The 240,440-nt window shown below is 42.5% G+C and overlaps 2 protein-coding genes across 5 annotated transcripts; both read right to left on the reverse strand.

Annotated features, from left to right (window-relative positions):
- Positions 1 to 883: 883 nt before the first annotated feature.
- Positions 884 to 158,816, reverse strand: LOC139411631 (cGMP-dependent protein kinase 1-like). Of its 2 annotated transcripts, none has more exons than XM_071158236.1 (18): positions 158,045 to 158,816; positions 126,129 to 126,295; positions 90,087 to 90,200; positions 53,518 to 53,623; positions 45,888 to 45,951; positions 42,526 to 42,603; positions 41,687 to 41,781; positions 22,250 to 22,315; positions 16,260 to 16,334; positions 5,635 to 5,731; positions 4,890 to 5,029; positions 4,681 to 4,770; positions 3,785 to 3,926; positions 3,508 to 3,671; positions 3,281 to 3,403; positions 2,686 to 2,748; positions 2,534 to 2,600; positions 884 to 2,443 (listed from the first exon to the last, which is right to left on the reverse strand). In XM_071158236.1, exons 1-18 carry the CDS (start codon positions 158,302 to 158,304, stop codon positions 2,345 to 2,347), a joined length of 2,010 nt encoding a protein of 669 aa, XP_071014337.1. In that variant the 5' UTR covers positions 158,305 to 158,816; the 3' UTR covers positions 884 to 2,344. The 2 variants fall into 2 exon arrangements, with proteins under 2 accessions (XP_071014337.1, XP_071014329.1); XM_071158228.1 differs by lacking the exon at positions 158,045 to 158,816 and adding an exon at positions 138,004 to 138,597.
- Positions 158,817 to 190,280: 31,464 nt separating this feature from the next.
- LOC139411643 (phosphatidylcholine:ceramide cholinephosphotransferase 1-like) lies at positions 190,281 to 233,733 on the reverse strand. 3 transcript variants are annotated; one of them, XM_071158267.1, is made up of 7 exons: positions 233,530 to 233,727; positions 229,907 to 230,167; positions 196,972 to 197,847; positions 196,530 to 196,647; positions 195,148 to 195,301; positions 194,487 to 194,653; positions 190,281 to 194,376 (listed from the first exon to the last, which is right to left on the reverse strand). In XM_071158267.1, the coding sequence occupies exons 3-7, from the start codon at positions 197,583 to 197,585 to the stop codon at positions 194,200 to 194,202; spliced, it is 1,230 nt and encodes a 409-aa protein (XP_071014368.1). In that variant the 5' UTR covers positions 197,586 to 197,847; positions 229,907 to 230,167; positions 233,530 to 233,727; the 3' UTR covers positions 190,281 to 194,199. The 3 variants fall into 3 exon arrangements, with proteins under 3 accessions (XP_071014368.1, XP_071014351.1, XP_071014359.1); XM_071158250.1 differs by lacking the exon at positions 229,907 to 230,167 and having other exon boundaries at positions 233,530 to 233,733; XM_071158258.1 differs by lacking the exons at positions 229,907 to 230,167; positions 233,530 to 233,727 and adding an exon at positions 212,222 to 212,308.
- Positions 233,734 to 240,440: the final 6,707 nt, after the last annotated feature.

Here is a 240,440-nt window from a genome sequence, read left to right on the forward strand (position 1 = left end):
CAGGTCTCAGTCTTCAGGTGCAACGACCCACTATCATGTCCAAAGGAGAGTGTACACATAATGCAGTCAGTGTTTCTACTTTGTTTCCATACCATGTGCACTCAGGTTAGGCTACATATCCCTTAAATCTATATTTTTGTAAAGGGTGAAAAGGAGCAAAATACTGTTTTATACAGACTTTCAGTTGTTGTCTACAGTGTTTTTTATTTGATTGTAAAAAAAATAATATATATATATATAGATATATATATGGAAAGCAGCCATCTAGGAGACAGTGTGACAACAGATGTAATGTTATGAGTCGCTTACTGTTCATGCAGTATTGAAATTATGACATGATGTTACTTGGGATGCCATTGATTTAAGGCACTTGCATTGTTCTACTGATGATGAATGATTACTGGGGTTGGACAGTCAGGTACTGAACCGCAAGTGTAGAGAAAATGATGAATCATTACTGGGGTTGGACAGTCAGGTACTGAACCACAAGTGTAGAGAAAATGATGAATCATTACTGGGGTTGGACAGTCAGGTACTGAACCACAAGTGTAGAGAAAATGATGAATGAATGATTAGCGTTACTCTTAAAACATAACCATGTTGGTTGTCCAGTCCACCAACTGTTTTACAAAAAAGGTTTTTAAAATAGAGCTACTACAAAATATGACTGCACACTTCATACTTATGACAACAAGGAACAAGGACAACAAGGAATAGTAATCGGTTGCTGACTGCTCTTTTATGTATGTATCATTGTCCTCTGGAGTTGACGTTGACTTGTATGAACTAAACACGGGGAATCAACACAAGTGTCAAATATTAAACAGACTGTCACTTAAGTTTACAAACCAACACCATTCTCTAGAGAAAGAAAGCAAGTGCATTACAAAGTAATCAAGCACTTTAATATCAATACACAGTAACAATAACCAGTGCTCATAACATTTCATCCATTCAAATTGAATTCAGCACCTGTATTTACAATACTGTAGAAACGGCAACACTGAAGGCATTAAAATTCCATTAGAACTGGTAAATTAAACTACTGTGGTGTGAATATAGGACTTACCTATTTAAAGGGATGGTATTTATATTGATTGGTTAGAAACTACATGATGAAATAGCAACTCATAGGATGTGAATGTCAGACATTTGCAATATGTAAGGTTGATGTGTAGCTAAGAGCATAGAGTAGACATTCAAAATAAATCTTTATTATCTGATCGCTCAATGCCTGTGAAATGAAAGATGGTCCGAGGATCTTCACCGTTGTGGTTGTTGATGAAGTTTGTTAATTAATAACAACATAATAACAAATTGCTTTCCAGAAATGAGGGATGAATATGTGTGACTGATTACATTTGTAAGCAGGACATTTGAAAGGTCATCATTTTTCCATCAGAAGCACAGAACAAAAAGGTTGCTTTTTTTTTTAAAGCTAACTAGCTGCTGCATACAGTGTACATGAGTAAAGCAGATGAGTGTAGCAGCCTATGTGCATGTGTGAGAATGTAACTTGAAATGATATGTACATATACTCTGTGGTTCTAAAAGTAATATTAAGGACAAACAGTAACATTCTGGTTCGTCATGAGCACTTGGTACCTGTTTGGCTTGTCAGACTCAGTGTTAAGATTCTGTATCCCTATTGAGGAGGTCCAGGTACCAGATACTGTAGGTACTAGGTACTGCTGAGCCAAACCTCAGGAACCAGCTATAGTAATAGAAGTCTTGGAGAGAAAACAGGGTGCAGAGGGGAAGCCTTCCAAACATGGACCCAGCCTGTCTGTTTGTGTCTGTAGGAGCAGTGCAGGTCTGTGGCCGCAACAGAAAACTCATCTTCCACCCTATATATTTAACTTTTTTATCGTTCTTTATAGTGTCCTTACACTCTCACATATATTGTACACACACTCAGTCTCACACGCGCTCTCTGCTAAAGGAAAAGGCATTATTTTAGCTCTAGGACTTCTCTCTCTCTCTCTCTCTCTCTCTCTCTCTCTCTGTCTGTCTGTCTGTCTGTCTGTCTGTCTGTCTGTCTGTCTGTCTGTCTGTCTGTCTGTCTGTCTGTCTGTCTGTCTGTCTGTCTGTCTGTCTGTCTGTCTGTCTGTCTGTGTCTGTGTGAGAGAGAGAACGCTGAGGATATGCTAAGGTCATTAAATTCTAGTCCCAGAGCCACGTATAGCGAAGGCATATCGGTGACCCACAGCGGTTGTGGTCCTCTTCCTCTCTTCCCCCTCTCCTCTTCCTATTTATCGCAGTCTTTAGAATTAAACTACATCAGGAAGTAGGCCCCCAGGCCAATGACAGAAGAGAATTTGGTATTGGGGGTGGGGGGTGACGTTTAAAAATCGTTGTCCCAGCCAGAGTTGTCATCTGGGGGAGGGTCTTCATTGTCCTCTGGGAAGCTGTCAAAGTTACTTGTGTCCGTCGATGATGTCACCTGATTGACAGACAAAGACAGACAGAGAATTAAACCACTTAAACTTCTTATGAAAGCAGCTTGCTGCTGAGATCTTTGTTTGTGACTTACATTAGGGATGATAGGGGGTGTCAGAGTTCCCTTCCGTAGACCTTCCCCGTTAAAGCCCTCGAACCATCTGGAAATTAATTGAAACTGTTGTTGTAAACATCAAAATGTGGAAAGATGAGTAGAATAATATGGCTCCATATCCATGAACTTACTTGTGTTTTTGGATGTCTTTAACACCATTTTTCAAGTTTCCCAGTCTTTCTGAAGGATTGTCCCTAACATGGACACATCATGGTTAAATTCTCTACTTAAGACCAAATTATATTAAAGGTCCAATGCAGCCATTTTTATCTCAATATCAAATCATTTCTGGGTGACAATAAATTACATTAGTGTGATTGTTTTCAATTAAAATAGTCAAAAAGTTACAAAAATAACTTCTTACAAAGAGGATTTTTTTCAGGAAAGAATTTTGCTAGGACTGTCTGGGAGTGGTCTGAGTGGGGACAGGAAAACTGAAAAGAGAGGTTCAAAACTCTCTTTCTTATTGGTCTATTAACTCATTTACTGTATGTTGATGTCGCCATGTAAGGCCAAAACTCCGTCCCACCAAAACAGAAATTTCAGGTGGTCTTTTCAAACAAATCTTACACTAACAGGGCATTATCATACTTTTTACAATTTCACAGTATTTTTCCAACCTCGTAGTGTGGAAATATATATAAAATCCAGGAAAATCACGTTTTTGATTACATTGAGCATTTAAACAGTAATTGTTGAGGGTGGACCAAATGGTTTGCGACTCACCTGCATAGTTTTTTTATTAAGTTGGCAGCGTTTTTGGTAATCTTCTTTGGAAACTCAATCATGTCAATGCCCCTCAGGATGATGTTATAGGTCTTCATGGGATCAGGGCCAGAGAAGGGAGGGCTGGAAGACCGGGGTAGAAGTAGACGATAACATTTCTCCCAATCTAAATTTACATCTAGCCTTACACTTTAATTTAAGAGTAATTATCAGGTTTGTCTGTATACCTGCCGGTGAGGAGCTCAAACATGAGGATTCCTAGAGACCAGTAGTCGGCTGAGATGTCATGGCCTTTGTTCAGAATGATCTCTGGTGCCACGTATTCTGGTGTTCCACAGAACGTCCACGTTTTCTTCCCAAACCCTATCTTCTTGGCAAAGCCAAAGTCCACCTAAACAAAGAACATGGGAAAATACATTCTTAGTGGCAACCTGCAGCGTTAATAGTTCAAAGGGTTAGAGGTTTGAGCCATCAAGCTTTGAATCAACAATGTGTGTCCCTTACTAGCTTGGCGTAGCCCCTATGGTCCAGTATAAGGTTCTCTGGTTTGAGGTCTCTGTAGATGATGCCTTTGGAATGCAGGTAGGCAAATGCTTCCACCACACAAGCTGTGTAGAACCTAGTGGTGGAGTCCTCAAACGAACCCCTGGAGAAGGAAGTGACAATAATCACTAAAATGACCATAATATTTCAGACAAGCCCACATTGACCAGCTCTTCCACAGACTCACTGAAACACATGTGAGGCACAATGAAATGAGTTGAAATATTGGCCTAACAAGCTGACTAGGCCTGGCCACTTTGCGTGCACGAGCGTTGCAAAATAAATGTACACATGCATGTTATTCTATTATTTCATTCAAACTGGTCGCGGGTGTCAACGGGAGTCTGCGTAGCCAGGCGCTAAACTAAAACTTGGTTTTACTTTAGAAGCTTGACACGCTGCAAGTCCCACTTCTCAAAACTCTTTTCACGAGCATACTTACCCACGTGGGTGATTGAAAGATGAACGGGTAGAGAAAATCAAAAGAACTAACTAACAAAAAAAACCTAACTAGGTTTCCCCTTTTACCTGTGGATTAATTGTCGGAGTAGAGAACACATGATTTTGGATGACTCAAAATGGGTCAAAATTCTACAAAGACACTGCAAAAATAGGACCATATGCATTTCAGGTAAAATAACAAAACAATGTTTATCTCCCAGGACAATTTAACTAACAACAGCAAGCTAGCTAAATGTCCATGAATGTCTCATGTGTGTTTTGACCTGTCCCCAAATTAATATAGTTGATCCACAGTTGGTTTTGGTATTTTAACCTGCGTGTCATGAATGAGTATGGTGGGGATAGACAAAAGCAACATGCGCACAATGGTGGTTTGGTCAAAGTATAACACTCACCGGTCTCTAAGAATGGTCCACAGCTCTCCTCCCAGACAAGCCTCCATCAGCATGTAGAGATACTTACTGTCCTTAAACGTCCTGTACAGTCTGAATTTGAAACACAGAGCACAAAGATATCAAGACAGTAGCGAGGGGAGGGTGGGTCCTCTGCAGTTTCACTATGAATTAAAAGTGTCTGTGGACAGGTGTTGCATGAGTGTATCTACCTGACAATGAAGTCAGAATGGGCCTCCTGCATGATGAGTTTCTCAGAGCGGATATGCTCCTGCTGCCGCGTGTCCACGATGTGACGCTTCTTCAGGATCTTCATGGCAAAAGTCTTCAACTCATCACTCTTCAGCTGGACCTGTTGACACAGGAGAGAGGAGAGCACTGTTAGCTGTAGGCAACAGTTCAATGAGACATCAATGCAATTCAACATAAGTTGCAGCTTAGTGTGGACTTCCTACATTTGTCGCTAGATTCCAGAAGACTGAACAGTCCCTTTACCAGTCAGAATGTTGAATTAACTGTCTGCTGAGTTCACCCTTATGCCGTTGGAAATTATAGTCAAAATATCTGTAAGACAGTATTATTAAACCGACTTCAATATACAGGTCTCTGTGCATGGCTCGGCTCTCATGGTTTGTTTGTTCATAATCTGAGGCAGGTGCACATCATGTAAATACATTCAGACGATGCATGCATATTAACTGCACTTGTGCAGGTGTTTACATGGTTTTGCGCATGTGCCAGGTGATGGAAATTGCAACGGCAGTACCAGCATTTTAAAAAGTCAGTTTAACAATACTTTTCTGTGGATATTTTGTCTCATGTTTTGCACATGAACCATTGAAGTGGACAACTGGCAGAGTAAATTGAAATGACAGCTTACTCAACATTTTGGCTACACATTAAGCAATAGCTTGCTATTAGGTCAGGATGCCGACATATGGCAGTTGTGGTTCCTACCAGCTCTACGCGGCCGAAGCCACCAACCCCCAGTGTGTCAATGATGTTGAAGTCAGCCAGATTGAGGATGGAGAAGAAAGCGTTCTCTGCTTCGTACCTGCAGGGACAGAAAACAAGGACATGTTAACTTTGAGGTAGTACTTATTTTTTACTTATTTTAATTCTACACTGATGAAAACATGGGACAGATGGTGGAATCTCTGGCCAATCATTGGCATTGATCAACTAACTAACAGGTAGAAAAAACACCTGCAGTATTCCAGACCTGTTTAATGTCCTGAGTCCTCACAACACAGAACCTCCCTCTCCCCTGTCTGTTCCCATTTCACCAGAGACGGAGGGGGACAGAAGTCACATGAGATGACTCCTCTGGAACCAAATGGCTAGGCCGGTCACTCCCAGTGTTCTCTCTGGTTACTGTTTAATCCTGTGGGCCTTATCAGCTCAGTAGTGTGATCGAGAGGATCAGGACAGATAGAGGCCTGAGGATAAAGGGTTACTGGGTCAACACCTTCAGCCTCAGATGCATGCCAAAACAATCACTGTGACTGTGGACTGGTTCATACTTTTCCATGTGAAAGGGGAGAGAGCAAGGACAGCAGCTTCACAGCGATTGCAAATTTCACACCTGTCCAGCCACATTAACCCATACTGGAATTTTTCCTGGACTATGTGACATTACCAGGAAACATCTGGGCCCTAGTGATGAGCTCCAATCACAGACCTCCTTACTGGAGGGCAATTATGTTTATGATGATGACTCTGTTTGTGGTCTTCTCCACAGTCTCACATGTAGAAGGTGTTGTCTAGAAGGTGTTGTCAATGGAACCAACTCTGCCAGTTGGTACAACTGTCTGTCTGTCTGCCCTGTTTCCCAGAAAAAGGACATGTTTAGCAGGGGCAGTGAGGCCCACTTGTCAATGAGCACTGAGCACTGAGCACAGATCTATTGGGCTTCACTAGGCTCTCCTTTCATCACTCCGGTCTACTCTACCCATCTCCTGGAACACAGCCCAGACTGCACTCAAAAAAGGGTGGCCCATTTACAGCTCAGGGTGACTGACAGCTGACCCCTCTCCCTGTCAAGAGTTTCACAAGTCAAGGGGTGACAGCGAGGCCCATTTGTCCCTGAGCACTGAGTACTGAACACGGCTCTATTGGGCTTCACCAGCATCTCCTTTCATCACTCCCCTCTATTCTACCCATCTCCTGGAACACAGCCCAGACTACACTCCAAAGAGGGTGGCTGACAGCTTACCCCTCCCACTGTCAAGAGTTTTACCATTCAAGGGTGATGGGTAAGGCCAAGAGATTTTCCTGACCAAGTAACCTGAGAAGGGAAGCGTTACAGCTCATTTCAGACCTACCTCAGTCATAAGCTAATTTGATTGTAAGACTAGTTTATGACCACAAGATGGTGACGTTGTACCATTGTCATCACAGGTAAAGGAAGTTCAACTTAACTCTTATTTGTGTGTAACCTTTATTTAGGTAAGTCAGTTAAGAACAAAGTCTTATTTACAATGATGGCTTATCCCGGCCAAACCCGGACGACACTGGGCCAATTGTGCGCCGCAGTATGAGACTCCCAATCACGGCCGGATGTGATTCAGCCTGGGTTCAAAACCAGGGACTTTAGTGTCGCCTCTTGCACTGAGAAGCAGTGCCTTAGACCGCTGCGCCACTCGGGAGCCCATTTCAGTAGTTGAGAATGGAAGAAAGAAGAAATAAATTAAAATGTATAGACTTATGTGGAGGCTCCTCAGAGGAGGAAGGGGAGGACCATCCTCCTTATTGAATTTCATAAAAATAAAAATAGTAAAACATTAAAATAGTTATGCTTTTTAAATAAAACTATACTAAATATATTCACTTCAACAAATAATTTATTAAAACACACTGTTTTGCAATGAAGATCTACAGTATCCTCAGCAGCACTCAGTAGGGTAGCACTATCGTGTAGCTGGAGGACAGCTGTTCTCCTCTGTTCTGTCCTCCTCTGGGTACATTGACTTCAATAGAAAACCTAGGAGGCTCATGGTTCTCACCCACTTACATACAGTAGACTTACACAGTAATTATGACAACTTCTGGAGGACGTCCTCCAACCTATCAGAGCTCTTGCAGCGTGAACTGACATGTTGTCAACCCAATGAAAGGATCAGTTTTTTCGCCTAGTCACAGATAGCTGATGTGTTCTGCACTTAAGTCCACAAGCAAAGGGAAAAGGTGAGAGGAGGAGAGAGTGTAGATCGTTGTGACATGGAATTATGTATACTGTACAATGAGCAAAGTGATCATGCTGTTTTAATGTGGCTGCTATGAAAGTGAACTGTGTTCGCGTGTGATCAGTGGTATATTCACGCCGCTGATTCTGTTGAAAAACGTTTCTTAAACGGAAGCAAATGGAACGAAACAGGGATAAACATATCTGAATTTGTCCAGAGAAACTTTCATTTGCAACTGTTGAACTAATGATTACACCCTAGATCAGCTAGATGCAGGCAAGAGTGTGCCAGGCGGTATTGAATGTCCCTGTCTTTCACCTTGATTAATAAAAATTATCTTGACCTGTGCACCTACGCTGTAAATTGTCAATCATAGGCTAGGCTGTAGCAACCTCATGATGGGTACAGGGAAAATTATAGTATCATGTCTAGCCTAAACTTATCGATGTTACATTGAGCTGGATGAATGGAATATGAATGACAGTCATCCAACATGATGTAATAGAAATAAGGCCATGCTCATAAAAAATTATCCTCCCTCATCTTAAAAGGCACAAACCGCCACTGATCGAACTGCAGAAAATTGCAGATATACATAAAAGCAATCAGTTCATCTATACAAGTGTGATGAAAAAATACACACACTAGTGTTAAGAGCATTGGGCCAGTAACCGAAAGGTCACAGGTTTAAACCCCAGAGCTGACTCTGTGAAATAAAAAAGACACTTAACCTTAATTGCTCCTCTAGGTAACTCTAGATAAGAGCATCTGCTAAATGACTCAAAAGTATAACCCGCACGTGAGTCATTAAATATTGTGTGGATGATATCTAATTGCGATTTTTTTTTGGAGCCAGATATTGCAATTGTGATTAGAAATAGCAATATTTAAACACTTCGTGAAAACCTGGTAATTCCATCAGACATGGTTAAAACAACTGTCAAGCTAGAAAGCATCACTTCTAAAGTGAAATACGATCATATTAATGCATACATACTCTGCTAATCTTTTCCAACATTGTTATAGGCTACATATGATAATATATAGGATTATTAACATGATCATCCAAATACACTCACCAGACAGTTTATTAGGTACACCATCCCTTTCAGTTTATTAGGTACACCACCCCTTTCATGAAAATCGTTCACTCCTACAGACAGTGAGTCACGTGGCTTTCTATGTAAAGCAGGCAGACAGGCATCTAGGCATTCAGTTACTGTTTGATTTAATGTTAGAATGGGCAAAACGAGTGACCTAGCGACTTTGAGCGTGGTATGATCGTAGGTGCCAGGCGCGCCAGATACAGTATCTGAGAAACGGCCCCCCTCATGGGCTTTTCGCGCACAACAGTGTCTAGGGTTTATAGACAATGGTGCGACAAACAAAAAACATCCAGTCAGAGCCTGTCCTGTGGGCGAAAACAGCTTGTTGATGATATATTTTAATGTGGTCACCACAAATCTGAGGTAATTTCTGCACAACACTTGCATGTGGATGACATCGGTTTGCTTGTAGCCGAAATACTGCCATAGGCCTACTCTGAAGATGCGCCCTTCTTTGGCACCAAATCGACGTTGTCATTAGCAGCACTCATGTTTCGATGCACACACAGGTCCTCACCAGCGTGTAACTGTGCAGAGAGTGAGAGAGCCTGTTTGTGATTGGTCAGCATCATCTGTGCATGTAGAGAGTGAATGAACAAAGACTAGCGCATCTCATTGGAGGAGGCACCATAATCTAGTTTTTGTTGTGTTAAGGGATGGATAAAAAGGTACAGAATGGTTACTTGGAGGAAAATGGGGGAGGGTCATGCTTTTTCAATTTCAGTTAAGGAGAGGGTTTAAAATCTAGTTTTTTAAATCTAGTCATTTGTAATTGATTAAATGTCAATATGTATCACTGTTTTAGAATTAGTTGCTTATTAGGCTATACTGTATATCGTGTGCCCAATGCTGCGACTCATCTCTGATTCTCCGCTGGGCGCGCAATATCAAGTGCACCTATAGGTCATTTAGTGTGGTCTCAGTCAAATGATCCATAGCCTATAGGCTATAGGCTACGAAGTGCATACTCCTAGAAGCACAGAGCAAAGTTATATCTTTAATATATCTGCTCGGATGGTGTAAATAAAACTAGTCTGCATTACACACTGCAATGGATATTCCAACCCCGAGCCCCGGCCTGCTCTGCTCTTGCTGATCAAAAACCTTTTTGTGTGCTGCCTAACCAATGCTGTGTTGTGTAGACCTACAGCGGCAGTTCAGGAGGCGAGTCAAAGGCTTCTTCCGAAAATACATTTTTGATATTGCGCACAGACTAGCCTATAGACTGTGTTCTGAACAGTTTGAAAAGGAGAGCACAAAGTTGAGAAGGAGGACCAGAGGTCAACTTTGATAGCTTGCTACTACTAGAATTGATTTGATTAAAAACAATATGACCTCACAATAAGCCAAATTTGAGTAACTTACATTGATTGGGGTTCTAAAACAAAACATCGGAAATGGACAGCTTATGGTGTTGAATACATCGGAAATGGACAGCTTATGGTGTTGAATACATCGGAAATGGACAGCTTATGGTGTTGAAAGTAGATGCCAACATGTAATGCCAACATGTTTCAAGCTGACCACCACTGTCCTTGTTCACAAGAGCTCCAAGGAAACCGGCTGGTCACGACAAACATCTACACTATCATCCCAGACACCCTAGACCCACTCCAAATTTGCATACTGTCCCATCAGATCCACAGATGACGCAATCTCAAGTGCACTGCCCTCTCCCACCTGGACAAGATGGGAAATAACTATGAGAATAATGTTAATATTTACAGCTCAGCGTTCAACAACATAGTCCCCTCCAAGCTCATCACCAAGCTAGGGATCCTGGGACTAAACCCCTCCCTCTGCAACTGCATACTGGACTTCCTGATGGGTCGACCCCAGGAGGTGAGGGTAGGCAACAATACCCCCGCCACGCTGACCTACAACACGGGGGACCCTCAGGGGTGTGTGCTTAGTCCCCTCCTTTACTCCCTGTTCACCCTCGACTGCGTGGCCGCGTACGACTCCAACACCATCATCAAGTTTGCTGACGACACAACAGTGGTAGGCCTGATCATCGCCGGCGATGAGTCAGCCTAAAGGGAGGAGGTCAGAGACTTAGCAGTGTGGTGCCAGGACAACAACCTCTCCCTCAATGTCAGTAAGACCAAGCAGCTGATCGTGGACTACAGGAGAAAGAGGGGAGAGCACGCCCCCATCCACATTGACGGGGCTGTTGTGGAGCGGGTCCTTGGCATCCACATCACTAAGGACTTAACATGGTCCACATACAGTACATGCGCACAGTCGTGAAAAGGGCACGGAAGCACCTCTTTCCCTTCAGGAGGCTGAAAAGATTAGTCAAGATTCTCAAAAGATGCACCATCGAGAGCATCTTGACTGGCTGCATCATCGCTTGGTATGGAAATTACACCACCTTTGAACACAAAGTGCTACAATGGGTGGTGCACACAGTCCAGTACATCACTGGGGCCAAGCCCCCTGCCATCCAGGACCTTTATATCAGGCGGTGTCGAAAAACTGGCAAGGACCCTAGTCACCCAAGTCATAGACTGCTCACTCTGCTACCATCTGGCAAATGGTAACAAAGCATCAGCTCTTGGACCAACAGGCTCAGAGACAGCTTCTACACCCAAGCCATAAGATTGCTAAATAGCCAGACTGCTAAATAATCAATTAATTAACTATCTGCTCTGACTCTATCTTGCACTGACCCTATGCACACTCACGAGACTTTATATACACACCATGTACACACGCTCTCTCACACATACACACACACACTTGCTGCTGTTACTCTGTTCATTATTTTACTCTTATTATTATCTATCCGGATGCCTAGTCACTTTACCCTGCCTTCATGTACATATCTACCTCAAGTACCTTGTATCTCTGCACATTGATCTGGTACTGGTACTCCCTGTATATAGCTCCATTCTTATGTATTTTATTTAAATCCTCTTGTGTTAGTTACTAGTTATTTTGTAAAAACTGTTACTCTGCATAATTGGGTAAGGTCCATAATCAAGCATTTCACTGTAAAGTCCAGATCAGTTGTATTCGGAGCATTTAATAAATACAATGCGATTTGATTTGATTAAATAGCCTACCTCCGTGTCAGTTAAGTTAAAACCAAAACTCGTATTCAGGGGGTACGCCATAGGCCTACATTTCATTAAAGAAAATGGGACAAAGCACAGGCCTACCCCCTTGTTAGCTTAAGATTTTGAAGAAAATAAAACTGATTATATCTGATTATATAAATCTGATTATATAAAGTGATCTATAACAGAGCTTTGGTCCGCAAAGCTTTATCCCAGAAACAAGCTGTGAATACGCAGGAAAGACGTTACTTTCTTTGACATTCAGAGGCTGAGCTACAACCTTCTATAGCCGAGGAGGCAAAAAATAGACATTGCTTGGGAAATAATCTAATTCTGTCACTATCAAGTGATTAAGTGACTATTCACTTTCTGTACAAAAGCCAGATAGCTTTTAGGGAAAAACTTGAGTGACCTTCTCTCGTTGGGGTTAAGCCACAGAAGAAGAATAGCCAGCAGTTAATAGCCAGCCTCCATTTTTTTTGGCATCAGTAGTTCTACTCTGTCTGGGGTCAAAAGAAATGCCTAACTTTTGAAAGTACCATGCTCAGATTCCAAATTATGCTTCAGATGTAATTATTTGCAAACAGGGATAGTTTGGTTTAAAACAAGACACACTGATTTGGCATTGGAGAAATATGATAAGATGAACACATAGGCCACACATAGGCCTATCTCTCTGTCCATTCTTAGCCTGTAATTTCGGTCATTTTTGTGGTATTAAGAAATATTCTGCTGATATGTAAAATGACGTAGAATTGCATGACATTTTTATAAAAGTCTATTTTTACTCGGACCTGCAAATACAACGATAGGTTCATGCAATGCTTTTACTATAAAGGAGATCTTTCCACCCCTACTCTTGTCCACGGTCTGTGAACCCACAACCTTCTGGCCCACAGCCCTGTGTGCTATCAAAATTCCTGCGTTGCCATGTAATGCTTACAGGGCGAAGAACTGTTTCTAAAATTGCATATCTAAGGCTTTGGTCTGTCCAAGAAGGGCGGGTAAACATTAGACATCTTCTCTGCTATCCACTTTGTTTTAATTATTATTTTAGGTATAGGGGAGGGTCACTTGTTTTCTTTCTAGCCTTTATTATAAATAACATTCACTCTCTAACAGTGTCAAAGCAAGAAGAAAATCGCAGCCTCTTGCTATATGGATATTGCAATTGCAATTTCTATCTGAATTTGATTAATCGTGCAGTCCTATTTCAACCACATAAAATATTAATCCAAGCAGAACAAAAATATTTCCTCTATTTGCGGGTTAGGGTCGGGTGAGGGCCTCAGATTTTCACTTCATCACATAATAGTCGGACGGTTGCGGAAGGGTTATCAGAAATTGCAGGCAGGTGAACAAACAGCTGACCCATGTACCACTTATACCCCCATTTCTTGCAAATCTGACCAAATTCATTTTGAAAGATGAGATCCTTTATGAGATACAACAATAGAACACAAGCATTTGTATTGTATAGCAGTGGTGGAAAAAGTACTCAATTGTCATACTTGAGTAAAAGTAAACATACTTCAGTAGAAAATTACTCAAGTAAAAGTGAAAGTCACCCGGTAAAACACTACTTGAGTAAAAGTCTAAAAGGATTTGGTTTAAAATATACTTAAGTTTCAAAAGTAAATGGAATTGCTAAAATGTACTTATGTATCAAAAGTATAAACCATAAGCAAACCAGACGGCACCATTTAACAAAAACAATTGACGGATAGCCAGGGGCACACCCCAACACTCAGACATAATTTACAAGCATTTGTGTTTAGTGAGTCTGCCAGATCAGAGGCAGTAGGAATATTCTCTTGAAAAGTGTGTGAATTGGACCAGTACTTTTGGGTGTCAGGGAAAATGTATGGAGTAAAAAGTACATTACTTTCTTTAGGAATGTAGTGAAGTAAAAGTAAAAGTTGGCAAAAATATAAATAGTAAATTAAAGTACAGATACCCAAAAAACGACTTACAGTGGGGCAAACAAGTATTTAGTCAGCCACCAATTGTGCAAGTTCTCCCACTTAAAAAGATGAGAGAGGCCTGTAATTTGTTGCTTGTTTGTAGGTGACCAAATACTTATTTTCCACCATAATTTGCAAATAAATTCATAAAAAATCCTACAATGTGATTGTCTGGATTTCTTTTCTCATTTTGTCTACCATAGTTGAAGTGTACCTATGATGAGAATTACAGGCCTCTCTCATCTTTTTAAGTGGGAGAACTTGCACAATTGGTGGCTGACTAAATACTTTTTTGCCCCACTGTAAGTAGTACCTTCAAGTATTTTTACTTAAGTACTTTACACCACTGGTATACAACAACCTTGAATCCAACTGCACAACCAGGGATGGAAATATTGTTGAAAACATTACCAATGTATCATACTGGACACAATGCAGAAGATTGTACGGTGAGTTCCATGACAAAGACTCTATTCACTGTCTTACTCAGACATGGGCCTCACTACAGTGACCAACACACAGTAACTTTCTCCATTCTTATCTCTTTCCAGGATGTAAGCAAAATAGTAAAACATTATTTATATTTTGTACACAAATAATATAATCTTCTGTAGTCCCCCCCCCCCCCCCCCCCAATATAAGAATTTCAGTATGAGAGAGGCTGACATTTCAAATGTACCAAACGAGGTACACACAGCCAGGTATGGAATTACTGTATGTACTGTTTATAATAACATGTTTAAACATCATACAGACTTCCAACAAATAACATAATACTACCAAAATAATTACCTAAGGTGTAATAAAATAACTATATTTCTGACATTAGTGGATTAGCGAACAGTAGACAGATAAGATCATAAAGAATTATGTCATTCTTGTCTGTGAGTGTGTGCGTGCACAAGTGTTTTGCTGGCTGTATGAGTGTTTGCCTATATGTGTGTATCTGTATATGAGTGTATATAATGTATCAAACACTCAAGCCCCCATCTATTGCTCCAATGCTTCCTGAAGAGAGAGGGAGAGTGCTTCCCAAAGTCCCCCATGAGATCTTCTGATGCGACACAGCTGCCAGTACCTCCATTTTCATCACATCAGGGACTGGAGCCTGGAACAAACCAGACCCTTTCTATACTCGGTGTGTCCAAGCTCAAACACACTCAAAACTAAGTTGTAGGTTTTGCCTTTGTTACTAAACTCTGGATAGAAACACCTGCTTAAGTGACAGAAATAAATACAAATGTTCCACAAACTTTGTGGTTAGGATATTCCTTTATGTCAAAGGGAGAACTACCACCCTTACTGCATTGAGGAAATAATCAAATGATAAACAAAAAGTGTAGTGTTGAGGAAAAGGCAACTCTCCCTAATAGCGAGAAGCTGTAGTCAAGATGCAGTTGCCGTGTGGCGCCCAGCCAGCTGTGGCCAATTAGACAGGTTCCATCTCAGTGGCGGTCTGAGTCGGGCTCCTCAATCTCTCCTGGCGACCGGCTCCCAGGAAGTAACGAACAGGAAAGGAAACTCCGGGGATACAACAGACAGTAGCGGGATGGTGAAAAAGTCATTTTAATCAGGGTGACAAAGGCACATATTTTTGATTTGACAGACAGAGGAATTAGAGTTGCATTTATTTGGTATTGTGTGGCTCAGTCTGTAGAGTATGGAACTATTAATGCCAAGTGTTGTGGGTTTGATTCCCTCTGAGGTCACCCATAAGCAAATGTATCCACGCATGACTGTAAGTCACCTTGGATAAAAGCATCTGCTAAATGGTACATTATATTACCACAGAGGGTATGTAGAATAGGGATATACAATAATATAACACTAGATATACAACTGTCAACTCTCTCCGAGTGTTTTGGCTGGTGACAAGCTGACCCCAGTGTTTCACTTTACTCACAGCTTTGCGGTCAGTCTGTCCTGTGTTTCAACCACAGTTCTGGTTTCTCCTCACCTTGTCTCACAACATTACCCTGCATTGAAATGGCATCTCTTTATGCCAACAAGAACACGCCACAGCACCAAGGTGCCCCTGTGCCAGGGTGTCCAGTGTCTGGTGCTATGCTCCTGTTCTCATGGTCACAGATAACATATTGGTTCCTCCAAGGGCTGTGGTAGAGGTTACGACCTTCACTTCCATGTCTGTCACCAGAGAATTGTGTTATGTAACAGACCGAAGGTTGACCAAACCACAAAGCCAAGCAAAGCCGGTTGATAGAATGATTAATTAAGTAGACAGTGAAAGAAAGACAGGGGACTTACCTAGCCTTGGCCTCAGCATCCTCACAGCCTTTACTGGACACCTCCTCCAACCCTCCAATCAGGTGCTTGAAGGAGCTGCAACACAGGAAGTGAAAGAGTGTTTGTGAAACATCACTTTTTATAGGAGTTGAAGACATTGATCCATTGCATTGATGTCACCCTCCTCCTGAAATGACATTCAATAAACTGTAGTATCTTGATATATAATTTTTCTTGTCTTCAAGTAATCACGTCAGTTGTCTAACAAAAAGATTGCTAATTGGCGTTGTGTTTCATTAACTGTGGTGTAACTGCTCCAGCCCCTTGATAATTGTAATTGACATGACATACTTAATAAGCGGGTCTCTATGTACCCCTAGCCACTTTGTAACGGTTTTCCTGTTGTGAAGTAGAGGCGGACCAAAACGCAGCGTGGTGATGATTCATGTTTGTTTAATAAAGGAAAACTATACATGAATAAACTACAAAACAATGAAATGTGAAAACCCAAAACAGCCCTATCTGGTGCAAAACACAGAGACAGGAACAATCACCCACAAACACACAGTGAAACCCAGGCTACCTAAATATGGTTCCCAATCAGAGACAATGACTAACACCTGCCTCTGATTGAGAACCATATCAGGCCAGACATAGAAATAGACAAACAAGACATCCAACATAGAATGCCCACTCAGATCACACCCTGACCAACCAAAACATAGAAACATACAAAGCAAACTATGGTCATGGTGTGACAGGACCCCCCCCCCCCCAAGGTGCGGACTCTGGCCGCAAAACCTGAACCTATCGGGGAGGGTCTGGGTGGGCATCTGTCCGCGGTCCGCTTTATTGTCTGCTTCCGTGGCCTCCTAACCACGGCGACCCTTCTCAATGGACAGAGGGGGAGCTCGGGACAGAGGGGCGGCAGCTCGGGACAGAGGGGGGGCTGCTCGGGACAGAGGGGGGGCTGCTCGGGACAGAGGGGGGGCTGCTCGGGACAGAGGGGGGGCTGCTCGGGACAGAGGGGGGGCTGCTCGGGACAGAGGGGGGGCTGCTCGGGACAGAGGGGCGGCTGCTCGGGACAGAGGGGCGGCTGCTCGGGACAGATGGGAGGCTGCTCGGGACAGAGGGGCGGCTGCTCGGGACAGAGGGGCAGCTGCTCGGGGCTGAGGGGCTCCGGCGCCTCTGGGCTGAGGGGCTCCGGCGCCTCTGGGCTGAGGGGCTCCGGCGCCTCTGGGCTGAGGGGCTCCGGCGCCTCTGGGCTGAGGGGCTCCGGCGCCTCTGGGCTGAGGGGCTCTGGCAGATCCTGGCTGGCTGGCAGTTCTGGCAGATCCTGGCTGAACGGCAGATCCTGGCTGAATAGCGGATCCCGGCTGACTGGCGGATCTGGAAGATCCTGGCTGACTGGCAGCTCCATGCTGACTGGCTGCTCTGGTTGCTCCATGCTGACTGGCAGCTCTGGCAGCTCCTTGCAGACTGGCGGCTCCTTGCAGACTGGGAGCTCTGGCGGCTCCTTGCAGACTGGCAGCTCTGGCGGCTCCTTGCAGACTGGCAGCTCTGGCGGCTCCTTGCAGACTGGCAGCTCTGGCGGCTACTTGCAGACTGGCAGCTCTGGCGGCTCCTTGCAGACTGGCAGCTCTGGCGGCTCCTTGCAGACTGGCAGCTCTGGCGGCTCCTTGCAGACTGGCAGCTCTGGCGGCTCCTTGCAGACTGGCAGCTCTGGCGGCTCCTTGCAGACTGGCAGCTCTGGCGGCTCCTTGCAGACTGGCAGCTCTGGTGGCTCCTTGCAGACTGGCAGCTCTGGCGGCTCCTTGCAGACTGGCAGCTCTGGCGGCTCCTTGCAGACTGGCAGCTCTGGCGGCTCCTTGCAGACTGGCAGCTCTGGCGGCTCCTTGAAGACTGGCAGCTCTGGCGGCTACTTGCAGACTGGCAGCTCCCTGCAGACTGGCAGCTCTGGCAGCTCCCTGCAGACTGGCAGCTCTGGCAGCTCCCTGCAGACTGGCAGCTCTGGCAGCTCCCTGCAGACTGGCAGCTCTGGCAGCTCCCTGCAGACTGGAAGCTCTGGCAGCTCCCTGCAGACTGGAAGCTCTGGCAGCTCCCTGCAGACTGGCAGCTCTGACAGCTCCCTGCAGACTGGCAGCTCCTTGCAGACTGGCAGCTCTGGCAGCTCCTTGCAGACTGGCAGCTCCTTGCAGACTGGCAGCTCCTTGCAGACTGGCAGCTCCGGCAGCGCTGTAGAGGCGGAAGGCTCTGGCAGCGCTAAACAGGCGGGAGACTCTGACAGCGCTGTAGAGGAGGAAGGCTCTGACTGCGCTGAACAGGCGGGAGACTCCGGCAGCGCTGTAGAGGATGAAGGCTCTGGCAGCGCTAGATAGGCGGGAGACTCCGGCAGCGCTGGAGAGGAGGAAGGCTCTGGCAGCGCTGGACAGGCGAGGCGCACTGTAGGCCTGATGCGTGGTGCTGGCACTGGTGGTACTGGGCCGAGAACACGCACAGGAAGCCTGGTGCGGGGAGCTGCCACCGGAGGGCTGGTGCGTGGAGGTAGTACTGGGTAGACCGGACCGTGCAGGCACACTGGAGCTCTTGAGCACCGAGCCTGCCCAACCTTACCTGGTTGAATGCTCCCGGTCGCCCTGCCAGTACAGCATAGCACGGTGCCTGTCCGGTCTCTCTAGCCCCCCGGTAAGCACAGGAAGTTGGCGTAGGTCTCCTACCTGGCCTCGCCATACTCCCTGTGAGCCCCCCCCCCCCCAAGACATTTTTGGGTCTGACTCTCGGGCTTCCTACCGCGCCGCCGTGCTTGTCTCTCCAACTCCATTCTCCGATAACCTTCCGCGCACTGCTCCATAGAATCCCAGGCGGGCTCCGGCACTCTCCCTGGGTCGACTGCCCACCTGTCTATCTCCTCCCAAGTAGTATAGTCCATACTCCTGCTGTCCAAAACGTCCTCCCATGTCCATTCCTCTTTTCGCTGCTGTTGCTGTTGCCCGTTACCACGCCGCTTGGTCCTGTTGTGGTGGGTGATTCTGTAGACGGTTTTCCTGTTGTGAAGTAGAGGCGGACCAAAACGCAGCGCGGTGATGATTCATGTTCGTTTAATAAAGGAAAACTATACATGAATAAACTACAAAACAATGAAATGTGAAAACCCAAAACAGCCCTATCTGGTGCAAAACACAGAGACAGGAACAATCACCCACAAATACACAGTGAAACCCAGGCTACCTAAATATGGTTCCCAATCAGAGACAATGACTAACACCTGCCTCTGATTGAGAACCATATCAGGCCAGACATAGAAATAGACAAACAAGACATCCAACATAGAATGCCCAATCAGATCACACCCTGACCAACCAAAACATAGAAACATACAAAGCAAACTATGGTCAGGGTGTGACACACTTATTCTCCATATGACTAATCTAGTGCAGCTGTGTATTGCATCTTTATAGTACCTATGAAAACTTTATGAATGTTAAAAAAACCTTTGTAAGATTGTTGTTTGTTTGAAGTGGAAACCACTTGGTCTCAATTTATAATACCCAGATTCCCCACACATATCATCTCTGTTTGGATGTGCTTGAGCCCTAGACCCATAAATCCTTAAGCAAATATTGATGAATATGAAAATGAAGGATAATAATGATAAATGTAAATTTCAATTGATATCTTTACAACTGAAATACCAGCTTACAACCCTGGCTGCCAAGGCTAAATCCTCATGCCAAAATACTTACATTGTGACATTCAAACACATGCGCAAACACACACACACACACACACACAGACACAGACACACACACAGACACACACACACACACACACACACACACACACACACACACACACACACACACACACACACACACACACACACACACACACACACACACACACACACACACACACACACACATCCAGTTGAAGTCAGAAGTTTAAATACACTTAGGTTGGAGCCATTAAAACTCATTTTTCCAACAATTGTTTACAGACAGATTATTTCACTTATAATTCACCATATCACAATTCCAGTGGGTCAGAAGTTTACTACATACTGTACATTAAGTTGACTGTGCCTTTAAACAGCTTGGAAAATTCCAGAAAATTATGTCATGGCTTTAGAAGCTTCTGATAGGCTAATTGACATAATTTCAGTCAATTGGAGGTGTACCTGTGGATGTATTTCAAGGCCTACCTAACTCAGTGCCTCTTTGCTTGATATGGGAAAATCAAAAGAAATCAGAACTCAGAAAAATAAAATTGTAGGTAATTGTAAGTCTGGTTCATCCTTGGGAGCAATTTCCAGAGGCCTTAAGGTACAATGTTCATATGTACAAACAATAGTATGCAAGTATAACCCCCATGGGACCATGCAGCCGCCATACCGCTCAAGAAGGAGGCGCGTTCTGTCTCCGAGAGATGAATGTACTTTGGTGCAAAAAGTGCAAATCTTTCCCAGAACAACAGCAAAGGACCTTGTGAAGATGCTGGATTAAACAGGTACAAAAGTATCTATATCCACAGTAAAACGAGTCCTATATCGAAATAACCTGAAAGGCTGCTCAGCAAGGAAGAAGCCACTGCTCCAAAACTGCCATAAAAAAATCCAGACTACGGTTTGCAACTGCACGTGGGGACAGAGATTGTACTTTTTGGAGAAATGTGCTCTGGTCGGATGAAACTAAAATAGAACTGTTTGGCCATAATGACCATCGTTACATTTGGAGGAAAAAGGGGGAGGCTTGCAGGCCGAAGAACCCCATCCCAACCGTGAAGCATGGGGGTGGCAACATCATGTTGTGGGGGTGCTTTGCTGCAGGAGGGACTGGTGCACTTCACAAAATAGATGGCATCACGAGGGAGGAAAATAATGTGGATATATTGAAGCAACATCTCAAGACATCAGTCAGGAAGTTAAAGCTTGGTCACAAATGGGTCTTCCAAATGGACAATGACCCTAAGAATACTTCCAAAGTTGTTGCAAAATGGCTCAAGGACAACAAATTCAAGGTATTGGAGTGCCATCACAAAGCCCTGACCTCAATCCTATAGAATATTTGTGGGCAGAACTGAAAAAGTGTGTGAAAGCAAGGAGGCCTACAAACCTGACTCAGTTACACCAGCTCTGTCAGGAGGAATGGGCCAAAATTCACGCAACTTATTGTGGGAAGCTTGTGGAAGGCTACCCGAAACGTTTGTCACAAGTTAAACAATTTAATTTAAAGGCAATGCTACAAAATACTAATTAAGTGTATGTACACTTCTGACCCACTTGGAATGTGATGAAAGAAATAAAAGCTTAAAAAAAACAATTCTCTCTACTATTATTCTGACATTTCACATTCTTAAAATAAAGTGGTGATCCTAACTGACCTAAGACAGGGAATTTTTATTAGGATTAAATGTCATGAATTGTGAAAAACTGAGTTTCAATGTGTATGTAATGTGTATGTAAACTTCTGACTTCAACTGTATCTCTGCTGGAGTTTCCCTCTCACCATTATCCCCTAATTCTCATTATCGCTCTCTTTCCCCCCCTCTCTCTTCCCCCCTGCCACCGCTAACCTCTCTCTCATCCTGGCCTTAAACCCAACCCATTCTTGTTGACGCATATGGCAAGCTGGCTATGTGAGGTGAGAGAGCATTAGCGGTCTGTGTGACAGAGTGACAGACCATAATAATCATCTCATTCAGATGACTCACTCACTAAGGGTTGCCCATGAGAGGCCTGCTCCATAACAGGAGCTAACCTGATACCACCTAACCCTGCTCTTACATTACAGCTAACTGATATACTGATGTTAGCAGTGACACAATGAGTGTCCTGTATGGCTCAGTTGGTAGAGCATGATGCTTGCAACATCAGGGTTATGGGTTCAATTCCCAGGGCCATTTGTACAAAAAAAGTTGCTTTGGATAAAAGCTTATGTTATATAAGATTCTAGACCAAATGATTAAAACCATTTCAGAATACAAGAGAAGGTACTGAGGTTTTGAATACTCACTCTCTGTCGATGACCAGACATGTAACGGCCTCTGCAGCGATGACGTTTGCTGTCCTGATGTCCTCCCTGCAACAGAACATGAACAGTCATTAGTAACACATATTACACAGAATACAGCAGCACCTTTTTTTATGAAACATTAACGACCAGGTATGTGTTTAAAATGACATGGAAAAATAGTTATTACACAATAAAAACATTGTGTTCCACATTTTGATAAATCATTCCAACACTGCTTTTGATACGTTAGGAAACCACAGACTTGCCATGGAAAAATGTCATCATAGGATTATCAAGCTTTGTGTTGACAAATACATGGACATTAGTGACAGTAAACAGTACCAAAAGTAAAACCAGCTTCACTCTGTATTGTTAGTGACATCATCGATATCCTCCTCTTCCGAGGACTCGTCTCCCCAGTCGCTCTCAGAGTCTGAGTTGTCCCAGGACTCCATGGCCCCTCCAGTCTAACTAGCACGACCAGTCCACACACACACACACACACACACACACACACACACACACACACACACACACACACACACACACTACCATATCACTGAGAACACTCAAATCTACACTTACAGCTGGGAAGGCGAGTCCATGCAAGCTGTCTACACACACTTTAACAGATCTCAGGGTCAAGTGAAGACCACTCTAAGACACACTGAAACCTAACACTTAATGCGGCAGCTGGAGGAGTCCATACAGTATTCCACTTCATCCAAATTCATAACAGGAAAACTCTGTTGGCAAAAGATGAGCATACACTAAATACTGTACTAAATACAGTACTGAACAAGTACGGAATCAAGCTTTACTCCCGGTCGGTGAGAAAGTGTATCAGCATTAGAGCTGTTGACATGTAAGTCAAGTCACACTGTCGTGTCTAAGTAGGGGAGGAATGACCCATATGTTGAAGCTGCTACGCAACCTATTTCACATGGACCGAGGTGACAAGCCCTTCTCATGCCATCTAGCCTCCTCATACACCCCCCCCACCCCACCACTACCCATTTTCCAAACACACACACGCAAACACACTCCCTATCTCAAAAGGTCACAGCTGCAGGAAACGACAAGGGTTTCACCAGTGGAAAAGAGAGGAGAGGAGGCAACCATTAAGGAGTGTTGTGGTAAAGATGGGCTAAAGAGGAAAGAGAGAGGGTTTTTTCTCACATGGGCATGCACAGGGCATGTGGAGGGAGGGAGGCGGGAGGCTGAAGGGGGTATTAATTGAACTAAATCCAGTCCCTGAGTGGTACATCCTTGTACTTGCCATCATAAACACCTGCTGGGTGTGAATTGGGACTATGTGCCAAATGTAGCCTCTCTGCCATTGTGCTACTGATGTCAACAGTGTTTTGGCAGATACACCTGCCTCTCAAGAGGACAGGGTACATTGCTTTTTCCATGTCGGAAGAAAGAAACCCCCAACACACATACGCATGCACACATTCACACACACACACACGGACAAAATCTATTTTGCTTTCTATCTCAGATAATGAGCAGGGCCCATAAAGAGACTGAGCTGCTAGCTGTTCACTGTTAAAGGGGCAATCTGCAGTTGTTACATCCATTTTTGGACTTAAGTTAATGACGTGATACCATTCATTCTTGAAAGATATCATTTATAAATGCCTCGTGAGCTTAGTTAAACTGTTGAACCCCATCAGAACCCAAAATATAATCCTGTTTAACTCCACTGTTTGTAAACAAAATGAATGTCAACAAACACTGTATATGTCACGAGTCCGACCGAGGGTGTTTCCCTTTCCCGGGCAGGTGGCGCTCGGCGGTCGTCGTCACCGGCCTATTAGCTGCCACTGATTGTTTTTCCTTCCCCTCCTTGTATGTTGAGTGGTAGCACCTGTGAATGTTTAATTAGTTTGTCTTTATTAGACAGCCGGCCCGCCTGGTTGTTGTGCGGGATTATTTCTATGTAACCTTCGGCTCTGTGGTATAGGCACGTGTTAGTGTCCGGTCGGGATTGTTTCCCATTGTACATTTTGATTCCCTGTGTTTTGGGAACGTAACGTTTTTGTGAGCACCCTGTGGTGCATTGGTGCGATTAAAAGACGCGCAGCATTGAACTCTCTGTCTCCTGCATTTGACTCCACACCCACGACACCCGGAGCATTACAGAATCCCGCACCTATCAAATTGAATGGAGTCAGCAGGAGCAGCAGCCAACCCTCTCCCATCGATGGAGGAACGGGTTCTCCACCACACCACCGTCCTTCATCGGATTGGATCCGCGATGGATCAAGTGATGGAGAGAATGGACAGATGGGAGAGGAGTGGGCTCCTCTCTCCACCTTCGGCACCCACGGTTCCGGACTCCCCATCTCCCGACTCCAGCACCCTCCGTCTGACGCTACCGAGGGCTTATGATGGAGCGGCGGCGGGTTGCCAGGGGTTTCTGCTCCAGCTGGAGCTATACCTGGCCACCATCAGACCCACTCCCTCAGGAGAAGAGAGGGTGAGTGTCCTCATCTCCTGCCTCACGGGTCGTGCCCTGGAATGGGCGAATGCGGTCTGGAATGGTCCAGACTCAGCGCGGGAGCACTACCCAGAGTTTTCCCGTCGCTTCCGCACCGTGTTTGATCACCCTCTAGACGGCCGAGCGGCGGGAGAACGACTATTTCACCTCAGGCAGGAGAGGAGGAGCGCCCAGGATTACGCGCTGGAGTTCCGGACCTTGGCAGCCGGATCTGGGTGGAACGACAGGGCCCTCATGGACCACTACAGGTGTAGTCTCCGAGAGGATGTCCGCCGGGAGTTAGCGTGTCGGGACACCACTCTGTCACTGGATCAGCTGATTGACATGTCCATTCGACTGGTTAATCTGCTGGCTGCCCGCGGGCGTTCAGAGAGGGTCCTGTGCGTTCCACCACCCAGCCCCTCCGCTCCCATTCCGATGGAGTTGGGAGTGGCTGCGCCGAGGGGTACCGGAGGAGGAGGCCTTCCCTGCACCAACTGTGGTCGGAGAGGACACACGTCTGATCGGTGCTGGGGGGGTCCGTCTGGGAGTAGAGATGGCAGGCGGAACGCTTCTCGGTCACCCCAGGTGAGTCAGCATCAAACTCACCCAGAACCCCCTGTTGGCCACATGTTTGTCTTAACTTTTTTCCTTCGCTTTTTTCCCTCTTCCCAGCATAGGGCGCTAGTCGATTCAGGCGCAGCTGGGAACTTTATGGATCGCGGACTCGCCCTTAAGTTAGGGGTTCCGCTGGTGCCGATCGATTCTCCTTTCCCCGTGCACTCCCTAGATAGCCGGCCATTAGGGTCAGGGATGGTCAGGGAGACCACGGTCCCACTGGACATGGTGACGCAGGGGAATCATAGGGAGCGTATCAGTTTCTTTATTATTGACTCGCCTGCGTTTCCAGTGGTGCTGGGGACTCCCTGGCTGGCCCGGCACAATCCTAAAATTTCGTGGAGACAGGGGCGTCTCCAGGGGTGGTCAGAGGAGTGTTCTGGAAGGTGTTTGGGAGTTTCCATCGGTGCCACGTCGGTGGAGAGTCCAGACCAGGGTTCCACGGTGTGCATTCCCCCCGAGTATGCCGATTTGGCAATCGCTTTCAGTAAAGTGAAAGCGACTAAATTACCACCTTATCGACCGGGAAGGGATTGTACGATAGATCTCCAGGTAGACGCTGTGCTTCCCAAGAGTCACGTGTACCCGCTGTCCCAGGAGGAGACGTTGGCAATGGAGACATATGTCACGGAGGCGCTGGGACAGGGGTACATTCGGTCCTCCATTTCACCCGTCTCCTCAAGTTTCTTTTTTGTGAGGAAAAAGGAGGGAGGCTTGCGTCCGTGTATCGATTATAGAGGTCTAAACGCCATCACAGTGGGGTATAGTTACCCTCTACCTCTCATCGCTACGGCGGTGGAATCGTTCCACGGAGCGCAGTTCTTCACAAAACTGGATCTCAGGAGCGCGTATAGTTTGGTGCGTATTCGGAAGGGAGACGAGTGGAAAACCACATTTAGTACTACATCAGGCCACTATGAGTACCTCGTCATGCCGTATGGGTTAAAGAATGCTCCAGCCGTTTTCCAATCCTTTGTAGACGAGATTCTCAGGGACCTGTGCGGGCAGGGAGTGGTGGCTTATATCGATGACATTCTGATCTACTCGGCCACTCACACCGCGCATGTGTCTCTGGTGCGCAAGGTGCTTGGTAGACTGCTGGAGCATGACCTATACGTCAAGGCTGAGAAATGCGTGTTCTCTAAACGAGCCGTGTCTTTTCTGGGATATCGCATTTCCACCTCGGGGGTAGTGATGGAGGGTGACCGCATTAGGGCCGTGCGTAATTGGCCGACTCCGACCACGGTAAAGGAGGTGCAGCGGTTTCTGGGTTTTGCCAACTACTACCGGAGGTTTATCCGGGGTTTTGGCCAGGTAGCGGCTCCCATTACCTCACTGCTGAAGGGGGGCCCGGTGCGTTTGCAGTGGTCAGCAGAGGCGGACGGAGCATTCAACAAGTTGAAGGCGCTGTTTACTGATGCGCCCGTGTTGGCGCATCCGGACCCCTCTCTAGCATTCATAGTGGAGGTGGACGCGTCCGAGGCTGGGGTGGGTGCCGTGCTATCACAGCGCTCGGGTACGCCACCAAAACTCCGACCCTGCGCTTTCTTCTCAAGGAAGCTCAGCCCAGCGGAGCGTAACTATGATGTGGGGGACCGGGAGTTGCTAGCGGTGGTTAGAGCTCTGAAGGTGTGGAGACACTGGCTTGAGGGGGCTAAACACCCCTTTCTCATCTGGACCGACCACCAGAATCTGGAGTATATTCGGGCAGCTAGGAGACTTAACCCACGTCAGGCAAGGTGGGCCATGTTCTTCACCCGGTTCCGATTTACTTTGTCTTATAGACCGGGCTCCCAGAACGTGAAGGCTGACGCACTGTCCCGCCTTTATGACACGGAGGATGGGTCCACCGAACCTACTCCCATCCTTCCCGCCTCGAAGCTGGTAGCCCCAGTGGTATGGGAGGTGGACTCGGACATCGAGCGGGCGTTACGGGCTGAACCCGCGCCTCCTCAGTGTCCAGCGGGGCGAAGGTACGTGCCGCTTGGTGTTTGGGACAAACTGATTCGGTGGGCTCACGTCCTACCCTCCTTGGGTCACCCTGGGGTGACGAGGACAGTGGGGAGCCTTCAGGGGAGGTATTGGTGGCCTACGTTGGCTAAGGACGTTAAGGGTTATGTCTCCTCCTGTTCAGTGTGCGCTCAGAGTAAGGCTCCTAGGCACCTTCCTAGAGGGAAGCTACAACCCCTCCCTGTTCCACAGCGGCCATGGTCACATCTGTCCATAGATTTCCTAACCGATCTCCCGCCGTCTCAGGGGAACACCACGGTTCTGGTGATTGTGGATCGGTTCTCTAAGTCCTGCCGTCTCCTCCCGTTGCCCGGTATCCCTACAGCCCTACAGACTGCGGAGGCGTTATTCAGGACATCGTTTCTGATCGGGGCCCCCAATTCACGTCCCGGGTATGGAGAGCGTTCATGGAACGTTTGGGGGTCTCTGTCAGCCTGACCTCCGGTTATCACCCCGAGAGTAATGGGCAGGTGGAGAGAGTGAACCAGGAGGTGGGTAGGTTTCTGCGGTCGTATTGCCAGGATCGGCCAGGGGAGTGGGCACGATACATTCCCTGGGCTGAAATGGCTCAGAACTCACTACGCCACTCCTCTACTAACGTGTCCCCTTTTCAGTGTGTGTTGGGGTACCAGCCGGTCCTGGCACCATGGCATCCGAGCCAGACCGAGGCTCCTGCGGTGGAGGAATGGGTACAGCGCTCCAAGGAGACCTGGAGGGCCGTCCAGGAATCTCTACGACAAGCGAGTGGACGTCAGAAGAGGAGTGCTGACCGCCACCGCAGTGAGGCCCCCGTGTTTGTACCGGGGGACAGGGTCTGGCTCTCGACCCGAAACCTACCTCTCCGCTTGCCCTGCCGGAAGCTGGGTCCGCAGTGTGTAGGGCCCTTTAAAGTCCTGAGGAGGATAAACGAGGTGTGTTATCGATTACAACTCCCTTCCTATTATCGTATTAACCCCTCGTTTCATGTGTCTCTCCTCAGGCCGGTGGTAGCTGGTCCCCTGCAGGACAGTGAGGTACCGGAGGTCCCTCCCCCCCCGCTGGACATCGAGGGGTCCCCGGCGTACACGATCCGGGCCATTCTGGACTCAAGACGCCGGGTGAGGGGCCTGCAGTACCTCGTAGACTGGGAGGGGTACGGTCCGGAGGAGAGGTGCTGGGTACCGGTGGGGGACATCTTGGATCCCTCCATGTTGAGGGATTTCCATCGCCTCCATCCGGATCGCCCTGCGCCTCGTCCTCCGGGGCGACCTCGAGGCCGGTGTCGGCGCGCTGCGGGAGCCACGCGTCAGGGGGGGGGTACTGTCACGAGTCCGACCGAGGGTGTTTCCCTTTCCCGGGCAGGTGGCGCTCGGCGGTCGTCATCACCGGCCTATTAGCTGCCACTGATTGTTTTTCCTTCCCCTCCTTGTATGTTGAGTGGTAGCACCTGTGAATGTTTAATTAGTTTGTCTTTATTAGACAGCCGGCCCGCCTGGTTGTTGTGCGGGATTATTTCTATGTAACCTTCGGCTCTGTGGTATAGGCACGTGTTAGTGTCCGGTCGGGATTGTTTCCCATTGTACATTTTGATTCCCTGTGTTTTGGGAACGTAACGTTTTTGTGAGCACCCTGTGGTGCATTGGTGCGATTAAAAGACGCGCAGCATTGAACTCTCTGTCTCCTGCATTTGACTCCACACCCACGACACCCGGAGCATTACAGTATAGCCTCAAAACATGGTGACAACTATACTTTTATATCATGGATGATGGTCAGTCCTTGCATCCATAGCTCTGTCTATGAATTTTATATCCAGTCCCATCCCTCAGATTTTTACATAAACAGTGGCAGGGGAGGCTTTGTTATTGTTTCAACTCCGGATTGCCCATTTAAGGGACCTCCAGGGTTTCATATTAGAGGGGGTTTTCCATCACCTGCTCTCCTCTTGTTGCTGGGGTAACGTTTTTGTTGATATTGACAATACTATTTCTGCTGTCTGTTAACCTCTGCAAACAATTGATTTACTCTGATCACTGCACACCTTCACAATTGCTTGTAAACACACACACACAGAGACAGAGAGAGAGAGAGAGAGAAAGAGAGAGAGAGGTAGGGAGAGAGAGAGAGAGAGAGAGGTAGGGAGAGAGAGAGAGAGAGAGAGAGGTAGGGAGAGAGAGAGAGAGAGAGAGAGAGAGAGAGAGAGAGAGAGAGAGAGAGAGAGAGAGAGAGAGAAGCCAAATTTAGCCTCTGCCATTGTGCTTCATTGTGCTGTTGTCAACAGTGTTTTGGCTCTCAAGAGAACAGGGTACATTGCTTTTTCCATGTCGGAACAAAGAAACCCCCAACACACACGTACGTTCGCACGCACACACACATAGATGCACCGGAGGGGATGGCTGCCGTTTTACTGGCTCCTAACCAACTTTGCTATTTTGTTTGTTTTTTCGCATTGTTTGTAACTCATTTTAGACGTAATGTTGCTGCTACTGTCTCTTATGACCGAAAAAAGCTTCTGAACATCAGAACAGCGATTTCTCACCTCAAACTGGACAAAGATTTTTCTTTAATGAGTCCAATGCGAAGGACTTACTGCCTCCCGAGACCAGGCCCTCATCCCCATCATTTGTGTGAAGAAAAGACAGGGGACGGAGGCCTGGGTGCCTTGTGAGAATTCGTTGGCGAGTGAGTAAACCATCACCACCCTTGCTATTATTGGCCAAAGTCATTGGAAAACAGACTGGATGATCTACATTTAAGAATATCCTACCAACGGGATATTAAAAACTGTAATAACTGGAGTAATATGTTTCACAGAGACTTGGCTGAACAACGACACAGACTATATAGAGCTGACTGGCTGCTCTGTTTTTCGGCAAGACAGAGCAGCTACGTCTGGTAAGACAAGGGGCGGGGGTGTGTGTCTATTTGTCAATAACTGCTGGTGTGCGATGTCTAATATTAAAGAAGTCTCGTGGTATTGCTCGTCTGAAGTAGAAAACCTCATGATAAGCTGTAGCCCACACTATCTACCAAGAGAGTTCACATCTATATTATTCGTAGCCGTCTATTTACCACCACAAACCGACGCTGGGACTAAGACCGCACTCAACAAGCTATATAAGGCCATAAGCAAACAAGAAAATACTCATCCAGAAGCAGCGCTCCTAGTGGCCGGTGACTTTAATGTAGGAAAACTTAAATTTGTTTGACCTCATTTCTACCAGTATGTCATATGTGCAACCAGAGGAAAAAAAACTCTAGACCACCTTTTCTCCACAAACAGAGACACATACAACGCTCTCCCTTGCCCTCCATTTGACAAATCTGATAATGATCCTATCCTCCTGATTCCTGCTTACAAGCAAAAACTAAAGCAAGAAGTACCAGTGACTCGCTCAATACAGAAGTGGTCAGATGACACAGATGCTACGCTACAGGACTGTTTTGCTAGCACAGACTGGAATATGTTCGGGGATTCCTCCAATGGCATTTCAAGTTCCTTGGTGTCCACATCACCAACAAAGTATCAAGGTCCAAACACACCAAGACAGTTGTGAAGAGGGCATGACAACACCTTTCCCCCCTCAGGAGACTGAAAAGATTTGGCATGGGTCCCCAGATCCTCAAAAAGTTCTACAACTGCAACATTGAGAGCATCCTGACCGGTTGCATTACCGCCTGATATGACAACTGCTCAGCATCTGACAGGAAGGCGCTAGAGGGTAGTGCGTACCGCACAGTACATCATTGGAGCCAAGATTCCTGACATCCAGGACCTATATAAACTCAGAAAAAAAGAAACATCCCTTTTTTATGACCCTGTCTTGCAAAGATAATTATAAAAATCCAAATAACTTCACAGATCTTCATTGTAAAGGGTTTAAACACTGTTTCCCATGCTTAACCATAAACAATTAATGAACATGCACCTGTGGAATGGTTGTTAAGACATTAACAGCTTACAGAGGTAGGCAATTAAGGTCACAGTTACAAAACCTTAGAACACTAAAGAGGATTTTCTACTGACTCTGAAAGACACCAAAAGAAAGATGCCCAGGGTCCCTGCTCATCTGTGTGAATGTGCCGTAGGCATGCTGCAAGGAGGCATGAGGACTGCAGATGTGGCCAGGGCAATAAATTGCAATGTCTGTACTGTGAGACGCCTAAGACAGTGCTACAGGGAGATAGGACGGACAGTTGATCGCCTTCGCAGTGGCAGACCACATGTAACAACACCTGCACAGGATTGGTACATCCAAACATCACACCAGCGGGACAGGTACAGGATGGCAACAACAATTGCCCGAGTTACACCAGGAATGCACAATCCCTTCATCAGTGCTCAGACTGTCCGCAATAGGCTGAGAGAGGCTGGACTAAGGGCTTGTAGGCCTGTTGTAAGGTAGGTCCTCACTAGACATCACCGGTAACAACGTTGCCTATGGGCACAAACCCACCGCCAGGACAGGACAGGCAAAAAGTGCTCTTCACTGACAAGTTGCAGTTTAAATATATATATATATGTTTTACCTTTATTTATCTAGGCAGGTCAGTTAAGAACCTCTTAAAGCTAGGGGGCAGAATTTTCACTCATTTTCAACTTCCTGCTACTCATGCCAAGAATATAAGATATGCATATTATTATTATCATGTCTGTGAGTATAACAGAACTTATGTAGCAGGCAAAACCCAGAGGACTAACTGTTTAGAATTTTGTTTCTTCCCTATATTGTCTTTGCCATTGGAAATGTATTAAGAACCTACTTTCAGTTCCTACCGCTTCCACACGATGTCGCCAGTGTTTGGAATATGGCTGATGTTATTTCTTTGTCTTAACAGGAAGTAGGCCAACTCGGAACAGGGGACAATTATATGAGTTGCACAAGACGTGAAGAGCAGAGCTTTTTTCTTTTCGTTCATGTATTGAATACAGATTGCCCCGTCTACAATTTGATCGATTATTAACGTTTAAAAATACCTAACGCTGTATTCCAAAAGTTGTTTGAAATATTTTGGCAAAGTTTATAGGCAACTTTTGAAATATTTTGTAGTGACGTTGCGTTTTACTAAGCTGTTTTTTTATGGATCAAACGCGCTTTATAAATGGACATTTTCGATATATATGGACGGAATTTATCGTACAAAAGGACCAATTGTAATGTTTATGGAACATATTGGAGTTAAACAAAAGAAGCTCGTCAAAGATAATGCATATTTTATATTTTATTTCAGCGTTTTGTGTAGCGCCTGCTACGCTAGCCCCTTTGTTTACTGCTGGTGAGGATGGCTGCAGGCTATCAGATAATAGCTTCATATGCTTTCTGACATGTTGGCTGGATTCACAACGAGTGTAGCTTTAATTGAGTATCTTACATGTGTGATTTAATGAAAGTTTGAATTTTATAGCAATTTATTTGAATCTGCATTTACCCTGGAAATTGGCCGGTTGAGACGCTAGCGTCTCCCCTATCCTCAAGAGGTTTTAAGAACAAATTCTTATTTTCAATGATGGCCTAGGAACCGTGGATTAATTGCCTTGTTCAGGGGCAGAATGACAGATTTTTACCTTGTCAGCTCGGGGATTCAATCTACCTACCACCCCAGGAAATAAATATTGTCTCACCATGGGTGATAGTCAGATTTGCGTTTAGGAATGAGAATTACTCCGAGGCCTGTACTCTGGAACGGGATCGATTTGGAGGTGGAGGGTCCGTCAAGGTCTGGGGCGGTGTGTCATAGCATCATCGGACTGAGCTTGTTGTCATTGCATGTAATCTCAACACTGTGCGTTACAGGGAAGACATCCTCCTCCCTCATGTGGTACAATTCCTGCAGGCTCATCCTGTCATGGCCCTCCAGCATAACAATTCCACCAGCCATACTGCTCATTCTGTGCATGATTTCCGACAAGACAGGAATGTCAGCGTTCTGCCATTGCCAGCGAAGAGCCCGGAACTCAATCCCATTGAGCACATCTGGGACCTGTTCGATCGGAGGGTGAGGACTAGGGCCATTCCCCCCAGAAATGTCTGGGAACTTTGCAGGTACCTTGGTGGAAGAGTGGGGTAACATCTCACAGCAAGAACTGGCAAATCTGGTCCATGAGGAGGAGATGCACTGCAGTACTTAATGCAGCTGGTGGCTACACCAGATACTGACTGTTACTTTTGATTTTGACCCCCTCTTTGTTCAGGGACACCTTATTCAATTTCTGTTAGTCACATGTCAGTGGAACTTGTTCAGCTTATGTCTCAGTTGTTGAATATTGTTTGCTGAAAATAAACGCAGTTGACAGTGAGAGGACATTTCTTTTTTTGCTGAGTTTACTTGGCAGTGTCAGAGAAAGGCCCCAAAAAATTGTCAATGACTGCAGTCGCCCAAGTCATTGACTGTTCTCTCTGCTACCGCATGGCAAGCGGTACCAGAGCGCCAAGTCTAGGACCAAAACACTCTTCTACCCCCAAGACAAAAGACTGCTGAACAACTGAACACCCCCCACCCCCCCTCACCCAGCTGCTACTCGCGGTTTATTATCTATGCATAGTCATTTTACAAATTACCTTGATTAACCTGTACCCCCGCACATTGACTCAGTACCGGTACCCCCTGTATATAGCCTCGTTATTGTTATGTACATTTCTTGTGTTACCTTGTGAATGATTCATTTTTTAAAAACTTTAGTTAATTTAATAAATATTTTATTAACTCTATTTCTTGAACTGCATTGTTGGTTAAGGCTTATAAGTAAGCATTTCACGATAAGATTGTAAATACAATTTGATTTGATTCACACAAAATCTATTTTGCTTTCTATCTCAGATAATGAGCAGAGCCCTTTCCTCTAAATGGCACATACACACAGAGACTGAGCTGCTAGCTTCGCTAATTTGCCTCCTAAAAGTGTACAGTTTTTGTATTATTTACACACCATGGTGATTTCCTTTCATTAAGACACCAACAACCCAATACAGCCGGTGTGTGGGATAGATAGATTCACTGTTAAAGGGGCAATCTGCAGTTGCTACATCCATTTTTGGACTTAAGTTAATGACGTGATACCCAATGATTCTTGAAGGATATAATATATAAATGTCTTGTGAGCTTAGTGCAATTGCCGTACCCCACCAGAACCCAAAATATAAGCTTGTTTTACTCCACTGTTTGTAAACTAAGTAAATGTAAACAAACACTGTATAGCCTCAACACATGGTTACAACTATACTTTTATATCATGGATGATGGTCAGTCCTTGAATCAGAAACAGAAACAGTGGCGGGGGTGGCTTTGTTATTGTTTAAACTCCAGATTGCCCATTTAAGAAATAGAGGGGGGTCTCCATCACATGCTCTCCTCTTCTCCTTTGGTTGACGGGGTAATGCTTTTGGCTGTCATATTGTTGATATTGACAATAGTAGTTGGAAACTATTTCTGCTGTCTGTTAACCTTTGCAAACAATTGATTTACTCTGATCATCGCACATCTTCACAATTGCTTGTAAACACAGAGAGAGAAAGATAGAGAGAGGGAGAGAGAGAGAGAGAGAGAGAGAGAGAGAGAGAGAGAGAGAGAGAGAAAGAGGGAGAGAGTGAGAGAGCTCTGAAATGTCCTTTAGAGCAGCACGGCAGAGACCCGGCCAGCGGTGTACATTTCCAGTCGAGCGTTTGAATTAAACTGGTAATTGGATGGTGATCTGGTGTCCCAAAGGAGGGGTTATGAAAATACAGGCTGAGGTGGGACCTGAGACCAGCACCAATCATATTGTTTCCTTTTTCTGTCAACGATGTCACACTCTTTACTTAAGCTCTCATCCTCTACTGACCGTCCTATCAACCCACACACATGAACGCACACGCACAACACACACACTCCCCCGAAGCACAGCACACATCGTCTGCACTGTTGATGGATCTACACCTCAAATGGGAGTTCATACAAGAATGTGACATCAGATACTATGCTGCCCTATTGGGGACAACAACTATGTTTTGAGGTACCTCTGTTCCAAGAACTGCCGACAAGATTTATGTACATGATAGACTATAACCTAAAAGGAGAGTGGAACAATTTCTGTTGCACGTAAACATGCAGATGCATGAAAACACGTGCGCAGGCAGACACACACACACTCCAGTATCATTGGTAAGAGAACAGAATGTGATTTGCAAATATTGTAACAAAAGATCAAAGTCAGAGTCTCGAGATGTAGCGTGTCCTTCATCACACACATATTGAGTTTCATAAGCATCGACACACACCATTAACCTCTGATTAAAAACCTAGCTTGAAGCCCCCTGGTCAAAAGCATTCATTGAATTTAAATTTGGGAGGCATGCTTGACCATCAAAGCAAACGTTGTGCGGACCGCTTTTCTCAAGATGCCCCGAGACAAAGAATTGTTGGTAAATGGTTACAATAATAAGTGGGCACTGCGTCCTTCAGAGGATACATACAGATGGCCTTCTTAGATGTCCTTAGGGAGAATACAAGAGATAGGGAAAATAAACGTGATTTTGAAGGTTTTCCCTGTATCTTCAGAGTGAATTACAGCAAACAGACTTTCTAAATTCCATAAAATATTATTCTGAAAGTGTCGCTATGACATATTATTTTAAACAGAAATGTGTACCGATTCTTCTTCTATGAATCCTATTATAATCAAATGGGTCAGTCCAATCTACGGTATCATTAGCATGATCATCAGAAGAGCTGGATTAATATGACTCCAAAACTCTCATTTCACAAAGGAATGTTTCACTCAATACTTTGAAATGTGGGACACTTTCTTTCTTATATATCTGTTTCACATATCGTCTTCCAATGGCAGCAGAGCGGCAGTAGCCCTGTCCCATATGTCCCACATACATTTTAATGATGTCATCTTACATCTCTTATGTTCATTAGCTTCAGATAAGGAATAGACCATAATGTACTCAATTTGCTACACTGCATTTGCCATATAATTACCACCTTATGTATGCTGTATTAATATCAGACAAGGATCTTATATAACTGTTTGTGTGAGAAATATGACAAGCAACTGATGATCTAGACTGAAATATATCTCTCACTCCAAACGGGTAGAGATTTCTCAGTGAATTATTGCTTCCACAGTAATTGGTTGTCTGCATTACTTCTAATCAATACATCAAAATGCATTGTAACTGTTTTGCTTCACACAGGTAAATAGAGCTCATTGGGGATTGTTCCTCATTTAGTCACCACAAGGTGGTGCTAGCTACATCCCATATTTTTTACTCACGTGGCAGTGTGTGTGTGTGTGTGTGTGTGTGTGTGTGTGTGTGTGTGTGTGTGTGTGTGTGTGTGTGTGTGTGTGTGTGTGTCATCCAAGGCTGAAACGCACTGGAGACTAACCGGGTGATTCTCATGAAACCCGTTTTAAACATGTCTGTAGCAAATTGAGTTTCAAAACCATGATCCATCTGCAAAAATGAACTACCATTCTGAGGACTAAGATGTCTAGTTCTAAGTGTGTTATTTTAAATACATTTTACACTTTTGTCTGAATTTTGTACATTTTCACCCCAAATTCTCATTACTGAAATGCGTCCAGATTATGTTCTCGGGTCATTTCATACAATTTTACTTATTTTAATAAAACACAAAATATGTTGTTGTAGTTTGTCCATAAATCATAAAAAATTGTATACTAGTTGATAATATTTACAGTGCCTTGCGAAAGTATTCGGCCCCCTTGAACTTTGTGACCTTTTGCCACATTTCAGGCTTCAAACATAAAGATATAAAATTGTATTTTTTTGTGAAGAATCAACAACAAGTGGGACACAATCATGAAGTGGAACGATATTTATTGGATATTTCAAACTTTTTTAACAAATCAAAAACTGAAAAATTGGGCGTGCAAAATTATTCAGCCCCTTTACTTTCAGTGCAGCAAACTCTCTCCAGAAGTTCAGTGAGGATCTCTGAATGATCCAATGTTGACCTAAATGACTAATGATGATAAATACAATCCACCTGTGTGTAATCAAGTCTCCGTATAAATGCACCTGCACTGTGATAGTCTCAGAGTTCCGTTAAAAGCGCAGAGAGCGGCATCCCGGGTGGCGCAGTGGTTAAGGGCGCTGTACTGCAGCGCCAGCTGTGCCATCAGAGTCCCTGGGTTCGCGCCCAGGCTCTGTAGTAACCGGCAGCGACCGGGAGGTCCGTGGGGCGACGCACAATTGGCCTAGCGTCGTCCGGGTTAGGGAGGGATTGGTCGGTAGGGATCTCCTTGTCTCATCGCGCACCAGCGACTCCTGTGGCGGGCCGGGCGCAGTGCCCGCTAGCCAAGGTTGCCAGGTGCACGGTGTAGCCTCCGACACATTGGTGCAGCTGGCTTCCGGGTTGGATGCGCGCTGTGTTAAGAAGCAGTACGGCTGGTTGGGTTGTGTATCGGAGGACGCATGACATTCAATCTTCGTCTCTCCCGAGCCCGTACGGGAGTTGTAGCAATGAGACAAGAAAGTAGCTACTACAACAATTGGATACCACGAAATTGGGAAGAAAAAGGGGTAAAAAAACAAAACAAAAACAAAACAAAAAAAAGCGCAGAGAGCATCATGAAGAACAAGGAACACACCAGGCAGGTCCGAGATACTGTTGTGAAGAAGTTTAAAGCCGGATTTGGATACAAAAAGATTTCCCAAGCTTTAAACATCCCAAGGAGCACTGTGCAAGCGATAATATTGAAATGGAAGGAGTATCAGACCACTGCAAATCTACCAAGACCTGGCCGTCCCTCTAAACTTTCAGCTCATACAAGGAGAAGACTGATCAGAGATGCAGCCAAGAGGCCCATGATCACTCTGGATGAACTGCAGAGATCTACAGCTGAGGTGGGAGACTCTGTCCATAGGACAACAATCAGTCGTATATTGCACAAATCTGGCCTTTATGGAAGAGTGGCAAGAAGAAAGCCATTTCTTAAAGATATCCATAAAAAGTGTAGTTTAAAGTTTGCCACAAGCCACCTGGGAGACACACCAAACATGTGGAAGAAGGTGCTCTGGTCAGATGAAACCAAAATTGAACTTTTTGGCAACAATGCAAAACGTTATGTTTGGCGTAAAAGCAACACAGCTGAACACACCATCCCCACTGTCAAACATGGTGGTGGCAGCATCATGGTTTGGGCTTGCTTTTCTTCAGCAGGGACAGGGAAGATGGTTAAAATTGATGGGAAGATGGATGGAGCCAAATACAGGACCATTCTGGAAGAAAACCTGATGGAGTCTGCAAAAGACCTGAGACTGGGACGGAGATTTGTCTTCCAACAAGACAATGATCCAAAACATAAAGCAAAATCTACAATGGAATGGTTCAAAAATAAACATATCCAGGTGTTAGAATGGCCAAGTCAAAGTCCAGACCTTAATCCAATCGAGAATATGTGGAAAGAACTGAAAACTGCTGTTCACAAATGCTCTCCATCCAACCTCACTGAGCTCGAGCTGTTTTGCAAGGAGGAATGGGAAAACATTTCAGTCTCTCGATGTGCAAAACTGATAGAGACATACCCCAAGCGACTTACAGCTGTAATCGCAGCAAAAGGTGGCTACAAAGTATTAACTTAAGGGGACTGAATAATTTTGCACGCCCAATTTTTCAGTTTTTGATTTGTTAAAAAAGTTTGAAATATCCAATAAATGTTGTTCCACTTCATGATTGTGTCCCACTTGTTGTTGATTCTTCACAAAAAAATACAGTTTTATATCTTTATGTTTGAAGCCTGAAATGTGGCAAAAGGTCGCAAGTTCAAGGGGGCCGAATACTTTCGCAAGGCACTGTATGTACTCACAGTGTCTGTGGACATCTCATTACGTAACCTCATTACGTAACGCATCATCTAGAGGAGTAGTAGAGGTTAAGTTAAGGAAACTAGGCGTATGTCGCGTGTCACTACTTCACAGGAGAGCTGTTTGAACATAAACGTTTTTAAATGCGTTTTTTGTCAGAAATGCCTTCTCGAACATATGAACTTTCATTTGCCTTTATAACAAACTTGTATGCCATATGCAAATACGAATACAATTGTTAAATTATGAGCCTAGTTGGTTTAGCGACAGAAAAAGTTAGCAACCTTCCCGCTAGCCATGATTGGCTGAGATAATAAGTGGGCAGGACATGCCGAGAGATGAGTTTGGATTGGTCTGTCATATAGCATGCTTCTGTCTATTTGAGCTGGTTAGTATGTCTAGGTAATCCTCTCTAATGCAGGCTTTAAAAAAAGGTATTGCGTAGTAAAACTGCATATGCCTAATGTCAAGGTAAAATGTATTGTTAGCTAGCTAACGTTAGCTGACTGGCTCACTAGCTAACGTTACGTGTATGCTCTCCACTTCGTGGGGACCAAGTTTTTAAATCAGTGGAATTCGAGGATTTTAGCTAAGGAGAAGGAGAAAACACCTCTCTCCAAATTAAATCTTCAAACTAAGGGCAACCATGGCATCCGACAGGAGACGCGTCCATCCATGATATATATGGGTAAGATAGCCTAGCTTGTTACATGTTCCCACGTTACACATTTCTAATTTTGACAGAAAGTGGTTTCATTTCAAGTTAAAGTGTACTGTTAGCTAGCTAACGTTAGCTGGCTCGCTAGCTAACGTTATGTGTATGATCTTATTATTCATATCTCAGAGCCATTTGCTTGACTAGTTATAGCCTAATGTTAGTTAACTAACATTGAACCTGGTTGGTTAGCTACCTGCAGATTCATTCAGGGTAGTAAAGTCATGAGTTGGCATTATGATTCATTGTTTACCTAGCTAGCTACATGTCTAAACAAAAGACTCTCGTCTGAGTGTGCCAGAGCACAGAATAACTGATGAATTTACGAACGCTGAACACCCGTTGAATATGGCCGGTATCAGTAAACGTCAGCAAAAAAACATAATTAAATTGTTGCCACAAGCACAGTAACAGTCACCAACGATCTGGATAACATGAAAACAGCCTAAGCTTGGGTGCTTGACTGCCGTTGTGAGGTTAAAATGTTCGGATCAACCTTACTCATCGGCCAGAGCGTCCAGTGTGTGCTCTGAACGCTCCGCGAGTGAAACGCTCTGAATATACAAGCGGTCAATCTGACAGCACTCTGACTAACGCTCTGCATAACATAACAGCCTAACCAGCTCTGCTAGGGCAAGTGATGATAAGTGAGCTGTTCTCTCATTTCTCATGTCTGGAAGTAGCTAGCAAGTTAGCTTGGGTGCTTGACTGCTGTTGTTTGTACAGAATGCTCGGATCAACCCTTAAAGAGACGGGTAGGGCTAAAGCTTAAGGGGGTGTGAACGATGCTGAATGGGTGTAGACAAAGAAGAGCTCTCCAGTACCAGTACCAAAACATTAAAAGTACATTTTCTAAAAAGTGAGTTTACAAGTTTATCAACTTTCAAAGCAAAATTAATATCCCATTATTCCTGTAGCGTATGATATACAATTTTGAGTCTCTACTTTTATCCAATATAAAAAACACAATTTCAAATAAGACCGACTTGAGCCGGTCGGTCACATATGCCTTCAGAATGAGGTTCTTATTCTCAAACACCCCTTTTACCCCACTTGGCCTTCTCATTACTGAAACAGCCAAAAAGCTCAAATTATAGAAAAAGTCTGGTTTAATTTGATATGTTTTATAATTTCATTTTACATATTTGTCTTTTCAGTGTACGTTTAACTCAGGCCTTTCATTAGAGGAGCAATGTTAAAAAAATATATTAGAAATTGATTTGTGTATTCCTTTTTTGTACTGTTGCGGTAATGAGAATTTTGTGGAAATTGTGGTAAAATGCATAATGTGATCAAAAAAACATAATAATCATTATGAAATACAAGGTAATAAGGAATGAAAAGAAGGCTACGTCCGACATTGGAGTCCTTTGTACAGGTGAAGTTCATGAGTACATAACTACACATAAATACAATGAAGTATATACTGTAAGTACGGTCTTACCCAATACATTTGCGGACAATGATAATGATGCATTGGATTTATACAAGCACTTGCCAGGTTCTCAAGGTAATTCACAATGTGTCAGGGGGGAGATCACTCAGGCAATGTGATGCATGTGGTTTATTGGGGGTATGTACATAACAGATATTCTGGTCACAATTCTGATTGATCCATTGCCACAGAGCACCTGCCTAGAAAGACGAAGAGGAAAAGAGAATGAAAGGGAGAGAGAGGGAGAGCGAGAGGGGCAGGTAGAGAGAAAAATAAAGAGAAATAGAGGAAAGACAAGGAGGGAAAGAGATAGAGAAAGAGTGGGGGCAGGGCAAAGAGTGGGAGATAGAAGTGTGAGTAGAGGGCTTATCAGTCTTACCCATGCAGGGCCTTCTCTCCGAACCAGTCTCCTTTCCCCATGCTGCGGAGGTAGACAGGATCCCCGCTGGGCTTGTCTTCCCTGGTCACATTCACCTGGACAAAGGGGTGGGGTGCCACTTTAAATCCATAAGGGGGGAGTGAGCAGTTATACATTCTGAGAGAAGGGACCTATGGGACCATGAGCTGCACTGTAAGTACAGTAAAACCCTTCTGTAATGGACATTTCTGTAACTGTATGGTTGACTAATCACTACATTATTCAACATCAAAGTGAGGTTAATGCAGAGCAGGGGTGATGGACATATCTGTGCATGCTAAATCTTTGTACATCTTTGATGGACATCTTGGTGCTATGGTCTGTGAGGAACCACTAACCAGGTCATTAGCTAGCTGACAACTGAGCGATGGAGGTCCAGCAGAAATGGCCAAAGTGAAGATATAGAAGGTCGTTTGACTTAATTAAGGCTTCTATCTTCATTCATTAGAAGGTTCTATTGCAGTATGACATCACATCCACCAGAAATGCATAGCTAAATCTGAGGGAAATAGTGATAATTCAACTTTTAATATGATCTGGGAAGACAAAAAGGGAAAGAAAGACCCAGGATAAGACACACAAAGAGAGAGCGAGAGAAAGTGAGAGTGTGAGAGAGAGAGAGAGAGAGAGAGAGAGAGAGAGAAGTTTGTTCCACTAGTTGAGACAGATGGATACTGTACATCTTGATAATTTGAATGGGGTAAATCGTTGACCTTATTTGGCTCCCTGGCTGGGACAGAAGGTAACATGTCTGGCTGAGAGCCCTATATCAATAATGTTGATGATGATGAGGGTCTCACCATTCCCTTGCTGACAATGAAGAAGGTGTCTCCTGTGGCTCCCTGTCTGACGATGTACTCTCCATCCTCATAGTGTGTCTGGAAGCAAAGAGGAGAAGATACGTGAGAAGGATGAGTCACCCAGGCACCTCTGTCTAATACCCACTTCACCCCAGGGTGAGACACCTTGAACACGTTGCATTGGTGAAAAGATTTTCCCTCAGTATTGTCTTAGTTGGGGTGCAGAGTCCCCTGAAGCAACAATCCTTTGAAAGCACACACATATTTACACACATATAAGCACATAGGCACAGCCGAACGTGTATGTGCACGGACGCACACGCACGCTCCATATTCTTCACACTCTCATTTCCTGTGTTTTCTCTTGATTTGAAAGCCTCTCCTTGAATCTCATACACACAGTTAGGTGTGTTAAACCGGTAAAGACAGGATTATGTGTAACACACTGCCATTTATCCAGGCAAAGATGGTTGAATGTGGTATGTGAGAGTGAGTATCTGGCCTTTGTAAGACAAAGCTGTGACATTTAACCTGTAGAGGGCTCAGCCAATCAATACACTGTGACCAATGTGCCACACCAGACCAACTAAACACAATGCCCATGGAAACAGATGCTGACCTTTGTATATTATGGTCATCCAATCTCAAAACATAGAGGTTACATTGTCTTCTTGTTTTTCAGTATAGCAGTCAAATCCTGGGTGGTGTTCTAGCGATCTGCCCCAATATACACGTACCTGTTAGCAACAGGGTTTAGATGTGTGCGTTTTTTTCCTCATTCATCTAGACACACTATCCCATAATGAAAAGCCAAAACAGGTTTTTAGAAATGTTAGCAAATGTATAAATAAATCCCAAACTGAAATATCACATTTATATACAGGGCAAGTAATCAAGGAAGTGATGGAGTCCTGATGAGTCTGACAATGCACAAGTGTGCGTAACGATGGAGACAGGTGTGCGCCATAACGAGCAGCCTAGTGAAATAGAAGCCGGAGAGGGAGCACACGTGACATCTTGTTTATGACACTACAAGCTTGGCATACCCTGTATTTGTTGAGTTTCTCCCATTCTTCTCCACAGATCCTCTCAAGCTCTTTCAGGTTGGATGGGGAGCGTCACTGCACAGCTATTTTCAGCTCTCTCCAGAGATGTTTGATCGGATTCAAGTCCCGGGCTCTTGCTGGGCAATTCAAGGATATTCAGAGACTTGTCCCAAACCCACTCCTGCATTGTCTTGGCTGTTTGCTTAGGGTTGTTGTCCTGTTGGAAGGTGAACCTTCGGCCCAGTCTGAGGTCCTGAGCACTCTGGAGCAGGTTTTCATCAAGGATCTCTCAGTGCTTTGCTCCATTCATCTTTCCCTCGATCCTGACTAGTCTACCAGTCCCTGCCGCTGAAAAACATCCCCACAGCATGATGCTGCCACCACCATGCTTCACCGTAGGGATGGTGCCAGGTTTTCTCCGGGACGCTTGGCATTCAGGCCAAAGAGTTCAATCTTGGTTTCATCAGACAAGAGAATCTTGTTTCTCAAGGTCAGAGTCTTTAGTTGTATTTTGGCCAACACCAAGTGGGCTGTCATGTGCCTTTTAATGAGGAGTGTCTGGCCACTCTACCATAAAGACCTGATTTGTGGAGTGCTGCAGAGATGATTGTCCTTCTGGAAGGTTCTCCCATCTCCACAGAGGAACTGGAACTCTGTCAGAGTGACCATCACCTCCCTGACCAAGGCCCTTCTCCCTTGATTGCTCAGTTTGTCCGGGCGGCCAGCCCTAGGAATACTTTTGGTGGTGCCAAACTTATTCCATACAAGAATGATGGAGGTCACAGTGTTCTTGGGGACCTTCAATGCTGCAGACATTTTTTAGTACCCTTCCCCAGATCTGTGCATTGACAAAATCCTGTCTCGGAGCTCTACGGACAATTCCTTTGACCTCATGGCTAGATACTTGCTCTAACATGCCCTGTCAACTGTGAGACCTGATATAGACAGGTGTATGCCTTTACAAATCATGTCCAATCAAGTTGTAAAAACATCTCAAGGATGCACCTGAGCTCAATTTCAAGTTTCATAGCAAAGGGTCTGAATACTTAAGTAAATAAGGTATTTCTATTTTTTTATTTTATACATTTGCAAACATCTATAAAAACCTGTTTTCACTTTGTCATTATGGGGTATTTCCACAAAATGTGGAAAAAGGGAAGAGGTCTGAATACTTTCCAAATGCACTGTATGTCTCAGTCTATCTCAGACAAATCAATAAGACAGCACCTGATTGACATTAGAATAAACAGTACTTTGGTGAATACAACATAGGGGCGAATGACACAGAGGGGCTCTCAGAAACATAATGTTAACATGTTATTTTGGTTTGTGTTTGGCAGTCAGCGTATGTCCCAAGCATTAGTCAGATGGTCTGTTCTTTTTTAAATGCATTGCTTCATTTTACCACTGCAGTCACAAAGGTTCTCATTTTCTACGAAATGGCAAGCGTTATACACACATTGAATAACATGCTAAAACAATATTATAGCTTTAAAATGAACTTTAATGATTGTGTGTCATGTATTCATTCTCTTGAAAGAGAGGTAAATATTTATGTTGAAAGAAACTAAAACGGAATAGGAAAAACCTTAAGTTGTAGAGAGTGCATAGATTTTCATAGCTTAGCATAATTGATAGATTTTTCTGTCCTTGTGAAGTGAACACTTTATGGCCAAAATTGGGACCACTTCCTGGTCATTATCTGAACACACACACACACACACACACACACAGAAATGCAAATGTTACAGGCTTCTAAAAGCCTGCAGGACAAACTAAATGTAAAAAGCAGTTTGCAGCCAAAGTGAAACTGGAGAACATATCAAAGGAAAAAGGATAACAAACAAATGGAGCTCAGAAGTGTAGTGCTAAAAAAATCATTGCTATTGCAATGTCCAAAGAAAACATATAACCTTTTACAAAACCACCAGAAGTCTGAAATAATTCAGAGAGGAAACCGAAACAAAAAAGGTAAACCAGAGAACAGGTACAATATATACATTCCTCTGGGCAAAAGTGGTGATCTGACCATCTTTGACTGGTGAGATTCCTCCAAGAATTTAAATTAGTCCTTCAAGAATTTCAATTATATTTTCAATTGTATGTGTTGTCACATCACAAGTTCATCAACACCATACTCAGTTGCTCAGAACTCTCAAACCTTCTCTGCCTTCAGCATAGCAAGAACATCCTCAACCTGTAGGCCTCCATTATCCATTCACGCCATTCATCCAACAAACTCTTTTGTTTCCATAGAAATGTGTATCCTTGGCGAACACATTTGTGTACATAAATGGCTTTCAAAGGAGGACCTACCTCCTCAAGGACATCAGCCAGCTTGCTTAGTATCTCCTCCGGAAGTTCATGGAACGTTGGAACACTGCAGGAAGAAAAGAGTCAGGAAGTCAAGGAAGAATAGGGATCCACAATGCTACAGGGCATTGATGCTAATAGACATATACACTGATATATAAACATGACATAGACTGACCAGGTTCATTCAGGTGAAAGCTATGATCCCATACTGATGTCACCAGTTAAACCCATTCAATCAGTGTAGATGAATGGTAGGAGACAGATTAAATAAGGATTTTTAAGCCTTGACACACAGAATGTGTACAGTATGTGTGCCATTCAGAGGGTGAATGGGCAAGACAAAAAATTTAAATGCCTTTGAATGGGCTATGGTAGTAGGTGCTAGGCGCACCGGCTCATGAATTGCAACAGTGCTGGGTTTTTCACGCTCAACAGTTTCCAGTGTGTATCTAGAATGGTCTACCACCCAAAGGACATCCAGCCAACTTGATAAAACTGTGGGAAGAATTGGAGTCAACAAGGGCCAGCATCCCTGTGGAACACTTTCGACACCTTGTAGAATCCATGCCCTGATGAAATGAGGCTGTTCTGAGGGCAAAAGTGGGTGCAACTCAATATTAGGAAGGTGTTGCTAATGTTTTGTACACTCAGTATAAGGTCATGTAATATCAGCAGCTACACAGTCAATAGGTTAGCCTGAATAGAGTTTCTGTTATTATGCTCGCTCAGTTTTCTTAACGTTGGTGAAAGTATAATCCAGAAATGAACCTATATAAATACACTACACATTTACTATGTGTGGTATTCTGTATGCGTAGACACACACACACACACACACACACTCTGAGGTTGAAGAGGTTTGATGTTTGTTCTGTGCATTTCCTTGCAGTCCTCTGAATCCTAAATCCCATCTGCTCGTTATCGACATGGACTAAAGAAAACTGGCCAATGTTTATCAGAGGGGAGAGAAAAATAGCACCCAGGCATTGGAACAAAGGCTTTTATCTCTCTATATCATCTCTCTGTTTCTCCATCTCCAAGTCCCTCTCGTTTTCCATGCTTTATTAAAGTAATCTGAACCATCTCGCCCCAGCACTGACTCCTGGTGCTGACTTTCCTCCATGGACCCTGGCCAGAAAATGGCTTGTCAGATAGTTCCTTACAATGGGAAACATATGTGACTTTAGGCCCCGAGCCATGAAACAATTCCGGCAAACAAAAAGCCTCTGTTATGGAAAGTTATGCATCTAACGACTTAATTGGGTTGTAATAAAATGGTAAATTTGATCATCATGTTGTTAGGTTCAAAACTGTTAAAGTGGAATAGGATGGTGTTTACAAGTGTCTTTGTGTGTGTGTGAGGGTTTGCATGCACGTGGCTTAGACCCCAGTCTTCTAAAATGGGACTGTGAACCATCTGAACTCGAGTGCCACAGTCCCGCTGATTTTCATTCCCCTTGGCCCTTAATTGATCAATTCAGGTAATTGATTTGCTGGAAAATGGGTTAGCCAGGTGTTAGCAATCTCTAATTGAATGGCAACGATAAAAAAGGGTTGGGGTCAATTCAGGAAGCAAACTGAAATGCCACCTATTTTCAACAATTTCTCCATAAACTGAAAAGGAGAAGCTAATTATTTTAAAAATATATATATTTTTGAATTTAAAATTCAAATCACTTCCTGAATTGACTGACTTCAATTCTAATTTCGCAAGGTTTTCTAAGGTCGCAATTGTAAATGAGAACTTGTTCTCAACTTGCCTACCTGGTTAAATAAAGGTGAAATAAAAAATTAATAAATAATTGGCAAAAACCCTGGATGAAAAGCAGCCGTCACTCCAGGACCAGAATTACACCCCCTTGCTAACAAACTAGAACATCTTGGCTCCTGGACCCTGTCCGTGCATTTCAAGGCTGCGTTGAGACAATGACTTATCAGTGACCTAAGCCCTGCTCAGATAATCCCTACCATTGTGTCGCTGAGTTGCTGCTACAAATGTACATTATCCCAGGGGCATTGGCAGTCATAATTTAAGTAACCTAATTTAACTCCGCTGAATGCCTCTGTCAATCCTACGCTGTAATCATGTGCCCAAGAACCTATACTGTTAGCACTGAGGCGGTATGCCCTAGTAGGAAGTCAGTTTGGGGCCAACTCACCCTGCATTGCATCAGCTCAAACATAAATATCACTGTCATGTCTACCTCTGATAAGCCTCCCAGTAAATTCTAATCAAATCAAACTTTATTTGTCACATGAGCTGAATACAACAAGTGCACACCTTACAGTGAAATGCTTACTTACAAGCCCTTAACCAACAGTGCAGTTCAAGAAGAGTTCAGAAAATATTTACCCAAACTATAAACTAAAGTAAAAAATAATAAAAAGAAACACAATAACACAACAATAACAAGGCTATATACACGGGGTACCGGTACAGAGTCAGTGTGCGGAGGCACAGGTTAGAGGTCATTTGTACATGTAGGTAGGGGTGAAGTGACTATGCATAGATAATAAACAGTGAGTAGCAGCATTGTACAAAATAAATGGGGGGGGGGGGGGGGGTCAATGTAATAGTCAGGTTGCCATTTGATCAATTTGTCAGCAGTCTTATGCACCCCCTGTACTGCTTGCCGTGCAGTAGCAGAGAAAATAGTCTATGACTTGGGTGACTAGAGACTCTTAATTTTACGGGCTTTCCTCTGACACCGCCTATTATATAGGTCCTGGATGGCAGGAAGCTTGGCCCCAGTGATGTACTGGGCCGTACACACTACAAAGCAATACAAACTATCAAAAATTCCAGGAAAGTGCTAAAAAATAGCCCAGAATAACATACTATGTAGCCTAAGAAACAAGGTTCATGAAATCGAGAACTTGCTAGGAACAGATAATATTCATATACTGACATATATCTCTGAAACTTACTAAGATAATACCTTTGATGATACAGTGGTAGCAATACATGGTTTGAACATCTTCAGAAGAGACAGGAATGCCAATGGTGGAGTTGTTGCCGTTTATGTTCAGAGTCATATTCCTGTAAAGCTTAGAGAGGACCTCATGTTGAATGCTGTTGAAGTAAAATGGCTACAAGTTCACCTGCCTCACCTAAAGCCCATTCTTGAGGGAAGCTGCTATAGACCACCAAGTGCTAACAGTCAGTATCTGGATATTATGAGTGAAATGCTTGATAATGTATGTGATATCAACAGAGAGGTATACTGTATTTTCTGGGTGACCTTAATATTGATTTAGTTTCATCAAGCTGCCCACTCAAGAAAAATCTTCAAAATCTAACCAGTGCCTGCAACCTGGTTCAGGTTATCAGTCAACCTAACAGGGTATTTACAATGAAACAATCCATGTATTGATCACATCTTTACTTGCCAATGCTGCAGAAATCTACTCTAAAGTAGTATCCAAATCCATTGGATGTAGTGATCATAATATAGTAGCCATATCTAGGAAAACCAAAGTTCCAACAGCTGGCCGTAATATAGTGTATAAGAGGTCATATGAGTCATTTTGTAGTGATTCCTATTTTGAAGATGTAAAGAATATTTGCTGGTCTGTGGTATGTAATGAGGAGAAACCAGTCACTGCACTTGACACATTTATGAAAGTCTTTATTCCAGTTACTAATATACACCCATTAAGTGCACCCATTAAGAAAATGACTGGAATTTTGACATTTTATGGGCGGCAGGGGGACAAAAGGAATGGAAAATAAGTCTGGCTGCACAGCCCATTGGCAAATGTACTGTAAATTGAGAAATCATGTGACTAAACTGATCAAGAAGAAGAAACTATACTATGAAACAAAGATAAATCATATATAGAATAATAGTAAAGCTTTGGAGCACCTTAAATGACATTGTGGCAAAAATGGTCAACTTGGCTCCATCATTCATCACAAAACCCACTGATATTGGCAACCACTTTAATATTTTTTTCATTGGCAAAATTAGAAAATTTAGGCATGACATGCCAACAACAAATTCTGAACCTACACACCCATGCATAACTGACCAAATTCTGAAAGACAATAATTGTAATTTTGAATTCTGTAAAGTAAGTGTGGAAGAGGGAAATTAAAAGCATTTTCTCATTCAAACAGCCAACCAAATCAGCCTGTTACCAGCCCATAGTAAACTTGTTTGAAAATAATTGTTTGACCAGACACAATGCTATTTAAACAAATTAACAACAGATTTTCAGCACAATTAAAGGGAAGGGCATTCAACATGTACGCACTTACACAAATGACTGATGATTGGCTGAGAGAAATTGATAATGAAAATATTATGGGAGCTGTTTTGCTTGACTTCAGTGCAACTTTTGAGATTATCAATCATAATCTGCTGCTGGAAAAACGTATGTGTTATGGCTTTACATCCCCTGCTATGTTGTGGATCGAGAGTTACCTGTCTAACAGAACACAGAGGGTGTTCTTTAATTGAAGCCTCTCCAACATAATCCAGGTAGAGTCAGGCATTCCCCAGGGCGGCTTTCTAGGCCCCTTACTTTTTTCAAACTTTACTAATGACCTACCATCGGCTCTGAGTAAAGCCTGTGCGTCTATGTCTGCTGATGTCTCAACTCTATACACGTCATCTACCACAGCAAGTGAAATCACTGCAACACTTAACAAAGAGCTGCAGTCATTTTAATAATTGGTGGCAAGAAATAAGTTAGATCTAAATATTTCAAAAACTAAAAGCATTGTATATGGGACAAATCATTGACCAAACCCTAAATCTCAATCTTGTAATGAAAAATTTGGAAAATGAGCAGGTTGAGGAGACTAAACTGTTGGAGTAATTCTGGATTGTAAACTAATGGGGAGAGGCCTGTCCATAATAAAGCGCTGTTCTTCCTTCTTAACAATGCTATCAACAAGGCAGGTCCTACAGGCCCTAGTTTTGTCGTACCTGGACTACGGTCCAGTCATGTGGTCAGGTGCCACAAACAGGGACTTAGGAAAATTGTCCCAGAACTGGGCAGCACGGCTGACCCTTAAATGTACACAGAGAGCTAACATTAATAATAAGCATGTCAATCTCTCCAGGCTCAAAGGAGAGAAGGACTTGTATTTGTGAGAAGTATTGACATGTTGAATGCACCGAGCTGTCTGTTTAAACTACTAGCACACAGCTCAGACACCCATGCATACCCCACAAGACATGCTACCAGAAATTTCTTAAAGGTCCCCAAGTCCAGAAAAGACTATGAGCGCACAGTACAACATAGAGCCATGACTACATGGAACAATTCCACATCAACTAACTCAAGCAAGCAGTAAAATCAGATAAAAAAACTGATAAGAATAGACCTTATGGAACAGTAGGGACTATGAAGAGGTACACACACAGACACACGCCTACACACACCTACACACACATGATAACATACACAATATACACACACGTACACATCGATTTTTTTGTTGTAGATAAGTGGTGGTAGAGGAATGGCCTGAGTGCACACACTTAATGTGAAATCTGTTGTGAAATGTAATGTAATGTTTTTAATTGTATATAACTGCTTTCTGGACCCCAGGAAGAGTAGCTGCTGCTTGGCAAAAAGAGGGAAAGATTGTGAAAGACAGAACAGGGGGACAATCAGAGGGACAGACAGCAGAACAGACAGAGAAAGCAGTACATTTCCAATGCACCTCATATATCCTGCTTGATGCATATGACACGCTCCTCTCCCTCCATCTTTTGATGAGGACATATTTTATCCCACGCTGTATGTCCGTGCAACAAAATTCTGCCTTTAATATGATAATAGGCTTCCCTGTCTTCAGCCCGTCTCCTCTGCCAAACCCTATGCTAATGCCAACGTCAGATAGAGAGAAGAAAGAGAGCAGGAAGAAGGGATAATAATTGTTCCGGTAGAGTGGGTACTTCCAGATGCGTAACAAAGTTGAAGGAGACATTGGGCTCTATTTTAACAAACCAAACGCAATGGAAAATCTTAACACTGGTGGTCGGGCTATGGGTCCTGGGCTGTGTCGGACATGTTGTTACTTTTTTTTTTTTATTGTGTGAATTAAGGCTTAGTTTTGATTAATTTACATTCTTTGGGTTTTTGATTAATTAAGAGGTCTCATGAGTCAAACCCTTTATGAAAGGTTTGACTAACTGTCGAATGCATTGGTCATGACCAAAAAACAGCCTTCATTGAGAGGAGGGGAAGCTATGCTTGGTTTTTAATCAATTTAAACGAAATGTGAACAAATATTTGTTTTTATGTTTCTAAATATAAGGTTTACGGGAACAAAAAAGAAAATTAATCTTGTTCCATGTTACTACGTTCCCCAGTTTCTGTGTTGTAGTTGGTGTATTTGCATGTGTGTATTTCAGTAAATGGCTTCCTGAAATCCCTCAAGCAGCTGATTGGTCGACTCCATGGCTAATTGGAGAGCTGACCCCGCCCCCTCGTCAAGATGCAGCTGTCTCCAATTACCCATTCCTTCTGAAGCTATATAAAAGCCAGTGTTCTGTTCAGATGAGAGATCATTGCTGGAAGATCATTGCTGGAAAGATTGATTGAGATATAGAGAATTCAATTGCTGAGAGTGGTGTTGGTTGTTTTTCAGGGAGCTGAGGGTTATATAGTGTTGGTTGTTTCTCAGAAAGCCTAGGGAGTGCTTAGGCAAGAGTAGTATATTCACTGTCTAGGCACACTAGGTAAGACCTGGGTGGACCACCCCTGTATTTTGGTTAGCGCACCAGGTGGTGCTAAGTTAGATACGTAGTGGTTAGGCTGGTTAGATAGGAGAGGGGGCTTTGACATTTACTTTCTTTGCTTTGGTTCTGTCCAGCCCCTTTTCCCTATATTACTGTGTGAAGGAATACATTCCTAGTAAGGGGTAAATTCTGCCTTTTGTCATCCTTACTCGCACCTACAGTCCACACCTCTTTCGCTTCACAGAGTTGAGTTGTAGCAGGGTGTTGCGTTCCCACTTCACAGAGGCGTGCGTAACACGTGGTTGTCATGGCTGGACAGGCTGCACTTCCACTGTCAGAATCCATACCATAACCCACCAAGTTACTGCTAACACCAGCTTTTGGTTGGTCTTAAATATCCCCACCAGTGCTGCCTGAAATTGTCACTTTGGTATATGTTTTTTATAAAGACACACCTCAGATACTGCCACCCCTCCTACCTCAGCGCAAGAGACTCATATAAGACAGACAGGTCAATTAACAAACCTGGCGCTATGGTTTGAAAACAGAAGGGCACCGGCTCTAACAGGTCGAAATTGCAAACAAGCATGCGTTTGACAATTGCACTGGTTAACTATCATTATGTAACTGGATACGAATGGGGAAATGTGACTTCAATGTTAAATCACTTCAATATCGCCAACCCTAGGTCGTATGAGTCTGGTATATTGATAAATAATTAAATGTTATAATGTAATCAAATCCAATGTTATTCATCACATGCACTCAATACAACTGGTGTAGACTTTACATTGAAATGCTTGCTTACAAACCTTTCCCAATGATGCAGAGTTTAAAAATAATATAAAATAGTAACTAACAAAACAGGAATGAAATAAAATACATAAGAATGTAGCAATATACAGGGAATATATAGTATTTCTGTTCCTCACCTTTTTAAAAACTCCATGTATTCGGTGTGTTTGATCAGGCCCGTCCTCATCATAATAGTTTGAAAGCATTGTCGGTCGATGGCCCATAACTTCACATTGGTGAGAGCTGGAGAGGGAGAAAATGGAGAAGAAAGGAGTGATCAGAATAGTCAGGGAGAAACATGGATACCAGGGCATTTTCACAATATAATGAGTCATCATTAACCAGGTGTCTACTTGGACAACATGAGTGCACTTTTGAGAGAGATGAGGAGAGAAAGAACTTAAACCGGCCCAGGCTATCCCATAAGAACCCACAGCAGAAAGGCTATTAGAATGACTTCCATCACTGATGAATGGATTCATTTGGCTGACCATGTCTGTGCATGTTCATCTGTTTGTTGCTTTGCCTGTTTGTTCTGATCCGGACCTGTCTACTTGGATGTCTGTGTCACTGTAACACTGACTCCTCCTCTTCTAATCAGAACACACACAAACACCAATTAATTGACAAACAGACACTTAAGGGTAGGCAAGATAACACACACACACCCACCCACATACTTCCAAGGAGCAACAGTTAAGCCCACTGTTTTCTGTGTGATCAAACACTGCCAGACCACAGGAGAGATTCTCTCATTAGATGGTCAGGCTCTTTTTAGTCCCAGTTAGATCAGTTTTCTTCACAGGCTGAAACTGTCTGCAGACCTTGTACCAACTAATGAGGAAGGAGACTGTGCATCCTTCTTTTTTATTTTTTGAATTTTACCCCCTTTTCTCATCCAATTTCGTGGTATCCAATTGTTAGTAGTTACTATCTTGTCTCATCGCTACAACTCCCGTACAGGCTCGGGAGAGACGAAGGTTGAAAGACCTGCGTCCTCCGATACACAACCCAACCAAGCCGCACTGCTTCTTAACACAGCGCGCATCCAACCCGGAAGACAGCCGCACCAATGTGTCGGAGAAAACACCGTGCACCTGGCGACCTGGTTAGCATGCACTGCGCCCGGCCCGCCACAGGAGTCGCTAGTGCGCGATGAGACAAGGATATCCCTGCCGGCCAAACCCTCCCTAACCTGGACGACGCTAGGCCAATTGTGCGTCGCCCCACGGACTGCGATGCAGTGCCCTAGATCACTGCGCCACCCTGGAGGCCCACAATGCATCCTTCTTTAAGCACTAAATAACTAAAACACATTCCAGGAACCTATTTCTCTTGGGCCTAGATAACTCACAAACACGGAGCTGAAACACTGGTTAAATGGACGCAATATGGCAGATGGAAATTTCACAGCCTAGCAGAAGTCATAGTGAAGCCACAGTATCACCCTTTTGTTGTCAGCTTTCCAGTACTATCAGGCTGCATGAAATCAAGGGATCCAACCTATGATTACTAGGGAACTGACCGCCATTCCAGACCTCTAAAACCCAAGCCTCAGAGAAGAGGGCTAGAAAATATTTTGGAGTAACATTCCTGTTAGGCGCTAAAGCAACAGCTGTTAAGAGGAGTGACGTAGTTGTGTAAACACAGAGCCAACAGAGTGCTACGGCAGTGAGTGGGCAATTCACAGGGCATGGAGAAATCAGATATTGAGAGGCCAGGAGCGCATTGCAGTGAGGGTAAGTGGGTTATTTGGAGACTTGACTAAATTGCAGTGAGACTTAGGGAGCTAGTTAGCCTGCAATGTGTGTAGATGAATGTCTTAATGCTTGTGGGCCGTTCAGCCATTAGCTCGACAGCGTACTAAAGCCACTCCAGGCCCTGGGTTGACAACAGGCAGGGATGGAGGTGGAATGTGAAGGTTCTTGAGAAGTGTGGGAGTCTGGTAGTGAGGGAATTATGTTGAAGCAGACTGAGAATACATGCATGATGCATACTGCATATAACGTACTAGCAAAAATGTGTGTTGATCTCTAAGCACACGCACCAACGCACACACAGGCACGCACCCTAGGGAGCTCATCCCTTAAAGAGATTGGAACAACACTATTGCAACCACAAAAAAGGTGTGTGATCAAGTCTGCTATGAAGGCCCATCAGGATTTATGTTCCCCACAGCATACAAAGTGTGATCTTTCAGCCACAGTCACCTCTTCCTCTACCTTGTCCTTGACAGGCCCATACATATTTCATTTGTTTAACTTTCACCCCTTTTTCGTGGTTCAATTGGTAGTTAAAGTCTTGTCTCATCGCTGCAACTCCCCTACGGACTCGGGAGAGGTGAAGGTCGAGAGCCATGCGCCCTCCGAAACACGACCCTGCCAAGCTACACTGCTTGCTTAACCCGGAAGCCAGCCACACGAATGTGTCAGAGGAAACACCGTCCAACTGACGATCAAAGTCAGCTTGCAGGCGCCTGGCACAACCACAAGGAGTCGCTAGAGCACGTCGAGACAAGGAAATCCCAGCCGGCCAAACCCTCCCATAACCCAGACAACACTGGGCCATTATGTGCCGCCTCATGGGTCTCTGTGGCCCATACACCACCCCCCCCCCCCACTTTCCCTATCTTAAAAAGGCAGTAGCTTTGCCCTGATAGTTTGTAGTTGTTTCCCCTCCCCCTTCTTAATCTGTCCCACTTGCTGTTGGGAAGTTTCCTGTTATCATGCTAGCAAGTAAAAGTGCAGTGATGCCACCATCCCTCAGAAGCACCTGTTCATAGAACATCTGTTCTGATTCATATAAGGCATCATCCAAATTAAAGAGTATTGTAAGGTCAATGTTTCCCTTAACATTATCTGGCTCTTTCCCTCTTTTAGTTTCACTTGAACTGTTTCCCATACAAATGTGATCGATTGAGCTGTTGATTGGGATTATCACAAAGCCTGTGTGTAATCAAGGATGTGTGTAATCAAGGATGTGTGTAATCAAGGATCAGTTGATTTGCCTTGTGTCACCCTCAGGGAGAGAACAGCTTTGTTTAAGCCCTTATACAGCAACTGAGGTCAGAGCTCTGTTTGTCAGTGGCTGGAGAGAAAACATCACAGAGCAAAGGAGAAAGGATTGAACAGAATTACTTTGTCCAAAGTCACCAGAATAAAAAAGTATTTGAATATCTTTACTTCTGAATGTAAGTCGCACCATTTATATACAAGTGGGGTGACTGCCAAAATGATTTGTAATGTAATTCAATACAATAGAATAATGTCAGTGTAACTTTGTTGTTTAATAGAAGGCAGCAAATAATTATATGTTTTAATTTGTGTACTGGTATTGTTCAAAGTTTTAAAAAAGAAGCACCCAAATGTTAAATCATCACACCATTGTACTCTCATGGTGAATGTTCTCTATGAAGTTGAAAATGACTCCAGTATCTTTGAAACAGTCTCTCTCTGGTCCCGGATGGCTGTGATCCACAGCACTGCTGCAGTTGCTTTGTAAAGCTGTATGGCACCAGGATTATAATGAGTTGTGACACCCCCTCATATCAGTTTCAGAAGAACAAAGACAACCATGATAAAATACACATAAATAAGCAACTTTGTGAATGTTCTTACACAGTTCAAGTCACATAATCCTGACTGTCCAATGGAGGGAGAACAATACAATAGCAGGGAGAAGAGACACACAGCATACATACAACTGCATATCCTGGGGAACACAGCAGAAAAAAGCATACCAACAAAGGGTGGAGGACAATTGTTCATATCCGACTCTAAGGACTATGAAAAAGAGTGCCAACTTGTACCGTTCTCGTTAGGAACAAAAGTCCATAGTGCCTGGGTATAGAAAGGATACTGAGTTTATGAACCTAGACTCCTATAGCCACTGTTTCACTCAGAAGTAAGGGAGAATTAGATAGTCACACTTTGAGAGTTAAAGGTCACACTTTGTATAGTGGACTGAGGGTTTTCTACAACAGTCAGGATAGAGGATAGACTGACTTTATTTCTCTCCCTATCTTTCTCTGATTTTGCCTCTTTAACCCCCCCCCCCCTCGCTGTCTCTCTATCAACCCCCCCTCTCTTTCTATGAATCTCTCTCCTTTCTCTCCCTGTAGCCCCATTTCCCCTCATCATACTCTATAATTATATCACTGTGGCATGGAAAGGCAAATGTGTTGGAATACTGAAGGAATATTAATTAACATGCATCTTTATCCGAACCTTGGGAGCGGTGGTCATTAGGGTATTAGCTACTCTGAGAATTATCATAAGTCCCTCTCTGTAATTAACCTGATGATAGTTAGGCAGCTCTGAGAGGACAGGGGGCTTGTATGTCTCAACTACTGCTGCTGTTGGGCACAAAATGTGGTCTGAACATTCATAATGAGAAGTGGCATGCTGTCATACTATTGTGGTGTACGACATGGAGCTTTCTGTTGGTATACATGTTAATTCTCTTCATTCACTCTTACTTTGTGGCTCACACCGCATATCACCATCTTTCACTATTGTCCTCTCTTGTCCCTCTCTCTCAATTCAATTAAAATTTTTAAGGCGCTTTATTGGCATGGGAAGCATTTGTTTACATTGCCAAAGCAAGTGAAATACAGAAACAAAAGTGAAATAAACAAAAGTAAACATTACACTCACAAACGTTCCAAAATAATACATTCATTTCAAATGTCATATTATGTCTGTAATGAGTGAAAATAGTTCAAGTACAAAGGAGAAAATAAATAAAGGTTGTATTTACAAAGGTGTTTGTTCTTCACTGGTTGCCCTTTTCTTGTGAGAGCAGATCCCAAATCTTGCTGTTGTGATGGAACACTGTGGTATTTCACCCAACAGACACCCAACAGATATGGGAGTTTATCAAAATTGGATTTGTTTTTGAATTCTTTGTATGTCTGTGTAATCTGAGGGAAAAATGTGTCTCTAATATGGTCATACATTTGACAGGATGTTAGGAAGTGCAGCTCAGTTTCCACCTCATTTTGTGGGAAGTGTGCTCGTGTCTGTCTTCTCTTGAGAACCAGGTCTTCCTTTGGCAGCCTTTCTCAATAGAAAGGCTATGCTCACTGAGTCTGTACATAGTCAAAGATTTCCTTAATTTTGGGTCAGTCATTCCTCCACTGTGTACTCCCTGTTTAGGGCCAAATAGCATTCTAGTTTTCTCAGTTTTTTTGTAAATTATTTCCAACATGTCAATTAATTGTCTTTTAGTTTTCTCATGATTTGGTTGGGTCTAATTGAGTTGCTGTCCTGGAGCACCTTGGGGTCTGCTTGTGAACAGAGTCCCAGGACCAGCTTGCTGTTTTTTACCTTTATTTAACTAGGCAGGTCAGTTAAGAACAAATTATTATTTTCAATGTCAGCCTTTTTGCACTTTTTGTCTGTGATGTGTACGCCGAGGAACTTAAAACTTGCTACCCTCTCCACTACTGTTCCATCGATGTGGATAGGGGGGTGTTCCCTCTGCTGTTTCCTGAAGTCCACAATCATCTCCTTAGTTTTGTTGACGTTGAGTGTGAGGTTATTTTCCTGACACCACCCTCCGAGGGCCCTCACCTCCTCCCTGTAGGCCGTCTCGTCGTTGTTGGTAATCAAGCCTACCACTGTTGTGTCGTCCGCAAACTTGATGATTGAGTTGGAGGCGTGCGTGGCCACTCAGTCGTGGGTGAACAGGGAGTACAGGAGAGGGCTCAGAACGCACCCTTGTGGGGCCCCAGTGTTGAGGATCAGCGGGGAGGAGATGTTGTTGCCTACCCTCACCACCTGGGGGCGGCCCGTCAGGAAGTCCAGTACCCAGTTGCACAGGGCGGGGTCGAGACCCAGGGTCTCGAGCTTGATGACGAGCTTGGAGGGTACTATGGTGTTGAATGCCGAGCTGTAGTCAATGAACAGCATTCTCACATAGGTATTCCTCTTGTCCAGATGGGTTAGGGCAGTGTGCAGTGTGGTTGAGATTGCATCGTCTGTGGACCTATTTGGGCGGTAAGCAAATTGGAGTGGGTCTAGGGTGTCAGGTAGGATGGAGGTAATATGGTCCTTGACTAGTCTCTCAAAGCACATCATGATTCACTTCACGTCATGATGACGGAAGTGAGTGCTACGGGGCGGTAGTCGTTTAGCTCAGTTACCTTAGCTTTCTTGGGAACAGGAACAATGGTGGCCCTCTTGAAGCATGTGGGAACAGCAGACTGGTATAGGGATTGATTGAATATGTCCGTAAACACACCGGCTAGCTGGTCTGCGCATGCTCTGAGGGCGCGGCTGGGGATGCCGTCTGGGCCTGCAGCCTTGCGGGGGTTAACACGTTTAAATGTCTTACTCACCTCGGCTGCAGTGAAGGAGAGACCGCATGTTTTCGTTGCAGGCCGTGTCAGTGGCACTGTATTGTCCTCAAAGCGGGCAAAAAAGTTATTTAGTCTGCCTGGGAGCAAGACATCCTGGTCCGTGACTGGGCTGGATTTCTTCCTGTAGTCCGTGATTGACTGTAGACCCTGCCACATGCCTCTTGTGTCTGAGCCGTTGAATTGAGATTCTACTTTGTCTCTGTACTGACGCTTAGCTTGTTTGATAGCCTTGCGGAGGGAATAGCTGCACTGTTTGTATTCGGTCATGTTACCAGACACCTTGCCCTGATTAAAAGCAGTGGTTCGCGCTTTCAGTTTCACGCGAATGCTGCCATCAATCCACGGTTTCTGGTTAGGGAATGTTTTAATCGTTGCTATGGGAACGACATCTTCAACGCACGTTCTAATGAGCTCGCACACCGAATCAGCGTATTCGTCAATATTGTTATCTGACGCAATACGAAACATATCCCAGTCCACGTGATGGAAGCAGTCTTGGAGTGTGGAGTCAGCTTGGTCGGACCAGCGTTGGACAAACCTCAGCGTGGGAGCCTCTTGTTTTAGTTTCTGTCTGTAGGCAGGGATCAACAAAAGGGCCTTATATGCGTTGTGGAAGTTAGAGTAACAATGATCCAAGGTCTTTCCACCCCTGGTTGCGTAATCGATATGCTGATAAAATTTAGGGAGTCTTATTTTCAGATTAGCCTTGTTAAAATCCCCAGCAACAATGAATGCAGCCTCCGGATAAATGGTTTCCAGTTTGCAAAGAGTTAAATAAAGTTCGTTCAGAGCCATCGATGTGTCTGCTTGGGGGGGGGGGGATATATACGGCTGTGATTATAATCGAAGAGAATTCTCTTGGTAGATAATGCGGTCTACATTTGATTGTGAGGAATTCTAAATCAGGTGAACAGAAGGATTTGAGTTCCTGTATGTTTCTTTCATCACACCATGTCACGTTAGCCATAAGGCATACGCCCCCGCCCCTCTTCTTACCAGAAAGATGTTTGTTTCTGTCGGCGCGATGCGTGGAGAAACCCTTTGGCTGCACCGCCTCGGATAGCGTCTCTCCAGTGAGCCATGTTTCCGTGAAGCAAAGAACGTTACAGTCTCTGATGTCCCTCTGGAATGCTACCCTTGCTCGGATTTCATCAAGAGACTGGACATTGGCAAGAAGAATGCTAGGGAGTGGTGCACGGTGTGCCCGTCTCCGGAGTCTGACCAGAAGACCGCCTCGTTTCCCTTTTTTTCGGAGTCGTTTTTTTGGGTCGCTGCATGGGATCCACTCCGTTGTCCTGTTTGTAAGGCAGAACACAGGATCCGCGTCGCGAAAAACATATTCTTGGTCGTACTGATGGTGAGTTGACGCTGATCTTATATTCAGTAGTTCTTCTCGACTGTATGTAATGAAACCTAAGATGACCTGGGGTACTAATGTAAGAAATAACACGTAAAAAAACAAAAAACTGCATAGTTTCCTAGGAACGCGAAGCGAGGCGGCCATCTCTGTCGGCGCCGGAAGTGAATGCAAATGAGGTAAGTTAAGGAAATAAATAGGCCATGGTGGTGAAGTAATTACAATATAGCAATTAAACACTGGAATGGTAGATCGGCAGAAGATGAATGTGCAGGTAGAGATACTGGGGTGCAAAGGAGCAAAATAAATAAATAAATACCGTAATTGCTGGACTATTAAGCGCACCTGAATATAAACCGCACCCACTGAATTATAAAAAAAATATGTATTTTGTACATAAATAAGACGCACATGTCTATAAGCCGCAGGTGCCTACCGGTACATTGAAACAAATGAACTTTACTCAGCCTTTAAACGAAACACGGCTTGTAACAAAAATAAATAGGCTTTAACGAAACACGGCTTGTAACAAAAATAAATAGGCGTTTAACGAAACACGGCTTGTAACAAAAATTAAACAGTAGCCTACCAAGAAAGTCATTGGTCACTATCTTCCTCCTCCTGTGCACTGAAACCACTGAAGTCATCTCCTTTGGTGTCGGAGTTGAATAGCCTCAGAATTGCTTCATCCGATGTTGGATCGCTGCCCTCTTCAACACGCAGCAGTCCAGCTCCACGCTGTCAGCAGCTCTATTTCCTTTTCCAACAGCCAGATCGATCGCCTTCAACTTGAAAGCTGCATCATATGCATTTCTCCGTGTCTTTGCCATGATGAGGGTGACAAAATGACTACCGTAATCAGAATGATGGGAAGTTTGAGCGCGCTCGATTTACGTCACAGTTTTTTTGGCGGCATGAATCTTGTGAAAGCGGGAAAAATCCATAAATTAGCCGTGTCATTGTATAAACCGCGAGGTTCAACGCGTGGGAAAAAAAGTAGCGGCTTGTAGTCTGGAAATTACGGTACCAGTATGGGGTTGAGGTAGGTAGATAGATGGGCTGTTTACAGATAGGCTAAGTACAGGTGCAGTGATCTGTAAACTGCTCTGACAGCTGGAGCTTAAAGCTAGTGAGGGAGATGTGAGTCTCCAGCTTCAGAGATTTTTGCAATTCGTTCCAGTCATGGGCAGCAGAGAAGTGGAAGGAAAGACGACCAAAGGAGGAATTGGCTTTGGGGGTGACCAGTGAGATATACCTGCTGGTGCGCGTGCTACGAGTGGGTGCTGCTATGGTTACCAGTGAGCTGAGATAAGGCGGGGCTTTATACCTAGGATGTGGCAAGGGTTATCTTGGGGATGTCTTATCTGGTTCGGGTGTGGCTGGTGATGCTGTGGTCTGGGTGTAGGTCCTCTTGGCGTGGGTCTCTCGGTGCAGGTCCTTCAGGAGGGGGTCTTGCAGTTCTGGGAGGGTGTCTCGCTGGTCTCGGCGGGGTGTCCGTTGCTCTGTTGCTCCTGTGTGAGCTGCTGGGGCTACGGTTGAGGGTGATGTCCTTCAGGGTCCTGGCAAAAGTTAGGATTGCTGCCTTGCAGAGGTGGACCTGGTCGTAAAGGCTGTTCAAGTTCAGGGTGGAGTGGTGGGCCAGGTAGACATTAGGTTTTGAGTCACAGCCTTGCGAAATGCTTGCATTCACCCGCTGCATGGTAGCAGGCTGAACATATTTTCGTGGTTCCAGGGTGGAGATAACCACTTGTGCGTTGGGGAAAGTGGAAGTAGCTTTTTCAATCACTCCCTTGAGTGCTGAGGGCACCCTTTCCTCCTGGGCCCTCAGGTCATTTGTGCCGTGTGAATTATGATGTAGCTGGGGGACCCTAGTCTGTCTTCTGACAACAGTTCCAAGGCATGCCTAGTGTTTGAGCACCAGAGTTCAGCCACTTTGTGTTTCTCTCTCTCCACACCACACTTCTCTTAATCTCTCTCTTTCTCACTATCACCCCTCTCCACTCCTCTGCTCTCTTTCTCTCTCTCATCTCAGGGGAAGATCCTAGGGCATTAACCGTAGGGCCAATGGAGTCTGTCTGAGAGCCGTAGGGTGTAAAAGACTGCTTGAGAGGCTTAATATCCTCCCTCCCCGAAGTCATTAATAACTCCAGTCTTATTTGATTACATCTGCATGAGTTCTTAAGAGCGTGAGAAATTTTGACAGGCCATTTTGACCAGGCAAAGTAGAACAGAGCACAAAACAACGTTAATGGAAAATAGAAAGCATCTTACTAACAATGCACACTGAAATGTTGGGCTATAGTCTCAAATAATGGATTGACTCTTTGGTGAACAATTATGGATGGTAACACTTGAACTGTAAGAATGTGTATTTTTAATAATAAGATAACATATAACCTTTGATTTACTGTGAATGCATAGCTCTCACTTTCAAACTAGTGACTATTTTTCTGGGGTAAGACCAAATAACATTGTTCTTGTACTTAGAGAAGTCACCCTTGGGTTCATGTAGTCAATAAAACACATTTAATGAACTCACAGGAAACTGAACTGGATGGTTAGTGTTTTCTCACAGTGTAGGAGGAATGTTGTTTTGCCCCGGAAACGACCAGTTGTCAGTGTTTGATTGAACAGGGCAGTGATTTTTATTACATGGTGGAGACATGGCTTCAACAACCCCACCTGTATAATATTAACAAGACCTCCAAGCCTGCAGTCATCATGTAACTTTGGAGATGTTTTGGAAGTTCACCATTAACATTTTCCCATTACCGGACCAGGTATTTGTCAATGTAAAGTCAGCGTTATCGTAGAAGCAGAGTGGCCCTTCTGAAAGTAGTTTGCAGCATGCCCTGTGATTGCAGGTTTGCTAATGTTATTCATGGCCCAGGGATAACACATTACCTCACATCTTGTGACAACAAGATTGCCTTTCTTTTTTCTTTTTTTACATTGCACAGTGAGTTCGGAATATTCTGGATATTGACCAAACCTCACTACCAGTAGCCAGTTACTGTTCCAATATAGAGGATTGTCAAATTAAAATCATTCCTCTATCTAAGGTATTTTTCTCTCAGAATCAGGGCCCTAGGTTATATCTTTTATAACATCAAATTAAAATATTAAAGAAACACTTTCACCTGCTCTGTACTATAAATTGAAAAAGCTTGTACAGCAGCACACTGCATCTAGCTCAGAAGCTCTGGGGTTTTATACCCCTTTGCAAAAATATGTCAAGAAACTGACCAGGGAGGCTGGACAGTGACAGTGATTGGATAAGTTTGTGGCCACAGGTAAGAAGAATGAGGGAATTAATTAATGATGAGAAAGAAGTGGTTTGAAGGGGATGGGTGGTTTGAGGGGATGGGTGGTTTGAGGGGATGGGTGGTTTGAGGGGATGGGTGGTTTGAGGGGATGGGTGGTTTGAGGGGATGATTGGTTTGAGGGGATGTATGGTTTGAGGGTAAGGTGGTTTGAGGGGACCTGTGATCTGAGTACAGTTGAGATAGGCTGATAAGTGATTGACTTGACATTTGGTGTGTTGATAGCTAAAGGCCAAACTTACTGAGGTGCAAACTCTCCACATTTGCACATGCCTGCTATTAATAAAGGAAATGAAAAAGGAGAGGTAGGACAAAAGTGCAAATGGGGTGAATGTTAAAACCAAGGCAAAGAATATCTGGTATCTATTATCTATCTTTCCATGGAAAAGATCTAACATAAGAAATAGCATATGACCTCGTTGAGACTAACAAAAGGTCCCCAGGTGTCAGACACCAACCCTATATCGCTGTCTAAACACACACGCATGCACGCACACACACACACACACACACCTCTGACATTTGTTAGTCTCAACAAGGTCATATGCTATTTCTTGGGGGTTTAGGGTTAAGGTTAGAATTAGTGTTAGGATTAGAATTAGGTTTAGGGTTAGGAGCTAGGGTTAGTTTTAGTGTTAGGATTAGGAGCTAGGGTAATGTTTTGGTTAAGGTTAGATTTTGGCGGTTAAGGTAAGGGTTAGGGTTAGGTTTAAGGAAAATATGATTTTGAATGGGACTGAATTGTGTGTGTCCGCAAGGTTAGTTATACGTGTGTGTGTGTGTGTGTGTGTGTGTGTGTGTGTGTGTGTGTGTGTGTGTGTGTGGCTTGGCCCTTACTTACAGTATGTGCTCTATGTCATGGCAAATGGCAAATGGCCCATCAAAACACAAAGGACAATGCCCAAGGGCTAGTCAGCCATTCCCACTCCGAGGGCCCAAAATGTAAATCTCTGAAACAGTATCCAGAGGACTGACTATTGAATGTGTGACCGAATAATACTATAGCTTCCATGTCTGAAATCTATCTGAAACTTGTCTCCTAAAGAGGACTCTGAAGCTACAGTATCTATCTATCTATCTATCTATATATATATATATATATACAGTGCCTTGCGAAAGTATTTGGCCCCCTTGAACTTTGCGACCTTTTGCCACATTTCAGGCTTCAAACATAAAGATATAAAACTTTATTTTTTTGTGAAGAATCAACAACAAGTGGGACACAATCATGAAGTGGAACGACATTTATTGGATATTTCAAACTTTTTTAACAAATCAAAAACTGAAAAATTGGGCGTGCAAAATTATTCAGCCCCCTTAAGTTAATACTTTGTAGCGCCACCTTTTGCTGCGATTACAGCTGTAAGTCGCTTGGGGTATGTCTCTATCAGTTTTGCACATCGAGAGACTGACATTTTTTCGCATTCCTCCTTGCAAAACAGCTCGAGCTCAGTGAGGTTGGATGGAGAGCATTTGTGAACAGCAGTTTTCAGTTCTTTCCACAGATTCTCGATTGGATTCAGGTCTGGACTTTGACTTGGCCATTCTAACACCTGGATATGTTTATTTTTGAACCATTCCATTGTAGATTTTGCTTTATGTTTTGGATCATTGTCTTGTTGGAAGACAAATCTTCGTCCCAGTCTCAGGTCTTTTGCAGACTCCATCAGGTTTTCTTCCAGAATGGTCCTGTATTTGGCTCCATCCATCTTCCCATCAATTTTAACCATCTTCCCTGTCCCTGCTGAAGAAAAGCAGGCCCAAACCATGATGCTGCCACCACCATGTTTGACAGTGGCGATGGTGTGTTCAGGGTGATGAGCTGTGTTGCTTTTACGCCAAACATAACAATTTGCATTGTTGCCAAAAAGTTCAATTTTGGTTTCATCTGACCAGAGCACCTTCTTCCACATGTTTGGTGTGTCTCCCAGGTGGCTTGTGGCAAACTTTAAACGACACTTTTTATGGATATCTTTAAGAAATGGCTTTCTTCTTGCCACTCTTCCATAAAGGCCAGATTTGTGCAATATACGACTGATTGTTGTCCTATGGACAGAGTCTCCCACCTCAGCTGTAGATCTCTGCAGTTCATCCAGAGTGATCATGGGCCTCTTGGCTGCATCTCTGATCAGTCTTCTCCTTGTATGAGCTGAAAGTTTAGAGGGACGGCCAGGTCTTGGTAGATTGCAGTGGTCTGATACTCCTTCCATTTCAATATTATCGCTTGCACAGTGCTCCTTGGGATGTTTAAAGCTTGGGAAATCTTTTTGTATCCAAATCCGGCTTTAAACTTCTTCACAACAGTATCTCGGACCTGCCTGGTGTGTTCCTTGTTCTTCATGATGCTCTCTGCGCTTTTAACGGACCTCTGAGACTATCACAGTGCAGGTGCATTTATACGGAGACTTGATTACACACAGGTGGATTGTATTTATCATCATTAGTCATTTAGGTCAACATTGGATCATTCAGAGATCCTCACTGAACTTCTGGAGAGAGTTTGCTGCACTGAAAGTAAAGGGGCTGAATAATTTTGCACGCCCAATTTTTCAGTTTTTGATTTGTTAAAAAAGTTTGAAATATCCAATAAATGTCGTTCCACTTCATGATTGTGTCCCACTTGTTGTTGATTCTTCACAAAAAAATACAGTTTTATATCTTTATGTTTGAAGCCTGAAATGTGGCAAAAGGTCGCAAAGTTCAAGGGGGCCGAATACTTTCGCAAGGCACTGTATATGTATGATCTCTGTGGTAACTTCTGTACAGTGTAAACTCTGAATTACTCTATGCAAAAGGGTTTTATGGACCTCTCAAGAATTCTGTCTTATTTACATTGGTCTTATCCCCCACACAAGCCTTTACATGCTGTGACACCCTGTGGAGATATGGCCTGTTGGTCAGGTTAATGTCAACTTGGTATAGTTTGATTGTTCAATGGTGTTTGGTTTTGGGTTGAAACAGTTAGACCTTCAGATGTTATGAATGGAATTAAATGCCTTTGTTATCTCTTATCCTGTAGCCAGTCCATGGAGGAAAGTTGCATGATCAATTCTAATTTCCTCTGGCCTAGTAGGCGTCTCTTTGTTCATATTTTGTCTTGTAAGTTAAAGGGATAATTAGGGATTTGGTGATTTGGGGTGATTTCCTACTTACTCAGAATCAAAACGGACTCATGGATACCATTTTTGGATGCCATTCATGGATACCAATCCAAAATTAAATCTAGATTCGGCTTTCTATATCGCAAAAAAAGCATCCTTCACTCATGCTGCCAAACATACCCTTGTCCTTGTCTCAGGATGGTAAGTTGGTGGTTGAAGATATCCCTCTAGTGGTATGGGGGCTGTGCTTTGGCAAAGTGGGTGTGGTTATATCCTTCCTGTTTGGCCCTGTCTGGGGGTATCATCGGATGGGGCCACAGTGTCTCCTGACCCCTCCTGTCTCAGCCTCCAGTATTTATGCTGCAGTAGTTTATGTGTCGGGGGGCTAGGGTCAGTTTGTTATATCTGGAGTACTTCTGTCTTATCCGGTGTCCTGTGTGAATTTAAGTATGCTCTCTCTAATTCTCTTTCTCTCTTTCTTTCTCTCTCTTGGAGGACCTGAGCCCAAGGACCATGTCTCAGGACTACCTGGCATGATGACTCCTTGCTGTCCCCAGTCCACCTGGCCGTGCTGCTGCTCCAGTTTCAACTGTTCTGCCTGCAGCTATGGAATCCTGTTCACCGGACGTGCTACCTGTCCCAGACCTATTATTTGACCATGCTGGTCATTTATGAACATTTGAACATCTTGGCCATGTTCTGTTATAATCTCCACCTGGCCAGAAGCAGCCAGAAGAGGACTGGCCATCCCTCATAGCCTGGTTCCTTTCTAGGTTTCTTCCTAGGTTTTGGCCTTTCTAGGGAGTTTTTCCTAGCCAACGTGCTTCAACACCTGCATTGCTTGCTGTTTGGGGTTTTAGGCTGGGTTTCTGTACAGCACTTTGAGATATCAGCTGATCTACGAAGGGCTATATAAATACATTTGATTTTATTTAAAACTGACCATCCTACCGATCCTCGACTTCGGTGATGTCATCTATAAAACAGCCTCCAACACTCTACTAAACAAACTGGATGCAGTCTATCACAGTGACATCCGTTTTGTCACCAAAGCCCCATACTCTACCCACCATTGCGACCTGTACGCTCTCGTTGGTTGGCCCCTCGCTTCATACTCGTCGCCAAACCCACTGGCTACAGGTAATTTATAAGTCTCTGCTAGCTAAAGCCCCGCCTTATCTCAGCTCACTGGTCACCATAGAAGCACCCACTCGTAGCACACGCTCCAGCAGGTATATCTCACTGGTCACCCCCAAATCCAATTCCTCCTTTGGTCGTCTTTCCTTCCATTTCTCTGCTGCCAATGACTGGAACGATCTGAAAAAATCTCTGAAGCTGGAGACATATCTCCCTCACGAGCTTTAAGCACCAGCTGTCAGAGGAGCTCACAGATCACTGCATCTGTATATAGCCCATCTGTAAACAGCCTATCTATCTACCTACCTCATCCCCATACTGTATTTATTTATTTATCTTGCTCCTTTGCACCCCAGTATCTCTACTTGCACATTCATCTTCTGCACATCTACCATTCCAGTGTTTAATTGTTATATTGTAATTACTTCGCCACCATGGCCTATTTATTGCCTTAACCTGTTGCGACGAGCAATCCCGTATCCGGTAGCGTAATTATAGCCTCACGCTCATTACCATAACGCAACGTTAACTATTCATGAAAATCGCAAATGAAATGAAATAAATATATTGGCTCACAAGCTTAGCCTTTTGTTAACAACACTGTCATCTCAGATTTTCAAAAAATGCTTTTCAACCATAGCTACACAAGCATTTGTGTAAGAGTATTGATAGCTAGCATAGCATTAAGCCTAGCATTCAGCAGGCAACATTTTCACAAAAACAAGAAAAGCATTCAAATAAAATCATTTACCTTTGAAGAACTTCGGATGTTTTCAATGAGGAGACTCTCAGTTAGATAGCAAATGTTCAGTTTTTCCAAAAATATTATTTGTGTAGGAGAAATCGTTCCGTTTTGTTCATCACGTTTGGCTAAGAAAAAACCCAGAAAATTCAGTCATTACAACGCAAACTTTTTCCAAATTAACTCTATAATATCGACAGAAACATGGCAAACGTTGTTTAGAATCAATCCTCAAGGTGTTTTTCACATATCTATTCGATGATAAATCACTCGTGGCAGTTTGGTTTCTCCTCTGTTCAAAATGGAAAAATGCACGCACCTGGAGATTACGCAATAGTTTCGACGGAGGACACCGAGCGGACACCTGGTAAATGTAGTCTCTTATGGTCAATTTTCCAATGATATGCCTACAAATACGTCACAATGCTGCAAACACCTTGGGGAAACGACAGAAAGTGTAGGCTCATTCCTTGCGCATTCACAGCCATATAAGGAGACATTGGAACACAGCGCATTCAAAATCTGGCTCATTTCCTGTATGAAATTTCATCTTGGTTTCACCTGTAGCATTAGTTCTGTGGCACTCACAGACAATATCTTTGCAGTTTTGGAAACGTCAGAGTGTTTTCTTTCCAAAGTTGTCAATTATATGCATAGTCGAGCATCTTTTCGTGACAAAATATCTTTTTTAAAACGGGAACGTTTTTCATCCAAAAATGAAATACTGCCCCCAGAGGTTCAAGAGGTTAACTTACCTCATTTGCACTCACTGTATATAGACGTTTTGTTTTCTTTTGTTCTACTGTATTATTGACTGTATGTTTTGTTTATTCCATGTGTAACTCTGTGTTGTTCTATGTGTCGAATTGCTATGCTTTATCTTGGCCAGGTCGCAGTTGCAAATGAGAACTTGTTCTCAACTAGCCTACCTGGTTAAATAAAGATGAAATAAATAAATACATTTTTATGTCTCTGCATGCAGTTTGAAGGAAGTTGAAGATAGCATTATCGTTAGCTTAGCACAATTTCTGGAAGTCAATTGATATGTACTAGCCAGGTATGTACCAAAGCTGTGTGGCTAGCACTTTTTACACTAAGTATTATTTACAAGTATATATACAATTGTAATATTTTGAAGCATTTATTTTTGTATAAAAAAAAAATCTCAGAACTACGCATTTCATTCATCCGCTGTGATGGTGGGCAAACAGATAGGCTGTGCGCGAGTCTGAACACATTTGGCCAGCTGAGACAGCAGGACAGTGGCAGTTAATGAGTCTGCTGGATATCAAGGAAGAAAAGTGTGGGAAGAATACATTAACAGAATGCCATTGCTTTTCCAAAGCAATAGTTTTACCTCACAACCATGACTGAAGATTGTTGAAACTGCTGGAAGTACTTTCAAGCTATTAGCTATCTTACATTAAGTAGCTAGCCAGCTAGCCCACGTAGCTATCTAACTGTGGTGAGACATGCTACATCGATGGACTACTATCCCTTGTCCAATATGGTTTGTGTGTGTGCTGTTTGCAAAAACAAACCAAGGACGTGGTTGGTTAAAATGTTTCACAAATTTCCATTGCGGGATCCGGATCAATTTACACTATGGCTAGTTGCTCTGAATATAGGTAACAACACTCCAACCGAGGACCTCAGAAAGTAACTAGTTCTCTGAAACATTTGATGGGGGACTTCATGGGAGGATGGAACTGACAAGCTGTTTCATGAGGAATACAGTGGTCCCACCAGTGGGCATTCTACACATGCCAGAACAAAGACTGGGACTAAGTGTGACATTATCTGATTGAATAGCAGCTCTTCTCATGATAAAATGTGATAGGTTTGTCAATTTTCTCGTGGATAGGCTGTCCATGTCAAGTAGCATGTGTCACACAAAGCAATTTGGATGCAATTTCTGTTGCAGGTGCAAATTGCAAGTGACAACATCTCAAGCAAATTTGCTGGTACACAAAGCAACTCAAACGCGATTGAAATTGCATGCAACATCCTATCTTGTCATACACCACATCTTGGTTTCATATTCATTTATCCAACCATTTTGTAATTGTAACAGCATTTATAGACAAAATGCAGGCTGTATAATTTAGATACCTAACTAGCTAGTGCAGTTTATGATGGACAATTACAGTTGAAACTGGACGGAGAAAGGTCTGGGTTAATTTAAAAAAAATTACATTTATTGACTGCCAGACCATGTACATAAACCATGAGTAGCCATACTATCTAGAATTCATTATACATTACATATTTGGCATGTCTCTTTTGACCCGGTTTTCAGCAGCACAGCTGTGTTGACATGACAATTTATGTAAACTTTTTTCTACTTTCTACTGAAATTGCATACAGTCAGTTGTGTCAGTTGCTTGAAATAGGGTTGATTTCTATCTCATACAATGCATACAGATTGCTTAGAGTGACATAGTGTGACATCGTGTAACTGTAGAAAAACAACCCCACTAATGTCTCACTCCCCTCAGCTGGTCTCAGACTACCTTGTAGTGTTTGTGACAGTATCCAACAACCTGCTCACCCTGACAGCCTCCATTCTTTCACCACTTAATTTCCCAAAACAGTGTGCCGATAGCAACAATGCTTTTCCGTTGAACTCATGCCTATTTGTGATCAAATGTCATTTTCAGGATTTAAAGCGCAGGTTCAAGTCAATGCTCCATCACATCTGTGGAGTCCATCGCTGGGAAGAGGACAGAGTGGAAGAACGCTGTTACCATGGACAGCTAAGAGAGGACCAGCAGAGGAAGCCCTCTACTCAGACGACACTGTTCAAGCACACAGGTTTGTTCCCCATTGAATTAGCATGCATATCAAATGAAACACATAGACACTTTCCTTTTCACAGATGAGAAATGCTTTCTTAGAATCTACTGTGTGTAGGTGTTCACAAGCTAAATACTTAGCACGTAATAACTATTTGGTACTAGTCATGCCTATGTTATTTCATGCTCCATCTAAGGTTGTCTCTCTTCTCTTTTACTATGTTTTACCAGGAATATATATGTTGAAATACTGTCAAAAGCGTCTCCACTTCAAAGACTACAGCATGAAAGCCCAAACCCAGTTGACAGTTTTTGACCACAATGAGAATCAGAACCGGAATAGAGGACAAGCCTCGACTGTTGCTGGTAACTATGCCATCAATGTTCTGATTTACACTTTAGCACTTCCTTGGTCATATTGGGATGGTAATGCAATCATTGGCCTGTCCAGACAGATCTATTCTAACAAAAGGCCAGGTGATTGCCCCTCCAAGATAATTTGGATGACTTGGGGAAAGTGGGGGGTTTCTTTGGGGGATGGTGCTCAGAGACACCCTTTTTTTTCTCTGTGGGATGTGTGAAACATCTCTCCACTGCACTTATCTGATCATTTGCATCCAACATGTATCTTGGAGTGCAATGTAGGAAACCAATAAGTGTCCTTGTGTTTTATATTGTATTCACTGGTTTATTTTTTTATCTTTCCTAATTTCAGGCAATCCAAGATACAGCATTGTTGACCCTAAACTCAAAACAGTGGATTGCCCGGCCAATATATCAGCCCACCACTCAAAGATTCAGGAATGACCTGATGTAGCACGTCCTGCAGAAACGCATGGACAAATTAGTGAAATACTGGGAACCAAAATTCTGTGGAAGTGGCCGTCATCTGGCTGCCAACATAGCCCCATCCCAAAACCCAACAAGGAGGTTATTGCAGCACACACATCAAGATTCAAGAACACTTGAGTGCCATTTTGAGAATGCCCTGTCTATATTGCTCATTATGTGCAGTGATTTACCTTCAGTACTGAAACGTTACTGACACAGTGATCTGACTGTTTTATTTCATACACAAAACTATCGTGTGACACTGTAATAAACCACATATAGTTGATAGTAACAAAACAGTTGGTACTGGTTCAAATAATGTAATTTATTACTATGACTCGACAGAATTGTAACAAAATAGAATGTAATGGTTTAGAGTGATTTGACAAAATGAGTTGGTTAGACAATGTCTGGCTGTGAAGATGAGTCATTGTAGTGTAATTACAATAGGCCCATCACATTCTCTGCCTCCTTGAATCCCACATAGACACCTGTTGGCGAGGGATATTTGCGGCGAATGGCACAAACAACACATGAAGCTCATTCAAGCACCGATAAAAAATCAACCTGTGTTGACTAAGAAAACAAATTTATTCATGAGTAGCTAGATAAAAATGATCTAATCACAAGAAAATGTTTGATTTGATCAGTGCAAAAACTACAAAAGTGGTCAATATATTATCTTTCTTACACTTTGTTAGTTTGTGCCGGGACAAGAAGAATAATGCCACTTACTCGATGGACAGCTTTCGGTCCAGCAGGTCTAGGCTGCTTCTTCCAATTTATTTCCGGGACATGGAAGGATGACTCTATACCACCACGATTGATGAACACAGAAAAGTCCTTGTGATTTGTTACACTGTCGAACGTGCGCTGCGTTCTTCCCTGGAGATATCAAGCCACGCAATCGATAGCAGTAACAAGTCCCACTCTGTGAAGCACAAACACTCATCATCCGTTGTCATGAGTTGTCATTTCCCGCAGTTGCACCACCAATCCCCCTTAAACCTGGCTCTCCACACCGCTCCAGTTAGCTTGTGTACCGGCTCCACCACTGAGTCAGGCTCAAATAAATACGGCTCTGAATAAAAATGGTCTTCTTCTACCTCAAAGTTCGACATGATTTTTCAAGTGTTATGATGATTTGCCAATAAGAAAGAAAGTAAGCTATGTTAGCTGCTACAGTAAGTGACAACAATATTATGGTTCAAATAAAATATACTAATTGATAAAGAAGACAATATTTTTAAAGAAAAAACACTGTATAATCTTTACAAATGATATCATAAAAAGGACTGGTGGAGTTGTTACACATGCAACAAACTAAAATATATGGAAATGTCTGCTCTACTCAAAATGACAACCAACTACTTACAGCATTATCACAAAAATGGAAGAGGCAAGTGGAAGGGGGAGAAATTAAGGAACTTGTCTGTTGGCCCTGCATTTAAGACCAAAATTGGTTTAAAAAATTGTTATAAATACAAAAGTAGACCAGTTTCATTTTAGGACCGAAAAATTGATTACAAAATAGTTTGGAAGAGATTTTCGATGTACCGATTCCATGGCACATGGTTTATGAACCGACACACAAAACAATGCTGGGTTCAAAACTTTGAGTTTTTCAATTTAAATTATTGTACAAAATTCTTGCAACCAATAGAATGTTATATATATTTGGGGGATACAACCATCCCAGCATTGCAGATTTTGTGGCAAAGAGACAGAATCATTTGTTTTGGTACTGTCCACATGTAACTTGTTTTTGGTCACAGGTTCAGGAATGGCTGAAGAATTCCAACATTTACCTGGTGCTGCAAATAGCACTGCTGGGCGATTTAAAAAGTCATAGTCAATTGATCAATAATATAATAATACTCTTAGCAACAATGTCTATCTTTAATTTACAATCTGTAGACACTATGAGAATATAAAGGTTCAGAACTTTGTGAAACATCACAGCCCAGTGGAAAAATACATTGCAAATAGAAATCAAAACTGGATGGTCTTCAGAGATAGATGGGAAGAGTTGAGGGTAGCTGAAAGAAGGGACTAAAAACAAACAAAAAATAACTATTGTAAAATATATGGTGTCCGTAAAATGTATATAGTATGTATACGCTGGAAGTAGAGACCTAAGTGTTGTTGTCCATTAGTTTACCCCAATTGGGGGAGGGGTGGTGGGGTTAGGGGTCATTTTAAAATATATATATTTACCAAAACAATATATGGAGGATTGGAAATTATGCAGACAATTACATTGATGGAAGCCACAATATATCTGCAATATAAAAGCTGATCTTCCTCTTAATTTTTTTTTATAAAAAAAACATTTGACCTGCATATACATATCTGGGCATCTAGATTGACGAAAATCTCTTTCAAAAGGCATGTTGGCCTCCCGAGTGGCGCAGTGGTCTAAGGCACTGCATCACAGTGCTAGCTGTGCCACTAAAGATCCTCTTTCGAGTCCAGGCTCTGTCGCAGCCGGCTGCGACCATGAGACCCATGGGGCGGTGCACAAGCGTCGTCCAGGTTAGGGGAGGGTTTGGCTGGCAGGGATGTTCTTGTCCCATCGCGCACTAGCGACTCCTGTGGCGGGCTGGGCGCAATGCATGCTGACACGGTCGCCAGGGGCACAGTGTTTCCTCTGACACATTGGTGTGGCTGGCTTCCGGGTTAAGCGGGCATTGTGTTAAGAAGCAATGCGGCTTGGCTTGGTTGGGTTGTGTTTCAGAGGATGCACGGCTCTCGACCTTCGCCTCTCCCGAGTCCATCTGGGAGTTGCAGCAATGGGACAAGACTGTAACTTTCCAATTGGAGATGATGGGGAGAAAAAGCGGTAATTTTTTAAAATATATTTTTAAATAGCGTGTTGATGAGTTAATTAATAATTTTGCACTATGCTTTATTACAGACAATAGGTTCAGTACACATCACTGCATTCTGTATCAGAAAGTAGACTGATGCATTACACTCTTTTTGTTTATAAAGCCTTCCTGCAAAAACTTCCGCCGTACCTTACTTCATTGTTAACTTACAGACTTATGAGATACCTGAATCATTCTCAGGGACGGCCAACTCTGGAGATCCCTTCAATCTTCACTGAGTTAGGTTAATCTGATTTGAGTTTTTTTGCACCTTACTTGTGGAGTAATCTCCAAGACTCTAAAAGTGGATGAATTGGCGGCTTTAGGGCAATTCAAAAGAATGATTGAGGACCTTTTTACCGAAGAATGTGTTTTCTATGATTATGTTTTGATGTGAATATTGTACAGTACAGTATATAGATGTGTATATTAATGTGTATCGTGTGTATTGATGTGTATACAGGGCTCATCTGTAAAAGAGACCTAGGTCTCAGCATGACTTCCTGTCAAAATAAAGGTTAAATAAATGTTTTTATCTGAGAGTTTAATTAAAGAGCCTTTTCAGCCAGTCTCAGTCTTCTCTTTCCTCTCTTCAATTCTCAATCAAAACAGCGAACAATGACAAAGCTTAGTTGCTGTAATGATTTTGCTTCCCACTGGTGCAGAGTGCAGAGACAATATTGTCCGTCCACCATAGACTGTTTCCTTGGAAGATAAATGGTAATTGTTTATTTTCCACGTCATTACAGAAAATCACCCAAACAATCATTCTCCACCAGGAAGACTATTGGAGTGACCTGGTATATTTTAGTCTGGTCGTTCTGAGAAAATCATACAGAGAATATGTTCTCATCTATTCATCAATAGATGCGTTATTCTAATCTGGGGCCACAGTCTTCTCATATCTGCTTTCACATATCTCCAACTCAATTGACTTAGTTCCGTCACATTGTTGATAGCCTACGTCACATAGCAGGGTTGAAGAAAGGAAAGGGACATTGTGTCTAAGTCCTTGCAGCAGGACACTGGCTGGATTTGTCCATCAGCTCAAGAGGGAAAACTGCTTCAAGATTAGACCATCAGATGTCGAATACAAATAGACAAGTAGGTTTATTGATAAAGACTAATAGGTTTTTAGGAAAGCTTTTTTTTTACCATTGCTACCACAACCGTTTCATGCATCTCTGTTGCCAAAGAAGATGTAATTCCTGGGTTGCACTTTAGAAGCACATCAAGGTACCAGCACCTTCCTGAAATAACTCAAAAATGTACCAAACATTTCAGAGGGAGATATACACAGCGCCTACAGCAGCATTGTTTTGACCTGTGTGGGTCTACAGGAAATTTATGTGAGCATCTAAGCAATATGCATCGTTTCTCATTCCTCCTTCACCTCTGATAGCACACCTTAGCACTGGAATAGCCGGGCCTCAACGAGTACCAAAAGCCACCAATGCCGCACCCCTGGGGCATATTTTCTCAGAGTCTAATCCATCAATTAAATATACTATTATTTTGATTAGGCAGGTCCTAAAGGAATAATTCACTCAAAAGCTATATTTTGGAATTTTTTCATTAGTCCAATGTGATACCGTCCCAAAATGTTTTGCATGTCAGCAATCAAGTTTTCAAGATATTGGACTTTTACATCATCATGATGATGTGGCAAGTGACAATTAGCTTTTTGAAAGTCTTATATCTTGAAAACTAGATTACTGACACGCAAAACATTTTGGGACTGCATCAACAGTGGACTAACAAATATCGTTTTTGAGTGGATTATTACATTATGATGCCAAGAACAAATGTATTTCAAAATAACAGAATAGCATATTTTGTCCTCCCAAAGCTGCTTCCTGTTTGTGTTATCAAAATACTAACAACGTCAGTGTGTTAATATAGACTTATTTAGGAAAAGTCAAGGACAGAGAGGGACATGACTTTTAAAATGACAGAGATATGTAAATGTTTTATTCACATGGCATTCAAAAGGCGTCGTTGGCGGTTCTACTGTCCTACAAATTAGTTGCAATGTTTGTGTAGATAGAACGAGGTAGCTGATTCTCATAAGCCTCATCCTCTGACAGCTCGGGTACGACACTTCCCCCCCTGAGGCAAAGTGGAACAATCATCAAAACTCTGCTCCAAAAAAATAATCCTGGTGCCACAGTAACTATTCTTCTGGCTTTGGCAGCTTATGATGAGTGTCTTGGTGTAGTGTGGTGAGAGAAAGCATCCCACTCTTTACAGAAACACTAATGACTCTGACTAAGAAGTTTCCTATCTCAGCGGGGGCTACACGTCTGTAAACCCATGTGGGAAATAGCTCATTAAGACGAGCAACCAACCATGGTTCAAATCACTGTGAAAAATAGTTATATGCGAAAAGTTTGAGTGGAAACTTTGCATTCACTCTTGTTTCAATAGTGACTCAAAACACAGGTAATGTTCCCTACGGTTTAGCTGTTCTTGTGAGATACTAACAGTTTCATCCCAAAAATATGCACAGACACATGCACACAGGTGCACACGCATTCACAAACACACATAGACACACACACTTACCTTTTGTCTAGTTGAATCTTAATGATGACTCACATGTTATTTTCACTATCATGTATTTCCCTGAGGGAGAGATGCTAGTTCATATTACCATGCCTGTTTCCGCATTCACAAATATTAGCATAGAAATGTCCATCAAACATTGTTTAAAGAGACAGCTGCAGGGTTATTCCCTCACTGTAATTCTGGAGGTCTCTTTCTCTCCCTGTCTTTTCTTTCTCTCTCCCTTTCCCTCCTCTCGTCCTCCACAGCGCACTCTTACTAGGTGTGTTAACTTTTTCAGCCGCCTGAAATCCTGATGCAGCCTCTGGCTCACGTACATTTATAAACCCTCTCAGATATAAAGTCATAAGCAAGCACAGATCTGTATACGCACACACCATCTGCAGTCTGGCTAGGGTCTGAGTGACCTCCACTGTACTGATCACCCCGATCCCCTTAACCCCGTCACCTCTGTCCCTCCACTGTTCCTCGCAGGAGAGGGTTACCATGGCAGCCAATGGAAGCTGAGGGCTTTTGATTACCACTCATGGAGGACTGTGTAAAAACATCTTCCTCCTCCTCCTCACTTTCCATTTTGTTGTCTCTCGCCATATCTTTGTCTGTATTTCTCTCGCTCTCATCTCTCATTTTAATTTACCTCTATCTCTTTTTTTCATTGTCTGCAGCTCTCTGACCCCCTATCTCTATTTCTTTCTCTCTCATCTCTCTTTCGAGGGCAGACACACCAACATAAAGACTCCTGTGTGTGGTGATATGAGATGTTTGTGACAAGTGGAGACACAAAAACACAGGATACCTCCTTCCGAGAGTCTGCCAGTGCTCTCCTTTCACTACCTCCCTCAATTCTGAGTGCCCTCTTCTCCACCAGAGTCCCCATTTAGTCACACTGCGGGAGAATATACCAATGTTTACAATATCCAAATTGCTATCGATTTCAAATAGCACTATCATTTCCTATAGAATGGTTAAAAACAAATGTACATCAGGGAGAAGACGAGCCCCAATCACACAAGCATTTGCAAATTAGTGGACATGTGATTGAGTGGGACACATTATCAGTGATGCCTGCTTTAATCAAGTCGATATTAAATCATTTTACCCTCGCTCATACTTTAGTTCTTTAAGGCTAAAAAACATGATTAGTATTCTGGGTCAACCTCTCTGTGAGCAGAGCAGGCAGTCTGAGAAGGACAAGGAGAGGAGACAGTTTAACATTGTAACAGCTCGCTGCTGAAACTACAAGGTCAGTGTCATATGGAGGTTGACTATAGTCTGAAACTCACCACTCAACTGCCTGTTGACATGGAGAACATGAAATATGTTGTTTACACATGGATGTGGAAGTGTTCTGGGAAGTCTTTTTGTGGTTCATAACCGATTGTATAAGCTCTGCACATACATTAATGTGTGGTATACAGGGTTGGGTAGGTTACTTTCTAAATGTAATCGTTTACAGTTACAATTTACCTGTCCAAAATTGTAATCAATAATATACTTTTTGCATTACCCAAACTCAGTAATGTAATCTGATTACATTCATTTACTTTTAGATTACTTTCCCCTTAAGCAACATTAGAAGACAAACATGTATGTTACCAATTGAACGACATCTATTGTAGAATAATATTGCAGAACAATTCAACGTTAAAGTTTACATAGCTCAAATGTTACTTTATGAGTTGGTTATGTAGGCTTCTTCTAACCCATTGCTTTCTACTACGTATAATAATACGATTCAATTATATCTTTACATTAAATACATTAAAAACCAAAGTCTATCAGAATTTCAGTCATTGCAATATACCACTTGACCTTCAAGAATAGGACTTGGAAATATGGAAGTATAGATTAGCGTAATTGATTTACCTGAGCATAATCCCAAAACTAAGGATTCATTAGCCAGCCCTACCCTGTAGTTTATGATTTTATCGTTATGGAGGACTAATTGGGCTCATTGATTTGAGTTGAAAATTAAATGCTGCGCTCATGGAATGGCATACTCAGCAAGAAACTAGAATGGTCCAAACACACCAAGACAGTCGTGAAGAGGGCACGACAAAGCCTATTCCCCCTCAGGAAACTAAAAAGATTTGGCATGGGTCCTGAGATCCTCAAAAGGTTCTACAGCTGCAACATCGAGAGCATGTTGCATCACTGCCTGGTACGGCAATTGCTCGGCCTCTGACAGCAATGCACTACAGAGGGTAGTGCGTAGGGCCCAGTACATCACTGGGGCTAAGCTACCATCCAGGACCTCTACACCAGGCGGTGTCAGAGGAAGGCCCCAGCCACCCCAGTGATAGAACACTATCTACTACGGCATGGCAAGCGGTACTGGAGCGTCATGTCAAGGAAAAAAAGGCTTCTCAACAGTTTTTACCCCCAAGCCATAAGGTAATCAAATGGCTACCCGGACTATTTGCGCTATTTGCGCTGCTGCTACTCTGTTTATCATATATGCATAGTCACTTTAACTATACATTCATGTACATACTACCTCAATTGGGCCGACCAACCAGTGCTCCCGCACATTGGCTAACCGGGCTATCTGCATTGTGTCCCGCCACCCACCACCCGCCAACCCCTCTTTTACGCTACTGCTGCTCTCTGTTCATCATATATGCATAGTCACTTTAATCATATCTACATGTACATACTACCTCAATCAGCCTGACTAACCGGTGTCTGTATGTAGCCTCCCTACTTTATAGCCTCGCTACTGTATATAGCCTGTCTTTTTACTGTTGTTTTATTTCTTTACTTACCTATTGTTCACCTATTACCTTTTTTTGTACTATTGGTTAGAGCCTGTAAGTAAGCATTTCACTGTAAGGCTGTTGTATTGGGCGCAGGTGACAAATACACTTTGATTTGATTTGATTTGAGCACAATTGAAAAGTGCTATTTACATTTGAAAAATGAATGCCATATGCTGCATTTGCTATAGGCCTGTTGTCATGTATACTGCATCTCCGGCGCACGAGGTCACCAGGCTGATCAATATTACACACACCTGTCACCAACATTACGCACACCAGCATCTCATCAGACTCACCTGGACTCCATCACCTGCCTGATCACCCTCCCTATATACAGTTGAAGTCAGAAGTTTACATACACTTAGGTTGGAGTCATTAAAACTCGTTTTTCAATCACACATTTCTTGTTAACAAACTATATCGTTTGGACAAGTCGGTTAGGACATCGACTTTGTGCATGACACAAGTCATTTTTCCCAAAATTGTTTACTGACAGATTATTTCACTTATAGTTCACTGTATCACAATTCCAGTGGGTCAGAAGTTTACATACACTAAGTTGGCTGTGCCTTTAAAAAATTCCAGAAAATTATGTCATGGTTTTAGAGGCTTCTGATAGGCTAATTGACATAATTTGAGTCAATTGGAAGTGTACCTGTGGATGTATTTCAAGGCCTACCTTCAAACTCTCTGCCTCTTTGCTTGACATCATGGGAAAATCAAAAGAAATCCGCCAAGACTTCAGAAACAGCTTGTAGACCTCCAAAAGTCTGGTTCATCCTTGGGAGCAATGTCCAAATGCCTGAAGGTACCACATTCATCTGTACAAACTATAGTATGCAAGTATAAACACCATGGGTCCACGCAGCTGTCATATCGCTCAGGAAGGAGACGAGTTCTGTCTCCTAGAAATGAACGTACTTTGTTGCAAAAAGTGCAAATCAATCCCAGAACAACTGCAAAGGACCTCGTGAAGATGCTGGAGGAAACAGGTACAAAAGTATCTATATCCACAGTAAAACAAGTCCTGTATCGACACAACCTGAAAGGCCACTCAGCAAGGAAGAAGCCACTGCTCCAAAACCGCCATAAAAAAAGCCAGTCTATGGTTTGCAACTGCACATGGGGACAAAGATCGTACTTTTTGGAGAAATGTCCTCTGGTCTGATGAAACAAAATTAGAACTGTTTGGCCATAATGACCATCGTTATGTTTGGAGGAAAAAGGGGGAGGCTTGCAAGCCGAAGAACACCATCCCAACCGTGAAGCACAGGGGTGGCAGCATCATGTTGTGGGGGTGCTTTGATGCAGGAGGGACTGGTGCACTTTACAAAATAGATGGCATTACGAGGCAGGAAAATTATGTGGATATGTTGAAGCAACATCTCAAGACATCAGTCGGGAAGTTAAAGCTTGGTCACAAATGGATCTTCCAAGTGGACAATGACCCCAAGCATACTTCCAAAGTTGTGGCAAAATGACTTAAGGACAACAAAGTCAAGGTATTGGAGTGACCATCACAAAGCCCTGACCTCAATCCTATAGAAAATTTGTGGGCAGAACTGAAAAAGCGTATGTGAGCAAGGAAGCCTACAAACCTGTCTCAGTTACACCAGCTCTGTCAGGAGGAATGGGCCAAAATTCACCCAACTTATTGTGGGAATCTTGTGGAAGGCTACCTGAAAAGTTTGACCCAAGTTGAGTGTATGTAAACTTCTGACCCACTGGGAATGTGATGAAAGAAATACAAGCTGAAATAAATCATTCTCTCTACTATTATTCTGACATTTCACATTCTTAAAATAAAGTGGTGATCCTAACTGACCTAAGACAGGGAATTCTTTACAAAGATTAAATGTCAGGAATTGGCTAAGGTTTATGTAAACTTCCGACTTCAACTGTATATCACTCCCTTCGGTTCTTTCCCGAGGCGTTATTGTTTCTGTTTCAGTGTCTCGTGTCTGTACACTACTCGTGTTCCTTGTTTTGTTCCTTGTGTTATCTATTATTAAAGTCACTCCCTGTACTTGCTTCCTGACTCCCAGCGCACACGTTACACCTATTGTTTACATTTTTGTTGGTGACACTTTGATATGTTGATAATATGCAGCTGTTTAAAGGTCAAATCCACAGATGAAACAATAACAAAACGTCTGACCAGCCTCTGTTCTGGTAAAAAGCTAAAGAATGGGCCTAGAGAAATGTAACCACTCTCAGATTAATAGACAGAGCTATGGATGCAAGGACTGACCATCCATGATATTAAAAGTATTGTTTTAATCATGTTATGGAGGTTATACATTGTTTGTTAACATTTACAATGTTTACAAACATTGGAGAAATACAAGCTTATATTTTGGGTACTCATGTAGTGTGACAGTTGAACTAAGCTCATGAGGCATACGTTATATTCTTCATGAATCAATGGCTATACAGTATACAGTATATATATATAGCAACTACAGACTGCCCCTTTAAGTCTATCAAAAGTGTGCGAGTTTGAGCATGTGTCCATCAGACCTATGGATACATTTTTTTTATCACATTGAATAAGATTGCAGCTGCAATTTTTTTTGCAAAAGGGCATTTTTCACTGGCTGTCCACTGGTTTCAAAAACAATGATTGATAGGCAGCTTAAACTTCTTGAACTCAACCATTATTGGATTCAAATACACATTTAGATTTGTGAACAGCCATCCACAACAACCACAATCTGTAAGGCGCAAATAACTAAATGAGAGTGCAGCAGTGTGATTCACATAAATGCACTATGTAGATATCAATATTAAGGGATATCTGAATCGCCGTAGACTACACCACCGCTGTCATCCTTACCTCCAACCTTTATTCAAGTTGGATCATCTTTGGATGCCGACAGCAGCCACACCATTTGAAGATATAACTTGGACTGCAGCCTACAAAAGCCTATTCCTACTCTTTTCCCATGATCCATCAAACACATTTGGTGTGTCATCACAGTGGTCTCTGACTTGTGGTCAGACTCACTCAGGTGGAACAAACTTAAACTTGCGCATTTTTTCAATGCTGATTTGAATGTCATTGAGAATAACAAAGTGTCAAAGATTTTTTTTCCGCAAACATTCTTTTGGAATGTAAAAGTAATCCTCAAAGTAATCATCTAGTTTTTCAAAAGTATCTGTAATCTGATTACAATATTTTTGCTGGTAACGTAACAGATTATAGTTACCGTTTTTTTGTAATCCGTTACATGTAACGGTTGACATGTAATCAGTTACTCCCCAACCCTGGTGGTGCACATACCGTACGTCTACAAACTCACCAGGGTTGGGGTCAATTTGAATTGAAGTCAATCAATTCAGGAAGTGATTTGAATTCACAAATGAAAAAATGGAAAAACCTTTGAAATAAATAGCTTCTCCTTTTCACTTTATTGAGAAATTGTTGAAAATAGATGCCCTTTTTTACCATTATTGAATTGGAATTTCAGTTTACTTCCTGAATTGACTGACTTGAAACACAGACACCTGTATAGAGACACACATGTGAAGACACATACATTAACTTACTTAAACACACACACAGAGCCCCTCCCAGCCTCACACATACACAGGAATCTGCCACAGAATTCCAAACAACAAGTTTTATGATTTAAACAGTGAGTCCCTAGTGAAGCTACCACTGTCAGTAGAAAGGTTCCAGTGTTTAGTTTCATGCCTGTTCTCCTGAGGTCAAACCTGTAACTTCCAACTCCTGTCATAACAAAAGCCCAGTAATTTTGGACAGGGTGAACTGAGAGAAAGCCCAAGCAGGGAACGACGAGTCTCACTAAACTGTCCAAACCTACTAATAGAGATTAGACAGACAGACAGACAGACAGACAGACAGACAGACAGACAGACAGACAGACAGACAAGAGGTTGGTCATTCACTGAGGAAAGGCTTTTCATACAGCTCAACTCTCCAAACAATGGAGCCTCTTAAAATGACTACACTGCATTGCAGCCTGACAAAGGTTCATTTTGAGGTATATGTTGGTTTATGTGATCAAATCCACAATAGCTTAGAAAAAGGGTCAGGAATCTACATTACACAAGGATTACGGGTAGAGAGAAAATATGAATCAGAGTATCAAATAAAATAAAATCAAATCAAATGTTATTTGTCACATACACATGGTTAGCAGATGTTAATGCGAGTGTAGCGAAATGCTTGTGCTTCTAGTTCCGACAATGCAGTAATAACCAACAAGTAATCTAGCTAACAATTCCAAAACTACTACCTTATAGACACAAGTGTAAGGGGATAAAGAATATGTACATAAAGATATATGAATGAGTGATGGTACAGAGCGGCATAGGCAAGATACAGTAGATGGTATTGAGTGCAGTATATACATATGAGATGAGTATGTAAATAAAGTGGCATAGTTAAAGTGGCTAGTGATACATGTATTACATAAAGATGCAGTAGATGATATAGAGTACAGTATATACATATGCATATGAGATGAATAATGTAGGGTATGTAAACATTATATTAGGTAGCATTGTTTAAAGTGGCTAGTGATATATTTTACATCATTTCCCATCTATTCCCATTATTAAAGTGGCTGGAGTTGAGTCAGTGTGTTGGCAGCAGCCACTCAATGTTAGTGGTGGCTGTTTAACAGTCTGATGGCCTTGAGATAGAAGCTGTTTTTCAGTCTCTCGGTCCCAGCTTTGATGCACCTGTACTGACCTCGCCTTCTGGATGATAGCGGGGTGAACAGGCAGTGGCTCGGGTGGTTGTTGTCCTTGATGATCTTTATGGCCTTCCTGTGACATCGGGTGGTGTAGGTGTCTTGGAGGGCAGGTAGTTTGCCCCCGGTGATGCGTTGTGCAGACCTCACTACCCTCTGGAGAGCCTTACGGTTGTGGGCGGAGCAGTTGCCGTACCAGGCGGTGATACAGCCCGACAGGATGCTCTCGATTGTGCATCTGTAGAAGTTTGTGAGTGCTTTTGGTGACAAGCCGAATTTCTTCAGCCTTCACGATGCTGTCTGTGTGGGTGGACCAATTCAGTTTGTCTGTGATGTGTACGCCGAGGAACTTAAAACTTACTACCCTCTCCACTACTGTTCCATCGATGTGGATAGGGGGGTGTTCCCTCTGCTGTTTCCTGAAGTCCACAATCATCTCCTTAGTTTTGTTGACGTTGAGTGTGAGGTTATTTTCCTGACACCACACTCCGAGGGCCCTCACCTCCTCCCTGTAGGCCGTCTCGTCGTTGTTGGTAATCAAGCCTACCACTGTTGTGTCGTCCGCAAACTTGATGATTGAGTTGGAGGCGTGCGTGGCCACTCAGTCGTGGGTGAACAGGGAGTACAGGAGAGGGCTCAGAACGCACCCTTGTGGGGCCCCAGTGTTGAGGATCAGCGGGGTGAATATGTTGTTGCCTACCCTCACCACCTGGGGGCGGCCCATCAGGAAGTCCAGTACCCAGTTGCACAGGGCGGGGTCGAGACCCAGGGTCTCGAGCTTGATGACGAGCTTGGAGGGCACTATGGTGTTAAATACCGAGCTGTAGTCGATGAACAGCATTCTCACATAGGTGGGTTAGGGCAGTGTGCAGTGTGGTTGAGATTGCATCGTCTGTGGACCTATTTGGCAAGGTAAGCAAATTGGAGTGGGTCTAGGGTGTCAGGTAGGGTGGAGGTGATATGGTCCTTGACTAGTCTCTCAAAGCACTTCATGATGACGGAAGTGAGTGCTACGGGCGGTAGTCGTTTAGCTCAGTTACCTTAGCTTTCTTGGGAACAGGAACAATGGTGGCCCTCTTGAAGCATGTGGGAACAACAGACTGGGATAGGGATTGATTGAATATGTCCGTAAACACACCAGCCAGCTGGTCTGCGCATGCTCTGAGGGCACGGCTGGGGATGCCGTCTGGGCCTGCAGCCTTGCGAGGGTTGACACGTTTAAATGTTTTCCTCACGTCGGCTGCAGTGAAGGAGAGTCTGCATGTTGTAGTTGCGGCCGTGTCAGTGGCACTGTATTGTCCTCAAAGCGGGCAAAAAAGTTATTTAGTCTGCCTGGGAGCAAGACATCCTGGTCCATAATATCACTGGGGGAATTTCTCTTTAAAGTCAGAGTTTAGCTGGAAACACTGTAGTGTGGTAGATGTCTCAAGGTCTGAGCTATCTTGTTCTGTACTGCACTGTGTTCTTCAGTGTTGTGCTAATGAGCAGGCTGGACTGCTTTTTCCTAAATGCCACTACCCTCCAGTTCTGGGGAAAAAGCACTGCATATTTTTTCAACATTTAGGCATGCATTTCTCGTTCCTTTCCTTGTTCCCATCCTTGCTTTCTCTATCATTTCCTTACTTGTTCTCCCTCAACCCATCTCTCTCTCTCTCTCTCTCTCTCTCTCTCTCTCTCTCTCTCTCTCTCTCTCTCTCTCTCTCTCTCTCTCGCTCTCTCTCTCTCTCTCTCTCCTGGTCTTGAGATGGTAACCTCTTTAAAACCATTCTTAAAGCCATTTGTCCTTAATAGGAGAGAAAGTGATGCATGACTTGTTTGCGTCCTAGTGGGAAAATAACATTGTTTACAGATGTGACCCGCAGGAACTTATAAATCCTTTTCAAATGTGTCTAATAATTCTCCAGGGTCTGTAATGTGTAATCTTAGAGCATGGACCATACAATCAGAAACATATGAACTGAGAATAGCCCTGGAGTGATTTGGCTAGCTTTAAGCATTGTCTTCAGCTCAATTGTATTTGACTGTAGTCTCAAATCTATTCATATTTAATACTCAATGTATTTATATTTGATAAGCTGATGTTCCTTCAGTGTGTATATTTAATTATAAGTCTACATGATCGTGACAATCTCTCTCTCTCCTCTAACCCCCTCCCTCCCTCCCTCTCTGCCAGACCCAAATCCCTCTATCCTTACAGCATGGCATGTGATAATGAGTGTTAGACGTCAAACAAAGAGAGATCTCTGCAAACCTGTAGTCTGTACATCAACATAGAGACCAACACTCTTGGATTTATGTAACACTTTATGTAACGATGTATGTGGTGCTTTTCCAGATGCTCAAAGAGGCATGACATTGTAATTTAGTATTTCTTAAGAAAAGCCATCATCTATAATAACAGCACTCTTGTGATACAGTTATTGTCCTCAACTTCGCATATTGCTTCATGATTATGCCATGTAATCCACAGATATGCAATTATGTTTCATGTTGTCGGTACATTTAAAGGAGGGAGGCGGTGGGCGGGTAGCAGGTTGGGTTTGTATTATGGAGAATCTTTATTGACAGGCTCATTTAACATCTGAAGAAATGCTCCTCAAACGCCAAGTCATAATTACACATGCAAATTATACTTAAAGGAGCGCACACTGGAATAATCCCTTAGAAGAACACGTGCATATGCATTCCTAGATGCTTCATAATGGCAGCACAATGAATTGGTTGATTAGATAACACACACACACAGACTTCCTCATGCACCTAGATAAATTCAACAGGTCTTGTGTGTGAGCAGTGGTTGTGGGAGACATGTGAGTGGGAGTGTAGGGAGTCAGGGGACTGTGATGGTTGAGACACTCTGTAACTGTTGTGTAGTAGATCTAATCCCTTAGATACTCAGCCCCAACCCTCCCTTAGAACTCCTCACCATGGCAACAGAGCCATGAGATCCAACACTTTGGAGGAACCAGAGGAACAGGTAGGAGGTGGCAGACTGACTGATAGCGTGACGGCCTCCTCACCTCTCATCTTTCCATTCCTCACCTATCTCACTTCTTTTCTGCCCCTCACCTCTCCCTTCTCATCACTTTCCCCCTCATATGCCCTCCCCGCATCTCTCCTCTCAGCTCACCCTTCAACTCTCTCCCCCCAACCCCCTTCCTCCCATCTTTCTCCTCCAATCTCAGCCATCACCTCAGGGACACTATATCCTTCACACTTTGGTCACTGCACATCCTAGGGGCTTAGTCACCAGCCACCACCTCATGAAAATCCATCAACTGTGTGAGTAATTGATTAATGAATCATTAGTTGTTAAGTTAAGTGATTTAAGGGATTTTATGTGAAGCTGACTGGGACCTGTCAATTAAACTGTTTCAGATACAACATTCTTTAGCTGTGGTGTACAGAAGTGTACAGTACGTGCGTATGTGCAAACGTGTGAGAAGAGAGTGCTTGCATCCCTTGTAAATGTCCTAACACACAGTTCTATGTCGATCCCGTGTTATTCATATCCAACCCTACAGCTCCAGCCTGTACCCATTTCCTCTTTGCTCCATAAACACACATTCCTCATTCTGACACACTCTCATAACACACACAGGCTCACTGAAATATGGACACAGACTTAGAAACCTTTCTGTCGGTGTATGTATATATTCATGTGTGTAGGCCTGTGATGATAAAACCTGAGGTGAAAACTAAAGCACAACCATTAGGAGAAAAAAAAATGGTGAGCTGCATGTCAAATGCACCACTTTGGGTGTTCTGAGCTACTCAACCAGAGTAAAATCCAACGTGTTGTGGCTAGAGGGTTGTTTCACCTTGACTGGAACAATGCTATCAGTGTGTTCCTTGCTTCTGCTAGTACATAACAGGGTGATTCCTTCCTATGTCTACTGAGGGATGACTCACCGTCCGGCGTTTCCTGACTGACTCCACATTGAGCTCTCTCTGTGTGTGTGTGTGTGTGTGTGTGTGTGTGTGTGTGTGTGTGTGTGTGTGTGTGTGTGTGTGTGTGTGTGTGTGTGTGTGTGTGTGTGTGTGTGTGTGTGTGTGCTTGCGCATGTGTTTGCATGTCACAATGTAAGTAAGTTTTGGCATGAGTGTTTAGACAGCGATATAGGGTTGGTGTGTGTAGACTCACTCTTGACAGTTGCTGTCCTGGTACAGTTGTAGAGGATGGCCAGCTCTCCAAACACCTTCCCAGGTCCCATGGTGCACAGCTTCACACTCTCCTTTGTCACCTCCACCCTACCATCTGAAAAACACACACACACTTTTAATATATCTGGAAACACACGTACAAATACACACTCTTAATAATATAACTGAAAATACAGTTATATATCCCTTGTACTTGACTGTGCACATCATCGTGGCCCATCTAACAAAGTACATCAGAGCAGGATGCTAATAAACTGATAGACTAGAGGTTCAATCTCTGTATGGATCACATACTATTATCCCCTAATTTGCATGACTAAGCAGTAAGATACAGCATAAAGTAGACTGTGAAATCACACAGTTCACAATGGCTTGGCATTCAGCAGCAACAGTATGACAGATCAATATAAAATATTAAACCCAAACCAAGGAAATAGTTCAGAGACAATGGGTTATGTCCTGAAATTGTGCAGTTTAAGTACATCCTTTCTGTGTAATTGGGGCCTGTGATGGGTGTGATTGCCCAGCATGTTTGTCTGTGATTGGAGCAGAGTATAGCTATTGTGTTTGGATGCACCTCATCACGGAAATATCCATACTCCAGAGGAACTAGAGCTCTGATTGGGTAAGAAAAGGGGAACTGGGAAAAAAGACTGTGGTGATTGGCAGGTACCTGATGAAAATAACTGAAGCAGAAGATTAGAGAGGAGGTGAGAAAAAGGAGAAGAGAATAGTGAGTCACATTCTGGAAGTTGAACTTTCAGAAGCTCTAGTCCCAAACACCTGTCAGAGTTTGTGATAATACAAGGATGACAGACATGCGTATGTGATGTACACATCTCACCACCACCAAAAAACAGAACTTTCGCTTTGCAAAACAATAACATTTTTTTTTTTTTTTAAACGTACAACTTCTTTACTGCTCAGCAAGAACATGAGGTATGGACATAGGTGCGTGTTTGTGTGTGCATGTGTACAACTGCTAAAACTCTGTGTTCCACTTAACTCTTTGCACTGCCCTCCTTCAAAGCTCACTTTGTGTTACGACCTTTGTGTAAACTCATCCTCTTTCGCTAAGCAGACAGAGAGACAGCTGGAGAAGAGGATAAACCAGAATGCTTCACCATAAAAAAACACATTACCTCTTATATGTTTAGTTACCTATTTGGGGGACTTTAAGCGGTTCTGGACTGGTTCCAACTAACATTTTGGTGTACAAAGTGCTCTGTGAACGCTCTCCACTACCACTCAGCAGAGTTGACTTGAAGTGTCAGGTTTCAGACCCCACATTTTCATAGGGAGTGACGTGTCATATTTTCTGGCCTATCCAGTCAAATAATCAATTTGCTCTTGCTCTGAGCGATGGAGATCAGTCTGGAAGACAGTATATTATGCAAGGCGACAGTTGAGCGAATCCAAAAGTTGAGGGTTCATCTCGCTGTGATATTCTCAGACGGATTTAGTGCTCTCAACATGAAAAACATGGTGCCTCAGCAAAGCTCAGTGGATGTTTAGGAGAAAATACTCTGTCGTCAGTTATATGAAATGGTGGCAATGTTGTACCGTCACTAAGTATGATAATATTTATTTTACAGTCATAAGAGAGGTAAAATCTTATAGTCAATTCGATTTGTATTATTTTTTTTAATAATTTCAGTCAATTCAAGCCCTATTGCCCCACTTTTGTTGAATAGGAAAAAAATGTTATTTGTACAATATTTGTACAATGTAATTGAGCTTGTGTCCTTAAAAGTGAGTACATCTCAGCAATGTGTAAATATTTTTAAAAGAAAGGTGAGTTCCAGACCTTTCTAAAACTAACAAATTATTGTTTATGGCCATCTCATGAAAATAATGACGCTTCGCTATGTCTATTTAGGCAGAAATCAACATTTTCCCGAATATTAAACACTGCAATGGTTCACCCTGCGCCATCATTGCATTCTAATCAAACCGATGGCTTGCCAACAAACCACCATGGCTCAGTCTGTAACGACAGATGCGGGGAGACGAGAAGCAAGTACAGGGAGTGAACACATAATAAATAACCGACATAAAACAAACAAGGACAGCGTCTGGACAGGGGAATCATAACGACAATAAGGCTGACACGGGGAACAAACTGAGGAACAGACAGATATAGAGGGGACAATCAACAAAGTTAAGGGGTCCAGGTGAGTCCAATATTGCGGTGATGCACGTAATGGTGATGATAGGTGTGCGTAATGACGGGCAGCCTGGCACCCTTGAGCGCCAAGGAGGGGGAACAGGCATGACAGTACCCTGCCCCCCCTCTAGGGGTGCCACGCGACGTCCCACCTGGGTGAGCCTGACAGGCCGGCCGAGACATGGGAGTCGGATGAGCCAGCTGAGGTGTGGAAGCCCAACAAGCCGGCTGAGACGTAAAAGACTGATGAACCGGCTGAGGCGTGGGAGCCTGGCAAACTGGCTAAGGCATGACGTGGGGTGGAAGCCAGATGAGCCAACCCGAGGAACCCCCAGTTTCTTCGGCAGCGGCCGCGGACCCGACTTCACCAACCAAAACAAAAAACTTGCTTTGTCTGCATTCTGCAAGGTCAGGCTCTGGGAGATGAGAAGCAAGTACAGGGAGTGAACATAAAGTAAATAACTGACATAAAACAAACACGGACAGCGTCTGGACAAGGGAAAAATTACGACAATAATGAGGAACAGACAGATAAAGAGGGGGCAATCAAGAAAGTGAAGGAGTCCAGGTGAGTCCAATATTGCCTTGATGCACGTAATGATGGTGACACGTGTGCGTAATGATGGGCAGCCTGGTGCCCTTGAATGCCAGGGAGGGGGAGTGGGAACAGGCGTGACACAGTCTGTTGAAAACGCATAATATTCTAATGTCACTCCTGCACTGACTTTGTCCACAGTATATAAAACTCCCATTTAACCCCTTAGTTATTCTGATCGAACATATCAAACTCCCATTAACTCCTAAACACAGAGTTGCTACTTCAATACATAGGCTATATAGTTGGCTATAAGAAGGACACATAGGTAGTTAAAACAGTAATCTGAACTGCTGGAAATTTGTTTTTTGCAGTCTATGGACCATGAAGGTCAAAATATTTATTATTATGCAGCGATGTGAACACCTGAACTTATAGGCTATATCCAGTGGATATAAAATGTCCAAGTAAATTGGTACCCTAGCCTAGATGATAACATTCTATGCAGACAGGTGACAGGTGAATCCAATTCAATATTCTATGGGGTCCAGGTGAGTCCAGTCAGAAGCAGTCAGTCAGTTCAAACAGGGAGTATGTTTTGGGTGAGTTCATCTGATGACACAATGTATGATTACTGTGCGTTATAGGCAAATAATGCATGCACTAGAACAGTGGTTCGCAAACTCGAGCGAAAATGGGTCAGCATTTCTATTATTATTATGTTTTAAAGGAACTCAGTCTGGCTTTAAACTTACTCTTGAACATTGTAATAGTAGAATGCACAAGGTGCAATTTCGAAATCGGGTAGTGCAGCATCAGTTCCTCTTGTCATGTTAGTCTTTGCATACCTTAATGAAGAGCTATTGATAACTTGTCAGAAATGTCCAGATCAACTAGCCCATGTCAAGCACTATTTTTTTATAGGTTTTTTAGCCCATAGATATTGTTGTATTTTGTTTCACTCAAATATCACATGAATACACATCAGGCATGGAAAAATGTATAAAATTGCAAGAACATAAGCTTTAAAACTACAACATTTTCTTTGCACCCCATGACAAAATGTGTAGAATTATTTTTAAACTTGCAAAATTACCTCCAGCAACAAGAGGGTTGAGAACACTGTCTCATGAGCAGTGCTTGTGCCCATAGAAACAGATATGGCATGTGTGTGCTGGGGGTGGCGTGGGATGTTCCACAATGACGGAAGGGTGGCGGAGAGTGAAAAAGTGTGGGAACCCCACTCTAGAATACTCTTCAAGAATTCAACAATGAAATAATACCGAGGGGTATTTAGTATTTAAGCAATAAGGCATGAGAACCTGGTGATTATCATGTAAAAATTCCTGAGTCATGTAATGAATACTCAGGGAGAAAAAGGTGTAGATTCACTCTCAGAGCGCGGCAGGTGTTTATTTTGCCTTCACAGAAGGCAGGAATCGTGGTCACAGGCAGGCAATGGTCATACACAGGTATGCAAACAGGCAGGTGGAAGGTGAACCTTACAAGTAAGGGCTGTTCTTAGGCCTGAGGGAAGGTCTGTTATTAGGTCAGGGTTCGAGGGCCTTAATGCTTTTATGAAACGGTTGCCAACATACTTATAAAAATATTCATGACATTTCTTCAGTAAAAAACATTATTTTCACGAGTACATGTGTTTTTGCATTCTGAAGTTGCTAGTCAAGCAGGCTGGTTGTTAGTTATTTTCTAGCCTCTTCACAAACCAGGTTTCCCTAAAACGGGAAGCTTGGGGAAGTTCCATGGCAGAAATCAGCTAAAGAGGGGTGGTAACCTGGTGTAAATCAGTGACGCCTCGTAACATGTCACACCAATCAAATGCCTTGCTTGGGCGGAGCTCCAAAGGTGCTCACCAGATTAGTGCTACAGGATCAACAGTGCAAATAATTTCAACAAAACAAGCACTGGTGACAATTTTTATTTTAATGTTTACAGCACGCTGGTTTTCACAGCATTTCTGTGTTATTTCAAGGTGAGCTAAAGCTGCAGCATGAGGGGAGAAATGGTCTACAATGCTGGCCATATCAATATTTTTTGTTTAGATGTTTCTGAAGTGATATTTGTCTGAAAAGGGGACCATGAGGGACAAGAAGTAGCTAGCCACAATAAGGTTTGTTTTGGGAAAAACCATCTAACCTAGGTGTAACTAATTATACCGTGTCTACTGGTATCATTTTAAATTGAGCTATTCTCTGCTTCAGATGACAGATGCCCATACGGCCAGCAATTTCATCAAACTGTAGGCCAATGGCTGCATGGACGATGCATCCTTTATGATAAACTGGAAAATCGATTCACATAGCATATACTGTGAGAGAGTGACAATCAAATAAAACAGACTGGAGAACTTACAACTAGACAAAAGGAAGAATTTGAGAATACAACACAGAAACACAGACACATGGAATACATAACTGCACTTTATTACATGATTGTGTTATGTGATTAATCAACATCCACACTAGTTCATTTTGAATAATAGTTTAACACTTCATTTCAAAGAAGCAACACTTCATCACTTCAAAATGTACAAATAAGCTAACTTGTATGTAAAGATTATGTCACACCCTGATCTGTTTCACCTGTCATTGTGATTGTCCCACCCCCTCCAGGTGTCGCCCATCTCCCCCATTATCCCCTGTATATTTATACCTGTGTTCTCTGTTTGTCTGTTGCCAGTTTGACTTGTTTGTCAATTCAACCAGCGTTTTTGTCTCAGCTCCTGCTTCTCCCCAGTCTCTCTTTTTCACACCCTCCTGGTTTTGACCCTTGCCTGCCCCTGACCCTGAGCCTGCCTGCCGTCCTGTACCTTTGCAGCACCTCTGGATATTGACCCCTGCCTGCCTTGATCTGTCGTTTGCCTGCCCTCTTGCTGTAATAAACATTGTTACTTCGACACAGTCTGCATCTGGGTCTTACCTTCAAACCTGATAGATTAGACATCTTAGTGTAAACAGCAATATATAATTGAGTAGTAACAAGTAGGCTATTATTACTAAAGCATCATTTCAGGTGAAATGTTAACAGCGGTGGCCAACCTTGCTCCACAGATCTCTGATCTACTGGGTGAGCAGACTTCAGGTGTGTTATTGCTGGGCTGAAACAGAACCCTGCACACCCAGCAGACCTCGAGCAGGGTTGGCCTGCTGCAATTGTAATAGGTTGATACATTGTGTTTGATGTTTAAATGTATTTTTGTATATAACATGTGCTAACATAGGTAGGTCTACACATATAACCCATGGTCTAGGATATACCCTTAGTCTCTTGGGACATTCATTGAGACCTCTCTCTTCAGCTGAAAACAGGCTTTCACAGCTTTCCATGTCTGAGGACAGAAAGCATCACAAAGAAGCAGGCTTCATTATACTCAGACAGCACTGAATATAACAGTGCCTTCAGAAAGTATTCATACCCCTTGACGTATTCCACATTTTGTTGTGTTACAGCCTGAATTCAAAATAAATTAAATATTTTTTCTCACCCATCTACACACAATACCCTATAATGAAAAACTGAAAACATGTTTTTAAAAATGATAGCAAATTTATTGACAAATAAATACATAAATATAACATTTACATAAAGTATTCCCACCCCTGAGTCATTCAATGTAACATTCAATGTTGTCTTGGTAAGCAACTCCAGTGTAGATTTGGCCTTGTGTTTTAGTTTATAGTCCTGCTGGAAGGCGAATTAGTCTCCCAGTGCATCTCAGATTTTGCCTGTGCTCATAGCTATATTCTGTTTCTTTTTATCCTAAAAAAACTCCCTAGTCCTTGCCGATGTCAAGCTTACCCATAACATGATGCAGGCACCACCATGCTTGAAAATATGAAGAGTGGTACTCAGTGATGTGTTGTGTTTGCCCCAAACCTATGGCTTTGTATTCAGAATAAAAAGTTAATTTCTTTTGCACATTTTTTGCGGTACTACATAATGATCGGACCCTTTTTAAAAGGTTTTGCCTAAAATGACATACCCAAATCTAACTGCCTGTAGCTCAAGACCTGAAGTAAGGATATGCATATTCTGTGCAGAGACACAGCAGGGGTTCAAACTGTAGAATCCAGTTTCTACATTTGAATATAAAAATGTATTTTCTCAAACAAAACTATGCAACATTTTATCTCTGAGACCCTCAGGATGAAAAATCAGAGAAAGATTACTAAATGTCAGTACATTACTTACCTTCAGAGGTGAATGTATCAAACCAGTTGCCGTAATACACATTTTTTGTTGTTGTGCACTCTCCTCAAACAATAGCATGATCTTTTTTTGTGGGGGGTGGCAGATAGCCTAGTGGTTAGATTGTTGGGCCAGTAACCAAAAGGTTGCTGGATCGAATCCCTGAGCTGTCAAGGTAAAAATCTGTTGTTCTGCCCATGAGCAAGGCAATTAACCTACCTTTCCCCGGGCCCCATGGATGTCGATTAAGGCACATCTCTGATTCAGAGGGGTTGGGTTAAATGCAGAAGACACATTTCAGTTGAATACATTCATTTGGACAACTGACTAGGTTTTTCCCTTTTCACTGTAATAGCTACTGTAAATTCAACAGTGCAGTTAGATGAACAATAATTTAAGCTTTCTGCCCAGATAAGACATATATACTGTATGTCCTGGGAAATTTTCTTGTTCGTGCTAATCACATTAGCGCACGTTAGCTCAACCGTCCCGTGGGGTGGGGACCGATCCCATAGGGGTTAAGTGAGTTGTTGCAAACAGGATGCATGCTTTGGAATATTTTGTATTCTGTACAAGCTTCCTTCCTTTACACTCTGTCACATTAGGTTAGTATTGTGGAGTAACTACAATGTTGTTGATCCATCCTCAGTTTTCTCATATCACAACCAATAAACTCTGTAACTGTTTTAAAATCACCATTGGCCTCATTGTGAAATCACTGAGCAGTTTCTTTCCTCTCCGGCAACTGAGGAAGGACACCTGACACTTTGTAGTCACTGGGTGTATTGATACACCATCCAAAGTCTAATGAATAACTTCACCATGCTTAAAGGCACATTCACTGTCAGCTTTTTTTTTACACAACTACCAATCGATGCCCTTCTTTGCAAGGCATTGGAAAAACCTTCCTGGTCTTTGTGGTTGCATCTGTGCTTGATATTCACTATTTATTGAGGGACCTTACAGATAATTGTACTGTATGTGTGGGGTACAGATATGGGGTAGTTAAAAAATGTAACAATCCTGTGAACCACTATTATTGAACACGGAATGAGTCCATGCAACTTATTATGAGATTTATTAAGCACATTTTTACTCACATTTCATTTGGATTAATTTTGGTTCTACAAACAAAATACCACTGGGACATTATAGGATATTGTGTGTAGATCAGTGATCAGTAAATGTAAATTCAGGTTGTAACACAACAAAACGTGGTACATGTGCAGGGGTTTGAATACTTTCTCAAGGCACTTTTTATTGCTATCATCCCTCTGCCCTCATAGTTTCCCCTCTATGGACTGGAGAATCTTTTTATAATGTCACAGAATTACCTTCCCTATCCAATACAGTAACCTACACTTTCCCTTTACTGACAGCTGAAGCTGCAATTTCACCCTTGTCCATGGCTTCTGTTTACAAATACATTTAGAAACTGTGTTTTTAATTGACAATGATTTCATCAACATAGCTAACGTTAGCTAATAGGAATTTAGATAGCTGATGACACTTAATTAACTTAGCTTAAAGTTAGTGTAAAGTTAGCTAGATAGCTAGCAGCTAAGTTAACTTAACCTACAAAGTGGCCTACTGTAGCCAGCTACTTCTTTATTAACATTAAAAAAAATGTATTTACTTACTTGAATAGGTTCTCCCACTGCCTCTGTTTTTTCGGGTCCTTATAATGATCATCTTCTAAATAATGAGTAATCTTCACTATTTTTGGTGGTAGCAAAGCGCACCCAGCAGCCATGTTTCAAAAAATATATATTTATTTATTTCACCTTTATTTAACCAGGTAGGCAAGTTGAGAACAAGTTCTCATTTACAATTGCAACCTGGGCAAGATAAAGCAAAGCAGTTCGACACATACAACAACACTGTAACGTTTCTCCTCATCATCTGAGGAAGCGTAGTCAACATCGGACCAATGCGCAGCGTGGTATGTGTCCATGTTAATATTTAATAAATCAACTGAACACTGAATAACAAAACAACAAAGTGAAAGAACGAAACAACAACGAAACAGTCCTGTCTGGTGAAGACACTGGTGGGAAAAGGCTACCTAAGTATGATTCTCAATCAGAGACAACGAACGACACCTGCCTCTGACTGACAACCATGCCAGGCCAAACACAAAACCACAACATAGACTACCCACCCCAACTCACGCCCGGACCAAACTAAAACAAAGACATAACAAAGGAACTAAGGTCAGAACGTGACAAACACAGAGTTAACCATGGAGTAAAACAAACATACAGTCAATAATACAGTAGAAAAATAAGTCTATATACAATGTGAGCAAATGAGGTGAGATAGGGGAGGTAAAGGCAAAAAAAAAGGCCATGGTGGCGAAGTAAATACAATATAGCAATGAAAACACTGGAATGGTAGATTTGTAGTGGAAGAATGTGCAAGGTAGAGATAGAAATAATGGGGTGCAAAGGAGCAAAATAAATAAATACAGTAGGGGGAGAGGTAGTTGTTTGGGCTAAATTATAGATGGGCTATGTACAGGTGCAGTAATCTGTGAGCTGCTCTGACAGCTGGTGCTTAAAGCTAGTGAGGGAGATAAGTGTTTCCAGTTTCAGAGATTTTTGTAGTTCGTTCCAGTCATTGGCAGCAGAGAACTGGAAGGAGAGGCGGCCAAAGGAAGAATTGGTTTTGGGGTGACCAGAGAGATATACCTGCTGGAGCGCGTGCTACAGGTGGGTGCTGCTATGGTGACCAGCAAGCTGAGATAAGGGGGGACTTTACCTAGCAGGGTCTTGCAGATTACCTGGAGCCAGTGGGTTTGGCGACGAGTAGGGCCAGCCAATGAGAGCGTACAGGTCGCAGTGGTGGGTAGTATATGGGGCTTTGGTGACAAAACAGATGGCACTGTGATAGACTGCATCCAATTTATTGAGTAGGGTATTGGAGGCTATTTTGTAAATGACATCGCCGAAGTCGAGGATCGGTAGGATGATCAGTTTTACAAGGGTATGTTTGGCAGCATGAGTAAAGGATGCTTTGTTGCAAAATAGGAAGCCAATTCTAGAATTAACTTTGGATTGGAGATGAACCGTCCATGTGGGGAAAAAAGTATGTTTTTCACCAGTGCGGTTTAGAACGTGTTATGACTTTGAACTTTACCAGTGGAATCCACTTTCCATTTAAAATGATATAAATCGCAGACTGTCGGCCACACTCGATAACTTGAAAACTAGCATTTGAAACTAGCATAGGCAACACCTAACCTGTCACACCCTGACCATAGTTTACTTTGTATATTTCTATGCTGTGGTTGGTCAGGGTGTGATCTGAGTGGGCATTCTATGTTACATGTCTAGTTTGTCTAGTTCTATGTTCGGCCTGATATGGTTCTCAATCAGAGGCAGGTGTTCGTCATTGTCTCTGATTGGGAACCATATTTAGGTAGCCTGGGTTTCACTGTGTGTTTGTGGGTGATTGTTCCTGTCTATGTGTTTTCACCAGATAGGCTGTTTAGGTTTTCGTTACGTTCATTACGTTCTTTATTTTGTAGTGTTTGTATTGATTTGTGTTTTACGTTTGTTTATTAAAACATGGATCGCAATCGACACGCTGCATTTTGGTCCGACTCTCCTTCTCATACAGAAAACCGTTACAGAATCACCCACCACCAACGGACCAAGCAGCGTGTCAACAGGCAGCAACAGCAGCGTAAAGAGGAATGGACATGGGAGGACGTTATGGACAGCAGGAGTATGGACTATACTACTTGGGAGGAGATCGACAGGTGGGCGGCCGACCCAGGGAGAGTGCCGGAGCCCACCTGGGATTCGCTGGAGCAGTGCGAGGAAGGTTATCGTAGAATGGAGGCGGTGAAAGCAGAGAGGCGCTGGTATGAGAAGGCAGCACGGCGACGCGGATGGAAGCCCGAGAGGCAGCCCCAAAAATTTCTTGGGGGGAGGCTAACAGGGAGTATGGCTACGCCAGGTAGGAAACCTGGGCAGACTCCCTGTGCTTACCGGGGGGCTAGAGAGACCGGACAGGCACCGTGTTATGCAGTGGTGCGCACGGTGTCTCCAGTGCGGGTGCATAGCCCGGTGCGGTATATTCCAGCTCCGCGTGTCGGCCGGGCTAGATTGAGCGTCGAGCCTAATGTCATGAAGCCGGCTCTACGCAGCTGGTCCCCAGTGTGTCTCCTTGGGCCGGCTTACATGGCACCAGCCTTGCGCTCGGTGTCTCCGGTTCGCCTGCATAGCCCAGTGCTGGCTATTCCACCTCGCCGCACTGGCAGGGCGACCGTGAGCATTCAACCAGGTAAGGTTGGGCAGGCTCGGTGCTCAAGAGCTCCAGTGCACCTGCACTTTCCGGTTTTTCCAGTACCACCTCCACACCCCAGCCCTCCGGTAGCAGCTCCCCGCACCAGGCTTCCTGTGCGTGTCCTCGGCCCAGTACCACCAGTGCCAGCACCACGCATCAGGCCTACAGTGCGCCTCGCCTGTCCAGCGCTGCCAGAGCCTTCCTCCTCTTCAGCGCTGTCGGAGTCTCCCGCCTGTTCAGAACTGCCAGTTTGCAAGGAGCTGCCAGTTTGCAAGGAGCTGCCAGTTTGCAAGGAGCTGCCAGTTTGCAAGGAGCTGCCAGTTTGCAAGGAGCTGCCAGTTTGCATAGAGCTGCCAGTCTGCATAGAGCTGCCAGTCTGCATAGAGCTGCCAGTCTGCAGGGAGCTGCCAGTCTGCAAGGAGCCGCCAGAGCTGCCAGTCTGCAGGATGCCGCCAAAGCTGCCAGTTTGCAAGGAGCCGCCAGAGCTGGCAGTCTGCAAGGAGTCGCCAGAGCTGGCAGTCTGCAAGGAGCCGCCAGAGCTGCCAGTCTGCAAGGAGCCGCCAGAGCCGCCAGTTAGCATGGAGCAGCCAGGGCCGCCAGTCAGCATGGAGCAGCCAGGGCCGCCAGTCAGCATGGAGCAGCCAGGGCCGCCAGTCAGCATGGAGCAGCCAGGGCCGCCAGTCAGCATGGAGCAGCCAGGGCCGCCAGTCAGCATGGAGCAGCCAGAGCTGCCAGTCAGCATGGAGCAGCCAGAGCTGCCAGTCAGCATGGGGCAGCCAATCAGCATGGAGCAGCCAGAGCTGCCAGTCAACCAGACTCTTCCAGATCTGCCAGTCGACCAGACTCTTCCAGATCTGCCAGTCGACCAGACTCTTCCAGATCTGCCAGTCGACCAGACTCTTCCAGATCTGCCAGTCGACCAGACTCTTCCAGATCTGCCAGTCGACCAGACTCTTCCAGATCTGCCAGTCGACCAGACTCTTCTAGATCTGCCAGTCGACCAGACTCTTCCAGATCTGCCAGTCGACCAGACTCTTCCAGATTCTCCAGTCAGCCAGGATCTGCTAGATCCAACTATCTGCCTGGGCTTCCTCTCAGTGCTGAGCTTCCTCTCAGTGCTGAGCTTCCTCTCAGTGCTGAGCTTCCTCTCAGTGCTGAGCTACCCATCAGTCCCGATCACCTCTGTCCCGAGCTGTCCCTCTGTCCCGAGCGGTCATTAAGGAGGGTAACCTATCTAGGGACGCTAAGAAGGTGGACTAAAACGATTATGGAGTGGGGTCCACGTCCAGCGCCAGAGCCGCCACCGCAGACAGATGCCCACCCAGACCCTCCCCTATAGGTTCAGGTTTTGCGGCCGGAGTCCGCACCTTGGGGGGGGGGGGTACTGTCACACCCTGACCATAGTTTACTTTGTATATTTCTATGCTGTGGTTGGTCAGGGTGTGATCTGAGTGGGCATTCTATGTTACATGTCTAGTTTGTCTAGTTCTATGTTCGGCCTGATATGGTTCTCAATCAGAGGCAGGTGTTCGTCATTGTCTCTGATTGGGAACCATATTTAGGTAGCCTGGGTTTCACTGTGTGTTTGTGGGTGATTGTTCCTGTCTATGTGTTTTCACCAGATAGGCTGTTTAGGTTTTCGTTACGTTCATTACGTTCTTTATTTTGTAGTGTTTGTATTGATTCGTGTTTTACGTTTGTTTATTAAAACATGGATCGCAATCGACACGCTGCATTTTGGTCCGACTCTCCTTCTCATATAGAAAACCGTTACATAACCCGACGTAAAACAGTGACGCACATAACGCAGCAGCCTTTCTACGCGCATGTGAGGGGAGGGTTCTTGAAATGTAACATCCATTTAAAATCTTGCCAGTGTACTGTTCAAACCCTTTTTGCAATACAACATTCTCCAGACCTCCAAGGGAGGCATGACAACGATGTGATTTGGAAGATATGGCGGGACTAGTTATTTTTCTCATGTTTTGACCAAGTCATTAATTCTAATCATTATATTCATTTGATGTTGCTATGCTAAACAAATAATTGGTGTGTAGCTAGCTAGCAGAAATCCAATGATGATGATAGACAAGAACTTCAATAAATAATTATTTCATAAATATCCAATAGGCCTACATAGGCCAAAATGAGCTGGTTAATGAATTCATGGAATTCTGAGTGTTTCCGGTTTCCATGGTGAATTATTAGTTTCACGTTCATTCTTGGACTAGATAGCCTACTGGCACATGAATGGTCGCATTTGTAAAATGATACATTGTTGCACAGGTATTATAGGCAGTCAGTCAGTTAGGTTTATACAATCCCCAACTGTTGTAAATCAAATAGTAGCATGGAAAAATAACGTGAAGGAGCTTTTATCCCCAAGGGAGATGAAGTTTATGAATTTCCTGCCTGGGCTGCTGTACAGTGTAATTATGACATTTACACATCATGGTATTTTGTGGCATATCAACCAATCAGCATCCAGAATCCCAAAAATAGTTTTATAAATGGTCACAATGGCTACGATGCCTGAGCCTACTATCCGTTCTATAATAGAGAAAAAAGGCTGCAGGTAAGACTCATGTTTTGCAAAACATTATGAACAACTGCTCTTTTTATGACATAGACTGACCAGGTGAATGCTATAATCCCTTACTGATGTCACCTGTTAAATCCACATCAATTAGTGTAGATGAAGGGGAGGAGACAGGTTGAAGAAGGATTATTAAGCCTTGAGACAATTGTGGCAAGTGGATTGTGCACGTGTGCCATTCAGAGGGTGAATCGGCAAGACAAAATGGGTATGATAGTAGGTGCCAGATGCACCGGTTTGTGTCAAGAACTGCAACACTGCTGGGTTTTTCTTGCTCAACAGTTTCCCGTGTATATCAAGAATGGTCCACCACCCAAATAACATCCAGCAAACTTGACACAACTGGAAGCATTGAAGTGAAAATGGGCCAGCATCCCTGTGGAACGCTTTCGACACCTTGTACAGTCATTGCCCCGAATAATTGAGGCCATTCTGAGGGCAAAGGTGGGTGCAACTTAATATTAGGAAGGTGTTCCTAATGTTGTGTGCGCTCAGTGTATATAGACACGCAGGCATAATACATTTGTATCTTATAGTACTTTACCATTTACTGAATGGTTCATTTTTCCCGATCAAGATGGTCCAGCAGCTTATTGTTGATCCAGTGTAATTTGTTAGGATTGTTCAAGCAGAACTACATGCATGAATACATGCTGATCTAATTAGCTAAAATCCACAAAAGTTGTTTGTTCAGTGAAATTCCATAGCTCAGACAGATCGTGCTCTCTCTCACACACACACACACACACACACACACACACACACACACACACACACACACACACACACACACACACACACACACACACACACACACACACACACACACACACAGCCTATTCTTTCATCATTACATTCATTTGGAGATTTGTTTTGAGGATCTGTTAAGAGGACGTGGTGTTGAGACACTGAGGTCATCTAGATCACCACGTCCATGCAAACCCAACGGCAGTGCTATTCAAATCCCATTCAAATAGAACTGCGCTGTGATGACCCCTTTCACTGCCTATGAGGACCATACTGTAGAGCAACTGAACGTCAGTATGTCCATTCACCACCCCAGTCACTGAATTACAGGTTGCGCTAGAGGGCCAATAAAATACTTGATATCTGAAGTGAAAATGCAAAGTACCATAAAACACTTATCTACAGTGCTAGCTAAATGTAATCAAGCTTTGTACTCGTATTTTATTGGGGCACATCCCGTTCTCTTGCTCGCCTATTGTATATACCCTCATTAATGTGGGTTCACATTTTAATGTGAGTGATACGGGGGACTTCAGGGCTCAGTTGAAGGCAGAGGAAACACTGGCTGCATTCCAAACCAGAAGCCTGCTGCTTTTCCTTTGCCCTTGATGACCGGGGTAAGAGATTTGGCCTCTGCTCCACCCTGCCTACTCCTAAACGGTAAACGACACAGGTCTATTATATCCATATATCCACCCTCGTCATCGCAAGTCCGTTTGGATGAGTTATACAAATGGTTTAGTGCAAAGGGGAATGCTTAGTATACCTTGGGAAAGAGGAGACACTTGAGACAGTACCGTTTAAAATGGTTTGTAGCAAGGCCATTGTCTGGGCGCCATTCAGTGAAATTTTATGCAATGCTTATTTATTACTATACGTAAACCTAATTTGGAAAAGCATCAGTTCATTTCCTGCAGGCTATTAGATAATGAGTTTGAAGGAGTTTGAAGGGTCATCCATGGGGTACAGTGCAATTATTTCTTTATGACAGATTTTTTTCTCACAACACAACATCATGGACAGGAAATGGGGGAGGATTTGTCCCATAGAGGATAACACATAGCCTAGCCACAGTTGACAGTCCCACTTCTATGCTCGGGGAAGAAGGTCCCCCAAGCCACAGATCTAGGATCAGATTACCCTTCCTCCAACGTGTAACCTTAAAATAATAACATCTACACACATCTAAGATCAGTTTATCAAATATAATTAGATTGAATATGAAATTTACATTTAGCAGATACTCTTATCCAGATTGAGTTAGAGGAGCAATTAGGATTAAGTGCCTTACTCATGGGCACATTGACATATTTTTATCTGGTCAGCTCAGGGATTCGAACCCCCTTTGGGTTACTGGCCCAATGTTCTTAACTGCTAAGCTACTTAATATGAAGAGATTTGAAACTATAGTCAAAGATAATTGAGCAGAAGATTGTTTCTGATTGTATGGGCCGAGCTCTAATTAAGTTTAGTCATTACAGACACTGGTGAATGATTAGCCAACTTGGATAATCTTTTATAAATTCCTCCTGATCATATCTGTAACGTCAACAATGAACCATGTAATTTTTCCAATACACTTCGGAAAAAAAGTGCCATATAGAACCTAAAAGGGTTCTTCGGCTGTCCCCGTGGGAGAACCCTTTGAAGAACCATTTTTGGTTCCAGGTAGAACCCATTTGGGTTCTATGTCGAACCCTTTCCACAGAAGGTTATTTTTAGCACGCTACGACATTAGTGGTTAGTGCCGCATATTATTGTGACATTTAAAGTACACTAATGGACCGACTTCATTTTCTTCCTGGCCCAGAGAATCAGAGCGCAGACATCGCTGAGGCTCATTTACCAAGGAGATTCAATTCCTCTGTCTATTTCAACATAGTGCCGGACGCACACACACAAACTCACACACACTGTTGGCATACTGAAGGGTTGACAGGGTGACATTACATGCCGTGTTAACACATGCAACACGCTGGCCTATTCTAGCAAACATAAAAGATTTGAAATGATAATTTCACAATTGTCAAATGACATGGGCATACAAAGGAACACAGCAAAGGGTTTATTTTATTTTACGCCTCAGGGCAGCCTAGACTTCATGCTTTTTGGGGCAGCTTCAGCACAAGGAGACTAAAAAACTGCCTTTTACCTATCTTTACCTTGCTTGTTATCTAAAAAATAGGGCTTGATTTAAGTGGCAAACTTGTTTAATGGGCTATACTATTGTGAACATTCTGAAACCCTATTCAAATATGTTCTTCCAAGTACCTTGCCCTAACATCCAGAGCACGGGAAATGCAATTACCGAAAATACCATACAACAAAGGTCAGTGCTTCAAAGCTGGATATTTTCACATGGCGGTAATGACTGCTGCTCTCCATACAGCCATGATGTTTTGCAGCTTCCAACAAAGCCAAAAAAGGTCTTAATGCATGCTGAACCTGAGCAAAAAAAGAGAGAGTAAGCCAGCCAGAGCTCCATCAGTCTCTTCCCTAGACTAGAACATAGGCCTACCTCACACAGTCTTGGCAAACAGGCACAGATATAGACCCCCATACACACACACACACACGCACACGCACACACGCACACGCACACACGCACACGCACACACACACACTGGCCACAGTCACCAGTCCCACTCGTACGTTGGGGGTAGAAGGTCTCCCAAACCACAGTTCAAGGATCAGATTACCTTGCCTCCAATGTGTAACCTTAACCTTCAGGGTATGAAAAACTAGCTGACCCTGTATCAGTGGTTAGGGGAGGAGGAGAAGACATGGCCTCTAAAGATTATAGATAGGAAAAGGATTAAGTCGCCCCTGGACACTGACCTTATTTCTGTATTTTGACCCTTATAGTTAAGGTTAGGATTGGGGGAGGGTAATCCTAGATCTGTGCCTAAAGCAAACTTCAACACTGGGAGGTTATAGAAACACATGACCCACTTTTCAAAGGGGAGCTCAAGAAGCTTGAGGTTGGCACACATATACACACATGCAAACTTTACGAAGTGTAAATGTATCACCTTATTGTTGAGGAGCTCTCAACAGCAGGTTTATACAGAGTGAGAGTTAAAGACTCGCACAAATGACTCATTAAGTCTCCCTCTGAAGCATATTCATTTAACCCCCGGACTGGGAATATGAATCAATATAGCCACCTGGGATAAATACTAAACATAGAGAAAAAGAAAGACGGGGGCTGACAGAAAGAAAAGACAGGAAGTGGATAGAAAGGGAAAAGTGGGACAGATAGATAAAGAAAGATATTAATAATAAGGACAAGGAGACATTAAGGTGAAAAGGGAGGAGGTCAGAGAGTGACAAAGAGAAGTTGGGAATGATAGGTGAAACGAGACCAGACAGTTCTCATTGGGTAGATGAAGGACGGAGGAAGACGGGAGGACAGAGAGAGGGGAAACAGGATTAGAGAGAGAGAGGGGGGTGGGTGGGGTTACTCTCTGTGTTGCTATTCTCAGTCTGTTTGGTCATGTGCATGTGTGTTCAACCCAGCAAGCAAATCAATAATAGCACATTGAATGGAACATATAAAGTTTATATAACCTGTCCTTTTTCTTACACCATGAACTCTTTCGTTCTCTGCAAAAAGCGTATTTTCTTTATCACACTATTTCTGAAATTACATTCATTTTTTTCTACAGAGCACAGACAGAGCACAGACGTCATGCATATTTTACAAACTGCAAATTAACTTTTTCATTCTTATATATAAAGTAGAACACACACACACACACACACACACACACACACACACACACACACACACACACACACACACACCCTTCAGAAAGTATTCACACTCCTGGACTTTTTCCACATTTTGTTGTGTTACAGCCTGAATTAAAATTTATTAAATTGAGATGTCTCACTGATCTACACACAATACCCAATATTTTAAAGTGGAATTATGTTTTAGAGATGTTCGTAGATGTATAAAAAATTGAAAAGCTGAAATGTCTTGAGTCAATAAGTATTCAACCCTTTTGTTATGGCAAACCTAAATAAGTTCAGGAATAAAAATGTTCTTAACAAGTCACATAATAAGTTGCATGGACTCACTCTGTGTGCAATAACAGTGTTTAGCATGATTTTTGAATGACTACCTCATATCTGTACCCCACATATACAATTATCTGTAAGGTCCCTCAGTCGAGCAGTGAATTTCAACCACAGATTCAACTACAAAGACCAGGGAGATTTTCCAACTGCGTCACTCCAGTCAAATACCATTGAGAGCATACGTCACTGACAGAAAAACTTGAATTGTTGCATCTCATTGTGTTGTTGTCCTCCGGTGGCTAGCTAGTTAGCTAAAATTGTCCCTTTCCTAAATTAGCCATGGATGGAGATATGGGTTTTACTTCATTCTCCGTGTTGGCCAATGATTATAACGGCAATTCTGATCCAACCATTAATTCATACACTGTTGTGCCCCTGGTCTGAGAGGATGGAAGTTCAATATGTAGCTAGATCTAGAAGGCTAATGTTAACTAGCTAACGTTGCCCATGAATGGAAGTTAGGCTAGCGAGCAAGCATCTTAGCCAGGTAGCCAAGGACAATAAATAAATAAAAGCGTGTACTGTATGACAGAGTGGTAGACCGTTTCGTCAACATGAAAGAGAGGAAGATGGCATTGGTGTTTCTCTACAAGTAGGGTGAGTCAACATGTTTTTCTACATGCACGCACACGCACACAAATACACACACACAAAAATCAGAACCATGGACAGCCACATTATATTTAGCTTACGTTGATTGGACTAAATCGTTTTTGGTATATTTTAGCTGTCACTGTGTTAGACTAAGCAGAGGTGAGTTAATGATGTTGAAATGGTGCGGGAATAGTGGGGGTAGCTCCTGTTTTCCTTGCTACTTGCGGTAACTCTCTGTGGTTCTAAATCAAAAGTTGTTTAGTGGTCCGAAAATTTTGGAAAACATCAACTTGCTTGAACATGCTGTAGATCATGTAACTGTCTGTTACTGTACATGCAATATGCTTTGTGGAATTCACTGGACAGAGGTTGCTATCCGGTTTTGCAATAAAACTAAAGTGTGGGGCCTCCCGAGTGGCACAGTGGTCTAAGGCACTGCATCCCAGTGTTGGGGCGTCACTACAGCCTTGGGTTCGGTTCCAGGCTGTGTCACAACTGGCCATTACCGGGAGTCCCATATGGCGGTGCACAATTGGACCAGCGTCCAGGATAGGGGAGGGATTGGCAGGGGGGGCTTTACTTGGCTCATCGCATTCTTGCGACTCCTTGTGGTGAGCCGGGCGCCTGCAGGCTGACCACGGTCGTCAGTTGAACAGTGTTTCTTCCGGGTTAAGCGAGCAGGTATTAAGACGCGTGGCTTGGCGGGTCATGTGTCAGAGGACGCATGATTTGACCTTCGCCTCTCTCGAGACCGTTGGGGAGTTGCAGCGATGAGACATGATTGTAATCACACAAAAAAGTGTGGTTGAATTTATTCTGCCATTGTGTCTTCTTATTGTCTCTGCCTTTAGGCCTATATACAGTACCTTGCGAAAGTATTCGGCCCCCTTGAACTTTGCGATCTTTTGCCACATTTCAGGCTTCAAACATAAAGATATGAAACTGTATTTTTTTGTGAAGAATCAACAACAAGTGGGACACAATCATGAAGTGGAACGACATTTATTGGATATTTCAAACTTTTTTAACAAATCAAAAACTGAAAAATTGGGCGTGCAAAATTATTCAGCTCCTTTACTTTCAGTGCAGCAAACTCTCTCCAGAAGTTCAGTGAGGATCTCTGAATGATCCAATGTTGACCTAAATGACTAATGATGATAAATACAATCCACCTGTGTGTAATCAAGTCTCTGTATAAATGCACCTGCACTGTGATAGTCTCAGAGGTCCGTTAAAAGCGCAGAGAGCATCATGAAGAACAAGGAACACACCAGGCAGGTCCGAGATACTGTTGTGAAGAAGTTTAAAGCCGGATTTGGATACAAAAAGATTTCCCAAACTTTAAACATCCCAAGGAGCACTGTGCAAGCGATAATATTGAAATGGAAGGAGTATCAGACCACTGCAAATCTACCATGACCTGGCCGTCCCTCTAAACTTTCAGCTCATACAAGGAGAAGACTGATCAGAGATGCAGCCAAGAGGCCCATGATCACTCTGGAGGAACTGCAGAGATCTACAGCTGAGGTGGGAGACTCTGTCCATAGGACAACAATCAGTCGTATATTGCACAAATCTGGCCTTTATGGAACAGTGGCAAGAAGAAAGCCATTTCTTAAAGATATCCATAAAAAGTGTTGTTTAAAGTTTGCCACAAGCCACCTGGGAGACACACCAAACATGTGGAAGAAGGTGCTCTGGTCAGATGAAACCAAAATTAAACTTTTTGGCAACAATACAAAACGTTATGTTTGGCGTAAAAGCAACACAGCTCATCACCCTGAACACACCATCCCCACTGTCAAACATGGTGGTGGCAGCATCATGGTTTGGGCCTGCTTTTCTTCAGCAGGGACAGGGAAGATGGTTAAAATTGATGGGAAGATGGATGGAGCCAAATACAGGACCATTCTGGAAGAAAACCTGATGGAGTCTGCAAAAGACCTGAGACTGGAACGGAGATTTGTCTTCCAACAAGACAATGATCCAAAACATAAAGCAAAATCTACAATGGAATGGTTCAAAAATAAACATATCCAGGTGTTAGAATGGCCAAGTCAAAGTCCAGACCTGAATCCAATCGAGAATCTGTGGAAAGAACTGAAAACTGCTGTTCACAAATGCTCTCCATCCAACCTCACTGAGCTCGAGCTGTTTTGCAAGGAGGAATGGGAAAAAATGTCAGTCTCTCGATGTGCAAAACTGATAGAGACATACCCCAAGCGACTTACAGCTGTAATCGCAGCAAAAGGTGGCGCTACAAAGTATTAACTTAAGGGGGCTGAATAATTTTGCACGCCCAATCTTTCAGTTTTTGATTTGTTAAAAAAGTTTGAAATATCCAATAAATGTCGTTCCACTTCATGATTGTGTCCCACTTGTTGTTGATTCTTCACAAAAAAATAAAGTTTTATATCTTTATGTTTGAAGCCTGAAATGTGGCAAAAGGTCGCAAAGTTCAAGGGGGCCGAATACTTTCGCAAGGCACTGTATCATGGTTGCAAAGTATATAAAGTAACTGGTTATGGAACAAACAACGCAATTATCACAACACATGGAAGAGGGTTTGGCTTCCCCAGTGATTTAAAGCGCTACTGGGATGGTGTATCAATACACCTAGTCACTACCAAGATACAGGCGCCCTTCCTAACTCACTTGCTGGAGAGGAAAGAAACCGCTCAGTGATTTCATCATGAATAGAGATTTGAACCCTTTGACACATACCAACACAGGGGTGTGATCATTCTACAGTGGTCACTGCAGCGCACGCTCAAACCGGTGGGATTAGACTGCTTATTTAGAACGTCCAGCTACGATTGACGCAACAGTCGGCATTTGAGCAGGCCAAACAGCTTTTTTCGCAGAACCAGAATCCTTGCAACGTTATGTCCCGAATGTAACCAGTTTATTGTTGGATGAAATGATCAGACATTCACAGAAGAAGCATAAGAGCATTACACAATCATCTAAACATGAAAATGTAGGCTACATTAGTCTTAGTGAGGAAAGATAAGACATAAGATTGACATAAGATTGACATAACACAAGCAGTCATATTTATCTCAGCTGGTGTTCTAATCACACCGGTTTGAGCGTACACTAAAGGGATACCTAGAATGGCGCCGGAGGGGATGGCTGCCGTTTTACGGGCTCCTAACCAACTGTGCTATTTTTTATTTAACGAGTCTGACGCAAAGGATACAGTTGAAGTTGGAAGTTTACATACACTTAGGTTGGAGTCATTAAAACCCGTTTTTCAACCACTCCACAAATTTCCTGTTCACAAACTATATAATTTTGGCAAGTCGGTTAGGACATCTACTTTGTGCATGACACAAGTAATTTTTCCAACAATTGTTTACTGACAGATTATTTCACTTATAGTTCACTGTATCACAATTCCAGTGGGTCAGACGTTTACATACAGTGGGGAGAACAAGTATTTGATACACTGACGATTTTGCAGGTTTTCCTACAAAAATCCAGAAAATCACATTGAATGATTTTTAAGTAATTAATTAGTATTTTATTGCATGACATAAGTATTTGATCACCTACCAACCAGTAGGAATTCTGGCGCTCACAGACCTGTTAGTTTTTCTTTAAGAAGCCCCCCTGTTCTCCACTCATTACCTGTATAAAAGACACCTGTCCACATACTCATACTAGACCTGTACAAGGCTGGGATGGGCTACAGGACAATAGGCAAGCAGCTTGGTGAGAAGGCAACTGTTGGCGCAATTATTAGAAAATGGAAGAATTTCAAAATGACGGTCAATCACCCTCGGTCTGGGGCTCCATGCAAGATCACACCTCGTGGGGCATCAATGATCATGAGGAAGGTGAGGGATCAGCCCAGAACTACACGGCAGGACCTGGTCAATGACCTGAAGAGAGCTGGGACCACAGTCTCAAAGAAAACCATTAGTAACACACTACGCCGTCATGGATTAAAATCCTACAGCGCACGCAAAGTCCCCCTGCTCAAGCCAGCGCATGTCCAGGCCAGTCTGAAGTTTGCCAATGACCATCTGGATGATCCAGAGGAGGAATGGGAGAAGGTCATGTGGTCTGATGAGACAAAAATATAGCTTTTTGGTCTAAACTCCACTCGCCATGTTTGGAGGAAGAAGAAAGATGAGTACAACCCCAAGAACACCATCCCAACCGTGAAGCATGGAGGTGGAAAATTTGGGGATGCTTTTCTGCAAAGGGGATTGGACGACTGCACCGTATTGAGGGGAGGATGGATGGGGCCATGTATCGCGAGCTCTTGGCAAACAACCTCCTTCCCTCAGTAAGAGCATTGAAGATGGGTCGTGGCTGGGTCATCCAGCATGACAATGACCTGAAACACACAGCCAGGGCAACTAAGGAGTGGCTCCATAAGAAGCATCTCAAGGTCCTGGAGTGGCCTAGCCAGTCTTCAGACCTGAACCCAATAGAAAATCTTTGGAAGGAGCTGAAAGTCCGTATTGCCCAGTGACAGCTGGTATGGAGCATTATGGAGGAGTGGGCCAAAATCCCTGCTGCAGTGTGTGCAAACCTGGTCAAGAACTACAGGAAACGTATGATCTCTGTAATTGCAAACAAAGGTTTTTGTACCAAATATTAAGTTCTGCTTTTCTGATGTATCAAACACTTATGTCATGCAATAAAATGTAAATTAATGACTTAAAAATCATACAATGTGATTTTCTGGATTTTGGTTTTAGATTCCGTCTCTCAAAGTTGAAGTGTACCTATGATAAAAGTTACAGACCTCTACATGCTTTGTAAGTAGGAAAACCTGCAAAATCGTCACTGTATCAAATACTTGTTCTCCTCACTGTATACTAAGTTGACTGTGCCTTTAAACAGCTCATAAAATTCCAGAAAATGATGTCATGGCTTTAGAAGCTTCTGATAGGCTAATTGACATCATTTGAGTCAATTGGAGGTGTACCTGTGGATGTATTTCAAGGCTTACCTTCAAACTCAATTCCTCTTTGCTTGACATCATGGGAAAATCAAAAGAAATCAGTCAAGACCTCAGAGTTTTTTTTATTTTTTAGACCTCCACGAGTCTGGTTCATCCTTGGGAGCAATTTCCAAACGCCTGAAGGTACCACGTTCATCTGTACAAACAATAGTACGCAAGTATAAACACCATGGGACCACGCAGTCGTCATACCACTCAGGAAGGAGAAGCATTCTGTCTCCTAGAGAGGAATATAACTTGGGTCGAAAAGTGCAAATCAATCCCAGAACAACAGACAAAAACCTTGTGAATATGCTGGAGGAAACAGGTACAAACGTATCTATATCCACAGCAAAAACGAGTCCTATATTGACATAAACTGAAAGGCCGCTCAGCAAGGAAGAAGCCACTGCTCCAAAACCGCCATACAGAAGACAGACTACAGTTTGCAACCACACATGGGGACAGAGATTGTACTTTTTGGAGAAATGTCCTCTGGTCTGATTAAACAAAAATAGAACTGTTTGGCCATTATGATCATCACTATGGTTGGAGGAAAAAGGGGGAGGCTTGCCAGCCGAAAGACACCATCCCAACCGTGAAACACAGGGCTGGCAGCATTATGTTGTGGGGGTGCTTTCCTGCAGGAGGGACTGGTGCACTTCACAAAATAGATGGCATCATGAGGGAGGAAAATTATGTGGATATATTGAAGCAACATCTCAAGACATCAGTAAGGACAGTAGTGGAGAAGGTGGAAAGTTTTAAGTTCCTCGGCGTACACATCACGGACAAACTGAAATGGTCCACCCACACAGACAGCGTGGTGAAGAAGGCGCAACAGTGCCACTTCAACCTCAGGAGGCTGAAGAAATTAGGCTTGTCATCGAAAACACTCACAAACTTTTACAGATGCACAATCGAGAGCATCCTGTCGGGCTGTAACACCGCCTGGTACGGAAACTGCTCCGCCCACAACCATGAGGCTCTCCAGAAGGTAGTGAGGTCTGCACAACACATCACCGGGGGCAAACTACCTGCCCTCCAGGACACCTACACCACCCAATGTCACAGGAAGGCCAAAAAGATCATCAAGGACAACTACCACCCGAGCCACTGCCTGTTCACCTCGCTATTATCCAGAAGTCGAGGTCAGTACAGGTGCATCAAAATTGGGACCGAGAGACTGAAAAACAGCTTCTATCTCAAGGCCATCAGACTGTTAAACAGCCATCACTAACACTGAGTGGCTGCTGCCAACATACAGCCTCACATCTCTAGCCACTTTAATAATAAAAAATATTACTAACAGTCGAAACTATAAGCACAATCATTTCGCTACACTCGCATTAACATCTGCTAACCATGTGTACATGGTTAGCAGATGAACATCTTGGCCATGTACTGTTATAATCTCCACCCAGCACAGCCAGAAGAGGACTGGCCACCCCTCAGAACCTGGTTCCCCTCTAGGTTTCTTCCTAGGTTCCTGCCTTTCTAGGGAGTTTTTCCAAGCCACCGTGCTTCTACATCTGCATTGCTTGCTGTTTGGGGTTTTTAGGCTGTGTTTCTGTATAGCACTTTGTGACATCGGATGATGTAAAAAGGGCTTTATAAATACATTTGATACATTTTATGGTAGGCTTAATTAATGACAATGATGAGACAGCCTATAGGGAGGAGGTCAGAGACCTGGCAGTGTGGTGTCCAAAAACACCAAGTTGTGAAGCGGTCACGACAACACCTTTTCCTCCACAGGAAACTGAAAAGATTTTGCATCGGTCACCAGATCCTAAAAAAGATATACAGCTGCACCATCAATAACATCCTGACCAGTTGCATCACCGCCTGCTATGGAAACTGCTAGGCATCTGACCGTAAGGCACCTCAGAGGGTAGTGCGTACGGCCCAGTACATCACTGGGGCCAAGCTTCCTGCCATCCAGGACCTATATACCTGGCGGTCAGAGGGAAGCCCAAAAATTGTCAAAGACTCCAGTCACCCAAGTTATAGACTGATCTCTCTGCTACCGCACGGCAAGTGGTACCGGAACGCCATGTCTAGGACCAAAAATCCCCTTAACAGCTTCTACCCCGAAGCCATAAGACTGCTGAACAATTAATGAAATGGCCACCTGGACAATTTACATTGACCCCCCCAATTGTTTTTACACGGTTACTACCTGCTGTTTATTATCTATGCATAGTCACTTTACCCCTACCTACAGTACGTGTAAAAATTGCCTCGACTAACCTGCACTCCTGCACATTGACTCAGTTCCGGTACCCCCTGTATATAGCCTCGTTATTGTTATTTCATTGTGTGACTTTGTATTATTTTTTACTTTCGTTTATTTGGTAAATATTTTCTTAACTCTCTTGAACTGCATTGTTGGTTAAGGGCTTGTAAGTAAGCATTTAATGGTATGTTCTACCTACACCTGTTGTATTCGGCGCAAAAATGAATAATATGAATTAACTAATAGCAATTACTATTTACCATTCATCACATCACGGGTGAGCTCACCATTGATCAAAATAATTGAGTAAAACACTTTCTAGAAATCTAAAGTCATCAGACGATGGGTAGTTTGTGCAAGCCACCATGTTTGTTTTTTCATATCAACCAAAGATAATATGAAGAGGAGACAAGATGAGTTTTTGCAGTATGCATGTTGAAGGGGGTGTGTTGTCTTCCATCATTCACTTCCAGAAGTTCACTCAAAAGACGAGTGAACCATCCCTTCAAACCTTTGACTGGTACTGTACAGTTGAAGTCGGAAGTTTACATACACTTAGGTTGGAGTCATTAAAACTTGTTTTTCAACCACTCCACAAATTTCTTGTTAATAAACTATAGTTTCAACCAGTCTATGAAACTGGTTGAGAGAATGCCAAGAGTGTGCAAAGCTGTCATCAAGGCAAAAGGGTGGCTACCTTGAAGAATCTAAAATATATTTAGATTTGTTTAACACTTTTTGGGTTACTACATAATTCCATGTGTTATTTCATAGATCTGATGTCTTCAATATTATTATACAATGAAGAAATTAGTAAAAAATAAAAAGAAACTTTGAATGAGTAGGTGTGTCCAAACTTTTGACTGGTACTGTATGTAAATATGTTTTTTTCTTTTTAATACATTTGCAAGAATTTCTAAAAACCTGTTCTCGCCTTGTCATTATGGGGTATTGTGTGTAGATTGCTGAGGATTAAAAAATATATTTTTTAATTAGAATAAGGCTGTAGCGGGACAAATTGTGGAAAAAGTCAGGGGGTCTGAATACTTTCTGAAGGCACTGTATGCATATTGTACATCTGGCCATGGTGGCTTTACCAAGATTAGAAAAAACGTCTGTACTCTCACCAAGACGTTTGGAGTGGACAGGTAGTCATTGATGCAGAGAGAAGGATAAGATCAGGCTTGAGGGATATTAGGGAGTAAAGACTTACAAGTGGTGGATTAAATGCTAACAAATTAGGCGACTACTCATGCACTTTTTGGTGGGGGCGTTGTCTTTCATTCATCCAGGTGATTCTGTTTTTTGGTCCACCACATGTACCTTTTTAACACACAGTAGAGAGGGAGATTTGAAACTGTCTTCAGATAGGCTTTAGGAAGACAAGTTGAACTAATTTAAAAAAAATTGCAGTACAACAAATATGAATCAACTTTCAGATAACTAATTGAAATGTGTTTTATCTGTATGTGTTATGGACTTTGTTATGCACTTTGTTGTATGGCTTCTTATCAACAGAGGGCCAGTGTGGGTGCAGGTTTGTGGAAATGGAAAGGGGATACCTAGTCAGTTTCACAACTGAATATATTCAACTGAAATGTGTCTTCTGCATTTAACCCGACCCCTCTGAATCAGAGAGGTGTGAGGGGCTGCCTTAATCCATGGCCAAGCAATAACACACCTGATTCAACTTATCGTGTCTAGATTCAAGTCTATGATTAGTTGATTAGTTGAATCAGGTGGTCGGCAAGAACGAAATTCTAATTCCACATTTATCTCTATGGATATGATTGTTATGATTGCTACTTCTATTATGAATAGTATTGATCTGTTTATTTTAATAACTTTAGATTCATATAATCACATTTTACATAGGAAATGTCAGTTTGTAAGTTTTGAACATATGGAAATTAATTTAAAAGTATTATTTAAGAGATCAATTTATTTGGAAAACCCCTGGGCTTAAAGGGTACACTTGGTACTCATTAAGCCCGATCTGGACATTTCACATATTTTATCAAATATTTGTATGTCTTAAAACATGCTGTAAGTAAAGACATTAAACTTAATTGGGTGGAGTACTCTGAGATTCATTTAGAGCTTGAAGCCAGGGTTGTCTTCACTTCACTGAGTTGTGGTAAATTGGTTTGTGTGCATTTTAGAGAGTTGGGCTTGGTGCTCACTGGCAAGGCTGACTCCATGAAAACCTACATCTAACAACAAATATCCACCAATTACTCACATTTGTGTTTTCTCATCAGAAATGATTGTTTCATGTTTGTAAAATATTACTGTTCTCCGATTTTTAATTTATAGATGTGTATGAAAATATGTTTGATTTTTTTTCTAAATGCTACAATTGTTGAGATTGTTAAGCTGCACTGGAATGTTCATATCCTGTATATTTGAGTTATGATATGTGGTTGTCTCCCCTACTGCAGATATCTTATGATGAATACACTCTGGATAAGAGCATCTGCTGAATGACTAAAATGTCAAATGTAAATGTTTTACATACAGAGCTCATATTACTGTTTTTGTCACACCCTGACCATAGTTTGCTTTGTATGTTTCTATGTTTTGTTTGGTCAGGGTGTGATCTGAGTGGGCATTCTATGTTGTGTGTCTAGTTTGTCTGTTTCTGTGTTTGGCCTGATATGGTTCTCAATCAGAGGCAGGTGTTAGTCATTGTCTCTGATTGGGAATCATATTTAGGTAGCCTGTTTGGTGTTGGGTTTTGTGGGTGATTGTTCCTGTCTCTGTGTTTGCACCAGATAGGGCTGTTTTGGTTTTTCCACATTTCTTGGTTTTGTTAGTCTGTTCATGTATAGTTTCTTTATTAAAGAACCATGAATAATAACCACGCTGCGTTTTGGTCCGCCTCTCCTTCGACACAAGAAAACCGTTACAGTTTTGAATAATTATTTTTAAATGTTGATGTATCATTTGACAGTTCTTTATTAAAAATGTAGTTATTTGTTATATTTCACTGTGCAAAACCTTGCAGTATTACTTATTTATCTGAGAGAGGCAGATACTGTCACACTCCTCTGACAAGGAGGAGTAGTAGGAAGGATCGGAGGACCAATGCGCAGCGTGGTAAGTGTTCATCTTGTTTATTTGCCTGAACACTAAAATACAAAATAACGGGAGAATGAACGAAACAAACAAACCAGTCCCGTGTGGAACAAACACTGACACAGAAAATAATCACCTACAACTCAGAAGTGAAACCAGGCTGCCTAAGTATGGTTCTCAATCAGGGACAACGATTGACAGCTGCCTCTGATTGAGAACCATACCAAGCCAAACACAGAAATCCCAAATTATAGAAAAAGGAACATAGACTGCCCACCCCAACTCACACCCTGACCATACTAAAACAAAAACAAAACAAAGGAACTAAGGTCAGAACGTGACAGATACATAGCGTTTTGCTCAAAAATATAAAGTGATAGATTTTAAACAAATGTCTGTCAATGAACAGCCCCATGCCATGATAAAATAATTTTATAAAACACACCAATCTCTTTCATAATTTCTTTAAACAATTCAAGCTCAGCTACACAAATACATCATTTATGACAGCAAATATCAGACATAATAGTGTACAGGAACAAGTATTTGTCTCTTGGCATTTCAAGTCAATTGCATTGAGTCTATGAGATCAAGTAGCCTATAAGGTGACATGGAGGGGAGGGGATGGCAGGGAAACTAAGGGGTGTAGCTTATCGCATTAATCAAATATGCATAATAGAATAAAAATAAATAAAAAGTAAACACCTGCATCATTTTCTGATTGCTTTTATATTAGATTAATATGCAAACAAAAACTAGAAAAGGAACAGTTAAGGAGAGCACATACGAATTGGGGTATATCAGCACTAAAACAGACCTTCAATCCAACAACTGAACTCTAATAGGAACCAATACATCACAATGCAACATTTCTCATTTCTTAAAGTGTGGTAGAAAAACATAATTGGGGAGTGTGTCCGATTTGTGTCAACACAATGCTAAATCCCTCAGGATATGCCATTAACTTTAAATCCCCTGAATCCAATAGTGTAGATTTTAACTAGTCTCATAGAAATTTTGAAAAGAGGGAAAGAAGGGAAAGTCTGGACAAACTTGGGATCAAGAGAGACGGATTCAGCTGAGGCCCTCTAATTAAGTAAGAAATGTATTTGATTATAACTGATTTATAACTTAATGGGAGTTGTAAATTGCATTGTCAAGGAAACACTTGATAATAATGGGATCTAGTTACCTCCATTATTATCTCCATTATCAACCTGTAAGAACGTTCAGATCCCAATCACCCAATCAGAACCCCCAGTGTTCAAGAGCAGCTCCATGTCAACTACACTGGACCAGAGACTTATGTCAAACTCATTCAATTAGACCATTATTCATCAAATTGAACAGCACAGTAAGTTTACCTCAGCCCAAGTTCTGCAACTATTCAATCCTCAAAAATCTGGTTCCATTTTAAAGGGCTGAATGTACACTCCCCATCCTGACCTCAAGGCACTACAGAGGGTAGTGAGTACGGCCTAGTACATCACTGGGGCTAAGCTGCCTGCCATCAGGACCTCTACACCAGGCGGTGTCAGAGGAAGGCCCTAAAAATGGTCAAATACCCCAGCCATAGACTGTTCTCTCCACTACTGCACAGCAAGCGGTACCAGAGTGCCAAGTCTAGGACAAAAATACTTCTCAACAGTTTTTACCCCCAAGCCATAAGACTCCTGACCAGGTAATCAAATGGCTACCCAGACTATTTGCATTGTGTGCCCCCCCCAACCACCCACCCCTCTTTTTACGCTGCTGCTACTCTCTGTTTATCATATATGCATAGTCACTTTAACTATAAATTCATGTACATACTACCTCAATTGGGCCGACCAACCAGTGCTCCCGCACAGTGGCTATCCGGGCTATCTGCATTGTGTCCCACCCACCACCCACCAACCCCTATTTTACACTACTGCTGCTCTCTGTTCATAGGAGAACATACTACCTCAATCAGCCTGACTAACCAGTGTCTGTATGTAGCCTCGCTACTTTTATAGCCTCGCTACTGTATATAGCCTGTCTTTTTACTGTTGTTTTATTTCTCTACCTACCTATTTTTTACCTAATATCTTCTTTGCACTATTGGTTAGAGCCTGTAAGTAAGCATTTCACTGTAAGGCTGTTGTATTGGGCGCACGTGACAAATAAACTTTGATTTGATATTATGCTGATGAGCTATCCCCTGCTGGAGAGTGGCTACCCCGGGGCTAACGGTTCGTCACAAACACTGATCCAATTGAGTTACACCAGTAGGCAGGTTTCCATTGACCCAGGTTTATTCAACAAAAGCATTGTAAAACTGCAGATATAGGAGACGTTTTCAAAAGATCAACAACATTTTTATCCATTTGGATTTTGCTTACTTTTATTATGACAAATGATGAGAGAAACTGTGTTTTTCGAATAAATTATGAGTTGAAGGTACGCAGAGCATGTGATGTCAAGACGTAGGTATGAAGCTCCACTCCACATTTCATTCTAAATGCCTACTGCCTGCTAAATATACTTTCAACTATAAAAAAGTATCTTTCTTTGCAGGATCCTTGTCCTGACATTAAAGAATGGATGAATTAATTTGCCTTGCTTTTCTGGATGGCTGGATGCAAGTTTCCCCATCCAATTAGTGCAGATCTACAGGAGGGCAAGTTTCCCCATCCAATTAGTGCAGATCTACAGGAGGGCAAGTTTCACCATCCAATTAGTGCAGATCTACAGGAGGGCAAGTTTCACCATCCAATTAGTGCAGATCTACAGGAGGGCAAGTTTCCCCATCCAATTAGTGCAGATCTACAGGAGGGCAAGTTTCCACATCCAATTAGTGCAGATCTACAGGAGGGCAAGTTTCCCCATCCAATTAGTGCAGATCTACAGGAGGGCAAGTTTCCACATCCAATTAGTGCAGATCTACAGGAGGGCAAGTTTCCCCATCCAATTAGTGCAGATCTACAGGAGGGCAAGTTTCCCCATCCAATTAGTGCAGATCTACAGGAGGGCAGGTTTCCCCATCCAATTAGTGCAGATCTACAGGAGGGCAAGTTTCCCCATCCAATTAGTTTACAGGAGGGCAAGTTTCACCATCCAATTAGTGCAGATCTACAGGAGGGCAAGTTTCCCCATCCAATTAGTGCAGATCTAGTGCAGATCTACAGGAGGGCAAGTTTCACCATCCAATTAGTTTCACCATCCAATTAGTGCAGATCTACAGGAGGGCAAGTTTCCCCATCCAATTAGTGCAGATCTACAGGAGGGCAAGTTTCCCATCCATCCAATTAGTGCAGATCTACAGGAGGGCAAGTTTCTATGCAAAGTTTCTAAATGTCGACAAAAAAGTTTCACCATCCAATTAGTGCAGATCTACAGGAGGGCAAGTTTCCCCATCCACCATCAGATCTACAGGAGGGCAAGTTTCACCATCCAATTAGTGCAGATCTACAGGAGGGCAAGTTTCCAAATTAGTGCAGATCTACAGGAGGGCAAGTTTCACCATCCAATTAGTGCAGATCTACAGGAGGGCAAGTTTCCCCATCCAATTAGTGCAGATCTACAGGAGGGCAAGTTTCACCATCCAATTAGTGCAGATCTACAGGAAGGCAAGTTTCACCATCCAATTAGTGCAGATCTACAGGAGGGCAAGTTTCCCCATCCAATTAGTGCAGATCTACAGGAGGGCAAGTTTCACCATCCAATTAGTGCAGATCTACAGGAGGGCAAGTTTCACCATCCAATTAGTGCAGATCTACAGGAGGGCAAGTTTCACCATGGCACGGGCCGTGGCGATAAATTAGCACATGAGAATTATTAGAACATGGCATGTATTTGTAAATGATTGCAATTTATCCGTGCTGGCTTTTGCATCACTATGTCCAGCTGTTTTTATCGAAGCAAGATAGTGAAAGGGAACGCACCATAGCAGGCAATTGTCAAATCTATTTTCTATGCAAAGTTTCTAAATGTCGACAAAAAAAAATCATTGGACAAGTTAATGGAAACATAGCTACTGACAGCAGAAATAAAGGCCAGAGGATGCTGGCTGTCAAAGGCTTGGCAAGGCCACGGCCAGCAGTCCTGTCGACAGTCCTGCTTAAAGGTCACAGATTGGACCTTTTCCCACTTAAATCAAGGCTCTTGACCTCAGGGTGAAACCACTAACATTTACCACTGGAGCAGATTGAGTAGAGGTAGAAACCTACAGCTGAAGTAAGGACAGAAGGTTAGGAGAGGTCTCCTACACACAAAAGAGCTCAGGTAAGTCATTAAAAATGAAGATGTCAAGAAAGAGCTGAGAAGTGGTTGAATGAAAGGAGGGAGCAGGGTAAATAAAGGCTGTATCCAACACCGTTTTAATCGCCTTTCATTCAAATAAAGGTTATATTTAAAACGTTTACATTTCAAAGTATCAAGCCTCTCAAGCCAATTCATAAACCTTTTATTGAGAAAGCACCTTTTACTATGTGTTTGTCACTGAGAAAAACCCAGTCTCCAAACAAACCCTCTGAAGCATGCTCCACATCATCTGTCTGAATGTGTCCATCCTGTGGGGAGATGTATTATCATGTGGTGAGGGAGACACTTGCACTCAACAGGAGATCCAACTCTATTGATGCAGATGGTGATATCGAATGCCACACACACAGTGAAAAATGCAGATACATAAACACATACACACTAGTGTGTGTGTGTGTGTGTGTATGTATGTGTGTGTGTGTGTGTGTGTGTGTGTGTGTGTGTGTGTGTGTGTGTGTGTGTCTTGCTTTCAGAACTAGTTTGGTGTCTAAGTCAAACTAATGGGAAAGTATAGGTGGTATTGATCAATGAGGTACAGGTAACTACCAAAATAAAGGAAACACTTCAGTAAATGAGGGGTGCTGAGTATGTTGAAAGCAGGTCCTTCCACACAGGTGCTGTTCCTGAGTTAATTAAGCAAGTAACATCACATCATGCTTGGGGTCATGTATACAAATGCCCACTTGCCCATTATTTTGGCTACCATGGCTAGAAGAAGGGACCACAGAGACTTTGAAAGAGGGGTCTCAAATAAGCATATAGGGGGGTTAAAGGGTGTGTGTGTCCGCGCGAGTGTGTGTGTAAAATACCAAATTATGAAATTTCCCATGGAAGAATGGTGTCGCATCCCTCGAATAGAGTTCCAGACACTTGTAGAATCAATGCCAAGGTGCATTGAAGCTGTTCTGGCAGCCAGTGGTGGCCCAATGCCCTATCTATACACAGCCCACCTTGAGGCAAATTACCGCTGAGTAGATTCCACCTACATCACACACACCCATCCTGTATATAAACAATACAATCTGAAAACCTCTGCACACCCACAATTTCGCTGATGCTGTCAATCTGACGAAGGCTAACCTTCTCATATACATAATCAACTTTAAATGCCGCAGTGCCGATATCTACCTCTTGAGGTGTTCATATTATAAGTCTACAGGCGAAGAAACGAGCTGTCTCTCCTAAACTCAAAGTAATATGTGAGGAGTTTATTTTAGCAGCCTTCCTGTTGAAGAGCCTTCAATGTCAGTGACACTGTGTCAGTGACAATGAGACAGCTCAGTCAACATAGTGTGCTTCCTTCAACACTCGTCTTTACAGGTGGAGAGAATTAGAGAACCACAATAGAAATGTGTACCAGACTTTTTTCCCCGATATACTCAATTCATGTACACTATGTGCTGCTATTTCAGAGATGTTGGGACTGTATTGATTTTATATTGTCAAATATATTCAGTCAGCATTGGCCGTGATGGGGATTCCAGATCTAAAGAGAGCAAAAGCCTGTTTGGGTTCATTTAAATTGACAACACAATGTTTACTGCATGACAAAAATATATACAAAATCTTACCAAATGTTTATCCAATAAGGCACCTAGAATCCATAAAAGCTGCTGCAGATGACATAATTTAAATCAGTGGACTGCTCCTCCACTGGCGTCAATCAATAATCACTCTAATTAACTTTAAATGCCACACTAACTATTACACACACACATTTATCTCTGAGTAGTATCCCCCATAGACAAGCAAAGATAGCACTATTGCAAACAGATAACTTTTAATAATGTTTCAAATTACTATTTCTAAGGGTCAGTAGAGGTTTATAGTGCAGGGCAGTGGCTTTTTCATTGACAAGATCACTTAAATTCACTTATCTTTCCTAAAAGTTTAGACACAAACATTTGTCTAAATTGCCCCATTCCAGAATCCTAGAAGTCAAGCCTGTGGTGATTACGGAAAGGAAAAAGTGCCCTGTGAAGGTTTTATTTGTGTAGGACCTTTTTAATACAATGTCATTGTGGTAAAGCATTAAACTAAATGGCACATTCCAAAATCCCTTGAGATCCAGTCTGGACAGAGGGGTCAAGCCCTGATCTCATAACTGTAACGTTAATTCCCAATAATGCTTATCATTTCCTGTTTCAAACAACATTTAAGAGCTTCAAACAACCCCAATACCAGACATACACATCACAGTGTGTGACGCAGGGAGAGAGTAAAGCTACGGTATTTACCTTCCATGACGTAGACCAGTGAGCCCACGTCACCTTCCTTGATGATACAGCTGTCTTTGCCATACTCCACAGGGTACATGCAGTCCACGATCTCCTGGATCTGAGACAGCTCCAGGTTCTTCATGAAGTCATTGTCCAATATGGCTTCCTTGATCAGGTCCTTAGACCTGGGGGTTAGAGGAGGAGGAAGTAGGGAAAATGGGATTAATATGGTAATATGTAATTGTAAGGAATTTGTGTTTTCCTTGGCATTGTTTAGGTGGAGTGGATACCCCCTAGTCATTTCTTTGCCTCTTTTTTACACCTTAATGTGCCTAAAAAAGCAAGGTGGAAACACTGAACGATTGCATAATACCCTACAAAAAGTTGACTTAATTTAGATTCAGCAGTTCAATGTCTACTGTGGTGTATTTTGAGCCTGCTGAATTTGAAATCCTTTTTCAAATGAATTTCAGGAAATAACCCATTAAAAAAACATGTTCTCGATTCTGTGGTTTCAAGGTGACTCGTATTTGATTGGCTTCAACAGCTGGAACAAGAAACACAGGAAATCAATGCCGAACAGAAATGGATTGATCTGATTAAAAGTACACTTTGTAAAGACTAATTTGCTTAGACTTTTCTACAATGGTAATCCACATAGCTCGTTTAAGAGATGTGAACAGAATTGTTTTATGCTACGAATATGCTGTGCAACCTCTTGCTAAGGGATAGTAAAAGCCAAAGCGCAGTAATAAATGTCAGGGGTGTATTCATTAGTCACACACCGTAGCAAAGCGTTTTGCAACTGAAACAGTTAAAACCTCTTAAGGATCCACCCCTTTTTTTTTTCAATTTTAGCCTAAAATGACATACCCAAATCTAACTGTCTGTAGCTCAGGCCCTGAAGCAAGGATATTCTTGGTAGCATTTGTAGGGAAACACGTTGAAGTTTGTGGAAATGTGAAGGGAACATAGGAGAATATAACACAATAGATCTGGTAAAAGATAATACAAAGAAAAAAACAACCTTTCTTTTGTATTGTTTTGTACCATCTTTGAAATGCAAGAGAAAGGCCATAATGTATTATTCCAGCCCAGGTGCAATTTAGATTTTGGCCACTAGATGTGCAAAGTTTTAAACTGATCCAATTAACCTTTGTATTTCTGTTCAAAATTTGGTATTAAGACTGTCCAAGTGTGCCTAATTTGTTTATTAATAACTTTTCATGTTCAAAGTTGTGCTCTCTCCTCAAACAATAGCATGGTATTCTTTCACTGTAATAGCTACTGTAAATTGGACAGTGCAGTTAGATTAACAAGAATTTAAGCTTTCTGCCAATATCAGATATGTCTATGTCCTGGGAAATTTTCTTGCTACTTACAACCTCATGCTAATCGCATTAGCCTACATTAGCTCAACCGTCCTGTGGAAGGGACACCGATCCCGAAGAAGTAAAATACAGAAAATGTTTTGCACAGAAAACATATATTTTATATTGGATAAATCCTGTCCCTGTTATGTTCTGTTTGCTTCCGTTCTGTTTGTTTGTTAGTGAATAGGCCTATACCCCTGGTGTTTGCATGAACCAAAAAACACAGAGTACAAGGCTAATACAAAGTTTTCTATTCTAAACTGCCTCATTTTCCCAGCTGCTTTAGAAGCAAAGTTCAAAGAAAGCCGGAGAGAATAATAGTCATATCAAAAGAGATGGGGACAGGGAGGGACGTCAATTTAGGCAGAGCCAAGCTGAACAAATGCCCAAAATCTGTACAATCCTTTCAGACATGAGTTTGCAGAGAACAGTTTGTTGATTGAGTATTTTCTCAGAATGAGGTTCAGAAAAAGTGACAGATGGAGAGAAAGTGAAATATACGTAGAAGTTGACCATTGAGAAGGAAGTAAACGAGGGGGAGAAAATGGGAAAAGGAAGGAGGGCAAAGATGCAGGGAGGGGGAGCAGTGCAGGAACCGGGGGGCCATAAAAAAAAGTGGAGTTGTGTCAAATGTTTATGTGGCAATGCAGAAACCCATAGGTGAGCTTGAGGTATAGCACCCAAAGAGGAGTGTAATGACACTTCTGACAGTCCACTCCAACGCATTTCCCTCATCTGGCGCCAACCACAATTTGCAAATCATTGCTGTTTGTTCATTTTGCTAGCATTTTCAAACATATTCCTATCGCTTAACATGTCCAACAGTTATTTCACAAAATATCACACACGAGAAGAAATGTAAACATTGTTTAATAGAGTTTAAAGTATTGTATCGCCAGCCCCTACTCACCACCGCGGATTGTGTGAGTGAACTGCACGTTCTCATTACTGAGTACGCGCACCTGATGGATAACTATGCGAATGTGACCGGCACGCACGCTCAGTAATTAGAACGTTGAGGGCTATTTTAATAATCGTTATTCGTTAAATGCTTTTTATATAATATTATGTCCTCATATGTTGAAATGTACTATGGTATTGAACATTCATGTTTAAATTATTGTGAGTGATCCGATTATAGAGTGACATTTAATTGATGTGTTAAATAAATAAATAAATAGGGTAAAAACTATTAAAAGCTCAAACCAAGTTTATTCACCCAATGGGTCAGACAGCTGAACAGACCAAGATGGTGTTCCCAACAGCACAAGTGTATACAGTGCCTTGCGAAAGTATTCGGCCCCCTTGAACTTTGCGACCTTTTGCCACATTTCAGGCTTCAAACATAAAGATATAAAACTGTATTTTTTTGTGAAGAATCAACAACAAGTGGGACACAATCATGAAGTGGAACGACATTTATTGGATATTTCAAACTTTTTTAACAAATAAAAAACTGAAAAATTGGGCGTGCAAAATTATTCAGCCCCCTTAAGTTAATACTTTGTAGCGCCACCTTTTGCTGCGATTACAGCTGTAAGTCGCTTGGGGTATGTCTCTATCAGTTTTGCACATCGAGAGACTGAAATGTTTTCCTATTCCTCCTTGCAAAACAGCTCGAGCTCAGTGAGGTTGGATGGAAAGCATTTGTGAACAGCAGTTTTCAGTTCTTTCCACAGATTCTCGATTGGATTCAGGTCTGGACTTTGACTTGGCCATTCTAACACCTGGATATGTTTATTTTTGAACCATTCCATTGTAGATTTTGCTTTATGTTTTGGATCATTTATACCCCAATTTAGATTAAGTCTCCTCCTTCCCTCTAAACATTAATTATTTATTGCTAGGCAGGAAGTTAAGTGATGTGGGTAATAAACTGCTCCTTCTCCCTTAATGTGACCTGACCTGACCTCGGCCACCATTCCTCTCGAATCCACAACTCTCCACCCTTATCAGTGACCACAACCATGTGATTGCCTTTCCCTCACACAGTAACATTCCAATCCCCTGGCTCATATCCAACCTTAATTGACTCCACCATATGCATTCCTCCTACAGACAACCATTAACTTCTGGTGTAACAACCAGACTGTGGCCCTTCTCCTTTCCATAGGATACCTGATGATTAACAATTTTTTAAGTTTATAAATCAGAACCCATCAGATTAAATACCTGTGAAGGTGCATTTTGGATAATCCTATTGATATTTTAATTTTTTATTTTAAGAGTCTCTGTTTATATGTCAGTGTTAGTTAGCATCTTGTTAATATCCATGGTCCCAGCTCACATTTTGCACCTAAACACCACAATTTTGCACCTGATTCCGTTGATGCTTTGCAGCCCCTTGACAAAATCTCAAATAAAACCCTATTCCCTAGTGCACTACTTTTGAACAGAACATAGATTAGATTAGACAAGATTGGGTGTAATGTGCTGTATACTGAGATGTTCTGTGTCTGTTATGTACTGAAATCCTTCTACAGGGAAGCAGACAGTGTAGTGTCATGCGGCTCTCTATCATCCAATTCTGTAAAAGAGGCTAATCACATGTAACAGGGTTAATCCAACGAGAACTGCTGTCTTCAAAGAGAAGCTTGGATAAAATAGGGACAGGAAACCCTTTCTACCTCTCAAAGGATGCTGAGAATAGAACTCACAAAAGGGAGACGGTTTGAAGTGTTGCCCGAGCTTCTAAAGTCCCGCCCAGAATTCTGTGGCAACACACCACCAAACACCCCTCTGTTCCTAGCCTAGTGGTTAGAGCGTTGGGCCAGTAACTAAAAGGTTGCTGGATCGAGTCCCCGTTCTGTCGTTCTGCCCCTGAGCAAGACAGTTAACCCACTGTTCCCTGGGTGCCGAAGATGTGGAAGTCAGAGGGGTTGGGTTAAATGCTGAAAACACATTTCAGTTGAAGGCATTCAGTTGTACAACTGACTAGGTAGTCCCCTTTCCTCTTTAGGAGTGACCACAAACAGCCAGACTGACAAAATATAATACAATAATATATGTAATTTAGCAGACACTTTTATCCAAAGTGACTTACTTACAGTCATGCGTGCATACATTTTATGCCTATCCTTTTTTGATGTTATGAAGGTATAAAAGGAGCATACTTTAAAAACAACACTATATTTCAATCTACCCTTTAATCGTAACCATGAGCGAGTAAAGAGAAGCACAGTAGGGAGGGGTAACATTTTAGCATACCTCCAGAAGCTTCTCTCCTTAACCCTAACCCTGACTTTGACAGATTTACACCCAGGAAAGGAGTGAGGGTTCCTGGCCTCCCTACTACACTACGGACCCCAGAGTGAAGGAGCCTGCAGTCCAGTAACATCTCTCTGTTTCATGTCCTCTATGCTCTAGCCAGCCACCCCATTACACACCCAACCTCCTCTCCTCCTCCTCTCCTTCCTCTTCTCTTTCTCTCCGTTGGAAGGGAAAATACACACACTCAGTCAGGTTTGGGGACTGAACACGGTCTGTCTTCCTTAAAAGGAGAAAATATGCTCTTTTAGAAGAATAAGGGAGAGAGAGGCTGAGCGAGTGAAAATAGAGATAGAGAGAGAGAGACCAACAGACATAATCCAGAGAACTGGTTTTAAATATAAAGAGAGTAAAACTGGGAGAGAAAGAACAAGGCCATTAATATACCTCAGCATTTTAAAGGCCACATCTTTTTAAAAACAGGTTTTCTAAACCCTCTGATGAAGGCCAATAGGCCGACACATACGCTGAATAAACAAAGTATTACTGACAAGAGCAGTCTGCTGTTTTTTCTTTTTTTTTCAGCTATCTAAACCAATACAGACAAATAAATAAATATTGAAAGTTGGTCAAACAGAGGAGAGACATTGATTTCCAAGCCATTGAGTAAACATCACAGTGCTCTGTTCTAATTGATAGAGGGGCAGCTCAATTGAAACTCATTACTCAATGGTTGTCAAAGGCCTCTGCATTGGCAACCATAAATGTCTGCTTGTTCAAGACAATGACTATGATGACAATATGCTTTTACTTAAAAAATGCGGCAAAATTTTTATGAAGTTGTCTAAGGTGAATGAAAGTGAAGTATAACCTTTCAAACACTGACGGTACAAAACTTTTCACATTAAGTAATTGTCATTCACACGTTTCAGAGATATCATATAGAGACAAAGGATGTGGCATACAGACTTTCCACAACTTAATTTGATCCCTACTTGCTGACACCAACACAGATAAGGGGAAGGAATATAAGGGCATTTTTTTGGCCTCCGTCTCGTGTCCTCATCTGGCACCAGGACAGATACCCAGCTGACCAACACAGCCAATATAATGTGCCTCACTGAAGAAAAACAAAGGAAGGAGGCCAGGGGATTAAAAGGGGCTTTGGGTGATATGCTGCACAATGCTGACAGATACAACTAAGAAAAAATACTTTTCCCTCTTCAAATAATAACCTCCCTTCATGTTGACTCTTCCTCAATGAAACCCTAAAATCATATTACATGTGCAGCAGGCCACCAGGACAGAACCATTCTTATCTGGCTTCAATGGACACAGCTGGCCACTCAGCAAGGCTTATTTATTCAGCTGATTTCTATGCGTCTTTGATGTTTCATGTAGACTAAAACACCTTTTATAGCTACAGGTACCACACATCTAATAAGCCTATCAGAATAACAGAAAATCTGAGAAAACATATCATCACCACCACAATCATATTCTCAAGGTAAGTGATTTCCAGGCTTTTTAAATTGATTAAACCTCAACTCAATTTTGAAGACAGTAAATAATTATAGCATCAATAACCCTTTTTGTTCAGGGTTTGATTCCCAGAGACAAGCATCAAATGTTTCTCATACACCTTGAGGTGTGTATTGATTTTGAGTGGCATGTTAGACAAACAATGCAACATGAGGTGAGGAATGTGTCTCTAAATGCATATGAGACCACACACAAGTTTGTTGGAGAGAGAGGTGAGTGTTGATTGTGTACTGTACGTATGTGCATGTGTGCAGAGACAATAAGAGGAGTGTTTGTGTGTGTGTGTAGAGAGACAGAGATTTTACTGAGTTACAGTTTATATAAGGAAATCAGTCAATTGAAATACATTCCTTAGGCCCTAATGTATGGAATTCACATGACTGGGAAGATATTTTAAAAACGTAGGGGCATGGATCAGAAAATCAGTCAGAATCTGGTGGGACCACCATTTCCCTCATGTAGTGCGACACATCTCCTTCACATAGAGTTGATCAGGTTGTTGATTGTGGACTGTAGAATGTTGTACCACTCCCCTTCAATAGCTGTGTGAAGTTGCTGGATATTGGCGGGAACTGGAACACCCTGTTGTACACGTCGATCCATGGCATCCCAAACATGCTCAATGAGTGACATGTCTGGTGAATATGCAGGCCATAGAAGAACTGGACCATTTGTGTACAGAGCCCTGTGACATTGGGGCCTTGCATTATCATGCTGAAACATGAGGTGATTGCAGCGGATGACCGGGCCTCAGGATCTCGTCACAGTATCTATGTGCATTCAAATTGGCATTGATAAAATGCAATTGTGTTCATTGTCCCTAGCTTATGCCTGCCCGTACCATAACCTCACCACCACCATGGGGCACTCTGTTTACAATGTACGTGGTCTGCGGTTGTGAGGCTGATTGGACGTACTGCCAAATTCTTGAAAACTATGTTGGGGGCAGCTTATGCTAGAGAAATTAAGATTAAATCTCTGGCAACAGCTCTGGTGGACATTCCTGCAGTCAGCATGCCAATTGCACATTCCCCAAAAATGTGTGACATATATAACATTGTGTAGTGTGACAAAACCGTCCATTTTAGAGTGGCCTTTTATTGTCCCCAGCACAAGGTGCACCTGCGTAAGGATCATGTTGTTTAGATTCTTGATATGCCACACCTGTCAGGTGGACGGATTATCTTGGCAAAGGAGAAATGCTCACTAACAGGGATGTAAACAAATTTGTGTACAACATTTGAGAGAGATAGTCTTTTTGTGTGTATGGAAGATTTCTGGAATATTTTATTTCAGCTCATGAAACATGGGACCAACACTACATGTTGAGTTTATATTTTTGTTCATTATACATTATATTACACATACTGACTGATCCTAGATTTCAACCCATACCGTAATGGGAAAGTGTAATTTATACAGTAATTTTAGGTATTAACAACAGTAAAAAAAACTCAGCATTCAACACCATAGTACCCTCCGAGCTCATCATTAAGCTTGGGGCCCTGGGTCTGAACCCTGCCCTCAACAACTGGGTCCGCCTCCAGGTAGTGAACGTTGGAAACAACACCTCCACTTCTCTGATCCTCAACACTGGGGCCCCACAAGGGTGTGTGCTCAGCCCCCTTCTGTACTCCCTGTTCACCCATGACTGCGTGGCCACGCACGCCTCCAATTCAATCATCAAGTTTCCAGACGACACAACAGTAGTAGGCCTGATTACAAACAATGACGAGACAGCCTATAGGGAGGAGGTGTGATGCTTGGAAAATAACCTCTCACTCAACTTCAACAAAACAAAGGAGCAGATTGTGGACTTCAGGAAACAGCAGAGGGAGCACCCCCCTATCCACATTGACGGGACTGCAGTGAAGAAGGTGGAACGCTTTCAAGTCCCTCTGCGCACACATCACTGACAAAATAGATGATCCACCCACACAGACAGTGTGGTGAAGAAGGCGCAACAGTGCCTCTTCAACCTCAGGAGGCTGAAGAAATTTGGCTTGGCACCTAAAACCCTCATAAACTTTTACAGATGCACAATTGAGAGCATCTTGTCGGGCTGTATCACAGCATGGTACGGCAACTGCACCACCCACAACCACAGGGCTCTCCAGAGGGTGGTACGGTCTGCCCAACGCATCACCGGAGGCAAACAACCTGCCCTCCAGGACACTTACAACACCCAATGTCACAGGAAGGCCAAAGCGGCCATAAAGGACAACGACTGCCTGTTCACCCCGCTATCATCCAGAAGGCGAGGTCAGTACAGGTGCATCAAACCTGGGACCGAGAGACTGAAAAACAGCCTCTATCTCACAGCCATCAGACTGTTAAATAGCCATCACTAGCGCATTAGAGGCTGCTGCCCTATATACATAGACTTGAAATCATTGGCCACTTTAATAATGGAACCTTAGTCTATGCCGCTCTGACATTGGTCGTCCAAATATTTAAATATTCTTAATTTCATTCCTATACTTTCGATTTGAGTTTATTGTGTGTATTGTTGTGAAATTGTTAGGTATTACTTGATAGATATAACTGTACTGTTGGAGCTAGAAACTCAAGCATTTCACTACACCCCCAATAACATCTGCTAAACACGTGTATGTGACCAAATACAATTATTTGATTTGATTTTGAAACCATTTACTGCAGCATACTGTAAATGACGGTGCATTGTGGGAAAATGTATTTATTTGTTTCCGAATGGTACTGTAATTCCACCCCACAGAATACAGTAACGTGCTGTGTTCTCGGAGCGCCAAAAACCTTTTGACAACTAGCTGGTGCATGGTATTGTTGTTTCTGGCTCATGAATATATTTTGGGGCATCTACACACATACCCCATAATGACAAAGTGAAAACATGTTTTTAGAAATGTTTGCAAATGTATTGAAAATGAAATACTGATATATCTCATTTATATTTTGACCTTGAGTCAATACATGTTAGAACCACTTTTGGCAGCAATTACAGCTGTGAGTCTTTCTGAGTAAGTTTCTAAGAGCTTTGCTAACTTAGATTGTACAATATTTGCACATTATTCATTAAAGAATTACTCAAGCTCTGTCAAGTTGGTTGTTGATCATTGCTGGGCAGTCATTTTCAAGTCTTGCCATAGATTTTCAAGCCGATTTAAGTCAAAACTGTAACTAGGCCACTCAGGAACATTCAAAATCATCTTGGTAAGCAACTCCAGCGCATATTTGGCCTTGTGTTTTAGGTTATAGTCCTGCTGAAAGGTGAATTTGTCTCCCAGTGTCTGTTGGAAATCAGGTTTTACTCTAGGATTTAGCATGTGCTTAAATCTATTCCATTTATTTTTATCAACAACAGAAAAACTCCATAGTCCTTGCTGATGACAAGCATACCCATAACATGATACAGCCACCACTATGCTTGAAAATATGGAGTGTGGTACTCAGTGACATGTTGTGTTGGATTTTCTCCAAACATAACGCTTTGTATTGAGGACATGAAGTTAATTTCTTTGACACATTGTTTGCCATTTTACTTTAGTGCCTTATTGTAAACAGGATGCATGTTTTGGAATATTTTTATTCTGTACAGGCTTCCTTATTTTCGCTCACTCATTTAGGTTATTATTGTGGAGTAACTATAATGTTGTTGATCCATCCTCAGTTTTCTCCTGTCACATCCATTAAACTCTAACTGTTGTAAAGTCACAATTGGCCTCATGGTGAAATCCCTGAGCGGTTTCCTTCCTCTCCGGCAACTGAGTTAGGAAAGATGCATGTATCTTTGTAGTGACTGAGTGTAGTGATACATCATCCAAAGTGCAATTAATAACGTCACCATACTCAAAGGGATATTCAATGTCTGCTTTTTTTATTTGTACCCATTTACCAATAGGTGCCCTTCTTTGTGAGGCATTGGAAAATGTCCCTTAATTGTATGTGTCGGGTACAGAGATGATGTAGTCAAAAATCATGTTAAACACTATTACAGCCAGACTGGCCACCCCTCATAGCCTCATAGCCTGGTTCCTCTCTAGGTTTCTTCCTAGGTTCTGGCCTTTCTAGGGAGTTTTTCCTAGACACTGTGCTTCTACACCTGCATTACTTGCTGTTTGGGGTTTTAAGCTGGGTTCCTGTACAGCACTTTGAGATATCAGCTGATGTAAGAAGGGCTTTAAAAATACATTTGATTTGATTTGATTTGATTTACTGCACAAAGAGTGAGTCCATGCAACGTATTATGTGACTTGTTTAGCACATTTTTCCTCCTGAACTTATTTAGGCTTGCTATAGCAAAGGGGTTGAGTACTTATTGACTCAAGTTATTTCAGCTTAATTTTTTTAATTCATGAATTAGTAAACATGTCTAAAAACACAAATCCACTTTGACATTATGGGAAATTGTGTGTAAACCAGTGAGTGACACAAAATGTTCCACAAAATGTGGAAAAAGTCAAGAGGTGTGGATACTTTCTGAAGGCACTATATGTGTTTATAGTGCCCCATCAATTTAAAATATATAGTGGACAGATTGGAGTGACAGCTAGTCTTGAACCTTAAATGGTTTCCCCCATATCCTTTTGGTCTGTTTTGCACTGTAGTTGCTGCCAGTTTGGAAGTGTTTGCTAAAGCCTCTAGAAGTGCAAGTGACATAAAACACCAAATATTCATTAATATGATGTAATGTGTAAATACTTTACCTAGTAGCCAACCTGCTTGCACCAATCCCTTGTAAAGTACATAAACATATTGTGAAATACAAACCCCTCCCCTCAATGAATTTCATTCATTCATCCATTTATTAATTCCGATTATTGTAACATTTGCTTTTTTACAATATAATACAGTCATTTTTACGGTATTGTACTGTGTGTCATTACACAGAATTTGCCACAGAGCTGCCTGTAAATGACTGTCAAATTCATGGTAATCCCTTTACGGTGCATCTGTTGGGTGTCAGACATGATTAATCTACAGAAAGCTAAATGAGTTTATTATTCAACAGAAAAAACCTGCAATAAAGCTGGTATTTTCTGCCCTCTGTTTATGTACTCACCCACATACATTTGCATATATCCTACTGACTGACTCTGCCAGGCTGGTGTGTTTGTGTGTGTGTGAGAGAGCAAGAGAGAGAGAGCGAAAATGAATTAAAGATGCAATACATAACTTTTTGGGGACCCACAAAATTCACATAGAAATTTGACTTGAAGAGCTGTCATTCTCATTGAAAGCAAGTCTAAGATGCATTAGATCTGCTCTATGTGCAATATTTATATTCTTCCCGTTTTTAAGTTTTGTTTTGTTTTTGCTCTTTTACTGTCGGTTTTGTGCACCAGCTTCAAACAGCTAAAAATACAAAAATATTTCACCGCGGTTTAGATGGAAAATAGGCGAACTATTAGACTTTTAGCAACCAGGAAATAGCAGACACATTTCTGCATAGTGCATCTTTAATATTAATGGTTGGGTGGATACATGAATTAATTAATTAATTATTTGACATTCTTCTTTCGGCTTCTAAAGAATTTACTCACTGAGCCATTACAGTCAAATAAGGTATATAATTTGATACCCAATGGCAAAGTGCAAAAAGAAAAATCATTCAATGTGGGAAACCCTTGATTTGAAATGGCAAGAATATGACAGATCTCACACCTGATGCGCCATACGCACACTTAAAAGAGTGCACAATAGATAAACACAGCCACGGGCTGTATCACATAACGTCAAAACATGATACAGTAATGCAGAAACAGGCACCCCTGTTGTAACTGTACACCTACTGTGGACTTTTGGGGTAGAAAGGCAGCGTGACATGGCTAAGATCATGGATGTCGAATGCGGTGGGTTCGGCAGATATCGCCTGTCTCTTAGTTCGTTGGTGCTCGTGCAGCTCGGTCTGTTTGACGACCTGTTGCGTGGCCGGTTTGATAACGGACCGGTATTTATCCAGTTCGTTCTGTAGTTTTTGTATCAGTTCATCTTTTTGGTCAAGCTCCAGTTCTAGCTCATCAATGAGCGTGTCCCGCTGCCGCAGCTCCTCAATCTTCTCCTGAAGCGCGTATTGGAGGTCGCGCAAGGTACCCATGTTAATCCCAGACGCCAAGGGAACTTCAGAAAACTTTATCCAAAGCTATCCAGTTGATACTGTAGCCTATTCCTTCTCCTCTTCTACCTGACTGAAAGCTGTATGCCGCATCAACAGCTTTAAACATATATCCTCCCTCCAGTCCTTGATTCCCAAACGGCTTGCTCTCCGTTGATGACAGAGTTTGAATATTTAAATAGGCAAATACAGTAGATGAGGCGACAGTGAAGGTGAACCACCGAGAGCACCGCAGTCTGGAAATGTAAAGTTTGTATTTATATGTCTAGATGAGAGTGTCAGTGGTCAGGCAGGCTGGTCCTCCCCGAGTGCGTCAAACTGCGACCTGGAGAGAGCGCAAGGCGAGAAGGGCGCCTACAGGAATCCGAGGTACAATGCAGCCTGTGCGCACATGAGTGAATCCTGTGAGAACAACATTTACAGGGGAACTGGACCAGTCTTTGGCTAAGGTAAGTTGTCATTGAAATACATACATAGCGGGGGAAGTAGGGGTGCTGAGGGTGCTGCAGCCCCCCCTGAAAAATCAGAATCCCCCGCCAAAATATTAATAAAAAAGTCCTTTATTAGTGGACTGCTATGGCCATCTCTAGTGCAGGCAAACACTTTTTTTCAAGGTCACCCTCCCATCACATTTCCTATCATCAATCATGAATGATAATTCTTCAAGTTGTACCTGTGAAACGTCTCCATGCCAACCATTTGATCTCAATCATTTTCATGGGAATATGAATGTAGATCTTCTTGAGTTATGTACAGTGTTGTTTCAAAGTACCATGATGTTTAGACCTATGTACAGTGTGCTAATTTTAGAGCAAATAGTGTTAACAAACTGTAGAATAACTGTGTTTTGTTTCAATCAAAGCACATACACTGAGTGTACAAAACATCAACAAGAATGAGTAGAAGAGAGACTGCTTAAAGTAGAGAATTATGCACATGCGCAGAAGCTTCGAACCTTTAGCTGTCGGAAAGAGGGTTCCAGAGAACTCGGATCGGCAGCCACTCCAAAAGATGTAGCGTTATTACAATATTGCTAATATGCTATATATAAATAAGTATGTGGACACCCCTTCAAATGACTGGATTTGGCTATTTCAACCACACCCATTGCTGACAGGTATATAAAATAAAGCACAGAGCCATGCAATCTCCAAAGACAAACCATTGCAGTACAATGGCCTTACTGAAAAGCTCACTGACGTTCAACGTGGCACCGTCATTGGATGCCACCTTTCCAACAAGTCAGTTTGTAAAATTGCTGCCCTGCTAGAGCTGCTAAAGTCAACTGTAAATGCTGTTTTTGTGGAAATGTCTAGGAGCAACAACGGCTCAGCCGTGAAGTGGTCAGCCACACAAGCTCACAGAATGGGACCGCCGAATGCTTAAGTGTGTCCTCGGTTACAACTTTGTGTGTCCTCGGTTACAACACTCACTACCGAGTTCTAATCTGCCTCTGGAAGCAACATCAGCACAATAACTGTTAGTCAGGAGCTTCATGAAATGGGTTTCCATGGCCAAGCAACCACACACAAGCATGCCATGCCAAGCATCGGCTGGAGTGGTGTAAAGCTCACTGCCATTGGACTCTGGAGCAGTGGACTCTGGAGCAGTTCTCTGGAGTGATGAATCAAGCTTCACCATCTGGCAGTCCGACAGACGAATCTGGGATTGGCGGATGCCAGGAGAACGCTACCTGCCCAAATGCATAGTGCCAACAGTAAAGTTTGGTGGAGGAGGAATAATGGTCTGGGGCTGTTTTTCATGGATCGGGCTAGGCCCCTTAGTTCCAGTGAAGGTAAATCTTAACGCTACAGCATATGTTCTAGACCATTCTGTGCTTCCAACTTTGTTGCAACAATTTGGGGAAGGCCCTTTCTTGTTTCAGCATGACAATGCCCCCGTGCACAAAGCGAGGTGCATACAGAAATGGTTGGTCGAGAATGGTGTGGAAGAACTTGATTGGCCTCCACAGAGCCCTGACCTCAACCCCATCGAACACCTTTGGGATGAATTGGAAGGCCGACTGCGAGCCAGGCTTAATCGCCCAGCATCAGTGCCCAACCTCAGTAATGCTCTTGTGGCTGAATGGAAGCAAATCCCAGTAGCAATATTCCAACATCTGGTGGAAAGCCTTTCCAGAAGAGTGGAGGCTGTTTAGCAGCAAAGGGGGGACCATCTCCATATTAATGCCTGTGGTTCTGGAATGAGTTGTTCGATCAGCAGGTGTCCACATACTTTTGGTCATGTAGTGTACCGTTTTAAGTCCTTTCAGATGTCTGATGCACGAGGGGTCAAAAAGCTATAGAAGTCTTGATTCATTTACACCATATCAAGGCAGAGGGATGGGGGGTGATAATGAGGATGATGATGGTGACCTGAGTGGGAGGTAACTGTATCCCTCTGGTGAGGTAATGACCAGCACCTTCCTTATCTAATCTGCAGTCTTCGCTCTGAGCTGTGGTGTCCGCTTGTGTTATGTCATTAATGCATCTAAAACACACTGAACTTCATTAGACCTTATGCTCACTGGTCTCATCCAGAAGACATTGCATCACTGATGAAGGCAAATGCAGATGAGGGTTTAGGTTAAATCAAAATGTTATATTGTAAAATCAAAGGACGGTAGTCACTAGATGGTCATGTCAGAACCGCCATTGTAATTTCGTCAATAATGACAAACAAGTAGCCTACATTAGCTTTTTATTCTTAAATTAGTGGTAGGGTCAGGCTTAAGGTCAAGGTTGGGGTTAATGGTTAGAATCTTATTTGTGGTTAGAAAGCGCTGTAGCTCTGATCATTCCACCATGGCCAGTCACCAGACAGTATGATGACCTGAAAAAAAGATCAAAGCTGCCCTCTTGTGGTTGCATGTGATACCAGTGACTGAGCAGTTAGGGAGAATATCTGACAGCTAATAGAATGTCTGGTGCACACACACTTTTGTTCAATGAAACTCAGAAACCAATGATCTAGAGAAATCCCATTATGGGATCCTAACCATGCTGAACTGTAATATATATCTTAATAATATTATTTATAATATTTTATTAATAATAATAATAATAATATATAATAATATATGCTTTTGGCGGCTTACAGTCATGCGTGCATACATTTTACATACGGGTGGTCCTGGGAATCAAACCCACTATACTGGCTTTGCAAGCGCCATGCTCTTCAAACTAAGCTATTGAGGACCACAAACTGTGATCACACACCACAAACTGTGTCTGAAGGATCCTTCTCCATGTTTTCGAAAGGTCTAGATAGAAGAGTTTGTGCTGCCCAACCATTCAACAGCTGTTTTTACCATGTTATTATGTGCTATGACAATGCTATTACAGCTCTATTATCACACTGTAAGACTGGCTATGATACGATGACAGTGATATATCATATTGGCTGTAATAGTGTGGCGATGAGAGTTGGCTTGAAGATCAAGAGCCTGAACCTTTTAGTGGGTGCTTCAGGGACAACAAAGTTTAAACAACTCGGACATAATATATGATATGGTAAAACAAGAATGCTTATCACTTATGCAAAGGAACAGTTTAAGTGCCAAATTTATCCTCGTTTCCCTTTTAGCTTCAGATGTCATTTGTGAGGAAATAAAGTATTAGTGTAAACAAAATACTTTACTGAAGACCATATTACACAAACCTACAGACCTACACATTCAGGATCTTAATTTGATCACCCTGTTGCAGGATAACTTTTCTGAAACTTTCCAGGAAATGTAAAACTTGTAGTGTATTTGAAGTTTGAAAAGGCTTCTGAAGTTTGTCATTTCCACTTTGAAATTCCAGACTTGATTTTCCCTTACGAAAAATGTATTAACCCCTACAAAAATGTCCAATAATTATAATCCACAAAATAATTATTGTGGCTGCAGGATTATTTTCCTGCTGTAGCAAACTGGCTCAAATTAAGATCCTACAACTGTATGAGGCATTCTAGGTACAGGAATTTTTCCTGGCCAAGTAATATGACCAGGAAAACATGCCCTGCATCCCAATACTTCCCTTTACGGAGAAAAAAAGACTGAAATAAGAAGTATAGTGGATGAACACTCAGTCTAACCCATGCTTAAACCAATGCTTTTATATTTGTAAGGGAGTAGGGCACTGATCACATCAACTCCTGGCCCTAGGAATTATTTACATCTTCTGGAGGGTCGCTGTTTTGCAAACTCCGACCCAACTTTGGTATTTTGTCATTTATTTCTACTCTATTTTCACGAAATGTATCCGTTATTGTTTCTTACAACCGACAAGAACTCTTGAACATCAGATCGGCAGTTACTTACCCCAATTCCTGCTTCTACTTCGATTCATCTACCCTGGACTCTCTGTAATTCCAACCCAATTTCCGGGCTGCCCAAGAGGAATAACCGGTGTTACAGAGGCAAGAGAAGGGGATCCTGGTGAGATTAAGGCAAAGGAAAAACCGGCCACCTCTTCCCTCCATTCTACTGGATAATGTACAGTCACTAGATAATAAGATGGATGACCTCCGATCGCGGATTGGCTACAAACGGGACTCTCGGAACTGCAATATTCTTTGCTTTTCAAAAACCTGGCTCTCGGACAAAATAACCCCATGGCTATCCAACTCGATGGATTCTCCATTCACCGGGTGGATAGGACAGTGAAGTCAGGGAAATCGAGAGGGGAGGGGTTTGCCTCTTCATCAACTCTAAGTGGTGTGCTAATTCCAGTGCGGTGGAAGTGTCAACCCACTGTTCACCCGTCTTGGAATACCTGATGGTCAAATCCCGACCCTTCTATCTCCCGAGGGAGTTTTCAGCTGTTATAGTGACTTCTGTATACGGGACAATAAAAAGAACAAGCTGGCGCTTAACAAACTACACAAGGCTATAAACAAGCAGGGAAACCTATACCCAGAGGCTGCCTTTCTGGTTGCCGCAATTTTAATTTGGCGTCACTAAGACATGTGATGCCCTATCTTCCATCAACACGTCTCCAACGCCACAAGCAGGGATAAAGTCCTAGACCACTGCTATTGTGCATGAAGCAAACTTCACAATGAAGCATTAGGCACACCTCTACTCCACAATGATGGTCAATAGGTCAACTTTCAGCAACCAGATAAGTAGATAATAAGCAAGCATACAAGGCCCTCCCTTGTCCGCCATTCGGTAAATCAGATCATTACTGCATACTTTGACTTCCTGTTTACAAGCTGAAGCTGAAACAGAAATGACCCACTATTCGCTCAGTTGAGAAATGGTCGCCAGAATCAGAGGTTATGCTACAGGACTGCTTTGCTAGCGTTGATTGGAATATGTTTTTCGGGACATTGGAAATGAATCAGTGACGTTGTACCCATGGTGAGGGTTTGCTGCTTCTCCAATCAAAAGCCCTGGATTAACACTGAGGTTGGTGCTAAATTAAAGAACAGGGCTACCGCACACGGAGCTTTGTCCTGGCCAAGTGATATGCTACAGCAAAAGATTGAAATAAGTACAAGAAGGCCTGCTATTTCCTTTGCAGAGTCATCAAATGAGCAAAAGGACAATATAGGAATTAGGTGGAATCATATTGCACAGGCTCCAACACCCACCGCATGTGGCAGGGGCTACAGCCCATTAAGGATTATAAAGGAAGACCCAACCGTGATCTGCCTAACGATGCCTCTCTACCAGACAAACTCAATGCATTTTATGCACGTTTTGACAACAACAACATCGAGACAGGTGTGAGGGCTGTCACCGACCCAGAGGATTGGGTGATGTCACTCTTCAAGGCTGACGTGAGAGGGTCTTTAATTAGGTCAACACCCGCAAGGACGTGGGCCCGAAAGGTATTCCAAGGTGCATTCTCAGAGCATGCGCAAAATAGCTGGAAGGCATATTCACAATAATTTTCAACCTCTCCTTGTCCCAGTCTATAATCCCCACAAGTTTTAAGATGACCAAAATTATTCCTGTTCCTAAGAACTCTGAGGCTTCAAGCCACTATGACTACCTCCCTGTAGCAGTCACTTCTGTAATCATGAAGTGCTTTGAAAGGCTTGTTATGGCACACATTAACTCCACCATCTCAGCCACCCTAGACCCACTCCAATTAGCATACCGCCTCAACAGATCCATAGACGACGCAATCTCGATTGCTCTCCACACTGCCCTCACCGACCTAGATAAGAGGAATACCTTGTGAGAATGCTGTTCATTGACTACAGCTCAATGTTCAACACCATTGTCCCCTCCAAGATTGTCACGGAGCTTAGGACACTGGGTCTGAACACCTTGCTCTACAACTGGATCCCAACGGGCCGACCCCAGAGGGTGAGGGTAGGCAACATCACCTCTGCCACGCTGACCCTTAACACAGGGGTGTGTGCTTAGTCCCCTCCACTCCCTCTTCACCCACAACTGTGTGGCCACGCACGACTCCAACACCATTATCAAGTTCGCTGACGACACGACGGTGGTAGGCCTGGTCACCGATGACGATGAGTCAGCCTACAGGGAGGAGGTCAGTAACCTGGTAGTGTGGTGCTGGACCAATAACGTCTCCCTCAACGTTAGCAAAACCAAGGAGCTGATCGTGGGCTACAGGAAACAGGGTGGGCGAGCACGTCCCCATCCACATCGACAGTGGAGCAGGTAGACAGCTTAAAATTTCTCTGTGTCCAAATTACTAAAGACTTAAAAGGATCTGAACACACGCACAGCCGTGAAGAAGGCGTGACAGTGTCTCTTCCCCCTCAGGAGGTTGAAAAGGTTTGGCACGGGCCCTCAAATCCTTAAAAGGTTCTATAGCTGTACCATTGAGAGCATATTGACTGGCTGCACCACTGCTTCGTTTGGCAATAGCACCGCCCTCGATTGCATGGTGCTACAGTGGGTTGTGCAGACGGCCAAGAACATCACTGGGGCCGAGCTCCCTGACATCCAGGACCTCTATATCAGGCGGTGTGAAAAGAAGGCCCGGAAAGACTCATCAAAGTCTTCAACCACCCAAGCCATAGACTATTTTCTCGGCTGCTGCATGGCAAGAGGTACAGGTGCATCAAGTCTGACACCAACAGGCTCTTGAACAGCTTCTATCACCAAACAATACGACTGATAAATAGCTAACAAATTAGCTACACAGACTATCTGTACACCTTGCATCTTTAATGACCTCTTATTTTATTATGCACACTCACACACATCACACCCAAACACTCCATCATTTGTTCACTCACATATAATATGCACATGCATTTATACTCACTCTACACACCCGCACACCCAGTCACATACAAGCTGCTGCTACTCTGTTTATCATATATCCTGTTGCCTAGTCACCTTACCCCTCTACATACAGTGCATTCGGAAAGTATTCAGACCCCTTGACCTTTTCCACATTTTGTTACGTTACAACCTTATTCTACAATGGATTGTTTTTTAAATAAATCCTCATCAATCTACACACAATACCCCATAACGGCAAAGTGGAAATAGGTTTTAGAAAATGTTTATAAATATATTCAAAATAAAAAACAGAAATACCTTATGTACTTAAGTATTCAGACCCTTTGCTATGAGACTCGAAATTGAGCTCAGGTACATCCTGTTTCCATTGATCATCCTTGAGATGTTTCTACAACTTGATTGGTCATGATTTGGAAAGGCACACACCTGTCTATATAAGGTCCCACAGTTGACAATGCATGTCAGAGCAAAAACCAAGCCATGAGTTTGAAGGAATTGTCTGTAGAGCTCAGAGACAGGATTGTTTCGAGGCCTAGATCTGGGGAAGGGTACCAAAAAATGTCTGCAGTACTGAAGGTCACCAGGAACACAGTGGCTTCCATCATTCTTAAATGGGAGAAGTTTGGAACCATCAAGACTCTACCTAGAGTTGGCCGCCCGGCCAAACTGAGCAATCGGGGGGGAAGGGCCTTGGTCAGGGAGGTGACCAAGAACCCAATGGTCACTCAGACAGAGCTCCAGAGTTCCTCTATGGAGATGGAAGAACCTTCCAGAAGGACAACCATCTCTGCAGCACTCCACCAATCAGGCCTTTATGGTAGAGTGGCCAGACGGAAGCCAAAAGGCACCTAAAGGACTCAGACCGAAGAGAAACAACATTCTCTCGTCTGATGAAACCAAGATTGAACTCTTTAGCCTGAATTCCAAGCGTCACGTTTGTAGGAAACCTTGCACCATCCCTACGGTGAAGCATGGTGGTGGAAGCATCATGCTGTGGGGATGTTTTTCAGTGGCAGGGACTGTGAGACTATCAGGGTCGAGGGAAAGATGAACGGAGCAAAGTACAGAAAGATCCTTGATGAAAACCTGCTCCAGAGCACTCAGGAACACTAGGGCGAAGGTTCACCTTACAACAGGACGACAACCCTAACCACACAGCCAAGACAGCGCAGGAGTGACTTCGGGACAAGTCTCTGCATGTCCTTGAGTAGCCCAGCCAGAGCCCAGACTTGAACCTGATCGAACATCTCTGGAGAGATCTGAAAATAGCTGTGCAGCAATGTTCCCATCCAACCTGACAGATCTTGAGAGCATCTGCAGAGAAGAATGGGAGAAACTCCCCAAATACAGGTGTGCCAAGCTTGTAGCATCATATCCAAGAAGACTCAGGACGATAATCACTGCCAGATGTGCTTCAACAAAGTACTGAGTAAAGGTCTGAAAACTTATGCAAATGTGATATTGCAGTTTTGTTAGTTTTTTTACTAAAATGTCTAAAAACTTGTGCATGAAGCAAACTTGACAATGAAGCATTAGGTACACCTCTACTCCACAATGACGGTCAATAGGTCAACTTTCAGCAACCAGATAAGTAGATAATAACCTAAATGGCAGCTGACAATACTCCTTCTGGCTACATCTAGAAGTTTCATCCACATACTTTATGGCCAAATTTACATTACACATTAAACATGTGTTTCTCCCTTTGATTTTCCTCCTCTCATCCCCTCCTTTCCCCTCCATCCCTCCCAGCTTTGCAACCTCCCTATGCCCTTCAAACCAACTCTGTGTCGGAGACACATCTCCCCTTACTTCCAGCTCAGCCCTTTCCTATGGCGATCGATAGGAACAGGATCCATTGCTCCAGGCTCTGTAATCCGATGATGGCTGGTGCCAGGTTCTGACACTAATAGAGGTCACTCTGTCTCAGTGTCTCGGACCCCTAGCAGAGCCACGAGCAGGTAGACAAAGCCAGATCCGTTAAATAACAACACACATCCCATCCTCTAACCAGGAATGAAGACATGCCATCCTTTTCATCAGCTAACTGTGGCCTTGGACCACTACTGTATCAGCAACCCTGAAGGTATTCTTCTTAATAGAAGAGAACAAATACCAGAAGACTTGAAAGGAATTATTTTTCACTTTCATGGCATTACTCTTTATGGATAATGACATTGTCTTCTGACAGATGGCGTCATGCTAAAGTGACACATGTTTCCAGGAGCCAGCTGCCTTGCAAACTGTGGAAAAATCTAAATTTTGTTCATCGGCATGACACTAGTTCCTAACTTCTGAAAATCACTGAGCTTTCCCATTGATCGCTATGGAACACCAGCAGACCTAAAGGCCTGAAAACATTTGTTATCAAAACATTATTTCTAAACATTTCTTCATTATTCTTATTTTTTCAGAAGGATCATTATGGCCTGACAGAGCATTGTATAATTCATTAACACTCTTGTCATTTAGTTCTTTCAGAGAATTTTTTTTGAGTAAAAATGTCAATTCCTTTTATCTGGTTACCTGACAGTCAGTTTATTTTGGCCTTTTATTGCTTGTGCAGTGGGTTTTGTTTCCAATCTAATCCAGACCCACATAATGGGTAGTATTTGATAACTGTAGGCAGATAATAACCCAAATCTAGTCTTGAGTTTCAGTAATGTAAATTAACCATGACAAGAGACAGTTTAAAATTGTCTCGCCACAAATGAGCTCATGTTAACACAATTTGGCTCTGTAATTTCACTGTGCACATCATGTTGGCATTGAGTCGTTCCATGTCATTTCAGCAAGCCATAACACCCACCATCTCAGATTGTTCTAAAATAATTTAGGTAGTTAGAAACCGGTAAGATAAGCATTACTGAAACATTATTTTGTTGAAATGTAATTTGATCTCTTAGAAATTAAGCTAATTAAGTGCATCTAAATTGGCCATTTTAATGTATAGCATTTTAATGTACAGATAATATTCAATAAATATTGTACCGAAAATCCGATCTGGACCATTCTTCCAACAAATGAACACATGAGTAATCAAATGAAATGGACAAAACATATTTACCTGTTCAGAGATATTAGTCATTGAAGTCACTTGCATTATTTACCATAAATTAGTGTGAATGTACCAGGTCTTGACCACTAGCTAGATGCAGCGGTTCCTACAATACTGCCACACTCTTTCATACATTCTGCTTATTTCTTGTGTTTATGTTTTAGATAATAATGATCAAACAATAATAATTTATTTAACTTGTTTAGCGCTTTTCATTCAATTAAATCATCTCAAAGTGCATAAAATGCGAAACAAACAAACAACACATTTCAATTGAGATGGTACAGATGGAGATTGAATGTCTCTATTTGGCTTGGGATGAAAGGCTGGGAGCTGAGGCAGTTTGGATTGGAAAGGCAGTGTAGCTTCATGAGAGGGGGCATCGATGGTACAGCCAGAGAGAAACAAAGACAGTCTGACAAACAGTTCACAACGTCTGCTTCTCTAATAGTCAGTTCCTCTATTGGACCCACTCCTCTGTAGGTTCTGGTCCTCCATTGCTGAACATGTGGCACCCACCAGGGTGATGCCACGGCTGCTGTAAAGCGCACAAATAAACACCACATCTTGGCAGTGTTCAAGAACAGTCCCTGAGCCTCTTCTGCCATCTCTAGAAACAGCATTCAGTACTTGTTGTAATTCTTCCCGACAGATTAAACAACAGATGCATTATTTGGATCAAAACAGCCAGTCAGCTATAAGCCAAAAACACTGTATATACTTTCCAATCACAATTCTGCAACTCTAAAAGTCAAGATCACGAGATGTAAGTGATCAACCCCCAGAGCAGTCAAACCCCAAAACATCTATAGAAAAAAATGCTACAAACATCCGATAGATCACAACATTTTCTTTGCAACTTTGTTTAGAAAACCAATAGCTTTTGTTGATGATGAAAATAAATTGTGTGGCCATCATTACAATTCAAGCAAGTTCTCCATGAAAGCAATTCAGTTTGTCCTTCTCTGAGAAAGTCTTCAACCCCAACTCTCCTTGAATAGTCCAACACATAGAAGATCTCTGAGATTGGGGGGATTATCATACTGTATGAAGAATTTTGCTACAAGCCCAAAACTTTGATGGAGAAATGGGCTAGGGGGTAAAATGTTGCGACAACCCTAAAAAAATAAAAACTATTATAAACCATTGCATGGCAGTCGTATGTTTTTCAATAAAATTCTTAGAAAGCAGCTCCATCTATAGTGTGATTAGTGACATTTACTATTAAACCCAACCCAGCCCAATACCATTACCGGGGCAAAACAATATACAGTGTGCGTTTGGGACTGTTGCCATTGAAGAGCATTATAGGCCATAACATTGAAAACATTAGAACTGCGGTAACTTAAGGGTTTGCTTGTTCACCGTGAATGATCTAGCACACACAAAGAGGCCGTGGACACAGATGAAGCATAAGAGAAGGAAAAACTTAATTGCTTTTATGGAAGACTGGTATGAATTGTCGGCAGAAGCTACTGGTTTTCTATCCAAAGTTGGAAAGGAAATGTTGTGATCTAAATAATAAACGCAAGAGACCAGCAAAATGTATAAAACAGCGTGGCAGTATAGCAGGAAAAGCGGCATCTAGTGGTCAAAATCTAGTACTTTCACACTAATTCATGGTAAATAATGCAAGCAACTTGAATGACAAATTTCTTTGAACAGGGGAAAATAACCTTCACCAGATTCACAGGGAATATATTACATACAGTTTCAGTCAAAAGTTTGAACACACCTACACATTCAAGGGTTTTTCTTTATTTTTACTATTTTCTACATTGTAGAATAATAGTGAAGACATCAACGCTCTTAAATAACACATGTGGAATCATGTAGTAACCAAAAAAGTGTTATTCAAATGAAAATATATATTTTTAATTTTACCTTTATTTAACTAGGCAAGTCAGTTAAGAACAATTTCTTATTTTCAATGATGGCCCAGGAACAGTGGGTTAACTGCCTGTTCAGGGGCAGAATGACAGATTTGTACCTTGTCAGCTCGGGGATTTGAACATGAAGTCCAACGCTCTAACCACTAGGCTACCCTGCCACCCCCTATTCAAAGTAGCCACCCTTTGCCTTGTTGACAGATTTGCACAGTCTTGGCATTTTCTCAACCAGCTTCACCTGGAATGCTTTGCCAACAGTCTTGAAGGAATTCCCACATATGCTGAGCACTTGTTGGCTGCTTTTCCTTAACTCTGCGGTCCAACTCATCCCAAACCATCTCAATTGGGTTGAGGTCGGGTGATTTTGGAGGCCAGGTCATCAGGTCATCGGATACAGCAAACACACTGGAAGGGGTGTTCGGACATTGTCCTGTTGAAAAACAAATGATAGTCCCACTAAGCGCTAACCAGATTGGATGGCGTATCACTGCAGAATGCTGTGGTAGCCTTGCTTGTTAAGTGTGCCTTGAATTCTAAATAAATCACAGACAGTGTCACCAGCAAATCACCCCCACACCATCACACCTCCTCCTCCATGCGTAATGGTAGGAATCACACATGCGGAGATCATCCGTTCACCTACTCTGCGATCACAAAGACACAGTGGTTTGGAACCAAAAATAACACATTTCCACCGGTCTAATGTTCATTGCTCGTATTTTTTGGCCCAAGCAAGTCTATTCTTCTTATTGGTGTCCTTTAGTAGTGGTTTCTATGCAGCAATTCAACCATGAAGGCCTGATTCACTCAGTCTCCTCTGAACAGTTGATGTTGAGATGTGTCTGTTACTTGAACTCTGTGAAGCATTTATTTGGGCTGCAATTTCTGAGGCTGGTAACTCCAACGAACTTACCCTCTGTAGCAGAGGTCAATCTGGGTCTTCCTTTCCTGTGGCGGTCCTCATGAGAGCCAGTTTCATCATAGCGCTTCATGGTTTTTGCGACTGCACTTGAAGAAACTTTCAAACTTCTTGAAATTTTACGGATTGACTGTGAGCGTTTAGTCACGGTAATTAGTCTTCTCCAAGTTCTGATGATGCTGATCGTCATTAGTAGCCTACCAAACTAACTAACTGCCTGGTACTCAGCACTCTGTTAATCAAACACTTCATGAGAGCCCATGAGCTCATATTGCACACTACTTACAGGCTATGCAATTGCGTGAGAAAACAGAGTGATGGCCTCAATTAAAAGAAGAGGACCCCATCAGCTTTCTACAGGATAGGCCTACTATATTTATTTCTTAACTTTCCTACTATTAAACACATTGCTTTACTTTAAAACAGGACTATAGCCTACCTGGCTTGCATGAAAATGAACCACGAGAAAGCGTCCTCCATTCGTTATTTAAGTGCATACAGTAGATTACATTTATATTTTTCCCCTTCCCCTGTTTCGAGACACGTGTAGGATAATGGTCCATTCTAAATCAAAAGACATTTCACACATACTATTTAGTATATGTAAAGACAAGATTAAACCAAGAATAGTCTGATGGGTCAATATTAGCCTGTCACTTGTGAATAATATATTATCACTAGTGAATGATGCCCAACTTGTGTCCAGTAAGGCAATAAACAGCGCATGGCTTTTTTTGCAACTTTTTAAAATCATAGTTGCACACCTTATGTAGCCTAGCCAATAGGCCTATATGTTTTGATAAGGTTTGTAATCACAACTAAAGTGGACAAATAACTTCTTAAAATGAAGCATACTAATCCGCTTTACAACCGCTGTAGAGCCTAACAGGCATACTGTACATACACAGCGCATGAGTTTCAAGTTTGGGGAAGATCATTTTCACCATAAAAATACACCTTTATAACAAAAGCATTACATGCATCATCACATTTGTGGTCACTTTTGAGAATGGGGTTTTCCCACTATGGAACATCCGGACTTATAGCTTACTGCCATGTGCACATTGCTGTGCTTATAATATGAAGAAATAGCCTAATAATTGTTCAACATTTTAAGCTAAACACTGTTGCTTCAGCCTCATTGCTTAAAAAAGTTTTTTTGATGCAAGTGGTTGTATTTATTTGGGATGTATCGCATCACACAACTGTCCAAGACTATGTTTGTAATATTTATTTCTCGCACAGAATAGAATAGGTCAACTTTTCTACTATGGGGGAGAGTAGATTGAAATAGGCTAGTGCTTTTGCTGTTCATTAGGTCTACTCCTCATGTTGACTGACAAAAAGTAAATGTATACAGTTCTTCCAATATCTTCAACATGCGCCTTGGAATTGGATAAGGACGCACGCAGTTGTGTCCCCGATGTGTCTGTCTTCACTTGTAGCCTTTGACACAGACCCGATCACGCGACGGTTATTGGCTAATAATAATTGACCTATCTGAGAGAGCCATGTGAGTGAGAGGGGCTTTGAAGCATGCAGCCAGGAGAAGGGATTTATAATTATTATATTCAGCCCAAGGGCACAATGGCCACTGGCCGCAAAAGGCATGTTTTTTATTAAGGGGCATTATGGCCACACAAAGGGGATCCCGCCGGGAAATTTGAGGCATTATCAAATTGTGAATGAGAGACTGATGAAGTGTGTACAGCCTAGAGGTTGACCGATTAATCGGCATGGCCAATTAATTAGGGTCGATTTCAAGTTTTCATAACAATCGGTAATCTGCATTTTTGGATGCCGATTATGGCCGATTACATTGCAATCTACGAGGAGACTGCGGGGCAGGCTGACCACCTGTTATGCGAGTGCAGCAAGGAGCCAAGGTAAATTGCTAGCTAGTATTAAACTTATCTTGTAAAAAACAATCAATCTTAACATAATCACAATTTAACTACAAATGGTTGATGATATTACTAGTTTATTAACTAGCTTGTCCCGCATTGCATTTAATCAATGCGTTGCCTCTTAATTTATCATTGAATCACAGTCTACTTCGCCAAACGTGTGATGATTTAACAAAAGCGCATTCGCGTCAGGGTATATGCAGCAGTTTGGGCCGCCTGGCTCGTTGCGAACTGTATGAAGACCATTTCTTCCTAACAAAAACCGTAATTAATTTGCCAGAAGTTTACGTGATTATGACATAACATTGAAGGTTGTGCAATGTAACATCAATATTTAGACATAGGGTTGCCACCCTTTCGATAAAATACGGAACCGTTCCGTATTGTTTTCGAAATGATAGTTTCTGGATTTGACCATATTAATGACTTAAGGCTTGTATTTCTGTGTGTTTTTATATTATAATTAAGTGTATGATTTGATATTTGATAGAACAATCTGACTGAGAGGTGGTAGGCAGAAGCAGGCTGATAAGCATTCATTCAAACAGAACTTTCCTGCGTTTGCCAGCAGCTCTTTGCAATGCTTGAAACACAGAGCTGTTTATGACTTCAAGCCTAGGCTGGCAATACTATAGTGCCTATAAGAACATCCAATAGTCAAAGGTATTTCAAATACAAATGGGATAGAGAGAAATAGTCCTATATTTCCTATAATAACTACAACCTAAAACTTCTTAACTGGGAATATTGAAGACTCGTGTTAAAAGGAACCACCAGCTTTCATATGTTCTCATGTTCTGAGCAAAACACTTTTTGGCACATATTGCACTTTTACTTTCTTCTCCAACACAGTGTTTTTGCATTATTTAAACCAAATTGAACATGTTTCATTATTTATTTGAGACTAAATGGATTTGATTGATGTATTATGTTAAAGTTAAAATAAAAGTGTTCATTCAGTATTGTTGTAATTGTCATTATTACAAATAGATATATATGTGAAAATTGGCCGATTACTCGGTATCAGCTTTTTTTGGTCCTCCAATAATCGGTATCGGTACTGGCGTTGAAAAATGCTTTCATGCAACTTTTTTCAAATCATTAAAAATCTAAACCTATAGCCCAAAGCCTTGTATCACAACTAAAGTTACATAAATAACTCTAAATTAAGCATATTGGAGGACCTGTTTCTTTGTTAACCACTCAACACAGAAATGTTGCATGTGTTCACTCCCTCAAATCATTTGGAGAAAATATCCTTTCTATTTTATTCAGCTGTGTTTAACTGTATTCTTCACACTATAAAATAATATAAAACAATGTCACGGAATTCTAAGCAAATCTTGTCTGTTAAATTATCTAGTGTAGCCCACAGCCGTCTGGCATAGCCGGATCAGGGCCTAACATAAGGACAACAATAGACTACATTTTATTCATATCATGTTTCTTTAGACCTGTCTAAAATAAATCATGGATTTATTGTGACGTGTAGGCTACATTACATGGATGTATTAGACTTATTTATTTAAATGTTCCAAAGGCCATGTGTGGAAGCCAGGCGATGCTAAATGTGTTTATGTTCATTAACGGTCAATTACCGTGAGACTGGCAGTTATTTGCTTGACAATCACCGGCTGACAAAATTTCATGACAGCCACAACCCTAGGTGGGGGGTGCATGGGTGGCTTTTTGACAACAACAACAACAACAACAAAATCCTCATGTCTTACTCATTGGTAGTAAGAAGTCTGGTCCAAATTGGATATTTTTGACCTCTATTTGTTAAATATTAGCTGGATCCTATAAATTAAAATGGCTAGTTTGGGTGCAATCAATAAACTTAATTTCTCAGAGATCTAATTCAATTTCAACAAAATGTTTCATGGATTCAATTTGATCTGTTATTAACTACAGAAGCAATTTCAGGACAATCTGAAATGGTGGGTTTCAAAATCCTCTTTCTTGTGCTTTTTGAAGTGGAACGACCCTATTACAAGCCATTTGTCCTGATTAACTTTGATTACTGTACTGAGGATATGTGATGTGTGTGTGTGTTTGTGTGCATGCGTGCGTGTGTGTCAATATCACAGGAACAACCTTCAGAGAGTAAAAAGGAAATGACAGTGAAATCCACAGTGAAGCAGACTTTATGAATGAGCTTGTGTTGTTCAGGAAGCCTATAAAATAACAGAAAACTAATGTAGGTGCTATTTGTGCATGACTGTGGTATGTTGACTTGCCCTTGTTAAATTGTCAGGAATATACTCAAATATTTTGATCAATAATTTATCTGAAGTGTATGCTTAGTAACTTCTTAGGCCGGATATCATTGACTCAATCTGATTAGGCCTACAGAAGAGGCCTTCATCCCATTCTAAAATAACAGATCTGTATCCATTCATTTCCTCTGTGTTTCCTATCAGGATGTACAATTTCACAGTCAGTTACCAGACCAAGGGAGTCGGTACTTCAAAGAATGAACCCTAATATTTTAGAACATCAAACACTGAAGCTACAAAGGCGCAAAGCAAGGTGATGAGGGGAGCATATTGTCAAACAAAGAGTTATCTATTGGAGTATTTAAGGGATAGTTCACCCAAATTTCAAAATGAAATTGGTTTCCTTACCCTGTAGGCAGACTATGGACAAGGTATGACAGCAATCCATGCACTGGTTTTATTTCCCTGGTACTGTTTCCAAATGCAAATGTTTAAGAATTTTTGGCACAAATCCCATTCAGGTCATGGGACCAATATTATAATTGTTATGTCTAAGCCAGCCGAAAGTATCTCAGATGTATTGTGAAGCTCAACAAAGTCCCTTATTATAGAAAGCAGTTTTAACATATATTAATTAAAAAAATATATATAAATAATTGCATTTTTATATTAATAATGATATTTTATATCAAAAAGTATTTATCAATATCAAAAATGTGAATAGTTTATATAACATTTTCAATTGTCAATATGAATTGTTCAAATGTTTTATATCTATAATTTAATTATTGATATCAATAATGTATTTATATAAAACATTTTATTATAATGACCTTTTTATTTGATTTATTTAACCTTTATTTAACTAGGCAAGTCAGTTAAGAAGAAATTGTTATTTACAATGACGACCTACCCCGGCCAAACCCGGACGAAGCTCGGCCAATTGTACGCCGTCCTATGGGACTCCAAATCATGGCCCGATGTGATACAGTCTGGTTCAAACCAGGGACTGGTTCATGGGGGCGGGATTACATTTGCATGCTCCTACAAAGTCACTGTCTACACACCCCTTGCAGTCTTCCCATTTTTCTACCTTAAAATGAAATCAAAACATTTATTGAATTTTATAATTTTCCTGCTGATATACACAACCTACTCCACATTTTCAAAGTGAAAGAAAAATGATAGAACATTTTCCAAATGTATTGAAAATAATAAACTAAGATGTCTTGATTGCATATGTTTCCACACCCCAGAGTTAATAATTGGTGGAAGCACCTTTGGTAGCCATAACAGCTGTGAATAATTTTGAATAACATTATACCAGCTTTGCACAACTCGTAGGGCAACATATATGCATCGTTTTTTGTCAAAATTGCTCAAACTCAGTAAATTTGGTTGGGAATCACTGCAATATTCAATGATTGTCACTGATTTTCAATCAGATTAAGGTCAGGACTGAGACTACTAGACCATTCAGGAACACCCAACACCTCTTGGAAAGTCATTCTGGTTTGTCTGACATTAGAATTTGTGTAAATGTTTAGCTGAAAAATGATAATTCTTGTATCAATAATTCTAATTATTGATATCGATTATAAACCTTTTGATATCAACACTTCTAATTATTGACATAACATTTAAATTACTAATATAAAAACGATTTCTCAATTGAATCCTATGGGGATCTATTGAAATTAAAAATGCAATTATTGATTTGAAAAATTCTAATTATTTATATTGAAATTCCATTATTGATATAAAAAAATACAGTTATTGATATAAAAAAATATAATGAATATATGTTAATACGGCTTTCCATACACTTATAGATGATTTCAACATGATTAACTAAAAATTATAATATCGGTCCCATGGCTTGAATGGGATTTGTGCCAATGCTAAATTGGATTTGTGCCACAATTGTATTCTGAAACAGTGCCAGGGAAAATAAACCAAACAATATATTTCTGTCATACCTTGTCAATACACTGCTTACAGGGTAAGGTAACTGATGCCATTTGTCATTTGGGTGAACTATCCCTTTAAATATCCTCAGACGTGCACTTCGGGCGCTCAGCATCCAGCTACTAAAACCAATAATGCATCGTGGTTCCTCCACTCTACCTCCGGTGGGAATGCAAAGATGGATCGGATCAATCATAAACTTCTCTCGGAAGCCTACCTTGGCGCTACGCCATCCGCCCCAAGAATGAACGCGCTCGCGCTACCCCATTCACGGAAGCGCGTCTCCATCTCCACAGTAGGAGGGCTCAGCCCTGTTGTGATTGTGAATGATTGACATCCAATGGGCTGACATCACACTCATGTCTACCTATCTGTTTCAAGTAGGCTAGTCTAAATGCAACCCGTACCATTAGGCTACATTATTCCAGTTTTTTCTAAAAAGCATCAATTGCACACGATGGATAAACATACTAGTTTTGCGGTATATAAACCCTAAATGAATCGACACCAACAACAACCACTTTATACTCTCTTACCAGTCGGACTTGACATATTTCCGAAAGGCTTGTCTCGACAGGTCTTGGTAGTTTTGAGGCTCCGCCGAGATGCCTTGCGCCCGAGTCCTGGTCCTCGGTCCTATAAGTTGAGCGCTGGGCAATACGGACTGACATTTGTGCAGTTTCCTCTTCAATTCTTGGATCTCGTCCTCCCTGTCCGCCAGACGCCTCTCCAAGTCCTGTATCCTGTCCTCCTTCAACATTAAAATCTTGGCAAAGTCCTCTTCCAGGTCGCTCATGATGAAATCTGCGGAGACTTCACTTGTTTCCCCTCGAAAACCACAATTCCGATATTTACGGTCAGAATTCCGTTGTTTACAATGGGATAAACGAGGCTCCGCCGTGCGTATTGAGAAGGATCCCTTTGTAATCCACGTGTTTTTTTCGGAAGGTGCTGAGAGGAGGGGATTTAAATCGGTGTTTAAAACAGTCGAGCCGGCAGTTGATAAATCCAAGAAGCACTGGTCCACATACAGAGACCCTGACCCTCCAGGGAAGTTGGGAACTATTGATGATCCTTCATTGACAAACCAATTAGAGCAGACTTTCCTCTTTGGGGACGCAGGCCGTCATGCTGCAGAGAAACTCGGTGTGCGCTCCAGACTGTAACGGCGACTCTGCATCACTGACTGCCCCAACACAGCCTAGAGATTTTTTTGCGTTGTCAAATTCTCACCGTTACAATCACCAACACAAAGCTTCTGGAACGCCCTTTGATCCAAGAGGCTGACCCAGCCCAGTGAAACTCGATCTGGCTAGGGATCTGATTTACAAGGTTGCTAGATTAGAGTGCTAGTTTGGGCATCCCCAAAAACACCCACCCTGCCGTTTTGTCATTAGACTAGCCTATATGCAACTCCTTTAGGCAATAACAACCCATGCAATTACTTTAGACATGGAATTTGTTGTTCCATACAAGGACCATTTCATTATTCAATCAAACATTTAGAGTCCCTCCAACCGAACACAATGTTTTATAGAATAAACTGTAATATGTAAACTGTAAGCAGCACATCACTGTCACAATCCTTGGTGGTCTGTAGCAGAGTAGTACCCCAGCAAACATGATGTGGGCCCAATGTAGGCTACAATATTGGCCTCACTAGGCTTCCAACATTTGGCAAATCCAATGTGCCTTTGCTCATCAGCCTCACATTGGCCCCCAAGGCATTGGCCCAGTGTAGCCCAGTGTGGGCAGCCCATATCAGGCAGCCCCCACTTTGCCTAAAATAAGCCTATATTTTCCCAGCAAACATGCCCATATTGCCACGATGTGGGCCCAATGCAGGTTAAAACACTGGACCCATGTAGGCTGCCCACATTGGGCCGATATGCCTTTGCGCATCAGCTCCTCATTGGCCCCAAGGCAGGTGGCCCCAAGGACAGCCCTCACAATACCTGAAATTAGTATTGGAAATCAAGACTTTCTGAAGGCTTTGGGCTTTCACCAAATTGTTCCGAAAAACGGTTAATTACTCAGAGCTTCATTATCTGTTCACAATGCAGATTAGTGACATCTACTGGGCAGCAATACATAGCAGCGTGTGATTATCATATGTTTTTCTGCTCTGTTTTCAGCAAATCCCCATGGGGCAGCGGTAAGTCAATTCCGTTAGCAGCATTTTATACTATGGTATTGTTGAAAACTTGTTTCTTATTGGCTTGAAGGGCATTATAGGGCGTGCATTATTTCCCTATATAAACTGGGTGGTTCGAGCAGAGTATGACCAAACATTTATTTTTACTGCTCTAATGACGTTGGTAACCAGTTTATAATAACAATAAGGCACCTCGAGGGCTGTATCTAGGCACTCATGCAGAAGAACAACCCTTAGCAGTGGTATATTTGCCATATACCACACCCCCTCTTGCCTTATTGCTTAAATATCACACAGTATATTGGCACATTAGAATCTAATGGCTAAAGTTAATTCTTACATGTTTTGTTTGAGCTGCTTTTTAAAGCAAATGTTGAATTGAAAAAATGATGGGTATTGTTGAATTTGATATTCATAATGGCGAGCTAGGACTGATGGTTTGGTTAGCTAAACTAGCAAGTATGTTTGTTTGGTTACCACAGCAACTACTGTAGCTATCTAGTTAACTTGCTAGCTAGTTCAGTGGATGTTGAAAACATTCCTACCAGCAAAAGAACACATTTCTAGTGGCAAATGTGTTCAATTATAGCCATGGTATAAAAGGGATAATCAACTCGGGCCTCTATGTGTTCTCTAGAAATGAATGCAACTCCGTGTGTCGTGGAACACACCTTCCACATTGTTCATTATTTTCAATAGAATGCATAGTTCCTCGTTGATTATCTTATAAATAATGAGTTGGAATATCAGGTTAGCATCTTAAATCATGCTGCACTTTTTTGCCTTCAAGTTGACTTTTTTTCAAAAACTGAATCTATGGCATTATTTAGGATGCTATACTAAATGTTCAACAGTGCAGAAAGTGTAGTTTCACATAAAAACAAATCTAAATAGCATGCATTAGACAGGATTCAACCTCTTATCCTAACAACCTTGACTGTGCCATAGTTTCCTACTCTACCTGTTAAACTACCAGTCAAGTGAACCTTTTTGCACAAAATCCTATTTATACTGAACAAAAATATAAATGCAACAGGCAACAATTTCAAAGATTTTACTGAGTTAAAAATCAAATCAAGCGACAGTTCATATAAAGAAATCAGTCAATTAAAATAAATACATTTGGCCCTAATCTATGGATTTCACATGACTGGGAATACAGATATGAATATGTTGGTCACTGATATATTTTTAAAAGGTAGGGGAGTGGATCAGAAAACCAGTCAGTATCGCTTGTGACCACCATTTATCTCATGCAGTGTGGCACATCTCCTTCACATAGAGTTGATCAGGTTGTTGATTGTGGAATGTTATCCCACTCCTCGTCAATGGCGGGAACTGGAACACACTGTCGTACACATCGACCCAGAGCATTCCACACATGCTCAATGGGTGACTGGTGGGTATGCAGGCCATGGAAGAACTGGGACATTTTCAGCTTCCAGGAATTGTGTACAGATCCTTGTGACATGGGGCCGTGCATTATACAGATATGATCTTGTTGCCATCTAATGCACATTCAAATGTCATAAATCAACAGTGCAGAGCTCCCCCTGTCCTCTGTTGTGCCTTGATTGTATTACTGTTGATGATATCTGGAAATGTGCATGTACACCCTGGCCCATCTACTGTTGCTAGCCCCAATTCTGACTTGTGCTCTGATATCTGTTTCACTGATTTCTGCTCTCGTAAAAGCCTGAGTTTTCTGCACGTTAACACTAGAAGCATATTACCTGAAATTGATAAATTGAAAGTGTGGGTTCACAGCTCCAATCCAGATGTGTTGGTCATTACTGAGACAGGGTTAATGTAGGAGAATATAACACATTAGATCTGGTCAAAGATAATACAAAGCAAAAGCATGCATATATATATATTTTTTGTACCATCAAATCAAATCAAATCTAATTTATTTATATAGCCCTTTGTACATCAGCTGATATCTCAAAGTGCTGTACAGAAATCCAGCCTAAAACCCCAAACAGCAAGCAATGCAGGTGTAGAAGCACGGTGGCTAGGAAAAACTCCCTAGAAAGGCCAAAACCTAGGAAGAAACCTTGAGAGGAACCAGGCTATGTGGGGTGGCCAGTCCTCTTCTGGCTGTGCCGGGTGGAGATTATAACAGAACATGGCCAAGATGTTCAAATGTTCATGAATGACCAGCATGGTCGAATAATAATAAGGCAGAACAGTTGAAACTGGAGCAGCAGCACGGCCAGGTGGACTGGGGACAGCAAGGAGTCATCATGTCAGGTAGTCCTGGGGCATGGTCCTAGGGCTCAGGTCCTCCGAGAGAGAGAAAGAAAGAGAGAAGGAGAGAATTAGAGAACGCACACTTAGATTCACACAGGACACCGAATAGGACAGGAGAAGTACTCCAGATATAACAAACTGACCCTAGCCCCCCGACACATAAACTACTGCAGCATAAATACTGGAGGCTGAGACAGGAGGGGTCAGGAGACACTGTGACCCATCCGAGGGTCCATACCATCATCTTTGAAATGCAAGAGAAAGGCCATAGTGTATTATTCCAGCAAAGGCGCAATTTAGATTTTGTCCACTAGATAGCAGAAGTGTATGTGCAAAGGTTTAGACTAATCCAATGAACCATTGCATATCTGTTCAAAATGTTGTATCAAGACTGCCCAAATGTGCCTAATTGGTTTATTAATACATTTTCAAGTTCATAATTGTGGACTCTCCTTAAGGAGCAATTCTCCCTCTGTGGGTCTAACCCCAGGAAGTTCTGTAAAACGGTTAAAGACCTGGAGAATAAACCCTCCTCCTCACATCTGCCCATGTCCCTTAAATTTGATGATGTGGTTGTTACTGACAAGAAGCACATTTTTTATATTTGTATATTTTATTTATCCGTTATTTTACCAGGTAAGTTGACTGAGAACACATTCTCATTTGTAGCAACGACCTGGAGAATAGTTACAGGGGAGAAGACGGGGATGAATGAGCCAATTGTAAACTGGAGATTATTAAGTGACCGTGATGGTTTGATGGCTAGATTGGGAATTTAGCCAGGACACCGGGGTTAACACCCCTACTCTTTCGATAAGTGCCATGGGATCTTTAATGACCTCAGAGAGTCAGGACACCCGTTTTAACGTCCCATCCGAAAGACGGCACCCTACTCAGGGCAGTGTCCCCAATCACTGCCCTGGGGCATTAGGATATTTTTTAGACCAGAGGAAAGAGTGCCTCCTACTGGCCCTCCAACACCACTTCCAGCAGCATCTGGTCTCCCATCCAGGGACCGACCAGGACCAACCCTGCTTAGTTTCAGAAGCTAAGCAGGGTATACAGGGTGGTATGCTGCTGGCAAGCACATGACTGAGCTCTTTAATCACCACTTCATTAAGTCAGGATTACTATTTGACTGTGCCTTGCCTCCTTGCCCTTCCAACATTTCCTAATTTCCCACCCCTTCTAATGCGACGAGCCCCGATGCCGCTCCCTATTTTTCCCCTGCCCCGCTACAAAGTTTCTCGCTGCAGGCGTTCACTGAGTCTGAGGTGCTAAAGGAGCTCCTTAAACTTGACCCCCAAAAAACATGTGAATCAGATGTTTTAGACCCTTTCTTCTTTAATGTTGCTGCCCCTATAATCACCAAGCCTATCTCTAACCTTTTTAACCTGTCTCTCCTCTCTGGGGAGGTTACCATTGCCGGGAAGGCAGCCATTGTTTGTCAATTATGGTAGACCATTCCATTCTTGTGGGCCAGCTAAGGAGTATTGATCAAGTTTATTCATAAAGCCCTTCTTACATCAGCTGATGTCACAAAGTGCTGTACAGAAACCCAGCATAAAAACCCGAACAGCAAGCAATGCAGGTGTAGAAGCACGGTGGCTAGGAAAAACTCCCTAGAAAGGCCAGAACCCTGGAAGAAACCTAGAGAGGAACCAGGTTATGAGGGGTGGCCAGTCCTCTTCTGGCTGTGTTGGGTTGAGATTATAACAGAACATGGCCAAGATGTTCAAATGTTCATAGATGACCAGCAGGGTCAAATAATAATAATCATAGTGGTTGTCGAGGGTGCAACAGGTCAGCACCTCAGGAGTAAATGTCAGTTTTCTTTTCATATCATTCAGAGTATCTCAATCACTCCTGCCTCTAGAGAGTTGAAAACAGCAGGTCTGGGACAGGTAGCACGTCCGGTGAACAGGTCAGGGTTCCATAGCCGCAGGCAGTATTGATGTCTCTGAGGTTATTTGGCCTGGTTTGCTAACAACCCCTCTCAAAGAGTGCAGTGTATAAAGTCAGAACATCTGCTGTCTCAGCCACTGCCTGTCACCAAAGGTGTAACCCAAGGCTCGATCCTAGGCCCCACGCTCTTCTCAATTTGCATCAACAACATAGCTCAGGCAGTAGGAAGCTCTCTAATCCATTTATATGCAGATGATACAGTCTTATACTCAGCTGGCCCCTCCCCGGATTTTGTGTTAAACACTCTACAACAAAGCTTTCTCAGTATCCAACAAGCTTTCTCTACCCTTAACCTTATTCTGAACACCTCCAAAACAAAGGTCATGTGGTTTGGTAAGAAGAATGCTCCTCTCCCCACAGGTGTGTCTTGGGAGTATGGCTAGATGGTACATATCAGCACATATCAAAGATGCAGACTAAAGTTAAATCTAGACTTGGTTTCCTCTATCGTAATCGCTCCTCTTTCACCCCAGCTGCCAAACTAACCCTGATTCAGAATGCATATACATGATATATATAGAATGCATATACATGATTTATGAATGCATATACATTCGTAAATCAAGACCTTTCTTGAGTTGGGCTCTGGAATGAATGTTAGAATGTTGGGAATGAGAATGTGTTGAGAATGCGAGCCCATGGTTGTGTGGGGGAAAAGGGTTGAGTGTGTATGAGTGTGTGGGTGTATGTGCGTATCCCACAACTGTTGCGAAGGAGTAAAAGATGTTAGCGACAATTTACGATGATTCACAACAATTGTTTGCTAATATAATAATTGCTTGCAATAATGTCATTTTGGTAATGGCGAGACTGCTGAGAGGTAAAATCCTTTGCATAAATTGCCTACATTACTACAAATATTAATAGCTAATTATGGAAAATAAGAAACATTATTTTTAAATATATATATATTATGGCTATATATAATACAGATTGAGGTGATGGCGATGGAAATGCATTTGGCGGTTGATCTACTTCTGTTCTGTAAATGGCACTGTGTGCTCTTTTTGAAGGATGGATCCCAGTCTCTCCAGGGCTATGGGGGTTGGACGTGGTCTGCCTGGCATTGGGATGACAACCCAACTCGGGATGAGGAGGGCTTTTAGCAGGTGGAATAGTGGGGACCAATTGGAGGTTTACTTAGTAGCAATGCAAATATCATGGTACAGCTATATAGACACTCAATCATCATGTTACTTTTTAATGGTATGTTTACAAACATATTTTGATAAATAGAATGGAAAGTTGCGTCTCATTATGGTAAGTGGTGAAATAAGTATAGCCAGTTACAAATGTAATGGCTTAGCAGATAATGAGAAAAGACAATCTGTTTTTACCTGGCTAAAAGAGAAGCAATATAACATCTATTGTTTACCGGAAACTCATTAAACAATTTTAGACAAATTTTTAAAAAGGGTATCATTTCAGATAAAGAGACAGCTTTGGCAGAGCGGAGAGCCTCTGTGAGACAGAGGAAAGGGATCTCAGTTGAGTGAGCCGCCTTGAAGCTTGACAAGTTAGGGTCAAGCAGATCTTAGGCCTCACTCTCCCCTATCTGAGAAATCTGCCGCCCTCATCCTCCCTCATACAACACCTGTTCTGCCAGTCACATTCTGTTAAAGGTCCCCAAAGCTCACACATCCCTGGGTCACTCGTCTTTTCAGTTCGCTGCAGCTAGCGACTGGAACAAGCTGCAACAAACACTTAATCTGGACAGTTTTATCTCAATCTCTTCATTCAAAGACTCAATCATGGACACTCTTACTCACAGTTGTGGTTGCTTTGCGTGATTTATTGTTGTCTCTACCTTCTTGCCCTTTGTGCTGTTGTCTGTGCCTAATAATGTGTGTACCCTGTGCTGCTAGCATGTTGTGTTGCTACCATGTTGTTGTCATGTTGTGTTGCTGCCATGCTATGTTGTTGTCTTAGGTCTCTCTTTATGTAGTGGTGTGTTGTCTCTCTTGTCGTGATGTGTGTTTTGTCCTATATTTTTATTTGATTTATTTTGTATTTTTAATCCCAGCCCACGTGCCCTCAGGAGGCCTTTTGCCTTTTGGTAGACCGTCATTGTAAATAAGAATTTGTTCTTAACTGACTTGCCTAGTTAAATAAAAGTTCAATTTTTTTTATACAATTATAACACCGAAACATGAGGTGATGGCGACGGATGAATGACACGACAATGGGCCTCAGGATCTCGTCACGGTATGTCTGTGCATTAAAATGACCTTCAATAAAATGTGATTGTGTTTGTTGTCCATAGCTTAAGCCTGCCCATTCCATAACCCCACCGCTACCATGGGGCACAATGTTGATATCAGCAAACCGCTCGCCCACACGACACCATACACGCGGTCTGCAGTTGTGAAGCCAGTTGGACATACGACCAAATTCTTTAAAACAACATTGGAGGCGGCTTAGAAACGAATATTCAATTCTCTGGCAACAGCTCTGGTGGACATTGTGTTATGTGACAAAACTGCACATTTTAGAGTGGCCTTTTATTGTCCCCAGCACAAGGTGCAAATGTGTAATGATCATGCTGCTTAATCAGCTTCTTGATGTGCCACAACTGTCAGGTGGAAGGTTAATCTTGGCAAAGGAGAATGCTCATTAACAAATTTGTGCACATTTTAGAGATTTTAGCTTTTTCTGCGTATGGAACATTTCAGGGATCTTTTATTTCAGCTCATGAAACATGGGACCAACACTTTACATGTGTTTTATATTTTTTTTCAGTGTATATTTCCAAGTATGGTGTCCAGTAGAGGTCGGTGTTTTAAAGCAGCTTGGAATCGAAGAAAGCACCAGATCCACAGTGAAATCAGTGGGATCTCGCATTTTGCAACACACGATTTGAAAAACTTGTGATCAAATTAAGCTTTAGACGTCATCGATGATGTATTTCTAATAGTGATAAACGCATCAGCACACTGCTTCAAAGTTAGCTGCTTAGAGATGTTGACATATGCCTCGGAGCTCCAGTACCAAACATAACATCACTATCTGAAATAAGGCCACACTTTTGGATCATACATTGTATCAGAAAGACAACTATAATAACAGTTGCACAAAAATAACCTGTGAACTATAAGGTTCTATCTGATAAAAGATTATTCAGAGATAATTGGCTTTAAAGTTCTGAACCCCGGCCTCCCGGGTGGCGCAGTGGTTAAGGGCGCTGTACTGCAGCGCCAGCTGTGCCATCAGAGTCCTGGGTTCGCGCCCAGGCTCTGTCGTAACCGGCCGCGACCGGGAGGTCCGTGGAGCGACGCACAATTGGCCTAGCGTCGCCCGGGTTAGGGAGGGCTTGGTCTGTAGGAGATTTGTCCTTGTCTCATCGCGCACCAGCGACTCCTGTGGCGGGCTGGGCGCAGTGTACGCTAGCCAAGGTGGCCAGGTGCACGGTGTTTCCTCCGGCACATTGGTGCGGCTGGCTTCCGGGTTGGATGTGCGCTGTGTTAAAGAAGCAGCGGCTTGGTTGGTTGTGTATCGGAGGACGCATGACTTTCAACCTTCGTCTCTCCCGAGCCCGTACGGGAGTTGTAGCGATGAGACAAGATAGTAGCTACTACAACAATTGGATACTACGAAATTGGGGAGAAAAAGGGGTAAAATTCAAAAAAAAAAAAAAAAGTTCTGAACCCTCTATGGTTTGAATGGTGCCAGCAATTTTTTAACATAACAACATGAATTGGATTGTTTTCTAACCACGCCCCCAAATATTATAATGAGCCCCGCCTCTACATTATAAAGTAGCTGGGCTTGGTGTTGGCTAGCCTGTGCAGGGCTTGATGTGGGCTAGTCTGTGTTGTGCTGGTGCAGGCTAACCTATGTTGAGCTGGTGTGGGCTTGGTGTGGGTTAGCCCGTATTGGGCTGATGTGGGGTAGCCTGTGCAGGGCTGGTTTAGGCTAGCCCATGTTGGCCTGGTGTGGGCTTGGTGTGGGCTAGCCTGTGTTGGGCTGGTGTGGGCTAGCCCGTATTGGGCTGGTGTAGGCTAGCCCGTGTTGGGCTGCTGTAGGCTTGGTATGGTCTAGTCCATGCTGGGAGTGGTGTGGGCCAGCTCATGTCAGGCTGGTGTCCGCTAGAACGTGTTGTGCTGATGTGGGATTGCTGTGGGCTTTGTGTGGGCTAGCCCCTGCACACAATGGGGTCATGTTTGCTGGGAGGCTATGTTGAGTTTTGCAATAGGTAAATGTAGAGAAAGGCCAATGTTGTCATACACACACACACACACACACACACACACACACACACACACACACACACACACACACACACACACACACACGTTGAGCACTCTGTAAGCCTAATCTTCAAACAGAGCCAACCATTTCTCTGCATTATTTTCATCCTCTGACTAAATCCATTTCAGCTCAATGAATTCATGGAAAGAGCGACTTGGGCTGCAGGGGGAATGTTTCATTAATATTCTGAGATAAAAATAGTGCCAGGGGATCCATAATTTGCAAGTGGAGTTCATAGTATTATGCCCCTGTTTTCCCACTCTCCTTCCCAAGTCCATAGAGTCTGGGTGGCTCAAAAGTAATGCAAGTGACAGGAAAGGTAGGCTGCTTTCCAACTACTACCACAGACATAGACATCTTTGCTCATCACTTTTCCTTTTAAATTAGAATTCCAATCTCCAATGTTTTAGTTTTCAATGTGAGGAGAATGTACTTCAAATGACTCACACTGAAAAAGGCTATGCTTTGAAGAGCAATACCTTTTGATATACTGTGCAAGTGCAAGAAATTACTTATAGACATGCTTGAGACCTTGGCCACATGAGAAATATTCTTGGCGTGAAGGGCACATCTTTACAGACATTCAGCTTTCTTTACGTGGGGTAAAACTGTGTCAGTTACATTTAAAATTTTTGTCATTCAGTAGACGCTCTTATTCAGAATTACGTACAATGGGAGGGGGACGTCGGGGGCGCAATGAAAGTTATTGAAGACACTCTTCAAAGAGGTAGAGATTCAGACATTTTAGAAAGATTGGCAGTGACTCTGCTGTCCTGACTTTAGGGGGACACTTGTTCCCCCATTGGGGTGCCAGGACAGAGAAGAGCTTGGACTGAGAGTGCTCAGGTTGGAATGTCACTTTTTAGCATAGCCTGAAGGTAAGGAGTGGCAGTTCACCTTTGCTACTTCGTAGGCACACTAGGGTCTTGAAGATGATGCTAACTTCGACTGGAAGCCAGTGGGCGGAGCGGGTGACATGGGAGAACTTAGGAAGGTTGAACAGCAGGTGGGCTGTCGCATTCTGGATAAGTCTCAGTGGTTTGATGGCACAAGCTGGGAGAACAGGATCTGCGCCACTTCCTCTGTGAGCAAAGGTCATACTCTACGGATGTTGTAGAGCATGAACCTGCAGGAGCGAGTCACTGCTTTGATGTTTGCTGAGAATAACAGGGTGTTGTCCAGGGTCACGTCAAGGTTATTTGCACTCTGATAGGGGGATACCGTGGAGTTGCCAACCATGATGGAGAGTTATTGGAGTAGGCAGGGCTTCCCATCGAGGAAGAGCATCTCAGTTTTGTGAAGGTTGAGTTTGACATGGTGGGCCCACATCCAAGCTGAGATGTCTGCCAGGCAGAAGGGGGGAAGAAGAGTAGTTTAGTGTCATGTGCAGAGCAATGTTAGGAGAGACCATGTGAGGATATGACAAAGCAGAGTGCCTTGGTGTAAAGAGAAAAGAGAAGAGGGCCTGCAGGAGCGAGTCACTGCTTTGATGTTTGCAGAGAATGACAGGGTGTTGTCCAGGGTCACACCAAGGTACTTTGCACTCTGGGAGGGGGATGGAGAGGTCTTGGAGCGGGCAGAGCTTCCCCGCGAGGAGAGCAGCTCAGTTTTGTCCTGGGAGAAACCAGTAGTGAGAGCATGTGGTGCAGACAAATCAAATCAAATTATATTGGTCAGATACACATATTTAGCAGATTATTGCGGGTGTAGTGAAATGCTTGTAGAAGCAACCTGCCAGGTAGGATACAATCCAGGAGTGTGCAGAGCCTGAGACGCCCAACCCTGAGAGGGTGCAGAGGAGGATCTGATGGTTCACAGTGTCGAAGGCAGCGGATAGATCAAGGAGGATGAGAACAGTGGAGAGAGAGTCAGCTTTTGCAGAGCGGAGAGCCTCTGTGAGACAGAGGAGAGCGATCTCAGTTGAGTGAGCTGCCTTGAAGCCTGACAAGTTAGGGTCAAGAAGATCATTCTGAGAAAGATAAAGAGATAGTTGGTCAGAGACAACATGCTCAAGTGTTTTGGAAACAAACTAATGATGGGATACCCGTCTGTAGTTTTTGATGTCAGAGGGGTCGGGTGAGTTTAGTTTTTTTGAGGAGGGGAGCGACTCTGGCCATCTTGAAGTCAGAGTGGATGCAACCAGTGGTCAGGGATGAGTTGATGAGTGAGGAATGAGAGAAGATCTGGAGAAGGGTAGGAGGGGATGGGTTCAAATTGGCCGGTTATTGGGACACCGGACATCACTAGTCACAGCATTTCATCTGGAGGGAGAGTAGAAAGAGGCCAAGGCGTGGCGTAGTTCTGTGTGAGTGGGACCAGTAGACTCAATAAGCTGATTGAATGAGGAACAGATTACGTCAAACTTTTTTTCAAAGTGGTTGACAAAGCCGTCCGCAGATCGGGATAAAGGAGGGGAGGAGGATTAAGGAAGGAGGAGAAAGTGGAGAAAATAGTTCACCAGGGTTGGAGGCAGAAGCTAGAGTGATAGAAAATGGCTTAAGAAGAGGATGCAGAGGAAGAGAAGGTAGGGTGGGGGGGAGTGCAAGGATGATAGGTCCTCCGGAAGTTTAGTTCTCTTCCATTTCCGCTCAGCTGCCCGCAGCCCAGTTCTGTTAGCACGCAGTGAGTCACTCAGCTATAGATATGGTCTATGGACTGTGATCCAACTGGATGTGACAGGTTCTGGGGGATAGGGTTATGCCTGGAACAGCGCAATTGGCAGCGTAGATAAATCAATCATAGTTTAGTTCCTAACTGTACCCTTTATCCCACTGGCAAATATTCTCTACATTTACAGTATCTAGGGCACTCCAGTATATCCATATTGTTGATAGGGATGAAAGAATGTTCATCCAATGACATTTGTACATAAGCCTGGGTCTGACATTTAGAGGTCATGTCAGGGTAATTGAGAAACGGAGTGTTGTTTGTGGCAATTTAAAGCATTGAACATCAGTTCTGAATGTATTGAGTATGCCTAGTTTAGTCTCATTGTTTGTCTCAGAGATTATGACTGGATGTAAGTGGTACCATTGTTATCAAGTGATTTCACATTGAGCCATTGTATTGCTGTAATGCATGGTTTAGTCAATGTTATTGCAGTGCTCCCAAAGCGTCTGGGCAGACTAAGCCCTCCCGATAGCCTTGGGGACAGATCAGTTTACAGATGAGCGAGGCAGACGTTAGTCACTGCTTTCCTGTAACACGCACACACACGCACGCACGCACGCAGGCACGCACACACACACACACACACACACACACACACAGAGACGCACACACACGAATGCACACACATATGCACGGATAAATCCTTAACCACCCCCTACCACAAATATTTACTAACGCACACACAACCTCTAACACACACACACACCTTCATGGCTGCCTGCCACCCATATGGAAACCCTAGAGTGGTTGAGGTGTGATGGTGGCGGTCGATAAGGTGGTTGCTGGTGCCTGTGATGCAGTGATGCCAGCACCTGGTTGGAGGCTGGGGCGTCTGCCTCAGAGGAGTCCGAAGAGGGGACGGGGACATGGAGAGACTGCAGACTACTGAGCTACCTGTCTCTGAGCCTCAATACCCACATCATCACATCACACCACAGCAAAGAAACCCTGACATGGGCCAAGGGAAACAGAGCCAATGTTCTCTCCTCTGGAATTTGAGAGCATTGAAATATGATACTTAAAAAAATGTCATGCATCCCTCATACCTGCCGTAGTGTCTTCCTCTCTTAGGGGTTCTATAGTCTATTCAAATTGGAAATTGTATAAGCAAAATTATGTTTTCCATGATAATCAGCTTGAGGGTGGACAGATGCTCTTGTATTGTATTTACAGAACAGTTGTGCGAGATGGGTGTCTAGAGAGACACACACAGGGAACAGGCATGTGAGATGGGCAACAGTTCAGAGGTCAGAGGCTGGAATGTTCCCCTCCCCTCACCATCCAGGTGTGCCATGTAACTGGCTAAATGACCTAAATGATGTGACTGCAGGCCCAACAGGATCCAGACGGATGGGGAAAAACAAGACGACAGAGTAAATGCTGTACTATATACTCAAACATCTGTTAATTTCAGGTCATCTTACCATGTTGGGCCATATGTGATGGCAATATTACTTTAGTCCTTATGCAATTATTGTAATTTTAAGTGCATGCTATGTATAGCTAAGACAATACAACAGTGACGTGCAGTCAGGATAGACAGTGCTCACACTGTGATAATCTAATAAAAAAGCTGTTATGAAAAGACAAATAAAAAATACAATTATATTTTTAAAAATCATTCTTTTTTGTCATCTATTGATTTTTCTAAATTTTTCTGGTGGTTTTTGTGCTCAAAGTCTAAACATTTTCTAAAACTGCATCAAAAGCTCAGGAAAGGCACTAGGGTATTCATGTCTTTCATTCCATCCATTCGAACCCATTAAAATCCTTGACGCATGCTGCCTTTCCTGACTCCAGTGACTGTCAATGAACAGGGTCATTGCCTAGCTTGAAGTAGCTCGAGCATATTTTATATTTTGCACATTCGTATTGCCTAAAACGTGTTGTTTTAGGCAAACGTTGTTGGCTATTGCCTGGGGTAGGCTGTGCAAATTTGAGCATGTCTACAGTACATCATTTGGCGCTCACATCCCTTGGCTAGAACTGAAAAATACTAGATAGCTAGCAAAAACAACCTGACAAATTGACACTACTATACTGCGCCTCAAACTATTTTCCAAGTTGGAATAGTCATGTAACGTGCCGTTTGGAGGGTTTGAAGAGTGGAACGCAACTATAATGAAAGGTAGGACCAGACAGAGGCAGCATACAGCATAAAATATATGACTTTATTCATGACAGGCAAGACAACCAACATCAATCTCCCCCACTGCTATCTGTCGGGCAGGCGAACAGTGAGTACTGGACAGTCCACTCATTACCAGTTAATACTTTATACCCACAGTTTTAAACATCTTGGACATTTTTGTTATTTTTTATTTATTCAACCTTTTTTTTATCAGGGAGTCAAACTGAGACCAAGTTATCTTTTACAGATGAGCCCTGAATTACATAAATTACATACATTGCAGAAAATACAGACATCAAAATATAAATACAAAAAGCAAGCAGAAAGAAAAACACGGTCATAACAAACAAAACACGGTCATAACAAACAAACACGGTCATAACAAACAAAACACGGTCATAACAAACAAAACACGGTCATAACAAACAAACACGGTCATAACAAACAAAACACGGTCATAACAAACAAAACACGGTCATAACAAACAAAACACGGTCATAACAAACAAAACACGGTCATAACAAACAAAACACGGTCATAACAAACAAACATGTTCATCAGTAATAAGGTCCTCAATCAGCTTTCTGAATGGACCTAGAGGCACCAGCACATCACATTTATGAACATTTTGAAGATTGCTCCAGAAATAAGGTGCAAGAAAACTTAAAGCTGATTTACCTAACTCAGTAGAGACCAAAGGATTTTCCAGAGTTAGGCATCCCTGAGAGCGGGTGTGGTAACTCGTATGTGTAATGTTTAGTAATGATGTTCTGTATAGTACTTTTTGTAAAAGGGTTTTTATCAATGAAAACATAGCAATGTATCAACCTAAAATATGTGACATCAAAGAGGGCCAACCAACTCTCTGGTAGAGAATGCAGTGATGAGTACTAAAACTGTAATAAAGAGCAGTGCGCATCTAACGGCTTTAATGAAGTGGCAGCTGCATTCATATAAATGTGGCTATAGTCTAGGACCAATAGGAACGTTGACTGAATCATTTGCTTTCTACTATTTAGCGAGAGAAGGGACCTATTTCTATAGAAGAAGCCCATTTATATTCTAAGCTTCTTAACTAACTCATCAATATACTTTTTAAACAACAGTTTTTCATCTATCCAGATCAACAGATATTTGTAAGTATGGACACGATCAATATGGACACCATCCAAAGTGCATATGTATAAACCTCAGGAGGCCTAAGAAATTCGGCTTGGCCCCTAAGATCCTCAGAAAGTTTTACAGATACACAATTGAGAGCATCCTGTCGGGCTGTACCACAACTGCACAGCCCAAAACCGCAGGGCTCTCCAGAGCGTGGAACGGTCTGCCCAACGTATCACTGGGGGCACACTGCCTGCCCTCCAGGACACCTACAGCACCCGATGTCACATGAAGGCCCAAAAAATCATCAAGGACATCGACCACCCGAGCCACGGCCTGTTCACCCCGCTATCATCCAGAAGGCGAGGTCAGTACAGGTGCATCAAAGCTGGGACTGAGAGACTGGAAAACTGCTTCTATCTCAAGGCCATTAGACTGTTAAATAGCCATCACTAGCCGAGTACCGCCTGGCTACTGAACCCTGCACCTTTGAGGCTGCTGCCCTATACACATATATATGGAATCACTGGCCACTTTAAATAATGGAAACTAGTCACTTTAATTATGTTTGCACACTGCTATACTCACCTCATACATGTATGCATATACTGTATTCTATTCTACTGAATTTAGTCAATGCCACTCCGACATTGCTCGTCCTAATATTTATGTTTATATACTTCTTCACAACAGTATCTCAGACCTGCCTGGTGTGTTCCTTGTTCTTCATGATGTTCTCTGCGCTTTTAACGGACCTCTGAGACTATCACAGTGCAGGTGCATTTATACGGAGACTTGATTACACACAGGTGGATTGTATTTATCATCATTAGTCATTTAGGTCAACATTGGATCATTCAGAGATCCCCACTGAACTTCTGGAGAGAGTTTGCTGCACTGAAAGTAAAGGGGCTGAATAATTTTGCACGGCCAATTTTTCAGTTTTTGATTTGTTAAAAAAGTTTGAAATATCCAATAAATGTCGTTCCACTTCATGATTGTGTCCCACTTGTTGTTGATTCTTCACAAAAAAATACAGTTTTATATCTTTATGTTTGAAGCCTGAAATGTGGCAAAAGGTCGCAAAGTTCAAGGGGGCCGAATACTTTCGCAAGGCACTGTATTTCTTAATTCCATTCTTTTAATTTAGATTGGTGTGCATTGTTGTGAATTCTTAGATACTACTGCACTGTTGGAGCTAGGAACACAAGCATTTCGCTACACTCGCAATAACATCTGCTAAATATGTGTATGTGACCAATAAAATTAGATTAGATTTGAAAATCATCAAATTTGTTTTTATGCGCTATAGAGAACAACATATACTTAGTTTTACCTGCATTCAGTACTAATTTCAGGTCAATTAAGTTGTTCTGTAATATAATGAAGGCAGAAGGTAGTTCAGATAGAGCCTGGTCAACCATGGGGGCAATAGAATACACAACAGTGTCATCAGCATCCACGTGCAGGTTAGAGTTTTTTATAGACAAGTCGATATTGTTAACAGTAAAAAGTACAGGACCCAGAATCGACCCCTGCGGGACACCTTTCGTAATATCCAGGAAACCTGATTTAACACCATCAGTAGATCTACATTGAGTTCTATCTGTCAAGTAATTTTTAAACCAGTTACAAGCAGCCTGGTCTTGGCCAATTGAGGACAGCCAGTGAGTGATCAACAGCATCAAAAGCATTTGACAGGTCAATGAAGATGGCAGCACAATGTTGCCTTTTATCCATACAGTTAACCACGTCATTTACATCTAGGGATGCAGCAGAGATAGTGCTATGACCTGGTCTAAAACCTGACTGACGTACATTTAGAACACATTTAATCTTAGCTGAGAATTAATCAAGTATTCTAACATTTTAGCCAAGCAAGAATGTTTAGAAATAGGCCGATACTTATTTAGGTCACAAGGTTCACCACCTTTTTGGAGGGGAAGTACATGGGCCGCCTCCCAAACTTGGGGATAGAACCAGATATACAGTAATCGTCAGGTTAAAAATATGGGTTAATGATTCAGCAATAAGAGAGGCAGAGAACTTCAGCAAATTTTGATCAAGTCTTGATATGTTTGTCAAAAGAGAGATCAGGGTCCAGAGTAACACCGAGGTCCTTCACAGTTTTATTTGAGACGACTGTACAACCATTAAGATTAATTGTCAGATTCAATAGAAGATCTCTTTGTTTCTTGGGACCCAGAACAAGCATCTTTGTTTTGTCCGAGTTTAAAAGTAGAAAGTTTGCAGCCATCCACTTCCTTATGTCTGAAACACAGGCTTCTAGCGAGGGCAATTTTGGGGCTTCGCCATGTTTAATTGAAATGTACAGCTGTGTGTCATCCGCATAGCAGTGAAAGTTAACATTATGTTTTCGAATGACATCCCCAAGAGGTAAAATATATAGTGAAAACAATAGTGGTCCTAAAACGGAACCTTGAGGAACACCGAAATGTACAGTTGATTTGTCAGAGGACAAACCATTCACAGAGACAAACTGATATCTTTCCGACAGATAAGATCTAAACCAGGCCAGAACTTGTCCGTGTAGACCAATTTGGGTTTCCAATCTCTCCAAAAGAATGTGGTGATCAATGGTATCAAAAGCAGCACTAAGGTCTAGGAGCACGAGGACAGATGCAAAGCCTCGGTCTGATGCCATTAAAAGGTAATTTACCACCTTCACAAGTGCAGTCTCAGTGCTATGATGGGGTCTAAAACCAGACTGAAGCATTTCGTAGTGGGAATGGGGCTTCTTCTGTCCCTCAATGCGGGCCCTAGCCTTGGCTTACACAAGATAGATGTGCCTAAATGCACTACAACCATTATATGTGCATGGCTACCATACTGTGTGCATGCAAAATACAATAATGGACATGGGGTTCTGCTGTGACTTTTACATCGCTTTCACCGAGAGGGACAGACAAATTGACTTAAATTTACAAGTAAAAGTAGGCCTAAATGCATTTTCCTTAGCAATTTGCGGGTTAGGCTACTTTTGAATCATGGGAATAGACAACATCCCTTTGAATGGTTTTGATTTATCAAGCTAGAGTTTCATTTTGATGAGACACTTTTTTTTGACGTTTTGAACTGCATTTTTCAGTCATTTTGATTGTTGATATGGACATTTCGTTAGAAAACTTCTTTGTTATATATGTTTGTGTAATGATATTTCACATAATAATGATATTATGTGTGTGTGTGTGTGTGTGTGTGTGTGTGTGTGTGTGTGTGTGTGTGTGTGTGTGTGTGTGTGTGTGTGTGTGTGTTTGCGCATTGGAAAAATTGTAAATCTATTGTAAAGCCTATGGCGTTTGCGTTGCGAATTATTTGAATTTAGTATTTTAGTGCCACCTATTGGGTGTAGCTGTGGATGCTGCATTGGTCTATGGCTGAGCTGAATTGAGCAGTGTGTCACTTTGTCAGATGATATGATATATGCCTCCATCAAAGGCTAATGTGTATCTAGGCTACATTGGTATTTACATTCGCAATATCTTTTTTGTCCGTTTCAGTTAATAGTCTATGTCACTCTGATTGTTGGACCTATCTGTTGTATGGTGAAATTGGGCTTCATCAACGTTTATTTGTGAGTAAATCTGGCTCTGATAATAGCCCGTGCTTACACAGCCACCGACCTCACATCACTGCAATACAATGTTATGACCTCTCTACCAATTAGCTGCTTAAAAACATCATGTTTGGGAGGCATTTGTGAATATTACAGTAAGAAGTGAAGTAAAGTTTATAACTTCGATTCTCATACCAAAAATGGACAGGTGTATTCACTTTGCCACTGCTGTATGTAGTCAGTCTCAGTGTTGGTGCTGTCCTCTGATGAGGACATAGGGTTCTTCAGCGTAACCTCAGAGGGGTAATATGAAGTGGCAGCCTCATCAGTCTGATTCTGCTCTGTCATTCTCTCCACTCAGCCCCAAGTTATTCACATATCGTCTTCTTTTTGAGGAGAGGCGAGAGTTTACTCTCTGTGTCCGCTGAGCTGAAATAGGATTATTTTGGGCCCTGCTTCTCCAATTACTCCTCGATCGCTTTTCCTACCTGTCCCAAACTGTCTGACACTGCTCCATCAGGGCAATGGTACACTGCAGTGTCGTTCTGTTTCTTGTTCATTTAAAGAGCGACTTGGGCTGCAGGGGGAATGTTTCATTAATATTCTGAGATAAAAAATATTGCCAGGGGATCCATCATTTGCAAGTGGAGTTCATAGTATTATGCCCCTGTTTTCCTACTCTCCTTCCCAAGTCCATAGAGTCTGGGTGGCTCAAAAGTAATGCAAGTGACAGGAAAGGTAGGCTGCTCTCCAACTACTACCACAGACATAGACATCTTTGCTCATCACTTTTCCTTTTAAATTAGAATTCCAATCCCTAATGTTTTCGTTTTCAAAGTGAGGAGAAAGTACTTCAAATGAATTGCACTGAAATAGTGTATGCTTTGAAGAGCAATACCTTTTGATATGCTGTGCAAGAGATCATTTTGAGACATGCTTGAGACCTTGGCCACAGGAGAAATGCTCTTGGCTTGAAGGGCACATCTTTACAGACGTTCATCCTTCACTACGTGTGGTAAAGCTGTGTCAGTAGGCTTGATATGGTGGATATGATCTGGTTCTGGGTGACAGGGTCATGACTGGAACAGTGCCTTGGGCATCGTAGATCAATCAATCATAGATTAGATCCTAACTGTACCCTTTAGCCCACTGGCAAATGTTCGGTGCATTCATTTAGGGCACTCCAGTATATCAATGTTGTTGATAGGGGTGAAAGGACATTCTTCGTTCTGTGTCCTTTTCAAGGTAATTTACTAGGTTTCTTCAGGACAATCATTTGGTTTCAGTGTCCTTTCAGGGTACTTTTTACTGTACTCCAACATGCTTTTTCACCATATTTTCCATGCTGTCGTAAAAGCAGTGTTTTCAAATAACTATATTCTTCAACTGCTCTATCTATGGTCCTAATATTGGTCTTTGTCCATCTGCTTCTGCTTGTTCTCTCAAAAACAGCACTCTTACATATGTAGCAGAATTTTATGTCTGCACTGTTGGGCTAATACTTGGGAATTTATTTATTGAAATGTGTTATCCTAATTCTATGATTTTACTATTAATATTTCTTATATCTGTTCTATCTGAATTTATTGTTGGTTGTTCTGTTTGGCTGCTTCAGAAAACCCAATGTAATATTGGATTCTCATAAGCGCGTGCGTGTGTGTGTAAACATTTGTCTGGGTAGGGTAAGCAGCCGTTTGAAAAGGTCACCACCCATACCATACTGTTTTAGTCTCAGAGAACGAAGCTGTCAGGGAAGAAAAGTTGCTGTGTATTTTACTGGGAGAAGGAAACATGTGGCAACACTGGTGGGGAATACTTCTCTTCTCCAGAGATGCTCTTACGTAATAGGGACGTAAACACACCGGGTGACTCATGGAGCATTAGGTACCATGCTGTGTTCTGAGTGTTTGCTATGGTTGATGGAGGAATCTCTGTTGAAGATTGTGGAAGGTAAACACTGTATACGTGGAGTACACAACATGATCACTGAACACCTGGTTTGCAGTAGGCGGAATTCCATTTCAGTTGTAGTCAATTGCAGATATTCTTGCAAAAGCAGGAAGAAATATGGTATTTCAAAACATAAGACTAATGAAAGTAGTTCTGTTCCACTCCAGCACATGCCCATCTCTGTTGGCCACCTTTCATTCCGAGCAAGCCTCCCTCCAACCAGCCAAACATGCCCACCATGACACTGTTAAGAAGCAGGCATTCCGGGTATGTTTATGCAAAGGTAAGAACTTACGTCAGTCACGGCAGAGGCCCTGTTGCGAGCGGCTGGGGTCGGGCCTGCTTGCCATCTCTGCCACAGCAGGCCTTCACTTAAACACTCTCATAAAAGTCTGCCTGGCTAAAGATAGACGCAGGCAGTCTAAGGGACAGACGTAAATCAGAAGGCCCCTGCTGCTGCTGGGAAAGACTTGTATATGGGGGAAAGTCTTCCACTGACCTCCAACCTCTGCTAAAGTGAACCCCGTCTCTTCAACCCGTCTGTAGTGCATTAGTGGGCTACAACCCAGGTGCTTACGTGTACCTCTCTTCTACTGCTGAACAGAGGCCATAGCTTTGCTCTAATGTTTCTCTGTTCCCAGTGAACTTATTTCAGCGTGGACTTCTGCAGGGACAGTACAGGTGGACTGTATGTGTGCTGGGTTATACGGGCTAGTTCTCTTACAAATACGTCTGTCGAAACATTGTGTTTGCATTTCGAAATGTTGTGTTTACATTGCTGAAAGCTGAATTGAACATCAGTTGTTGGGCTTGGAAAAAAGTGAACGGAATAGACATTACAATATTTATTTTAGTTGTCCTTTTTTGTCTCGGTCCTGTGCCAAGTGTGGATGTATGTAAAGTAAACACTGTGTTTTAGTAATGCTTCTCTATCCCCATTCCCGTCCCAGGCTGTGAAGTTGATCTCATGTCCCATGCCCAGAGGGTATCCACATTCCTGCGTTAGCTTGACACTCAGCAGGCCACCACCTGCACGGTGTCAACAACCCAGAAGTTAACTACCCAGGGTTAACTATTTCCCCTCAGCATTTACTACCACTTCTAACTGGTAGCAGTTATAAACATGCCAGAAAATACAAAGGGGAAAATGTGATAGTTAACTGAAATTTCTTCAATGTTTGAAGAGAGAGGGATAAGACTGTGCGACTCATGGTATTTAACATACAGTACAATGAGAGAGAGAGAAAGAGAGAGAGAGAGAGGGTGATTTATAGACAGGGAGAAATTAAGGGAGTCAGAGGAAGGCTAGGAGAAGTAGAGCGAGAAGGACAAGGGCTGGGAAGCAATATAGAAAATGTAAGACAGGAGAAGAGATAAAGATAGGGAAGAGATAGAAACAGATAGAGGTACCAGAGAAACAGAGAGCCAGGTGGGGAGAAACCTGGGGAGAGATGTGTACTATAGAATAATATGAATAAAATAACCTGAAATACAGACTAATCCTGCATAATGTGATCTGTGATGAAATGTCACACTGTTCTACTCCTCATGTTTCTATCCTCATCCTATAAACAAGAGTGATGTTTCCCGGCCTGAGGTAGTGTGTGATAAAGATGATGAGAGCAGTTGGAGACATGGCGTCTTCTTTGTGTGTGTGTGTGTGTGTGTGTGTGTGTGTGTGTGTGTGTGTGTGTGTGTGTGTGTGTGTGTGTGTGTGTGTGTGTGTGTGTGTGTGTGTGTGTGTGTGTGTGTGTGGTGAATCTGCCCGCCTCAGGAGGATGGTCAGTCTAGTTTATGTGTCAATGTCTAAACCTCAAAGCATTGCATTGACTACTCTTGACAAGCAATCACTGTCAGTAAATGTCATAGAGAGCAATTGCAACTACTCTCTATCAGTCAACTGTTATCACTTGAATTTAGACAATGCATATTACAGTTGTGTTTGCTCTACTGTACACATCAGCCCCGACCTTGATATCTCAAGAAATCCTCCTGTGGGAGATGAAGCTGCATGTTTCCTTGCTAATCAAGTGCAAATGTAATTACCTGCACAGGCATGCAAAAACAAAAAGCTGATTGTTCTTGTCAGAGATAGTGGTCGGGGTATCAGTAATTCCCCTCACATTGTTTTCTGATTTGCGCCTCATTGCAGTTGCCTAGAAGCCAGTGGTGGCCTCTTCATTTGACTTCACACGGTGCCAGCGAAGCTCACCTGGAATAACAGAACAGGCCTTCAGAGACAACTGCTCGCTAATGTGATTCGCGGAAATTGGACTGGCAGTGCCGACATCTCTACCACTGATATCACGGATGGAGAGACGGGGAACGGGGGAGAAGAGAGGGAGGGAGAGAAGAGAAGAGAGGGAGATTCCTTGGAGTTGCTTGGGTAATTTGTTCATGTATTGCATAATACACTCACATTGAATGTCTCACAGGGATGTCTCACAGTAAAGTGGTGTAATACAGTATGGGGAATAGTAGTACAAAGGGTGGTATATGGATTCAAAAGTTTTAGCAGGCTTATTGCAAAGCCTCTAAGCATTGGCCTAATGGACCTGGTAGCTTCATGACCATAAACAGCTATAGGCTCCTACATCCATTTAAAGGAATGTCTATCCTCCTTGTGTGTAGTTTCTACTGGCATGACCTCACTAGTCCACAGCTATGTCACAAGAGTTGTATTATTATTCCAGGGCTGTGATTGCATGTGCAATTGCAACATTTTATGTTATTGGTTATTCTCCCACAGCAAACAACTCCCATCATTCAAAATTGACACCTCATTGCAGTCAGTGGAGGGGTTCAGTAGATAAATCACCTTCAACTCGAATAAAGTTAAAGACTCTCCCTAACCTGGGTCTTACTGGTTCTGTATGAGACATTTTTACCTCCAGTTAAACATTGGGAAGAGCCAGCAGCTCTGTAGGTTACAGAGTATAGCGTTTCATTAGATATTTTCACATCAGAGATTAAATTATATACAATGAATATTTGGTCCATTGACCCTAGAGACATCAATAACCCAAATGGCCTACATTCATAAAACAATGTACCTGCTCTCTGCCAATATGATTACTGTATGTTGGGTTGCTATTCTTATTTCTATATGAAACATACAGATGTAGGATCTTAATTTGACCAGCCTGTTGCAGGAGAACTTTCCCACAATGCTGGAAATGTAAAACTTCTAGTGTATTTGAGGCTTAAATAGGCTTCTGAAGTTTGTAGTTTCCACTTTGAAATTTCAGACTTGATTTAACCTTGTGAAAAATGTATCAACCACTACAAAAAATGTAAATTAATTATAATCCACATAATAATTCACATTTCCTGTTGCTGCAGAATTATTTTCCTTCTGTAGCAAACTATCTCGAATTAAATTAAGAGCCCACATCTGTATAACTCTTGAGGGTAATTGGGTGTTGCACAGCTCTAGAGCTTTAAGAGCTTTTATTCTCGTTGAAGGATGCTCATAAGTATGAAATACCTTGATTCCTAATGTGATGGTTCTAATCCCAGTAAGAGTTAAAAGACTTTCAACACTGACCAACTGGGCAATGTCATACCCACTAGAAAATCAACATGATTTATTTCAGAAATATACACTACCAGTCAAAAGGTTTAGAACACCTACTCCTTCAAGGGTTTTTCTTTATTTGTACTATTTTCTACATTGCAGAATAATAGTGGACATCAAAACTATGAAATAACACATATGGAACCATGTAGTAACCCACATTTTTTTAAACAAATATATTTTATATTTGAGATTCTTCAAAGTAGCCACCCTTTGCCTTGATGACAGCTTTGTTTTATCATGGATCTCTTGGAACTGCCTAAGGGCCAATGTCTGGGTCTGAGACCACATGTTGAGAACCACTGCGGATTGAACACTTAGCTAACTAAACTAGATCATTACTCAAACTGCCCATTATATACAGTACATACAGTACATACACCATGAGACAGATGTGTCAATTGTAGTCGCCACTATAATCCATATGACCATGAATGATCCATACAGGAGAGCAGCCAGCTACAGCTACTATGACACATTGAATTAGAGAGCATTTCATTATAGACTAAGCTGCATTATCTAGGCGACACTCTGACAAACACGCTCTGACAGGCGTCACTGGAGACCAGACAGACATTCTGACATCTGCTCAGACACTGTCAGAAACATGTCCCATTTCCACCCTCCCCCAACCAAAAGAAACCCGCTAACAGCCAGAGATGAAACCCAGAGCCAGAGATGAAAGTAGCCTTCTGGGTAAAGGATGATATATAGAGGAAGTCACTTTCCTTGGCACCATAAGATTGTGGAGGACAGGAGCATGTTTAGTTTCACTGATGCTGAGAATCTACAAGGTAAGAGTGTCTCTACTATAAGACTTTCTACTTACTCTGTCCAGGCATAAGTGACATACGTGGATGATTAGCCCCCCCCCCCCCCCATTTTTATATATATACACACCCCTCAAAATAATTTGATTCGGCTATTTGGTGTAAAAAATCAAGCACACAGCCATGCAATCTCCATAGACAAACATTGGCAGTAGAATGGCCTTACTTAGGTGCTCAGTGGCTTTCAACATGGCACTGTCATAGGATGCCACCTTTCCAACAAGTTCCTCAAATATCTGCCTTGCTAGAGCTGCCCTGGTCAACTGTAAGTGCTGTTACTGTGAAGTGGAAATGTCTTGGAGCAACAATGGCTCAGTTGTGAAGTGGTAGGCCGCACAAGCTCAGAGAATGGGACCGCAGAGTGTTGAAGCGCGTAGCGAGTAAAAATCATCTGTCCTTGTTGCAACACTCACTACCGAGTTACAAACTGCCTCATTCAGGTCTCAATTTACTGTTGAGAGTTAGAATAGTAGAGTACACAAGTTGCAATTTCAAAATGTGGTTGTGCATCACCAGTTTTTGTGTTGTTATGTCAGTTGCTGACAGTCACTCAATTATCCCTTGTCAGCTAACATTTTTTAGAATGGTAAGTTAGTTGGCCGCTAGACTATCTAAACTTGTAGTAATCATGGTCCAATTACCAACCGGGAGGGTACCCATTGATATCATATTCAAAACTGCAAAACTGCAACAAAAACAATGGTGCCTCCAACCCCCATTAAGTTGCCCATCCCTGCTCTAGACTAGAGACACATACAGTAAAAGAATAAGAACACAGTGCAGATGGTCACTAAAGTATCCCCATGGAGGTTTGGACCCACAAATCCTATTTTCCCATGATACCTTCTTTCTAGTCATCCATAAATAAATCTCGTTCTCCATTTGCTCTCCAAGAACGTGCTCCCAGACTATGTTTGGTATTATGTCTTGAGAATGCACTACTACTTGAAATAGAATGGCTTTGTGAACTCCTCCAGCAGAGTGTTGTTTGCCATGGCAGCATCTTGGTGAAAGGAACGGCAGAGCTGACATCACAGTGTAATGGCTTCATTTAGGCTGTTTTAGTATTGGCTTATTCTGGCCATGATAGTATCAGACAGGGTCAGGTTCTGGTCATTTAATTGTACACACCAGTAGTTAATTTGTGACACGTTGATCATGTTGTGATTGTAGTACTGTGTAACAGAGCACTTTTAAGTAATCTTTGTATTATTCAAGATGATTTGCAACTATGAGTGTATACAGCATAGCCTTGGGATGATCAAATGTTGGTAGAAGACATGATGACAGTGGACAGTAGAGTGGCCAGATTGGAGGACAGACTGACCCATTCTGCAAAGTGCACCATGCCAGAAAAGACACAATGTCCTTGTGGACAGTTTCTCTCTATAGCTCAGCTTATATCAAATCAAATCAAATTGTTTGTCACATACACATGTTTAGCAGATTTTATTGCGGGTGTAGCGAAATGCTTGTGTTTCTAGCTCCAACAGTGCAGTAGTATATAACAATTCATAACAACACACACCAATCTAAAAGTAATATAATGTAATTATAAATATTAGGATGAGCAATGTCGGAGTGGCATTGATTAAAATACAGTAGAACAGAATGCAATATACACATATGAAATGAGTAAAGCAGTATGTAAACATTATTAAAGTGATTAGTGTTCCATTACTAAAGTGACAGATGATTCCATGTCTATGTATATAGAGCAGCAGCCTCTAAGGTGCTGAATTGAGTAAACGGGTGGTATCCGGATAGTGGTGGCTATTTAACAGTCTGATAGCCTTGAGATAGAAGCTGTTTTTCAGTCACTCTGTTCCAGCTTTGATGCACCTGTACTGACCTCCCCTTCTGGATGATAGCGGGGTGAACAGGCAGTGGCTCGGAAAGTTGATGTCCTTGATAATCTTTTTGGCCTTCCTGTGACATTGGGTGCTGTAGGTGTCCTGGAGGGCAGGTAGTTTGCCCCCGGTGATGCGTTGGGAAGACCATACCTCCCTCTGGAGAGCCTTGCAGTTGCGGGATGTGCAGTTGCCATAGCAGGCAGTGATACAGCCCTACAGGATTCTCACAATTGTGCATCTGTAAAAGTTTTTTGAGGGTCTTAGGGGCCAAGCCAAATTTCTTCAGCCTCCTGAGGTTGAAGAGGCACTGTCCCCACTGTCTGTGTGGACCATTTCAGATTGTCAGTGATGTGTATGCCAAGGAACTTGAAGCTTTCCACCTGCTCCACTACGGTCCCGTAGATGTGGATAGAGTTGTGCGCCCTCTGCTGTTTCCTGAAGTTCACAATCAACCCCTTTCATTTTGTTGACTTTGAGGGAGAGGTTTATTTTCCTGGCATTACTCCACCAGGGTACTCACCTCCTACCTGTAGGCTGTCTCGTCATTGTTGGTAATCAGGCCTACTACTGTTGTGTCGTCTGCAAACTTGATGATTGAGTTGGAGGCGTGCTTGGCCACGCAGTCATGGGTGAACAGAGAGTACAGGAGAGGCTGAGCACGCACCCTTGTGGGGCCCCTGTGTTGAGGATCAGTGAAGTGGAGGTGTTGTTTCCTACCTTCACCACCTGCGGGTGGCCCGTCAGGAAGTCCAGGACCCAGTTGCACAGGACGGGGTTTAGACCCAGGGCCCCAAATTTAATGATAGGGTTCATAGTAAATAGAGCACACACATAAGGGTGAATGTACAAGCCTTCATTCTAAAGAAGATTCACTCTCCAACACTCCCAGAGACCATGATCACTCTGGCCTAATTATTGAAGTAAGACTGTGTAGTAGTGTGTGGGAGTCAGGCTTGGCTGGCCAGCACAATCTCTCCAGACTGCCAGTAAATAGTTGAGTGAGCCGAGGACCCAGCACTTGAGATAAATATAATCTGCAGCTTCTTTCATCCAGTGAATAAAACTTCAGGGTTCTCCAGCTTTTCACAAGCCATTAGAAATACACTGGAGGTTATGCAAACTCCCCAACATCTAGAATGTAGGGCACTTACATTTAGGGCACATACAGGTAATTGCAAAAACAATGGAAACACTTGAGTAAATTAGGGATACAAAGTATACTGAAAGCAGGTGCTTCCAAACAAGTGTGGCTCCTGAGTTAATTAAGCAATTAACATCCCATCATGCTGAGGATCATGTATAAAAATATTTTTTTAAATCGCTGGACAGGCCGGTATTTGACTACCATTGCTATGCCCTAATAGAATGACAAGGGCACGAGTGGTCACTAAACGGTTTGATGAGCATGAAAACAATGTAAACCATATGCCGTGGTCGTCTCTGTCACCAGATATCAACGCAATTGAACACTTACAGGAGATACTGGAGCAGCGTCTGACAGCGTTTTCTACCACCATCAACAAGACACCAAATTACTCTTGAATGTTCTAATAGTAGATTGCACAAGATGCAATTTCGAATTTGGGTAGTGGGTCATCTGTTTTCCTCTTGTCATGTCATGCATACCTTAGAGGAGAACTATTTATAATTTCTAAGAAATATCCAGATCAACTGGCCCATGTCAGCTAACAATTTATTGCTAGTGTTTTTTTATCCCATAGATCTGGTTGTAATGTTTGAGTCACTCAAATATCACATGAATGCATGCACAATAGACATGGCAAAATGTATAGAATTGCAGGAAAAAAGATTGAAACCTGCAAAATGTTATCCTTGCCAACAAGAGGGGTGTGAACAGTTCGTGTCATGAACAGTGCCTGTGCCTATAGAAATAGACGTAGTGTATACACCATGTTCCCCAATGCTGGAATGGGGCCCCAGAGTGAAAATGTTTATGAACCTCTGTGCTATACCATTCTTCGTCCGGGTGGGACAGAAGACCACAACAATCTTGGGTTCCGTCTGGTCATAACTTCCAATCATGGACAGAGGACACTGCTAAAATGCTGAATGATAAATTGTTTTATTTGAAAGCCTCCCAGATATAATTCTCTGTCCTATCCATTTATCATAGCTTATCTGGTATACACAAAAGAAACACATGAAGAATTGTATTGTTGATTCACACAAATTAAACATACATAATTACGTTAGCTGTCATTATTCTAAAATAAAAATGTTTTTCCAGCTTAGTTTGCAACCATGGACTAACTTCTCTCCCAAACTATGGCCAGGAGACAAGACATTTGTTATATACAGTACCAGTCAAAAGTTTGGACACACCTACAGTACTCATTGAAAGGGTTTTGTTAATTTGGACTATTTTCTACATTGTAGAATACAACTCTGAAATAACACATATGGAATGTAGTAACCATAAGTGTTAAACAAATCAAGATATATTTTATATTTGAGATTCTTCAAAGTAGCCACCCTTTGCCTTGACAGCTCTGCACACTCTTGGCATTCTCTCAACCAGCTTCACTTGAAAATTATTTTCCAACAGTCTTGAAGGAGTTCCCACATATGCTGAGCACTTGTTGACTGCTTTTCCTTCACTCTGCGGTCCAACTAATCCCAAACCATCTCAATTGGGTTGAGGTCGGGTGATTGTGGAGGCCAGGTCATCGAATGCAGCACTCCATCATACTCCTTCTTGGTCAAATAGCCCTAACACAGCCTGGAGGTGTTAGCCCTAACACAGTCTAAGCACAAACCAGATGGGATGGCATATCGCTGCAGAATGCTGTGGTAGCCATGCTGGTTAAGTGTGTCTTGAATTCTAAATAAATCACAGACAGTGTCACCAGCAATGCACCCCCACACTATCACACCTCTTCCTCCATGCTTCACGGTGGGAACCACACATGCGGAGATCTGTATTTTTGGAACCAAAAATGTCAAATTTGACTCATCAGACCAAAGGATATATTTCCACCGGTCTAATGTCCATTGCTCATGTTTCTTGGCCCAAGCAAGTCTGTTCTTCTTATTGGTGCCCTTTAGTAATGGTTTCTTTGCAGCAAGTCAACCACGAAGGCCTGGTTTCCGGTTTCCGAGCTGGTCATGGGTGCACCTCAGCCATGCTCAAGGTACTAAACGATATCATAATCGCCATCGATAAAAGACAGTACTGTGCAGCCATCTTCATCGACATGGCCAAGGCTTTCGACTCTGTCAATTACCGCATTCTTATCGGCAGACTCAACAGCCTTGGTTTCTCAAATTACTGCCTTGCCTGGTTCACCAACTACTTCTCAGACAGAGTTCAGTGTGTCAAATCAGAGGGCCTGTTGTCCGGACCTCTGGCAGACTCTATGGGGGTGCCACAGGGTTCAATTCTCGTGCCGACTCTTTTCTCTGTATATATCAACGATGCCGCTCTTGCTTCGGGTGATTCCCTGAACCACCTCTACGCAGACGACACCATTCTGTATACATCTGGCCCTTCTTTGGACACTGTGTTAACAAACCTCCAAACGAGCTTCAATGCCATACAACTCTCATTCCGTGGCCTCTAACTGCTCTTAAACGCTAGTAAAACTAAATGCATGCTTTTCAACCGTTCACTGCCCGCACGACTAGCATCACTACTCTGGATGGTTCTGATATGTGGACAACTACAAATACCTAGGTGTCTGGCTAGACTAAACTCTCCTTCCAGATTCATATTAAACATCTCCAATCCAAAATAACATCTATAATCAGCTTCCTATTTTGCAACAAAGCCTCCTTTACTCATGCTGCCAAACATACCCTCATAAAACTGAGTATCCTACCGATCCTCGACGATGTAATTTACAAAATAGCCTCCCAACACTCTACTCAGCAAACTGGATGCAGTCTATAACAGTGCCATCCGTTTTGTCACCAAAGCCCCATATACCACCCACCACTGCGACCTGTATGCTCTAGTTGGCTGGCCCTCGCTACCTATTCGTCGCCAGACCCACTGGCTCCAGGTCATCTATAGGTCTATGCTAAGTAAAGTTCTGCCTTATCTCAGCTCACTGGTCACAAATAACACCCACCCGTAGCACGCGCTCCAGCAGGTATATTGCACTGGTCATCCCCAAAGCCAACACCTACTTTGGCCGCCTTTCCTTCCAGTTCTCTGCTGCCAATGACTAGAATGAACTGCAAAAATTGCTGAAGCTGGAGACTTATATTTCCCTCAATAACTTTAAACATCAGCTATTTGAGCAGCTAACCGATCGCTGCAGCTGTACACATCTGATCTACCTACCTTATCCCTATATTGTTATGTACTTTTCTGCTCTTTTGCACACCAGTATTTCTACTTGCACATCATCATCTGCAAAATTGTAATAACTGCGCTAGAATGACCTATTTATTGCCTTACCTCCTCATGCCATTTGCACATACTGTATATAAACTCTTTTTTTATATTGTGTTATTGATTGTACGCTTGTTAATTCCATGTGTAACTCTGTGTTGTTGTTTGTGTCGCACTGCTTTGCTTTATCTGGGCCAGGTCACAGTTGTTAATGAGAACTTGTTCTCAACTAGCCTACCTGGTTAAATAAAGGTTAAATAAAAAAAATTAAAATAAATTCACGCAGTCTCCTCTGAACAGTTGATGTTGAGATGTGTCTGTTACTTGAACTCTGAAGCATTTATTTGGGCTGCAATTTCTGAGGCTGGTAACTCGAATGAACTTATCCTCTGTAGCAGAGGTAACTCTGGGTCTTCCTTTCCTGTAGCGGTCCTCTTGAAAGTCAGTTGCTTCATAGTGCTTGATGGTTTTTGCGACTGCACTTGAAGAAACTTTCAAAGTTCTTGACATTTTCCAGATTGACTGACCTTCATGTCTTAAAAGTAATGATGGACTGTCATTTCTCTTTGCTTATTTGAGCTGTTCCTGCCATAATATGGAATAGGGCTATCTTCTGTATACCACTCCTACCTTGTCACAACACAATTGATTGGCTCAAATGCATTAAGGAAACATTTTCCACAAATGAACTTCTAACAAGGCACACCTGTTCATTGAAATGCATTCCAGGTGACTACCTCATAAAGCTGGTTGAGAGAATGCCAAGACTGTGCAAAGCTGTCATCAAGGGAAAGGGTGGTTACTTTGAAGAATCTCAAATATAAAATATATTTTGATTTGTTTAACACTTTTTTGGTTACTACATGATTCCATGTGTTATTTCATAGTTTTGATGTCTTCACTGTTATTCTACAATGTAAAAAAATAGTACAAATAAAGAAAAACCCTTGAATGAGTCGATGTCCAAACTTTTTACTGGTACTGCATATATATATATTTATCAAGGCACATATTCCGACTTTCACTGCCTGGTTTAAGTTAGGCGTGTGCACTTCAAGTCAAAATATGGCCTTAATGTGCGTGCATCAAACGTCGAAGGATTTCAGAAATGGTTCAAACATTCCACCACTACCGGCTTCCTTTTTAAGAGAGAAATGTCTAGATTGAAGGGGCTCAAGGGGAATATCCCCAAACTCCTCTCATGTTACAGCTGTAGATGGCTTTAGAGAGGTTTACATCAATACGCCTATATAGAGACATCTGATCTGCCATTCACATTCATACATTTTTGACATAGCCGCAGCTGTCAATGAGAACAGCATTTCGTCTCACATGGGTACATGCTAAACTCATTACAGTTTATGCACTTTTAATATAGCCATAAACATACGACCTTATACCCCTTGAACGAAGGTATCCCAACCTTTTCTTTAGAGGACAACCACCGCTGCCTCCTCCTCAAGCTAAGAGGCCAAATTACAATTTGTCAAAACATTCATCATTACAAGAAATAGCACATCAATTCAGCATTCAAATTATGTCATCATTATCGATTTAGTACTGCTACTCTTTAGGACACACAAAAAAAACATGACGTAAAAATGTACAACAATGATTAGAGGCTAAAGCTCTTTTTAAAGAATAAATACAATTGAGGTCCATTATATTAACCTGTCCTGTCTCACCACTCAGTTCTATTAAACTGGGCCATGCTGCATTTTCATAACAGAAAGTGCCATGTTATTATCAGTTCAGTCTCTCCAGTCAGACAGCTGAACTGAGGTAATTTCTTACTCGAACCAGCTCTACTTCAGGAGAAAACATGTTGTGCTGTTGGAATGGTAACACAAAATCATTTTAATGCACAAGTGTATCGAGGATCATTAGAGACCATTTTCACATTCATGGTAATCAGTACGTTGTCTGTTGTGTGGATTTGTCCGTACATTAGATCCCCAGTACTGTGCATTTGGCCCCCTCGCCCACTTGATAACCCCATTGGCTTTGTACAATTTGTCAGCTTCTTTAGTAGGTAATTGTGACTAAACTATTTTTGGCATTGCAAACTTGCCAGCCAATGTAGTTCAGGACAGTACCAATACACTGTGCCTCAAACTTCTGTTTTTAAACAAGTCAACATTGAAAAGCCCTATACATTTGACAAAGTTCAAAGATGGCATATCACCACTGAACTGCATTAAGATCAACATGTATGTCAATAAGACAGATAAATAATCACAAGAAGCTTGTCTTTATCAGTAGGGCCAGGATGATACCAGTATATACTCGTCAGTATCGTGGCAGGGAAACAAAGCACGAAGCGGGATTCAATTCTTCAGGAAAACTGTCAGAAACAAACATCATTATGATGCCATCTACAGTCAAATGTATATATTTTCCAAGCTATTTATTTAAATTTACCTTTATTTAACTAGGCAAGTCAGTTATGAACAAATTCTTATTTACAATGACGGCCTACAACAGCCAAACACAGACGACGCTGGGCCAATTGTGCGCCGCCCTATGGGACTCTCAATCACGGCCGGTTGTGATACAGCCTGGATTCGAACCAGGGTGTATGTAGTGACACCTCTAGCACTGAAATGCAGTGCGCCACTCGGGAGCTATAGCAAACAATATTTAACATACAGTAGGTTTTTAAAAGGACCAAAGAGTTAGCCTGCTTCGGGTTTTCATTTTTGCAACGGAAAAAATAGTGATACTGGTGTCCTTCCGGCCCTATTTATCAGTAAGACATTCTGGCAGGCTGCATTCAGGAACACACTGCTCTATTGGCCAAGTCGACAACAGCCAGTAAGATGTATTTTCTGGGTCTGTTTCGAGAACACTGTTTGACAAAATAGGGATTCAGTATCTCGTACAAAGACTTGTAGGTGTGCTGCACAACTCCAGTACAGTCCTTGAGGTCCAGAGGGTTTCCATCATTCTTTCAAAGTTAGCAACTAACCTTTGATACAAGATTATTAGCAAGTCAATGAGCTTTTTAGAACACGTTCAAGACTGGCTAAGGGTCAGTAAATGATTAGGACATAACCAAACAACTTAACGGTCCTTCATTAACTGCTATAACATCACTGGCTATGGAAAAAAATATTATATATGAAAACATAAATAAATTGACAGGATATTTCACTCGTCTCAATGTTTTTGGTTTTGGGAAGACTAATTACCATATAAGGCTGGCATCATTATTCTTACATTCATGCGAACAGGACTTGAACGATCATTTGGAACCGCTTCATGCCGACCTTGTGGGCAGTCAGACAGACACGCGGAGGCAGAGGAACACAGACACATAGTACAATCAAGCTAAGGAAGGCACTGGAACAATTCTAAATACCACAGATTCTTCTGCTTTCAGCATTCAATCGTGAAAAAGGTACAAATCTAAAAATATTTTTGGGGACATTATTTGTTTTGAAAAATAAAGTTGCAATTGTTAGAAAAAAACTTTTTTTGCACCATTGCCACGTTGTAGTTGACAAAAAAAAGTAATTTGTTAAAAAATAAAAAAATGTTTTGCATCTAAAACTCCCCCAGACAACGTATGGCATTTTGGTTATCAAATAAACATTTCAGTGACATGTTTTGCACTTGGTAGACCTTATCGGACCAGAATTTCTCAAACTATTTGCAGAGGAAAAGAGTCTAAACTACTTGTTACAGCCATGGTCAAAACAAAAAAACTAAAATAATCAAAATATAATATTTAAATATTAACCAGATCTGCTGTAGTCAACGAAACATTGCAAAGTGTCCCAAGCAAAAATACATGATCAAAGTAGTGTGCTAAGTTTTCAAAAACCTTTCCCAAAATATTTTTTTTTGTAGTGCTAAAGTAAGACTATGGTCACAGTGCTAGCCAGAACTGGGATTTTTCTCAAATGAGCCCAACAAGTCAAGGGAACAGTACTGGCTTGGCAACACGATACCATCTCCTTCAGACGATCACAACTTCAGGAGGTCTCTCGCTCAGCTCCCACCCCTCACGTGACCTGGGTCACTGGGTGTCCACTTTGCTGTACTTTACCCCATGGCTCCACGGAGACGATCGCCATGAACACGGCAGCTGATAATTTCGAGGGACAATGCCCTTGACGTTTCCCTCAAAGTACTGGAACAGTCGAAACCACCAGACTCTGGAGAATGGGTTACTCTGGGACGTCTCTTTCAGCGCCTGAATGAAAACACAACAGAGAAAATAAATACAAGTAGAATAATGCCACTTAAGCTAAATTAAGCTATATTTAACACCAGATAATGGAGACCGGCGTGCTGGCTCCCCACCTGCTGGTTGGCCATGGTGTGGTACCACCAGAAGAGACGTGTTGTGATGAAATAAGCCACCACCACGTCCACAGTATAGTGGTCATGGGCCAGCAGGATGCAGAAGATGCCTACTGCACTCAGAGTCCAGCAGAACCAATGGTACCACCAAAACCTCTTAGGGGAATCTGACAACAGAGAAAGACAGGGAAGGGTTAATGGAATATACAGAGAGACATTATTTTGTTTCAATAATCAACAATGAAATGCATTTACCTAACACATTGCTTTGGAACAAACTATGTAGTCTTTCAAACCAGACTTCCACAACCATCCACTAGATGTCACTGCAGCATAAAAGACATGGCTAACGTCACAACAGTACAGTTCAACATCATGTGACACCACTGTTAGCACAGAATTTACACAAGAAGTCAGCTTATCTCTCCATTGCTTGGGAAAAGCTTTACTGCAATTCTAAAACCTTTTGTATGAGCAGTGGAAAACAGCCAACTGGTAATCTCAGATTGTGAAAGAGAACAGAGAAAAGGACAGAAGTGCTAAGTTTATAATGATAGCGTAAAGTGATGGTGTTAGCATGACGGTAAACCTGTAGCCTACTTTTACCCTTTGATAAAGAGATCGACACAACCATGCTAACGCTAACCTATGTAATACTTACACTCTTTGATAAAGAGATATGATAGTGTTAGAATGACTGTGTGGCCGCTGTACAGGTAGTCTCCACACATGGTGTGGGAGCCGGTGATTGACAGGCCTCCGCCGGCGATCAGCTTTATGATCCTCCTCATCTGAACCTCCCAGTTCCCAAATAGCTGCAACGACACGCATACCGTTATGTGTCAATTTGACATGTCAATCATTCAACAATGTCCAGTCAGCTAGTCACATGTCTGTATGCGCTCTCTTAACTTTTTTGTTCTCCATTATGCATGCTACATTTGAACTCAAATAGGGAACACAGAAGAGAAACTTTGTGGATCAGGTACAGCATGTGACTCAACCAACACTACATTGCATGCACGCATGTGCGATGTACACACAGTGTAGTATACACACACACGTAAATGTACATTGTGCACGGAAACACACACACACACACACACACACACACACACACACACACACACACACACACACACACACACACACACACACACACACACACACACACACACACACACACACACACACACACACACACACACACACACACACACACACACACACAGAGAGAGAGAGAGAGAGGAAGCCACTTCACAGTTGGTCTCTGTGATGGAGGACAGCTTGTTCCAATTCAGATAGAGGTTTAGAACAGGAAACCAGGCCCAGGACATGACAGTACATAGAAAGACCTTCATCTGTTGCTGGGAGGGGAGTAGAGGAGGGGAGGGGAGTAGAGGAGGGGAGGAAAGTTGGAGGGCGGAACGAGGGAACAATACACATCACTCCCAATGGCCTTGGGCAACAGAGGGAGTGGGAAAGTTTCTATACACTGAACTCCCACACACCGCTTTGTTCTGTGGTGGGAGGAGCTACCATTTTGTGACTTCCATTCTTCGACACTTCAAAAGACTTTCAATAGAGAACTATATAGTATATATAAGTGATCAAGTGAGTCACACTTGAACCACATGCTACCTCAGTATAACATGACCTCATCTGGCTCTTTAGTCACAGGGTTAGGATGTGAGAAGCGAAAACAGTGAAAGGAAACTCATGCCTGATGCTACAGCTATTTTAAGTTGTACACATGCAACAGAATCGTTTTTATCTTTTTCATGTGATCAATGTCCCGTGAAGAGGACTGGGGGGCGTTAAACTGAAAACAAGGTCTAGATCTCTTTCTGTTGAGTTTGTCTTTAGGGGGGTGTTGTTTTTAAGATCCAACTGTAATGTTTATATGCAAGAATAGCCCAGAGAATCAGAATACTATAGCAGCAATGACAAATCATTGATGGAAATAGATGTGGGCGCTGGAAGGTCACAGTGAGTGTTCGCAACTGACAGCCTACTGTTGCTTGGATTTGGAAGGAAACAAACCTTTGGAGAGCATTGGAAGTGCATCCCTGGAACAGGCAGAGTGGTTATGTACATGGTGACACATCTGTACAGGTAGAGGGTACCCACAATGAAGAAGAACCGACGGATGATTATTGATCTGGACACAGAGATACAGATTATTGGTTAGTTATCTACGGTCACATTCCAGGCTGACTACATTGCAGATGTTGCATTGCAGCAACCTATGGTTGCATGCCACGTCATTGACTGCCAAGTCGAGCATCAGATTGCTATATCATATGTGGTTAGCTCATATGTTAAACGCATATCCAGGCGTGGTGAGATCTGGCAGACGTTGCAATTTATTCAGCCTGTAATGTAGCAATTGGGTATCCCAGAAAAATAAGTTCAAAGTTGAAGGTTACAATTTAAAAAGGTAAACACTGCCCCATCTACTCTTATCACACTACTGTTGTCTCACCTGTACTTGAGCAGGGTCCACTGCAGCAGCCACAGACTCACCAGCAGCATGCCATTGATCTCGCAGATAGAGAAGGCCCACTCCACCCGGTCAAAAATGTCAAAGAACTTATCGGGCAGCGGTGGGGTATGCTCCTTGGCCGGCACCCTCTCATGGACCACCGAGATGACCACAGTGGTAGTCACAAAGCAGCAGACTGCGTAGAGGAACGCTACACCTGTCTTGCCCCACTCCTGGGGGAACCCAGAGCGTTCAGGCTCCAACATGGGGATGGGGATTTGGACCATCTCCTTCCGGAAGCCATTAAGCCCCAGCGAACCTTTCCGCAGGGGCTTGGCAGTGCCGTTGGGCAGCCTCCCATGGCCATTGGCGTGGCCGTTTTTTTGGTGCTCCTCAATGTGATGCTCGATTCGTAGGGTCTCCAGCCGTTCCAAGAGCTGCCGCCCATTGTCTGAGGAGACCAGTGAGAGGGGCGGGGTCAGGAAGTCATCCGGGGTGAGCCGCAGCAGGACGGGGCCGTCCGCCTGCTGGAGGGAGTCGCCGTACTCCTGCATCCCCTCCTCGCTCAGCCAATGGGACACCTCCTCCGCCGACCACTGCCCCACCTTCTTCATCTCGGCCAATGGGGAAGGGGGGAAGGGGCCAAGGGGGGCCCGAGGACAGAGAGGGAAAGGCTGCAGGAGATATGGCAGTCTATGGAGTAGTAAATCGTCCCCAGCTGTGGCTCATGGCGCTTCAGGAGCATTGGATGGGGACACCCGGAGGACCCAGTCTCAGACTTAGCAGAGTATGGAAGGTAGCTAGTAGCCAGCTGCTTTAGCCTGCTTTGTGCTTCTTCACCTCATTACTTCAATGGGGTTCCCGTATGCCTCTTTCCTGGGAAAGGAGAGAAAAAGGGTTGAGACTTGAGATTCAACCTAGAGCAGACAGTGACCAATCGTTGAATTATAGAAAAGGATAATTAGCTTGTAACATGGCCTTTAGTACCACAGGTAGCTCACTGAAATCAACACTGAAACCAGTTAAGCTCTATTTCCTTCAGATGAACACATGCTATCAATTACACACATCATTCAAAAGCTATTTTTACGACAGCAACACTCATAGGAACAACCCAATGTTTCCATCTTTGATCTCTACAGTAGACAATCCTTTCAGAGGACACACATCCTGTGTGGCTTTAGCCTTTTTATGTACCAAGCCACTGAGAAATATCTATGACTGTACCTGAAGGCAATTTACCAGTAAACCCACAACAGACAATAACATTGATATCCCATTGTAAACTGTCAACATACTGTATATTACAGCCCTAAAAAAAAAAAAAGGTAAATATTGCTGGTTAGGAATCTCCCTACAGTTTGATACAGTATATTGATTTATCAAAGACTTTGATAAGCAGAAGTGACAGGACTTGCTTCAGTATCCCCTAAAACTAACCTAAGTCAGTCATCTTTTAGACAGTTACCACCTGAAACCACTGAACAAATTACAGACCAAGCAATATGATTGGGGGCTGGGTTGCCCAGCAATAGCAAAGTGATTCTTATAACCTGTATGCTAGGATTTCCTTTGTGTTGTTTTAGGAATCCTGCATTCTCCCTCTAACATGCTGACTACACCGCTCGCGCAAAATAAATGCACAAATACATGTTATTCAACCATTGCGCCAACGAGCGTCTGCGTTGCCAATGGCTAAAATAGAAGAAGTCCGTTTTATTTGTGACGCTGAACATGTCATGTCTATCCCATCTCCTCATTGGTTATAGAAGCATATACCCAAGTGCCATCTCCTCATTGGTTATACCCACGTGGGTGATTGAAAGATAAACTGAGGTCGGTCGGGATAATACACCTTATTGTTAAAGTTAGATGCCAATTGCCATATAAAGTTCAATGAAGAAAAAGCCTGGAAGGAGGAGAGATGACTAGAAAGTAGAGGAATGGCCGATTAATTAGGGCCGATTTCAAGTTCACATAACAATCGGAAATCGGTATTTTTGGGCGCCGTTTTTTTTTTTACACCTTTATTTAATCTTTATTTAACTAGGCAAGCCAGTTAAGAACACATTCTTATTTTCAATGACGGCCTAGTAACGGTGGGTTAACTGCCTCGTTCAGGGGCAGAAAGACAGATTTTCAACTTGTCAGCTCGGGGGATCCAATCTTGCAACCTTACAGTTAACTAGTCCACCGCAATAACAACCTGCCTCTCTCTCTGCACTCCACAAGGAGACTGACTGCCTGTTACGCAAATGCAGTAAGCCAAGGTAAGTTGCTAGCTAGCATTAAACTTATCTTATAAAAAACAATCAATCATAATCACTAGTTAACTACACATGGTTGATGATATTACTATATATTATCTAGCGTGTCCTGTGTTGCATATAATCTGACTGAGCATACAAGCATACAAGTATCTAAGTATTTGACTGAGCGGTGGTAGGCAGAAGAAGGCGCGTAAACATTCATTCAAACAGCACTTTCGTGCGTTTTGCCAGCAGCTCTTCGTGTGTCAAGCATTGCGCTGTTTATGACTTCAAACCTATCAACTCCCGAGATGAGGCTGGTGTGACCGAAGTGAAATGGCTGGCTATTTAGTGCGCGCTAATAGAGTTTCAAACTTCACTCGCTCTGGGCCTTGGGGTGGTTGTTTCCCTTGCTCTGCATGGGTAACGCTGCTTCGATGTGGTGGCTGTTGTCGTTGTGTTGCTGGTTCGAGCCCAGGGAGGAGCGAGGAGAGGGATGGAAGCTATACTGTTACACTGGCAATACTAAAGTGCCTATAAGAACATCCAATAGTCAAAGGTTAATGAAATACAAATGGTATAGAGGGAAATAGTCCTATAATAACTACAACCTAAAACTTCTTACCTGGGAATATTGAAGACTCGTGTTAAAAGGAACCACCAGCTTTCATATGTTCTCATGTTCTGAGCAAGGAACTGAAACGTTAGCTTTCTTACATAGCACATATTGCACTTTTACGTTCTTCTCCAACACTTTGTTTTTGCATTATTTATACCAAATTGAACATGTTTCACTATCTACTTGAGGCTAAATTGATTTTACTGATGTATTATATTAAGTTAAAATAAGTGTTAATTGAGTATTGTTGTAATTGTCATTATTACAAATACATTTATTTTTATAAATCGGCCGATTAATTGGTATCGGCTTTTTTGGTCCTCCAATAATCGGTATCGGTGTTGAAAAATCATAAATCGGTCGACCTCTACTAGAAAGATTCAGTTGACCGTTTTGTGTGGATTAATTATCAGAGTAGAGGACCTTGTGCATTTCAGATAAAATAACTCAACGTTTATATCCCAGGACAAATTAGCTAGCAACAGCAAGCTAGCTAAAAAGGACAAATTAGCTAGCAACTGCAAGCTAGCTAATTTGCCATAAACGTTTAATGCTTTTCAACCAGAATTAATATAATTGGTTAAGAGTTTGTTTTGATATTTCAACCTGCGTGTCGTGATCGCGTTTGGTGTGGGGGGACAAAATCAATTTGCGCACGATGGCAGACGCACCCGCGCATCCAGTTTGGGCATGGTGTAACCCCCATTCTGTCTCACTGGGTAGCAGAGGTTCTGTTGTCTTTACATCCTGTAGGTCTGATATCTGATTGGAGGTTAACTCAACAGTAATGCTGTTGAATTGAGATTTTGAATCCAAACAACTGTTATAAAAAGGGTTCTCAGATGCATTGTCTCCTTCCCTTTGATCCTGACCTGCGCTGGTGAGATATACCCTCTTTCTTTTGCTCTCCGCCCCTGGGATTCTTGGAGCATGGCCTTTAAGGCTATGACTTCTCTTTCTCCCTCTGTGATCATGCCCAGAATAAGGCCTTGAAATGCTTTGTAACTTAAGCTTTATGCCTTGTATAATGTATTGTTCATTTTACAATGGTATTAAATATCTGCCTTTGATATAGACAATTCTCAGACCTTTCTATTACTTTTACTGATCTATAGACTCTTGCATATTGCTAAATAATCTTTATGGAGTTAAATAAAAATTAACTAGGCAAGTCCGTTAAGAACAAATTCTTAATTACAATGACGGCCTAGGAACAGCCTTGTTCAGGGGCAGAATGACAGATTTTTACCTTGTCAGCTCGGGGATTTGATCTAGCAACCTTTCGGTTAATGGCCCAATGCTCTAACCACTAGGCTACCTGCCACCCAAAAACTTCTACATTAATATTGCTTGGTTATTTAATAGACTTTGTTAACATATTAATTGCAAAGTCTTATTACAGGTCACATGTGAGGTATGCACATATTGTAAATATTACCCCACTACTCTCGGTTTCCTGTTTTTTCAGCTGTAGCAACCACCACTCAACAGTATGCCTCTATTACCTCTATTACTCTATGCCTCTAAAGCACAACAGCAACAGCTCACTTTATCCACTGTAGTATAAACTGCAACAATCCACATCTGCTGGCTGGGGTGTGTTTATAAACGGTTTTGACAGCAATGGACACAGGGTGTCCCTGCTTATGTTTCAGGGAGTCCATGGTTCAGCTGGAGGCCAAGGCTGTGTTTCTGGAGGCTCAGTGAGGAACTCATAAATCAGCCAGGCTGAGGGTCAGTGCTCAGCACTGGGTCCCACCCCAGTCACAGGGCAAGCAGCCAACAGAACCATTCAACCCTTACCTCAGCCAACCGCCCTACAGACTGGGATACAGGCCTATAGGCACCAGCTGCCTGCTTTCATGAATACAACTGGCAAGGCTTCAACTCTGATGATACTGATGAGCAAAAAAATACAACTTATTTTAACATTCCAACATGTCCATAACAACAGGTTAGCCCACCACCATGAATGACAGATTTGAACAGCTATAAAATGCTCTTTGTAATGGCTGGCTGTACAGTGGGGCAAAAAAAGTATTTAGTCAGCCACCAATTGTGCTAAAAGTTCTCAAAAGTTCTCCCACTTAAAAATATGAGAGGCGCCTGTAATTGTCATCATAGGTACACTTCAACTATGACAGACAAAATGAGGAAAAGAAATCCAGAAAATCACATTGTAGGATTTTTAATGAATTTATTTGCAAATTATGGTGGAAAATAAGTATTTGGTCAATAACAAAAGTTTCTCTCAATACTTTGTTATATACCCTTTGTTGGCAATGACAGAGGTCAAACGTTTTCTGTAAGTCTTCACAATGTTTTCACACACGGTTGCTGGTATTTTGGCCCATTCCTCCATGCAGATCTCCTCTAGAGCAGTGATGTTTTGGGGCTGTTGCTGGGCAACACGGACTTTCAACTCCCTCCAAAGATTTTCTATGGGGTTGAGATCTGGAGACTGGCTAGGCCACTCCAGGACCTTGAAATGCTTCTTACGAAGCCACTCCTTCGTTGCCCGGGCGGTGTGTTTGGGATCATTGTCATGCTAAAAGACCCAGCCACGTTTCATCTTCAATGCCCTTGCTGATGGAAGGAGGTTTTCACTCAAAATCTCACGATACATGGCCCCATTCATTCTTTCCTTTACACGGATCAGTCGTGCTGGTCCCTTTGCAGAAAAACAGCCCCAAAGCAGGATGTTTCCACCCTCATGCTTCACAGTAGGTATGGTGTTCTTTGGATGCAACTCAGCATTCTTTGTCCTCCAAACACAAGTTGAGTTTTTACCAAAAAGTTATATTTTGGTTTAATCTGACCATATGACATTCTCATCCAAATGCTCTCTAGCAAACTTCAGACGGTCCTGGACATGTACTGGCTTAAGCAGGGGGACAAGTCTGGCACTGCAGGATTTGAGTCCCTGGCGGCATAGTGCGTTACTGATGGTAGGCTTTGTTACTTTGGTCCCAGCTCTCTGCAGGTCATTCACTAGGTCCCCCCGTGTGGTTGTGGGATTTTTGCTCACCGTTCTTGTGATCATTTTGACACCACGGGGTGAGATTTTGCGTGGAGCCCCAGATCGAGGGAGATTATCAGTGGTCTTGTATGTCTTCCATTTCCTAATAATTGCTCCCACAGTTGATTTCTTCAAACCAAGCTGCTTACCTATTTCAGATTCAGTCTTCCCAGCCTGGTGCAGGTCTACAAATATGTTTCTGGTGTCCTTTGACAGCTCTTTGGTCTTGGCCATAGTGGACTTTGGAGTGTGACTGTTTGAGGTTGTGGACAGGTGTCTTTTATACTGATAACAAGTTCAAACAGTTGCCATTAATACAGGTAACGAGTGGAGGACAGAGGAGCCTCTTAAAGAAGTTACAGGTCTGTGAGAGCCAGAAATCTTGCTTGTTAGTAGGTGACCAAATACTTATTTTCCACCATAATTTGCAAAGAAATTCATTAAAAATCCTACAATGTGATTTTCTGGAATTTTTTTTCTCATTTTGTCTGTCATAGTTGAAGTGTACCTATGATGAAAATTACAGGCCTCTCTCATCTTTTTAAGTGGGAGAACGTGCACAATTGGTGGCTGACTAAGTACTTTTTTGCCCCACTGTATGTAGCTTGTTTTGACTCAGTGTGAGAGGCAATTCACGACAGGAGTGAAGTAGGGGAAAGGGTAATCCACAGAGGTGGAGTGTAAGTGTGTGAGAGAGAGAGAGAGAGAGAGAGAGAGAGAGAGAGAGAGAGAGAGAGAGAGAGAGAGAGAGATTAGAGATTTGCCGTCACCGAGTCAGCTGCGTGCGGTGGACCTTTGCTCCTTGAATTATCTTACAGGGCAGCCAGTGTTATAATTCCACAGCAGACTTTAGCCATGCTGCTGAGGGGAAAACCACAAATGTATTCAACTCGGGGGTACAACTTTGGTTTTAGAAGTGGAGGGACAACCTGGTGGATGGTCTGGGGGTCCTCTCTCAGAATGTTTTGGGCATCTAAAGATAATTTCCTGCATTTCTACACAATCTAATGACACTTTTGGGGTCACTTTTATTGTAAATAAGAATATAATATGTTTCTAAACACTTCTACATGAATGTGGACGCTACCATGATTATGGATAATCCTGAATAATGATAAGTGAGAAAGTTTGACCCACAAATATCAATACCCCCCCTCCCCACACACAAAAATTCAAACCACCCGTTATTCAAATCAAATCAAATTGTATTGGTCACATGCGCGCTAGTGGCGTTTCAATCGGGCCGCGGCTTTTGTGGAGCGATGGGTAACGATGCTTCGAGGGTGACTGTTGTCTGTGTGCAGAGCGTCCCTGGTTCGCGCCAGGGTCGGGGCGAGGGGATATACTGTCTATACTGTTACACATGCAGCAATATCTAACAAAGTAATCTAACAATTTCACAACAGCTACCTTATACACTCAAGCGTAAAGGAATGAATAAGAAATGGTACATATGAATATATGGATGAGCGATGATCGAACGGCATAGGCAAGATGCAGTAGATGCTATAGAGTACAGCATATACATATGAGATGAGTAATGTAGGGTATGTAAACATTACATAAAGTGGCATTGTTTAAAACGACTAGTGATACATTTATTACATCCAATTTTGTATTATTAAAGTGGCTAGAGATTTGAGTCAGTATGTTGGCAGAAGCCACTCAATGTTAGTGATGGCTGTTTAACATTCTGATGCCCTGAGATAGAAGCTGTTTTTCAGTCTCTCGGTCCCAGCTTTGATGCACCTGTACTGACCTCGCCTTCTGGATGATAGCGGGGTGAACAGGCAGTGGCTCAGGTGGTTGTTGGTCTTCCTCTGACATCGGGTGGTGTAGGTGTCCTGGAGGGCAGGTAGTTTGCCCCCGGTGATGCCTTCAGGCGCTGTTGCGCCTTCTTCACCACGCTGTCTGTGTGGGTGGACCATTTCAGGTTGTCCGTGATGTGTACGCCGAGGAACTTAAAACTTTCCACCTTCTCCACTACTGTCCCATCGATGTGGATAGGGGGGGTTCTCCCTCTGCTGTTTCCTTAAGTCCACGATCATCTCCTTCGTTTTGTTGACGTTGAGTGTTAGGTTATTTTCCTGACACCACACTCTGAGGGCCCTCACCATCTCCCTGTAGGCCGTCTCGTCGTTGTTGGTAATCAAGCCTACCACTGTAGTGTCGTCTGCAAACTTGATGATTAAGTTGGAGGCGTGCATGGCCACGCAGTCATGGGTGAACAGGGAGAACAGGAGAGGGCTGAGAACGCACCCTGGTGGGGCCCCAGTGTTGAGGATTAGAAGGGTGGAGATGTTTCCTACCCTCACCACCTGGGGGCGGCACGTCAGAAAGTCCAGGACCCAGTTGCACAGGGCGGGGTCGAGACCCAGGGTCTCGAACTTAATGACGAGTTTGGAGGGTACTATGGTGTTAAATGCTGAGCTGCAGTCGATGAACAGCATTCTTACATAGGTATTCCTCTTGTCCAGATGGGTTTTTGTGCAGTGTGATTGCATCGTCTGTGGACCTATTGGGGCGGTAAGCAAATTGGAATGGGTCTAGGGTGTCAGGGAGGGTGGAGGTGATGTGATCCTTGACTAGTCTCTCAAAGCACTTCATGATGACGGAAGTGAGTGCAACGGGGCAATAGTTGTTTAGCTCAGTTACCTTAGCTTTCTTGGGAATAGGAACAATGGTGGTCAGCATGTGGGAACAGCAGACTGGGATAGGGAATGATTGAATATGTCAGTAAACACACCAGCCAGCTGGTCTGCGCATGCTCTGAGAACGCGGCTAGGGATGCCGTCTGGGCCGGCAGCCTTGTGAGGGTTAACACGTTTAAATGTTTTACACACATTGGCTGCGGTGAAGGAGAGTCCGCAGGTTTTGGTAGCGGGTCGTGATGGTGGCACTGCATTGTCCTCAAGGCGAGCAAAGAGGTTGTTTAGTTTGTCTGGGAGCAAGACATCTGGGTCCACGACGGGGCTGGTTTTCTTTTTGTAGTCCATGATTGACTGTAGACCCTGCCACATACCTTGTGTCTGAGCCGTTGAATTTCGACTCTACTTTGTCTCTATACTGACGATTAGCTTGTTTGATTGCCTTGCGGAGGGAATAGCTACACTGTTTGTATTTGGTTATGTTTCCATTCGCCTTGCCCTGATTAAAAAGCAGTGGTTCGCACTTTCAGTTTTGCGCGAATGCTGCCATCAATCAACGGTTTATGGTTGGTGAAGGTTTTAATTGTTGCCGTGGGTACAAAATCACCGATGCACTTGCTAATAAACTCGCTCACTGAATCTGCGTATACATCAATGTTGTTGTTTGACGCTATCTGGAACATATCCCAGTCCACGTGATCGAAGCAATCTTGAAGCATTGAATCAGATTGGTCGGACCAGCGTTGAACAGACCTGAGCAGGGTTGTTTCCTGTTTTAGTTTCTGTCTAAAGGCTGAGAGCAACAAAATGGAGTCGTGGTCAGATTTGCCAAAAGGAGGGTGAGGGAGGACTTTTGGATCTTAGTTAAACATTCATTATTGGTTTCAGGTGTGTTAGAGCAAGGCCAGAGTGACAACAGTAAGTCAGACCCCCAGGGACAGGACTGAGCAGCCCAGCAGCTAGGGATGGCCTAAATAGGTATCTCCCCTGACCTGGGCATTTTTCAATACAAACTCCTTTTGTTGTACAGTATTCAAAAGGCATCCAGACCGTATAAAAGATGCACAGAATACCCTTAAATCGGGTAATAAATCAAATCTAGTGATACATAACTTGACATTTCTGCCATCCATTGTGACATTGTGGAAGGATAACCAACATTCAAATTAATGGCACTGCATGGGGACAAGAGCTGTAATCAGTGGTGTAAAGTTATTTTTTTCTTTTTTTTCTCACCTTTATTTAACCAGGTAGGCTAGTTGAGAACAAGTTCTCATTTGCAACTGCGACCTGGCCAAGATAAAGCATAGCAGTGTGAACAGACAACACAGAGTTACACATGGAGTAAACAATTAACAAGTCAATAACACAGTAGAAAAAAAGGAGAGTCTATATACATTGTGTGCAAAAGGCATGAGGAGGTAGGCGAATAATTACAATTTTGCAGATTAACACTGGAGTGATAAATGATCAGATGGTCATATACAGGTAGAGATATTGGTGTGCAAAAGAGCAGAAAAGTAAATAAATAAAAACAGTATGGGGATGAGGTAGGTAAAAATGGGTGGGCTATTTACCGATAGACTATGTACAGCTGCAGCGATCGGTTAGCTGCTCAGATAGCAGATGTTTGTACTTAAGTAAAAACACTTTAAAGTACTACTTAAGTAGTTTTTGGGGGTATCTGTACTTTACTTATATTTTTAAATGGCTAGTATGACAGGAAAATGCTCCAATTCACACACGTATCAAGAGAACATGCCCGGTCATCCCTACTGCGAACTAAACCCAAATTCTTTGTAAATTATGTATGTGTTGGAGTGTGCCCCAGGTTATCCGTAGTTTTTTTTTTAAACAAAGTGCTTAAGGGAATTTGAAATGATTTATACTTTTGCTTTCAATACTTAAGTATATTTTAGCAATTACATTTACTTTTGATACTTTAGTATATTTAAAACCAAATACTTTTACTCTAGTATTTTACTGGGTGACTCACTTTTACTTTAGTTATTTTCTATTAAAAAAAAGGTATCTTTACTTTTACTCAAGTATGACAATTGGGTACTTTTTCCACCACTGGATGTAATGGACCCTAGGGGAAGTATACTAAAACATGGGGTAAGGCAGCCTTAAATGTAAGATGCAAACATATGAAATCAACATGTGAGGATGAGCGAAGCCACCCTTCACCTGAACAAAGGAATAACTAGTTACGAGTTTGCATGGGTTAAAAAATATATATATATTTTTTTCCCCACACAGGTTAAAAAAATAGTTTAGTTCCCCTTAAACCATTTGTTGCAGTAAGGATCCCCCCCAGACTGGACTATGGAAACCATGAGAACACCCGCATGAACTGCTTTTCTGTGCGACCAGAGAAAATACGCTGCAAAGATCATGTCCCTGTGCTTTCTAACTTCACCATGTGTCTGAACTCTCTACCCAAAGGTGTTCAACTGCAGCTGCATGCTGTCTACTGGCCAACCATGTTGAGTAAATATTTGCATAGTTCATTCTATGTGGGTTTGTGGGCCAGGTAGTAGACCAAGTGATACAGGTGAGAGAATGGTGATTACGCATTTTGTTCACCATCGTTCTCGGAAGGTAACGTTCCGTAATGAGACTACTTTTTCTAATAAAGCATTGTCCCAAAGTGTGTGAGTATTTAAAAAAACTTTTATTTAACTTGGCAAGTCAGTTAAGAAAAAAATCTTATTTTCAATGACGGCCTAGGAACAGTGGGTTAACTGCCTTGTTCAGGGGCAGAGCGGCAGATTTTTTACCTTGTCAGCTCAGGGATTTGATCTTGCAACCTTTCGGTTACAAGTCCAACGCTCTAACCACTAGGCTACCTACCTGTTATAAGGCAAGGTCTAGCATTGTCATGATGAGTAAATACACAGACAACTTTACACAATGTTTACAAGCACTGCATTGACCGACTGGACAAAGATTATTTTGCAATTTACTGTCTACGGAGAGAGGGTATGTTTACAAGTAGTGATGGTCAGTTTACTGCTGTTCAACCAACTTCGGAACGGAAGTATCCCGGGAGCAATGAACACAGAACACTTAAATACAACAAATTTAGTGAAATTAAAAACAAAGAGTTGGAAAATAACTCGACAGTTGACTTTGAAGATTCAGGAGTACTTCATGCCACTGTAATTCCAATGGCAAGTTGATATGCCATGTCTATAGTTGTACATAGCAGCAGGAGAGGCATAAAGGAAACCGTAATTTCAGCACTCCCAACAGCTTGCAAAACATCAGCAATCTAATAGTCCCGTGTAGCTCTGTTGGTATTATAGCAGGGCGCTTGCACTGCCAGGGTTGTGAGTTCGATTCCCACAGGGCTAAATGTATGCACTCACTACTGTAAGTCGCTCTGGATAAGAGTGTCTGCTAAATTACTAAAATGTAAAAAAATATGTAGCAAAGTAACTGAACTGCTCATATGGCAGTGTAATTCAGTTTACTTAATAGTGTTGTAGCTGATGCTCGGCATTCACAGTGACATAACAGCACCTGCTGCCCGACTCATACAAACAGTGAACACCAAACTGTGTTAGAAGAATAATTTATATTCTTACTCAACCATCTGACACAGCTTTGTGTGCGCACTTACAGCCAATAATGAAAAGTCATGGCAGATACAACTAGGGTTGTGATGATTCTAGTATATGTTTTCCATGAAAACACGAAGCAGACCAAACTCTTTGGTCCTTTAAAAACATGCTGTATGTCAAAATGTGTGTGCTATAGCATGGAAAATATATAAATATGACTCTGGATGACAATATAATGTTTGTTTCCAACATTAGGGCTTCATGTTTTGTTTCCTTGCCACAATACTAACAAGTATCGTGATGCTGGTATTGTCCCGGCCCTAGATACATTATATATATATGGAAATAACGTGAGCTTTTTAAAATCAAGGATGTTTTTAGGCCTACAGCCCCTCATAAATAAAACTAGCGGCCAGAAACCAGACTACATGGCAGAACGCTGACATTTCTGATGCTGGAAACAATTACTTGGATCACAAAATGAAACAAGGACAAGTGGAAAACGCATCAATGATACATAGTCCAAACATACTGCTTCATGCTGTAAATTCTTCTCTTCGAGGTTTGGCTGTGGAATGAAAGAGTAACGACATTGGTGGAAAAAGTACTCAATTGTCATACATGAGTGAAAGTAAAGATACCTTAATAGAAAATTACTCAAGTAAAAGTCACCCAGTAAAATACTACCCGAGTAAAAGCCTAAAAGTATTTGGTTTTAAATATACTTAAGTATAAATTGTTTCAAATTGCTTATATTAAACACATGATGGCACAATTTTGTATTTTATTTTCCACGGATAGCCAGGGGCACACTCCAACACATAATTTACAAACAAAGCATTTGTGTTTAGGGAGTCTGACAGATCATAGGCGGTAGGGACGACAAGGGATGTTTTCTTGGACGATTTTCATGTCCAGCTAAGCATTCAAAACGTAACAAGTACTTTTGGGTGTCAGGGAAAATGTATGGAGCAAAAAGTACATAATTGTCTTCAGGAATGTATTGAAGTAAAAGTTGTCAAAAATATAAATAGTAAAGTACAGACACCCCCAAAAACGACTTAAGAAGTACTTTCAAGTATTTTCACTTAAGTTCTTTACACCACTGAGTAACTAACAAGGCAGAAAAGCAAAAGGCTGTGTCTGTGACCAGAGTTTAACCTTTCGCCCCAAAGCATGCCAAGTACACAAACAGGGCGCCCGTAGCAGAGTGACTCATTCACAATTCTAAAACGTATGTTTCAGGGATGAGACTAACCAATTCAGGCCAAATAGACACAGCAAAAATATAGAGCTACAGATTATTGTCAATATAAACTTTCCTCAGACTCTGGTTGACAAAGAAACAATAGACAGTCTCGCTGACAAACATGTTGTTGGAAGCAAGGTTATAGTAAACCGAAACTACTAATGAAAGACGTTCATAAACTGAAATAAAAACTATTCACAAACCCGTTTGAAAAACTAAAACTATACAGAAACGTATCTTTGACAAATTAACAGTACACTGTACAAACAAAAGCGCACACACACACAACCAGTCAAAGGTTTGTCAGCTTCATGAGGTAGTCACCTGGAATGCATTTCAATGAACAGGTGTGCCTTGTTAAAAGTTCATTTGTGGAACTTCTTTCCTTCTTAATGCGTTTGAGCCAATCAGTTGTGTTGTGACAAGGTGGTATACATAAGACAACCCTATTTGGTAAAATATCAAGTCCATATTATGGCAAGAACAGCTCAAATAAGCAAAAAGAAATTACAGTCCATCATTACTTTAAGACATGAAGGTCAGTCAATCCGAAAAATGTCAAGGACTTTGAAAGTTTCTTCAAGTGCAGTCGCAAAAACCAAACGCTATGATGCAACTGACTCTCAAGAGGACTGCCACAGGAAAGGAAGACCCAGAGTTACCTCTGCTGCATTAGAGTTACCAGCCTCAGAAATTGCAGTCCAAATAAATGCTTCACAGAGTTCAAGTAACAAACACATCTCAAAATCAACTGTTCAGAGGAGACTGTGTGAATCAGGCCTTCATGGTCAAATTACTGCAAAGAAACCACTACTAAAGGAAACCAATAAGAAGAAGACTCTTGCTTGGGCCAAGAAACACGAGCAATGGACATTAGACCGGTGGAAAGATGTCTTTTGGTCTGACAAGTCCAAATTTTAGATGTTTGGTTCCAGGATGTAACAACAAAATGTGGAATAAGTCTAGGGGTATGAAAACTTTCTGAAGGCACCGTACATAGTAATCAATATTATATACATTTGTTAATTTGACTGATAATCATATCATTCTATCCACTTCCTTATTTTGTCTAATTGTCGTATAGACATATATTGTATATTGATCGGCCTGCCTGCTACTATGTAGTTTCATTGACAAACATAGATGGAACTTGCTGATAAAGTTGATGACATGTTCTCAGAAATCAGTTCTAAGCACAGACAGCAGAAGCGGAATCAATACTGTCTGCAGTGCACTGACTAAGTTATCCATGCACGTCTTTTTACTTCAGAAATACTGCACCAAACACCTGAGCTAGATGTAAAATTGTGCGGCTAACACATCCACTGCAAAACATCAAAATAAATTACAGATTTATTGGTTTATCTTGGATTAATTCTGACTATTTTGAGGAAATGGTATTGTCTATGCTGTGGATGTGGTGACTCAAGGAGGGACAAACATTAATTGCCAGGGTACGATATAGTGAACATAACACACCCACATCAAACCACACCTCCAAGACCCAAATATAATATTTCTTAATGAGAAGCAGAAAAACACGTGGAATCAATGCGTTCAGCCCCCCCTTGAAAAAGAACCTAACCTATGACCTGACCCATCAACGTATGTATTACTGCTCCACAGTGGCAAAACCTTACATCCCAAAAAATCAAAACACTATACATAGAAGACATTTAACATTAAACACACAGGCTACTTCCGGTCCCTAACACAAAAAAAAACAAGTAAATCAGATCTTAAACCTAACTAAACTGAATTTCAAGGAAAAGTCTATAAACTATAATAACATTGGTTGGAATGTTGAAGAGTCACATTCATTCCTCCAGGTTCTAAAGTTCCCGGTCGGAGATGGAAATAATTATGTAAGCATAAACACCTGTGCCATAGGACTTACCCCTATCTCCCCTGTGCCTCCTCTTCATTCTTCACCTGCTCTAATCACAAAACACATGTGGCTCTGAGAGAGAAAGAACAGCTCTGCAGCAGTTCCTCTGAACAAGGCTCTCTCTTTCTCAGACTCCTCCTCCTTCCCTCTTGGTCTCTCTATCGCTCTCTGGCTTGAACGGAGTCCCTGAACCCCACCCATTCTGAGCTAGCGTGTGTCCGCAAAACACAAAAAGATCTGATCTCCATCCATTTACCTTATTCATCCTTTAAGAACAATGGATATCATTGGAAAATTTCATTTTTTGTTGTTGAAAAGGACACACTGTCAAGTGGTGGAAACACAGGCAACCAGAGTCAGAAAAAGTGCACAGTAAACATAGCGCAGGGAGCTGGATGCACATAGTAGAAAACACACAGGGGAGGGCTCATGGGGATTTGAAAACGGGTCAGATCCTGTTATAGAACTAATTGTTTTAACGTCTCACCTAGGCCACACAGTCTTATCACCACAACTCAAACACACAAAGGAAGGAATTTAAAATGTTACTCAGGTAACTAAACTTGAACCAATAAGCTAGGCTTATTTGTGCCATATTATATAGACAGTCTGTTTGCATATAGAGCACATTTCAACAGTGAGCGTACCATGTTTCCTCTTTCTATGCCTAAAGTATATTTGTTTGAACATGTTGAATCAACATAAGCCACCACAACCAACATTACAAGTAAGAATGTCAAAATGACATTCCAGTCATGCAAACATATTCAGGCCAACCTTTTGTTTGCTTTCCCCTCCTCCTTCCCTCTGGGTGTTTTTGCTTTTCTGGGACAATGCTTTATTTGAAACGGTAATCTTCCATTACGGAACGTTACCTTCTGAGAACAATGGTGAATAAAACGTGTGAACACTATTCTCTCACCTGTATCACCTAGCCTACTATCTGCCCCACAAAGCCACATAGAATGCATTTTACCGAACATGCTTGACAAGTTGGCGATACCAGGGTGAAAATTAACAGCAAGCAGCTGCAGTTCAACACTGTTGGGTAGAGAAAGTTCAGACACACACACACAAACACGTAATACTGGTTATAGCAAACATAAACTAGGCTCCCTGAGGCCTTTCATGAGGTTGAGTGTTCTGATGTGTTGGAATACTTTTCATATTACTATAATAGACTGTTTTCCCAATTCTATTCAGGTATAGGCCTACTCGTTTGTATGTAGTAGGCCTGTGTGTGAAACTGCCTTGAAGGCTTTAGACAACACCTGCAATCTCATAGAACACAGAAGCTACTTATAGAAGCAGAGACAAAGTCTCTTTGTTCAGGGTTTTTTTTACGTGAAGGTTCTCCAGTACTGTGGAGCGAGAGCAACCAGCTAAAGCGACCTATGTTGGGGATCGGTTACATTTTTGGACAACTTGATTGGCAGAGGAGATGCTGGGAATGAGTAGGAGTTTAGAGATTACATTCTTAGCATCAGCAATGCAGGTTTCACTTTACTGTGAGGTTGGCACTACTGTTGGCAAAATATTTTGGCCTACAGTAAGTCCAGATTCTTTAAATGCTGTATGGTCAGGACACCTCTTAAAACAATCTTTTAGACATACTTGTTGGAAACTATCTGACACTGACAGCATTTTCACACATCGATGAATAAACCACACTGTCACTTATTTGACAAGTGGTTGAGGCTCACATCATTAGCGCCTCCTACATTAACTCCAATGTACCTCATTCAATATTACGCTAAATTAACTTTCAAAAAATGTTTGCAGTGACCTGCATTAAATTGTTTTTATTGTTTCTGTACATCATGTGCAGTTGATCAATCAAAATTAGATTAACATTTGAAATATTGGTACTATAGCCTCATGATCGAAGTTCTACATAGCATTCAGTAGCCAGGAAAGTCATTGAGTTAGTCTCAGGCATGTAGGCTAGTCTATAAGCAATGTATGGGAACAGTGACTGAGACGTGGAATAAGGTCTCTCTTTAGTCTTTCAGCAAACCCTCAATTGTCAAAATGTCACAATAGAATACATGAAAAGACTGAGCCTTTAAAGAAGAGGATATATGAAAGTATCTACAATTCATACTATACGGGCCTGATAGGGGTATAGCTTTTTAGTCTTCTAGGAAATAAATAAATAGCCTACTTTGTAGGAAAGGGAACACTTAACAGGCTTCCATCTTGGCTGCAAAATAGTAAGTCATAAAAGAAGTAAGCTTCCTTCTTTCATGATAACGCACAAGGCCATTGGTACTTTTGACAAACTCAAACAAGATAGATGACAACCCATATACAGTCAAATTATCTGAGGTTTTCAATACAAAATGAGAATACGCAATCAAATCAAAATCCACTGCAGAGCAATCAATCTGCTGTATGATTGCATTTATCCTGTTTCTGAGGGGAAATTGGCAATTAAGGTCAATTACAGGATTCTGAAAACAACGCACGTGTCTTTGGGCCTTCTATAGGAAGTAATGAATCCACTAAGATAACTGAGAGTACAGTGACCTTAGAGGTACAATTTGCCAGTCTAAGGTCAGTTTGCCAAAAGACTAGAGTAGTTTTAGTTAGTAAAAGCTTTTCCTTAAGTTAGAAGCCAGCATCAAATTTAGTTCATTGGAGCAATAATTTTAGTGTTAGTTAACATTTCTCTGTTGTGGTATTAACTAACCATATTCCACAAGCACAGCTTGCGACAGTTGAATTGGCCAATTTTCCACTGTTTTTTAACAGCTTCCAGCCCTATCAACAGGGGTCTTTTCCATGTGATTTCTCGCTCTCCTTGACTTCAGTTTAACCTTCCTCCCTTAGTACCAGGAAAATAACATCTCTGGACACTGACATTGAAGTGTTCATCTTCAAACTTTTGAAATTTCCACATGAGATAATGAATGATGTAATGGCCTAATGAGATCAGAAAGCAGTGGTGGAGGAACCGTCAGTTTAATCAATCTGCCACGCTTAATAGTTGAAGACAGTGGGTTCGGAACAGCAAGTCACGAATCTGTGTGTTGTGTCATGGTGTCTGACTACTGATAGTAGAGGTAACACGCTGGCCCCTGGGAAAGAGTATTTGCTGATGTCACAGAGGAATATCACATCTTCAATCTTGGCAGATAAACAGGCTCAGAACTCACCACTAAAGAGATAAGATTCGAGGAAAATACCAACCCTTGACCCTGTTTGTTTGGTTGGTTGGTTTCATGCAAATCTGACTGTCAAAAGTATTGAATAGCCTACAACTTCCCTTCACCCAAATACAATCTACAAACATATTTCCCCCAGCGATGGTAGATGTGAGACAGAATCTATAAAACAGTCTCTGCTACAGTATTTTTTCTTTCAGTAGTAGCTTAACTTGAAAGAGCAATTAGTGGCTGGATGGTCACATCTTAGCTAGGGCTACTTCAGTAGACAAATGCTCATCTTTGATGGCCACTTGCATGGCACGCTGGAGAAGTGCTCTTCACGAATGAATCCCAGTTTCAACTGTACCGGGCAGATGGTAGGTCGTCGTGGTTTGCTAATGTCAACGTTGGGAACAGAGTGCCCCATGGTGGAGGTGGAGTTAAGGTATGGGCAGGCATAAGCTACGAACAATGAACACAATTGCATTTCATTGATAGCTATTTGAATGCAGAAAAATACCATGACGAGATCCTGAGGCCCATTGTCGTGCCATTTGTCTGCCGCTATCACCTCATGTTTTAGCATGATAATGCACAGCCCCATGTCGCAAGGATCGCTACACAATTCCTGGAAGCTGAAAATGTCCCAGTTCTTCCATGGCCTTAATTCTCACCAGACATGTCACCCATTGAGCATATCTGGGATGCTCTGGATCGACATGCACAACATGTCCAGTTCCCGCCAATATTCAGCAACTTCACACAGACAATGAAGAGGAGTGAGACAACATTCCACAGGCCACAATCAACAGCCTGATCAACTCTATGTGAAGGAGATTTGCATTTGCATGAAGCAAATGATGGTCACACTAGATACGGACTGGTTTTCTGATCCATGCCCCTACTTTTTTTTAAGGTATCTCAGAGCAACAGATGCATATCTGTATTCCCAGTCATGTGATATCCATAGATTACGGACTAATGAATTTATTTAAATTGACTGATTTCCTTATATGAACTGTAACTCAGTAAAATCTTTGAAATTGTTGCATGATGCATTTCTATTTTTGTTCAGTGTATATTTCATCTCCAATATTTATTGACAACAAATACATTTGCACAATGAGCACTTGTTGTCTGAAATACATTGTTACAGTTGTTGGTTAGCTAGCTACAGAATTTTTGCCATATTAGCATGAGCATTACAATATCATGAAATTCGTCGAAACACCTCAAAACAAGACATGGTATCAAGAACAAGATGAAACTAGCTGAAAGAGTCACTTACGATTCCCTACATGGCAGTTTGTCATTGTTGGTAGCTAACTGGCTATCCAGAATCACAACATCTCACGGACTTCTGCACCACTGAAGCATGAACATTGTTAGGTTGTCAGCTAACCCACCTATGCAAACCGATTAGGTTCTCAACCAAGTACCAGGGATCAACACAGAACAAAGCTATGCATCAGCAGTGATAATCCTGTAATAAAGCCTTATCAGGCAAATAATTACCACAACACATTTGTACGTGAATACTGTCACCTGTAGCAAAACATTTTGCACAGAAGGACAACAGTTTGCAGCGGAAACTACGGTTTCTATTGGACGAATTCAGGTAGGTCCCTCCCAGTTTCGTTCCGTTTGCTTCCAAGTTGTTCCAAGTGAATACACCCCTAATGAGTCTGTTTGCCTTGAATACTCTGAAGAGCTGAGCTTAACAGCACAATAACAAATGCTCGCAGGTGCCACCCGTTAATGAGGAACCCACCTGTGAATTCATGATTAAATTATGACCATGTCAGGTCCACACACACACACACACACACAGGACAGCATAAAAACTGTTTATATACATATATACTGTTTTACAGTATAGTACAGCATACGCACAAAACCTAAAGACAAAAAGCCTATATGTTGACCTAGACAGAAGATAAGAGATTGAAGAACAGTGTATTAATATGGAGGAAGTGAGTATGTGGAAACACCTACAGTAGTCAAATTCCACTTTTCAATTGAAACCGAGTCAAGAGCAACATTATTCCAAAGCAATTTACACATGCAGTAGTTGTTTCCTGTTTCGTTGAATACGTTAATTTAATGGTGCATGTTATATGTTTACTAAAAACAGTATCTTCAGAAAGTATTCACACTCCCAGACTCTTTCCACATTTTGTGGAGTTACAGCCTGAATTTAAAATGGATTAAAGAGATATATAATTTACAGGGTCCCTGGGCAAGAAAAGACTGAATAATCCTGGTCTCTAGCTACCTTATGTTGTAATGTATAGCAGCTGCAGCCACAAGTGTTATCAAAGAGGTTGTTTTTGCTCATTTGTTAACACCCTTCAAGATTAACTTTCAACAAGAAGTATCAAATTATCATGATTTGGTGATTTGCAGCTCACTGTTTTTGCAGCTGTTAGCTATCTCTTTGAAAATAACTTGTGTGAAACATTTGTGTACGGAACGTGTTAAAAGTATGTTTGCAATGGGAAGTAATAGTTGTACATTTCGATTTGGATATGCTTAAAATTGTTGTTTTTGTTATTGGGGGCCTACTGGCTTATTTTAAATGGGTGGCTTTTATCAGTATGCTGTGTGTGACTGCTCTCTATGTGTTTTACAAAAATAGTTATCCTACACCGAGTGCGCAGATCACGGTCGGTGTCCTTTCAGCACCACGAGCCTGTCACCTTTGATGTGTCACTGTTGTTGTCATTGCTATTGGTGACGGTGACAGGTTGTTGCTTATGGCATTGTTCCATGCTGGGCTTGTGAGTGACAGCCCGATGCGCGGCTCAGGCCTGTTTGATTAATTCATGATTTCATCAAAAAGCATTGCTACTCCTACATTACAGCTAGATATGTCTTGTGCATTAAAGATAAGACTCAGCAAAATGACGTTTCCACGAGAAGCACCATAGATCGAAAATTGAAATGAGAGAGATGCAAGACTACGCTCTCACACAGTATCTGCGCACGTGCATGGGGTCGCTTCACGCTAAGTCTACCTTTACGTGATGTTTGTTATTTTTCAGGTTGAAGTTTTGGAAGATTCCCCCCCCCCCACTAAAGGCCTAGGTGCAATAGTCCCGGTTTGCCACTGGACCCAGCAAAGAATGGAATGCGAACAAAGGTGAAAAAAGTCACAAGGGGTCCCCCCCTCTTCAAAAAGTAGGGAGGTGGAGAGCAGAGTATCAAAGCAAATGTTATTTGTCACATGCGCCGAATACAACAAGTGTTGACCTTACTGTGAAATGCTTACTTACAAGCCCTTAACCTCTCTGCGCACGGAACCCGCTAGCGGGCTGAAATTCCACAACATACGGTGATCGCTACATAAAGTCATATTTAACATTCATGAAAATACAAGTGTCTCACATGTATCGAAAGCCTAGAATCTTGCTAATCCAACTGCGTTGTCAGATTTAAAAAAGGATTTACTGCGAAAGAATACGATGCGATTATCTGAGCATAGAGCACCATAAAAAACAACCATTTTAACCAGCACAGGCCTAACAGAATCACAAACTGCATTAAAAAAATGGTTTACCTTTGACGATCTTTGTCTGTTTGCAATTCCAATGCTCATTGTTACACAATGAATGATCTTTTGTTTGATAAAATCCGTTTTTATAGCCTACACGAAACATTTTGTGAACCGCTTGTGTCGTGAATTCCGTCTCATTCCATTTTCGACGACACATTCCAGGTAAATAACCCACACAGAACGTGACTTTTCCAGTCATGTTTGGTTTCACTGCAATCAACTGGTTTGTTTGTAACACAATAAAACCTGATGGGCCATTTCGCAGGACGTATTGACTGAAAGAAACCGATTTGAAGACAACAAGTCATGACATCATTGTGCACCAATGATTTGCCCGCTGTTTCGTTGATTGACTGTCTTTTAACCCAATGACCACTAATCATCTTGAAATATAGCTGGGTAGATAGCCAATGAGCTGAGGTAAACGGCAATAGATCATGTTTATGTGTTGCAAGACCAACCCATGTAGTAAGCTCCAGCGTAATGAGAGTCATTCGTTTTTGAAGTTTCATACCGGAAGGAGAAACACAATTGTGCAAGTTCTCCCACTTAAAAAGATGAGAGAGGCCTGTAATTTTCATCATAGGTACCATTTCGGTATTTTGTATATAGTTTTTTGTTTCAAAATGTATAACTTCACCAATTTGGCCACTGGGGTACATTTGGGCTACTTGTGTGGGACACCTGGGTGACTTCATGATAAATGTCATGTAGCACACTCATTTTGGAAGTTATCATTCTGAAACTTTGCACAAGTACTGTTGTCCCCATCATCCTCTCTGAATGTTTGTTTTATCTTGTTCATTTTAAAGAGGATACAAAAATAAAAAACATGTTTTTTTCATTGTTTTATCTAAACCAGATCTATTGTGTTATATTCTCCTACATTCAATTCACATGTACACAAACTTCAAGTGTTTTCTTTCAAATGGTACCAAGAATATGCATATCCTTGGTTCTGTGCCTGAGCTACAGGCTGTTAGATTTGGGTATGTCTTCAGGCAGAAATTGCACAAAGTAGGGGGGGAGCTCTAAAAGGTTTTAAGCTTCTCTAGTGTCCGTGAGTTATTTACTCAGCAAAATAAGAACATAACTAACTCACACACACACACAAAATGGTTTGGTTGTTATGAATGCACTGATCTAAGTTAGACACGAAGCATTTCAGCAACAAAGAAAAATGACTTAATATCAGAGTTGTGACTGTTGTTCACACACATATCTGCCCTCTCATTGGCTAGAATGGTTCCACCTGATCCTCCCGCCTGCCTTCCATCTTTGAGGACTTGTATTTCCATTTTTAGTGTGGTCAGTCAACTATCTTATCATTTCAATAGATAATTTTTGGTGAAGCCTCATAAGAGGGGGAGCAATTTGGACTGCATTGAGCATTCTCTGGGTGATAAACATTTGGCGTGTCAATGCAATTAGACTATAGGTCTAGATGGAATAGGAGAGAATAGCTGTACCTCTATTTCGTATCGTCTGAGATATCCAAAGATTGGAAAGCTGCCACGGTTATCCTCCTCTTCAAAAGGGGGAGACACTCTACAGTCGTGGCCAAAAGTTTTGAGAATGACCCAAATATTATTTTCCACAAAGTTTGCTGCTTCAGTGTCTTTAGATATTATTGTCAGATGTAACTATGAAATACTGAAGTATCATTACAAGCATTTCATAAGTGTCAAACGCTTTAATTGACAATTACATGAAGTTGATGCAGAGTCAATATTTGCATAAATTCTCAATGGGATTAAGGTCTGGGGAGTTTCCTGGCCATGGACCCAAAATATCGATGTTTTGTTCCCCAAGCCACTTAGTTATCACTTTTGCTTTATGGCAAGGTGCTCCATCATGCTGGAAAAGGCATTGTTCGTCAGCAATCCCACATATGAATGGTCTCAGGATGCTTTACTGTTGGCATGACACAGGATTGATGGTGGCGCTCACCTTGTCCTCTCCGGACAAGCTTTTTTCCGGAAACCCCAAACAATGGGTAAGGGGATTCATCCGAGAAAACTTATTTACCCCAGTCCTCAGCAGACCAATCCCTGTACCTTTTGCAGAATATCAGTCTGTCCCAGATGTTTTTCCTGGAGAGAAGTGGCTTCTTTGCTGCCATTCTTGACACCAGGCCATCCTTTGCCTCGCTGTGCGTGCAGATGCACTCACACCTGCCTGCTTCCATTCCTGAGTAAGCTCTGTACTGGTGGTGCCCCAATCCCGCAGCTGAATCAACTTTAGGAGACGGTCCTGGCGCTTGCTGGACTTTCTTGGGTGCCCTGAAGTCTTCACAACAATTGAACCGCTCTCCTTGAAGTTCTTGATGATCTGATAAATGGTTGATTTAGGTGCAATCTTACTGGCAGCAATATCCTTGCCTGTGAAGCCCTTTTTGTGCAAAGCAATGATGATGGTATGTGTTTCCTTGCAGGTAACCATGGATGACAGAGGAAGCTTTCGAAGCTTCCAGTCTGTTATTCAAACTCAATCAGCATGACAGAGTGATCTCCAGCCTCCTCATCAACACTCACACCTGTGTTAACATGATGTCAGCTGGTCCTTTTGTGGCAGGGCTGAAATGTAGTGGAAATGTTTTTGAGGGATTCAGTTAATTTTCATGGCAAAGAGGGACTTTGCAATTAATTGCAATTCATCTGATGACTCTTCATAACAATCTGGAGTATATGCAAATTGCCATCATACAAACTGAGGCAGCAGACCTTGTGAAAATGAATATTTGTGTCATTCTCAAAACTTTTGGTCATGACTATAGACCCAAACTGTGAAATAACTTTATCCATCCTGCCCTGCCTTTCTAAAATCTTTGAAAGCCAAGTTAATAAACAGATCACCGACCATTTCGAATCCCACCGTACCTTCTCCACTTTGCAATCTGGTTTCCGAGCTGGTCATGCGTACAGCCAGGCACATGGTCCTAAACGATATCATAACCACCATCGATAAAAGACAGTACTGTGCAGCCGTCTTCATCGACCTGGCCAAGGCTTTCGACTCTGTCAATCACTGCATTCTTAAATCAGCAGACTCAATATCCTTGGCTTCTCAAATGACTGCCTCGCCTGGTTCACCAACTACTTCTCTGATAGAGTTCAGTGTGTCAAATCAGAGGGCCGGTTGTCCGGACCTCTGGCTGTCTCTATGGGTGTGCCACAGGGTTCAATTCTCAGGCTGACTCTTTGGTTTGTTCTCTGACAAATCAACTGTAAATTTCGGTGTTCCTCAAGGTTCCGTTTTAGGACTACTATTGTTTTCACTATATATTTTACCTCTTGGGGATGTTATTCGAAAACATAATGTTAACTTTCACTGCTATGCGGATGACACACAGCTGTACATTTCAATGAAACATGGTCAAGCCCCAAAATTGCCCTCGCTAGAAGCATGTGTTTCAGACATAAGGAAGTGGATGGCTGCAAACTTTCTACTTTTAAACTCGGACAAAACAGAGATGCTTGTTCTAGGTCCCAAGAAACAAAGAGATCTTCTGTTGAATCTGACAATTAATCTTAATGGTTGTACAGTCGTCTCAAATAAAACTGAAGGACCTCGGCGTTACTCTGGACCCTGATCTCTCTTTTGAAGAACATATCAAGACCATTTCAAGGACAGCTTTTTTCCATCTACGTAATATTGCAAAAATCAGAAACTTTCTGTCCAAAAATGATGCAGAAAAATTAATCCATGCTTTTGTCACTTGGTTAGACTAGGTTAGACTACTGCAATGCTCTACTTTCCGGCTACCCGGATAAAGCACTAAATAAACTTCAGTTAGTGCTAAATACGGCTGCTAGAATCCTGACTAGAACCAAAAAATTTGATCATATTACTCCAGTGCTAGCCTTTCTACACTGACTTCCTGTCAAAGCAAGGGCTGATTTCAAGGTTTTACTGCTAACCTACAAAGCATTACATGGGCTTGCTCCTACCTATCTCTCTGATTTGGTCCTGCCGTACATACCTACACGTACGCTACGGTCACAAGACGCAGGCCTCCTAATTGTCCCTAGAATTTCTAAGCAAACAGCTGGAGGCAGGGCTTTTTTCCTATAGAGCACCATTTTTATGGAACGGTCTGCCTACCAATGTCAGAGACGCAAACTCGGTCTCAACCTTTAAGTCTTTACTGAAGACTCATCTCTTCAGTGGATCATATGATTGAGTGTAGTCTGGCCCAGGTGTGGGAAGGTGAACGGAAAGGCTCTGGAGCAACGAACCGCCCTTGCTGTCTCTGCCTGGCCGGTTCCCCTCTTTCCACTGGGATTCTCTGCCTCTAACCCTATTACAGGGGCTGAGTCACTGGCTTACTGGGGCTCTCTCATGCCGTCCCTGGAGGGGGTGCGTCACCTGAGTGGGTTGATTCACTGATGTGGTCATCCTGTCTGGGTCTAGAATCGGCTTCCTATTTCGCAACAAAGCCTCCTTCACTCATGCCGCCAAACATACCCTCGTAAAACTGACTATATCCTACCGATCATCAACAATGTAATTTACAAAATAGCCCCCAACACTCTACTCAGCAAACTGGATGTAGTCTATCACAGTGCCATCCATTTTATCACCAAAGCCCCATATACTACCCACCACTGCAACCTGTATGCTCTCGTTGGCTGGCCCTCACTACATATCCGTCACCAAACCCACTGGCTCCAGGTCATCTATAAGTCTTTGCTAGGTAAAGCCCCGCCTTATCACTGGTCACCATAGAAACACCCACCCGTAGCACGCGCTCCAGCAGGCATATTGCACTGGTCATCCCCAAAGCCAACACTTCCCTTGGCCGCATTTCCTTCCAGTTCTCTGCTGCCAATGACTGGAACTAATTGCAAAAATCTCAGAAGCTCGAGTCTAATATCTCCCTCTCTAACTTTAAGCATCAGCTGTCTGAGCAGCTTACCGATCACTGTACACAGCCAATCTGTAAATAGCACAACCGACTACCTCATCCCCATAATATTACTTACCCTCTTGCACCCCAGTATCTCTACTTGCACATCATCATCTGCACATCTACCACTCCAGTATTAATGCTAAATTGTAATTATTTTCGCCTCTAGGGCCTATTTATTGCCTACCTCCCTACATTTGCACACACTGTACATAGATTTTTATTTTATTTTGTGTTAATGACTGTACGTTTGTTTATGGGTAACTCTGTTGTTGTCGCACTGCTTTGCTTTATCTTGGCCAGGTCGCAGTTGTAAATGAGAACTTGTTCTCAACTGGCCTACCTGGTTAAATAATGGTGAAATAAAAATATAAAATAAAATTGTGAGAATCGTTTTCTGAATGCAAGTCTGTGTTGCTGTGGAGTTCTTCAAAACAAAAAAAGCATTCAACAAAATGAACAAATTAAGTCATCCAAGTCTCAAAAAGTAAAGGGCAATTCCATGTTACAAAACAAAAACCATTGCTTTTAAGAAGTTTAACAATTCCCACTGAACATTTTACAATAGCACTAGAATAACTGTGCAGCTGTAACATTTGGTAACAGTTTTGGTAAAAAACAGTATTTTGTTAATTTTCTTAAGCATCATGAACTTCACCAACTAGGCTACCAGGACATTTTAGAGTCGTTATCCTCGCAAGGGGTGGGTGCTAGAGTATTGAAAACAGGGGTGACAATAATTTTGACCATGACACACGTTTAACGTGAGGGGGTCAGCGACGCAATCTGACTACAGATCTAGTCTTTGAGCTGTCCAAGATGTGCCAAATATCGGCACAAAATCTGCAATGCTCTTGTAGTTCTTGAGCTCGAGATGTGCAATGAAAAGTTGAGAACAGTGATCAGCAATAGCCAATTAGAGCTCGCTAGAGAATAAGCCAAGATGACGCTGTATCGCATCACCCAAAATGTGTAGACTCTCGAGAAGGAGCGATGACTACTACTAGTATGTGTGTTTGGCTTTTGTTAACCTGTTAGTGATCCCTTTGCGCGCCAATCCCTTTAGCGAGATCGATTTGACAACATCCAGTGAAGTTGCAGAGTGCCAAATTCAAACTACAGAAATATCCATTTTCAAGATTCACGAAAATAAAAGTGTAATACATCAAAATAAAGCTTAACTTCTTGTTAATCCAGCCGCAGTGTCAGATTTCAAAAAGGCTTTACAGCGAAAGCAGACCATGCGATTATCTGAGGACAGCGCCCCGCATACAAACACATTAAAATCATTTTTAACCAGACAGGTGGCGACACAAAAGTCAGAAATAACGATATAATAAATGCCTTACCTTTGAAGATCTTCTTTTTGCAATCCCAAATGTTTCAGTGACCCAATGAATGGTAATTTTGTTCGATAAATTCCTTCTTGATATCCCCAAAATGTCAATTTATTTGGTGCGTTTGATTCAGAAATACACCGGTTCCAACTCGCCCAACACGGCTACAAAGTATCTAATAAGTTACCTGTAAACTTGGTACAAACATTTCAAACAACGTTCCTAATCCAACCTCAAGAATCCTAAAACATAAATAATCGATAAAATAGAAGGACGGGATAAACTGTTTCCAATACCGGATAAAAACAACGTGAAGCAGTTTCCAGTTAATGCGCACCAAAACAGAGAGTCCACCTGGAGTGACACTTACAAAGAACAGCCATACTTCTTCATTTCTCAAAAGAAAACATTGAACAATTTCTAAAGACTGTTGACATCTAGTGGAAGCCATAGGAACTGCAACCAGGTTCCTATTAAATAGGGCTTCCCATAGAAACCCATTGGGAAATACTATGACCTCAAGTTTTTTTCCCCCTGGATGGTTTGTCCTCGGGGTTTCGCCTGCCAAATCAGTTCTGTTATACTTACAGACATTATTTTAAACAGTTTTAGAAACTTTTTCTATATTTTCTATCCAAATCTATATGCATATCCTAGCTTCTGGGCCTGAGTAACAGGCAGTTTACTTTGGGCACGCTTTTCATCCGGATGTGAAAATACTGCCCCCTATCCCTAAGAAGTTTTAAAAGCAAGTACAAAGTGTCAAATTATTACAGCTCTGAAGTTCACAAGCAATGTTTTTTCTATTCAACATTTATTGGCTAGATATTTAAACTCTGTATGGCAAGCGTGAACGTCTGACTGATAATGTTTATGAGGCTGCTTTGAGCCACAGCTCGTTCTAGCTATGTTAACAATCTAAATCACATCGTTTTCATGAGACAGTGTGGTATCGAGAATCCTGACAACCAATTGAAGAATCTTGTAGTGTGTGAATCCCCCCATCTGTGATACATTGCTTAGTGTGTGCACCACTACGTTGGAAAGACGAAAAACTACAGGAAAGACGGTTGTTTAATGTGAGAGGTTCAGTGACGTTAGATATTTTAAAGTTGTGTATTGTATGCCCTGCATTAGTTTTCATTTGACACCCAATTTGACATATTCCAATGAACTTCACGTTGGTGCTCATGGGTCCTTTTACATGGAAATGCCCTAAATGTACGTACGATTCAGATCTTCAGATGTAAACATTAGATGGGATATATCCTCTTTCAACATAGATCCAAGTACTGAACATGGAGTTCTAGTGCACTTGGATCTATGTTCAGTACTTGGATCTAAGACTAGTTGCTAGCCAGGCAAACTTGGGCATATCATGTGAGTGTTGGTAGAACTTCATGCGTTTCTAATTATGCATGGAGAGGAACAGAGTGAAGTCATTGCCATCATGTGGTTCAGAGTATGCATACAGACCGAGGTAGGAAGGGTCCCATTTACCTCATAGCCTACATAAGAAATAAATGTATAGGCTTTCAGTAAGCAAAGCCATAACTCCCAAAATAAGTTGATATAAAAACTCTTGTCAAAGAGCTGTGTGAAAATGTTGGTTTGCTGCTACACAGCAGGACCTGGTCAATGACCTGAAGAGAGCTGGGACCACAGTCTCAAAGAAAATCATTAGTAACACACTAAGCCGTCATGGATTAAAATCCTGCAGTGCACGCAAGGTCCCCCTGCTCAAGCCAGCGCATGTCCAGGCCCATCTGAAGTTTGCCAATGACCATCTGGATGATCCAGAGGAGGAATGGGAGAAGGTCATGTGGTCCGATGAGACAAAAATAGAGCTTTTTGGTCTAAACTCCACTCGCCGTGTTTGGAGGAAGAAGAAGGATGAGTACAACCCCAAGAACACCATCCCAACCGTGAAGCATGGAGGTGGAAACATCATTATTTGGGGATGCTTTTCTGCAAAGGGGACAGGATGACTGCACCGTATTGAGGGGAGGATGGATGGGGCCATGTATAGCGAGATCTTGGCCAACAACCTCCTTCCCTCAGTAAGAGCATTAAAGATGGGTCATGGCTGGGTCTTCCAGCATGACAACGACCCGAAACACACAACCAGGGCAACTAAGGAGTGGCTCCGTAAAAAGACCTGAACCCAAAAGAAAATCTTTGGCGGGAGCTGAAAGTCCGTATTGCCCAGCGACAGCCCCGAAACCTGAAGGATCTGGAGAAGGTCTGTATGGAGGAGTGGGCCAAAATCCCTGCTGCAGTGTGTGCAAACCTGGTCAAGAATTACAGGAAACGTATGATCTCTGTAATTGCAAACAAAGGTTTCTGTACCAAATATTAAGTTCTGCTTTTCTGATGTATCAAATACTTATGTCATGCAATAAAATGCAAATGAATTACTTAAAAATCATACAATGTGATTTTCTGGATTTTTGTTTTAGATTCCGTCTCTCACAGTTAAAGTGTAGCTATGATTAAAATTACAGACCTCTACATGCTTTGTAAGTAGGAAAACCTGCAAAATCGGCAGTGTATCAAATACTTGTTCTCCCCACTGTATGCCCAGGGGGCTCTTAGACTCTGCCAGAGAGAACAGGAGGGAGCAGTGGGAAGTTTGCTCTGAGGCAAACAGGTTCACATGTGCTGTTCCATACCACTGACATATCATCTTCAATACTTGTGGGCGAAGTCTCCATTCCCGGGGGCAGTTTCTGTTGCAACAAGAAGTCTGCCACCTCGTTCACCTTGACTGGGAAATGAATGGTTCTTAGGGAGTCCAGATGTGGTAGGGCCCATATCAAGAGTTGTTGGGCCACATGTAGGGACCCTACAGACCTCATATCACCTTGATGGTTGATGTGGAACACTGTCTATGTATTGTATGATTGAATCAGGTCATGTTTGTGCTTGAGAACCGGCAGAAAGTTATTCAGGGCTAGGTAAACTGTCTGAAGTTCCAGCACGTTGGTGTGTGCTTTCCTCCAGCAGGGGCACCACTCTCCACATACAGACCTGTTGCCACACTGCTCCCCAGGAATTGATCTGAGTAGTACACCTGTAGTCAGGCAGGCTCTATTCCTCCACGGCTGCAGAGTAGAGTAGCACACTCTTGACACCCGTATTTTGGTGTTTATGTTCCGGTTGGGGTCCAAGCAGAGGTAGTTGAACCACACTTGTAGTGAGACAGCAGGCCTTACGGTGTCACCATGGAGGCCACCTTGAGCATGCCCATCTGTTGTTGGAACGTTCTTACCTTCACCAACTTATTAAACTGTAATTGTTGAGGAAGAAGAAGAATGCTGGCCACGTGTTGAGGTGTTACACATGCCCTCATAGTGCAGGAGTTCAGAGCCATGACAAAGGTGACCAATTGGCTTGGTATGAAGTTCCTCTTTTCATTGTTCACGGTAAGACCAGGTGTGGTGACGTGGTTCAGTGTCAACCCTGTGCCCTTGGCCACACCCTCACGATGGGGGGGCGCAGATGAGCCAGTCGTCGAGATAAATAAGAATCTACCCTGTAGGTGGAGAGAGCTCAGGGCTGCGCTTATGCATCTTCTGAAGATGCGAGGAGCCAGGGAGAGACTTGAAGGGTAATACCACAAACTGGTATACCTGGCCCTGGAAGGCGAACATTTAATAATTTTAAATGCAGAACCCTCCATTCTTCAGAACCAGGAAATAGGTTGAGTAAAAGCCATCTTGCTGTTCTGAAGCTTTTACTCGTGATCACGCCCTACAATCTCCTTGTTGAGGGTGCAAGCTTTCAGAGGGTCTGTGACTGAAGTCATTCTAATCCCCGAGAATGGTGGGAGCCTGTACCCTTGTGAGAGCCTGTACCCAACCGGAGCCTGTACCCTTGTGAGAGGGTCATCACCACCCATGTGTCTGAGGAGTGAAATGCCAACGGCTGACCTCCGCCACTCAGTTTCTGTCCCTACGCCTGTTTGTGGGGTTGCTGACCACGGCTGCATCGCCATCGGGGGCTGGCGAGAACCTGTGTTAGGATTGTATGTAGGACCACAGGCGTGTGTAGGGCTGGGCCGAGTGAGAATGGTGAGGTTCAAGCACGTCAGGCCTTACCCTCTGCCACAATCGGATGCCTGGTTTCTGGCCTCCACAGCGGTGTAGCCTGACTCAGCTGTTTTCTAAGTTCAATGGCCCACTCAGCCGTAAGGACTACTGGGACCTTTCTCATCGTCCGTCTGGAGTCATCGGACATTGGGGCATGGGCAAGACAGCTGTCCTTTGACTATTTAAAACTCAAACAGATCACTTCTCTAGATAACTGCGTCTAGGAAGGTTGTTAGCCTAGCCAACTATAAGACGTGAAATTCAGATTGCCTCCCCTAGGCATCCCTCTCCCCTGGTATTACTAGCATGCTACTAGCTAGCTAGTTTACCAAACCAGCCTAGCTAACAATGTGTGTCGTCAGCTAGCTTACCAACTCCCCCGAGCTGCCACTGTGTTGGTTTACCAAACAACAGCCATTCATGCGTGTTTCACATAAAGGAGCCTACGTTTAAACGTACAGTACCAGTCACAAGTTTGGACACACCTACTGATTCCAGGGTTTTTCTTCATTTTTACTATTTTCTACATTGTAGAGTAATAGTGAAGATATCAACACTATGAAATAACACATATGGAATCACGTAGTAACTAAAAAAAAGTGTCAAACAAATCAAAATACATGTTATATTCTTCAAAGTAGCCACCCCTTACCTTGACAGCTTTGCACACTTGGCATTCTCTCTACCAACTTCACCTGGAATGCTTTTCCAACAGTCTTGAAGGAGTTCCTACATATGCAGAGCACTTGTTGGCTGCTTTTCCTTCACTCGGCGGTCCAACTCATCCCAAACTATCTCAATTGAGTCGGGGTCTGGTGATTGTGAAGGCCAGGTCATCTGATGCAGCACTCCATCACTCTCCTTCTTGGTCAAATAGCCCTTATACAACCTGGAGGCATGTTGGGTCACTGTCCTGTTGAAAAACAAATGATTGTCCAACTAAGCCCAAACCAGATGGGATGGCGTATCGCTGCAGAATGCTGTGGTAGCCATGCTGGTTAAGTGTGCCTTGAATCCTAAATTAAATCACAGACAGTGTCACCAGCAAAGCACCCCCACAACATCTCCTCCATTTTTCATGGTGGGAACCACACATGCAGAGATCATCCATTCACCTACTCTTTGTCTCACAAAGACATGGCGGTTGGAACCAAAAATCAAACATTTGGACTCATCAGACCAAAGGACAGATTTCCACCGGTCTAATGTCCATTGCTCGTGTTTCTTGGCCCAAACAAGTCTCTTCTTCTTATTGGTGTCCTTTAATGGTTTCTTTGCAGCAATACGACCATGAAGGCCTGATTCACGCAACTCATCTGAACAGTTGATGTTGACATGTGTCTGTTACTTGAACTCTGAAGAATTTAATTGGGCTGCAATTTCTGAGGCTGGTAACTCCAATGAACTTATCCTCTGCAGCAGAGGTAACTCTGGGTCTTCCTTCCCTGTGGCAGTCCTCATGAGAGCCAGTGTCATCATAGCGCTTGATGGTTTTTGCAACTGCGCAATTTTCCATATTGACTGACCTTCATGTCTTAAAGTAATGATGGACTGTCATTTCTCTTTGCTTATTCGAGCTGTTCTTGCCATAATTTGGACTTGTTATTTTACCAAATTAGGGCTATCTTCTGTATACCACCCCTACCTTGTCACTGATTGGTATCCAAAGCATTAAGAAAATATAGGCACAGCTATTAATAGAAACCCATTCCAGGTGACAAGATTGTCCAAAGCTATCAAGGCAAAGGGTGACTACTTTGAAGAATCTTAAATATAAAATATATTTAGATTTGTTTAACACTTTTTTGGTTACTACATGATTCCATAAGTGTTATTTCATAGTTTGTCTTAACTATTATTCTACAATGTAGAAAATAGTACAAATAAAGAAAAACCCTGAAATGAGTAGGTGTGTCCAGACTTTTGACTGGTACTGTATCTCTGCTGCTCTAGCCCTGTGGTCATAACTACAGTAGGCTCACCCAAAATTATTTTGCAGGTGCTGTACAACTCCCACCAGATTATTGTAGCTCTCTACCCTTACTGTGTATTGTGGTAGCTGTTGTATACAGTCTCCGGTTACTATTTTACTAGTTCATTTGCTTAAATCAGTATTCCAAAAGAAATATTTTATAATTTTCTTCTACACATTCTGAGCTGAGAGAACACCAGATCAAAATGATGCTGGGCATGCATGGCTGATCCTCTTGTGGCTGAACTACAAGTAGAAGATGGTCATGACCTGTGCCCCACCTCTCTAGGTGTTGACCACCTGAAGCCCTTTCTGACCAGTAACTGTGCCATCCTGCCTGTGAAGGTGAGAGAAGCGCGGATAGCCAGAGTAGAGGGCCTTGTTTTCACAGATAATTTACCAGCGTCTGGCATTGTTCGCCAGGACCCATCCAAGGCCACAAAAAGAGGGAATGATGCCCCCCGCCCCCTTCACCTGTAAAAAAAAGAAGTAAGAGCCTCACTCGTAAGATCGATTACTTATCTTCTGAGATAGAGAAGCTAAAAACGCTTTTGCATTCCTTCAAGCCCCCTGAGTCGGGGCTCTCTAGCACACCCTCCAGCATGGGGGATGCAACAAAGGACACAGATAGCCGTGATGATGATGACCAGCTCTCCACTCTGGCATCTAACCGGCACTTTAGTGACCAGGGTGATGACGCACAACATGGTGGAGGTGCTAACCAGTGTTGTTTACCCATACGCTAAAGATGGGTCAGAGGAGTCATTCCAAGCCTCGGATCACGCAGAGTCAGAAGGAAGCTCTGCCTCACTACGCGCTGTCCTGTGTGCAGCCTTAGCTAGGCTAGAGCTTGATGACCCTCAATCCACAGCCTCTGCAGCTAACCCTTTATTTAACTAGGCAAGTCAGTTAAGAACAAATTCTTATTTACAATGATGGCCTACTGGGGAACAGTGGGTTAACTGCCTTGTTCAGGGAAGAACAACAGATTTGTACCTTGTCAGCTCAGGGATTCGATCCAGCAACCAACTCGACCTGTGCAGAGCATGAGAAGCACGAGGGATATAATCCATACTTTCAACCATACTGATGGTCTGATAGGTATGAAGTAGAACTGAATAGTCAATATAAAACCTACCAGCTCTCTGAAAAGTCAGATAAACAATACTGTGAATATTTTGTCTCAAATGTCGAGACATTTAAGAACAACCCACACAGATAACAGGTAGAGTAAGTTAAAATGTAATTGTATAAAACATTGTGGCTTGTAAGGAACATTTACACGATTTGGCAGGCATTAGTTTCAGGCTGTATCCTATATAACAATTAATTGTGAATTAATTACAGCCTGATTAAATCAGACTAACTCAACATTCACAGCAAGGTAACAAACTGAGTCAAATTGACCAGACTGCAACACAGACAATTGCAGGTAGCTAGATCAAGTATGGTGTAACCAGTGATGGGAAAAGTACCCAATTGTCATTCCCTATATTAAACAAACCAGATAGCACCCTTTTCTCGTTTTTTCATTTACGGTTAGCCAGCGGCACACTCCAACACTCAGACATAATTTACAAACAAAGCATTTGTGTTTAGTAAGTCCACCAGATCAGATAATGACCATGGAAGTTTTCTTGATATGCTCGTGAATTGGTTAATGTTCCTGTCCTGCTGAGCATTCAAATTGTAACAAGTAATTTTGGGTGTCAGGGAAAACGTATGGATTAAAAAAAGTACATTATTTTCTTTAGGAGTGTAGTTAAGTAAATTGTCAACAATATAAATAACGAAGTGCAGACTTAAAGTATTTTTACCCCACTGAGTAACAGAGTTTATGGTGTCCATTTATTTCCTCCAGTCATTGCATGTGTGGCTTAAACTAAGCTGCTAAAAATAGCAAGTTATAGTTTGCTAAAACAAGCTGGCTTTCTTTAGCCTGTTAGCTACCAGATATTAAATGGAAATGACAGCCAGCAACAGCTTCCAGTTTAGTCAAGAGTTCATTCGCTAAAAGGGCCACAGATTCTTCATTTGACCGAACGGTTGGTGCGTTTGACATCGCGAGCTAGCTAGCTAACTGACAATCTCAGGTTAAAGAGATTAAACAGGGGTGTTAGCTAGCTCGAATAACATGTTAGTTAGCTAGTCAGGCAATGCAACAAATCTAGTTAAATAGCTAGCTAGATAAAGAGAAATTGCAAGCATGACAACTGATACAAAATAGATGGTGTAGCCCGATAATGTATAAATTGTGGTTTCTTGTACTTGCTACTTTGTAACGTCAGCTAGTTGACACTTACCGCATATAACATCACATTGGCGACTTGTAGCTATCCGGCGTACATTATTACATGAAAAATATTCTTAATTTCAAAATAAATCGTTTTAGGTTCCCTTATATTCCGATGGGTAGACGATATAAATGCAATACCGTTGAACGTAACGTTAGTCGGGGTGGTTTGGGGTTGTTTTCGTGGGTAGGTGGTTTTGACCTATGTGAAGCTAGCTACAATAACGACTAGCCACAATAGTGGACTTTGCGGTTCGCCTTCAAAATAAAAAGTTCCTAATTGAAAGTGATGCAAACGGATACAAATAGCGGAATCGTGACATAATGGAACTAGATAATGCTGAACAAGTTTGGAATATTAACAAATGACAATAATTAGTTAATTTGATTTCCGAAAAATATAATCTGTATGAAATCGCACTGTGGATGTATTGATTTAAGAATTGCATTGGGGGCATAGTTATATTTCACGTACTTATGGATTGTGGATTCATGAAATGGGTTATCAGTCTACTCAGTGACACCCACAGAACACAACTGCGAAGAGTTTACACGCATATTAGTGTAACAGTTGTTAAAGTACTATGTGAAGTTACTAAGTACTAACGCAGAGTTACAGCGGTGCAGTATAGCACAGGTTACATTAGCATTGTAGCTCTTAGTGGGAATTCACCTCACTATTCAGCCTATTGTACATATTGACATTCATATGTGACTGTACTGCCGTACCTATGGATTGTGTATCCATAAAATGGGGTATCAGCCTACTCAGTGACAGAGGTTTGACTGATACCCCAGAGCATCACTGGGGCGAGCTCCCTGCCACCCAGGACCCCTATAACGGGCAGTATCAGAGGAAGGCCCTACAAATTTGAGCCCGGCCGATATTAACCTTATATGGATGTATTTTTATTGGCATTTAATCTACCGAAAATGACCTATATAAAATGTGGAGAAACGCTAGGGGAAAAAGCCGTTCTTCATAGAATTTGACTTTATTGTTGCATTTAATTATTTGTCCTGAAGAGGGCACTCTTTGCATTGCTATAAGCCTTTCTTGCCTTGGCGGTCTACAGCAAAACTGGACACGATAACCACAGATATTTCACTAAATCTGAAGCATGAGAGGAGGCCCATTGGCCGGCAGTGGGAGAAGATGGAACGAGATGGATTTTGTCCGGCATTCTGCACATTTTGTCACTCAGTACAGTTTTCTGTTCCCAAAACTAAAATATGTTACGAACAAGGTGGACAAAGGTTTGTAGACTTTATCTTTTGCCAAAGTCAAATAAAAAAAATGCGTTGTTTAGGAGTGTAAAGATGAATTGAGTTATTGCACACTCGCACTTCACAGAAAAATAATTATGCAAACGCTTGCTAGAACAGCTCTTGCTAGGCTCTGCCCACTAGGACTCATTGTTCCCATTGGAAACGACAGACTGTAGTGTAGTCTATCTTAGTTATAAAGTGCAAAACATGCGCACTGGCCATATACTGTTTATGTGAAGTGACATGACAAAACAATTGATGTTATGCCCAAATGTAAAGCAAGTGCCATGCTGAACGTTCAGACTACAAGGTAACATTAACGTTACAGCCCTTTAGTGAAGCCCGCGAAATCTCGTGTGTTATATTTGGTTTTGGCGAAGGGTATTCCTCAAGCTCTGTCATTTAAATGTTTCCAGCGACACTAAAAAAATACCAGGTTACAAAGTAGCGCTTCGTAGCTACGTTTTGATGTTTGGGTTGTCACTTGTCAGGGACAAGTCCAAATTCACCTTTCGCTTCAATGGGGGGTAGGGACGTCCCAATGACCCTGTATAGCAATTACTTCAGTGGCTACAGTTTTACAATCTATGAAAACATATCTAAATACCAATACATTGAAAAATGTACATTGAAAAATATGTCGTCATTGTTTTCCAGCTGGCTAGCATGGGGCAGCTCAGTCTTCAGAGCCTAAGTCAACTTTTTTTCTGGAATCAGTGCAGTTTATCTAACTTTCACTAGAATCAGTTTTCCCCCATACAAAAACCTTGTCTTCCTGGTGCTCCTAAATGTTATGTGGCGCTTACATTAATGTTCTAGAAATACACCATTTTGTTTTCATTCCAGCTATAATAATTGAAATATTCAGATATATTGCTCTAAAATCAGATCTAAAAATCCCATATGGTCGGGCGCTATTAAAATTGTAATACTCCATCCACCCAAGTCATAAACTGTTCTCTCTGCTACCACACGGCAAAGCGGTACAGATGCAAAGTCTGGAACCAACAGGACCATGAACAGCTTCTACCATAAACTTCTAAGCCATAAACTGCTAAATAGTTAACCAAATAGCTACTTGGTAGTGGTGTTGCGGGTCAGCTGTTTGTTCACCCGCACTCAATTGCTAATAACCCATCCGCAACCACCAGACAGATGTGTTTATATGTGATAAAGTGAAAAGCTGAGGCCTGCCTCCAACCCTAACCCTCTAATATAGAAAATGCGGTATAGGCTATGATCAGATTGCGGAAAGATTTTTGGGCAGATTTAGTCGTTTCCGCTTATAATTTCCAACATTTTGTAGGCTATTTGTTAGTCAACTTGTCTATAATTAGTAACATGCAGCTTCTCTTATGTAATTATATTTTGAAGACTAAATCAACTCTTGCTCACCAGAATAATTTCATAAATTGATAGAATGAAGTTGAAGTTCTTTGTGATCCAGTAGCGGTGCATGGGTAAAATCACTGGGGAAGCCAAGCCAGAAAAAAATCCCACATTACAACATGTGTTGTGATATTTGCATTGTTTTTTGTTCTTGCGACCGTGATATAGGCTAGAGGCCTAAGGCCAAGACAATAAGACACAGTGGCATAATAAATTCAACCAAACCTTTGCTTCATCACAAAACCGGAACGCAACCTCTGTCCGGTGAAGTTCACAAAGCATATTTAATGTAACAAACAGTTAAATGACCTACAGCATGGTTAAGCAAGTTAATGTTTCTGACATTTTTTGGATCACTAAACAACTAGCCTATTGATTTAGAACCAGAGAGATACCGCAAGTCGCAAAGAAAACAGGAGCTGCCTCAACTATTCCAGCACCATTTCAACTTCAACATCATGAAATCACCTATATTTAGTTTAATACAGTGACCACTAAAATATATAAAAAACAATTTAGTCCAATCAACTTAAGCTAAATATGATGTGGCTGTCCATGGTTATGATTTCTGTGTGTGTGTGTGTGTGTGTGTGTGTGTGTGTGTGTGTGTGTGTGTGTGTGTGTGTGTGTGTGTGTGTGTGTGTGTGTGTGTGTGTGTGTGTGTGTGTGTGTGTGTGTGTGTGTGTGTGTGTGTGAGAGAGAGAGACTCACCCTACTTGTAGAGAAACGCCAATGTCATCTTCCTCTCTTTCATGTTGAATAAATGGTCTATCACTGTCATACATTACACACTTATTTTTTTGTCTTAGGCTACCTGGCTAAAAAGTTTGCTCCCTAGGCTAACTTCCTTTCATGGGCAACGTTAGCTAGTTAACATTAGCCTTCTAGATCTAGCTACATATTGAACTTCCATCCTCTCAGACCAGGGGCATAACAATGTATGAATTAATGGTTGGATCAGAATCGCCGTTATAATAATTGGCCAACACGGAGAATCAAGTAAAACCCCTATCTCCATCCCTGGCTAATTTAGGAAAGGGACAATTTTAGCTAGCTAGCTAGCCACCGGGGGACAACAACACAATGAGATGCATAACGAGTTTCTGTTAGAATATTTTATTTTAAAAGAAACAACTATTAATGTTAATTTGAAAGACTCTGATATTATGTTTTATTTTGAAACAAATGATATGGACCCTGATTTAACTTGCATTGTTAATTTGTTTATCTTTAATGGAAGATTCTTTGTCCATAAAATGAAGTGGGCAGAAAACAAACCCCTTTTCACATTATTTAAGATATAATTTACATTTTATTTTAAAATTATCAGTAAATGTAAAAACAAAAAAGCAACATGCACCATAAAAGTTCTTAACAAATTGAAAATGAATCTTGATATGTAATACTGTTAGGTTTATGTACTCTTGTTTGTATATTTCAGTTTTTTTGTATTTGTGTTCATAATAAAAAATTATTTGAAAACAATAACGAGTTTCTGTCAGTGACATATGCTCTCGATGTGATTGGAATGAAGCCATATCCAAACTGTCTTTGGTGCGCCAAGACCATTCACAGTTGAGCTCAACGCTGATTGGCTGTATTTTCTTTTATCAACGGAGGCCAAATGATCGCTGGCTTCCCTTGCATAATTTTTTTGGGGGGAAGCCTGGCCTTCCTTGGCATCCATGAACACAAGCCACTGCTGTGATCTCTGCTTCTATTGTGAAGCAAAGACATTTAGGGAACGAGGGGAGAATGCAATAACTCTAAAGAAATGGGCAAGATTTTCAAAGCAACATTTCCAAATGACATCAGTTTGACTGGTTGTAAGCAAATAGAAAGCTGTGTAAACGACCTAATGTGTTTTGATAAGATTTAAGTTCGGCTTGGATGCATATTTTATGTAGCCTAGTTGAAATACTATCAGCTTTATGATGCCTATATATACTGAACAAAAATATAAATGCAACATGTTAAGTGTTGAAAGATCACAATCTTTCCACACACACAAAAACTTTATATCCTCTCATTTTGTGCACACATTTGTTTACATCCCTATTAGTGAACAATTATCCTTTGCCAAGATAATCCACCCACCTGACAGGTGTGGCATATCATGAAGCAGATTAAACAGCATGATCATTACACAGGTGCACTTTGTGCTGGGGACAATTGAAGGCCATTAAAAACCAGACAGCTGATGAAACAGGAGTATTTCTGTCTGTAATAAAGCCCAGTTGTGGGGAAAAACTCATTCTGATTGGCTGGGCCTGGCTCCCCAGTGGGTGGGCTTGGCTCTCAAGTGGGTGGGCACATGCCCACCCATGGCTGTGACCCTGCCCTGTCATGTGAAATCCATAGATTAGGGTCAAATTAATTAATTTAAATTGACTGATTTCCTCATTTGAACTGTAACTCAGTAAAATCCTTGAAATTGTTGCATGTTGAATTTATATTTTTGTTCAGTATAGATATCACCTCTACAGATGGTATCTAACTGCACACTCATTATCTCAAGATGCTGAAAGACAGAAATCATATTTCTCCACTCCTGTTCCCAAGTCAAAATTTAGCCTACACTTAGTGTATACTTTTACTGCAACAAATGCTTAATTATGCAGAAGTTAATATTAAGACTATGCGAGAGGTTATAAACCTACGGAGTGTCCAGATTTCAGTTTCAATTGAACCCATCTGAACAGAAGGCTACAGTTCCTTTGACGTGCCATAGGCCTATCTGATGTCCCTGTCTTGTCTGTCAAATTTGTATAGTGCCTCACAATCATCACACATAATATCATCCTCTTTTACCACTTCACCAAATCTTTCCCAAACATTAGGCACACTTTTCTGGCTCTCCCTTCTCAACTCTCCATTTCGCAGCTTTTCTACTATTAAAATAAACTCTGACATAGTCCTTTTTGCCTCCGTGGATCAACTAATTTTTTCTGACCATTCCCAAAACCATTTGGGGATATGTATATAGGGCAGCAGCCTCTAAGGTGCAGAGTTACGTAACCGTGTGGAAGCCGCCTAGTGCTGACTATTTAACAGCCTGATGGCCTTGATATAGAAGCTGTTTTTCAGTCTCTCGGTCCCAGTGTTGATGCACCTGTACTGACCTCGCCTTCTAGATAATAGCGAGGTGAACAGGCTGTGACTCAGGTGGTTGTTGTCCTTGATGATCTTTTTGGCCTTCCTCTGACATCGGGTGCTGTAGGTGTCCTGGATGGCAGGTAGTTTGCCCCGGGTGATGCGTTGGGCAGATTGCACCACCCTCTGGAGAGCTCAGCGGTTGCAGGCGGTGTAGTTGCCATACCAGGTGGTGATACAGCCCGACGGGATGCTCTCAATTGTGTATCTGTAAAAGTTTGTGAGGGTTTTAGGTGCCAGCCAAATTTCTTCAGCCTCCTGAGGTTGAAGAGGCGCTGTTTGCGGCTTCTTCACCACACTGTCTGTGTGGGTGGACCATTTCAGATCATCAGTGACGTGTATGCCGAGGAACTTGAAGCTTTCCACCTGCTCCACTGCAGTCCCATCGATGTGGATAGGGGCGTGCTCCCTCTGCTGTTTCCTGAAGTCCACGATCAGCTCCTTTGGTTAGTCGACATTGAGTGAGAGGTTATTTTCCTGGCCCCACACTCCCAGGGCATCTCCTCCCTGTAGGCTGTCTCGTCATTGTTGGTAATCAGGCCTACTACTTGTTGTGTCGTCTGCAAACTTGATGATTGAATTGGAGGCTTGCATGGCCACGCAGTCATGGTTGAACAGGGAGTACAGGAGGGGGCTGAGCACTCACCCTTGTGGGGCCCCTGTGTTGAGGATCAGCGAAGTGAAGGTGTTGTTTCCTACCTTTAAAACCTGCGGGCGGCCCATCAGGAAGTCCAGAACCCAGTTGCACAGGGCGGGGTTCAGACCCAGGTTCCAAGCTTAATGATGAGCTTGGGTTCGATTGGGTTCAAGTCCAGGCTCTGGCTGGGCCACTCAAAGACATTCAGAGACTTGTCCCAAAGAAACTCCTGCGTTGTCTTGGCTGTGTGTTTAGGGTTGTTGTCCTGTTGGAAGGTGAACCTTTGTCCCAGTCTGAGGTCCTAAGCACTCTGGAGCAGGTTTTCATCAAGGATCTCTCTGTACGTTGCTCCGTTCACCTTTCTCTTAATCCTGACTAGTCTCTCAGTCCCTGCTGCTGAAAAACATAAGCACAGCATGATGCTGCCACCCCCATGCTTCACTGTAGGAATGGTGTCAGGTTTCCTACAGACG

The sequence above is a fragment of the Oncorhynchus clarkii genome, chromosome 1 (assembly GCF_045791955.1).
Source record: "Oncorhynchus clarkii lewisi isolate Uvic-CL-2024 chromosome 1, UVic_Ocla_1.0, whole genome shotgun sequence".
Taxonomy (NCBI): domain Eukaryota; kingdom Metazoa; phylum Chordata; class Actinopteri; order Salmoniformes; family Salmonidae; genus Oncorhynchus; species Oncorhynchus clarkii.

What these genes read in the sequence shown, in the direction of transcription:
- LOC139411631 (XM_071158228.1), bottom strand. Translation starts at nt 138,308, where the DNA reads ATGGGTACCTTGCGCGACCTCCAATACGCGCTTCAGGAGAAGATTGAG. An exon ending in ACTGGTCTACGTCATGGAAG is followed by an intron (nt 90,201 to 126,128) that starts GTAAATACCGTA and finishes TGTGTTTTTCAG; the next exon opens with ATGGTAGGGTGGAGGTGACA. An exon ending in TCATTGTCAGCAAGGGAATG is followed by an intron (nt 41,782 to 42,525) that starts GTGAGACCCTCA and finishes CCCTTTGTCCAG; the next exon opens with GTGAATGTGACCAGGGAAGA.
- LOC139411643 (XM_071158250.1), bottom strand. Translation starts at nt 197,585, where the DNA reads ATGAAGAAGGTGGGGCAGTGGTCGGCGGAGGAGGTGTCCCATTGGCTG. An exon ending in ACTTCCAATGCTCTCCAAAG is followed by an intron (nt 195,302 to 196,529) that starts GTTTGTTTCCTT and finishes GTGTCGTTGCAG; the next exon opens with CTATTTGGGAACTGGGAGGT. An exon ending in ACACCATGGCCAACCAGCAG is followed by an intron (nt 194,377 to 194,486) that starts GTGGGGAGCCAG and finishes GTTTTCATTCAG; the next exon opens with GCGCTGAAAGAGACGTCCCA.